This window comes from Anomaloglossus baeobatrachus, chromosome 8, assembly GCF_048569485.1.
Source record: "Anomaloglossus baeobatrachus isolate aAnoBae1 chromosome 8, aAnoBae1.hap1, whole genome shotgun sequence".
Classification (NCBI taxonomy): Eukaryota; Metazoa; Chordata; class Amphibia; order Anura; family Aromobatidae; genus Anomaloglossus; species Anomaloglossus baeobatrachus.
The window spans coordinates 184,195,569-184,483,926 of record NC_134360.1 but is presented as its reverse complement, the minus strand read 5'-3'; the positions used below and the strand labels follow the sequence as shown (position 1 = coordinate 184,483,926).

Here is a 288,358-nt window from a genome sequence, read left to right as displayed (position 1 = left end):
AGAGAGATACCGCCACTGCCAAGGCACCAGTTTCTCAGGGCCAGCGTCTGCGGGCAAAGAGGGGCTCCTCCGGCCCATATCCAAGTCGGGGAGCGGGTTACCGGTGGGAACCCATCGCAACCAACAGAAGTACTAGGTGCAGGGAAAGAGACAGTCACCGTTAACTACCGGAGAAAAGCAACAGCAGCCGTCCGTGGGAACCGTCTTTCCAGCCGTGTGTTTTACCGAGAACTGTGTCAACGTTTCAGGTTGAGTGAGTACCACCGTGCCGTACGGCACAGCGCTGCCCCTGCGACCCTGCACCTCACCAGGCCCCGCACCCGGCCTGCCATCCATCCCTACCCCATCACTGGGCCCCGGGACAATCAATCCCCTACCCACGGAGGGGAGAAATAACAACAAAGCTGCTCCCTGTCACCGCTCCCGGGATCCCCATACAGAGCAGCAGTGGTGTCCACACAATCACCACAACCGTGGGTGGCGTCACGGACTATAAATCCCCAAAACCAATCCCCCTTTTCACTCACGGGCGAGGAGCGCCGCTCGTGTCCCCGGGATCCGGCACATCGCTCGAGCCACCGAGCAGCAGAGGCCGCAGCAGCAGCTGCGTCCGGACCCGAGCAGAGGGAGAGCGCAGCGTCCCCTCCTCCGCCCGTGACACATCTCCTGGTGGAAAAAGTGCATTTTTGATGCATTCTTGATGCAGTTTTTTCCATGTGTTTTCTTTGCAATCTAGGGTGGAAAAAGATGCTGTGAAAACGCTGAAAGAATTGACATGCTGGAGAATTATTTCTGCACCAAATCCACAGGAAAAAGAGCAACGTGTGCACAAATCTTCAGGATTCTCTTTGACTTGACTAGCATATGGATTTGCATGCACTCAAACACACAATAAAAATGCACTGTGTGCACAGACCCTAAAAGCTTCTACAAATTGAAAAAAAGTTCCAAAAATTTCCCAAACAAGGAGTCTCTTGAAATAGTTTCCACTTAAATAGTTTGTTGTTTTTTACCATCTCGAAAAACACTGTCTGGATATGGCCTAATAATCTTGATCGCCAGTGATAACTACTAACAATTTAACACCCTAGACCACCAGGGATATTACTATAAGGCCGGGGCCACACGGGGTACTACTGCAATGCTTGCATGACACTCGGCTCGTGCTGGCAGCACAGCAGGAGCCGAGTGTCATGCTAGTATCCCTGCGACTGCGGTCCGACCGTGCGAGTGGACCTCAGCTGTGGGGGGCGGCTATCAGGAGGGGCGGGCCAGCGCTGAAGAGGGGCGGGCCGGCACGGAGGAGGGTAGGGAGGGATTTCTCACCCTCTCTTCTCCGTAGCCGGCTATTGCTATTCTCGCTCTGCACGCGCGGTACACCGGTGTACCGCGAGTGCAGTGCGATTTTTTTTTTCGCCCCATTCACTTGAATGGGTGCGAGAGAAAAGAGTCTTGCTTTACAATCGCAGCATGCTGCGATTGTTTTCTCGGTCCGATTAGGGCTAAGAAAATAATCGCTCATGTGTGCTGACACACAGGCTAGAATTGGTCCTAGTGGTATGCGATGTTTTATCGCACTCCACTCGCACCGATTTTCTCGCCGTGTGGCTAAGGCCTAATCATTTTACATTCAATGGTGGGAAACATCTAGATTTTCTCTCAATTTTTTAATAGTCGTCATAGTCACAAAAAGAAGACACATAACACGCCCCATTGTGTGAACACTGACACCGCCTCCCACTACAATATTTCTTAGGATATTTTTAGTCCCTAGAGTGTTGAGTTATAAAATGATTAATCTCATGGTAAATACAGACATAATAAACATATATAAATAAATTCCAGGAAAGTAACATAAAGGTGTGGTCCATGCATTATTTCCTAAGAAATTCTTTTCACAAATCTCATGTGCTTCAGTTTCTTATTAACTAAAAGTGATTGACTTTCCGGCTCCGCTGTTTTACTAGAATTCCTTTACAAATGCAAACAATGTAAACCAGACGAGTCTGTACTGATCTACACACCTATTTATAGTAATTCACATGCAAGTGTGTTTAAATGAAACAAGGGGACACACTGATCTGTAAAAATCATAGCAAGGAGGCAGACATGTTTTTCTAATCCTAGACATCCCATTTAATATTCAGCAATCTAGACTCTTCATTTACTGTAGTGTATGGAGGATGCTGAGGTTTTACACCTAAAGGTGTCACACACAGGTGTCACACACAGCGACGACGACAACGACGTCGCTGCTACATCACCATTTTCTGTGACGTTTCAGCGACGTCCTGTCGCTGTCACTGTGTGTGACATCCAGCAACGAGCTGGCCCCTGCTGTGAGGTCGTTGCTCGTTGCTGAATGTCCTGCTTCATTTTTTCGTCGTCGCTCTCCCGCTGTGAAGCACACATCGCTGTGTGTGACAGCGAGAGAGCGACGAAATGAAGCGAGCAGGGAGCAGGAGCCGGCGCCTGGCAGCTGCGGAAAGCTGTAACCACTGTAAACATCGGGTAACCAAGGGAAGACCTTTCCCTGGTTACCCGATATTTACCTTCGTTACCAGCCTCCGCCGCTGTTGCTGCTAGTGTGACGCCCTGGGCAAGCCAGGGGTCACAGGTCATAACACCACCACACCCCACACCCCAGTTAGGAACACCAAGGCTAACCTAAAATCCTTGTTGCCTTCCTCCAGGGGCTGATGTCCACACCAGGGGGTGGACCAGGCGGTTGGCTCCGCCCACCGAGGAGTTCACAGCCCTGGAGGTGGGGAAACCAGACAGTTCAAGCCAGGAGAGTGAAGTAGAAGGAAGTGGTAAAGGAAGACTAAGTGAGAGTAGTGACAGAAAAAGGAACAGTTAAGCAAGCCTGAAGTTGGGCCCGGTGTGTGCCCCGGACTGAGACAGCAAGGTCAGCAGACAGCGGTGACTGTCTGCAGGGGAGACTTCTTGGAGGTTGCTGGAAGGACCGCGGACGGGTGGTGGCCCGGCGGTACCGGAGCGGTATACGAAGAGCAGTCAGCACCATTGGCAGGGGCCTTTCGGATCCCGGCAAGGCTAGGAGTCGCCGTGAATTTGCCAAATCCGTTGGTGAAGGGGACCTCTGGGTCTCCCAACAACCAAGTCCGGATTGAAGGCAACAGTCCAACCGTTGGAGAGAGACACCGCCACCGCCAGGGCACCAGTTTCTCAGGGCCAGCGCCTGTGAGCAAAGTAGGGCTCCTCCGGCCCACATCCAAGCCGGGGAGCGGGTTACCAGTGGGAACCCATCGCAACCATTATCATCTTAGGTGCAGGAAAAGGGACCGTCACCGTCAACTACTGGGGAAAAGCAAGTGCAGCCATCCGTGGGAACCGTCTTTCCAGCCGTGTGTTTTACCGAGAACTGTGTCATCGTCTCAGGCTGAGTGAGTACCACAGTGCTGCCCCCGCGTCCCTGCACCCCACCAAGCCCTGCATCACGCACCTCATCACTGGGCCCCGGGACAACAACCCCCCTACCCACGGAGGGGAGAACCAACAACTTTGCTGCTCCCTGTCATCAGTTCCCGGGATCCCCATACAGAGCTGCGGTGGTGTCAACAAATCACCACAACCGTGGGTGGCGTCACGGACAATAAACTATCCCAAAAACCAATCCCCTTTCACTCACGGGCGAGGAGCGCCGCTCGAGTCCCCGGGATCCGGCCCATCGCTCGAGCCACCGAGCAGCAGCAGCAGGCCGCAGCAGCCGCAGTGGCAGCCGGACCAGAGCAGTGGAAGAGCGCGGCGTCCCCTCCTCCGCCTGCGACAACTTGGCGTCACGAACAGGATCTTACCGCTCTGCCGTTGGGTAGAGGTGCGCCTTGTTACCGCCGGAGGTGTCCGGCCGGAAAATTTCAGAAGCCGCCATCTTTGGCGCGAAAAGTTCCCGCTCGAGCGTCTTCTCGAGTAGTGGAGGCGCGAAGGCCAAGACCCCGCCCCGAGAGAGGAGGGGCCGGAAAGAGGCTAAGGGGGACGAAATGGCGACTGGTCGCATGTAGCCGTGGCTATACAGATAAGGACGCTGGAACCCCACGATCCGCCGACCCCCTGAAAAGAATGTCCGCTCCCCTTAGCTATGCGTAGGCTACCGAACCGGTGCCCGGGACAGCGGCATGGCTGAGGGCCCGGACGGCAGGGATCTGCCGACACTACCGGAACCAGATCTGCCGGCTGATGGAACAGTGGACCGCGGAGGTGGAGGATGCAGCTGCAGTTGCACGAGTGTATGGAATGGAGGCCATGATGGAGGAGCTGGTGAGTGACCCACGCCCCTATGTCCCTGAGGGACCGGCCGCTGCGGCTGTGGGACCCGATCTACCCCTGGCCCCCATGCCACCTCTGTCCTCCTTGCCCGTGCACCGCGCTGCGCCTGGCCCGTCGGGCGTACACCCCTTCGTGACAGTGGCCGGGAGAGTGGCAAGCCTGGAAGCTGCGGCAGCTGGCGGCAACCCGCCTGGCGCAGAGACGGGCGATAGTGATTCCGGGCCTGACACCGAGCCCGTTTCGGAGGAAGATGAAGGAGTCGTCGCTCTGCAGGGCACAGAGGCCACTTACATGCCCCGGAGTGGAAACAACTGGTATTGGGCGGCCCTTCCTCGCCGCGCTTGCTATGCGCTGGAGGGGCTGGTGCCCGTGTTCTTCCACCCAGAGCCGGGTGAGGAGGACGAAAATGCACAGTAAGGGCAGCGGAGCACTGTTGCACCGTCCCCGTAGGGACCACCAGTGTTTAACAGTTTGAAAGTTTTAAAAAGTTTTTGCAAAAAATGAGAAAATGATTACCGTGAAAGTAACCTGATTGTCTACCGTGATTGGGAACCGGCCGTTGCTGGCACTGTTGTCCCCGTGGGGACCATCTAGCTGCATAGGAACTCCTATGGACAAGCCCGTGAACTTGCAGGGCAACCACAAACGTTAAGTGGGTTGTAAATAAAAATCTGTTGTTGCAGCTAACCGTTACCGCCTCCGGAGAGGCAGGTTGGAGGGAGGGTCCGCAGTGGAGCAGGCTGGGGCCCAGCCACCACAGGAACCAGTGGCTACCCTCTGGAGGGGAAGGACAGATCCCGCTCGGGTGACTGGTTCAGAACTGGGGTCAAGGGGGGCTGCCTGGATTTTAGGGGCAGCATCAGGGCCAGGTTACTTGGGTGGGAGAGAGCGGCAGCCGCAACCGTTTAAAATGTTTGCAACGTTTAAGTCCCGAACCTCCCGATGTGGGATGATGTCATAAATTGTATTGTGTTTACCTTTCATATCTTTCCAGAAAATAAAACCGGTGTTGGACGGGCAGCCCGCGGACGGTCTGCATTTTGCTAAGGGGGAATGTGACACCCTGGGCAAGCCAGGGGTCACAGGTCATAACACCACCACACCCCACACCCCAGTTAGGAACACCAAGGCTAACCTAAAATCCTTGTTGCCTTCCTCCAGGGGCTGATGTCCACACCAGGGGGTGGGCCAGGCGGTTGGCTCCGCCCACCGAGGAGTTCACAGCCCTGGAGGCAGGGAAACCAGGCAGTTCAAGCCAGGAGAGTGAAGTAGAAGGAAGTGGTAAAGGAAGACTAAGTGAGAGTAGTGACAGAAAAAGGAACAGTTAAGCAAGCCTGAAGTTGGTCCGGGTGTGTGCCCCGGACTGAGACAGCAAGGTTAGCAGACGGCGGTGACTGTCTGCAGGGGAGACTGCTTGGAGGTTGCTGGAAGGACCGCGGATGGGTGGTGGCCCGGCGGTACCGGAGCGGTATACGAAGAGCAGTCAGCACCATTGGCAGGGGCCTTTCGGATGCCGGCAAGGCTAGGAGTCACCGTGAATTTGCCAAATCCGTTAGTGAAGGGGACGTCTGGGTCTCCCAACAACCAAGTCCCGATTGAAGGCAACAGTCCAACCGTTGGAGAGAGACACCGCCACCGCCAGGGCACCAGTTTCTCAGGGCCAGCGCCTGCGGGCAAAGTAGGGCTCCTCCGGCCCACATCCAAGCCGGGGAGCGGGTTACCGGTGGGAACCCATCGCAACCATCATCATCTTAGGTGCAGGAAAAGGGACCGTCACCGTCAACTACTGGGGAAAAGCAAGTGCAGCCGTCCGTGGGAACCGTCTTTCCAGCTGTGTGTTTTACCGAGAACTGTGTCATCGTCTCAGGCTGAGTGAGTACCACAGTGCCGCAAGGCACAGCGCTGCCCCCGCGTCCCTGCACCCCACCAAGCCCTGCATCACGCACCTCATCACTGGGCCTTGGGACAACAACCCCCCTACCCACGGAGGGGAGAACCAACAACTTTGCTGCTCCCTGTCATCAGTCCCCGGGATCCCCATACAGAGCAGCGGTGGTATCAACAAATCACCACAACCGTGGGTGGCGTCACGGACAATAAACTATCCCAAAAACCAATCCCCTTTCACTCACGGGCGAGGAGCGCCGCTCGAGTCCCCGGGATCCGGCCCATCGCTCGAGCCACCGAGCAGCAGCAGCAGGCCGCAGCAGCCGCAGCGGCAGCCGGACCCGAGCAGTGGGAGAGCGCGGCGTCCCCTCCTCCGCCCGCAACACTAGTGCCGGCTCCTGCTCTGTGCACATGTAGCTGCAGTACACATCGGGTTAATTAACCCTATGTGTACTGTAGCTAGGAGAGCAAGGAGCCAGCGCTAAGCGGTGTGCGCTGCTCCCTGCTCTGTGCACATGTAGCTGCAGTACGCATCGGGTAATTAACCCTATGTGTACTGTAGCTAGGAGAGCAAGGAGAGCAAGGAGCCAGCGCTAAGCAGTGTGCACGGCTCCCTGCTAAAGCACTGTGACATGTAGCTGCAGTACACATCGGGTTAATTAACCCGATGTGTACTGTAGCTAGGAGAGCAAGGAGCCAGCACTAAGCAGTGTGCGCGGCTCCCTGCTCTCTGCACATGTAGCGACGTTATGATCGCTGCTGTGTCGCTATGTTTGACAGCTAAGCAGCGATCATAACAGCGACTTACAAGGTCGCTGTTACGTCACAGAAAATGGTGACGTAACAGCGATGTCGTTGTCGCTGTCGCTATGTGTGAACCCAGCTTAAGTCTGCTTTCACACCTCCGGTTTTAGCAGAGCCGGCCAATCCGGCTCTAAAACCTATGCAACGAATGTGGCGACAAAACCGCATCCTTTGCATAAGTTTTTGACATGCGACCTGTCCGGTTTTTGCCGCTTGCGGCAGGCTACTGAGCATGCGCAGTGGAAAAAAAAATGCATGCGGCTGCCGGATGCTGTGTTTTCTGCAGGACGCCGCATGTGGCGTCCATTGGCATGCATTGCAAATCGCGCCGCATCGGCCGGATGCGTTTTTTTTTGCCGAACAAAAAAACGTGCCAGGCAACGTTCCATCCGGCTGCCGCATCGGATAAATCTGCCGCATGCATCAAAAACCAAACGGAACGGAAGCCCATGCGGCACAATACGGCACTAATGTAAGTCTATGCAGAAAAAACGCAACCGTCGGCAAAAAAAAAAACGGTTGCGTTTTTTCTGCAAAGTGTCGGATTGTGCCGCACAGGAAAAAAACGGATGTGTGAAAGCAGCCTAAACCATACTCGGGATTTCATCAGGACTTGATACATTTTTGCATTTGGGCTGTGTTCACATTTCTATTTTTTTCCCTATTTACAATCTGTTTTGAAGCATGAAAACTAAAGTAGAACAGTAAATTACAGAAGCCACTCTGTTTATGTGCCCATCAGTTGGCAGGACCTAAAAAACATAGTATGCACAACTTTTTGACCATTAAAAAAAAGGATAGGAGACTGTCATAATGATAAAATAGGATTAATCTATTGGAAATATGGCTTTGTTATAATTTTGAAAGGAAACAAGAGCTTGCACTCTACTATCTGACCTCTGTTCAGCTAGGATCCCCTAGTGTGAACAGGTAATTGAACTGGTACATCTAGTGGAAAGCAGACACAAGGACTGCTGTCTGTATATAAAAGAAGTGACACTACTATCTCCTCAATAAATAATTCTTCCTGTTTTCAAAGGACTGGCCAGAGGCAGAAAAAACATGGTCTGCACAACTTTTTGTCCATAAAAAAAGAAAAATATGAGACTATCATAATGTAATGATAAAATAGGACTAATCTATTAGAAACATGGCTTTGTTATAATTTTGAAAGGAAACAAAAACTTGCACTACCATCTGATCCCTGTTAAGCTAGGACCCCCTAGTGTGAACAGGTAATTGAACTGGTACATCTGCTGGAAAACATACACAAAGACTGGGTTATGTATATACAGTACAAGGGGCAGAAAAACATAGTCTGCACAACTTTTTGTCTATAAAAAAAGGATAGCAGACTGTCATAATGTAATGGTAAAATAGGACTAATCTATTAGAAACATATCTTCATTATAATTTTGAAAGGTAACAAGAGCTTGCACTCTACCATCTGACCCCTGTTTAGCTAGGATCCCCTAGTGTGAACAGGTAATTGAACTAGTACATCTGCTGGAAAACATACACAAAGACTGCTGTTTGTATATAAAAGAAGCTAAAAAGCAACACTTCTCTCACCTCAATAGATAACTGTTCCTGCTATCAAAGGACTGGCCGCGCGCAGACTGGAGCCGAAGTCCAGTTATGAATATTGGGGTTCTTGCGTCAGGCATAGTTATAGGAGATACATTTACGGCGTTGCGATGAAGTAGTGAACTGTGAGGTGAAAGATTGCCCAATATAGTATTAAAAACAATATTTTATTTACACAAATAAAATTTGCAATCCTTAAAATAAAAATCAGGCAAGAAGTCTAAAGATGGGGGACTCCCATATGCCCAGGTGCAGGGTACATTTTTTTTTAAAGTTTTAACAAGATGTATTAATGGTCAGATTTTTTTTATTTTTTTAATTTGATTTTTGTATTTTTTTTTTACCTAAATAGAATTATATACAATTGATATACACAGTGTACACATAACCAATAAAGAAAATATAGTAATATCTGTAATTGTAAGCATGTTCCATAGAAATTATAGGAAGATTTATAGTAAATAAATGATTAAAGATGTAAATCCCACAATGGGGAATGGTGGCACTAACAATAGCAACAGCTGTTAGTAAAGTATGCTGATGGGAATATCACACCTACTAAGATGTTATATTAATAACATTATGAAAAGGAACTGATATGTGTCACGATGTGACTGCAGGATAGCAAATGACAGGGGGCTCCTATGCTGTCTCTTATACTAGTGGACCCTAGCCTATCTCTAGCCTCAGGGTTACCCCTAATGGTGGAGATGCGAATAATACAATGATGAAAAACACTGAAGAATACAATGATTAAAATACGTGATTCAATGTTGCAATGTGAATTGCACAAAGGGAACCTATAACAGTAATACTAATGTGCTGGCACTGGTATTGCTAATGCAATAGTTGTCTCTCACTGTTCAAAGAACAGATATACGTGCTCCTGCTCCTTGAATGTATGGATACTCTGGAAATGGTGTCCGGTTCTACAGCAATATCCATTTAATATCAATATACAAAAGTGAACTACATTTTTGTATATATCCATGCTGGACTTTGTTCTTGCACTTTATTAGATAAAAAATGTTTTACTTGAAGAATACATTTGTCAAGTATTTTAATTTATATGGGATTTTAGCGAGTGTGAGATGACTTGGAGAATTAAGAGAATTGGACTTGCTGATTATTGAAATGAGCTGTTATCTTCATCATTTTCTTCCCTTAAAGGGAACCTGTCAGGTGCACTATGTACACAGTACCACGAGCAGTTCTGGGTACATATCTATAATCCCTGTCTAAGGGGTATTTCTCACATAGCGAGATCACTGCTGAGTCACAGGTTTTGTGACGTACCAGTGACCTCATCAGCGATCTCGCTGTGTGTGACACTAAGCAGCGACCTGGCCCCTGCTGTGAAATCGCTGATCATTACACACTGTTCTGGTTCATTTTTTGCTCGTTGGTCTCCCGCTGTGCAGCAGCACATCGGCGTGTTTGACAGTGGGAGACCAACGAGCACCAGCTCTGTGTAACGATGCTGCGCTTGGTAACCAGGGTAAATATCGGGTAACTAAGCAAAGCACTTTGCTTAGTAACCCGATGTCTACCCTAGCTACGTATACAGGGAGCCAGCGCTGGCAGCCTGTAAGCGGTGTACTCTGGTAACGTAACCAGGGTAAATATCGGCTAACCAAGCAAACACTTTGCTTAGTTACCCGATATTTACCCTGGTTACCAAGCGCAGCATCGTTACACGAGTCGCTGGTGGCCGATGGCTGGTCGCTGGTGAGCTCTGCCTGATTGACAGCGCACCAGCGACCATGTAGTGATGCACCAACGATCCCTGCCAGGTCAGATCGCTGGTGGGATCGTTGGTACGCCGCTACGTGTGACCCAAGCCTTACAGTCCCTGCATCTAGTTGCATAGATAAAGAGATCTTTAGAAAGTATTGCTAAAGATCCTTTATGATATGCTAATGAGTGCAGGGACTAGTCGCAAGGGTGTTAGTTCCCTTGGCTAATTGGCCCCCTTAGCATGTAAGCACACCCCTTTGGGCAGGCTAACATGCTCTCAATATAGCTACTGGTATGGTATTAATAGATCAATAAGTCTGTATACAGCAAAAAATACACTTAAAAAATAACCTTTAATGAGTCTCTTTAAAAAGAGGATTCATCATACCTCTATAAAAACAGTATCTGTCACAGAGTATGCCGTGCTATGATGCCCACTTCTTTCAGAGGGATCAAAGCACTCCGCCACAGGATATGTATATAAAACTGACCACCAAGCCGCAGATTAAGTACAGATTCATTCGCTGACAACACACCAGGGAACAAAATTTGCTAACCCCACTAATGTGTTGTCCATACAAATATGCAGTAGTCCTTAAATAGGGGACCAAAGCAGACAAATACCCAACCTGTTGGTCAAGTAATAAACATTACCTTTCTGACCAGCAGGCATGAGAGGTTCAGAAAAAACATGTCAATGCTCCTAGATACCACAATTTACCGGAACAATTATACATGTAGATAAATGGAACGATCTCACCACTGCAGGTGCACTCAATTTCCACAATCATCCAGCGGACAGTTCCTAATCCTTATAGGCGTCTCCACAGTTCCTTTCAAACTAGACCTGGGATCCCTCTAGATTATAGGTTACTGTCCTTCCCAAATTCTTCCAAGGAGAATTTGGGAAGGACAGTAACCTATAATCTAGAGGGATCCCAGGTCTAGTTTGAAAGGAACTGTGGAGACGCCTATAAGGATTAGGAACTGTCCGCTGGATGATTGTGGAAATTGAGTGCACCTGCAGTGGTGAGATCGTTCCATTTATCTACATGTATAATTGTTCCGGTGAATTGTGGTATCTAGGAGCATTGACATGTTTTTTCTGAACCACTGATGCCTGCTGGTCAGAAAGGTAATGTTTATTACTTGACCAACAGGTTGGGTATTTGTCTGCTTTGGTCCCCTATTTAAGGACTACTGCATATTTGTATGGACAACACATTAGTGGGGTTAGCCAATTTTGTTCCCTGGTGTGTTGTCAGCGAATGGATCTGTACTTAATCTGCGGCTTGGTGGTCAGTTTTATATACATATCCTGTGTCGGAATGCTTTGATCCCTCTGAAAGAAGTGGGCATCATAGCACGGCATACTCTGTGACAGATACTGTTTTTATAGAGGTATGATGAATCCTCTTTTTAAAGAGACTCATTAAAGGTTATTTTTTAAGTGTATTTTTTGCTGTATACAGGCTAACATGCTAATGAATGTGCAGCATCAGAGGCATGGTCACTCTCCCCTCTTGGCAGCCACTGCTGATTTTCGGCTCAGTGCACAAGATCAGAACATCCGTGGACTTCCGGTCATACGCACTACACCAGTTTGAAGCCGGGACACGTACACCCAGCTTCATAGTGTGCATGACTGGAAGTCCGGGACTTCTGAAAAGGCGCAGTGAGCCGAAAACCAGCGATGGCAGCCAAGAGGTGAGCGCGACCATGCCTCTGACGCTACGCATCCATTAGCATGTTAGTACGCCCACTGTGGCCGACTAGCCAATGGAAGCAATATCCTTGAGACTAGTCCCTTTGCTCATTAACATATGATAAAAAATGTTTTTAGAAATACGTTTTCTAAAGATCTCTTTATCTATGCTACTAGATACAGGGACAGTTAGGCAGGGATTAGCAATATGGACCCAGAACTGCTCGTGGTTCTGTGTGCATATTGCACCTGACAGGTTCACGTTAATGATATTTGCATCTCTGCCTCTGAAGATGTCTCAATGTTTACAATTATCCTTTACTCTGCTTTTTTCATAGTTCCTCACCATCACTCCACTCGCCTTAAAAACTTACTGTACTTCTTCATGGAAGCCTATCACATGGCTTCAGTCCATAGATCATACACAACTTATCTGGCCACAAATACTGTGGCCACCAACTCATCAAAGCGATTATGCCAGAAATCTGTTGCAAATCACTTTGAAAAATGTTACATTTTTGTGCAATATCGAGCTGTGCATAAATGTTGCTACTTTTGTTGTTTTCGCGCCAGGGATCTTACATTTCTTCTCGTCTTGTCGGTTTTGATTACTTAGTTTTAAAACAGCCAGGAATGTGTTGTCGCCTTAAAAATATAGATTATCAATGTCGCACCTGTCAATAAGTGTCAAAAATAAGAGAAAATGAAAATTGCTTTTGTATAGCAAAAATATATCTTGGTAAGCAAAAGTTCTCTTAGTAAATGTTAAGCCAAAAATATGAACACTATTACTGGAATTTCCGACCTTTCGGATTTCCTGTGCATGCAGCAGGGTGTGTTCATACTAATGTGCCAAATATGTAATATATCAGCATGAACTACACATGTGTGCACAGAGGTGATTGCACAATATTACAGCACTTCTCCATGTTACAGCAGCATCTTTAGGGTTTATTTAGATGGAAAATGGGCGTAACTAGGTAACATTATGTTTAACACTAGAACTACTGAACTTGTGACACCTATATAGAAATACATGGTGCAAAGTAGTCAAAATGACTACCTCAGTAGTTCTAGTGTTAATACTATGTGCAGCAATCTGCTTGGCTAATCAGTGTTGACGTCACATTATTTATGCACTTAACAGAGATTACATTTATTTTACTACCAATTTTGTATCTTGTGCTGAGACTTTAAAGGGTTATTCCCATCTCCAAAATCCTACCCCAATATGAAGTAGGTGTAATAATAATAATAATAATAATATTAGCAAATACCTCCAATTAGAAGTGTAGCATAGTTCTTCTGAATCACTATGTCGCTTACCTCTTGTGCAGGGCATTGCAGGACCTTAGCTATCCATTCTTATGACAACGAGCAACTAACTAACTGTCACTATATGTATGGTGGTAAACATGGATACCTATGTTTTGAATTTAACTGATAACTAGCTATAACTCTTGGCCTGGTTTTTTTTGGACACTTTTTGCTGAATCCTTTCCATGCCATATAACAAGCCTTCTGGCTACTGGTTTGACAGATTGTTACTACCCTGCTATGACAAACCTCTCACTAAGCAATGTCTTGTCCTACTGATTTAATACCTTACTGTTACAGGCTTGACTTGACACTAACCACTAAGTTACCTGTAAAACTTGCCATACATATTGAAAGTATATCTGCCAAACCTGACAATTAGCAATAGTGGATGACAATCTTAAAGATAATCCGTTAGTAGGATCACGTACAGGGGTGGGAGTCAAATTTTTAACAACAGGTTCTCTGTAAACCCCGCCCATTTGAAAACTACACCCATTTTGTTAGCCACACCCATTTTCACGCACTTTCATCAACCAAAAAATACAAGTAATTTAAAGTAAAATCTCCTTCCCCTCCTATACCTTCACTCTTCTGTCCAGTACCAATTGTTCCCGTCACTGTCAGTCATATTGTATTAAATGATTTTTCTACAGTTTTTAAAAATTATTACTAAAGGAGCCCTGCTAAAATTAGAATGGACGACCTTCCCCATACAGATCTCATCCCATGTGGTCTCTTTCCCCTGCAGATCCCATCCCATTATGGCCTCTTTCCCTTGCAGATCTCATCCCATTATGGCCTCTTTCCCTTGCAGATCTCATCCCATTATGGCCTCTTTCCCCTGCAGATCCCATCCCATTATGGCCTCTTTCCCTTGCAGATCTCATCCCATTATGGCCTCTTTCCCCTGCAGATCCCATCCCATTATGGCCTCTTTCCCCAGCAGATCTCATCCCATGTGCTCCTTTTCCCCTGCAGATCCTGTCTCATATGGCCCCTCTCCCCATATAGCTCCCATCTTATGTGGCCCCTCTCCCCATATAGCTCCCATCTTATGTGGCCCCTCTCCCCATATAGCTCTCATCTTATGTGGCCCCTCTCCCCATATAGCTCTCATTTTATATGGCCCCTCTCCCCATATAGCTCCCATCTTATGTGGCCTCTCCCCATATAGCTCCCATCTTATGTGGCCTCTCCCTATATAGCCACATATAGCTCCCATATTATATGGCCTCCTCTCCCCAAATAGATGCCATCTTATATGGCCTCCTCTCCCCATATAGCCACATATAGTCACATATAGCTGCTATCCTATATGGCCTCCTCTCCTCATATAGCCACATATAGCTGCCATCTTATATAGCCTCCTCTCCTCATATAGCCACATATAGCTGCCATCTTATATGGCCTCCTCTCCCCATATAGCCACATATAGCTCCCATCTTATATGGCCTCCTCTCCCCATATAGCCACATATAGCTCCCATCTTATATGGCCTCCTGCTCCCCTGCATTTTCAGCCCACGGAGCGCTTACCTGCTCCAGGCACTATCAGCTTCTCCTCTGTCTTCCGTCCTCCTCCGTGGCACTCTGCAGGCAGGCACACTGATGCTGACAGACGGCAGGAGGAGGAGCTACCTCCCCACGTTGCTGTGACCTCTGCAGCATCAGCGCATTGCTGCACGCCGGGTCAGGGAACAGACAGGCTTCACTGTACCCGGAAGTGTGGCGCGGAGGTACGGTGATTCATTTGTGTTTGAGTCTTAAAGACACTAACACAGATGAATACAGGGAACCGGATCGCCATATCTGTTTCTGAACCGGACAAAAATGTCTAAATCCCACCCCTGCCCCCAAGCCATCTACATAGGTATGTAGGTCTTAGAAAGTTGAATGAAATGATACTTTGATATAGCCAATGTCCTATTCCAGTGTAATCCACATTTTTTTTTCATATATAAATGGGCTATCAAGATCTATGGACTGGACATATGTCATGCCTTGGGATTCAATCCGGTAACCCTGTGCTGCGTGATCGGCTCTCTTCTCCACTGTGCCACAGCAGGCTTAGTTACTGTCTAAAGGCCACGTTACACTAAGCAACATCACTAGCAACATCGCTGCTAAGGAACGACTTTTGTGACGTAGCAGCGATGTTCCTAGTGATGTCGCTGTGTGTGACATCCAGCAACAACCTGGCCCCTGCTGTGAGGTCGTTGGTTGTTGCTGAATGTCCTGGACCATTTTTTAGTTGTTGCTCTCCCGCTGTGAAGCACACATCGCTGTGTGTGACAGCGACAGAGCAACAGCTAAATGTGCAGGCAGCAAGAGCCGGCTTCTGCGGACACTGGTAACCAATGTAAATATCGGGTAACAAAGAAGCCCTTTCCTTGGTTACCCGATATTTACCTTCGTTACCAGCGTCCGCCGCTCTCACACTGCCAGTGCCGGCTCCCTGCTCTCTGCACACGTAGCAGAGTACACATCGGGTAATTAACCCGATGTGTACTCTGGCTAGGAGTGCAGGGAACAGGGAGTCAGCACTGGCAGTGTGAGAGCGGCGGACGCTGGTAACTAAGGTAAATATCGGGTAACCAAGGGAAGGGCTTCTTGGTTACCCGATGTTTACCGTGGTTACCAGCGTAATTAACCCGATGTGTACTGTGGCTAGGTGTGCAGGGAGCCAGCGCTTAGCGGTGTGTGCTGGTAACCAAGGTAAATATCGGGTTGGTTACCCGATATTTACCTTAGTTACCAAGCGCAGCATGCTTCCACGCGTCGCTGGGGGCTGGTCACTGGTTGCTGGTGAGATCTGCCTGTGTGACTGCTCACCAGCAACCCGTGTAGCGACGCTCCAGCGATCCCTGCCAGGTCAGGTTGCTGGTGGGATCGCTGGAGTGTCGCTTAGTGTGACGGTACCTTTAGTGCTGATTATCTTTTACCTTTGTTTCATTCTTTTCAGTCAGCAGATGTTTTTATTTGTCATTTAGTCTGCCCTATCACATTGCGAGTGTGGCTATTTATACCTTCCCCTTGCTGATCTTTTCTGCTGGATATATTCCTAATTGGATCCTGCTTGGAGTTCCAGTCATATTGTCAAGGGTTTATGTCAGTCACATAAAGACCAGCTAGGTTTATTATCATCTTTGCTGTCACATCTATCTATCCTATTCTTTTCGTCATCCAATAGTTAGATAATAGGAGGCTATTGTTTCTTTCAGTAAGTACTTTACTTTCTCCACTTTATATTTGCATTTTATGTTTTCGCCCTTTGGGATCTCTTCTATCTCTACAAGCTTTCCTTATTTAGGGTTATAGTGCTCTGCATCTCTCTCCAGTTCCTAAGGAGATATGAGGAACAGTTGACGGCCTTTTAGGCAACCAGGTCCATCTCTATGAGAGCCTCGAACTGGCCTCGTTCTAGCTTTCATAGGGATGCATTGAACTCTTGTGATGTAACTTCTGACTTCTGGCCATTCAGAGGTTATGGGCACAAATTAGCATCGGTAGGAGATGAAGATGCCGGAAGGTGGGTATATAATAACTGCCACTCCAGAGATAAACACCTCCCCCCCCTCAAAAAAAAAAAAGAAAAAAAAAAAGAATCAAAACGGAGTGGTGCTTTAATAGTTGATTTACAAACTAAGAAAATGTGGATTTCTCTGGAGTAACACATTGGATCACAGATATCAAGATATCATTTTATTCAGCTTCCTAAGGCATGCATGTCCATATAGGCGGCTTAGGAGGGTTGATTCTACTGACAGATTCCCCTCAAGCGTATTTTCTGCTTCCAATTCTTGAATGTACAAGGAAGAAGCCGGCTCATCAAAATAACCTATTTCTTCCTGGAGCTTGGAGCAGCGTCACTGCCAGGGATAGAAACATCCATGGTATTCTAAGAAAGGGTACAACTCGATGAATATAAAATCTCCAACTAGGTAAACCTATAAAACATCTTTACATCCAAACACTGTCCATCAGCGTAAACACCAACGTGTTTCTGATGTGCACAACACCTTTACTTATGGGTTCCAATTCTTCCCCAGTGACACATGCAGGGAAGATAATGATCTGGCAGTTAGATTGTAGCTTCTCAATCCATTTAAGCTAAGTGTGCATGTATATTGGGGGACAAGAGGAATAGTTGTTGGATGAAAAAGTTGTATAAGGAAAGTCATCTTATAGTGTTGTTTTTCAGATTTCAGTGTGACCGAGGAAAAGTACTCCATGCACAACCAGATCTAAGAGGAATGGTAAAAACATAATTGATAAGCCATTATGCATAATCACTCGTAGGGAAAGCTTCCTACCATGTCTGGTATGTTTGGTGGATTCATCTACATCCCTGGTGCTCAGTGGTAATGATCCAGTCCCTGGTGTCTAGAATGTAATAATCCCATTCACTGCTATTAATTTTCTACTGCTTTCTTTTACCTCTTTCATTAAAACTATGACTACATGGCGACATGTGTCACACGACAACAATTCTTTGAAAAATCACGAGACAAAAACATTTGTGAACTTGCGCAACTATTTTTGAGCACTGGTCCTGCTGTAAATAAATCAGCTGAGTCACAAGTGAGTTGCATTGAAGTCTATATCAAGTATGACGCTTGTGACTTGCGACCACTGACAAAAAATCCAACACATTCGGTAATATTTGCGACTCTGAATTCCTGCACGGCACAGCAGGTCACAATGCAACTATCAGGGATGTGTCATGGCCGGCTGAGAATTTAGTGGTAGCGAGTGCTTGAAGATCATAGAGATTGGCGGCTTGTGTTGTTATCTGATTGTTCTCTGTTTCTGAAGCCAGTGGACTCTAGGACCCTGTGAAACTGTCAGTCCTTCATAGCCACTGATATCCTCTGACTTCCTTTATTAACCTCACCCTGGGGTGTTTTGGGTGCGGGTTACTGTTTGTCCCTGGCTGAGCTGTGGAGAGGTCATCTTCTGGTGCTTCAGAGACTTCTGAGGTTGAGGCTGCTCAGATAAGGGTTTGACTTTTGCTATCTACCAGGGGTCTGATGATTGCAGTTTATTTCTGTTGTATTGTTTCCTTGTGTCTTCCTTTAGTGTTAGTGGTGTTGACTTAGCACTCATACCCTCCATGATGCTTACTTAGGGCCCATTTGCCAGGGTAAGACAGGGCACCAGGTATTCCATTTCGGCGACAGGTGCAGAACCAGCATTGGGTTGGTGAGGGCAGTGAGGGTGAGCTGCAGGTTGTTGTCAGGAGTCACCACTTCCTCCTTTCCCTAGCTGTAAGGCATTCCTTCCCCCTTCCTGTGTGTTGTCCTAATCGATTGTTAGAGGCTAGTCATGGCGAACCTTTTACAGGCCGAGTACCCAAACTGTAGCCCTAAACCCAATTTTTTTTCAGAAATGCCAACCAATCCTATTATGTAAATAATTGATTTTAATCTTACCTTTGCTGTCCTTTCTTCCCCTCAGCAGGGGGCATCATGCTCATGCTTACCACATATTGAAGCTGAGCCCCTGCCCTTTCCAGACACAGCAGTTGGATTTATCTTTCTGGAAAAAAATTGCAGCATATTAGACAGAGATTTTAGCATGGAATGCAATCAGATGTCACCCTGTAATCCACATCTACATTTCAAAGTCTGAACATCTTGAAATCCCATAAAGACATACGAGTTGCTCCCCTCCCCTTTCATTGTGTAGTTATGTCCCCCTTCCTGGGCCACTTCTTGGTAAAAATGTCCCCCATCCTGATATATATTTCCTACATTCTGGTATATTTGTCCCAATCATGGCCCTATCCTGGTAAATATACCTCATTCTGGTAAATGTCCTCCATCCTGATAAATGTACCCCAATCTGGCATGTTCCACCATGCTGGCAAATGTACCCCATCCTGACATATTGCCCATCCTTGTAAATGTTCCCCCATCCCGGCATGTACCCCATTCCTGGTAAATGTCCTCCATCCTGGTAAATGTTCCCAATCCTGGTTAATGTACCCCCATCCTGGTAAATGTCCTCCATCCTGGCATATTCCCCTTCCTTGTAAATGTTCCCCATCCTGGTAAATATTCCCCATCTTAACATGTTCCCCATCCTGGTAAATGTACCCTATCGTGGCATGATTCCTCTATCCTGGCATGCATGTTTTCCCCATGCTGTCATGCATGTTTCTCCCCCCCATGCTGGCATGTATGTTCCCCCCCATGCTGGCATGCATATTTTCTCCCCCCATGCTGGCATGTGTGTTCTCTCCCCATGCTGGCATGTATGTTCCCCCCCATGCTGGCATGTGTGTTCCTTCCCCCCCATGCTGGCATGTGTGTTCCCCCCCCCCATGCTGGCACTGGCCCCCTCATCCCCACCTTGGCACAGCCACACACAAGTTCTATAAAAAAAAAAAAAAGCAACACACAACTCACCTTCCTGCACACGCTCCCCCGCTGTGCGCCGCTGGGTCCTCAGTTCCCACGCGGCCAGAAGACGTCATTACGCCGGTGCCGCTCACTGGCGCTCCTCCGTCTTCTAGGCAACAGACCTGCGGCCTGGGAGAGGAGGAGTGTCAGAGCGAGGAGAAATGTCTCCTCCGCTCCAACACAGCTTTGATCTGCCGGGGCGACTGCACCAGCAGATCAAAGCGGCAGGATCAGGCGATAGCACGCGTGCCAGCAGAATGGGCTCTGTGTGCCCCTGGTGGCACGCGTGCCATAGGTTCGCCATCACTGTTCTATATTGTGCAGTAAAATAAATAAATAATTAAAAAAAAAAAAACAACGTGCCCCCCCTTCCCCCACCCCCCAATTTTGATACCAGCCAAGGTAAAGCCACATGTCTGAAGGCTGGTATTCTCAGGATGGGAAGCTCCACGTTATGGGGAGCCCCCCAGCCTAAAAATATCAGCCAGCAGCCACCCGGAGTTGCCTATTAGATGCGACAGTCCCGGGACTCTACCCGGTTGATCCTGAATTGCCCTGGTGCGGTGGCAATCGATGTAATAAGGAGTTAATGGCAGCCCATAGCTGCCACTAAGTCCTAGATTATTCATGGCAGGCGTCTATGAGACACCCCCATGATTAATCTGTAAGTTAAAGAAAATAAACACATACACCCGAAAAATCCTTTATTTGGAATAAAATACAAAAAAAACACCCTCTTTCACCATTTTATTGCCCACCAAACACCCCTCCAAGGTTCGATGTAATTCACACGAGGTCCCATGATGCTTTCAGCTCTGCTACATCGGAAGCTGACAGAAGCGGCCGTAGAACACGATTGCTCTCTGTCACCTCCACGCAGCAACTGAAGTGAGTCGCGCGATCAGCGATGACGTCACCCAAGGTCACAGCTCTCAGGTGGAGGACTTCAGCTGTGGCCGCGGGTAAGCGGAGTGACGGCACAGCTGATCACGCGGCTCACTTGAGTCACCCAGGTGATTTGCGGTCACCGGTGAGTCCTTCACCGGTGACCACAAATTAGGCTGTGGCACACAGACAGAGCTGCGCGATGACAATGAAGTTGGGTGAAGTTCATCCGACTTCATTCTGATCGCGCAGCTCTGTCTCGCAGCCAGCCATGCTCTATGGCAGTGATGGCAAACCTATGGCACGCGTGCCACCAGGGGCACGCAGAGCTCATTCTGCTGGCACGCGTGCTGTCGCCTGATCCTGCAGCTTTGATCTGCTAGTGCAGTCACGCCGGCAGATCAAAGCTGTGTTGGAGCGGAGGAGACATTTCTCCTCACTCTGACACTCCTCCTCTCCCAGGCCACAGGTCTGTTGCCTAGAAGACGGAGGAGCGTCAGTGAGCGGCACCGTCGTAATGACGTCTTCTGGCCGCGTGGGAACTGAGGATCCAGCGGCGCGCAGCGGGGGAGCGTGTGCAAAAATGTGAGTTATGTGTTGCTTTTTTTTTATATATATAACTTGTGTGCGGCTGTGCCAAGGTGGGGATGAGGGGGCCAGTGCCAGCATGGGGGGGGGGGGGGAAACACACATGCCAGCATGGGGGGGGGGACACACATGACAGCATGGGGGGGAACACACATGCCAGCATGGGGGGGGAACACACATGCCAGCACAGCATGGGGGGGACATACATGCCAGCATGGGGGGAAAACACACATGCCAGCATGGGGGGGGGCACACATGCCAGCATGGGGGGGGAACACACATGCCAGCATGGGGGGGAACACACATGCCAGCATGGGGGGGAACATACATGCCAGCATGGGGGGGGGAACATACATGCCAGCATGGGGGGAAACATACATGCCAGCATGGGGGGAGAAAACATACATGCCAGCATGGGGGGAGAAAACATACATGCCAGCATGGGGGGAGAAAATATGCATGGCAGCATGGGGGGGAACATACATGTCAGCATGGGGGGAAAAACATGCATGCCAGCATGGGGAAAACATGCATGCCAGGATGGAGGAAACATGCATGCCAGGATGGGGAAAACATGCATGCCAGGATGGGAGGAAACATGCATGCCAGGATGGGAGGAAACATGCATGCCAGGATGGGGAAAACATAGATGCCAGGATGGGGAAACATGCATGCCAGCATGGGGAAAACATGCATGCCAGCATGGGGAAAACATGCATGCCAGGATGGAGGAAACATGCATGCCAGGATGGGGAAAACATGCATGCCAGGATGGGAGGAAACATGCATGCCAGGATGGGGAAAACATAGATGCCAGGATGGGGAAACATGCATGCCAGCATGGGGAAAACATGCATGCCAGCATGGGGAAAACATGCATGCCAGGATGGAGGAAACATGCATGCCAGGATGGGGAAAACATGCATGCCAGGATGGGAGGAAACATGCATGCCAGGATGGGGGGAAACATGCATGCCAGGATGGGGAAAACATACATGCCAGGATGGGGAAAACATGCATGCCAGGATGGAGGAAACATATATGCCAAGATGGAGGAAACATGCATGCCAGGATGGGGAAAACATACATACCAGGATGGAGGAAACATACATGGGGGGGGAACACACATGCCAGCACAGCATGGGGGGGACATACATGCCAGCATGGGGGGAAAACACACATGCCAGCATGGGGGGGGGGCACACATGCCAGCATGGGGGGGGAACACACATGCCAGCATGGGGGGGAACACACATGCCAGCATGGGGGGGAACATACATGCCAGCATGGGGGGGGGAACATACATGCCAGCATGGGGGGAAACATACATGCCAGCATGGGGGGAGAAAACATACATGCCAGCATGGGGGGAGAAAATATGCATGGCAGCATGGGGGGGAACATACATGTCAGCATGGGGGGAAAAACATGCATGCCAGCATGGGGAAAACATGCATGCCAGGATGGAGGAAACATGCATGCCAGGATGGGGAAAACATGCATGCCAGGATGGGAGGAAACATGCATGCCAGGATGGGAGGAAACATGCATGCCAGGATGGGGAAAACATAGATGCCAGGATGGGGAAACATGCATGCCAGCATGGGGAAAACATGCATGCCAGCATGGGGAAAACATGCATGCCAGGATGGAGGAAACATGCATGCCAGGATGGGGAAAACATGCATGCCAGGATGGGAGGAAACATGCATGCCAGGATGGGGAAAACATAGATGCCAGGATGGGGAAACATGCATGCCAGCATGGGGAAAACATGCATGCCAGCATGGGGAAAACATGCATGCCAGGATGGAGGAAACATGCATGCCAGGATGGGGAAAACATGCATGCCAGGATGGGAGGAAACATGCATGCCAGGATGGGGGGAAACATGCATGCCAGGATGGGGAAAACATACATGCCAGGATGGGGAAAACATGCATGCCAGGATGGAGGAAACATATATGCCAAGATGGAGGAAACATGCATGCCAGGATGGGGAAAACATACATACCAGGATGGAGGAAACATACATGCAAGGATGGGGAAAACATACATGCCAGGATGGGGAAAACATGCATGCCAGGATGGAGGAAACATGCCACGATAGGGTACATTTACCAGAATGGGGAACATGTTAAGATGGGGAATATTTACCAGGATGGGGAACATTTACCAGGAAGGGGAACATGCCAGGAAGGTGGACCTTTACCAGGATGGGGGTACTTTAACCAGAATTGGGAACATTTACCAGGATGGAGGACATTTACCAGGAATGGGGTACATGCCGGGATGGGGGAACATTTACAAGGATGGGCAATATGTCAGGATGGGGTACATTTGCCAGCATGGGGGAACATGCCAGAATGGGGTATATTTACCAGGATGGAGGACATTTACCAGGATAAGGTATATTTACCAGGATGGGGCCATGATGGGGACAAATATACCAGAATGTAGGAAATATATATCAGGATGGGGGACATGTTTACCAAAATGTGGCCCAGGAAGGGGGACATAACTACACAATGAAAGGGGAGGGGAGCAACTCGTATGTCTTTATGGGATTTCAAGATGTTCAGACTTTGAAATGTAGATGTGGATTACAGGGTGACATCTGATTGCATTCCAGGCTAAAATCTCTGTCTAATATGCTGCAATTTTTTCCAGAAAGATCAATCCAACTGCTGTGTCTGGAAATGGCAGCGGCTCAGCTTCAATGTGTGGTAAGCATGCATGAGCGTGATGCCCCCTGCTGAAGAGAAGAGAGGACGGCAAAGGTAAGATTAAAATCAATTATTTAGATAATAGGATTGGTTGGCATTTTGGAAAAAAAATTGGGTTTAGGGCTACAGTTTGGGCACTCGGCCTGTAAAAGGTTCGCCATGACTGATATAGAACCACCCACCACCACCGGTGGCTGTGATTGCATGCAGTGAGACAGCTGTCACTCAGCGTAGGGGATTGTCTGAATGCAACCAATCATAGGCGCCGGTAGGCAGGAGAAACAGGGAATACGAGATGGAAAAATAAGCGGCTGTCATTTTCAAAAGCTGGAGAAGCCGCCGGAGCTTTGTGACAGCCGTGCAGCGCCGCGCCGTGCCATGCCAGTGATCAGTGAGCATGAGAGAGGGGGTGAGAGGGAGAGACCAATCGACAAAAAAGACTGACAGAGAGAGACCGACATCAACAGAGAGAGACTGAAAGACCTGCGTTTTGTTTGTCAAAAAAGCATACAGAACGCAACAAAAATGCAGTGCAAGTGCACAGCTAAACATTTTGGTTGCATTTTGACACCCCCCCGTTGATTTCAATGGGTGGAAAATGCAACCAAAACGCACAAAAGAATGGACATGCTACTTTTTTAAACGCATTGATTTTGTGAAATATTTGCTGACTTCTCATAGACTTTGCTGGGGAAGCACAACAGATGCATTTTGACAATGACACAGTGCAGTTTTAAACGCAGCCAATACGCAGTAAAAAATGCAATGTGCGCACATGACCTAAAAGTATGATGGTGCAAAGGTCATATATTTTATAACAAGTACACACCTATATGAGAATAGGAAACTAATTGGATTTTTTTTATATATATATATTTAACAAAGATAAAAATAATTTTAATATCATAAATATTTTCATATTTCTATCAAAATACAAGACTCCATCGGTGAGCTTGTTCTCACAGACTCCTAGCTTGACCTTTTTTGAACTCTTTTCAGATTATTTATGACTACAAACAGCCTGAAACAACCCCCCCCCCAAAGATATTGCAAAATTTGTAATGAATGGCAGATTTAAATAGGGCTTAACAATGACAATGCAATAACAATGACACCGTAATGAAACCAATGGTGCATCCATCTATGCATAATGTAGTCTAATCTGCTGACAATTCTTACAAGTGCCGTATAATTATACACATTACACAGGGACTTGTCTGAAGTCTTTCAGTACTTGCTAAGCTTGGATGACTATTTTTCTAAAGGAAGGCCATTATCGCAACCCAGTTCTCAGAAGCTAGTGACATTCTATATCCACCTGTGTTTACATATAATCTACAAGGTTCTTCTCTCATCCATCCATTTTCTCAATGAACATTTTAGGGTTCTCATCAGTTTTATAGGTAAAATAATAATTTTTTTTAGTTTATTAGGACTTCTTTTAGGGGAAGTGGGTACTGGTTTTAATTATTAAGATATAAAAATATTTTTTGTGTATTTGTACTAATTTTGTTTTATTTTTACAATGCGTATCAATTCATTTGTAGTTCCTTGACCTTGGCGTTCTTTTCCCGGATCATGATGCGGTCCTACAGATGTGAATTGAAGAGGAGATTTGGACTTGTTCACTGATTTATCTATTTATTATTTTTATTTTTTTTTTATTTCAACATTTAATCTTTATATAATACATATATATATATATATATATATATAATTTCTATATATGTATATATATATATATATATATATATATATATATATATATATCTCGCTATATGTACATATTATTTATTACCCTTTCACATTTTAAATTCATTGGGTGTTTTGTATTATGTATGATTGTCATTTATTTTGCACATATATCATTAAGCAGACATAATTATAGAAGCATATTGTAATGTCACTATTTGTGTCTTGGGAATGTTTAAATATATATACCAATCTTGTTTATTGTTTATTTTTCATATAATGGGTGTATATAATTTATTATATTATTATAATATTATCCTTGTTCATCCCCCATTGATTTTCCTGTCTAGTAACCCTTAATTATTATTATCTTTATTATTTCTCTCCCTTAATTATTATCTTTATTATTTCTCTCCTCCGTTTATTTTTATTTTCATTCTTTCACTCCATGCAATTATTCATTTGTTACCAACTCCCATTTATTATTAATATTTTGCACTTTTGCTCTGACACTTAATTATATTATATTATATTTCATTACTTTAATCCATATATTGTGGATCCGAGTAATTCTCTGTTCTCACTATTTCCTAGTAATTTCCAAGCTTCAAAAGGAACCTGAAGACCCACTTCTTCCGACAAGCCTACAACCTGCCGTAACCCTCTGTCCGCTATAGCGCCGCACGACCAGCCCTACCCTCACCTACTGTATCCTCACCTATCCCTTGTAGACTGTGAGCCCTCGCGGGAAGGGACCTCTCTCCTCCTGTACCAGTCTGTGATTTGTATTGTTTATGATTATTGTACTTGTCCCGATTATGTATACCCCTTTCACATGTAAAGCGCCATGGAATAAATGGCGCTATAATAATAAATAATAATAAAAAAAAATAATAATTGTGATGGTGGGATATGGGGGGAGGTGTATCATGTGCAGATTCCTATTTTAAGCTTGGTTCACTGTCCATTATTTGTACTGCTTGTGTGCACATTGTATTGTTTGTATGTAATCACACCCTGTAGTGCAAGATTATAGCTTCTTGAAGCACTTCTATCCCTAGGTGTGGGGGATTCACCTACTGTAAACTCTCTGCTTACCTGGGGGATTTGTCAGTCTGTTGGAGAACTGCAGGAGAGAAAGATTGATCCTATGGGAGAAGCTGCTGCTTCCCAGAGAGAACTGGACATTTATTTATCGCTTTCTGGACTATATTCGTGTTTCTACAATATTTTACCCTCTATGTGGTGGATTATGTTATGGACCGTCTTGATTTGCTTGGAATAAATGCTTATTGGATTGTATAGCCATCGCTCGCTCTCTTGATCGTGTGATATGGGAGAAGAACCCCGTCACAACTGATGGCAGCGGTGGGATCAACAGAGCACAGCCTAATGGAGATCCACCCACATAGTGAGTACAGAGACTGGACCGCATACAGTCTACATGAGAGAGCCAGAGATCTGGGCCGAAACCACCATGGACTGAGTAAAGAGGCCTTAATTGATCTACTGGTGGGTGCAAGTCCACCTCCTCCCAGATGTCTGATGGACAAGCACTGGGGACGGGGATCCCTGCCCCAAAAAGCCAGTGGTTGGTGTGGTTCGAAGAAGAGATGGCAGTTCTTGGCCCCGGTGTATCTCAGCAGTATAAGGAAGAGGCTACTCTCCGAGCACAGAGGAGACAAGAAGCAATGGAGCTCGACAGAGGGAACGATGTGAGTTGGAGCATAAACCCAGTAATCTGGGAGCCTGTACGGATCACCTGGGCGGACTTCAAGCCATTAGATGAGGCTTCCGGAGATGTGGAAGGGTTCTTCAAGGACTTTCAGCAGCAGTGTGTCATGATGGAGGTTCCCCACTCTGGCTGGGTGTGTTTGTTAGTGGGACTCCTGAACGGAAGCCTGGCAGAAGCTTATCACACCATTGACTCACAGCTGAACCGGGATTACAACATTGTAAAACGGACTATCCTGGATTACCATGCCATCACCCCAGACTCGCATAGGGCACAGTTCCGAGACCTCCCATGCACCACAGGGGGATCGTTTAAGATGTATGCCCATAAGATGTCCCAGGCATGTCGGAGATGGCTGGAAGCGGAAGACGCCTTCACTGTGGAAGATGTTATGCAGGTATTTCTTATAGAACAATTCCTTTTTAAGTGTCCCTCAGAAATACGGGAATGGGTCAGAGAGCGCATGCTGTGCTCCTTGGATAGAGCTGCAGCCCTGGCTGATGAGGCCCTTACTATCTGACCACAATGGAAGAGGCTTCTCTATAATAAGCCACAGCCTGCTCCTGCTCCTCAGACCCCTCCGGTTATATCTTCTCCTCCAACCAGCTGCAGACCGATAACAACCACGGCTCACAATCCTGGGCCCCAACAGTTCCGACCACGTCCTGTGGGAATCACAGAGAGGAGATGTTATGGGTTTGGACAACTTGGGCACCTGCAATGCAGTTGTCCTGCAAGGACTTGCACCTCCATCTCGTCCGGTACATTTTGTGCACTCCATCACGCCAGAGGAAGAGTTACCACCACCTCCACTGGAGTGTATCACTGACCCCTGCACCATAGATGCCCCTGTTGGAGTGTATGGCCTCCTCCAGCCTCTGTCACCAGGTTCTCCTTTTGCTTTCTCCAGAATGCACATTGGAAGGAGTATGACGCAGAGGAGTTGTTATCGATGTGGACAACCTGGGCATTTGAAAAACACTTGCCCTGCTGGTCAATTGAGGAATGACCTTGCACCCAATCGACCTGTTCATTCTCTACAGCCAAATACAAGGGGGGACGAGTTCTCACCCCTTCAAGTTGACTTACCTAATGACTCAGACACTCGTGGTCTACCACTAGGGGTTTATGGGGTGCGAGCCACAGCCCTGAGTTCCTCTCACCACCAAATTAAGCACTTACAGGAGGTCATGCTGGAAGGACAAAGAGTTATTGGATTTTGTGACTCCGGGGCATTTCTCACAATAGCTGATCCCTGGATGGTTAGGCCAGAGGTGATACATCATAGACCAGGGATTGTTATTGAATTGGCTGGAGGACAAAGGAGGAATATCCCAAAGGTGACTGTAGATATGGACTTTGGCTTTGGGGGTCAAGCAATGTGTGGTTGGGGTGATGAGCGGCCTGCCTGCAGATATTCTCCTAGGAAATGATGTGGGAGATCTACAATGCCAATTTGTGGGTGCAGGAAACACAGTTTGAGTGAAGGAGGGCACAAAGAGAAGCTTGTCCTTCCAACCCTACCGCTGTCCAAGGGACTATCTACAGCTTCTCCATCCAATACAAGCGTGGAAGCCAATACCAGAATGCTGATGGACTGTCCGGGCAAGAAGAAGCATAGACTATCCACAGCTGAGCAACATGGACTTAAGTGAGATGGCCAGAGGTCTGTGTAGACCTCATGGCATACTCACTTATTCAGAAGGAGGGAGAGGTTGTGATGGTGGGATATGGGGGGGTGTATCATGTGCATATTCCTATTTTAAGCTTGGTTCACTGTCCATTATTTGTACTGCTTTTGTGTGCATTGTATTGTTTGTATGTAATTACCCCCTGTAGTGCAAGGTTATAGCTTCTATATGCGTGTTTCTACAAAATTTTACCCTCTATATGGTGGACTATGTTATGGACCGTCTTGTTTTGCTTGGAATAAATGCTTATTGGATTGTACAGCCATCACTCGCTCTGGTGATTGTGTGATATGGGAGAAGGACCCCGTCACAATAATATTTACCGCAATCGCCTCTATTCTCTATGTGCAGTTTGTGCGCATGGTCAGAAGCGCTGGCACTGGATGTTCAGTCCTTGACACTAGGGCTGACTGTTCATGCGCTGTCTCCATAACTGCGATGAATGCTGTCATCCCGCCGTCTGCGGCACTGAACATCCTGACTGTGTTGGGCACTGACAATGCATGCGCCACTTACTAAACTGCACACATGGTCCGTATGTAATTAACAATCTCCTGCACTGTCTCTGATAAGCCACCAGTTCTTTATATACTGGTTCCAGCCTCCCCAAAGTGCGCTCCCTGATGAAGTGAACACATGAAACGTGCGTTGGGGCATTTGGACAGGATCAGCCTTTTGTAGTAAGTTTAACCGTTGAAATTAGCCTCTTATATACCTGCACTATTGCCTCAATTTAATGAGCAGTGTCCAAGATAAATTTCTTCTCATGCACTTCGTGCATTAGACTATTAGAGTCTTTGTGCTTATATGCCCTAGTGAACTACCTCTGGTTATGCACCTTTTCCCTTATTGATTACTGGGTTATTTTTACCTGGTTCTTGTGCACTTTTTTTGTCAGGTTTCCTGCAATAATTGCACTTAGTACTTGGTTACATTTTAAAAAGGGATTTAATTCTTCTAACCTTATTTATTTAATTATGCTTAAATGCCCTTGCTAGTTAGATTATTATTTATGCACTTTTCTCTATTTATTCCTTAAAATATTTGTATTTATTTTACCCTTATTATCGGGCCGGGGCAATATTTGCACTTAGTACTTTGAATATACACCTAATGAGGAATTAATTTGCATATTTAACTTGATCAGATTTATATAATTATTTTTCAATTGGACATATAGATATTTTCATCTTGGTACATGATAGGCATATTTTGTATAAACTAGATATGTACATCAGGCTATAACTATGTAGCTTTGGCAATGAGATAGTGTTTGCCAACTGGTCATTTATGATAACCTTAATATATTTTTGATATATACTAAATGCACTTGGCACATTTATAAGGAGACAATTTTTCCTCCTGAATAATTATTTTGGTATATTGTATATTATTGTCATGTCTATTTTTGATAATTGTTCATGTTTTTCCGTCCGGTCCTAATATCTGTATTACCACAACCGTTAATATATATATATTTTTTTATCTTAATGAAAATTGATATATTAGGCCATATACTATTTTGTTTGTGTTGTTGTTTGTTATGTCTCTAGTGTCAGATATATAGTGATTACTATAGTGTTGACTATATTTCCTCCCTGCGTTGTATTTCCTCCTGGGCATTCATTGTCTCTCTCCTGTATCTGATTGCAGTGTGCTTGTGTTTTTGTTTTTTTCCCCTGTCTGTGGTATTTGTAGGGTTAGTTTCTCTGGTCCTGGTCGTCTCCTGGGGGTGGGGAAAGGTGGTGTTAGTTCAGGGTCGGACAGGACATAGGGTCACACTGGCGGTCCAGAACTGGCAACACACCACCACAGTCAACCAGTGGTACTGCAGGTCCTAGTGAAACCCAGCCTAATAGATGAGCGGAGCCTGTGCCCAGCAGAGCCACTGACTGCTCCCTAATCAACAGCACCATCCACAGTGGTGACGCGGCAGCGTTTGGTGATTGACGCAGAAGTCGACTCCGATGGAGACGTGACAGGGAGGATTAGCAGGTGGTCATGAACAGATAAGTTTAGATGACATAAATTTTTCATGGTCTGTAGCCTCCTTAACAAAACTAGAGTAAATTTGCATGAATAGTGTCAAGATTTTTTTGATTTTGCAAAAGTAGAGCAAAACTACAGCATGTTTGAAATGAACTCAAAGGGTTTTCCACAGAATTGCAAATTGTGGATAAAGAACCATGAGAGTGGAACTCTACAGAGACCGATCTTCATTGGAGTGGAGATGTTCATGTTCGACTTCACCGTCTATGATATTTAAAGCTTGAATGTCATTACGAACCAAAGAATGGGGAAATAAAAAACAAAACAAATATCTGATCTAGTAACTAATGAAGGATGTCTTTTAATACTTTAATTACATGTCAGAATAAAGATGTGAAAGCAAGATAAGGAAATGCACAAAGAAATGATAATTATAATGCACCTTCTGTTTCACATTCCGGAAACTGACCGGCAATAAATCTGCATTTCTGACTTTGGAAACATCTTTTTTGTCGGCATTGGATGTTTTCAAAATACCAAATGCCGTCATACGTATCTTCTCTCACAATGTTTTGCCATTCAGATGTCAACAGGACTGCAGAAATCACTTGACTAGAAGATGGCATCATTGAATGTTTCTCTGATGACGCGCTCTTCTAGTCACCTAACCGCTGCAGCCAAACACAGGCTTCAGCGATCGTATTGACGTCTAACTAATCTGCCCATACCGGTGTGAGAAAACAAGTCAAAACAGTTATTTCAAGAATTTCTCAATCAGTAATAATACTAGCATTAATATATCGTATACAGAACGTATTTTACATGCATTGCAATGAGTACGACATAGAGGAGATGTTATCGATGTGGGCAGCCTGGGCATTTGAAAAACACTTGCCCTGCTGGTCGATTGAGGAATGACCTTGCACCCAATCGACCTGTTCATTCTCTACAGCCAAATACAAGGGGGGAAGAGTTCTCACCCCTTCAAGTTGACTTGCCTAATGAGTCAGACACTCGTGGTCGACCACTAGGGGTTTATGGGTGCGAGCCACAGCCCCGAGTTCCTCTCACCATCAAAGTAAGCACTTGCAGGAGGTCGTGCTGGAGGGACAGAGAGTAATTGGAATTGGTAACTTTGGGGCATTTCTCACAATAGCTGATCCCCGGGTGGTTCGGGCAGAGTCGATACATCATGGACCAGGGATTGTTATTGAATTGGCTGGAGGACAAAGGAGGAATATCCCAAAGGTGACTGTAGATCTGGACTTTGGCTTTGGGGTCAAGCAATGTGTGGTTGGGGTGATGAGCGGCCTGCCTGCAGATATTCTCCTAGGAAATGATGTGGAAGATCTACAATGCCAATTTGTGGGTGCAGGAAACAGTTTGAGTGAAGGAGGACACAAAGAGAAGCTTGTCTTTCCAACCCTACCGCTGTCCAAGGCACTATCTACAGTTTCTCCATCCAATACAAGCGTGGAAGCCAATACCAGAATGCTGATGGACTGTCCCGGCAAGAAGAAGCATAGACTATCCACAGCTGAGCAACATGGACTTAAGTGAGATGGCCAGAGGTCTGTGTAGACCTCATGGCATACTCACTTATTCAGAAGGAGGGAGAGGTTGTGATGGTGGGATATGGGGGGGGGTGTATCATGTGCATATTCCTATTTTAAGCTTGGTTCACTGTCCATTATTTGTACTGCTTGTGTGTGCATTGTATTGTTTGTATGTAATCACCCCTGTAGTGCAAGGTTATAGCTTCTTGAAGCGCTTTTATTCCTAGGTGTAGGGGAGGTGGGCCTGGGATCCACCTACTGTAAACTCTCTGCTTACCTGGGGGATTTGTCAGTCTGTTGGAGAACTTCAGGAGAGAAGGATTGATCCTATGGGAGAAGCTGCAGCTTCTCAGAGAAAATTGGACATTTATTTATTGCTTTCTGGACTATATTCGTGTTTCTACAATATTTTACCCTCTATATGGTGGATTATGTTATGAACCATCTTGATTTGCTTGGAATAAATGCTTATTGGATTGTACAGCCATCGCTCGCTCTGTTGATCGTGTGATATGGGAGAAGGACCCCGTCACAATAATATTTACCGCGATCACCTCTATTGTCTATGTGCAGTTTGTGCGCATGGTCAGAAGTGCTGGCACTGGATGTTCGGTCCTTGGCACTAGGGCTGACTGTTCATGCCCCGTCTCCATGACTGCGATGAATGCTGTCATCCAACCATCTGCCGCACTTAACATCCTGACTTTGTTGGGTGCTAACGATGCATGCGCCGCTTACTAACTTGCACACATGGTCCATCTGTAATTAACAATCTCCTGCGCTGCCTCTGATAAGTCACCAGTTCTTTATATACTGGTTCCAAGCTCCCCAACGTGTACTACCTGATGAAGTGAACACATGAAACGTACATTGGGGCATTTGGACAGGATGGATCAGCCTTTTGTAGTAAGTTTAACCTTTGAAATTAGCCTCTTATATACCTGCACTATTGCCTAAATTTCTTCTCATGCACTTCGTGCACAAGACTATTAGATTCTTTGTGCTTTTATGCCCTAGTGAACTACCTCTGGTTATGCACCTTTGCCCTTATTGATTATTGGGTTATTTTTACCTGGTTCCTGTGCACTTTTTTGGCAGGTTTTGTGCAATAGTTGCACTTAGTACTTTGGTACATTTTAAAAAGGGATTTAATTCTTCTAACCTTATTTATTTAATTATGCTTAAATGCCCTTGCTAGTTAGATAATTATTTATGCACTTTTCTCTATTTATTCCTTAAAATATTTGTATTTATTTTGCCCTTATTATCGGGCCGGGGCAATATTTGCACTTAGTACTTTGAATATACACCTGATGAGGAATACATTTGCATAATTAACTTGATTAGATTTATATAATTTTTTTTTCAATTGAACATATAGATATTTTCATCTTGGTACATGATAGGCATATTTTGTATAAACTAGATAGGTACATCAGGCTATAACTATATAGCTTTGGCAATGAGATAGTGTTTGCCAACTGGTCATTTATGATAACCTTAATATATTTTTGATATATACTAAATGCACTTGGCACATTTATAAGGAGAGAATTTTTCCTCCTGAATAATTATTTTGGTATATTGTATATTATTGTCATGTCTATTTTTGATAATTGTTCATGTTTTTCCGTCCGGTCCTAATATCTGTATTACCACAATCGTTAATATATATATATATATTTTTTTATCTTAATGAAAATTGATATATTAGGCCATATACTATTTTGTTTGTGTTGTTGTTTGTTATGTCTCTAGTGTCGGATATATAGTGATTACTATAGTGTTGACTATATTTCCTCCCTGCGTTGTATTTCCTCCTGGCATTTATTGTCTCTCTCCTGTATCTGATTCCAGTGTGCTTGTGTTTTGTTTTTTCCCCTGTCTGTGGTATTTGTGGGGTTAGTTTCTCTGGTCCTGGCCCTCTCCTGAGGGTGGGGAAAGGTGGTGTTAGTTCAGGGTCGGACAGGACATAGGGTCACACTGGCGGTCCGGAACTGGCAACACACCACCACAGTGAACCAGTGGTACTGCAGGTCCTAGTGAAACCCAGCCTAATAGATGAGCGAAGCCTGCGCCCAGCAGAGCCACTGACTGCTCCCTAATCAACAGCACCATCCACAGTGATGACGCGGCGGTGTCTGGTGATTGACGCAGAAGTCGACTCTGGTGGAGACATGACAGGGAGGATTAGCAGGTGAACAGATAAGTTTAAATAATATCAATTTTTCATGGTCTGTAGTCTCATTAACAAAACTAGAGTAAATTTACATGAATAGTGTCAAGAATTTTTTGATTTTGCAAAATTAGAGCAAAACTACAGCATGTTTGAAATGAACTTAAAGGGTTTTCCACAGAATTACAAGTTGTGGATAAAGAACCATGAGAGTGGAACTCTACAGAGACCGATCTTCATTGGAGTGGAGATGCTCATGTTTGACTTCACCGTTTATGGGACTACCTGAGAAAGGGTACGGCAATCAGTTATCACTGACAATCCGAAAGAGAATACATTGATACATTGAGTGGAAATCAACCATGCTTGAGTCTAAAGGCCCCGTTACACGCAACGACGTATCTAACGATTTATCGCCGGGGTCACGGATTCCGTGACGCACATCCGACATCGTTAGTGACGTCATTGCGTGTGACACGCACGAACGACCGTTAACGATGGAAAATGCTCACCAAATCGTCCATTGTTGACACATCATTAATTTTCATAAAATCGTTAATTCTTGAGGACGCAGGTTGTTCGTCGTTCCAGAGGCAGCACACATCGCTACGTGTGACACCTTGGAACGACGAACTGCAGCTTACCTGCGGCTGCCGGCAATGCGGAAGGAAAGAGGTGGGCGGGATGTTACGTCCCGCTCATCTCCGCCCCTCCGCTTTTATTGGGCGCTCGCTTAGTGACGTCACTGTGACGCCGCATGAACCGCCCCCTTACAAAGGAGGCGGTTCGCCGGCAACAGCGACGTCGCAGGGTAGGTAAGTACGTGTGACGGCTCCTAACAATATGTGCGCCACAGGCAGCGATTTGCCCGTGACGCACAAACGACGGGGGCGGGTGCTTTCACCAGCGATATTGCTAGCGATATTGCTGCGTGTAACACCCCCTTAACTCAAGCAAGATGAAGTTTTGTAGAGTTCTATTCTCTTGGCTCCGGAGCCCTGTTTGAAGGATTGCTGCGGGGTCCCAGTGGTTGTAGTTATAAAGAGTATTAAGTTATCCCCTATTTTATAATTAGGAGGTAACTTGCAATTTGAAACAAACCTTTAAAGCTGGGTTTACACACTGCAACATCTCAAACGACTTTGCTGTAACGTCACCGGTTTTGTGACGCAATAGCGATGTTGTTTGCGATGTTGCAGTGTGTGAAACCTATCAGCGACCTGGCCCCTGCTGTGAAGTTGCTGATTGCTACAAGTCGTTCAGGACCATTCCTAGGTCCTTTGTTTCTCGCTGTGCAGCATGCATCGCTGGAAAGTTTCAGTGTGTGAAGACTTTGCAGCGACTTTGTTCGCAACTTCCCTTTCAAAAAGCTGCTTATCAACGTCCCCAACAACCAGCTAGGTCGCTCTGCAGGTCCGGATCGCTGTTGCGTTGTTGGCCAGGTTTGCCTGTTTGACAGCTCACCAGCGACTCAACAGAGACTTAGGGAGGTCGCTATTGCGTCACAAAACCGGTGACGTTACAGCGATGTCCTTTGCGATGTTGCAGTGTGTAAACCCAGCTTTACTCACCAGGCGATTGATAGTTGTGTATTGTAAGTTGAAACACCTGAATATGCAAATGATGACCATTGTTATACAGATCTCACATATTGGCAAGTATTTAGTATTCTTAAAGGTGCATTTACACTGCAAGATTATTGTCAACGCCTGCTAATAGGAAAACTCATTTCACAATAATTGTTCTGTGGAAACTGGCTGACAATCAACTAATGAATAAACAAAACGCTTGTTTATTGGGAGAAAAGATTTTTAAGCTTCCTGCTGCATAAAAAAGGACTTGATCTGTCAAGAACAATTGCAGCCTATACTGTCATGCAAAAATTTGGACACCCCTGATCAAAATTACTGTTATTGTGAACAGTTAAGCAAGTTGAAGATGAAATGATCCTTACAAGGCATAAAGTTAAGGATGATACATTTCCTTAGTATTTTAGTAAAAAAACATCTTTTACATTTTTAAATTAACAAAAAAGGAAAATGGGCCAATGAAATAGTTTGTGCACCCTGCCAAAACTTTTGCATCAACCCATTTTCTTTTTTTGTTAATGGTTATTTGTTGTGTATGGTTAGGTAGGATCATTATCTATTTTTAGAAGCCGTCCTGTTTTCTCCTCTTTACAACTTCAACTTTTTACAGATGGTGTTGTCTTTGCATCAAGAATGTGTTGAAATGTTATTGAGTCTATTCTTCCCTCTACCTGTGAAAAATTCTCTGTGCCATTGGCTGCGACACAACCCGAAAGCATATCTGATCCACCCCCAGGTTTAATGGTTGGCTATATGTTCTTTCCTGAAATTCTGTTCCATTTTTTCTCTACACATACCTTTCATCATTGTGCCCAAAGAGTTCTATTTTAACCTCATTTGTCCACAGGACTTGTTGCCAAAATGCATCAGGCTTCTTTGTATACTTCTGAATTTTATGGTGAGGACACAGGAGAGGTTTTCTTCTGATGACTCTTCCATGAAGGGCATATTTGATGTTGTATTTGTGGGCAGATGTCTTTGAACAGTAGAACAATGTACCACAACTTCAAAGTCTGCTAAATCTTCCTGAAGGTCTTTTGCAGTCAAGCAGGGGTTCTGATTTGCCTCTCTAGCAATCTTATGATCAGCTCTCACAGAAATGTTGATGTAAAAAACCTGAAGTTGAAAAGATAATGGATTCTTAAAATGGATAATGATCCTTAACAAATTTCAAAATCCACAATAGACGACTTCAAAAGGTGCAAGCTGCAGATTTTACAATGGCCCTCACAGTTCCCTGATCTGAACATCATTGAAAATCTGTGGCTAGACTTCTAAAGAGCAGTGCATGCAAAACTACCCAGGAATCCCACAGAACTGGAAGACTTTTCCAAGGAAGAATGGATGAAAATCCCTCACACAAGAATTGAAAGACTCTTGGCTGCTACAAAAAGCGTTTACAAGCTGTGATACTTGACAAAGGGGGTGCTACTAGGTACTAACTAGGGATGATCGAATACCTTAAACATTCGGCTTCGCGAATATTTGCCGAATAAATCGCTGTTATTCAACTATTTGCGAATATTATATTCACAATGTAAGTCTATGGGAAACTCGAATAACAACTATTCGGAACTATTTGGTCTTCCCATAGACTTACATTGCTCATCGAATATTTGCATAGCGGCAACCTATTCAACGAATATTCGTGAAGCCGAAAAATTGAGGTAGTCGATCATCCCTAGTACTAACCATTGAAGAGGAATGCAAAAAAACAGCTCACCTGTTCAAGTGCACGGATAAAAATTCATGATCAATCGAATGTAAAAAATAAAAAAAAAGATCCAGCACTATAAAAGGTTCATTTTATTTTTCCTTTAAAAACTATATACATGGAGGAGACAGACAAGCTCCATACCGGTTTAGGCCTCCGACACACATCCGTTTAAAACGTGCGTGTTTGGTCCGTTTCCGTATATACCGGAGACATGGCCAAACATGCACCAATGTTAATCTATGTTTGTGGTCAAACTTGCGTTTTTTTCATCATGTCTGTGTATCCGTGTCCGTGATCCGTATGTGTTTCCGTTTTTCACGGCAGCATGTCCGTTTCCTGCACGGAACACGCACACACGGACACCATGAAAGTCAATGGTTTGGTGCGCACAAGTACGTGACACGGATGCATCTCTGTATGCTCTGTGTACGTTTTGTGCTTTTTTCTAGCGAAGTCGGTCATTCTTTCTTTTTCTGTCTATGTCAGTCAATCTCCCTCAGTCCGTCGGTCGGTCTCTCTGTCTGTCTGTCGGTCTCTCTCAGTCTTGTCTATCCCTCTCTCAGTTTGTCGGTCAGTCTCCCCCCCTCTCTCATACTTACCGATCCCCGATCACCGGCGCTGTGCTACACGGTTGTTCACTAAACTCCGGCCACTCATTAAACAATCTCGTATTCCCTGCTTTCCCCGCCCACTGGCGCCTATGATTGGTTGCAGTGAGACACGCCCCCACGCTGAGTGACAGATGCCTCACTGCAGCCAATCACAGCCGCCGGTGGGACTATACTGTGCAGTAAAAAATAAATAAATAAATAATTTAAAAAAACGACGTGCGGTCCCCCCCATTTTGATACCAACCAGGGTAAAGTCACACGGCTGAAGGCTGGTATTCTCAGGATGGGGAGCTCCACGTTATGGGGAGCCCCCCAGCCTAACAATAACAGCCAGCAGCCGCCCAGAAATGCTGCATCCATTGGATGCGATAGTTCTGGGACTCTACCCGGCTCTTCCCGAATTGCCCTGGTGCTTTGGCAATCGGGGTAATAAGGAGTTAATGGCAGCCCATAGCTGCCACTAAGTCCAAGATTAATCATTGCAGGGATCTCATTGCAGGGATTAATCTGAAAATTACAGTAAAAAAACACAAACAACGAAAAATCCTTTATTTGAAATAATAATCAATAAAAAAAGCCCTCGTTTACCAATTTATTATGCCCCAAATACCCATCCATGTCCGGCATAATCCACGGAGGTCCCACGTCGCTTCCAGCTCTGCTACATGAAGGTGACAGGAGCTGCAGAAGAACACCGTCGCTCCTGACAGCTCCATGCAGCAACTGAGGTGAGTATCGCGATCACCGATGACGTCACTCAGGTAACTCACGGCCACCGCTGGATCCTACAACTGTGACAGCAAGTCGCCCGAGTGACAGCGATGAAGTCACAGGTGAGTTGCGGTCTCGGGAGGAGGACTCCAGCTGGCCGCGGGTAACCTGAGTGACGGCAGCGCTAATCGCGCTGCTAACTTCAGTCACTCTGGGGAATAGCGGTCACCGGTGACTCCTTCACGGGTGACCGCTAATCAGGACGTGACACAGACAGAGCCGCGGTATGACAATGAAGTCGGGTAAAGTTCGCCTGAGTTCATTCTCAGCGCTCAACTCTGTCTGCTGTCAGCGGTTATGTATCAATGACATTTAGCATCACACACACGGACATTTCACACGGACAACACACACACGTCAGTTAAGTTTCACACGCACACACGGACATTCCACACGCACACACGGCTAGCATACGCAGTTCACACAGATGCCACACGGAGCAAAAAAAGGACACAAAAATGGAAAACGGACCCGAAAAACAGACTTAACACACGTGCGTGTTTTTTCACGGATGTGTGTCGGAGGCCTTATGTGTTTCAAGGTGTTCACCTCTTAGTCATAACCTGGTTACGACTAAGGGGTACTTTGCATACAGAGATAAATCTGCGATAGATCTGTGGTTGCAGTGAAATTGTGGACAATCAGTGCCAGGTTTGTGGCTGTGTACAAATGGAACAATATGTCCATGATTTCACTGCAACCACAGATCTGCCAAAGATTTATCTCTGTGTGCAAAGTACCCCTTAGAGGTGAATACCTTGAAATGTGTAAATCAGTATGGCTCTTGTCTGTCTCCTCCGTGTATATAGTTTTTAAAGGAAAAATAAAATGAGCCTTCGATAGTGCTGGATCTTTTTTTTCTCATTAGGTATTAACCATGCACCTTTAACTTTATATCTTTTAGAGATCATTTCATCTTCAAATTGCTTAGCTGTTCACAATAACAGTAATTTTGACCAGGGTGCCCAAACTTTTCCATGCCACTGTAAGAATGTGACTCCCTTGCAAAACCAGGTAGTCACAAATAGGCCCCTGCATAACACCTTCCCTCACTAGGAAACACACAGCTAACCAGAAACCCTAATCATCACCCCTTAGGGAAAGATAGACACACCAGTGGGCATGACCAGGCGGTTGGGACACGCCCACCCAGTGGTCTAGACAGCTAGACGGCGGGAGAACAAGCAGTCTAAGTTTGGAGTTCAGTTTGGAGAGGAGTGTGGGCTGGAGCTAAGTGTAGCTCCAACAGGAAAGTTCAAGTTGAACGGTACCAGGGTAGGAGCACTGGTGCCACTGGCTAGGAGGCAGACGGTGGTCCCCGTCAGCAGGAGACGGGAAGACGGTTCGGCAGAACCGAGATGGACCAGGCCAGGGTTGTAGCCCGCCGGTACCGAACGTAATTTTGGCGTTTGGAATTCTTTAGCCACTACGCCATTTACCAATCAGATTAATTGATTTTATATTTTGATAGATCGGGCATTTCTGAACGCGGCGATACCAAATATGTGTATATTTATTTATTTTTTAACCCTTTAATTTTGAATGGGGGTAAGGGGGGTGATTTGAACTTTTAGTTTTTTTTATTTTTTTAAACTTTTTTTTTTATTTTACTAGTACCCCTAGGGGGCTATAGCGATCAGCAATCCGATCGCTCTGATCTATCTGCTGATCACAGCTATACAGCTGTAAACAGCAGATACGGTCACTTCCTGATTCATTCGGCTCCGGGTCGGGTGAAAACGAAAGTGAAACGTCATAGCTGCAGGCGTCATCACATGACCCTGTGCTACCATGGCAACCACCGAAAGTCACGTGATCACTCACATGACTTCCGGTGGGGGCAGCGGTAAGTGAAAATCTTCACCGCGCGTATATACATCTCGCTGCCAGACTTTCGCAGCGAGATGTAAGGGGTTAATGTTACGGGTGGAATGCGATTCCACTCGTAACATGCAGGTAGCTGGGAACAGCTGATATGTGCGCCGATCGCAGCAGCCTGCCCGCGGCAGGGAGTGGGGCTTAACTGGACACGCTCCATGGCGGATAGATCCGTCCATGGTCGTGAAGGGGTTAATTCACCGATTAAGGCCAGGACTAGAGGTCCTGTCCCACCTAAAGTCCCTCATAGAAGACAACAGCCCAGCTATAGGGCTAAGAGGTCACCCCCAGGGCCCATAGATCCCACGGGCCAGCGTCTGAGGGCAAGGCTCCTTAGGCCACATCTAGCCGGGAGCAGACTCCTGGGGGCGGGTGAAGATTCTGCGACATGTGACCGAGCAGATAAAGGGCAGGGACTCCAGGACCCTGCCACCCTTCTTGTTCCTGGATACCATCAACCGTGCAGCATGGCCGACCCATCTGGCAAGCCCGCAGTGAAGGAGCCCGTGCCCGGAACAGCCGACTGGGTGGAAGCCCAGACAGAGCGTATGTGCCGCCGGATCCAGGCACAGGCGAGCTTCCTGCTCAAACGATGGACGGCCGAGATGGTGGAGTTAGCTGCAGCAGTTCAGGCCCGTGAAGTGGAGGCAACCTCGGAGGAGCGGGTAAGCGACCCACTCCCCTATATCCCCCAGGGACTGGCCGACCAGGCTGAGAACCCGATCTGCCCCTGCCCGCCATGCTGCCTCCCTCACCGCCCGCAGCTGTTGCTGACATCCCGCTGCGGTACCTGGCAGCGGTACCTGTTCCGTTGGCCCCCGAGGACCAGCCAGCGTAAGCTGCCAGCAGCAAGCCCATCACCGTCCCGGCACCCATACCGGCTCCACACCAGACCAGCGCCCGGAAGGTGCCCCGTCCGGTCCTGAACCCGACATCAACCCCGGTCCCGGAGGACGCAGCGCCTGAGATGACAACGGCAGCGGCAGTCCACCCGGCTACAATGGAGGCGGTCCCTGACCGGAAGCCAGCACCACAAGCAGCGCTGGTCGCTCCCAGACTCCCAACCTTGGCTGAGGCACAGCGGGGATGTAGCTGCAGGGCATCAGAGCGGGCACATCACAGCGAGGTCCCTCATTGCCGAAGGTGCCGGTCGTAGCCGGCACGGAGGGACTCTGGCTTGGCCCGGCCCCCGCACAGATTGAACCGGAGCAGGCAGCAGATGCTCCGTACTGGGAGCAGCAGCGGCGCCAGCTGGATAAAGAGATTGCCGCCCGGGAGAAACGGAAGGCGGAGGTCCTGTCCCGGACCTACACAGAGAAGGACAACTTGAGAAACGCCACTTTCCGGGTGGGGGGCCCGACGTATCAAGGCACTTAAACCCCTAAAAGGGGTGGGGCTTTATCTACGAGCCGGGCCTGGAGGCCGAAATCTTTGTGTCCCGGAGGGACGTGGCCCCGCATCTGCCTGTTGGCCACCAAGACCGGGACCTGGAGCCTGGAGAGCTGGTGACATACACCCGACACTGCGGAGAGGGGGTGGTTTGCCCTCGATGTCAGGAGGCAGGTGAGAATGGGCACCCAGCTGCACACCCACCCCTCTACGCCACTCTCCAGTACTGATTATGAAGATGTTTAGGTAGCGGTTCCCAGCTACCTCTCCTGCAAAGTCCCCATTGGGACCATCTGTTGATCCTGTTTCAGTTAAAAAGACAATGGCTTTGAACTTGCGGGCCAGCCCATAAACTATTGGGTTTTGTAAATAGCCCCCGACCAACCTACTCACCAAACCGCAGTCTCTGGAGAGGCTGGTTGGAGGATGGGCCTGTGGTAGAGTTGGCCGAGGCCCTGTCACCAGCAAAACCAGTGACTACCCTCCGGGTCAGGGGTCCCCTGGACGTGGGGCCCTAGAAAAAGACTGCTGGGTAAGGAACTTTTTACCCGGCCCATTTGGGCAACACCCGGACCTGTCCTCGACTTGGGCAAGGGGTGCGCACCAGTGCTTAGCGGTGGCACCAGGGGGTAGGTTGTTTTGGGTGGGTGAGAGGAGAAGGACCCGGTCCGTCCCGTCCCGGTTTTAAATGTGCAACGTTAAAGTAACATGCCTCCCGTAAGGGAAGAAACCAAAATATACTTGATTGTAAATATGTTATTATAATTGTAAACTGTTTACCCTTTTATCTTTTCCAGTTCAATAAATGGTAGTGGTCGGACAGCTCGCGGACGGTCTGTATTAAACCAAGGGGGAATGTGATGCCCTGGCAAAACCAGGTAGTCACAAATAGGCCCCTGCATAACACCTTCCCTCACTAGGAAACACACAGCCAACCAGAAACCCAAGTCACCCCCCTTAAGGAAAGATAGACACACCAGTGGGCGTGACCAGGCGGTTGGGACATGCCCACCCAGGGGTCTAGACAGCCTGGGGCAGGAAAAAAAGCAGTCTAAGGTTGGAGTTTAGTTTGGAGAGGAGTGTAGCTCCAGCAGGAAAGTTAAAGTTGAACGGTACCAGGGTAGGAGCACTGGTGCCACTGGTTAGGAGGTAGACGATGGTCTCCGTCAGCAGGAGACGGGAAGACGGCTCGGCAGAACCGAGGTGGACCGCGCCAGGGTTGTAGCCCACCGGTACCGACACAGGGAACTTACCCGGAAACCGTAGCACAAAGGGGGGTACTCGGACCCTGAAGCCAGAACCGGAACCAAGCGGACTGGTTAATTCACTGATTGAGGCCAGGACTAGAGGTCCTATTCCACCCAAAGTCCCTCATAGAAGACAACAGCCCACCGATAGGGATAAGAGGTCGCCGCCAGGGCCCATAGATCCCACGGGCCAGCGTCTGTGGGCACAGCTACTTAGGCCACATCCAGCCAGGAGCGGACTCTTAAGTTTCACGCTAGGAAGTCCACCTTACACAAAACAGTGCAGAGAAAAGGATAGAGACCACCAGCGGGTGGAGGACCCGAATGCAACCGGCCGCGGCACCGGCCACCATCACCTTGGTTTACCAGAGACTTGTGTGGTTCATTAACAGTGAGTACACAAAAACTCCCTGCGGTCGCTATACCCTGCACTGAGACACAGGGTCCCGGGGCCACCATCCCTACCCACGGAGGGGTTAGCAACTAGCTGCAACAACATCTCCCCTGGGTGCCCCACAACTGCAGTGGTGGTGTCCCAACTCACCACACACCGTGGGTGGCGTCATGAACTTAATACGGCCTAGCCCGTACATCTACGTCCCCCCCTTTTATTCGGCGTGTCCGTGAGACCCCCGGGTCTGGAGATCCTCGAGCCACCACCCCTGAAGGCCCGGATCTGAGCAGCGGCGGTTGCTGGCATGGGGGCTGCACAAGAGTACTCAACGAGATCACTCATTGTGCGTGGTCTGTCTGTAAAACAGGTTAACAAATGACAGCCGGTGGGTAAATATTTACCCATTGGTGGTCTTTAGTGCCATTGATTGGTCCATGAAAAAGGACCTTAAAAAAAAAAAGTAACTATAAAACAGCCAGCAGTTTCTGTACCCAAGCTTATACAGTGTGCTGGTATTTTATGTTGAATTCCTTAGTAGTTTGGTCACGTCTTAAATGTATATACTGAAGAGCCTGCAATAAACTACATGTCCTACATAGATAAATAAATATTATGTGAATATTATATTATGCTATTACATGCAGGTATATATTATGTTAATTATGACAATATTTACACGCTTCATAATAATTTATCAAATCTGATATTTAAAAGCTTGGATGTTATTATGAAGCAAAGAATGGGGAAATAAAAAAACAAAACAAATATCTGATCTAGTAACTAAAGCTGGTGTCACACATAACGACGACGACAACGACGTCGCTGCTACGTCACCATTTTCTGTGACGTTGCAGCGACGTCCCGTCGCTGTCGCTGTGTGTGACATCCAGCAACGACCTGGCCCCTGCTGTGAGGTCGCCGGTCGTTGCTGAATGTCCAGCTTCATTTTTTGGTCGTCACTCTCCCGCTGTGACACACACATCACTGTGTGTGACAGCGAGAGAGCGACGAAATGAAGCGATCAGGAGCCGGCACTGGCAGCTGCGGTAAGCTGTAACCAGCGTAAACATCGGGTAACCAAGGGAAGACCTTTCCCTGGTTACCCGATGTTTACGCTGGTTACCGGCCTCCGCTCTTGCTGCCAGCGCCGGCTCCTGCACTGTGACATGTGGCTACAGTACGCATCGGGTAATTAACCCGATGTATACTGTAGCAAGGAGAGCAAGGAGCCAGCACTAAGCAGTGTACGCGGCTCCCTGCTCTCTGCACTGTGACATGTAGCTGCAGCACACATCGGGTTAATTAACCCGATGTGTGCTGCAGGAGAGCAAGGAGCCAGCGCTAAGCGCGGCTCCCTGCTCTCTGAACTGTGACATGTAGCTGCAGCACACATCGGGTTAATTAACCCGATGTGTGCTGCAGGAGAGCAAGGAGCCAGCGCTAAGCGCGGCTCCCTGCTCTCTGAACTGTGACATGTAGCTGCAGCACACATCGGGTTAATTAACCCGATGTGTGCTGCAGGAGAGCAAGGAGCCAGCGCTAAGCGCGGCTCCCTGCTCTCTGAACTGTGACATGTAGCTGCAGCACACATCGGGTTAATTAACCCGATGTGTGCTGCAGGAGAGCAAGGAGCCAGCGCTAAGCGCGGCTCCCTGCTCTCTGAACATGTAGCACAGCGACCTTATGATCGCTGCTTCTGCTGTGTTTGACAGCTAAGCAGCGATCATAACAGCGACTTACAAGGTCGCTGTTACGTCACTGAAAATGGTGACGTAACAGCGACGTCGTTGTCGCTGTCGTTTAGTGTGACACCAGCTTAATGAAGGATGTCTCTTAATACTTTAATTACATGTCATAGTAAAGATGTGAACCCAAGATAAGGAAATGCACAAAGTAATGATAATTATAATGCACCTTTTGTTTCACATTCCGGAAACTGACCGGCAATAAATCTGCATTTCTGACTTTGGAAACATCTTTTTTGTCGGCATTGGATGTTTTCAAGATACCAAATGCCGTCATACGTACCTTCTCTCACAATGTTTTGCCATTCAGATGTCAACAGGACTGCAGAAATTACTTGACTAGAAGATGGCATCATTGGATGTTTCTCTGATGACGCGCTCTTCTAGTCAACTGACCGCTGCAGCCAAACACAGGCTTCAGCGATCCTATTGACATCTAACTAATCTGTCCATACCAGGGTGAGAAAACAAGGCAAATCAGTTATTTCATGAATCTCTAAATTAGTAATGATACTAGCATCAATATATCGTATAAAGAACGTATTTTACATGTGCCAGAACAACACCATCAGCATCTCTTGGTCAAGGGATGCAAACGGTGTTGTAACGGCAGCCGGGAGCCTACTGAAGGCCTCGTTGTCAGCCATGTTTGTACTGCAATGAAAGACATTGTAGGAAATTAATTTTGTAATAGTTGGCAATGTTACAGTGTTGCAGTGTATTGTACAAGGAGTCAAGCAGGCTCATGATGGTCCCACAGCTCCACTATATGCAGTATCAGAATCAGACTGGCTACCGGAGGAACCGCTAGTATTACCAGGCCTGGCTGCGGTTACCTGCACTGAACTCCAAAGCTCTCCCTTGAGCTCCGGAGTGCAGCCTGGACTGAACTCAGGATTTGCAGGACTGAACCGCAAGCGCCGACTGATTCCACGGCAATTGCGGTTCAGTTCATGTTTATAATAGCCCTACATCACCTGCTGTACAGTGTGAAGCTCCAACAGCTCCCTGCACACAGGTACTGTACACAACTCACAGTACATGCAGAACAGAATATCAAGGGGGCAAGCAGGTTCAAGTACCCCATGGGGACTGATAACCAAAAAGTGTTTAAAATACTTATTAGAAGCATATAAAAAAAGAAAAACAAAAAAACTCCAAAAAACATCAAGTTATCTCCCTTTTTCAACATGGAAAAATAAAAAATTATACATATAATTGGTATTGAAGTAATTGTTTGCCATATATGAATTGCTGCAAAATCACTATTTTTTGGTCTTTTCGCTCACCCAAAAATGAAATACGAAGAAGAAAGTTGCTGTTTTTTTTTCAATTTCACCCCCAATTCAAATCTTTTTCCCCTTTTCAGAATCTCTTAGAGACCCGCAACACACATCCGTTTTTTTTGTACGTGTGCGGTACGTATTTGCACGTATCGGAGACATGGAGACCCATGTTATTCAATGGTAGATGGCACACACGTAAAATCACACGGAACGTGTGTCCGTGTGGTAAGTACGTGTGTGCGCTTTTCTACACGGACGACATGTCCGTTTTTGGCAGGCAGCACGCAGGCACGGACCCGCTTTAGTCTATGGGTCCGTGCCTGCATGGACCGCACACGGAGTATGTCCATGTTCAGCACGTATCGTCCGTGTCCGTTTTTTAATCACAAAATCTGAAACACTTGTTACCAATCTATCAGGTCAATTGATGGCCATTAATTCTGGCGCCAAACATACATTTCGTGTCTCATTTGCACGCCAGACAGCAGCTGGGCACCTGTCCTCTCACTGCAGGGGAACTTTGAGCACAGAGAACAACACAGGTACTGAGCATGGCGCCCAGAATCGATACAGAGAGGCTGATTGGAGAAGTAGAGAGGCATCCAGAGCTGTGGGAAACACGTGTTGATGGCTATCATGACAGGTTAATGGTGGAACGAGAACGAGCATGGATGTCTGTGGCAGAGGTAGTCTACCCTAGGAATGGATGGTCTCAATGTACCCCTGGAAAGAAAAATAGATATGGTGAGTACAGATATTTGCATTGCTTCTGTCTTTACCTACAGTTAGGTCCAGAAATATTTGGACAGTGACACAAGTTTTGTTATTTTAGCTGTTTACAAAAACATGTTCAGAAACACAATTATATATATAATATGGGCTGAAAGTGCACACTCCCAGCTGCAATATGAGAGTTTTCACATCCAAATCGGAGAAAGGGTTTAGGAATCATAGCTCTGTAATGCATAGCCTCCTCTTTTTCAAGGGACCAAAAGTAATTGGACAAGGGACTCTAAGGGCTGCAATTAACTCTGAAGGTGTCTCCCTCGTTAACCTGTAATCAATGAAGTAGTTAAAAGGTCTGGGGTTGATTACAGGTGTGTGGTTTTGCATTTGGAAACTGTTGCTGTGACCAGACAACATGCGGTCTAAGGAACTCTCAATTGAGGTGAAGCAGAACATCCTGAGGATGAAAAAAAAGAAAAAATCCATCAGAGAGATAGCAGACATGCTTGGAGTAGCAAAATCAACAGTCGGGTACATTCTGAGAAAAAAGGAATTGACTGGTGAGCTTGGGAACTCAAAAAGGCCTGGGCGTCCACGGATGACAACAGTGGTGGATGATCGCTGCATACTTTCTTTGTTGAAGAAGAACCCGTTCACAACATCAACTGAAGTCCAGAACACTCTCAGTGAAGTAGGTGTATCTGTCTCTAAGTCAACAGTAAAGAGAAGACTCCATGAAAGTAAATACAAAGGGTTCACATCTAGATGCAAACCATTCATCAATTCCAAAAATAGACAGGCCAGAGTTAAATTTGCTGAAAAACACCTCATGAAGCCAGCTCAGTTCTGGAAAAGTATTCTATGGACAGATGATGCAAAGATCAACCTGTACCAGAATGATGGGAAGAAAAAAGTTTGGAGAAGAAAGGGAACGGCACATGATCCAAGGCACACCACATCCTCTGTAAAACATGGTGGAGGCAACGTGATGGCATGGGCATGCATGGCTTTCAATGGTACTGGGTCACTTGTGTTTATTGATGACATAACAGCAGACAAGAGTAGCCGGATGAATTCTGAAGTGTACCGGGATATACTTTCAGCCCAGATTCAGCCAAATGCCGCAAAGTTGATCGGACGGCGCTTCATAGTACAGATGGACAATGACCCCAAGCATACAGACAAAGCTACCCAGGAGTTCATGAGTGCAAAAAAGTGGAACATTCTACAATGGCCAAGTCAATCACCAGATCTTAACCCAATTGAGCATGCATTTCACTTGCTCAAATTCAGACTTAGGCTCTGTGCGCACTAGACCATTTTACCCGCGGATTTACCCGCGGATTTGCCGCGGAAATTTCTTGAGAAATGTCTGCAATCTTTGTGCAGACATTTCCCAGCAAATTCTATGAGAAAAAAAAATAGCTGTGCGCACTGTGCGGATTTTTCTCACGAAATTTCCTTGAGAAGAATTTCTCGAGAAAATGTCTTGAGAAAATGAGCTTGTTCATTATTTCCGCAGGTACCCTGCGTATTTCGGCAGTACAGCCTGCAAAATCCGCAGGGAACCACCCGCGGGAAAATCGCGGGAAAATGGCGGCAAAATCGCGGCTAATCCGCGGCAAATCAGCGGCAAATCCGCATGCGGATTTGGTGCGGATTTTTTCCGGAGGTCCGGAAATCTTTCACTCCCAGAAGTTTCTCAAGAAATTTTCTTGAGAAACTTCACATTTCTAGTGCGCACATAGCCTAAAGACGGAAAGACCCACAAACAAGCAAGACCTGAAGGCTGCGGCTGTAAAGGCCTGGCAAAGCATTAAGAAGGAGGAAACCCAGCGTTTGGTGATGTCCATGGGTTCCAGACTTAAGGTAGTGATTGCCTCCAAATGATTCGCAACAAAATATTGAAAATAAAAATATTTTGTTTGGGTTTGGTTTATTTGTCCAATTACTTTTGACCTCCTAAAATGTAGAGTGTTTGTAAAGAAATGTGTACAATTCCTACAATTTCTATCAGATATTTTTGTTCAAACCTTCAAATTAAACGTTACAATCTGCACTTGAATTCTGTTGTAGAGGTTTCATTTCAAATCCAATGTGGTGGTATGCAGAGCTCAACTCGCGAAAATTGTGTCACTGTCCAAATATTTCTGGACCTAACTGTACATGTGCACAGTCTGTAGGCAGATTAGAAACATATTTGTATAGTTTGTTTTGCCTGTATTAATGGGCCTGACTCATTTTGAGCTACACTGGAGACTCACAGACAGAAGAGTGTAGTTTTTTGGCCTTTTGAACTATTATTTGCAGTTTTCTAGTAATGTCAGCATGTGTATATGTGGCCTGCAAAGCATTTTAAACATGTATGAAATATATATATTTTTTCAATTTTGTGCTTTTTCTATTGTAAATGTGCTGTGAAATGTCTATACATTTTGAGTTGTATTTCTATGTTTGGTTTATTATGCATGTCCCTTGGTGTCACCATGTCTGGAATGGTAACAGTAATGTGTAGTGTATAATGGAAAATCTTTGTGGAACATATGGCACTTCATGGGTTTATAGACATTTTGTTTCTCATGGCTTACTGAAGTTTTTTATTTTTATTTTTGTAAGTAAAAAAGGAGATAAATGATTATACAGTGGTTTAATCTTTTTACTGGAGATCTTGTTTACTTTGTCATGCTTATTGTGTTATTATGTCACTATATGAGTGTCATGGGTTGTTGTTTTCACACACAGGGATGTGTGTTCCAATTTATTTAAATTGCTGCAATACAAGAATAATGTTTTATTTTTTTATTGTTCAATTGTTATAATTTGGGACCTTATTTTTAAATTTTTTGTTTTTAACAGTGGATCTTGTTAAACGGCGATGGCGCTCAGCACGTGACCAGTTCAGAAGAGAATATAACCCAGTGGCAACCACAGCTGCCGCAGCCAAAAAGAAAACATATGTCCATTATGAAAGACTCAGCTTCCTCATGCCCATTATGGAAGTACCAAAGTAAGTTTAAACCATTACATCACATTGCGTTTTGTTTTTTTTTAAATGCACACATTAATTGTTTTTTTTTTTTCTTTCTTCAAAGTACAGAGGATAATGCAGAAAAAAGAGGATGTCCAGCTCTTCAGGCAAAGAATCACATCTTTATTTCATCATGCAGACACAGAGAATGACATGACCAGCACTACGCGTTTCAGGTGATAACACTCACCCTTAATCATGATGCTGGAGAGACGGCGCTACAGAGTTTATATGCAAATGCTGATTAGCAGAACAGATGTTTAAATCACTTAAGCACTTTACATATTCGAAAATAAAGTTACCATGAAAGTTATTACATGTAAAATAAAATAAAAATACAAATACAATATAGGTATCAATAGTTTTCTGGACTAAGTTAGGAATGTATATAAATTCTGACATATCAATTGTGGTGCACAAATATACATGTGCAGATATGACATCTACAAGTAAGTGCACATAAAATATATGCAAATGCATGACTATATACATGAATGAATCTGCACATATATGAGGATGCACACAGGAATTTTTTAGGTGCATAGCTACAATATTTTTTTTAAAAATGTATTTATCTCCCCCTCATGTGCTATTGAAAAATCATGCTACCTTTAATTACAATTTTGGGTGCAAAATGACCAGAGTTGCCTAAAATGACCCATTTTTGTGCAAGCGCTGTACTCCAATGAATTTTTAATACATTTTTTTAGGGAAAATTAAAAAAAATAAAAAAAATTTATTTAATTTTTTTTCCCCGGTTTATTAATTTAGGCTGTACCCAAATAAGTGAGATGAAAATATATATTGTTTTCAAGCAGAGGCCACCAAATCGTATTGTGAGTTATAATTATCTGTCAGATAATACTGACAGAATAACCAAACTCTAAAAGTGCCACAACTGGATTTTACAATGCATTCATTTCTGATTACTAGTATTGTCAGTAATGTTCATAGACTACCTCAAATGTTTCAACAACCAACATCCTACCAGGTTCCTAATAATCTACAACAACAGTACTTTCAACATCAGACTTACCCAACTAACTTCACATACACACATACTCAGCCTCTTCCAACACATCAATATGTACCACCTACACTTGGTCTTCCATCTGCTCAAACAACTGTTACTAGTGGAAACACTGATCAGTCACTCACTACAAGATCTAGTGTTGTGCAGCAAACATATTCTGTAGGTGTCAATGCAATGGAGACTACACAGGAAAGCATCACTAGCCTAGAGGATTTAGTTGAATCATAATGTGATATTGTATGTATTATTTTACATTTTGGTATGTTTTCTAGGATATTGCTGGTTGGAAAACATTTCAAAATGTAACACATTACATACTCTATATGCATGGGGTCATATTTGTGTTTTCCTTTCCAAAGATTCAATAGAAATTACTCTATCACTTCAAAAACATTACCTGCCTGTTAGAATGTTGCCTTGCTCTGGACATGTTGTTTGGACCATCCATTAGAAAAAACTGGGTTTAGGGAAAAAATGCATGCACATAAACTACTACACTAACATTCAGACACCTTTATTATTAAAAATCCAGCCACTATGCAGTATCTGCATATGGTCTGGTCCCATACTTGTATTCCAATAGTGTCAAACAAATTATGTTTGCGTAACATTATTGCATAATAAAGTATGGTGTTTTGTATGGGCTAATGTCCCTGACAAAATTCTTTAAAAGAATACAGGGTGTTTTGCAAAAGATAACAGACATACATAGGTTCAATAAAAAATCTGGACTAATTTTTTCACATCCAATTTGCCATATTTTTATTAGTCATGTACATTCAGTAGTACTGTTACTTGCAAAACAAAAATTCCTGATTTTATAGCAATAAATTTAAATCACAATAGCTTATTGGGACCACAAACACAACCAACCAACCAAAAAACCAACAAAGTATACCCTTGTATGGTCATTTTCTCTTTTGTATTACATATGTGTTTGTGCTTATGTAACCAAGTGATAAAAAACTATAACAATGTCAAATTTATACATGACTATGGCGATTTAAACTAAAATAATCTTTAAACTGATTCCTCACTTGTAGACCAGAAGTGGACACATTGGTTCTAACACTACCATTCTCTACAAATGGTGCATTTAAAGCTGGCAACTCCTCAATGTCTTCGCCATTGCTTTCATGTAATCTACAGTAATTATGTAACACTACTGTAGCTTTAATGACAGCCTTGACGGTGGTTGGTTGGAGTTGGATGGTGGTTTGATAAATGCGCCATCTTGAGGCCAAAATGCCAAAGGCACGTTCAACATAGCAACGTGCTCTGGCAAATTTGCTTTTAAATAGGGCTTTTGATCTGTCCAGCCCCCTTCTGGGATATGGACGCATCAAATGCCTAGACAATGCAAACCGCTGATCTGCAACCATGACAAAAGGAACAATAGGGCCATTATTACCAGGCAATGGTCTTGGTGCAGGCAAACTTAAACTATCAGACATTAATCGTCTTGCTAAACGTGAGCTTCTGAAAATGCGTGCATCTGAGGCACTGCCATAGGCCCCAATATCAGCAAATAAAAAGCAGTAGTTTGTATCTACCATGGCCAAAATAACTACAGAAAAAAACTTATGATAATTAAAATATCTTGATGCAGAGTTCGGTGGTTTCTTCACTCTAATGTGCATCCGTCAATGGCGCCAATACAATTAGGGAAAGCTGTTTTCTCCAAAAATTCTTCAGAAATATGCATCCATTCCTGTGTTGAAGGCAGCTGCATGACATGATGCCTAAGGGTCTTCCATAGCACAGTGCAGGTATGCAGGATAATCTTGCCAATTGTGGACCTTCCCAATAAGAATTCGAAATGTAGACTGCTGATGGATTGCCCAGTTGCAAGGTAACTGAAATATAAAAAAAACATGACCTTACTTTGACTATTCATGAAAGTTGTTTTTCAAAATAAATATTTGTGTCATCCAATGACTGGCGAGATGCTGTGTATAACTATTAATTTATTGCTTTTGTTGGAAAAACATATGTGTTGATACTTACTTTCCATATTGGAAAAATAATTACTTTTCTGTTTAATAAACAATATTGTTTGATTTATGACTCTTGGTTCTGTAATTTTGGTAGAGATAGAATGGTAGATGTGAGCACTCAGATCATATTTTAAGATTACAATGAGGTTATGTGATCTATATAAGTTTTCAACAAATACCTAAATTTAAAATTACATAATTTCTACAAAATGATGCCTTTGAGATTTAACATGTATTTCAAAATAACAGATAAAGCATGAGTATACATGACAACACCTACCGTAAAGTCACCAACAGTCGTTCCTCAGGGGAGATGCTGAGGCGCATACAGGTGTCCTGATGCTTCAAACAAAGGTACACAAGGCCAAGGATGTTGTCAAATGAATTCATGGTGAGATGGCAGTAGGCTTGGAATTTTGGTGGAAATTTCCGCATTTCGCCATAGAGAATATTAAAATGCCCATGTGTTTTCCTGAGCTTCAAGAGGGGGTGAATCCACATCCTTCTCTCCAGTGGTGGCTCTTCTTCAATCATATGTCGCCTAGCCCCAAATCTCCTAGATATCAACCAGAGCAAATACATGGTTGCTTCATTGGAGAGAGACATTTTGGAGTGTGTATAATGTGAGAATGAGCTCAGAAGCCATGTTTTTAAAGGTTTTTTAAGCAAACTAACCAAATTCGGTAGTTAATTGACCAATTTAACACACCAGGAGCACATTATGATGGGCTAACAAGGTTATTTGTGTGAAAATACGGATCCGGCAAAACGGACGGCACACGGACTGCACACGTACGTATTTTATGTCAATACGGACATTCCACACGTACACACGGCTCGCATACGCCATCACACGGATGCCATACGTACCAGAGAAACGCCCCAAAAATACGGAACACGGACCCGAAAAACGGACCGTGAGACACGTACGTTTTTTTGCGGAAGTGTGTTTTAGGCCATAGTAAAATTAATGACTTCATTCAAAAACTTCACCTCGTCCTAGAACAAAAAAAACACTCATATGGTTGTCGGCAGAAAAGTAAGAGAGTTATGGCACTTGGAAGGAGGGGAGTAAAAAACAAAAGCATAAAAAGAAAAATGACCGAGTCTCCAAGGGGTTATTGGTCCTAATTATGAGATGCTCACCCAGGCAGTGTCAGAGCGGGGAACATTGAGCCCACCAGGGGACTTGATTCTGAGGGCCACCTTTCATCTATATAAAACCAATGCTTTATCATTAAAGGAGTTTTTTGGACCAGCGCTAATTTTTGTATCTTACAGTATTTTCTTAAGAAACACAAAGTTAGGATTCAGCTTTTCTTGCCAGTTCTCAGTCATAACATAATTGCTCATATGCGATTTTCAAACTTATGGTTTTGTGCTGACGAGCTAATCTTCCTGCTTCTCTGAATTTTAAGGCATTGCAAGATACAGAAATATAAGTTAGTCAGTATGTGACCACAAGAATGCAAATCGCAAATGAGTGATTACGTGATTAATGATTGAACCAGCAGAGCAAAACAGAACCCGCACAGCTGCCCTATATACAGTATAATAGCCCTACATCACCCACTGTACAGTATGGGTGTCCCATAGCTGCCATACTTACACTATGGGGCTTCCACAGCTCACAGGTACATGACCCACTGTCCATGCAGAGCAGAATATCTTTCAATAAGGGTGTGCTTATGTCGCGGGCGGGGAGGACACCGCTGCGCTGCGCTCACTAACGCTCGGGTCCGGCGATGCTGCGGTGGCTCGAGCGGTGGGCCGGATCCGGGGACTCGAGCGGCGCTCCTCGCCCATGAGTGAAAGGGGGTAGTTTGGTTTGGGGGATTTGGTCCGTGACGCCACCCACGGGTTGTGGTGAAGGTGGGCACCACCGCTGCTGGTTGGATGGGTGCAGGGTTGCCTGGACTGCACAGCGCGGTTCCGGATGGCACGGTTGTACTCACTCAGCCACAAAGGTACGCAAAGTCTCTGGTAAACCAAACGGCCGGATGGACGGGTCCCGCAGCCGGCTGCTGTAGTCTCTCCCGGACGGTTAGTGGTGGCTGCCTTTCCCTGCACTTTTGTGTATGTTCGGTCCCGATGGATTCCCACCGGTAACCCGCTCCCCAGCGTATATATGTGCCAGAGGAGCCCTTTTTCCCGCAGGCTCTGGCCATTGGAACTCTAGCTGTGGCGGTAGCTGTATTTCCTTTTGTTGGTTGGACGGTTGCCTTCAATCGGGTCTTGGCTGTTAGGAAACCCCTGGGGTTCCGGTCACTGACGGATTTGACCTCTAATGGTGACTCCAAGCCTGGTCGGGGTCCGCAGGCCCTGCCTGTGTGTGCTGGCTTCACTTCGCTCCCCGGTTCGGTACCGGCAGGCCACCGCCCGTCCCCGGTCCTACGGTTCCGCGTTGATCTGCCTCTCCTGCAGACGGCCACCACCGTCTGCCAACCTTGCTCTTGGTGCCCGGGCCACACACCCGGACACGGTCAGTTTGCTCCTCTACTTCCACTCTGTCCTCAACTCCCCACACTCTCTAACTGAACTCCACTGAACTGACTTCCTTCTCCCGCCTCCAGGACTGTGAATTCCTCAGTGGGTGGGGCCAACCACCTGGCTCCACCCCACCTGGTGTGGACATCAGCACCTGGAGGGAGACAACAAGGATTTTGTGTCTGGCTGATGTGCCTGTCTCGGGGTGGGGGTGTGTGTTGCAGTACCTGTGACGACCTGGTTAGTCCAGGGCGCCACACTTACACTGAGGTTTTTTGAATATTTAGAGCAGAAACTGTCCAAAATCTGCAAGTTCAAAAACAACAAGAATTGGAGATTTTTTGCTCTGAAAACTACACATCCTAATGACATATTGATTCATAGCAAGCAGAATTCTTGAGAAATTGATACATGAGAAATATTTATATAGCATTGGAACATTATTTACATAAGTTAAAAAAAAACACATAGGTCCATTAAGATCAACATTTCTCCACCAGTTAACATTAAATATTTAACTGCCGTAATCACTTTATATTGTCAACTAGATAATTGCATGGGATGGAAGGTCTCACTTATAATAAGAACATAATGATAATAATAATAATGATAATAATAATAATAATAATAATAATAATAATAATAATAATTAATAATAATAATTATTATTATTATTATTAAGCTCTCATTACAGGAGAGACCTTCCATCCCATGTAATTATCTAGTTGACGCCTGTGGACTGGCTATCTTCCCAATATCTTGTTTAAAATGTGGAAGCCTAAAACTAGATTTCATATTCAAAATGTGGCCTTATGAGTGATTTATAGCGGGTAATAATACAATAACAATATACATAATATTTTTTCATTATTCAATGGATATGCATCATTTACTGAAGCATTAACACCATTTAACATCTCAAGAGGCTCAAACACTATAGGGTGCATTACACGCTGCCACATCGCTAGCGATAGCACTCGCCCCCATCATTCGTGCGACATTTGGTGATCTCTGCCGTAGCGAACATTATCGCTACGGCAGCGTCACATGTACATACCTTTGCAGCGAAGTTGTTGTGACCGGCGAACAATCCCTCCTACTAGGGGGAGGTGCGTTCGGCGTCATAGTGATGTCACTGCGGCATCACTAAGCGGCCGCCCAATAGCAGAGGAGTGGCGGAGATTAGCGGACGGAAGATCCCACCCACCTCCTTCCTTCCTCATTGCCGGTGGACGCAGGTAAGGAGATGTTCGTCGTTCCTGCTGTGTCACACATAGCAATGTGTGATGCCGCAGGAACGATAAACAACATCGTACCTGCAGCAGCAACGACATTATGAAAAGGAGCAACGTGTCAATGATCAACAATTTTTGACGCTTTTACGATCGTTGATCGTCGCTCCTTGGTGTCACACGCTGCGATGTCACTAATGGCGCCGGATGTGGGTCACTAACGACGTGACCCCGACGATATATCGTTAGCGATGTCACAGCGTGTAAAGCACCCTTTAGGCTTTGTTCCTAATATGAGCTTTTGGTCAATTTTTGACAGCAAAGCGGATGGGATTTATAGAAATATCCTGCCCATGGTGCTTCTTTTTTACTCTATGTAAAGTGACATGCGGTGCGTGTTTCAAATCCGCAATATGTCAAATTCTTTTGTGGAAATGATGAGTTTTCTGTGCAGATTTTCCCCATAGAGTTGCATTAGATGCGTGTAATGCTCACGGCCGGTGTAGGGGCAGCGAGCGGGGTTAGGGGTCCCACTGGACCACAGAGGGACCCGGGCTTGCACTTTAGTGGAAGGGACTTAACTAAGTGCTACCGCAAGGCAGATTCCAGGTATCACTCCCAGGGCAGTAGCAGGGACTGTGGCAGCTGACCCTCAGGGCAAGTAAAGACATTGGTACGGGCACAGGTATAGGCAGGTACAGTCAGGCTAACTGAGGCAGACAGGCAGGGAGGTGGTATGAACAGATATGGTGGGCATGGCAGGGACAGATAGCCATGGAAAGATGGACACGGGTACAAGAGACAGTAACAGGGATAACAAAACCTGACAACTAGCTAGCAAACTGGTATACTGACTAACTAAGATGTTGCACGGGCACCTCCCCTAATGGGATTGTGCCTTAAATACATAGTGCCTCTCCGCTATAGAAATGAGAAATGAGGGCTAGCATGAGAAATGGCATGCTGGCCCTTTAAAAGGAGGGCTGGTGCGCGCATACTAAACACATTCCCGGAGAGCCTCTGCAGCATGCACAGGCCCCGTTGTGAGAGGGAGGCAGACGAGTACCTGGGCAGCCCCGGAGGTGCGGGAGAGGACGCAAGCCAGTGGTGGCTGTAAGTTGACGGTCCTACAGGGACGTCGGCTCTACAATGTGTAAAAGAGTAAATATCACATGCATTTTTAGTGCATTTCCCTGACTGAAACACATCAGAAACACATGTAATCCGCACCTAAGTATATCAATACAGTGTTGTCAAAGATAAATACCAGGGAGTATCAAAAACAAAGCAACTTTATTTAAAACATGATATACTAAGAAGAGATAAAAAACGCAGTGTCATGCATGAGATATAAACAGAAACAAAAACACAATGAAAAATGCAAATAACCTAATTTAGATAATAGGTGTATAAATGCTACGGAAATTTAACAACATCAAAAGCTCATTGTGGGAATAAAGCCTAAAAGGCGTGTAGTGTATATTCACTTATCAGGTTAACTTGTGTTCTGACTGAGTAAACTATGATGAGATGCCAGGGCTTCTGAATCAGTGGCTGGGCACTGTCACTTCCTTCAATTAGTCACTATTTAGTACACAATGTATTCTTGGGAATTTACACAAGCTAATAAGATTACATTAAGAAATGTATTATTAATTATACTGGGCTATTGTGAGACTCAGAAACAAACAACGTAATCTGTGCGTACGTGTTAACAATCAGAACCACCTCCAGATATTGTTTTATTTTCATTTTTTTAATATTTTTTGTTTATATATTGCCAATGACGCGTTACCGGGCTGCGGTTCTTTACTCTTTGGGGATGTCATGGCGGCAGCAGGGCCCGATTCCATGACCCCGGGGGTTGGTCATTAAATGGGGGTTAATTACAAGGGATGATAAAGTAGTAGGCTGTTGTGACGCCACCTGTGGTACTCGGCCAGAGATAGCCGACGCTGCGGGATGGGATCTCTGGGGTAGATAGTGATGCAGCTTGGTTGGTATAGCTCTCCACAGGTAGAGCTGGGCCACAGGGTTGTTATGGGTAGTAGTCTATAATGGCGGGGGCATAGGGCAGGAGGCACAGGCGAATAACGGAGCGACACAGGGATGCAGTCTCAAGGTGTTTACTCATTGTAGCAGGTTCCAAGGTAACACGACTAGTCAGTGACCGGCTTTGGAGTGCTGGATTCCACTGTGATGGGCTCCAGTCGATCCCGGGTAGTTCAGAGGTCAAGACCGGTGCACTTCTTCGTGTGTTCCTTTCCCTGGTCGTCTTCCTGCACTGACTTCTCTCCCTCCTGCCCCACGCCTACGCACACAGTGCCCTGAGCCGGTGTCCGCAGACCTTGTTGGGTGGCTTCAAGCTTTATCCTGTGGCCCTCTGTGGTCAACCTCCAGCAGTCACCTCAGTCTCTGGTTTTACTAGATGAGCACGTTGGTTCTTCTCTTCTAGTCTAGGGACCAGATCCCCGTTTGCGGCCCTCCCTCCACTCCAATATGTTGTATGTGGAACAAGACCACGGGAGTCTGGCACACGTCTCGTGGCTCTGGGACCCTTCCTCCTTGCGCATGGGTCGAACTGCATCAGCTCCAGACCACACAGGATCGGTGACTCCAGTTTACAAGGTCTACATTAATTGGCCTGGCTGCATCATGTATAAAGATATTATGTGCAGCAAATATATTTAAAATATGAGATGAGGACCCTTGACGTTGGGTTGTGGGCTTCCGTATCCTGGCCAAAATATCAACTAATACATCATATATATTTTATATATTTTTTGCACTTATATCTTTATACAGGATGCAGCCATGCCCTTTAATGTAAGCCTTGTAAACTAGGGTTTCCGTTCCTGTGTGGTGCACTTACCGTATATAGTGCTGGGCAGCCTGCCTAATCGAATAGTATGGGTAACATCAATAGTCTGTAAGCCACACACTGTTTGCAATTTTAATACTAAGCAATCACTCCCTCCATGGATTGGCAGTGTGTGAGTGGTTGCTCCATCAGTGTTCTGCACCTGTTGCCTTCATCTTTGTTAAGGGGTTTTGCTGTATCTTGTCAGTGCATTACATTCTGTGGCCTGGGCAGGTAAACACTGTTGCCCTTTTGTTGCTATGAATTCTTGTTATAATCAGGCACAGCTCTGCAGCAAGGCTCCAAACAATTACAGTTGGCAAGTGTCGATGGAGGATGGGCTCTCATACAGAAATATGCATCATTGTCAGGTCCCTTGCTGTTCCACTGCATTGCACTGCAGTTCTCACAAACAGACCAGGTACCAGTATCATTCCAAGTGAGTGATACTGCTTCCAGTGACTAGGGGCAGCCAAACACTGTAGAACGCAGGAGGACCTGCGAGCAACACAGATTTGTATGTGAGAGACTATTCACTTGCCAACTCTAATTGTTCGAGGTCTGGTAACTGTGATTCTTTTAGGGGGTGTCTGTTTTCCTTTGGGGGTAAACTTAGCAGTACATGAAGAATAATAAATGTCAAATAAAAATTATATCTTGGAACGTAAAGGGGCTACAATCTCCCCAAAAGAGAATGATGGTGCTGAGCCATTTAAAAAAAACCTCAAACCAGACATAGCCATGCTACAGGAGACTCATCTAGCAACAAAAGACTTTGAGAGGATGAACATAATGTGGATGGGCCAGGTACTGGGTTCTCCGTCACAGAATAGAAAAGCAGGAGTACTAATTTTAGTTCACAAACAGGCCAAATGCAGCATAGTTGAGCACGAGAATGACGAAGAAGGCAGATGGCAAAAATTGACTTTGATTTATCAGGGGAGACAGTTAAAATTGTATAACCTTTACGCACCCAATACCAATAATAAAATATTTTTTCAAAACCTGGAAAGCCAGATACTACTGGAAGGAGGTTAGAGTTGTGGTGGGAGGGGACTTTATTACAGTAGTCAATACATGGGAGGATAGATCAGGAAAAAACAGATCCAGTGATGTAGAACGTACACATGACAAAATTTTGACTCCATTTTTGGAAACCACGAAAATGCTTGATTGTTGGCGTATGCAACATCCTACAGAGAGGAAATATACTCACTTTTCACAAGTTCCTAACAGCTGGTCTAGGATTGACTATTTTTTGGGGTCACAAAACCTAGGGCCAGAAGTGGAGGAGGTTAACATTCAGGACATGGTCATTTCGGATCACTCCCCTTTGGAATTGGTGCTGCAAGAAGCTTATCCGAAGGGAACAGATATCCTGTGGAGATTCCCGTCATACATGGCAAAAGAGGAAAATTTCCAAAAACTTTTAAAGATGTGGTGGTCAGAGTTTACTACAGATAACCAACAACATAAACTAGACAGCCATTTATTTTGGGATACGGCCAAATCGGTTTTAAGAGGTTGGATTAGGAGGTACATGTCAGCGCAAAAGAAAAAAACACTTCAGGCTTATGATAAAGCGGCAAAGGAACTTAGAGAGACATATACACAATTCCAATAAACACCAAATACATCAAACAGAGAGCAGTGGGTAACAGCAAAAAAGAATTTTGGCCTGCGGCTCGATAGAAAGGAACAGATTAAGGGCCAGAAAGTAAAAGCGCAATTTTTCAGATATGGAAACGTAAGGTATCGAAAAGTCAGGTAAATTATTAGTGAACTTTGCAAAAGGAAAGATCCCTATTATGAATGTCGCGGGCGGGGAGGAGGGTGTCAGCACACTACGCTCACCCCTTCTGCTCGGGTCCGGCGGTTGCTGCTCAGTGGTGGCTCGAGCTGTGGGCCGGATCCCGGGGGTTTCTCAAGCGGCACTCCTCGCCCGTGAGTGAAAGGGGGTTGTTGGGTGTGGGGATTGTTTATTGTCCGTGACGCCACCCACGGTTGTGGTGATTTCACCACCGCTGCTCAATATGGGGATCCCGGGGATGGTGATGCGGAGCAGCCAGGTGTTGTGTTGCCCCTCCGTGGGTAGGGGTTGGTGATCCCGGGGCCCGGTGATGAGATGGGAGATGCAGGGCCTGGTGGGCGCAGGGACGCGGGGGCAGCGCTGTGCCTTGCGGCACTGTGGTACTCACTCAGCCTGAGACGTTGACACAGTTTTACGGTAAACCACACGGCTGGAAAGACGGTTCCCACGGACGGCTGCACTTGCTCTCCCAGTAGGTGACGGTGATGTCCCTTTTCCTTGCACCTTTGTTTCTGTGTTGGTAGCGATGGGTTCCCACCGGTAACCCGCTCCCCGGCTTCAAGCTGGACCGCAGGAGCTCTACTCTTTGCCCGCAAGCGCTGGCCCTGAGAAACTGGTGCCCTGGCGGTGGTGGTGTTTCTGCTACAATGGTTGGGCTGTTGCCTTCAATCGGGACTTGGTTGTTGGGGGATCTACGTCCCCTTCACTGACGGATTCGGCAAATTATGGCGACTACTAGCCTTGCCGGGGTCCGAGAGGCCCCTGCCCTGGTGCTGACTGTCCTTAGGTACACTGCTCCAGACCGCCGGGCCACTACCTGTCCGCGGTCCTTCCAGGAACTTCCAAACGGCCCCCCTCCAGACAGTCACCGCCGTTGCTGACCTTGCTGACCCTGTCCTGCACACAGCTGGACTCTCTTCAGGCTTTCTTTTCTGTCACCTTTCACCTTCCTTCAGTTTCTCCTACTCCTCCTTTACCACTTCCACTTTACTTCCTTTCACTTTCTTAGCTCATCTTAGCTGTTTACTCCTTCACTCCCCTAACTGAACTGCCTGGTTCTTCCCACCTCCAGAGCTGTGAACTCCTCGGTGGGCGGAGCCAACCGCCTGGCCCACCCCCTGGTGTGAACATCAGCCTCTGGAGGAAGGCAACAAGGATTTTTGGTTAGCCTTGATGTACCTAACTGGGGTGTAGGGTGTGGTGGTGCAATGACCTGTGACCCCTGGCTTGCCCAGGGCGTCACATTCCCCCTTAGCAAAATGCAGACCGTCCGCGGGCTGCCCGTCCAACACCGGTTTTATTTTCTGTAAAGCACAAAAAGGTATAACATGGTAAAACGGTAACATATTTACATTTTTAATGAATCTTCCCATAACGGGAGGCATTTTTACTTTAACGTTTCAAACGGTTTACGGTTACGGTTTCCGCTCTCTCCCACCCAAGCAACCTGGCCCTGATGCTGCCCCTAAAGCCCAGGCAGCACCCCTTGACCCACAGTCCAGCACACGGTACCCGAGCGGGATCTGTCCTTCCCCTCCAGAGGGTAGCCACCGGTTCCTTTGGTGGCTGGGCCCCAGCCTGCTCCGCTGAGGGCCCTCCCTCCAACCTGCCTCTCCGGAGGCGGCATTGCAGAAACGGTAACGGCAAACAACATATTTACAAGCCACTTAACGTTTGTGGTTGCCCTGCAAGTTCACGGGCTTGTCCATGGATAGTTCCCATGCAAAACTTTTTAAACGGTCCCCACAGGGACAACGGTGCCGGCTCCGGCCGGTTCAATCACAAAGATAATCTGGTGAAGTACTCGGTATCATTTCACTTATCATTTTCAACTTTTAAACAACACTCTGGTGGTCCCAACGGGGACTGGACAACGGTGCTCCGCTGCCCTACTCCAGGCCTTCAGCTTCATCCGAGGGAGGGGGTACAGGACTCACTCTGCTCTCCTGGCTGCCCCGCAGTTTCACATCCAGGGCAAACCACCCCCTCTCTCCGCAGTGTCGGGTATACTGAACGATGTCTGCCGGCATTAGGTTGCGGCCGGGATGCTCCTCAGGCAGGTGGGCATTCACATCCCGCCGGGCCACAAACACTTCGGCCTCCAGGCCCGGTTCATAGATAAACCCGTAGCCCCGGCGGACATCAAACCGCCTCACTTGCCCCTCGTACAGCGGACCCCGGACACGGAACGTGGCCTGGCGGAGATTCTCCTTCTCCCAGATAGCTCGGGCCACCAGCTCGGCCTTTTTCCGTTCCCTCTCAGCGACCTCCAGGCCCAGCGGTACCGGCTCCCTATCCCAATACGGCGCTGCTGCGAGCTCCGGCGCACGGGTCGGGCCCCGCGGGACATTCTGGACGTTGCCCACTGTCAGGAATCTGGGCGGCGTGTCCCGCAGTGTCTTGGCCTTGGGCGCTGCCTTACAGCAACAACCCGGCGCTACCTCAGCCGAGGTGTGGGGGATGGGCATAGGGGCTTTCCGCTGCTGGGCCTTCGGCTCGGAGCGGGTCATCGGCTCCGGCTTGGGGGACGTTTCAGGGGATGCCTCCGGTTCAACCTTCGGAATCTTCCACGGCAACACCTCTGGTGTACTGCGGGCTCCGGCTACAGGTTGGCCCGCCTGGGCGGGGACGCTGGGTGTTGCTACCGGTTGCAGTGGTAGCAGGCCTAATGGCAGGGTCACGGCCTCCGGGACGGGTGGCAAGGGAGGCAGCGGGGGAGAGGGCTTGGACCGGGTCCCTCAGCCACAGCGACCGGTCCCTCGGGGACATAGGGGCGTGGGTCACTCACCCTCCCTTTCTCCGCTTCCTCCTCGCGTCTCCGCACGGTGGCTATGACGTCCGCCATGTCGGCCTCCCACTCCTCCATGAGGAGCTGCATCTTCACCTGCAGCCGTTGGTAGAACTGCGCGGTCCGGATCTCCACCCACGCCGCGGTTCCAGGCGCGGGGGCTACGGTGTCGCGGGACGGCATCCACATGGTGACTTCTTCTTCTTCCAGGAACGGTATGTCCGCAGAGTCCTGGCGTCCCTGCTTTTATAGCTGCAGCTACATGCAGCCAGCCGCCATCGCGTCCCCCTTAGCTCTTTCCGGCCACTCCTCTCTCGGGGCGGGGTTTTGGCCTTCGCGCCTCTGCTACTCGAGAAGACGCTCGAGCGGGAACTTTTCGCGCCAAAGATGGCGACTTCTGAAATTTTCCAGCCGGATACCTCCGGCGGTAACAAGGCGCACCTCTACCAAACGGCAGAGCGGTAAGATCCTGTTCGTGACGCCAAGTTGTCGCGGGCGGGGAGGAGGGTGTCAGCACACTACGCTCACCCCTTCTGCTCGGGTCCGGCGGTTGCTACTCAGTGGTGGCTCGAGCTGTGGGCCGGATCCCGGGGGTTTCTAGAGCGGCACTCCTCGCCCGTGAGTGAAAGGGGGTTGTTGGGTGTGGGGATTGTTTATTGTCCGTGACGCCACCCACGGTTGTGGTGATTTCACCACCGCTGCTCAATATGGGGATCCCGGGGATGGTGATGCGGAGCAGCCAGGTGTTGTGTTGCCCCTCCGTGGGTAGGGGTTGGTGATCCCGGGGCCCGGTGATGAGATGGGAGATGCAGGGCCTGGTGGGCGCAGGGACGCGGGGGCAGCGCTGTGCCTTGCGGCACTATGGTACTCACTCAGTCTGAGACGTTGACACAGTTTTACGGTAAACCACACGGCTGGAAAGACGGTTCCCACGGACGGCTGCACTTGCTCTCCCAGTAGGTGACGGTGATGTCCCTTTTCCTTGCACCTTTGTTTCTGTGTTGGTAGCGATGGGTTCCCACCGGTAACCCGCTCCCCGGCTTCAAGCTGGACCGGAGGAGCTCTACTCTTTGCCCGCAGGCGCTGGCCCTGAGAAACTGGTACCCTGGCGGTGGCGGTGTTTCTGCTACAATGGTTGGGCTGTTGCCTTCAATCGGGACTTGGTTGTTGGGGGATCTACGTCCCCTTCACTGACGGATTCGGCAAATTATGGCGACTACTAGCCTTGCCGGGGTCCGAGAGGCCCCTGCCCTGGTGCTGACTGTCCTTAGGTACACTGCTCCAGACCGCCGGGCCACTACCCGTCCGCGGTCCTTCCAGGAACTTCCAAACGGCCCCCCTCCAGACAGTCAGCGCCGTTGCTGACCTTGCTGACCCTGTCCTGCACACAGCTGGACTCTCTTCAGGCTTTCTTTTCTGTCACCTTTCACCTTCCTTCAGTTTCTCCTACTCCTCCTTTACCACTTCCACTTTACTTCCTTTCACTTTCTTAGCTCATCTTAGCTGTTTACTCCTTCACTCCCCTAACTGAACTGCCTGGTTCTTCCCGCCTCCAGAGCTGTGAACTCCTCGGTGGGTGGAGCCAACCGCCTGGCCCACCCCCTGGTGTGAACATCAGCCTCTGGAGGAAGGCAACAAGGATTTTTGGTTAGCCTTGATGTACCTAACTGGGGTGTAGGGTGTGGTGGTGCAATGACCTGTGACCCCTGGCTTGCCCAGGGCGTCACATGAACATTGGGTGTTTAAGAGATGAACAGGGGCAAAATCATACTGACCTTAAAAAAATAAACGGGATTTTAGAAAACTTTTACACAAAACTATATACTCAGGAAAAATGTAAGATAGAGGGAGGAAAGGAGCTGCTGAACAACCTTGCCCTGCCAAAAATTTCAGAAGTAGAGAGGGAAACCTTGAATGCACCAATCCAGGAATGCGAAGTAACAAAGGCTATTAAAAATTTCAAAAATAACAAAAGCTCCAGGCCCTGACGGACTTCCAGAGAATTTTTTTAAATTTTGAATAAAGACATAACACCCACACTATGCCAAGTATACAACACTATCTTACAGCAACAAACACTTCTACAATCTGGGAATATAGCCTACATCAAAGTTATTCACAAAAAAGGAAAAGATGAAATTGATCCGGCATCCTATAGACCCATATCCCTGATTAACCAGGATATTAAATTATTGTCCAAAATCTTAGCGGACCGATTGGCCCTATTTCTCCCATCGTTGATAGGAAAACATCAGGTGATATTTACTAAAAAATAGATCAACAGTTTTTAATATTCATTCTGTCTTAGAGGTACAGGATAGTATGAGACGACCGGGCATGGTGGGAGGCAACTTTGGCACTGGATGCCGAAAAAACCTTTGACAAGTTAACTGGGAATGGTTGGAGTTAGTGTTGGACAAAATGGGAATCATAGGGACCTTCCGAAGCTATATAAAAAACATCAGCATGTATGCTGACCCACAAGCAAAAATAGCAACTCCAGGATTTCTGTCTAAAGTAATTCACCTGCAAAAGGGAACTAGATAGGGATGTCCACTTTCGACGCTATTATTTGATATCGCCATTGAACCACTTGCCCAACAATTTCTAAAATGTTAAAATTTTACAGCGATAAGAGTGGGAAACTGAGAAATAAAGCTGACCTGTTTTGCTGATGATATGCTTTTATTTTTAGCAGAACCCGAAAAACAGTTATAGCACATCTTAAACCTGATTGAATCTTTTGGAGCCTACTCAGGCTACAAAATAAATATAAATAAATGCCAGTTGCTATTCCTAAGACCCACAGGGCGGAGATCAAAGACATTTTTGAACATGGAAGTGGTGATGCAGTTTATCACATACAGTTAGGTCCAGAAATATTTGGACAGTGACACAATTTTCGCGAGTTGGGCTCTGCATGCCACCACATTGGATTTGAAATGAAACCTCTACAACAGAATTCAAATGCAGATTGTAACGTTTAATTTGAAGGTTTGAACAAAAATATCTGATAGAAATTGTAGGAATTGTACACATTTCTTTACAAACACTCCACATTTTAGGAGGTCAAAAGTAATTGGACAAATAAACCAAACCCAAACAAAATATTTTTATTTTCAATATTTTGTTGCGAATCCTTTGGAGGCAATCACTGCCTTAAGTCTGGAACCCATGGACATCACCAAACGCTGGGTTTCCTCCTTCTTAATGCTTTGCCAGGCCTTTACAGCCGCAGCCTTCAGGTCTTGCTTGTTTGTGGGTCTTTCCGTCTTAAGTCTGGATTTGAGCAAGTGAAATGCATGCTCAATTGGGTTAAGATCTGGTGAATGACTTGGCCATTGCAGAATGTTCCACTTTTTGGCACTCATGAACTCCTGGGTAGCTTTGACTGTATGCTTGGGGTCATTGTCCATCTGTACTATGAAGCGCCGTCCGATCAACTTTGCGGCATTTGGCTGAATCTGGGCTGAAAGTATATCCCGGTACACTTCAGAATTCATCCGGCTACTCTTGTCTGCTGTTATGTCATCAATAAACACAAGTGACCCAGTGCCATTGAAAGCCATGCATGCCCATGCCATCACGTTGCTTCCACCATGTTTTACAGAGGATGTGGTGTGACTTGGATCATGTGCCGTTCCCTTTCTTCTCCAAACTTTTTTCTTCCCATCATTCTGGTACAGGTTGATCTTTGCACACAGAAGCTACCTCAATTAGTATATATAAAAATAATTTTTATTGAAATATATTAAAACAAATCAAAATTCCACCTGTGTAAATGTGACACACACAAAAAATCCCAGGACCATGGGATAGCCCCAATAATATTCACCAAAGGAACAAACCAGTTATTCCACTATTATGTCACCTTCATAGTACTGCCAATGGGAAAAATCTCTAGATAACCCTCGTTCTCTCTTTCCTCTGCCTGCCAATGGAGATATAACCTAGGTTACACGCACCCTAAAGGTAAAGAGGTGCCCCCATTCCTCGGCGGCTTTCCCTCCTATGATCTCCCTGAGCTCCCTTCTTATCGGGTAAAATCTAAAGGGTTATACCATCAAATAGTGAGGGAAAATAGAAAATAAACAATTTGCACTTATCTGAGATACATTCGGGTCAAAAGTCCCTTAGCAGTTTTTTTTCTTTAAGGTGAAGGTGTCTCGGTTTTCATGGTCCTCAACCCAATAATATAAAATCACAAAATCTCAGTCTCGACGCGTTTCTCCCCATTTAATTGATTGGGGTTCATCAGGAGACGATGTTAAATAATTGGCCCAATCGCCAGAAGGTTGTCAGGGGGCTACTTGTTCTGCAGCACACACCTCTCCATGCAGATGTATACATGTATAGATGTTATACATCTGCATGGAGTTTGTTTATTTTCTATTTTCCCTCACTATTTGATGGTATAACCCTTTAGATTTTACCCGATAAGAAGGGAGCTCAGGGAGATCATAGGAGGGAAAGCCGCCGAGGAATGGGGGCACCTCTTTACCTTTAGGGTGCGTGTAACCTAGGTTATATCTCCATTGGCAGGCAGAGGAATGAGAGAACGAGGGTTATCTAGAGATTTTTCCCATTGGCAGTACTATGAAGGTGACATAATAGTGGAATAACTGGTTTGTTCCTTTGGTGAATAATATTGGGGCTATCCCATGGTCCTGGGATTTTTTGTGTGTGTCACATTTACACAGGTGGAATTTTGATTTGTTTTAATATATTTCAATAAAAATTATTTTTAGATATACTAATTGAGGTAGCTTCTGTGTGCAAATAATTCATATACTACCTTTTGAATCGGTTTCCAAGTGTTAAAAACAGGTTGATCTTTGTCTCATCTGTCCATAGAATACTTTTCCAGAACTGAGCTGGCTTCATGAGGTGTTTTTCAGCAAATTTAACTCTGGCCTGTCTATTTTTGGAATTGATGAATGGTTTGCATTTAGATGTGAACCCTTTGTATTTACTTTCATGGAGTCTTCTCTTTACTGTTGACTTAGAGACAGATACACCTACTTCACTGAGAGTGTTCTGGACTTCAGTTGATGTTGTGAACGGGTTCTTCTTCACCAAAGAAAGTATGCGGCGATCATCTACCACTGTTGTCATCCGTGGACGCCCAGGCCTTTTTGAGTTCCCAAGCTCACCAGTCAATTCCATTTTTCTCAGAATGTACCCGACTGTTGATTTTGCTACTCCAAGCATGTCTGCTATCTCTCTGATGGATTTTTTCTTTTTTTTCATCCTCAGGATGTTCTGCTTCACCTCAATTGAGAGTTCCTTAGACCGCATGTTGTCTGGTCACAGCAACAGCTTCCAAATGCAAAACCACACACCTGTAATCAACCCCAGACCTTTTAACTACTTCATTGATTACAGGTTAATGAGGGAGACGCCTTCAGAGTTAATTGCAGCCCTTAGAGTCCCTTGTCCAATTACTTTTGGTCCCTTGAAAAAGAGGAGGCTATGCATTACAGAGCTATGATTCCTAAACCCTTTCTCCGATTTGGATGTGAAAACTCTCATATTGCAGCTGGGAGTGTGCACTTTCAGCCCATATTATATATATAATTGTATTTCTGAACAAGTTTTTGTAAACAGCTAAAATAACAAAACTTGTGTCACTGTCCAAATATTTCTGGCCCTGACTGTACTTAGGAATTAAAATTGGTACAGACTCCTTGGCCATGTATAGACTTAATTACCCCCCGTTGATAGAAAAAATAATTAGAGAACTAGGGAAAAACCCTGCCGTTTTCTCTATTTGGATGAATGCACTTGATCAAAATGATTAGTTTTGCGAGACTACTTTACCCAATACAAACCATTCCAGTCCTTTTAAAACACACGGATGTAAATACAATTCAGAAAGCGTTCACCAAATTTATTTGGCAGGGCAAAAAACCTAGAATTTCATATCATAAACTGACCCGATTGAAACAGGAAGGAGGGATGACGAGAGCCTATAATTTAGCTGCCTTGACAAGACACATCAAAGACTGGATATTCAACACTCAGTACTTTTCCAATACTCAGTTGGAAAAAGAACTAGCAAAACCCCTAGATCTAATTACGATATTAAATTTGAAAATGAAGAAACTCCCGTCACATATGAAACTCAGTTGCCTATTAACTGACACTAGAGGAGCCTGGAAAGCACTAAAGAAATTATATAGATTACCATTTAATCTTTCAAAACACATGCCTCTCTGGGAATACATCAATTTTGAACAGGGACAACAAAACAAGCTTTTTGGAGAATGGAAACAAAAGGGAATTCAAAAATTAGGAGATTTTCTAAATCTAGAAGAGGGCAGGGCCTTCAACTGGCAAGAAATGTTGGAAATATACTCACTATCTAACAAACAACACTTTCAGTACAGACAACTGGTGAGCCATTACTCGTCTATAATGAAATGCTGGGGGACACTGGGAATTAGAAATGGACTTGATACATTGTTGGGTGGAAGAAAGGACCAGAGCTCATTGGCGACACTTTATGCCCAAATACGGAGCCTATACGATCGAGGTAAAGAAAAGGAAGTGGGGGGAAAGTGGAACAATAAATTTGAAATTAATGGTCTACAAGAAAAAATAATCAAGGGATGGTTAACTGTGAGAAAAGTGGTGGTTAACGAACAATGGCGACAGATGCAATTCAAACTAATGCACAATGCTACATACGCCTTTGATCTTCTGTGCACAAACTCCCTAGCACACTATCTAAGTAGCTGCCCCAAATGCTACCTCCACAAAGCAAACCTGATACATTGCCTATGGGAATGCCCGGTGATAGCAAAACTTTGGGGGGATACAATCAAACAGATAGACAAGACTTGGGGAATCAAAATCCCAAAAGATCCAATTCTCTGTTTATTCCATGCCACAAGTCGAGAGGCGAGAGAGAGGGAAGAACAGTTATTCATTCCAAAATCAGTACACGCGTTAATACTATGGGTTAAAAAATGCACTTTGCGACACTGGCTTACAAAATAAGCACCAGATATCACAGAAGTGTTAAGGGGGCTTTACATGCAGCGATATTGCTAGCAATATAGCTGGTGAAAGCACCCGCCCCCGTCGGTTGTGTGTCATGGGCAAATCGCAGCCCGTGGCGCACAACATCGTTAGGAGCCATCACAAGTACTTACCTGCCTAGCGACGTCGCTGTGGCCGGCGAAAAGCCTCCTTTCTAAGGGGGCGATTCGTGCGGTGACACAGCGGCGTCACTAAGGGTCCGGCCAATAAAAGCGGAGTGGCGGAGATGAGCAGGCGTAACATCCCGCCCACCTCCTTCCTTCCTCATTGTGGGCGGCCGCAGGTACGAGGTTGTTCCTCGTTCGTGCGATGTCACACGTAGCGATTTGTGCTGCTGCAGGAACAACGAACAACCAGCGTCCTGCAACAGCAACGATTTTATGAAAATGAACGACGTGTCAACGATCAACGATAAGGTAAGTATTTTTGATCGGTAACACTTGCTTGGAGCTGTTACAATGACTAACGATAAGGATAACGTTTGGAACACCATTCTAAGTCTGAACTGGGTGCAAAAACCTAAAAAAACATCACTATGGGGAGATAAGGTATGCACACCAGTGACTATGTAAGGGGAATACATGGAATAGCAGAAACTGCTGTGTGAATACTGACTTGAAAAATCCAATAGCTATATGTAAAGTGAAAATGTGAAAAATGGAATCTGCATTACTGCCATGAACATATGAATCAAGAGAAATTTAGCTACTGAATTGATCAATGCAATAGAGCCCCAACACTACGCCAAAGTATTTCTCTACGTTGGGGTCCCTAGCTTGTGTGTGTCCTCTCATGCAGTTAAAAAACTTACCGTGTATGGGAAGCTGAGACCCAGGCTATATATGCGTATGATATGGATTGGCAATAGGTGTGGTTGGGGAGGGTTCCCAAACGAAAAAATACTAACAATAAGGATAACGTTTGGAACACCATTCTAAGTCTGAACTGGGTGCAAAAACCTAAAAAAACATCACTATGGGGAGATAAGGTATGCACACCAGTGACTATGTAAGGGGAATACATGGAATGGCAGAAACTGCTGTGTGAATACTGACTTGAAAAATCCAATAGCTATATGTAAAGTGAAAATGTGAAAAATGGAATCTGCATTACTGCCATGAACATATGAATCAAGAGAAATTTAGCTACTGAATTGATCAATGCAATAGAGCCCCAACACTACGCCAAAGTATTTCTCTACGTTGGGGTCCCTAGCTTGTGTGTGTCCTCTCATGCAGTTAAAAAACTTACCGTGTATGGGAAGCTGAGACCCAGGCTATATATGCGTATGATATGGATTGGCAATAGGTGTGGTTGGGGAGGGTTCCCAAACGAAAAAATACTAACAATAAGGATAACGTTTGGAACACCATTCTAAGTCTGAACTGGGTGCAAAAACCTAAAAAAAATCACTATGGGGAGATAAGGTATGCACACCAGTGACTATGTAAGGGGAATACATGGAATAGCAGAAACTGCTGTGTGAATACTGACTTGAAAAATCCAATAGCTATATGTAAAGTGAAAATGTGAAAAATGGAATCTGCATTACTGCCATGAACATATGAATCAAGAGAAATTTAGCTACTGAATTGATCAATGCAATAGAGCCCCAACACTACGCCAAAGTATTTCTCTACGTTGGGGTCCCTAGCTTGTGTGTGTCCTCTCATGCAGTTAAAAAACTTACCGTGTATGGGAAGCTGAGACCCAGGCTATATATGCGTATGATATGGATTGGCAATAGGTGTGGTTGGGGAGGGTTCCCAAACGAAAAAATACTAACAATAAGGATAACGTTTGGAACACCATTCTAAGTCTGAACTGGGTGCAAAAACCTAAAAAAACATCACTATGGGGAGATAAGGTATGCACACCAGTGACTATGTAAGGGGAATACATGGAATGGCAGAAACTGCTGTGTGAATACTGACTTGAAAAATCCAATAGCTATATGTAAAGTGAAAATGTGAAAAATGGAATCTGCATTACTGCCATGAACATATGAATCAAGAGAAATTTAGCTACTGAATTGATCAATGCAATATTGTTAGTATTTTTTCGTTTGGGAACCCTCCCCAACCACACCTATTGGCAATCCATATCATACGCATATATAGCCTGGGTCTCAGCTTCCCATACACGGTAAGTTTTTTAACTGCATGAGAGGACACACACAAGCTAGGGACCCCAACGTAGAGAAATACTTTGGCGTAGTGTTGTGGCTCTATTGCATTGATCAATTCAGTAGCTAAATTTCTCTTGATTCATATGTTCATGGCAGTAATGCAGATTCCATTTTTCACATTTTCACTTTACATATAGCTATTGGATTTTTCAAGTCAGTATTCACACAGCAGTTTCTGCTATTCCATGTATTCCCCTTACATAGTCACTGGTGTGCATACCTTATCTCCCCATAGTGATGTTTTTTTAGGTTTTTGCACCCAGTTCAGACTTAGAATGGTGTTCCAAACGTTATCCTTATTGTTAGTATTTTTTCGTTTGGGAACCCTCCCCAACCACACCTATTGCCAATCCATATCATACGCATATATAGCCTGGGTCTCAGCTTCCCATACACGGTAAGTTTTTTAACTGCATGAGAGGACACACACAAGCTAGGGACCCCAACGTAGAGAAATACTTTGGCGTAGTGTTGGGGCTCTATTGCATTGATCAATTCAATAGCTAAATTTCTCTTGATTCATATGTTCATGGCAGTAATGCAGATTCCATTTTTCACATTTTCACTTTACATATAGCTATTGGATTTTTCAAGTCAGTATTCACACAGCAGTTTCTGCTATTCCATGTATTCCCCTTACATAGTCACTGGTGTGCATACCTTATCTCCCCATAGTGATGTTTTTTTAGGTTTTTGCACCCAGTTCAGACTTAGAATGGTGTTCCAAACGTTATCCTTATTGTTTAGTATTTTTTCGTTTGGGAACCCTCCCCAACCACACCTATTGCCAATCCATATCATACGCATATATAGCCTGGGTCTCAGCTTCCCATACACGGTAAGTTTTTTAACTGCATGAGAGGACACACACAAGCTAGGGACCCCAACGTAGAGAAATACTTTGGCGTAGTGTTGGGGCTCTATTGCATTGATCAATTCAGTAGCTAAATTTCTCTTGATTCATATGTTCATGGCAGTAATGCAGATTCCATTTTTCACATTTTTACTTTACATATAGCTATTGAATTTTTCAAGTCAGTATTCACACAGCAGTTTCTGCTATTCCATGTATTCCCCTTACATAGTCACTGGTGTGCATACCTTATCTCCCCATAGTGATGTTTTTTTAGGTTTTTGCACCCAGTTCAGACTTAGAATGGTGTTCCAAACGTTATCCTTATTGTTAGTATTTTTTCGTTTGGGAACCCTCCCCAACCACACCTATTGCCAATCCATATCATACGCATATATAGCCTGGGTCTCAGCTTCCCATACACGGTAAGTTTTTTAACTGCATGAGAGGACACACACAAGCTAGGGACCCCAACGTAGAGAAATACTTTGGCGTAGTGTTGGGGCTCTATTGCATTGATCAATTCAGTAGCTAAATTTCTCTTGATTCATATGTTCATGGCAGTAATGCAGATTCCATTTTTCACATTTTCACTTTACATATAACTATTGGATTTTTCAAGTCAGTATTCACACAGCAGTTTCTGCTATTCCATGTATTCCCCTTACATAGTCACTGGTGTGCATACCTTATCTCCCCATAGTGATTTTTTTTTAGGTTTTTGCACCCAGTTCAGACTTAGAATGGTGTTCCAAACGTTATCCTTATTGTTAGTATTTTTTCGTTTGGGAACCCTCCCCAACCACACCTATTGCCAATCCATATCATACGCATATATAGCCTGGGTCTCAGCTTCCCATACACGGTAAGTTTTTTAACTGCATGAGAGGACACACACAAGCTAGGGACCCCAACGTAGAGAAATACTTTGGCGTAGTGTTGGGGCTCTTCTGCATTGATCAATTCAGTAGCTAAATTTCTCTTGATTCATATGTTCATGGCAGTAATGCAGGTTCCATTTTTCACATTTTCACTTTACATATAGCTATTGGATTTTTCAAGTCAGTATTCACACAGCAGTTTCTGCTATTCCATGTATTCCCCTTACATAGTCACTGGTGTGCATACCTTATCTCCCCATAACAATGACTAACGAGGCCGAATGTGCGTCATGGAATCCATGACCCCGGCGATATATCGTTAGATATGTCGTTGCGTGTAACGGGGCCTTGAGATACCATGAAAATGTTGATACTGATGGATCAATTGGAAGCAGAAGATAGCAAAGAGAAACGCACGTCTAGTTTTTTAAAAAAAATGGAAAACATTTATAGAAAAAAAATACTCTCAAAGAGAGATTTCTAATTTAATACAACGTTTCAAAGATACAGCCTGGTATAGCTGGGGAGAGCTAGATGGTTTGGTTCGTTGGGGAGATTGAGGATGGAGAGGTAAAACAAGGAACCCTTATGTTATGGTTATTTCTATGTTAAAGAAGTTGTCCAGTTACCAAAACTGATTTTTTTTTTTTCTGATAAATCTTGCTAATATGTGCCCCTCAACACATCTATTATGTTTTTTCAGCTAAATTACCTTTCATTGTGCACTAGCAGCACATGCTCATTGCTGGCTCCAGCTCTGATGGGGTTAATCTCTCCTCTGACTTCCTGTGTTCAGTTCCTACAAGTCCCAGAATTCTTTGTGGCTCTAGGGCGGTGTCTAGCATATCTAACACACCCATTGTGTCTAATACACCCACTCTGCTCCCACCCAAACCCTCCTCCCTGCCTCTTCCCAGTGGATGTGCACTGAGATCAATTACACAGAGACAGCAGCAGCTCTACACAGCCAGGGGAAGAAAGTGTGTGTGCGCGTATATACAGTGTGTGTGCGCGTATATACAGTGTGTGTGTGTATATACAGTGTGTGAGTGAGTGTGTATGTGTGTGTGTGTATATACAGTGTGTGTGCGTATATACAGTGTGTGTGTGTATATACAGTGTGTATGTGTGTGTGTATGTCATACTCACCTGTCTGCAGGGTCCCGGTGCCATGCCTGCTTCCAGCCCCTGTCTCGGTCCTGCCGCTCTGGCTGTGTGCAGTCTCCCCGGGGCACGTACGAAGCTTGCAGGACCTGGCGGTGGATCACCTGATGCAGTCACCTGACGCATCAGCTGATCGTAGTCTCGCCGGCTTTTTCGCGCCCGGCCGGCTATCAGCTGATCCTGCCGTCAGGGGACTTCATCAGCTGATTACCGGCCGCTCCTGCAGTGATGGGCCAGGATCAGACTCCGCTGCAGGAGCTGCCGGTAATCAGCACAGACGTGAGTATTTATTTATTTTTTTTGCACTGATGCATCAGCTGATTGTATAATCGGCTTTTATACAATCAGCTGATGTATGATGTGATTCACATCCTTTAACCTGACACATCATCTGATCGCTTTGCCTTCCAGCAAACCGATCAGATGATATTGGATCTGGATTGGACGGCGCGGGACCCTAACCCAGGATTACTGCGGAGGGGGGTTTATTTCAATAAAGATGGAGTCACTAATTGTGTTGTGTTTTATTTCTAATAAAAATATTTTTCTGTGTGTTGTGTTTTTTTTTTTTTTTTATCATTACTAGAAATTCATGGTGGCCATGTCTAATATTGGCGTGACACCATGAATTTCGGGCTTAGGGCTAGCTGATAATATACAGCTAGCCCTAACTCCATTATTACCCGGCTAGCCACCCGGCATCAGGGCAGCTGGAAGAGTTGGATACAGCGCCAGAAGATGGCGCTTCTATGAAAGCGCCATTTTCTGGGGTGGCTGCGGACTGCAATTCGCAGTGGGGGTGCCCAGAAAGCTTGGGCACCCTTCACTGTGGATTGCAATCCCCAGCTGCCTAGTTGTACCCGGCTGGACACCAAAATTAGGCGAAGCTCACGACGTCATTTTTTTTTTAAATTATTTCATGAAATTCATGAAATAATTAAGCAAAAAAAAGGGCTTCTCTATATTTTTGGTTCCCAGCCGGGTACAAATAGGCAGCTGGGGGTTGGGGGCAGCCCGTACCTGCCTGCTGTACCCGGCTAGCATACAAAAATATGGCGAAGCCCATGTCATTTTTTTTTTCTTTTTGGGTAAAAAACTGCATACAGTCCTGGATGGAGGATGCTGAGCCTTGTAGTTCTGCAGCTTCTGTCTGCTCTCCTGCATACACTAGTGAATGGAGGATGCTGAGTCTTGTAGTCCTGCAGCTGCTGTCTGCTCTCCTGCATACACTAGTGAATGGAGGATGCTGAGCCTTGTAGTCCTGCAACTGCTGTCTGCTCTCCTGCATACACTAGTGAATGGAGGATGCTGAGCCTTGTAGTCCTGCAGCTGCTGTCTGCTCTCCTGCATACACTAGTGAATGGAGGATGCTGAGCCTTGTAGTTCTGCAGCTGCCGTCTGCTCTCCTGCATACACTAGTGAATGGAGGATGCTGAGCCTTGTAGTTCTGCAGCTGCTGTCTGCTCTCATCCATTCACTAGTGTATGCAGGAGAGCAGACAGCAGCTGCAGAAATACAAGGCTCAGCATCCTCCATTCACTAGTGTAAGCAGCAGAGAAGACAGCAGCTGCAGAACTACAAGGCTCAGCATACTCCATCCCGGACTGTATGCAGTTTTTTGCCAAAAAAGAAAAAAAAAATGACGTGGGCTTCGCCATATTTTTGTATGCTAGCCGGGTACAGCAGACAGGTACGGGCTGCCCCCAACCCCCAGCTGCCTATTTGTACCCGGCTGGGAACCAAAAATATAGAGAAGCCCTTTTTTTTTTTTAATTATTTCATGAATTTCATGAAATAATTAAAAAAAAAAATGACGTGAGCTTCGCCTAATTTTTGTGTCCAGCCGGGCACAACTAGGCAGCTGGGGATTGGAATCCACAGTGCAGGGTGCCCAAGCTTTCTGGGCACCCCCACTGCGAATTGCAGTCCGAAGCCACCCCAGAAAATGGCGCTTTCATAGAAGCGCCATCTTCTGGCGCTGTATCCAACTCTTCCAGCTGCCCTGATGCCGGGTGGCTAGCCGGGTAATAATGGAGTTAGGGCTAGCTGTATATTATCAGCTAGCCCTAAGCCCGAAATTCATGGTGTCACGCCAATATTAGACATGGCCACCATGAATTTCTAGTAATGATAAAAAAAAAAAAAAAAAACACAACACAGAAAAATATTTTTATTAGAAATAAAACACAACACAATTAGTGGCTCCATCTTTATTGAAATAAACCCCCCTCCGCAGTAATCCTGGGTTAGGGTCCCGCGCCGTCCAATCCGGATCCAATATCATCTGATCGGTTTGCTGGAAGGCAAAGCGATCAGATGATGTGTCAGGTTAAACTACGTGAATCACATGACACATCAGCTGATTGTATAATCGGCTTTTATACAATCAGCTGATGCATCAGTCGAAAAAAAAAAAAAATAAATACATACTTATGTGCTGATTACCGGCAGCTCCTGCAGCGATCGATTGGACAGGAGTATGATCCTGTCCCATCGCTGCAGGAGCTGCCAGTAATCAGCTGATGAAGTCCCCTGACGGCAGGAGCAGCTGATAGCCGGCCGGGCGCAAAAAAGCCGGCAACACCGCGAGAATCGATGAGCTGATCCACCACCAGGTCCTGCAAGCTTCGTACGTGCCCCGGGGAGACTGCACACAGCCAGAGCGGCGGTACAGAGACAGGGGCTGGGAGCGGACATGGCACCGAGACCCTGCAGACAGGTGACTATGACATTTTTTTTTTTTCTACTGTTCACTTTGGTTTTCGCCGCTGCCTCCACCTCCCGCCCAGACATGGCGCCGCACGGAGCTGACATGGCACCGGGCGGGTTGTGGACGCAGCGGTGACGGTACCGGGAGGATTCATGCTTCTGTGTTTACCAACAGAAGGAATCCTCTTCCTGTACACGTCACTGTAGTACCCACCCCTTGCGTTTATAGCTGCGTTTTTAGTCATAGAAACGCAGCTATATGCGTTTTTCATTGCATTGTTGAACATCTCATTGAACTCAATGGGTGAAAAACGCAGTGAAAAACGCAGAAATAATTGACATGCTGCATTTTTGTGGTCAACACAAAAACGCAGCTACAAAAAAAACGCTGTCTGCGGACAGCACTTCTGAAAACCCATAGACATTGCTGGGGAAGCAATGTCACTGCGTTTTCAGCACAAAAATGTGGTAAAAAACACCGCAAAAAACGCAGCAAAAACGCCTAGTGCGCACAATGGCATAGACTTTACTCGGGAAGCAAAGTCATGCAGTTTTCTGAGTAAAAACGCACCAGAAAAACGCGCAAAAACGCCACGAAAAACGCACTGTGTGAACTTACCCTTAGTTGGTGACATGCAGCATCGCAGGTGACAGAGCAGAGCAAGTTGGTGACATGCTCTGCTCTGACACATAGTGTGCAGCATGTCACTGTCTCCATTCTGGGACTTGTGCAGGTGACCGGATGCTACATGTCACTGTCTCCACTGTGGGACTTGTTGTGCAGGTGAGAGTGTATACAGTTGGTACTATGCAGCAGAAATCACAGAGTGGAGACAGATAGTGACATGTAGCATCCGGTCACCTGCACAACAAGTCCCAGAGTGGATACAGTTAGTGACATGTAGCATCCGGTCACCTGCACAACAAGTCCCAGAATGGAGACAGTGACATGCAGCACACTATGTGTCAGAGCAGAGCATGTCACTGTCTCCATTCTGGGACTTGTTGTGCAGGTGACCGGATGCTACATGTCACTGTCTCCACTGTGGGACTTGTTGTGCAAGTGACCGGATGCTACATGTCACTATCTGTCTCCACTGTGGTACTTGTTGTGCAGGTGAGAGTGTATACAGTTGGTACTATGCAGCAGAAATCACAGAGTGGAGACAGATAGTGACATGTAGCATCCGGTCACCTGCACAACAAGTCCCAGAGTGGATACAGTTAGTGACATGTAGCATCCGGTCACCTGCACAACAAGTCCCAGAATGGAGACAGTGACATGCAGCACACTATGTGTCAGAGCAGAGCATGTCACTGTCTCCACTCTGGGACTTGTTGTGCAGGTGACCGGATGCTACATGTCACTGTCTCCACTGTGGGACTTGTTGTGCAGGTGACAGAGTGGAGCAGATTGGTCCCATGCAGCGTCCGGTCACCTGTGCTGCTGATGGGAGTATATGATCACACTGCCGACACCGCCCGCTCTCCTGACAGCTGAGCACAGCGGGCGGGTGGACAGTGTGATCACATACTTGCGTGACAGGGGGGATTTCAGTGGAGGAAACCCCCCTGTACTCCACACTGGCGCCCCATACCTCCCACAGCTGACCGATGGTAAGCGGCGCGCTCTGCCTTCACCGCTCCACACTGGCGTCCTCCGGATCCTCCCCTCGATGCTGGGCTGTGACGTCAGGTAGTCACCGCCCACAGCCCAGTCAATCACTGTGAGTGGCGCCAGCATCCTCTGATGTACCCGTCCAGTTTGAGAGCCCGGAAATGCCGGGACGTCAGAGGATGCTGGCGGCCACAGCTCCAGGGGGTCATGTGACTGGCACTGAGCGTGCAGGATAGCGCCGCTCAGTGCCAGAAATGGAAACAGAAGACAATGCAGAAGATGCAGACAATGGTAAGTGAGAATCATTGGGGAAAAAAAAAAATGGGTGAACCACCCCTTTAATTTATTATTGTTTCAATGTACAACTTGAAAACGCCAACATGTTTAGTGTTGTGACAGAAAAAAGATTTAAAATGGATGAGAATTGTTAAAAAGCTAACAGAGAATGTTTTCATTTCTGTAAATATTTTGTTGACAACTCATCAAATAAAATATGTTTAAAAAAAAGAATAATAAATGTAAGCAAGTATTTTAGACCTTTGTAAGTATTGTATGTACCCACCACTATAGGACTTGATCTGCAAAAATGTGCATCTGATCCAGTAATAGGATTAACACAAAATGTTGATGTTCCAGAATGTGATATGGTTATATCTGAATTAATGTTGTTTTTTATTTGTTCAAGAATAAATGTGGATTGTTGTTTATGGGAAAATAAGAAATCCCCTTAAAGGGAACCTGTCAGGTGCAATATGCACCCAGAACCACAAGCAGTTCTGGGTGCATATTTCTAATCCCTGCCTAACCGTCCCTGTATCTAGTAGCAGACATAAAGACATCTTTAGAAAATGTATTTATAAAGATCCTTTATGATATGCTAATGAGCTCAGGGACTGGTCACAAGGGCGTTAGTTCTCATGACTAGTCTGCCCTGTTAGCATGTTAGCACGCCCACAGATGCTATTCAATGCCCATTGCCCAGCATCATCAGCGGTGACGTGTATACCTGTGTCCCTTGTCACCCTTCAGAACGCCAGGCTTAGGGTCAGTGCACATGATCAGATATCACCGCACTTCCGGTCATGTACAGTATGAAGCCGGGTGTACGTGTTCCGGCTTTAGATAGATCTAGTGTGCATGAACGGAACGGAAGTGCCAGGACTTCTGATAAGAAAAAAAATCCCATCATGCTGCATTTGGCAGTGAGTCTCGCATCACACGCACCCATATAAGTCTATGGGTGCTATGGGTGCGTGTGAAATATTGTACTGCACTCAGAAGTCATCCGAGTGCAGTGTGATATAAACAGAGACAGGCAGCGGAGAAGAAGATAATACTCTCTCCATGTTCTCGACACCTGTGATTTGATTGCAGGATGGAATCATAGCTGCATGACACTCGGCTCAAGCTCGTAGCAGAGCCGAGAGTCATTAGTATATTGAATCAGATGCGATATGCTAGTGGAAGCGAGGCCTTACTGACACATCTGCAGGCACCTCTCAGCTCACTTTCCATCTCACAGGCAGCCAGTGCTGCAATATTGTTGTAATACAGCAGAGCTGTGAGAGCTGCAGCTGCTAAGGCAGGGGTGGGCAATTAATTTTCCCAAGGGGCCGCATGAGAAATTGGGATGGTTTGAGAGAGCTGTACTAATATAATTAACTCAGGTCTACCCAATACTGTATATATACTATCCCTTCATAAACAAACAGTAAGTTAAACAATACAAAGATTCAATGACACTATGGAGGTCAGTAAGTGGCATAGACATTACTAGGGTCAGTAGGGGGCATACACATTACTGGGGCTTGTGGGGGCATACATACTGGCTCTGGTGGCCTGTGGAGCATACATACTGACAGTGGTGGCCTGTGGAGCACACATACTGGCCCTGGTAGCCTGTTGGGCATACATACTGGCCCTGGGGGTGCTGAGTGCACAGGCTGGCAGCACTGGAAGATGCTTAGGGCCCAAGCTGGCAGCATTGCAGGAAGCTGAGGGCACAGGCTGGTATCACTGCAGCAGCAGAGCCTCAGGGCTCTATTGGCTGCCTTCTCTGAGTCCTCTGTGTGTCTGCTTCTTCTATTGCAGGCACAGGGGGACCTGAGAAGACACTGCTCCCCTGCTCTCCTCTCCTGCAGGTGTGGTTGGATCCGGATTCGTGGTGGCTCGAGGGATCTCCAGACCCAGGGGTCGGGGTCGCGCGGCCACTCGGAATAAAGGGGGAGTATTTACAGGGGATGATGTGCAAAGTTCGTTACGCCACCCGTGGTGTTTGGTAAGGTGGAGTACCACCGCTACAGTTGGGAGTACCTGGTGGCGATGGTGTGGGCAGCCAGGTGTTTAACCCCTCCACGGGTAGGGGGAATACCCCGGGACTCAGTGATGGTGACGGGGAGGTGCAGTTGGGACGGTAAAGGTCACTTGTGTACTCACTCATTCCAGTAACGCTGACACCGACAACTGAGGTAAACCAAAGTTCTGGACACCGCTGCTGCTTGGAGGGAGCACGTCTGGATCCCATGCCCGTTGGTGTTGCCTGTTAGTCTGTGACCTTTGCCTTGGCACCTTGTCTTCTGTTTGGTCCCTTTAGCCTGAAACTAATCAGGTCCCGCTCACCAGTATGGCTAACTGGATCAGCTTGCTCTCAGGGTTCATGCTTGGGATTTTCTGGACTGTGTAGTGGGAAAGTCCTATCCCCCTTGTTGCGCTAGTACCCTAATTTTGGAGCTGGTGGAGAATGGATCTTGAAGGCTCCGCCTCGTCGGGTAAATTATCAGGACGTCTGAAGCTTCTTTCTGACCTAGGGTCCACGTACCCCGTCGTACCCTGGCCCCTGCCCGGTGATGGCACAAGGCCGCCGGCTGTCCTCCTTGACAGTCCGTTCCCCTTGTCACGATCCCCTGCGACCGGGGTCCAGCTCCTACCAGGCCCAGACCAACGTCTGCCACCTAGTAGTCTCAAGGAGCCCAGCTCCTGACCTCTCCTCTCGAGAGTCACCACTCAACTGACTGTCTCCTAACACTCCTGACCTCACCTTAGCCAACCCCCCAAGTGGGCGACCCTATTCCCTTCAGGCCAGCCAGTGGTGTGTCTGGTGGGTGTGGTGCAGAGTGTTCCTAGGGTTTTGATTAGCTTGTTCTTGGCAACACCAAAGGTCAGGGACCCATAACCAAGGAGGAGTTGGATACTGTACAGAAGGGCAGATTGCACAATACCCTGTGACAACCTGATAGGCCAGGGCGTCACACAGGCACACTGCTCAATCCCTGATGCTACTGGTTCACATTACCTCAGTTGCAGAACAGACGTTTTTGAAGTGGCCGCTGTGGAGATGAGCCGGTCACATGTGCGGATCCTGGGTAGAAGGGGCAGGCAAAGGGGGCGTGGCCAGCATCGAGAGAGCAGCAAGAGGGGACAAGGAAGGCATCCGAGGAGTGTGTGTGTGTGTCCAGCATTGAGGGGGCGTGGACGACAGCAAAAGGGGAGTGGCCAGCAGCATAGATACCATGGAAGGCATCCAGTGATTGTGGCCAGCATCCAAAGGGGGCGTGACTGGCAGCAAGAGGGGGCGTAATCAGCAGAGTGCAGCAGCGTGGCAGTCACTTATCACTGCACTGTGGGATACATAGCTCCCGGCCGTGAGAGCGGGGCTGAGGCATAAAATCGTAGATCAGGCCATGCCTCTAACTCTGAGCTAAGACGGGCGGGCTGGTCACCGACAGTAGGCGGGCCGGATCCGGCCCATGGGCTGCTCCTTGCTCAGGTCTGTGCTAAGATGTTTGTAAGAAGAAAATGTTCCACTGTTCTGTGTTAGTTACACACTGGTAACTCTATCTTTTATTTATAATAATCCCTGGAGGCAAAAACTCAGGGAGATTAGTGTCCGGCTCATAGCCTGGAACGTCTCATTTACATAAAAGAAAAATGTTGATTTCTCTGGAATAAGACATTGGATCGCAGATATCAAGGTATCATTTTATTCAGTTTCCTATCACCTACATGTCCATATAAACAGCTTAGGAGAGTTGATCCCACTGACAGATTCCCTTTAAGCAGCTAACCATGAAGGATATTTTTGTTCATAATTACTTACCGCTTTTTGTGATATAATTGAGCTGTATCCGCTTCCACTCTTCTGCTGCAGTTCAGAAGGGCAGTGAGCCCCATAGGGGTGAATGGACCCCATGACGATCGGGAGGGTGCAAGGTTAGGAAAGGGTTAATAGGTTTGCATGGGATGGGGGATGTGTGGGAGTACAGGATTGGTAGTAGGGAGCTGTAAGGGGATTGGGGGGGAGCAAGGAAGGGGTGGGGTGTTGGGAGAGGTATAAGAGAGGGGGGTGTGCTGTTTACCTCCCCTTTCGTCGATTGATCTTTGTGTCCCAGGACGTAGTGCTGCTGCTGCTTCCTGCCATGGCTGCCCTTGCTGAACTCCTGGAGATGGTGCGGGGGGCATCCGAGGTCGTGGGAGTGGATGCCCTGAGGCAGCAGCTGGCAGCGGTCTGTGGGGCTGGAGCGGCGCCGCCTGCTGTTCCAGCGCCCGGGCCGTGGCTACGTGCTCGGCGGGCGCGACCGCCGGAGCGCTACTCCCCCAGCTGGAGGGGGAGAATCAGATCAAGGAGCCCCTGCGGGGACCCTCCGGAGCAGCGGCGGAGCCCTCCAACTAACCTAGGGGAGCAGCCGGCCACCGGGAGGAATCCGCGACGGAGATCCCGTGGGTCGGGGGTGGGCGGAGCCTCTGCGAGGCCCACTTCCGGTCCGCGGCCTGCGCAGCACCAGACCGGAGCATGGATGACGGCAGCCCCCAGTGATGTGCCGGCTGGGGGTGGCGCTCGGCGTGCCGGATTGCCGGAGGAGACTCCCTGCAGGCCGCAGGGGAGAGCAACAGGACGGGGGACGGGAGCGGATGTGAGCGGCGAGGTCAGGAGATCGGAGGAGGGGTACGGTGGCCCGCAGGCACAGAGGAGATCGGTAGTCACGGTCCCCCCCGGCGAGGAGCGTGCTGGGGGTGGGTCCCGGCGAGGAGCAAGCTCGGCACGGCCTTCCGGCAGTCGGCAGGGAGGGAGCCCACTGAGGACGACAGGAGAAGGGGCGGCGCAGCAGGATATCACGATTACAGCGGGAAGAGACGGCGGCAGGGCGCCACGGCGGGAGAAAAGGAAGAGGTCAAGCAGGAGTCGCCCGGACGAGCGGGGTGCGGTGACCGTGGGGGTCGACGGCCGCCAGGTGCGGGCTGTCCCCTCGCTGGTCCCCCCTGAGGATTTCGGCAGCGCATCAGACTCCAGCGAGGAAGAAGGAGCAGCGGCAGGTCGGACGGAGCGGCAGCTGGAAGATCGTGGCACGGCTGTTCCGGCGTCGACTCAACGGCAGCCTGGTGAGCAGACAACAGAAATGTTACATGCTGTGGGTAGCGCGGGCGAGGGCGGGGGTTCCGTCGCGGGACGCGTTGCGCTGGGGGCGAGTGCGGTCGGGCAGTCTGGTTTACCGGGTCCAGAGTTTTGGGGGCAGCTTTTGGGGGTGTTGCAGGGGTTGTCTGCGGAACGGGGTAGTCGGACTGGGCCTGGGGCTCCGGTGGGGGCGTGGGTGGGCCCCACGGAGGTGGTGCGGACAGAAGCGCCGGTGCGCGATGTTGCGGCGGGGGACACGACCTCGGCGGCAGGTACGGGACAGGAGGCTGGTGGGGCGGCTTCCGTGGGTGCGAGTAAGGAGGCGGAAAAGGAAAAAGAAAAGGAGGATGAGGTAGTGCGCTTGGATGATAGGGCACGGAGTGAAATTTATGTGTGCTTTGAAGGGCAGTTAGGGGTTCATTTAAAAAAGGAGGTGAGGGAAAAGATTTGGAAGGGGGAGTATGTGGAAATTTTTTCCCTGCTTCCCTTGGAAAAGTTTAATTTGGATAAGGTGAAACCTAGTGAGACAAAAAAGGAGAAGGAGGATGAGGAAAAACGGCGGTATAGGTTGATCCCGAGGACGTTTACTAACTGGCTACAGGCCTTTGCTATCTTAGCCAGTGTGATCGGGGAAAAGGAGCCGGAGCATTGTTCCGCCCTATTTGGATATATGGACGCGATAGGGGAAGCGTATAGAGTATACGGCGGTTTGGGGTGGTTGAGATATGATGAGCAGTTCCGGCAGCGGAAGGCTCTGCGGCCGGGAGTCCAGTGGGGCCACAAGGATATTTCTTTGTGGATGCGGTTAATGACGGCGCCGGCTCAGCCCTTTCGAGGGGGTGCCGGGAGCCCGGGTGCGAGTGGCGGGTCCTCGGCTGGACAGAAAAAGGGAGCTTGTTGGCAGTATAACGAGGGACAGTGTAAGTTCGGGGCCTCTTGTCGGTTCAGACACGAGTGTTCCGGATGTGGAGGGTCCCACCCTCTGGCCAGGTGCTTCAAGAAAGGCAAAGGAAAGGCGGGGGAGGGGTCTGGAAAAAGGGAGGACGCCAGTGAGGGTAGAGGCGATGCTTCCCTATTTAAGTAGATACCCGGATGTGCGGGCGGCGGAGTTGTTGGAACGTGGTTTTACAGAGGGCTTTCGGATTCCGTTTGAATCTGAGGCGCCGGTGTTTCGCCCGGGAAACTTGCGGTCCGCAAAAGAACATCCGGCGGTGGTGAAGGAAAAGCTGCAGAAGGAGGTGGAGTTGGGGAGGATGGCGGGCCCATTCCAGGACCCGCCATTCTCTAATTTACGGATTTCCCCCCTTGGGGTGGTACCTAAGAAGGAGCCGAACAAATTTCGGCTCATTCATCATTTATCTTATCCGGCGGGATTGTCGGTGAATGATGGGATATCACCGGAATTGTCGGCGGTATGTTATGTATCGTTCGATAGGGCCTTGGAGCTGGTAAGGGTAGCGGGGCGGGGGGCCCTGATGGCAAAGGCGGATGTGGAAGCAGCTTTTCGTTTACTCCCGGTGCATCCAGAGAGCTTTCATCTCTTAGGGTGTATGTGGGATGGTGAATACTATGTGGATCGCTGCCTGCCGATGGGCTGCTCCATTTCGTGTGCTTATTTTGAGGCATTCAGTACGTTTGTGGAATGGGTAGTCAAGGAGGTGGCAGGAGTCCATTCGGTGATTCACTATTTGGATGACTTCTTTTGCGTGGGTCCGGCGGGCTCTTCGGTTTGCTCCTTGTTGTTGTTTACGTTAGAGCGGATCGCGCGGAGCCTGGGTATTCCGTTGGCAAAAGACAAAACAGAAGGGCCGGTGACGGTATTATGTTTCTTAGGTATCGAAATTGATACACTGGCAATGGAATGCCGGTTGCCGGAGGGAAAGCTGTTGGATTTGAAGGCGTCGGTGCGGTTTTTGTCTCAGGCCAAGAAGGTGCGGTTGCGCGAGTTGCAGTCAGTGCTCGAAAAATTGAATTTCGCTTGTCGCATTATGCCGATGGGGCGGATATTTAATAGGAGACTGGCGAGCGCAACCGCAGGGGTAAAAGCTCCAAATCACTTTGTCAGAGTGACAAAAATGATGAAAGGGGATTTGTTGGTGTGGGAGGAGTTCTTGGACCGGTACAACGGTCGGACCCTTTGGATGAGCGAGGCGGTGTCCAATAGCCAGCTGGAATTGTACACGGATGCGGCTGGGGCGACAGGTTTTGGAGCAATTTTTCAAACGCGCTGGTGTGTGGGAAAGTGGCCGCGGTGGTGGGTGGAAGCAGGTTTGGTGAGGAATTTGGCGCTGTTGGAATTGTTTCCCATTATTGTGGCGGTGGAGTTGTGGGGCCCTGTTTTTGCTGGAAGAAGGGTTTGCATGCATTGTGACAACATGGCGGTGGTGCATTCCATCAACGCACTGTCGGCAAAATCCCCGCCGGTTGTGGGGTATTTAAGGCATCTAGTGTTGCGTTGTTTGGAGTTAAACATTTGCGTGGTGGCTCGGCATGTGCCTGGGATTCGCAACGAGGTGGCTGATGCGCTATCACGGTTTCAGTTTTGCAGGTTCAGGAAGCTGGTGCCGGAAGCGGACGCGGAGGGGGAACCTTGCCCGAACTGGCTGTGGGACCTGGCATCGGTGTAGCTTTTGAGGGAATTCGGAGATCGGTGTCTGAGGCTACTTGGTGCCGATATCAGGCGGTGTGGCAGGAATGGGCAGAGTTGGAAAGTAGGGAGTTCATGGAGTCGGGTTACCAGGGTCGAGTGTTGGGGGTACTGATGTTAATAAGTGGGGATTTTTCGGAAGGCAGGTCTGTTTCGGTGATTGGTTGCAAGTTGGCAGCGTTGGCCTTTTTGTTCCAGATGCAAGGGGTTCGGGATGCGACTAAGGATTTTCTGGTGCGACAGGCGATGAAGGGTTTTCGAAAAGGGGCTCAGTCGCGTGACTGTAGGCGGCCGGTGTCATTGCCATTGTTGGTGCGTTTGGTGGGGTGTTTAGGGGAGTTGTGTTCGTCTCCTTATGAGCGGGTGTTGTTCTCGGTAGCTTTTGTACTGGCGTTTTTTGGGGCCTTTCGTATTGGCGAATTGGTCAGCCCGACTAAGCAAGCGATGGGTGGTTTGCTGTTGGGTGATGTGATGCTGGGGGAGGATAGAGTGGAATGTCGGCTTCGTTTTTCTAAGACGGATCAGAGGGGCCGGGGGCGCTTAGTAGTGTTGTACGCTTTACCGGGGCACCAGTTGTGCCCAGTGTTACATGTGTCAGAGTTTTTAAAGGTGCGCGGTGGTTACCCTGGTGTTTTTCTTAGACATACGGACGGATTGGCTTTGTCGCGGTATCAATTCAATGCGGTGCTGAAGATGGCTCTAGCAAGGGTGGGGGAGGAGCCACGTGAGTACGGGTCTCACTCCTTCCGGATTGGGGCGGCAACGGAGGCCGCCAGGTGGGGTTTGAGTGAGGATTGTATCCGGCGGATTGGGAGGTGGGAGTCTTCCAGGTTCCGTTTGTACATTAGGCCTCACTTGGTAAGGTGATGGTCAGGGGTGGGGGATTCAAGGTTGGTGTTAGATGCCGGTTTGTGGGCAATTTCTTGTGCTGTTGCTGTTTTTATTCGTGGTCTTTGTATTTTATAGGTCCATGCCTTGTGTGGATCCTCGGGCACTCCTATGTGTATTGGGGAGCGTTACGGGCGGATGTGCGGCGTGACGGTCGGCAGCTCGGAGTGTCGGTGTCGGAAGCTCGAGTAAAGTGGCTCGGAATTCGGGGCATGACCTGGGGTAGGGTGCGCCCTGAGGTGGCTTATTATAGCCGTATGGATCGTGTCCCTGATGTGTTAATTTTGCATGTGGGAGGGAACGATTTGGGAGTAAGGTCGGCGAGGGAATTGAAAAGGGACATAAAGCTGGACCTGTTACATTTGTGGAGGGCGTTCCCGGGCATAGTTATCGTTTGGTCGGACATTATAGCTCGGACGCAGTGGCGTTTTGGGAGGTCGGTGGACTGTATTAATAGGGCTCGGAGCAAGCTGAACCGGGCTATTGGCAGGTTTGTGGCGAGAAATGGTGGGTTGGTGGTGCGGCATAGAGAATTGGAGGAGTCCACGGAGCAGTATCTAAGGAGAGATGGGGTTCACCTGACTGATGTGGGTCTGGATTTATGGATGTTGGGTTTGAGGAATGGCCTAGAGCAAGCACTGGGGGTGTGGGGGGCCCGGGCCAAGTAAGGGTGTCACTTGGCCGGCCTGTGGCGGGGTGATAGGTCTGTCTGAGAGGTTGGGAGTACCGACAGTCGGCTTGTTGGTACGAAGTCGCTCAAGGGGAGTGGCTTCGGAGTGGATGGGAACTTGTGGGCGGAGGTCCCGCAGGTTCTGGGTAGGGGTAATTAACGATGGAACGTTGTTACCCCTCACCTCGGGCCGGGTGGTCACGGCCGAGGTGGTCCTCTGGGCCGGTTTGGAGGTTACGGCCGGGGGGTTAGAAATGATGGTTTGCCTCTCGGACGGATCTATCGGTGTTTTCTGGTTATACGGGTATATATGTATAAGGTTAAGTTTAACAATTGAGTGGCATGTTGGGCCACAAGTTTGGTATACATATATACGGTAAAATAAAACTGTGGCCATTCCTGCAATAAAGTCGTGGTTCTCGTCTTCATTTAGGTAGATATGGTATGGGGGGTGTGTTTTACAGGATAACCTGCTTATCCCTTATAGATGCGTCAAGAAGGGCAGTGAGCCCCATAGGGGTGAATGGACCCCATGACGATCGGGAGGGTGCAAGGTTAGGAAAGGGTTAATAGGTTTGCATGGGATGGGGGATGTGTGGGAGTACAGGATTGGTAGTAGGGAGCTGTAAGGGGATTGGGGGGGAGCAAGGAAGGGGTGGGGTGTTGGGAGAGGTATAAGAGAGGGGGGTGTGCTGTTTACCTCCCCTTTCGTCGATTGATCTTTGTGTCCCACCCGCCCGCCCTGATATATAATTATATGTATATGTTCAAAAAAAAAAAGTTAAAAAAAAAAAAAAAATAAAAAGGTGAAAAGGTGATGGTTTTCAAAAAAAAAAAAAAAAAAAAAAGAGGAATAAAGGAGAATACAAGGTTGAGTTGCTAATTTATTGTTGTCACAGCGGGGTGATAGGTCCGTCTGAGAGGTTGGGAGTACCGACAGTCGGCTTGTTGGTACGAAGTCGCTCAAGGGGAGTGGCTTCGGAGTGGATGGGAACTTGTGGGCGGAGGTCCCGCAGGTTCTGGGTAGGGGTAATTAACGATGGAACGTTGTTACCCCTCACCTCGGGCCGGGTGGTCACGGCCGAGGTGGTCCTCTGGGCCGGTTTGGAGGTTACGGCCGGGGGGTTAGAAATGATGGTTTGCCTCTCGGACGGATCTATCGGTGTTTTCTGGTTATACGGGTATATATGTATAAGGTTAAGTTTAACAATTGAGTGGCATGTTGGGCCACAAGTTTGGTATACATATATACGGTAAAATAAAACTGTGGCCATTCCTGCAATAAAGTCGTGGTTCTCGTCTTCATTTAGGTAGATATGGTATGGGGGGTGTGTTTTACAGGATAACCTGCTTATCCCTTATAGATGCGTCATGTATAGTGGAAAAGCTGTGCCTTTGACTTTAACTAGTTTTCATTAGCATAAGTGAATAGGATTGAGCTACACAGCTGTATATTCACTAGGGTGGCAACAACTCCTTTAACACATTATTTTAACTTTAGGTTATGTCTCTAGACAGATTAATCTTGAATTATCCTCCTTGTCTGTGGTTTGGATAACAGCCAAAATTGTAACCAGGCTGATAACTTCCTTCTCCCCAGTAGAATTTATTACTGTGAGGGCGGTTTGACAAACAGCAAATTTATTTATTTATTTATTTATTTATTTATTTTCCAGTTTTATTGCCACTTTTTTTTTAGGAGCAAAAAATGTTTTTTTCTGAGCACTGCATACTTTGGCTGTGGCTTTTTTCTCATGCATTTTCCAATTTGCACCTCTGTAAGAAAAAAAAATGCAAAACTTGTATGTATACAGACTTGCAACCAAAATGCTTGAATAAATACTCCATTCACTGCTACATCCAGAACTGAAAAAAACCTGATTGGTGGACGTTCTGGCTGTCTGTCCCTCACCAATCTAATATTGATGTTATATGCCAAGAGTATGGTCAAAAATTGCCGTTGGCCATGAGGGTGGGTAGCGTATGCAGCGTCCACCCACTGCAGCCATCATCTACATTAATGAGGAACATAGTTGTGTGCCAATTGGCCATCCTGGTGGGCAGAGGGTCTTCTACAGTATAGTAAGCAAGAACAATGTAATGGGTGTGTCACGGGTGACAGTCATATGGTTCCTGGCCATAGAAGGTCACAGCATTTGACTGCTCCCTGACTTTCCATTGTTCCTGCAGTCAGTAGTCATTGGTATAGGTAGCTGTCATGTTGGATTTTCATCTCTCCCCTTTAAGACACGGCACAAGCTCACTTCCCACTCAGCTGCTGATCATCAGTATTCTCCTGGTGCTTAAATACTTCCCTCTATTGGTGCTGGTGATATTATTCAGTTCATTCTAGCTTTAGTTGCAAGCAGGCGGCTTGCTCTCATCTGTAGTATCATTGCTAAAGCTTACTGAGCTTGTGCCTGAGTCATCTGTGGATAAGTAGTTTATGATTTTTTTCCCATTTATCCCCATTGTGTCTTCGTTTAGCATTTAGTGGGGTTGACGAACAGCTCATCCCACCCGTTCCCTACTTAGGGATACTAGGGATACCTCGGGTCAGGTATCTGATTCAACACATAGGTGCAGAACCTATATAGGGTGGTGAGGGACGCCAGGGACCAGCAGTAGGTTCGTAGTTTTGGTCAGGGGTCACCATCTCCCCCTTCCCCAGATGCAGGGGTCCTCATCTCTTACCTTTCACCGCTCGCTTGGTACTCCTCCGTACCTAGCATGACAGACAACCTCATAAATTATTGTGCTATTCTGTGATTAGAGATGAGCAAATGGAATTTGTTATATATTTCTGGGAAATTCAGATTTTGAGAAATCTGATTTTTTCAGCTTTCAATCAGCACAAATCTAGCAATAAACTAGTCAGCTGGCTGTTAAAAACAACTCACATGTGAATGATGTCTATATGGGATCCAATATTTTACTCACCAATTGAGTTTAATGTGCAAATCTAATCTAAAAAAAAGCAGATGAGTAGTGCACACTCGCTGGTTTAAAAAGATTAATCTGCACTACCCGGAAATACCCTCATCTAAATGAGCCGTTAATTAAAAAACAATAAGGGTCTGTGCGCACGTTGCGTTTTTTCATGCGTTTACGTAGCGTTTTAAACTGCAGCGTAAACGCATGCGTTCTGCGTTAGCAGCAAAGTTTATGATAATTAAACAAATTCCATGCGCACATTGCGTTTTAAAACGCAGCATTTTGGATGCCAAATTTTTTATAAAATCAATGCGTTCTATAAAGCAACATGTCACTTGTTTTGTGTGTTTTGGATGCATTTTCCACCCATTGAAATCAATGTCGATCTCTTTGTCTGTCTGTCTGTCTCTCTGTCGGTCTGTCTCTCCCTCGCTCCCTTTCTCTTTCATACTCACCGATCACCGATCACCAGTGCTGCACGGCTGTCACACTGCTCCCGCGGCTTTTCCTGCTTTGAAAATGCCGGTCGCTTATTATCCATTTCGTATTCACTGTTTCCCCAGCCCACTGGCGCCTATGATTGGTTGCATTCAGATGAGCCCCCACGCTGAGTGACAGCTGTCTCACTGCAACCAATCACAGCGGGTCTATATTGTGCAGTAAAATAAATAAATAAGTAATTAAAAAAAACAACGTGCGGTCCCCCCCAATTTTTACACCAGCCAAGGTAAAGCCACACGGCTGAAGGCTGGTATTCTCAGGATGGGGAGCCCCCCATTATGGGGAGCTCCCCAGCCTAAAAATATCAGTCAGCAGCCGCCCGGAATTTCCGCATCCATTAGATGCGACAGTCCTGGGACTCTATCCGGCTCATCCAGAATTGCTCTGGTGGGGTGGCATTCAGGGTAATAAGGAGATAATGGCAGCCCATAGCCACCACTAAGTCCTAGGTTAATCATGGCAGGCATCTATGAGACACCCCCCATGATTAATCTGTAAGTTAAAGAAAATAAACAAATACACCCAAAAAAAATCCTTTATTTGGAATAAAAAACTAAAAAAATCACCCTCTTTCACCACTTTATTAAAATCCCCACACACCCCTCCAGGTCCGATGTAATCCACACGAGCTCCCACGACGCATCCAGCTCTGCTACATCGGAAGTTGACAGGAGCGGCCGTAGAGCATAACTGCTCTCTGTCAGCTCCATGGAGCAACTGAAGTGAGTCGCGCTGTCAGCGATGACATCACTCAGGTTACCCGCGGCCACTGTCTCAGGTGGAGGACTACAGCTGTGGCCGCGGGTAACCTGAGTGACGACACCACTGATCGCGCAGCTCACTTCAGTCCCTCAGGTGACCCGCGGGCGGCCATAGCTGGAGTCCTCCAACTGTGACAGCAAGTCACCCGAGTGACTGAAGTGAGCCCCATGATCAGCAGTGCGCTCACTCAGGTGATTTGCGGTGATCGGGTGGAGAACTCCAGCTGGCCGTGGGTAACCTGAGTGACGGTACCGCTGATCACGCGGCTCACTTCAGTCACTCAGGGGATTTGCGGTCACCGGCGAGTCCTTCACTGGTGACCACAAATCAGGCCGCGGCACACAGACAGAGCCGCGCAATGACAATGAAGTCGGGTGAAGTTCATCCATGTTCATTCTGATCACGCGTCTCTGTGAGGCCTGAAACACACATCCGTGAAACACGTGCGTGTTTGGTCCGTTTCCGTATATACCAGAGACACGGCAAAACGTGCACCAATGTTATTTAATGTTTGAGGACACATGTGCGTTTTTCATTAAGGTCCGTGGGTCCGTGTGCGTGCTACGTTTGTGTCTCCGTTTTGCACGGAAGCATGTCCGTTTTCAGCACGCAACACGCAGCACGGACCCAATGAAAGTCAATGGGTCTGTGCGCACGTCCGAGTGACACGGAGGCATCTCTGTTTGCTCCCTGTACGTTTTGTGCTTTTTTCATGTGATGTCGGTCTTTTTTCTTTTTCTGTTTCGTTCTCTCCCTCAGTCCGTCGGTCGGTCGGTCTCTCTCTATGTCTGTCGGTCGGTCTCTCTCTATGTCTGTCGGTCTCTTTCTGTCTTATCTGTCCCTCTCGCTGTCTATCGGTCAGTCCCCCCTCTCTCATACTTACCGTTCCCCGATCTCCGGCGCGGCACTGCATGGCTGTTCTCTAAACTCCGGCGGCTTTTCCTCTTTTGAAAAAGCCGGCTGCTCATTAAACAATTTCGTAACCGCCGCTCCTGTCACCTCCACGCAGCAAATGAAGAGAGCTGCATGATCAGCTGTGCTGTCACTGAGGTTACCTGGATCCAGCGGTGGATGCAGCGGTGGCCACGGGTAACCTCAGTGACAGCTCAGCTGATCGCGCTACTCACCTCAGTTGCTGCGTGGAGCTGACCGGAGCGGCGGTGAGTAGCGCGATCAGCTGACCGGAGCGGCTGCTGACTGATATTGTTAGGCTGGGGGGCTCCCCATAACGTGGAGCTCCCCATCCTGAGAATACCAGCCTTCAGTCGTATGGCTTTATCAGGCTGGTATTAAATTTGGGGGGGACCGCACGCCGTTTTTTTTAATTATTTATTTATTTATTTATTTCTATACTCCATAGTGACACGCCCACCGGCTGCTGTGATTGGGTGCAGTGAGACACCTGTCACTCAGCGTGTGGGCGTGTCTCACTGCAACCAATCATAGGCGCCGGTTGGCGGGAAAAGCAGGCAATACGAGATTGTTTAATGAGCGGCTGGCTTTTTCAAATTAGAAAAAGCCGTCGGAGCAGTGTGAACGCCGTGCAGCGCCGGTGATCGGGGATCGGTGAGTATGAGAGAGGGGGGACACTTCAGTTACTCGGGGGATTAGCGGTCACCGGTGAATCCTTCACAGGTGACCGCTAATCAGTACACGGCACACAGACAGAGCCGCGGCATGACAATGAAGTCGGGTGAAGTTCACCCGAGTTCATTCTCATCGCACTACTCTGTCTGCTGTCATGCCGACATGTAGTAAATGACATTTTGCATCACACACGGACATTCCACACGGACAACACAAACACATGTCAGTTAAGTTTCCCACGCACACACAGACATTTCACACGCACATACGGCTAGCATACGGGATACATACGCAGGCCACACATACCATAAAAACGGACCTAAAAAACAGAAAACGGACCCGAAAAACGGCCCGTTTTACACGGACGTGGTTTTAACAGATGTGTGTTTTCGGCCTCTAGCAAACAGCCATGCTCTTTGGGGATGTAGCAGAGCCGAGTGGGAACGCACTGTCAAAAATGCATCCATTCTCCATTCAAAATGCATTCAAAATGCATCCAAAATGCAGCATTTTGGATGCGTTTTTAAATGCACATGCAGTGAAAAAACGCTGAGTTTTATTGTCACGCCAGAACACAACGTGCGCACATATCCTAATAGGAAGCCAAAATGCTACATTAAAAACCAGATACGACTTTCTATTAATATTATTTTACTGTATTTCAATTTTTATTTCCTTGCGCCAAAATTATTAGAAGTTATTCTAAAAAAGTTTGTTTAAAGGAACTGAGAGTCCTTAGTGGTTGATACCTTTTAATGGCTAACTGAAAAGATGGTAATAATAGCAAGCTTTTTAGACTACTCAGGTCTCCTCATCAAGCTCAGTATAATACAAAATCTGAAGAGTCTTATATTTATACACAACAGGACAAAGAATGCAGCAGTAAAGAAGACAAGTTATGTGAAGCAGAACTATCACTATGGCAAGGGGGCAAACTGTTGTAGCCATAAATATTGCAGCAGTTCATAGATAAGCAGTGTGAAAGTTTTATTGTCCTCTGATTGGGGTCTGGTCCAGAGTTGTGATGCCCCCAGATGCTCTGAGGAGCACATTTCTTGATTGATGTAAAAAGACATAAATCCATGTGACACATTCATTCCTGCTCTGAATGTGTCAAAGGTCATCAGAAGTTTGTACTCCCATAGTCTCTTATCTCTCTGGGACTTGAAATTTCCTTTCAATACCAGCAATTTCATGTCCATGATGCTGTGGTCTGGGTTACAAAAATGTTTGGCCACAGGTAGATCTATCCTTTTTTTCTAATTGTGTGGCGGTGAGAATTTATCCTTGTCCTGAACTGTTGTCCTGTCTCCCCTACATACAGACCCCCAGTTGGACATTTGGTACATATAATTAAGTACACCACATTGGTTGTGGTGCAGCTGAAGGTACCTGGGATCTTGTAGTCCTGATGTGATCTGGGAATCTTTATCTTGTCCGTTGTCAATATAAATGGACAGGTCTTACATTTTTCTGGTTGCAGGGAAATGTTCCTAATGTTGTTGGAGAGGAAAGGGAGCTTCTGACAATGATGTTTCTTAGATTCGCGGGCTGCCTAAAACACAGCAGTGGGGGTCTGGAAAAATATATTTTTCCAGACCCCCCCCACTTCTGTATTTTAGGCAGGAATGAATGTGTCACATGGATTTATGTCTTTTTACATCAATTAAGAAATGTGCTCCTCAGACTATCTGGGGACATCACAACTCTGGAACAGACCCCAATCAGAGGACGATAAAACTTTCCCACTGCTTATTTATGAACTGCTGCAATATTTATGGCCACAACAGTTTGTTTTCTTTCCTTAGTGATAGTTCTGCTTCACATAACTTGTCTTATTTACTGCTCCATTCTATATCCCGTTGTGTATAAATTTGTGACTCTTCAGATTTTGTGTTATACCATGCCTGATGAAGAGACCTGAGTAGTCTCGAAAGCTTGCTATTGTTACCATCTTTTCAGTTAGCCATTAAAAGGCATCAACCACTGAGGACTCTCAGTTCTTTTAAACAAACTTTTTTTTATCTCTACTCGCTAACCCTGTACAAATATATATTTTACCTGTATAGAAGTTATTCTGAAATATCAGGTTAAAGTTGCTGAATTCATGTTTTATCTAAAATGTTTTTGTTTTTTTCCGGGGTAATTTTAGATGTTTTCTTTTTGAACTGGCAGCACAGTGTAATAGATCACATTACCTTGTGGTTGGCAAAAGCATAGCAGAATGCCCTCTAGTGTAGAGAAAACTGTAGTTCCCGTCTTGGTGGAGAAAACTTTCAGAATTAATCAGGTTAAGTAAATCTCAGGGGAAAGAAATAAAAGTAAACAAATGAAATGAGCAATCTCTCTGTTGATTTACAGGGGTATATGGAGAGGTCAGCTTTATCAATTTTGTGCCTGCTTTATAGTAAGAGAATCTATAACAATTAGAAGAAAAAAGAATATTTCCTGGTTCTTAAAATTATCTATTTTTTAAATCAAGTTTTTGTATTTGTATTTTTTTTTAATTTAAAATAGTTTTCTTTTTTTCTGAACTGTATTAAAAAATGTGACTCGCCTCTTCTGACAGAAAAACGTCAACTTTAGTGCCACCTATTGGAAGTAGCAATCCAAAAAGTAAATATTGACCTTTTAACAAGTCTTATCATATGACTTAGGGGTACTTTGCACACTACGACATCGCAGGTGCAATGTCGGTGGGGTCAAATTGAAAGTGACGCACATCCGGCATCGCAGGCGACATCGTAGTGTCTAAAGCCTAGATGATACGATTAACGAGCGCAAAAGCGTCGTAATCATATCATCGGTGTAGCGTCGGCGTAATCCATAATTACGCTGACGCGATGGTCCGATGTTGTTCCTGGCTCCAGCAGCAGCACACATCGCTGTGTGTGAAGCCGCAGGAGCGAGGAACATCTCCTACCGGCGTCACCGCGGATCCCGTAGGATATGAGGAAGGGAGAAGGTGGGCGGGATGTTTACATCCCGCTCATCTCCGCCCCTCCGCTCCTATTGGCTGCCTGCCGTGTAACGTCACAGTGACGCCATACAACCCACCCCCTTAATAAGGAGGTGGGTCGCCGGCCAGAGCGACGTCCCAGGACAGGTGAGTCCATGTGAAGCTGCCGTAGCGATAATGTTCGCTACGGCAGCTATCACAAGGATATTGCAGCTGCAATGGGGGCGGGGACTATCGCGCTCGGCATCGCAGCATCGGCTTGCGATGTCGCAGCGTGCAAAGTACCCCTTAGGATAAAAGCTAAGCCAGAATCTCAATTTGCAGACTTTGTGTTTTTAGTTGATGCCCTTTAACAGTTCAAAGCACCAGATCTGGTTTTGCTGTATGAAAGTTTTCTGACTATGGTCTATGGGAAGAGGCAATTTGCATATATAATTTCCCAGAGGAGGATTGCATGGCTTATGAGCCTCTTTACACTGGCATCTCAGACATGCCATTTTACACAATTGTTAACCCTTAAGTTTTAATCTTGTAATTTTCACACTGTGGCTTTTTAGGCTTCTACTTCTTGAAAGAATTTTCAGCAGGTTCCTTATCATCAGAGGCAGTATTGCAATGACAGGTACATAGCTGATAATACAAGATCCACCAATCACAATAGGCGATTTTACACTTGACCCTGCTCTTCTTCCCCTTAGAATAAACTTTGCACAGGTTCGTTAGATACATTTATAGGAAAGTTAGAGTTCGGGATTGGACCATTGTGGCTACATACAAGCATTTATTTCCTGAAACAGTAAGAAGTTACAATCGAAAACAGCTCCACTGTTAATGTGAAAATAGCAAGATTTCTATTTTTATTTTTAATGGCGATTGTAATATGGAAAAAAAGCATTGCCAAAACAACACACAAAAACCAGATTTAAACAATAGGAAATATAATTAAAGGGATCTGTCAGCAGGTTTTTACTATGTCAGCTGAAGACAGCATGCTGCAGGGGTTAAACAGAGAAACTTTTGGGAAGGCTGTCTTGTCAAAGTTCGATCTGTTGTTTATTTGTGATGTTTGTTTAAGCAGCAGGATACAGCAAAACTTGTCATTGCTTGGACTACAATGTTACTCGCATGGTAGTCCGCTGATTGACACCTCACTGTACAATCTCTATTGACATTAATTATAAACGTTCACCAAATGGCACACAATTTCTAGGAATTTTGCATCAAGATTGAGGTGGAACCTGTTGTTGGAACTTCTGCTAATTTTATTATAAAAAATATTTTAACATAATATCTCATAAAATGTATTATATTTTGAGAATTTGTGTGCATCTTGTCTGGTTTTCTATAATATATGTTAATCTCTAATGACAGCCTGGTGAGGGCGGGGACAGCTCTCTCAGCTCGACTACATGGCTAAAGCTAAAATTTCTGATTGTGTCAGAACATCTGCGGCCAGTAATCTAAGTGATACATTGTTGGATTCAGGATCTTTTTTTCCTACTTCATGCTGCCCTCAGACGAGCAAGCAAAAACCTGCTAACAAATTCCTTTTAAGCATTCCCCTGACAAATAACTGAGTCTATTTCTTTTTTTATAAGTATTTTGATGAGTGAAAACTGACCCTGCTTGGTAACTAGTAATGAGCAAACAGTAAACTGCTCAAGTGCTCAGTACTCGAATCGAGCAGGTCGGACTCTTGGACAGGTTCAACTCAACTCGAGTACTGAGTATAATGGAAATCAATGGGAAACTTGAGCATTTTTACTGAAGACATTATCAGGTGGCATGGGAAGGCAGGAAAATCTCTGTGATGTATGGAAACAGCACTGAAAACTGGAATGGGAAAATAAGGAAGACATCTGGATGCATTTCTTCCTATAGAATGTAAGCTCGCAAGGGCAGGGTCCTCTTCCCTCTGTACCAGTCTGTCTATTGTAACTTTTACATGTATTCTGTATGTAACCCCTTCTCATGTACAGCATCATGGAATCAATGGTGCTCTATTAATAAATAATATTAATTAAGTTTTTACTCCCAGGTAGCTGCTGGGAACAATGTTGTCATAGTATTACTCCACTTTTTCGGACTGGCAATAAAACATACAAAACCAAAGATAAAATGGATTTTACAGGGAACATTTTTAGGAAACATTCTGTCCTGTATAATGACTTGTATATAAGTCAAAATAAAAAGCAAAAAAAAATTCTGCCCCCTCCACACCTTAATAGCCGGGCCATCTCTCACCGTATTTCCCAGTCGCCTTTAAGTACAGAAGATGTCATAATAGAGGGGGAAATAAAACTACACCCACCAGTAGTCACCAATAAATGTAATTTTAACACTTTACTACCTTCTGGGCATGTGGTGTGTGTGACATGGTCAAACACATCCTGTTTAATTTATGAAGGAGGGATTCGGAAACTCATAAAGCCTATGCGGACAATGTGAGAACTGCTAAAAATTAGAAGGAAGGAGGACAACGATGCGCCCTGTATTAGACATACAGAAGCGCCTCATACACATTTTGCTAAAATTGTTAGGTAATGAGACTGCTAAACCCATATAACTTATGCAATAAGTACAAGGGCTGCCAAAAATTAGAAGGATGGATTGCAATACCCCCTGGAAGGCTGGTAAAGGCCTTAAACATTGCCTATATTGCTGCTTTAATATAAGCTCTCCCTCTTAGATCAGCTCTCCCTGAACTTCTTCCAGAGGAGTGTGTGCTGAGCATTGCGTCAAGGGGTCTTATATACGAACCAATTACACGGTCGGCCAATCACAATAATGCCAGTAGCCAACATGGCTACGCCATTACCAAGGTATAGCAAGCATTCCTAGCATTTTGATTGGCTGTCTAACAGCCATGAAACATAGGGGGTGGGTACTCAACCATGGCACTCGAACACCCATGATTCTCGTCCGAGTAACATGTGTACCCAAGCACCCTAATGCTCGTTCGAGTATCAGCAGTGGCTAGCACGCTTGCTTTGAGCACTATTGGTAACTTTAGAATTTACTTATTTTTGGTTAAATTGGTTTGGATCAGGGTAAAACCAAATAGTTATCTTTGCCTGCGGATAGTTCTGCTGTTACTATGTAACATGGATTTGAAGAATAATGATAAATAACAAACCGGAGTATATGACAGAATTAATAAAAAAAGGAGTAACCGCCATTGGGAACATCAAAATACAGATCATATCGATAGCATTACGAGAACCATTGTGATGAAAATAGCAGACATTCTACTATTTATGTTAGTTTACCAAAGGTAAGAACGGCTCAGATCTGCCACCTATTCAATCAGGCGGTGCATACGCACACACCACTGCAAACATTCCCAGCCCATCTGTGTGATGTAATTCCATTCTATAGAGGATTCTACATTTGGGATTTGTTACTGAGAAAGTGACAGCAACAATACCTTATCCTGGGAACAATCTCACAATGGTAAATTGTATGTAAAGTTTATGGCTGTCCAGTCTTATGTACATAAAAGCTCAATCACTGTTGTGCAACTTTGTAGAATTCTTTATTACCCCTTTTAAGGTTTCTTGGTTTTCAGAGAATGGGAACAATCTTATCTCCATCTCAAAACTGAAAACAGAACTAAACATTTTGCAGCTGAGGGATTTCAGCAATTTGTCATTCTTTTATAAAGAAATGCTGTAAACCCAACCGACAAGAGGTGCCCATACACATTATTTACATGTTAACCGAACCCTCTGATTTCAGTATGAGGTCACTAGATGCTCTGGATGTAAACCCTTTGTCCCCATAGTAGATAAGCATCTGCCAATAAGGTCTTGAAGTTATTTCTTTCCTTATCCTTGATGGAAATACATGCATGGCTGTACTGAGCATGCATACTTATGGGGAAGTCAATATAAATGGCTGTACATATTGAAGTATCGCATGACTTAAAGGGGTTGTCTCATCTGAAATGGGTTCAATTACAAAGTTCTTGAAAAACACACAACTTTCCAATCTACAGAACCTCTTATTACAAATCCACTCCGGTACACTAACTGACAGCCGGCTGTGCAGTGTATCAGTACTCCCCGCCACTCAGTCAGTGCATGGTTACAGCTGCCGCTGACTGCGTACTGATCAGTGACTTAGGCTATTGTGGCCACGCTTCTATGCCCGAAAGACGGAGGATGCCAGTAGGCAAATGTTGTGACCAGACCCCTATGACTGAAAGCCAGAGGATGTCAGGATGGATAAAGTTATTTTAATCCTGGTAGTGGGGCTTTCAGTGCGGTAGCCGCAAAGCTTTAGAACACTATTAAACTCCAGATTAACCTCATATCTGCAGATTAATAGCATTTTTGATCTGACAGGTTCCCTTTAAGTATTTGCATTAGCAAACTGTTGAACATTTTTTTCTGGTATTAGTCTTAGGCTATGTTCACATGTCCTGTAGTCATCCATTAGGAAATTATTTTCTCCTGGATCCGTTTTTTCAACGGATCTGTTAAAAGATTGATATTTAGTCATCAGTTGTACTTGCCTTTGTAACGGATCCGTTGTTTGCTTAACGGATCTATTACAAACGGATTGATATTTAGTCATCAGTTGTACTTGCCTTTGTAACGGATCCGTTGTTTGCTTAACGGATCCATTACAAATGAACAATCTATAGCAAACCATGAACAGATCCATTGTCCATAGACTACACATGTTAAAAATGTATCCGTCCGACATCAGTTATTTAACAACGGACAAAAAATGTGTGTGTGCACAACTTTTTTGCAAATGAATGTCTAACAAATCTGTGTTACCGGATGACTACAGGACATGTGAACAGTTACAGTTTTTCATGTTTTCACAGTGTAGATTTGTGATCATGTAATGATCACCGAAGTGGCTTGCATAGTCACATAGCCAGGACAGATTTTCATCCTCGGAAAACAAAAATTGGAAGTTTCCATGCAATGACTGTAAGCGGATATCTTGGAAAACATGAAAAACTGATATACAAAATATATTACAAAACTGCATAACTTTTCATTATTCAGTTAGTAAGCTGCACAGGAAACAAGGTCTTTATTACCATGAGTGATTCATAGGACTACGTGCTAGTGTGGTGGATAAACAGGATACACTGTGTGAAAGTCTATAAAATTTGTTACAAGAAATCAACCACTAGGGAATACGAAGAATATAGGTATATGTTAAATTGAAACTGATGCTCCTGTTTGAACTAGCACAGCTTATAAAAAAAGAACCCCACTAATATACTAAATAAAAATATTCCCAAGTTCACCTTCAGGTGTCCCAAAACTCTTGAAGTGTCAGTGATATGTACAGGTACATGTCAATAAATTAGAATATCATCAAAAAGTTCATTTATTTCAGTAATTCAATACAAAAAGGGAAACACATATAATATATAGAGTCATTACACACAGAGTGATATATTTCAAGTGTTTATTTCTGTTAATGTTGATGATTATGGCTTAAAATCAATAAAATCCAAAAGCCATTATATCAGAAAATTATAATAATTACCATAAAACTCATGCAAAGGCTTCCTAAGTGTTTAAAATGGTCCCTTAGTCTGGTTCAATAGGCTACACAATCATGGGGAATACTGCTAACTTGACAGATCTGCAGAAGGCAGTCACTAACACACTCCACAAGGAGGGTAAGCCACAACAGGTCATTGCTAAAGAAGTTGGCTGCTCACAGACTGCTGTATCCAAGCATATTAATGGAAATTTGAGTGGAAGGAAAAGTGTGCTAGAAAAAAGGTGCACAAGCAACCGGAATAACCGCAGCATTGATAGGATTGTTAGAAAAGGCCAATCAAAAATTTGGGGGTGATTCACAAGGAATGGACTACTGCTGGAGTCAGTGCTTCAAGAGCCAACACACACAGATGTAACCAGGACATGGGCTACAACTGTCACCTTCCTTGTGTCAAACCACTCATGACCAATAGACAACCTCAGAAGCGTCTTACCTAGGCCAAGGAGAAAAAGAACTGGACTATTCCTCAGTGGTCCAAGGTGTTGTTTCCAGATGAAAGTAAGTTTTGCATTTCATTTGGAAATCAATGTCCCAGAGTCTGGAGGAAGAGTGGAGAGGCCACAATCCAAGCTGCTGGAGGTCAAGTGTGAGGTTTCCACAATCAGTGATGGTTTGGGGAGCCATGTTATCTGCTGGTGTAGCTCCACTGTGTTTTATCAAGACCAAAGTCAGCGCAGCCGTCTACCAGGAAATTTTAGAGCACTTCATGCTTCCTCTGCCAACAAGCTTTTTGGAGATGGAAATTTTATTTTCCAGCAGGACTTGGCACCTGTCCATACTGCCAAAAGAACCAATACCTGGTTTAATAACCACAGTATCACTGTTCTTGATTGGCCAGCAAACTCACCTAACCGAAACCCCATAGAGAATGTATGGGGTATTGTCAAGTGAGAGATGAGAGACACCAGATCCAACAATGCAGACGAGCTGAAGGCTGCTATCAAAGCAACCTGGGCTTCCATAACACCTCAGCAGTGCCACAGGTTGATCACCTCCATGCCACGCCGCATTGATGCAGTAATTCATGCAAAAGGAGCCCCGACCAACTATTGAGGCATTTACTGTGTAGACTTTTTAGTAGGCGCCAACATTTCTGAGTATAAAATCATTTTTTCAGTTGGTTTTATATAATATTCTAATTTTCTGAGATAATGACTTTTGGGTTTTCATTGGGTGTAAGCCATAATCATCAACATTAGCAGAAATAAATACTTGAAATAGATCCCTCTGTGTGTAATGACTCTATATAATATATAGGAATAGAGCCCTCTGTGTGTAATGACTCTTTTTATAATATACGCGTTTCCTTTTTGTATTGAATTACTGAAATAAATTCACTTTTTGATAATATTCTAATTTATTGAGATGCACCTGTATATTACATGTGGATAATAGTTATTTAAAGTTTATTATATTTATTAATTTATTATTTATCGTTTTTAAAACTTTGATTCCTCTAGGGAATATATGCTTTATAATCCGATGAGTATAGATTTAATGTTCTTTTACCCTCTTCCCATAAATAAATGTAAACATTGAGTGGAGCTGAGCAACTCCATTTGATGAGTAGCGGCCGGGTACTGCAGATAAACCTCGTCACCGGAGCTAATAACATCTGATATGTGGCAGTGCCAATAGTCGGACCCCACTTATCCAATATTGATGACCATTCTACGGATTGATATCATTTGCCTAGGGAACCCCTTTAATGAAACTAAACTGCTGATGCATCAAAAGTAAAAGTTCAGTATAATTATCCAAATTACAAATTTCATTTTTTCTGACATTTTACAGCAGCGACGTCTAATGCAAATATCAATAAATCTAAATTCTTTTTACATGCAATTTTCACTTTTATTTTAGTGAGTTCAGGAGTGAATATCGGTGACATACTTAATTCTTCCTCCATTTCTGGTTTCACAACAAAATTAAAATATGTAAAGCCTGCCTCTCATTGGAGAAAAAAGTTTTTGTTGCCTGCACAACCAATCAGAGATCAATTCTCATGTCTTATACTGGTATGGAAAAATGAAAGCTACCATGTGATTGGTTGCTGTGGGCAACAAAGTCAGTTTTGATGTATGAGGCCTACATGTGTAAACAAGGCCTTACAATGTTATCAGCCTGTATGAATTCTATACACGATGCCCTTTATTTTTTTTACAGGCAACAATGCAAATGACTAGACATACAATAATACAAACTACAATGATGGAAGAACATACAATCGCAGTTATTGCTATTATGCTTAGACCATTAGTATCTTTGGGGCGTATACTAAATGCAGAAGTGATGAGCGTTTTTGTAGTTGTCTGCTCTTGTCTAGTAGGTGGAGGGTTGGGAGGGGTGGTATGAGATGGAGGAGGGGTGGTACGAGATGGTGGAGGGGTGGTACGAGATGGTGGAGGGACATTATAGAAAATACATTGTGCAATGTTAGACCTGTCTGATTTCTGCCCCGCTTTGTCTATAGCAACTATCGCGTAGTACAGAAAAGTGCCATTTCCTATGGTAATATTTTCAGGCGTAAATATAAACTTTTCCTCGAATCCAGCCGGCTGGGGGATGAGACTGGCGGTGTTCACAAGGGCGCAGGTTTCAAAGTGGTCTCGGATTTTCTTTGGGTCACTGCTCATTCTAAGTTCATATTTTGAAGCTGAAAAAAAAAATGTGAATAACATGTTATTAAAGTACTGAGAGTTCAGTATGTCCGTTCTGAAATGTTATGCTTTATTCCAAACGTTGTACTGTTAGGAGACTCTTTGGCTGTGCTTAATAAGCCTGGCTCAGTATAATTCTGTCAAAAGCCATTTATTCCAGTAATAAGTGCTCTAACCTACTGAGGGAATGTAGAGCACCTGGAGGAAGAGCATGAAAACATGATGACAGCATAATAGTCCAGCCAAACTTGGACAGGGGCCAGAATCAATCTCACGATCTGAGCACTGTGATAACCTCCGAGCCAGCATTTTTGTGATATCACAAGCATATACACTATAAGTCTATGAAGGAGGACAGCTAGGAATGGAGTGCCACCAAGTGGAGGTAACGAATTTCTGACCCTTTAATGAGCCCTGCAGCATGAATGTGATGACTGTCACAAGGTGGTGCTAGAAATTACTAGTATGCAGTAAATGAAGAGATAGTCAGACAGGTCGAGATCATAAACCAGGAGCACACGACAGTACACGGGGGGGGGCAGACGGAGACAAAGTTGAGATACAAGCCAAGGGTCAGGGTTTCAGGAGAGTACATACAAGATACAGGGAGCATGCGACGACTCGGTCAAGAGGAAGTTCGAGATCAGAAGCCGGGAAGTCACAACAGAAACAGGGCAGGAGAGGCAGAGATGGGTAAACAGCAGTGCGGAGTCGAAAGACCAAGATCTGAACACTGAGCACCACGGGAGCCAAAGAGCACAACTGAAAACCGAAAGTATGACTTGTGCTGGCCTGAGATAACATGCTTCCTAAAGAGGCAGAGCAATCACCAGGAGCGAGAAGCATCTGTGAGAGCACTTCCCAGCACAGTGTGAAACCCAGTGCTGTGAAACAACCCGCAGGGCATTCATCCTGGAAAAGCTCTGCACCATAGGCAACATATACAGGAGAGCATGGCAGAACAATACAGAATGGAATGTTCTGCACAACGGAATCCTGACAATGAGAATATCCTAGCCAGAAACTCATCAAAGACAGCAGTTTCAAGGGTGTTTCGATTCGTTCAGATCGCCGGAGTGTGCTCAACACTAGTTTGAAACAGTTCTGAAACAGCTGTCTAGTTTGAAATAGTTCTGAAACAGCTGTCTGTAGATGGGTCTCTGGTTTGGCTTTTATATCTGGTTGGGCATGTTATGATGTTAGTCATTGACTTATAGAGTAGCTTTCTCCAATAGGGGGATAATCTTCATAAATATAAGTCTGAAAGTGCAAAAACCTTCTTGAAGTGTATAAATTGTAGTTTTGTAATAACTAAATTGTCAATTCCATCCAATCATCGATTTCCATTAGTCACAAAACTAGATATGCTGAGATTTCTTTTTTTTTTAATTTATTTCTTTTTTTTTATTTTTGTTGTTGATGTTCAGCTATATACTCAACTAGTTCATTAGCATATTTTAATAAAAAAAACAAAAAAAAAACCAATCTCTTGTAAATTTTGCATAAAATTTGGATGCATAAGGTCAGGAGTAATTTCCATTATATACTGTATATGCGCATTCGAGTCCCTGTTATACATGAATAAATCAGCTGCACTCTGGTCTTCCAAGGCTGACTTCCTTAAAGAGAACCTGTCACCTTGGACTATGACTAGTTCTGTGCACATATCTATACTCCCTGTCTAACAGTCCCTTCATGTGGTACCATAAATAAACAGATCTTTAGAAAAAGTATTTCTAAAGACCGTTTCTGAGATGCTAATTAAGTCTGTGACTACTCACAGGGGCATTAGTTCCCTTGACTAGTCAGCCCACTTAACATGTTATAACGCCTCTGTGGGTATGATAACATACTTTACAACAGCAAGTGTCATCAGCAGCACAATATAAAGCTGCACATGCGCATGGCTTTGTACCTCTCAGAACTGAGCTCTGACGCTGAGTGTAAGCATCCTAGCATCAGAGAGACGTAGTGCACATGACCGGAAGTGAAGACAACTTCCAATCTTGCGCAGTGAGCCTCTCTGAAGCTATGATGCTTACGCCCGGCGTCAGAGAAGCTCAGTGCGGAGGGGTACAAAGCCATGCGCACGCACCTCTTTCTACCGCATAACCCTTTAATACTAAAGATGTGCACATACTATTAATGAACAGGTGCAGAAATACTTTATGTGCCCAATATACAAACATATACATACACTATGCATCAGCAAACTGCGATTAATGAATATTTGAACTCCACTATTGCCGCATGGACAATGTGTACCTAAATATGGATGGTCCTATCCTTTATGTTCTACCTCTCCATGTGCCAAACCAGGCCTCATCTGAATAGGGAGTGAACGAATAAAATCTTTGTATGGGAAGAATGTGTAGATAAAGGCACATAAAAAGGTAGGACATAAGTGATAGGACCATCCATATTTAGGTACACCTTAACCTATTTGGATGGCTTTTAATCTAAACCTGCTAAGTACTTTTTGTTTGCAGCAATAGCAGAGTTCATATGTTCATTAATCGCAGTGTGTTGAGCTGTCCTGGCCCAGATACGGCAAAACAGGCCCAAACCATTTTATCCACATTTGAAGCCCCATTTAGGCTTCTCATTTAAACCAAAGCTCTATTTTGGTCCTGTTCACCCAAAAAAACTTATTCCAATAAATTTAAAAGTATTAATCATATTTTATTAATTTTGAGCAGTTCAATAATTACATTTTAATAATTTTTTTAACAATTCAATAATTACATTGAAAATGGCTGAAATATTGAAATCCAGCCATGATCAGTGCAGCTATAGCACAGATCATTGACTGGAGCTGGGTGACCTCCCCTGCCCACAGCTCTGATTGGAGAGACCGGCCTTGTGACCATTCTCTCCAATCACTGTGGATCTGGGGACAGTGACCACTCCGCTCAGCTTCACTCTGGCATCTGTGGAAGCTGAGGGGAGTGATTGGTAAGTTATAGACACTGCCTCTTTTCAGCCATTGCCCCAGCCCCCACCCTTCAGCCGCCGGCTGCAGCAGTCACTGCCCCCGATCCACCATCACTGAACCCATCTGCTGCCTCCCCTCCATCTGCCACCGCTCTCCCCCATCAGCCGCTGCCCCCTCTCACCTTCCTCCATCTGCTGTGATCCCCTCACCTGCTGTGAACTCCCCACCTGCTGTTACACCCCACCTGCTGCGATTCCCTGCCCTGCTGTGATCCCCACCTGCTGTGATCCCCCCACCCTGCTGTAATCGCCCCACCTGCTGTGATCCCCCCACCACCTGCTGTGATCACCACCACCTGCTGTGATCCCCTCACCACCTGTTGTTATCCCCCCACCTACTGTGATCCCCCCACTTACTGTGATCCCCTCACCACCTGCTGTGATCCCCCCACCACCTGCTGTGATCCCCACCACCTGCTGTGATCCCCGCACCACCTGCTGTGATCCCCAGCACCTGCTGTGACCCCCCCACTATCTCTCTATCTTTCCCTCTATCTATCTATCTATCTATCCCTCTATCTATCTACCCCTCTATCTATTTATCTACCCTCTATCTGTCTATCCCTCTACCTATTCCTCTATTTATCTATCTGTCCATGTGTCCCTCTGACTGTCTGGCTATCCGTCTCTGGCTATCCGTCTCTCTGGCTATATGTAGCACCCACGGCGCAGGGGTTAAATGTTACTCGTCGCCGGGCCGGTGATGTCGGGTCAGGGGGATGTCACAGGTGGCCCTGCCCGGCTTCGTGGCCTCGAGGTGTACAATAAAAGGGGATTTGGATGATGGTGGGGGAATGATGAGGATGATAGCCTTGTGACGCCCCCTGTGGTACGTTGCCAGGGATTAGCCGCCGCTGCTGTCGCTGTCCTCCGGGGTGGATGGTGTTGCAGCAAGGATGGTTCTGCTCCCCATAGGTGGAGCGGGGCCCCGGGAAGGATGATGAGGAGAGTAGTGGCCGTTGGCGCCGAAGCGCGGGGCGACGGCAATCCAAAGGCTGAATCAGCTGCTGTGGTTCCAGCCGTGATGGGCCCCAGCCAATCCCAGATCCGTTGGGGCCCCCTTGATGCTCCACCCCAGCTCCGCCTCTACTCCAGCCCCGCCTCCACCCAAGCTCCGCCTCCGCTCCGCCGTTGGACGTTTCAACCGGTACGGTGGTCGATGGGCTCTTCCTTCTTGCGCCTTTAAAGATGGATCCCCGTGTCTTGATGCTGCTTGGGGATCCCAATACGTGTAGTGTTAGCTTCTGTCCGTGTGTAGGTGATGCAGGGACGGACTGTAATCACGACTCCGGACCCTATGTGGCACTGCGCCCCGGGATCTCGTGGTGGTCAGAGGGACATGCAATCCCCCTGTCCTGCAGATTCTGGTGACACGTGAAGTCTGTTCCATTCTAAGGATCTACACCCTGAACCGCACCGGTCCCGCTCCTGTTCTCTCCTGCTGGAGAACACTTTAACTGTTGTGTAAGCTCCTAACTCCCCCTGGTGGCTGCTCCTCCCCCGCTTCCCTGTCACTAGTGGGTGGCTGCCCCCCATGTTTGTAGACTACCTTAAGACCCGACCCTAGCCTGGTCCCCAATGGGGAGGGCAACCTGGTTGTGTATATGATGAGTTTGTGTTGTGGAACTGGTACCGACCTCCTCTGGATCCAGGATGAGTACTGCACCTTAAGTGAGGTGCAGTACCCTGTGGTGACTGAAGCCTCAGGGGCGCCACATATCCATCTATCTATCTATGATTCTATCTATCTGCTGAAAGAGCCTTAAAGTGAATCTGTCAGCAGGTTTTTGCTCCCCATCTGAGAGCAGCATAAAGTAGAAACAGAGACCCTGATTTCAGCGATGTGCCACTTACAGGGCTGTTTGCTTTCATTCTGATAAAATCAATGTTTTCTCTGCTGCAGATCTAGCAATTATACAAAGCTCATGAATATGCTGAACTACCTGCAGCATAGCCCTGTAATGATAATCTCCTGCTGATTAACCAGTGATGTTATCAAAACTATACTAAGCAATAAGTCAATTTATGTATATCAGCTCACCGTGTACACGCTCACTCCTGGCCTCTCCCTGGAGCACGGCACTGCCACAGCCCGATATTGCAAATAGAAGAAAGAAGGAACATCCAGCTCTTCAGGCGAGGAAAGCCAAGGTCTTTATTTTAGCATGCAGACAATGGATGACATGACCAGTACAGCACTACTGAAACGCGTAGTGCTGTGCTGGTCATGTCATCCGTTGTCTGCATGCTAAAATAAAGACCATGGCTTTCCTCACCTGAAGAGCTGGTTGTTCCTTCTTTCTTCTATAAGCCCAATAAGTGACAATCGCTGGAATCAGGATCTCTTCCGCTATGTTATGCTGCGCTCATATTAGGTGTTAAAAACCTGATGACAGATTCCCTTTGAAGGGGTTGTTAGGTCTAAATCCACAAGTCTGCATTATCACCATTTGGTTTCAATTACTTTAAAAACTGTATGCGACACATTCCCTTAAAGAAAAAAAAATAGATATACCAAAAAGAAATATATACCAAAGAAGTTAGATTTAAAAAGAAAAAAAAAAGTTAGAGTAGGACCCTGCCAAAAGAGTCCACCTTGTCTTGGAGACAGGCTTAAAAAAATCTTTTGGTCAAAACAAAATCTGATGGCTGCGTGTGTGATACGATGTTCAATGTGAAGGGTTAATGTGTGATTGGTGAGGTTGTAGTGCAGAAGTGAAGTTTTTCCAAGAGTGGCGGTGAGACTGTGGAAGATTCGCGGGGCGGAGGCGGAGCTTGGGTGGAGGCGGGGCTGGAGTAGAGGCGGAGCTGGGGTGGAGCATCAAGGGGGCCCCAAACTTTTGCCAGTATGGGGCCCTGAAATTCCTAGTGGCAGCCCTGCAAAGCACAATTATATAGGACACATCTGATACCCCTATACGTACGTGTACACACATTACAACTGATACCCCTTTGTAAAAAGCACAAAGTAAGATTTAGTAATTATGTTTCCCATGGATCACTTTCTGTGTGAATCGACATTAGAATTTAAAATTTAAGCAATCTGTGCAAACAAGACATGGTCATTGCTGCTGCTGTGTCATTATTTAAAAAACTGCCAACTATTTGGGGATTTCTTGTGTAATGGTGTTAAGATTATCTAGAGCAGACCTGGGCAAGGGGCGGCCCGTGGGCCACATCCGGCCCGCCTACTCTTTGTGAACGGCCCGCCTGTCTTCAGCCGGTGCAGTGGAGCCGGGCTGCAGCGTGCCGGACAGGGAGAGATCCTGCAGGTCCGCACAGTCAGTGTAGGCAGCGGAACGCAGGAGTCTCTGCTCTGTTCCCTGCCGGCATTTTGTCAGTGACACACGCGAGCTCTGATGTTGTCAATACTGCGCTGCGTGTGTCATTTCAAAAGTTCCCGCCCGGCAGGAGAAGGAGCAGCACAGCGGGGGCCTTCACGGAGAGAAGCAGCGGCGGGGGCCCCTCGCAGAACAGCATCAGCGCAGCCAGGGCCCGTATAAGAGAAGGAGCAGCTCAGCGGGGGCCTGTATGGAGGTGCCTGAGGACGGGGACGATAACAAGGGAGAGGTAAGTAGTGACTAATAAGCTGAGGAGGGGACAATGGGGGAGGGGGGGACTGGTGACTAATACTGGGGGTGTAGTGGTGTAGTTTTACAGGTGTAGTATATGGTGTTGTGTATATATAGTGGTGTAGTATATAGTGGTGTAGAACATGGGGTCAGGGGCGTAACGACCGCGGTCGCAGAGGTCGCCACTGCGACCGGGCCAGCAGGGTTATAGGGGCCCGGCATCCGCTCTGTAGAGCCGGCTGCCGGGCCCCTATGTGTAGTGGCCGACAATGCGACCGTCAGGGGGCCGGCCTGTGAGTCAGGGGAGCCCAGTGTCAGTAGAGGGGCCCCTGACCTGGAGAGGCCACCAGCCGTGTCTGAGCTGCAGCAGAGCAGGAGTGCCTCCTGCACAGCAGACGGAATCTTCATCCTGCAGGACCTGCGATGACGTCACGCCCATGTGACTGTGTGGGAGGAGACATAGGATGCCGGACAGAAAGCAAGAGATACTGAATCCTAAAAGAGATTTGGACACATGATGACTGGTAATAAGAAAAGAGGAGACATGAGAGGGGGTGCAGGGTGAGTGGCATATGAGGGAAGATGGAGTTGCAGGGTGAGTGGCATATGAGGGAAGATGGAGTTGCAGGGTGAGTGGCATATGAGGGAAGATGGAGTTGCAGGGTGAGTGGCATATGAGGGAAGATGGAGTTGCAGGGTGAGTGGCATATGAGGGAAGATGGAGTTGCAGGGTGAGTGGCATATGAGGGAAGATGGAGTTGCAGGGTGAGTGGCATATGAGGGAAGATGGAGTTCCAGGGTGAGTGGCATATGAGGGAAGATGGAGTTGCAGGTGAGTGGCATATGAGGGAAGATGGAGTTGCAGGGTGAGTGGCATATGAGGGCTGCAGACTGTGACAGAAGGATGTGAACGTGTGCAGAGTGTTTGAGAGGGGTAAGTTGGGATACAGGCAGGGTGAGATATGTGGGCATGGTGTGTGACATATCGGGGTGTAGTGTGTGTGATCTGGGGGGTGCAGGCTGTATGGGGAGCAGGGTGTGTGAGATATGGGAGTGCAGGTTCTATGGGGAGCAGGGTATGTGAGATATGGGGGTGTAGTGTGTGATATGGGGGTGCAGGCTGTATGGAGAGCAGGGTGTGTGACATATGGGGGTGTAGTGTGTGTGATATGGGGGTGCAGGCTGTATGGGGAGCAGGGTGTGTGACATATGGGGGTGTAGTATATTACAGGTGTACTATATGGAGGTGTAGTATATTACAGGTGTGCTATATGGAGGTGTAGTATATTACAGGTGTGCTATATGGAGGTGTAGTATATTACAGGTGTACTATATGGAGGTGTATATAGTGGTGTAGTATATGGGGCTATAGTGATGTAGTATATTACAGGTGTGCTATATGGAGGTGTAGTATATTACAGGTGTAGTATATAGGGATGTAGTGATGTAGTATATTACAGGTGTACTATATGGAGGTGTAGTATATTACAGGTGTACTATATGGAGGTGTATATAGTGGTGTAGTATATGGGGGTATAGTGATGTAGTATATTACAGGTGTACTATATGGAGGTGTAGTATATTACAGGTGTACTATATGGAGGTGTAGTATATTACAGGTGTGCTATATGGAGGTGTAGTATATTACAGGTGTAGTATATAGGGATGTAGTGATGTAGTATATTACAGGTGTACTATATGGAGGTGTAGTATATCACAGGTGTGCTATATGGAGGTGTAGTATATCACAGGTGTGATATATGGAGGTGTAGTATATTACAGGTGTAGTATATATGGATGTAGTGATGTAGTATATTACAGGTGTACTATATGGAGGTGTAGTATATTACAGGTGTGCTATATGGAGGTGTAGTATATTACAGGTGTACTATATGGAGGTGTAGTATATTACAGGTGTACTATATGGAGGTGTAGTATATTACAGGTGTACTATATGGAGGTGTAGTATATTACAGGTGTACTATATGGAGGTGTAGTATATTACAGGTGTACTATATGGAGGTGTAGTATATTACAGGTGTACTATATGGAGGTGTAGTATATTACAGGTGTACTATATGGAGGTGTAGTATATTACAGGTGTACTATATGGAGGTGTAGTATATTACAGGTGTACTATATGGAGGTGTAGTATATTACAGGTGTACTATATGGAGGTGTAGTATATTACAGGTGTACTATATGGAGGTGTAGTATATTACAGGTGTACTATATGGAGGTGTAGTATATTACAGGTGTGCTATATGGAGGTGTAGTATATTACAGGTGTAGTATATAGGGATGTAGTGATGTAGTATATTACAGGTGTACTATATGGAGGTGTAGTATATTACAGGTGTACTATATGGAGGTGTAGTATATTATAGCTGTGCTATATGGAGGTGTAGTATATTACAGGTGTACTATATGGGGGTGTACTATATTACAGGTGTAGTTTATTACAGGTGTAGTATATCGGGATGTAGTGATGTAGTTTATTACAGGTGTAGTATATGGAGGGGGTGTAGTAATGTAGTATATTGGGTAGAACTGAGGTAATTTTATTAGTCCGGCCCTCTAAACCAATCCCAATTTCTCATGCGGCCCCATGGGAAAATTAATTGCCCACCCCTGATCTAGAGAATGGTGTATCAAAAAAAATATCCAGTGAAAAGGAAAGGACAGGACCCCTGACGCACGTTTCACATGTCTGTTCCTGTCCTTAATCGTGGGAATAATCTCTATAGCAATGCAGTGCAGCTTTTGAATCACTGTCTGTATTGATTTTTGACGTTTATATGCCGCAATGTTTTATGGTTCCTCTTTGACTGTGATTCAATCATTAAATGCCTTTATATAGACACAGCTACTATTTGCACCAACTTCCAACCCACTAGCTATTTATATGTATTGTCTTTATATGCACTTGGTGCATTGTTTGTCTTTTATTACTTATTTGTATTTCAATAAAGTCTAATGTTTTAATGACAATTTAGCTCCTGGTTCTCCTGTTTCAATGTATTCTATGGAGTGGTCTTCCTTCTATGCCTTTTTGAACTAACATTGTCATCTCTTGGCTATAAAATTTTTGGGGACATGTGCCGAATGGATATATGGTCTCTAGATATGTATATAGATATATTGATAGTAATTAGTGGGTGTTTACCCAGGAACAGGCAATAGAATTAAGATCTGGAGTAATAGGGGCCGCGACCTAACCTTCTTCTTCTGAGGACGTCTCTTTTCCACAATATTATCTCTCCCCTTCCAGTATTTCCCTAGTATGTTCACCCCATGAAGTATCACCTCATTTACCATAGAACAGAATTGTTTTACCTGCTGGATGGTAACATGTCCCCTTCTTGTAGAATAGTACTGGACTAATTGTAGAAGAATTTGGGAGCATCTGTATGGCTCTCACTACCTATTTTTGTAACTAAGAGTAAACTTGTTTTTTCTCACATGCCACAAAGCACAAGGGGCCTGAGACTCTCAGTAAGAGGTCATAGTAGCTTGTGCTGTAAGTACTGTATTTTTCAAAAAATAAGACACTGTCTTATATTTTTTTGCCCCCCAAAAAAGCACTAGGGCTTATTTTTGGAGTAGGTCTTATTCTTGTAGAAACACGGTTGCGGGGTAAGTTTACCCCACTTTCCAGGAGACTCATACTTACCAGACCCGGACATCTGCATGGCTCCCAGGTCCTCCCTGTGATCTCCAGTGGGTGCTGCACGCCATCCTCCTCTGCTTCTGGCTGACACACCCACACACAGCAGATCGCAGATCACACACACACACACATTCATCACATCCAGCGTTAAAGAATGCGTCTGGTGGCAGGGAATGATGGGAGGAAGTCACGTGTCTCCGCAGGTCCTGTAAGCAAGCATTGTGACAGGTCCTTGCGCTCCACTGCACAGCCTCTCAGGATTCTGCTGGCGAGAAGAAATCAGTGTCGCTGGATGTGGTGAGTATGTGTGTGATCTGATGTGTGTGTGTGTGTGTGATCCGATGTTTGTGTGTGCGATCTGATTATTTATGCGATCTGATTGTGTGTGTCATCTGATTGTGTGCGTGCGATCAGATGTTTGTGTGTGCGATCTGATTATTTATGCGATCTGATTGTGTGTATGCGATCCGATATTTGTGTGTGAGATCTGATTGTGTGCGGAGGTGATATCGGATGTGTGCGGGTGTGAAATCACTGCAGGGCCTCCCGCTCGGCGTCTGGTGAGTGTAATTGTGGGGTGCTCGCTGTCTATAATGAAGTGTCCTGCAGAATCTGTAACTTGTTTAGCTGCACTGACACTTCATTATTGAACCGTGACTAGGGCTTATTTTCGGGGGAGGACTTATATTTAAGCCTTGCTCCGAAAATGCTGAAAATCCCTGCAAGGGCTTATTTTTAGGGGAGGTCTTATTTTTGGAAAAACATGATAGTACTGTACTATGCTGCATCTGTGGAGGAAACAGTTCTTATAAGTATGCAGGGCTATAATTTTAGTGGGTGCAAGGGTTGCAGTTGGACATGGGCTCTGGAGCCTAGGGGACCCAAAGGGTTTGTTTAATCCATTTGAGAAGACTATTACTATTACAGATCCTTGAGAGTTGGAGGCCCTGTTGGATATTTTGCATTGGATCTGACTAGCCTCAAGTTGCATTACTATAATTAGGTAAGACTGTTAGGCTATGTGCCCACGGGGACAGTCTCTTGCGGTTATATCTCCAGGACATTCCGCAGGTGCTCATAGAAATCCGCAGCACAACTTCTGTCTGTTTCCATGCTGCGGATATACAGTGGAATGTCCTGCGGATATGGTGCGGGCATTCTGCATTGAGGATACAGTATTACTTCAGCACTGCATCCTCAATGCAGAACAAGTGCTGGAGTGATCGGGGCGTTCATATTACTTACCTCCATCATGCAGCACCTCGCTTTCCGGCGGCCGGGTCACTCTGTCAGCGTCTGGTGCACTGTGCTGGAGAAGGTGGGCGGGCCTGCACTAGCTCCGGCTGTCACATGACCGGAGCTTGTGCAGGCCCCGCCCACCTCTTCCTTCCTGTACCTGGATCGACCGCGCTCCTGTGCACCGGACGGAGAAAGTGACATCGTTGTCTTCTATCAAGGCAGGTAAGTATATGGGACCCTGCGGAGAAGTCCGCAGGAAAATTCCCGTGCTGCTGATTTTTCCGCAGGGAAATCCGCATTATTTCCGCTGCGGAAAAAAATGCAGCGTGGGTACAGCAGTTCCCAAATGCCATAGAAATGGCTGGGGAGTAGCTGTGCTGCAGATTGTTGAAAAATCCGTGGAATTTCCTGCCGCAAATTCCGCGCATTTTCCGCAGCGTGGGCACATAGCCTTACTTTTCTGTGTGGCAGGTGATATGCAGTACTTTCATTAGTCAGCTTTGAGGCTTCCTCTTTATCGGGCTTTTTCTCTGGGAACTTCTCTATGCTGCAGTGCTAACCTACTTCTATTCCCCAGACAGTTACAGAAAACCTCTGTCTCCAATGTGGCTTCAGCCACACACAGGATCACTTCCTGCTAGCAGCTCTTACATTCCCATGCATTCTGTCTCTGCTATGACAGTGCCATCTAGTGGTAACATCTAATATTACAGCTCCAATACGCTGGATGCAGCAGAAGCAAAAACAAAAGAGAAAACAGTATATACATATTTACATAAGCAAACAATCACATTAGTAAAAAGTAAGAAGTTGCATAAATAGAAATTCTTAATTTCACTTTAATCAGGGAAAAACTTCATTAAGAAATGGTGACTGAAACCATTTTTTCCATGAAGAATTATCTCTAGCCAACATATAGAAATAAAGTACTTTTAGGCTAAATTGGTGGGGGCAGCACAAAATTCTACAGTCTAAAGTGCAACGGCAAGTGGATCCAGAAACCACGAGTTGTGAGACGTTCTCCCAATCTTCTAAATGTGTGTATTTCTACTGTATGTAGTGAGTGAATATGTATACTATGTGTATTCCTGCTCCTGTTTAGTTTGTGTATATGTAATTAGTAAATGTGTGTGCTGCAGGAAACAACACAATATTGACTTAGGGGTACTTTGCACACTACGACATCGCAAGCCGATGGTAGCGATGCCGAGCACGATAGTCCCCGCCCCCGTCGCAGCTGCAATATCTTGTGATAGCTGCCGTAGCGAACATTATCGCTAAGGCAGCTTCACACGCACTTACCTGCCCTGCGACGTCGCTCTGGCCAGCGACCTGCCTCCTTCGTAAGGATGCGGGTCGTGCGGCATCACAGCGACGTCACACAGCAGGCGGCCAATAGAAGCAGAGGTGCGGAGATAAGCGGGACGTAAACAAACCCGCCCACCTCCTTCCTTCCTCATTGCAGCCGGGACGCAGGTAAGGCGATGTTCCTCGCTCCTGCGGCTTCATACACAGCGATGTGTGCTGCCGCAGGAATGAGGAACAACATCGTAACTTCGGTCCTTCCGAAATTATGGAAATGATTGACGCTACACTGATCATTCGATTTCGACGCTTTTGCGCTCGTTAATCGTAGTAAAAAGGATTCACATACTCCGATGTCGACAGCGACGCCGGATGTGCGTCGCTTTCGATTTGACCCCACCGACATCGCACCTGCGATGTCGTAGTGTGCAAAGTACCCCTTAGGCTTTGATCACATCTGTTCTTTGGCCTCTGTATATATTACAGAACCGTTAATGCTCTGTTGCATCTGTCGTACATTGGACAACACTGACATATAAGAGGGTCTGTTTGGTTTGAAAACAAAATAGTGCTACATGCAAAATGTGATCATGGCCATAAATACAGTATGTTTTATTAATTGTCTCATATATGGTATGTTACCTTGTCCTTGATCCAGATCATCCCCAGTTGCTGTCCAAGACAACACAGTCCTAAATTGTACAAGTTTTGCGTCCAAGTCAGATATTTTCTCAGGTTTGTGAATATCTGGCTGTACATCTGAAGGAACATTAGACACAACGAAAGAACCGCCAGATGCTGTCCTGCTAAATGCTCCAAAATTAACCTGCAGGTCATCATCACTAATGGTGGGTCTTGGTGGATTTAAAATGACCTTGTCTGAAAGATAAACGAAGACATTTCTATTAATCAGTAGCTCTTGATTCTATTCAATTCCATATGTAGTAGAAAAGAATTAGAGAACAAAAACAAACAAAAAAAACCCTGAAAAAACGAGTGGAAGTCTGCAATTACTGTGTAGAAGAGAGTTGCCAACACTGAGACCAAGGAGCAAGGAGGACTTAGGTATTAACGCAATGTGAAAGCGGCCTATGTTCAGTGGTTCCAACGGAGCTTCCATCTGAACCCCCCTGCAAAACAGGTTTCGGACGCATGCACCGACGGGGCTATTGACTATAATGGAGCATACGGAGTTAGCGTGTGCTTTGTCTTGCACCATTTTCGGTGCATTTTTGTCTGGGTGTGTGCCTGCAGAAAGGCATATACACCCAAAAATGGTGCACACCATGACCATCTGCTCCATTATAGTCAATGGCCCCATTGGCGCAAGCATCCAAAACCCGTTTTGCTAGGGTGTTTGGACGGAAGTTCTGACGGGACCACTGCACGTAGGTAAAAACGAAATGTGAAAGCGGGCTAGAGATCTCATATGTATTAATAAATGTATCATTGTAAAGCTACAATATTAGCCTTCTCTTTGTTTTAGATACTTTGGAGCTGTTGATATCATCTATGAGATGAAATGAAACAAAGGATATTTTGTACTGTTAAATATTTTCTATGGCTATATTTCTCATAGTGATCAGTTAAAGAACATGATGATTTCAGCATGCAAGTAATAGCTGATTATGTGTTAATTATATGAAAATAGCTTATGAAAAGCCGAAACTGTCATGTTGTATCTGATGCATGTATGGATGAGGAAGCAAAGACAAACAAGTGCATTAGTTCTGGGACGTATTTAATATTGGCTTAAAGGGGTTATCCAAGATGAGATAAATATGGAGCAAAAGAAGTGCTGTAAAATAACAAAATAAGCACTATTTAGGTTTGCAAGCCTCCCTGCCTCTCTATTGCCCCTTTTCTGCTGCCTTCAAGTGGTCTTTATTTACGTGGCTGCTTCAGTGATGTTCCATCTATAGCACATTCAAAATCCGCAAGGGCGGCCTGTAGATTTGTCATAGTTTTTCTATAGATTTGCCAGAGACTTCACCATGTGTATTGTAAAAGGTGAAATCTGCTGCGAAACTTATAAGGCTATGTGCCCACGCTGCGGAAAATGCGTGGATTTTGCCGCGGATTTCTCGCGGAAAAGCTGCGGATTTCCCGAAAATCTGCAGCTCAGGCACTTCCCAGCCATTTCTATGGCATTTTGGAAATGCTGTGCCCACGCTGCGGATTTTTCCGCAGCGGATTTCGTGCGGATTTTGATCCGGAAAAATCTGCAACATGTCAATTATTGTTGCGGATTTTCATCCGGATTTTGGCTTTAAAATTGGGGGAAAAAAAATAAAAAATCCGCACCAAAATCTGCATCCAATCCGCGGCAATTCCGCGGTAAATCTGCGGCAAATCCGCACCTTTGAAAAGGTGCGGATTTTGCGGGAAAGCTGCAGATTTTGATGCAGAAAAATCCGCAGCTACATTCTCCCGTGGACACATAGCCTTAAAATGTAAAATTTAAATTTTGAACTTTGAATTTAAAATCTACAGGTTGTCAGATTCTTCTACATTTTTTTTTTCATGGCTTGTGAATGAGATTTTAGTGTTATCCACTTTGCTGCTACTGAAATATGCTGCTTTTGGAATTGTTTCCGGATGGAAAAACATACCCTTAAGGGTAGAAAGTTAGCTATTTTAGTTAACTGTTATGTTAATGATACATTGCAATACATTACACTAAATATTGCATAAAAAATTTGGAAGTGCTCATAGAGTGATTGTATATTATATTAAAAGGGCTGTAGACCTAATCTATTATAGGTATGTACATTATGTAACATGTTATGTTATGGTTATGCAGTTATGAAATATGTGAGGATTACTTAATTTCATATTGTTTTCAATAGTGTATCCATTAAAATGTATTTCAATTTAAAGAGCTTTTTAAATTTCTTTTATTATATATTCTTCACTGATCATATTTTGTTGCAGCACTGCAATGGCTAAACAGGACCTGTAACTTGCCCAGAAAACTGATTAAAAATAGTATGTAAAGATCTCTGAGTTCCCCTAATTCTGCAGCTCTTTCCATTTCACACTATGTCACTCCAGTGCTGAGATATTCACATTTGTTGCTTTTGAAGCACATATGTAAAATCTCTGCTTGCAGTCAAACTTGATGCTTCTTCAGTCCTATCTGGGGGCGTGCACTTTCTCCCCTCTATCCTAGATGTTGCCAATCACATCACAGCAGATCTAATACTGTAGCAGTCTCAGGTGCTGCTGAGGTGTGACTGGGTGTATCTTGGAGGAAGTGGTGAAAGTGCATGCACCCTGGTAAGACTGATGAAACGCCCAGTGTGACTGTGTACCACCCTAGCGTCAGCAGCCAAGACACTCGGATCCGGATCCGCGGTGGCTCGACGGGTCTCCGGACCTGGGAGGGGTCGTGCGCCCACTCGAAATAAAAGGGGGTATTTACAGGGGGTTGTGTGTTTAGAGTTTGTGACGCCACCCACGGTGTGTGGTAAGGTGGAGTACCACCGCTGCTGTTTGGAGCGCCCGTGGGCGATGGGACGGTAGCCAGGTGTTTAACCCCTCCGTGGGTATACGGAATGCCCCGCGGTTCGGTGATGATAGTGAGGGGATGCCGTTGGGGAGTAAAGGGTCACTGCATACTCACTCAGTCCAATAACGCTGACACCGACAACCTGTACACCAAAATTCTGAGCACCGCTGCCGCTGCAGCTTGGGAGGGAGCACGCCTGGATACCATGCCCGATGGTGTTGCTTGTTAGCCTGTGACCTTTCCCTTGGCACCTTCTTTACTGGTTGGCCCCTGTAGTATAGAACTAGTCGGGTCCCGCTCACCCGTATGGCTAACGGAGTGAGCTTGCTCTCAGGGTTCACGCTTGGGATTTTCTGAACGGTATATTGGGAAAATCCTATCCCCCTCGTTGGGATAGTACCCCGATTTTGGAGCGGGTGGAGAACGGATCTCGAAGGTGAATTACCAGGACGCTTGAAGCTACTTTCCGGCCTAGGGTCCACGTACCCTGTCGTGCCCTGGCCCCTGCCCGGAGATGACACAAGGCCGCCGGCTGCCCTCCTTGGCAGTTCCATGCCCCTTGTCACGATCCCCTGTGACCGGGGTTCCAGCTCCTACCAGGCCCAGACCAACGTCTGCCACCTAGTGTTAGCAAGGAGCCCAGCTCCTGACCTCCTTCAGCTGACTTGTGACCTCTCCTCACGAGAGTCACCACTCAACTGCTTTGCTCCTAACACTCCTAACCCTCCCTAACCAACCCCCAAGTGGGCGGCCCTATTCCCTTCAGGCTACCCATTGGTGTCTCTGGTGGGTGTGGTGCAAAGTGTTTATAGGATTTCGATTGGCTTGTTCTTAGCAACGCCAAAGGTCAGGGACCCGTAACCAAGGAGGATGCGGATACCGTGCAGAAGGGCAGATTGCACAATACCCTGTGACGACCTGATAGGCCAGGGCGTCACAACTGCAAAGGAGAGATTTTACATATTTCACTTCAAAAGCAGCAAATGTGAATATCTCTGCAGTGGAGTGACGTAGCGTGAAACGGGAAAGAGCGGCACAATTAGGGGACCTACAGGATTGTTTTTCATAAGATATTTAACTATTTTTAACTATACTTTAACTATTTTTATATTTAACTATATTTAAGATTTTTTTTAACAAGTGAAAGGCCCTCTTTAAAGGGAATTTGTCAGCGGGTTTTTGCTATGTAATCCGAACATAGCATACTGCAAGGGTTAAAAAAAAGAATTCTTGTCAAAGTCTGAACTCCAGTTTATTTCCTGTTTGTTTAATCCTCAGGACACCTATCATTGCTCAGACTACAAAGTCATGTGCATGGCAGTCTAGCATGCTCCTCTGATTGATACCTCACTGTCAATGTACAATCTCTATTGAGAGCCTAATGAGGGCAGGACAGCTCTCTCAGCTCTGCTGTGTTGTTAAATCTAAAAATTCTAATTGTGTCAGAATGGCTGCACCCAGTAATCTAAGTGATAAATCATAGGATTCAGAATCTCCTCTGTACATCATGCTGCTCTCAGATGAGGTAGCAAAAATATGCTGATAGATTCCCTTTAACTGTCAGATTTAGAGATTTCTTTGATCCCCACAGTTGCAATAGGAGTACACTTGTGTTTCCACCAGTGATCAAGTAGGATCAACAGCAATAAAGCCCGCTTTACACGCTGCAATGTATCTTACGATGTGTCGGCGGGGTCATGTCATAAGTGACGCACATCCGGCATCGTAAGGTACATTGCAGTGTGTGACAGGTACGTGCGATTGCGATTGAACGGTAAAACGTTCATCGCATACACATCGTACCTTTCTCTAGAATTGCACGTCAGGTTGTTCATCGTACCCGGGGTAGCACACATCGCAGTATGTGACACCCCGGGAACGATGAACAGATCTTACCAGCGTCCTGCGGCTCCCGGCCCACAATGCGGAAGGAAGGAGGTGGGCGGGATGTTTACGTCCCGCTCAGCTCCGCCCCTTCGCTTCTATTGGCCGGCTGCCACGTGACGTCGATGTGACACCGAACGTCCCTCCCACTCCAGGAAGTGGATGTTCGCCGCCCACATCGAGGTCGTATGGAAGGTAAGTACGTGTGACGTGGGTTACTCGTATGTGCGGCACGTTCAACAAATTAAACGTGCCACACATACGATGGGGGCGTTGCAAATCGCATACGAAATCATATGCGAAATTGCAACGTGTAAAGCAGGCTTAAGGCAATGCTCTTTTACAAAATGTCCTATATAAGTGTGATTATTACCATTATTAATGTAGCCAGGCATATAAAGAACACGGCTCCTTGGTAACGTCAGGCGACTTTTCTTATCTTCACCTATAACTCTCACTTTTAAGCTGTATCTTCCATTTGCAGTAAAGGAGGTGAAGTATCTGGAGTAGATTCCATCATTTTTTGATAAGTCAACACCTTAAAAAAAAAAAATCACAAAAATATCAAAGAATTTGTGGTTAATTGCATCTAGTTTTGCATACAAATAAATTTTGGATTTGGTTTTTATTAAAAATTCTGTACCATTCCTCTTCAATAGACTTTGTGCTGCACAGTCTTTTGCTAACTGCAGAATGAGATAATTAAAATCTGTCAATAAGCTTATTCTCATGGTACAGTTTGTAACTCTAAAGGTGAGGCCACTAGTGATATATAGATATATATATATATATCTATATATATATATATATATATATAGATATATATATATATATACCCTGTGTGCAGAATTATTAGGCAAATGAGTATTTTGATCACATGATAATTTTTATACATGTTGTCCTACTCCAAGCTGTATAGGCTTGAGAGCCAACTACCAATTACCGTATTTTTCGGACTATAAGACGCACCTGACCATAAGACGCACCCTGGTTTTAGTGGAGGAAAATAGGAAAATAAAATTTTAAGCAGAAAATGTGGTCATGACACACATATAGGGCGAGGATCTGCTGCTGACACTATTATGGGGTAATGTCCTGCTCATATACTCCCCAGCCTGCTCATATACTCCCCAGGGACCCTATATAACAAGAAAAAACAGCATAAAAACAACCTCCACTCAAAAATATTATGTATTGCAAAGTGTGCACAGTACCAACATTCCAAGCTGTACTATTGAAAAAATGAGATTTTTGGCAAAAAATTGCAATTTTTCGAGCCACCCCGCCAACGTCACGGCAAATCTCCTGGGGCAGTCCTAACACTAAAATATTTTTATTTAAAGTGTGCCATGTGGCCTCACATATGCAAAATTAGGACTGCACAGCACGTACCTTGTGCTTTTCAGTCACCGTCTCCATGACTGATTCATGGTTGTGGGCGGGACAGGCCCGAGCACATGCTGCTTAGAATAAATAGCCAGTGGACGGGGTTGGATGGCAAGTGCTGTGCAGTCCTAATTCTGCATATGTGAGGCCACATGGCACACTTTAAATAAAAATATTTTAGTGTTAGGACTGCCCCAGGAGATTTGCCGTGACGTTGGCGGGGTGGCTCGAAAAATTGCAATTTTTTGCCAAAAATCTCATTTTTTCAATAGTACAGCTTGGAATGTTGGTACTGTGCACACTTTGCAATACATAATATTTTTGAGTGGAGGTTGTTTTTATGCTGTTTTTTCTTGTTATATAGGGTCCCAGTTGGTTCTCATCTTGCAGTGCACCTCATGTTTATTTTTCCATCTGTCCTGATTTTTGGCGGTTGGTGGCTGTTCACACTTGCCATCCAACCCCGTCCACTGGCTATTTATTCTAAGCAGCATGTGCTCGGGCCTGTCCCGCCCACAACCATGAATCAGTCATGGAGACGGTGACTGAAAAGCACAAGGTACGTGCTGTGCAGTCCTAATTTTGCATATGTGAGGCCACATGGCACACTTTAAATAAAAATATTTTAGTGTTAGGACTGCCCCAGGAGATTTGCCGTGACGTTGGCGGGGTGGCTCGAAAAATTGCAATTTTTTGCCAAAAATCTCATTTTTTCAATAGTACAGCTTGGAATGTTGGTACTGTGCACACTTTGCAATACATAATATTTTTGAAGTGGAGGTTGTTTTTATGCTGTTTTTTCTTGTTATATAGGGTCCCAGTTGGTTCTCATCTTGCAGTGCACCTCATGTTTATTTTTCCATCTGTCCTGATTTTTGGCGGTTGGTGGCTGTTCACACTTGCCATCCAACCCCGTCCACTGGCTATTTATTCTAAGCAGCATGTGCTCGGGCCTGTCCCGCCCACAACCATGAATCAGTCATGGAGACGGTGACTGAAAAGCACAAGGTACGTGCTGTGCAGTCCTAATTTTGCATATGTGAGGCCACATGGCACACTTTAAATAAAAATATTTTAGTGTTAGGACTGCCCCAGGAGATTTGCCGTGACGTTGGCGGGGTGGCTCGAAAAATTGCAATTTTTTGCCAAAAATCTCATTTTTTCAATAGTACAGCTTGGAATGTTGGTACTGTGCACACTTTGCAATACATAATATTTTTGAGTGGAGGTTGTTCATATACTCCCCAGCCTGCTCATATACTCCCCAGCCTGCTCATATACTCCCCAGCCTGCTCATATACTCCCCAGCCTGCTCATATACTCCCCATGCTGCTATATACCCTCATCCTGCTCATATACTCCCCAGCCTGCTATATATCCTCATCCTGCTCATATACTCTCCATGCAGCTCATATACTCCCCAGCCTGCTATATACCCTCATCCTGCTCATATACTCTCCATGCAGCTCATAATAAACCCCTATCCTGATCTTATACCCCCACCATCCTGGTGTATGGCTGCATCCTGTGGCACATAAAAAAATAAACGTTCATACTCACCTCACCTCACTCCCTGCAGCACCGCTCCTCTTACCGTCTATGTCAGCGGCAGCGACGCTGAATGCAGCCGTCCTCCTGCGGCATCGCGATGTCCTCCGGTGGTCTGTGCCGGCGGCTGCATGTGGACACGTGCGCACAGCGATGACGTCATCGCTGTGCGCGCCGCTAGTCACAAGTCAGCTGACCGGCACAGACAGGAGACCGCGGTGCTGCAGGGGAACGGTGAGTAATGTGTACTGATTCACTGCCCCCCGCACTGATGATGATGTTCGGGGGGCAGTGAATACAGCCGCACATGATCACTCCAGGCTGCAGTTGCCAGGGGTGATCATGCGGGCCGGCTGTTTATTCCCTATCACCCCGCCCACCTGTCAGCGCCGACTTCATCGCTGAGAGATGGGCGGGAAGATGGGCGTGCATATGGTCACGGCAGGCTGCTACAGCCTGCTCGTGCCCCCGATGACTCGCTCCACATCAGCACCCACATTCCCTGCAGCCACAGTCAGACCATAAGACGCACCCCCAACTTTCCCCCAACATTTGGGGGGAAAAAAGTGCGTCTTATGGTCCGAAAAATACGGTAAGTAAATCAGGTGATGTGCATCTCAGTATTGAGGAGGGGTGCGATGTAATGACATCAACACCCTATATAAGGTGTGCTTAATTATTAGGCAACTTTCTTTCCTTTGGCAAAATGGGTCAGAAGAGAGATTTGATGGGCTCTGAAAAGTCCAAAATTGTGAGATGTCTTGCAGAGAGATACAGCAGTCTTGAAATTGCCAAACGTTTGAAGCATGATCACAGAACAATCAAGCGTTTCATGGCAAATAGCCAACAAGGTCGCAAGAAGCATGTTTTGAGCATGAATTGAGGAAAATCAAGCGTGAAGCTGCCAACATGCCATTTGTCACCAGTTTGGCCATATTTCAGAGCTGCAACGTTACTGGAGTATCAAAAAGCACAAGGTGTGCCATACTCAGGGACATGGCCAAGGTAAGGAAGGCTGAAAAACGACCACCTTTGAACAAGAAACATAAGATAAAATTTTCAAAGGTTTTATGTACTGATGAAATGAGAAATGAAAGTGACTCTTGATGGGCCAGATGGATGGGCAGAGGCTGGATCAGTAAAGGGCAGAGAGCTCCACTCCGACTCAGATGTCAGCAAGGTGGGGTACTGGTATGGGCTGGTATCATCAAAGATGAACTTGTGGGACCTTTTCGGGTTGAGGATGGATTGAAGCTCAACTCCCAGACCTACTGCCAGTTTCTGGAAGACAACTTCTTCAAGCAGTGGTACCTGAAGAAGTCGGTATCGTTCAAGAACAACATGATTTTCATGCAGGACAATGATCCATCACATGCATTCAACTACTCCACAGCGTGGCTGGCCAGTAAAGGTCTAAAAGATGAAAAAATAATGACATGGCCCCCTTGTTCACCTGATCTGAACCCCATAGAGAACCTGTTGTGCCTCATTAAAATATGAGAACTACAGGGAGGAAAAACAATACAACTCTCGGAACAGTGTCTGGGAGGCTGTGGTGGCTGCTGCACACAATGTTGATCGTAAACAGATCAAGCAACTGACAGAATCTATGGATGGTAGGCTGTTGAGTGTCATCATAAAGAAAGGTGACTATATTGGTCACTAATTTTTTGGGGGGTTTGTTTTTGCATGTCAGAAATATTTATTTCTAAATTGTGTGCAGTTACCGTATATTGATATACCTGGTGAAAATAAACAAGTGAGATGGGAATATATTTGTTTTTTATTAAGTTGCCTAATAATTCTGCACAGTAATAGTTACCTGCACAAACAGATATCCTCCTAAGATAGCCAAATCTAAAAAAAAACCCACTCCAACTTCCAAAAGTATTAAGCTTTGATATTTATGAGTCTTTTGGGTTGATTGAGAACATAGTTGTTGATCAATAATAAATAAAATCCTCTAAAATACAACTTGCCTAAGGCTAAGTTCACATTTCCGTTGATTTGTATCAGTCACATGCGTCGCTTGACGCATGTGACTGATGCGCTGTTCAACGCTGTACAACGGATGACAAAGAACAGAATTCTTTGTCGGATTCCGTTGTGTGCGGGGGGCGGAGTTCGGGTGCAGAGCCGAGCGGGGGGCGGGGCCAGGCGCTGAGGATGTCAGTGGAAGTGCTGCGGTCTGCATGGCTGGGGACAGGTGAGTGTATCTGTGAGTGAGTGAGTGAGTGTGTGTATGTGCATGTATGTATGTATGTATGTATGTATGTATGTATGTATGTGTGTGCACATGCAAAGTGCGGGAGGGGGCGGAGCCGAGCGGGGGGCGGGGCCAGGCGCTGAGGATGTCAGTGGAAGTGCTGCGGTCTGCATGGCTGGGGACAGGTGAGTGTATCTGTGAGTGAGTGAGTGTGTGTATGTGCATGTATGTATGTATGTATGTATGTGTGTGTGTGCACATGCAAAGTGCGGGAGGGGGCGGAGCCGAGCGGGGGCGGGGCCAGACGAGGGTGTCAGTGGCAGTGCTTGTCTGCATGGCTGGGGACAGGTAGGTGTGTGTGTGTGTGTGTGTGTGTGTACATACATGTGCGGAGTGCGGGAGGGGGCGGGGCCGAGCGGGGAAGTGTCGGCCTCCCTGCACACGTAACCAGCCTAAATATCGGGTAACAGCAAAGCACCCGATATTTACCTTGGTTACCCGATATTTACCTTGGTTACGGGCCTACACCGCTTAGCGCTGGCTCCTTGCACCGTAACCAGGGTAAATATCGGGTAACCAACCAAAGCTGGTGACGTGTGCAGGGAGCCAGAGAGCATGCGCAGCGAAATCCGACGGATCTCGCTGCTCAAAAAACGTTACATGCTGCGTTCCTCCCGCCCGGTAGTCAGTCGTTCCACGACTGATCAGTCGGGCGGAGGGTGCAACGCAGCATCATCAGTCACAATCCGCTGCTCATACAAGTCTATGGGAGCAGCGGAATCCGCTAAACGGATTCCGCTGTTTACAAGAGCAGCGGATTGTGACTGATAGATTTTAGCGGAAATGTGAACTTAGCCTAATAATTCTGCACACGGTGTATATATATCTCAAAACATGCCGCCATTGGCCCACATTGGGTGGGCAGAAGTTCAGCCTTTTGCCCATTCATCCTCGCAGTATGACCACATCCTTTTCTTACTTTTACTGAGCTGCTCCTAGCTACTTTATGACCACATAAAAGTTTAGCTAAATTTGTGACCATAACTCATCAATAAAGAGCTCAAAAGAACAAAGATAGGTTATGAAAACTCCTGTCAGAACAAGATCACTTACGGAATTTCAGTTAACCCATTAAGCAGTCAAAACTAGTAAAACAAGATAACAAAAAATGCCTCCGAAGATATCCATATCCTGTAAGTAAATGTTATAATAACATACAGTCATGCCCAAAGAATGCTGCTTCAATGTCTTTAGATCTCTTAGTCCAATGTTTCTGTGCTTAGTGAAGTACAATCATCAGCATTTCATATGTTTTTAAACTTTAATTTACAAATATATCACATTGATGCAACTACTCAATATTTACAGTGATGCCTTTTATTTTTAAGACTTTTAGCATTTGCCCTGGCGGCTGGATATCATCTTCTGGGCTATAATCCTGGTCGATGACAACCCATTCCTACTTAATCCTGCCAATTTCTTTGTTTTTGCTTGTCAACCACCTTTTTGATGCTTAAGAATGGGATTGAGATCTAGGAAGCTTCCGGGTCATGGCCCCTAAATTTCAATGATTTGTTCACTGATCCACTTAGTTATCACTTTTGCCTTGTGACATGGTCTTCATCATGCTGGAAAAAGCATTGTTCATCTCTAAATTGCTCCAGGATCATTAGTTACCAATTTTTATTCATGGCAATACTTTTAGGCAAAACTGTGAGTGAGCCCACGCCCTTGGATATAAACCCTACATATACAGTGCCTTGCGAAAGTATTTGGCCCCCTTGAGTTTTTCAACCTTTTCCCCCATTTCAGGCTTCAAACATTAAGATAAAAATTTTAAAATTTTGGTGAAAAATCAACAAGAAGTGGGACATAATTGTGAAGTTGAACGAAATTTATTGTTTATTTTAGACTTTTGTAAAAAAGAATAAACTGAAAATTGTGGCGTGCAATATTATTTGGCCCCTTTACTTTCAGTGCAGCAAAATCACTCCAGAAGTTCATTGAGGATCTCTGAATGATCCAATGTTGTCCTAAATGACTGATGATGATAAATATAAGCCACCTGCGTGTAATCAAGTCTCCGTATAAATGCACCTGCTCTGTGATAATCTCAGTGTTCTGTGTAAAGGCCAGATAGCATCATGAAGACCAAGGAACACAACAGACAGGTCCGTGATACTGTTGTGGAGAAGTTTAAAGCCGAATTTGGTTACAAAAATGTTTCCACAACTTTAAACATCCCAAGAAGCACTGTGCAAGTGATCATATTGAAATGGAAGGAGTATCATACCACTGCAAATCTACCAAGACCCGGCCGTCTCTCAAAAATTTAATCTCAAATAAGGAGAATACTGATCAGAGATGCAGCCAAGAGGCCCATGATCACTGTGGATGAACTGCAGAGATCTACAGCTGAGGTGGGAGAGTCTGTCCATAGAACATCAATCAGTCGTACACTGCACAAATCTGGCCTTTATGGAAGAGTGGCAACAAGAAAGCCATTTCTCAAAGATATCCATAAAAAGTGTCAGTTAAAGTTTGCCACAAGCCACCTGGGAGACACACCAAACATGTGGAAGAAGGTGCTCTTTTCAGATGAGACCAAAATCGAACTTTTTGGGCACAATGCCAAATGATATCTTTGGTATAAAAGAAACACAGCTCATCACTCTTAACACACCATCCCCACTGTCAAACATGGTGGTGGCAGCATCATGGTTTTGGCCTGCTTTTCTTCAGCACTGACAGAGAAGATGGTTAAAATTGATGGAAAGATGGAAGGAGTCAAATACCGGACAATTCTTGAAGAAAACCTGTTGGAGTCTGCAAAAGACCTGAAACTGGGACGGAGATTTGTCTTCCAACAAGACAATGATCCCAAACATAAAGCAAAATCTACAATGGAATGGTTCACAAATAAACGTATCCAGGTGTTAGAATGGCCAAGGCAAAGTCCAGACCTGAATCCAATCGAGAATCTGTGGAAAGAGCTGAAAGCTGCTGTTCACAAAAGCTATTTGCAAAGGAAGAATGGGCAAGAATTTCAGTCTCTCGATGTGCAAAACTGATAGAGACAGACCCGAAGCGACTTGCAGCTGTAATCGCAGCAAAAGGTGGTGCTACAAAGTATTAACTTAAAGGGGCCGAATAATATTACACGCCCCAATTTTCAGTTTATTACTTTTTATAAAAGTTTAAAATAAGCAATACATTTAATTCAACTTCACAATTGTGTCCCACTTGTTGTTGATTCTTCACAATAAAATTAATTTTTTTTTTTATCTTTATGTTTGAAGCCTGAAATGTGGGAAAAGGTTGAAAAATTCAAAGGGGCCGAATACTTTCGCAAGGCACTGTAAATGGCCTCAGGATGCTTTACTGTTGGCATGACACAAGACTCATGGTAGCGTTCACTTCTCCTTTTCTGAGCAATCCTTCTTCCAGATGTGCCAAACAGTAAAAAGGAATTGTCATCATGGAAAATAACTTTACCCCAGTCCTCTGATGAAGCCCCCCTACAAATTGGTTTTGACAATTAAAACAATTATTTACCGGAATAAAAATGAAATGGTGCACATCGGATTGTGTGGTTTAGTTGCTTGCCTCAGAGATTAACAGTGGAATTTAAGAATTTGACACCTGCAGATACTGGCTATGCAACACAGACAGCATCTTACGGGTATGATTCAGGCTCAACTCCTGAGCCCGCGTCATAAAAGAACACGTACAAGTACATCCAATGTCTGAAAAGAGTTAGTTAATAATCTATATATATAATTGCCTTATTCTGTCTGTCTGTCTGTCTGTCTGTCTTGCTCCAAAAATGTGTCCTTACGGTGACACAAAGCTGATTGGCCACTGGGCTCGCCATGGCCCCGCCCCCCCGCACGGATTGGCCGCTCGCCCAGGCTGCGCCCCCACACGGATTGGCCGGCCGCTCGCCCAGGCTTCGCCCCCCCCACAGATTGGCCTCTCGCCCTGGCACCCTGCAGGCATTGGCAACTCGGCCACGCCCCGCCCCCCTCACGCAATGCACGCTACCTCTGGCCACACCCCCCCACGCATTCCCCGAACCGACACGGTCATGGAGCCACGACTACCAGGTGAGTACTGTACCCCTGGGAGCCCACATCAGCGTACGCCGCCAAACCAGCCAACACATACCCTCGCATTGCTGGGGCTGGCCGGCGTATGCTGGTGTGGGCTCCCGTGCGAGCGGGGGACGAGATACGCTGGTAACCATGGTAGCATAGTTACCAGCGCATCAAGGTCCTGCAGCGGCGGAAAATACACACACGCACACACATAACAGCACACACACACATCAGATCACACTCACTCTCACACACACCTCACACACACATCACATCGCATCCACATACTCACAACATCCTGGGATATCGCTTGCTTCTCGGCGGCGATACTGTGCTGTGAGCTTCCAGGACCTGCCAGAGGATCACATGGCCAGAAGCATGTGGTATCTCCGGATGTTGTGAGTGTATGCGATCGGGTGTGTGTGAGTGTATGCGATCGGGTGTGTGTGAGTGTATGCGATCGGGTGTGTGTGAGTGTATGCGATCGGGTGTGTGTGAGTGTATGCGATCGGGTGTGTGTGAGTGTATGCGATCGGGGTGTGTGTGAGTGTATGCGATTGGGTGTGTGTGAGTGTATGCGATCGGGGATGTGTGTGAATGTATGCGATCGGATCTGTGAGTGTCGGCAGAGGAGCACGGCATGCTGGAGGAGGCTGGGAGGAGAGAGGCTGATCCTGGGGAAGGCTGGGATGGGGAGGCTGAGAGAAGAGAGGCTGATGCTGGGGGAGGCTAAGGCTGGGGTAGGCTGGGAGGAGAGAGGCTGATTCTGGGGACCGAAAATGCTGATGCTGGGAGGAGAGAGGCTGATGCTGGAGGAGGCTGAGGCTGGGGTAGGCTGGGAGGAGAGAGGCTGATGCTGGGAGGAGAGAGGCTGATGCTGGGGACAGAGAGGCTGATGCTGGGGACAGAGAGGCTGATGCTGGGGACAGAGAGGCTGATGCTGGGGGAGGCTGAAGTTGGGGTAGGCTGGGAGGAGAGAGGCTGATGCTGGGAGGAGAGAGGCTGAGGCTGGGGGAGGCTGAGGCTGGGGGAGGCTGAGGCTGGGGTAGGCTGGGAGGAGAGAAGCTGATGCTGGGGACAGAAAAGGCTGATGCTGGGAGGAGAGAGGCTGATGCTGGGAGGAGAGAGGCTGATGCTGGGAGGAGAGAGGCTGATGCTGGGAGGAGAGAGGCTGATGCTGGGGACAGAGAGGCTGATGCTGGGGACAGAGAGGCTGATGCTGGGGACAGAGAGGCTGATGCTGGGAGGAGAGAGGCTGATGCTGGGATGAGAGAGGCTGATGCTGGGGACAGAGAGACTGATGCTGGGGACAGAGAGGCTGATGCTGGGGACAGAGAGGCTGATGCTGGGGACAGAGAGGCTGATGCTGGGAGGAGAGAGGCTGATGCTGGGAGGAGAGAGGCTGATGCTGCGGGCAGAGAGGCTGATGCTGCGGGTAGAGAGGCTGATGCTGGTGCAGCATGGGGGATGGAGCACGATGGGGGGTGCACAGCATGGGGGATGGAGCACGTTTGGGAGTGTGTAGCATGGCGGATGGAGCTCGTTTGGGAGTGCGCACCATGGCGGATGGAGCACGTTTGGGAGTGCGCAGCATGGCGGATGGACCACGTTTGGGAGTGCGCAGCATGGCGGATGGACCACGTTTGGGAGGGCGCAGCATGGCGGATGGACCACGTTTGGGAGTGCGCAGCATGGCGGATGGAGCACGTTTGGGAGTGCGCAGCATGGCGGATGGAGCACGTTTGGGAGTGCGCAGCATGGCGGATGGACCACGTTTGGGAGTGCGCAGCATGGCGGATGGAGCACGTTTGGGAGTGCGCAGCATGGCAGATGGAGCACGTTTGGGAGTGCGCAGCATGGCGGATGGAGCACGTTTGGGAGTGCGCAGCATGGCGGATGGAGCACGTTTGGGAGTGCGCAGCATGGCGGATGGAGCACGTTTGGGAGTGCGCAGCATGGGGGATGCAGCACGATGGGGAGTGCGGAGCATGGTGGATGGAGCACGTTTGGGAGTGCGCAGCATGGCGGATGGACCACGTTTGGGAGTGCGCAGCATGGCGGATGGAGCACGTTTGGGAGTGCGCAGCATGGCGGATGGAGCACGTTTGGGAGTGCGCAGCATGGGAGATGGAGCACGATGGGGGTGCGCAGCATAGGGGATGGAGCACGATGGGGAGTGCGCTGCATGAGGGATGGAGCACGATGGGGAGTGCGGAGTGTGGCGGATGGAGCACGTTTGGGAGTGCGCAGCATGGCGGATGGAGCACGTTTGGAAGTGCGCAGCATGGCGGATGGAGCACGTTTGGGAGTGCGCAGCATGGGAGATGGAGCACGATGGGGGGTGCGAAACATAGGGGATGGAGCACGATGGGGAGTGCGCTGCATGGGGGATGGAGCACGATGGGGAGTGCGCTGCATGGGGGATGGAGCACGTTTGGGAGTGCGCACCTCCCCCCAACACACACACACACACGCGTGCGCACTGCACAACACACCACACACCACACACACACACACTGGGAACCACAAACAACTGCCCTACACAGACACCCACACACACAGACAACGCTGCACACACACAACACCCAACACACAAACACCGCGGCACACACAAATATACGCACATACCGCACAACACACACATTGCACAAAACATACCTCCCCCAAAACACACCACACACACACACAAACCGCGCAACACACACACAACGCTACAGACACACAGCGCTCCACAAACAACGCAACACACGCAACACACATACAACACCGCTCTCACCCCCCGTCACACCCAGACAACACCCAGAACATGTACAGCGCCCTACACAAACACTTGGTAATTACACACAACAACATCTATATGTATATATATATATATATATATATATATATATATATAACAAAAATCATACATGAACTACACAATACGTAAATTCTAGAATACCCGATGCGTAGAATCGGGCCACCTTCTAGTATATATATATATATATATATATGTATATATAAAAAAAAATATATGCTTTGTTCTTACACAGTCTGAAAATATCAGCACTAACTTGACAGCACCTGAGTGTTACATAAAAGGAACAGTAACACCCTCTTGTCAATTAATATATGTAATTCCAAAAGGAAAAACAAGGGAACAGCACAAGATGGTGTTTTAAAGGCCTCTTTCCACGGGACGATTTATCGTGCGTTCGCATTTGCGATCACACCCGCCCCCATCGTTTGTGCGTTACGGGCAATTTGTTGCCCGTGTCGCACAAAGTCGTAAACCCCCGTCACACGTACTTACTTTCCAAATGACCTCGTTGTGGGCGGCAAACATCCTCTTACTGAAGGGGGAGGGACGTTTGGCGTCACAGCGACGTCACACAGCGGCCGCCCAATAGAAGCGGAGGGGTGGAGATGAGCGGGACTTAAACATCCCGCCCACCTTCTTCCTTCCACATTGCCGGCGGTCACAGGTAAGCTGCAGTTCATCGTTCCCGGGGGGGCACACGGAGCGATGTGTGCTGCCTCGGGAACGATGAACAACCGGAGCACAGAAGGACGTTCGATTTTTTGAAAATGAGCGACGTGTCAACGAGCAACGATAAGGTGAGTATTTTTGCTCGTTCACAGTCGCTCGTAGCTGTCACACGCTATGATATGTCAAACAATGCCGGATGTGCGTCACTAACGACGTGACCCCGACGACATACTGTTAGATATATCGTAGCGTGTAAAGCGGCCTTAAAAAATGATATCTAGAATTGTAATTTAATAAAGAAAGTAAACAACAGTAATTGTGCACATTTTAAAAACACGATTGTTAAGATGTATATCTTTGCTGTCAGTAGAAGGTGACCCATCTTAATGACAACTCTATGATACCGTTAAAAGCATGGTTAGTGTATGGTAATAAAGCTACACTTTATACTCTCAAATGGGAGTATATAAGCACCTCCCCTGATGCCACGTGTTCTTCTGAAAAGGGAGGCTGCGCTAAATTATTACATGGAACCTGTAATAGTCAATTTATATTTTCCTGACAATAAACTCTAATTCATTGTTCTACCATAAACCAAATTACCCTGGTGCACTACCGGTATGTAGATAGACAATACATTCAGATTTATGTGCCTCTAACATAAGCATCTGTAATAAATTTATTGCAATAAGGAACATTTTCTTCTGTGTATGAGCCCCATTAAGATCAATTCCACAATTTGTGTCTGTGGTACCATCCTGTACTCTACTCTGACATCTTAGAGATCGGGTAACACTCATGGGTGGTGAAGATTCACATTTCTTTTCACACCTCTACTGCTCTTATTGGTGCATAGTTTACGGGGAACTTGTCCTTTATCTGTGACTCTATTTAATCTGGTCACATGCTAATAAAGGAGAATTATTTGAGCACATCATACTTGGTTGTCTGCTGTATTGATTTCCCGAGCGCTTGTAAAACAATTTTTTATTTAATTTGGGGTTCAAAAAGCATAGAAGGATTGTGTTTTGCTCACAATTTCTTACCTGCTCCATTATCCAAAAGCTCGGTAATCACTGAGTTTCCACTCTCTGATTCAATCATAGCAGTCACTTTGGCTCCTGTTACAGGCAGCAGACCTTGGCTTACAGATGCATATATTACCATAGGGTTTGGGAATTTATTAGTATTACTGTTCATATGGCAGTTGGTGAGAATTGGTGGTACGTTTTCATCTGCTGCTTTGGAGGTTACAGTGATGCCAATGACTTGATTTGTTGTAAGGGAGTTACAAAGTCGGTAATCCCAGCCTCCTCTCTGAAAGTAAACAGCCATTACACCAATAAGTTTAGTGGTGGCGAATAAAATCAAGATAGGTTTATTTTATTGTAAATGTTCGAATGAAAATTTAGGTGCATATTGTTTACACAAATACTGTTTATTATTAGGGATGATCGAATACCTCAAATATTCGGCTTCGCGAATATTTTCCGAATAGGTTGCCGCTATTCGACTATTCGCGAATATCCGATGCGCAATGTAAGTCTATGTGAAACCCGAATAACAGCTATTCGGAACTATTCGGGCTTCCCATAGACTTACATTGCGCATCGAATATTCGCATAGCGGCGACCTATTCGGAAAATATTCGTGAAGCCGAATATTTGAGATATTCGATCATCCCTATTTATTATCTAAAGATGCCCATATATATCAGATGAACATTGAGGAAACCGCAAATCCATGGGATCACTAACCCATCTAATGTGTATGGGTGATCAATAAGCTTCATCTGCTGTTAGAGGAAGGGAGGATCGGATACATTGGAGTTTTAGTATCTCCAATCCAGAGGTATCTCGTAATAACTTAAAGGGAACCTGTCATGTTGGAAATAGTATCTGATTTTCAGGCAGGATATTATGGACCAGGACGAGTTGATCAAAATGATATATATTTTTGTGGGAAGGAAAAGTTTCAGTGACACTTGCATTGTACTCATTGAAATCCTTCGTGTTTGTGTGAATATGAGTCCAGTGGGTGGTCCTATTCCGTGATTGACAGTTTTTCCTGTATGACTGTGCACACAGAACTAGCTGTAGGGCCGCGCATTAGACTCATATGCATAAAAACACCTGAGACTTCAATAAATAGAATACAAGTTATACTGAATATTTTCCAATAAACCTGACTATGATTCTTCTCAGCTTCTCCTTCTCTATACCATGCTGTCACAGATAGAACTACATGTACAATGTGACAGGTTCATTTTAAGGTTGCCATACATGTTAACTGGTGGTCCAATATTTGGATAACTGTCTCCTCAATAGGGGAAGGTTGAAAAAATTCATTTTCATACATTATTAGTAGCATTTAGAACAAAGAATCAGATATGTTGAAATCCAAAATGTACAATCCTTATTGCTAGACCCTCATACACATTAGACAATGTGAGAATTTGTCTAATGCTGATCTAATGTGAATGGTCAACTTTATTCCGCCACTATATATTATTAAGAACAAATGGACACTTAGTTCTGCCAAGTTTGCATGTGTATGGGGTGAAGGGGTCGATACAAATAGCTGCTGCCAAAATAAGTCTTTGGCCAACAGTTATCTAAGGTTTCACTGGTAGTAGCCGTTCTCATGTGCAACTGTGATGCCCTGGACTAGCCAGGTAGTCACAGTTAGAGCCCCGCACAACACCTCTCCCCAACAATGTGTCAGCAGCCAAACACTTTAAACCCTAGTCACCCCCCTCAGGGCTTGATGGGCACATCAGGGGGCGGAGCCAGGCAGTTGGCCCCACCCACCGAGGAGCCCAGAGAGCCTGAGGCGGGAAAACAGTCAGTTAGTAGTGTGTAGAGTAGTTAGGAGTGAAGGAAAGTGGAAGCAGGCCTGTGTAGCAGGTCTGCAGCAGTCTGACAGGTGCCAGGGTTGGAGCCCAGGCACCTTTGACTAGGAAGACGGCTTGGTGGAACCGTAGTGGACCGGGACAGGGTAGTGGCCCGCCGGTACCGACCCTGGGAACTGACTGGAAACCGGAGCACAAAGGGGGGTACTCAGACCCTGAAATGAGGTCCAGAAGCTACTGGACTGAGTTAATTAACTGATTGCGGCCAGGACTATAGGTTCTTTCCCACTCAAAGTCCCGACTGAAGACAACAGCCCAACGAGGGGCATAGAAAGCCACCGCTCAGGCAGAGAGATTCCACGGGCCAGCGTCTGCGGGCAAAGGGCTCCTCCAACATACACAAGATGGGGAGCGGACTGTATTGCAAGTTCAGGTAGTCCATCAACACTTAAAAAGGTGTAGGAGAAAGGCAGAGACCACCAACCCGCTGGGGGACTAGACTGCAGCCGGCTGCAGGCACTGACCACCATCAACTTGCTTTACCAGAGACTTGTGTGTGTTTCTAATCGTGAGTACACCAGTGCCCTCCAGCCGCACATCTCCCTGCACCGCCCAACTACTGCCCCCCCAACGGGGCCACCTTCCTTAGCCACGGAGTGGTTAACATCTTGCTGCGCAACATCTCCCCCGGGTGCTCCGTAACCGCAGCGGTGGTGTCCACCTTCACCACAACCCGTGGGTGGCGTCACGAACTTAACCACTGCTCCGGCCGTAAACCTACTTCCCCCAAAACGCCAGCCCCTTTCAGATCGGAGTGACCACAGGGCCCCCGGGTCCGGAGACGCTCGAGCCACCCACCAGCGAGCCCGGATCCGAGCGGCTCGGTTGCAGCTGAGCCCGGGGCGGTACACAACAGCTCATCTTCCATTTACGTCAATGGGAGCTGAGTTGCAGCCCATGCAAACAGCCTCTGCACAATGTACAAAGTTGTAGTCGTCCAGCTCAGTACAATGTGTATGTCCAGCAGCAGTGGAACACTACAGCAGCTGATCTTGGGAGTGCAGGTGTTTAACACCCACTGATCATATGTTGATGGCTAATTCTAACAATAGATTTTGTCACAATGTGTAAGCCATATTAAAGGGTAGGAAGTGTCATCTTATTTTCTTTAAAGCACCACTCCAGCATTTTTTTAATTTCACCTCTGCAGTGGTGCTTTAAATGTAAGTTCCTTGCCCCCTGTCTGATACTCACCTGCCGCTATCATCATCTGTTTCCAGTGTTGCTGCCATCGGTCCCTGGTGATTTGTAGTCTGCCGACAGATCCAGTGTTTCATGGAGCCGCAGGTCACAACTCAGTGCAAGTCTATGAGAGCCTCTTTATGGCTCTCCTAGAGTTGCATGGAGAGTTTGTGACTTACTTCTGACTTACGGGCACAAGATGGTGCCGTGGCACCATAGCGACAAGGACATAAATAAACTTTGGATATACACATATTTAAGTATAGCATTATATACACAATGTGGTCACTTATATGTCGGTGAGACCACTCAACATGTAAGAGACTGCATTGCCAGTCAGATCTACCATTCAATGTGGGAAATCCTGGCTACCATTACCCCATCACTTCCTGGAAGACTGACATTTGGTGTCCCAAGTGTGCTTCCAGGTTATAGAACCAGCATCTAGACCTAGAAGGGGTGGAAAGCATGTCAAATTACTTAAACAATGTGAAACATACTGGATCTACACTTTACAGACTTTGGCTAACATGCCTTCCACAGCACTGGGGACTACACCACACGCACTGCTCCATGTGAGAGTATACACACATTATATTGCCCACATACTCCACATTTTCTATCTTGCCTAATTTGTTTCCTCTGTTTCCTTTTCGTTCATTAACCCATACTTTACCCTTATTCTTACTCTGACAACTGACTACATATATCTATGAATAATTGAGACAAGATGCAGCTCATTATATCAAGAGCTGTTTACTGAGACTGAAGATTTACACTAATATGCAGAATATATGATTTTGTTACATGATACTTGCTAAACGAACCATCCTAACCTATGTCCCCTGGATCTTCTTTGTGATACTTTATGATGTTCTTCGTTATACCATTTGTGGCATTTCTCAAATGTTGCTAATAGCAGGCATTTTACATGTCACCAAAATCTTTTGTAATATTGTAAATAATCTGTATATGATGTATATACCGCTATTCTTAAATATGTGTATATCTGATGTTTATGTCATTTTGTATTTTCTGAAGGGATATTTTATATATGTATATACATATATGAGAAAAACGGGTTTAAGCCGCGCTAAAGAAACGATATTTCCAAGATGTTAAATTTAAGATCTCTTTTTTATTACAGTTCCAACGCGTTTGAGAGACATAAACCGTCTCCTTCTTCAGGGAAAAGAGAAAATGTAGAAATAGGTACATTTTCTCTTTTCCCTGAAGAAGGAGACGGTTTATGTCTCTGAAACGCGTTGGAACTGTAATAAAAAAGAGATCTTAAATTTAACATCTTGGAAATATCGTTTCTTTAGCGCGGCTTAAACCCGTTTTTCTCATATATGTATATACATATATAAAATATCCCTTCAGCACGATCATTACGGGGCCGCTGCTTGGAACCACGCTGACACTCACATGCTTTACAAGGAGTTGTGACTGGCACAACTTCATCAGGTGAGTGTTTCATCTTTACTTTCTAAACGGTTATTGCCGGGTAAGACCCTATTTGCGCCTTTTGTTTCCTCATTTCTAGCAGCCATTTTGTATTTTCTGACACTTGTGAACAAGACTCGGATAGATAGAAACGTGTCCTACTTTGTCGCAATCATTCCCGCACCTAAATTCATGTCCATATGAATGTCTGCACTGTAATAAAAACTAATATTCTGCATCAACTCATCCAAGTGTATGGTGAAATTCTCTACCTGATTTCTTGCGACTTTACATTCCGTCCACCAGCATCTCATTGTATTGACTGTGTGCACAGTAACCAGAGTATTCACAGGGTGATATACAGTTGGTGAAATACGTATTGAACATGTCAACTATTCTTTAAATAAATATATTGCTAAAGGCGCTATTGACATGGATTTCTTACGAGATGTCGTTATGTTGTTAGCATACACACACACACACACACACAAAAAAAGCCCAGTTTTTCAGCCAAGTTTTTATGCTTAAAACACCCCCTCGGCTTATACTCAGGTGAGGGTTCACAAAAATTATTCACACCTGTCCTCCATTCCCGCAGTGTCCTTTTACCTGCTTCTTGTTGACTGCATGGAAACATAATATCACGGTCCGGGGGAGCGCTAAGGAGGCCAGATTAGTTGGTTGCTTTAAAGATAAAACTTTATTTCTTCTTGTACCACTACGAGAAGTACTTCTTGACTGCAGGCACATAGACCCCTCGTGATCTCGGCTGGTGCAGGGGCCACCGCTGTTGTTGCCAGCGCTTTACTTCATTTGAATGCGCCGCAAAGCATTCAACTGAACTAAAGCGCAGATGACAACAGCGGCAGTCCTGTGTACCGGTCATGATCACTGAGGAGTCTATGTGCCTGCGGTCTGCAAGAAGCATTTAAGAGGACACCAAGGGAACGGAGGACTGGTGGGAATATTTTTTTTCTGTGTGTGTGTATGTGAACATTAGCATAATAGGGGACAAAAAGGGGACCGGAATGGGGACTTTACTAAAGGCTGGGCACATTGCTACAGGGCACAATATGGACACATTACTACAGGGAACAACATGGGCACATTACCACAGGGGACAATATGGGCACATTACTACAGGGCACAATATTGGCACATTACTACAGGGGACAATATGGGCACATTACTACAGAGGAAAATATGGGTTCATTATTACAGTGGACAATATGAGCATATTACTTCATGACACAAGATGGGCACATTACCACAGGGTACAATATGGGCACATTACTACAGGGCACAATATGGACTCATTGCTGCAGGGCACAAGATGGACACATTAGTACAGAGGACAATATGGGTACATTACTACAGAGGACAGTATGAGTACATTACTACAGGGCACAAGATGGGAAGATTACTACAGGGCACAATATGGGCACATTACTACAGGGCACAATACGGGCACATTACTGCAGAGGACAATATTGCCACATTACTACAGGGCACAATATGGGCACATTACAACAGGGCACAATATGGGCACATTACTACAAAGGACAAATTGGATACATAACTAAAGGGGACAATATGGGCCCATTACTAAAGGGGACAATATGGGCACATTACTACAGAAGACAATATGGGCATATGTAGTATAATGAAGTAATGTGCCCATCCTTATCTCCATCCTGTGATGGTGTCCCCATCCTGTAGTATTGTGCCCATTCTTCTCATCTTTTAGTAATGTACTCTTTCTTGGTCTTCTTCTTGTAGCAATGCTTCTTCCTGTAGAACTGTCCCCTATTGTGCCATTCTTCACACACACAAACAAAACAAAGACACATTCTTCTAAACTGTCCTCCGTTCCCTCGGTGTCCTGTTTCCTGCTTCTTGCAGCCACAACCCCCTTGATGAACGCTGCTGGTGCAGGGGCCACCGCTGACAGAGCTTTATATTAGACGACGATTTCTGGGCGCTGCGCAGGAATGAGCTCTCTATGCAGCTACTCCAATGATCAGCTGCTGGCCTCTGATTGGCCAGCGGATGATCATTGCAGTATCTGTATAGAGCACTCGCATCTGCACGGCGCACGGAAATCTGTCATCTGAAATAAAACGCTTCTGCAGGCCAGCGCACCGCAAGAAGCATCAGGGGCCACATGCAGTCCGTGGGATGCGTCTTTGAGACCACTGCACTACAGATTGTGAGGGACAGTGTGGGGGAAGGGGGGTGGGACTGAGACACACTGTATCTGCCCCACTACGCAGCGGGTTGGCAACATGACATCGGCTGTAATGCCCATCAACAAAGGCGGGGCATAAGCTCCTGCCCCTGTTGACATAGCATCACAGAAAGTAGCAAAATCCAGGCAGGAGCGGTCACATGACCACTCTGAGCCTGGAGAGAGGGGCTGAGAGCAGGGCAGGTAGGTAGTTGCTATCTACTTACATGCCCCTAGGTAGCCCAATAGTAATATAATAAAAAATGAGCAAAATAAGCTGGATAACCCCTATAAGTCATTTTACTGAGGAAGCTTTGTGTTTATAGAAAGTAATCTTTTCCTCTGTGACCTTGGTGAGTTTACAAGTAAGGTTGAATATCTGTAACTTTTGTGGTGCTCAGTTTGTTTTTAGTATAAGGTTATAGCTGTTTACCAAGTTTTAGGTCAAATGTACATTTCACCACTGAGTATTTGCACTCACTTCATGAGATTTATGTGGAGCAGTATTTATTTAACAGGGGTTAGATCAATTACAGTATTCCCTGTGGAACTTGTCTCATCCTGCCAGAATAATTATACTTTAACATAATATTGGACCCTGTTTTGTATATATTTTAAAGCACATTTTCAGTTTTGAACACCGTTTACTGGTTTATCTTCTATAGAAAAATAAATGTACATAAATGTATGGTAACTTGGCTAAATCATTGTATTATAAATCCTGTACTTGTTAAAACATATAATACTGCCCAAGGCTACATTTATAATTCAGCTATCATCAGACTCGACTCAAAACTTAAAAGTTCTCTTTTTGATGAATACTCTAAAATGGCCTAAACTGAAATAGCAGACCTTAATCATCCGCACTTCTTACCATAGCGCCCCTGATGCACGCCCCAAGCATCCATGATGGTGTGAAAGCAGTGGACACCAGAGTTGGACATATCTATAACTCTCCAAATGACAGTAGTCACATGATTGGAACTTCTATCCTAGTGGTTTCTTTTTCTAGTGCAGTGCTGAAGGCATTCACCACATAAACATATACAGGCAACATATGCACATATTTACAGACATTGCTGCTTTGGTAATTTTTATTTGTAGCTCAGTTACTGGACAGTAAATTTCCCACTACAATATATAGTCATGACCAAATATGTTGGCAGTCTTGAAATTGTTCCAGAAAATGAAGTAATTATCCCAGAAAATTATTGCAATTATACATGTTTTGTTATACACATTTATTTCATTTGTGTATTGGAATAACACAAAAAACTGGAAAAATGGGAACTTGGACATAATTTTATACAAAACACCAAAAATGGACCAGACAACAATGTTGGCACCTTTCCAAAATTGTGGGTAAACAAAATGATAACAAGATAATTATGGCGGACAAAGAAAAGGCTGAGATATTAAACAGGCACTTTTCATCCATGTTCACCAATGAATTGATTGTTCCAGGGATCATTCAACAAGGAAAAAAATCAAAGTTCATCCCCTGATATAATTAGTTTAACACAAGAGGAAGTATGCCTGCATCTGAGCAAATTAAAGATTGACAAATCTCATGGGTCGGATGGCATTCATCCACGGATATTGAGGGAATGGAGCACAGGAACTCACAAACCACTGTATCTCATCTTCCTAGACTCTCTTGTAACAGGGCTGGTGCCACAGAATTGGAGGATCGCTGACGTGTTACTGATATTTAAGAAAGATAAGGTGGATCCAGGCAACAACCATCAGGTAAGTCTGACATAAAAGTTTTTGAGGGCATTATAAGATGTGACTTGCAGAAATATAGTACAGAGAATAAAAATAATAACTGCCAACCAGCATGGATTCACGACAGATAATTTGTGTATAACCAACATGTTGGATTTCTATGAGTAGGTAAGTGCAAATCCTGATGTTGGTAATGCAGCTGATGTAACGTATCTGGACTTTGCAAAGGCATTTGATACTGTACCACATAACAGCTTTTAACTGAAGCTACAGAATCAAGGACTATGGGGAAATATATGCTGATGGGTAAGGAATTGGCTAAAAGATAGGAAACAAAGAGTCGTCAAAAATGGTACATTCTCTAATTGGGTTATAGTCAGCAGTGGGGTGCCGCAGGGATCTGTGCTAGGACTGATTATTTTTAATCTCTTTATTAATGACCTTGTGGATGGGATTGAGCGTAAAGTATCAATCTATGCTGATGACAAACTATGTAGACTATTAAAAACTAACCTCCTTGCCAGTACAATATTAAAAAACGATCCGGATAAGATGTCTGCATGGCAAATAAGATTTAACATTTGTAAATAATGAGTAATGCACCTAGGTCAAAGTAATCCTATTGCTGCATATACATTAAATGGAAAAATAGTCAGGGCTACAGAACAGGAGAAAGTCTTGGGGATTCTGGTTACAAGTAAGCTGAGCAGCAGCACTCAATGTCAGGCAGCAGCTGCAAAAGCAGACAAGATTTTAGGGCGCATAAAAAGAGAGATAAAATCCTGTAGATCACAGGCTATTTTTTTCTTAAAAAGTAGCTCTTAATTGCTTACAGTTAGAATCCATCGCAGATGGTTTCCGGCAGAGAAAAGCGTAAAAAAAAAAAGGAAAAAATAGCCGTGATTCGCTGGATATCTGCTTTTTTTGTGATTTGGATATCCTTGACGAGGATTTTCCGTGCAGAGGCTAGTGTCAAACCCTAAATGTTCTACGAGCAAAGAGCTGGACTGGATATTGTTTGATAAAATCCTGTGATCCCATTGTATTGTTACCCCTCTATAAATCACTGCTAAGGCCACATCTAGTGTGACGCCCTGGGCAAGCCAGGGGTCACAGGTAACTACATCACCACACCCTACACCCCGGTTAGGTACACCTAAGCTAGACCTGAAATCCTTGTTGCCTTCCTCCAAGGGCTGATGTTCACACCAGGGGGTGGGCCAGGCGGTTGGTCCCGCCCACCGAGGAGTTCACAGCCCTGGAGGCGGGAAAAGTAGGGAGTTGAGTTTAGACAGTGGAAGTGTGAGGAGTAAAGTGGTAGGAGAGCAAGCAAAAACTAACTGAGAGCATCCGGGTGTGTGCCCCGGACAGTGACAGCAAGGTTAGCAGACGGCGGTGACCATCTGCAGGAGTGGCCGATCGGAGTTGCCGAAAGGACCGTGGACGGGTGGTGGCCCGGCGGTACCGGAGCGGTACACAAAGTGAGGCCAGCACCATTGGCAGGGGCCTTTCGGATCCCGGCAAGGCTTGGAGTCGCCGTAATTTGCCAAATCCGTCAGTGAAGGGGACCTCCGGGTTTCCAAACAACTAAGTCCCGATTGAAGGCAAAAGTCCAACCGGATGAGAGAGACACCGCCACCGCCAAGGCACCAGTTTCTCAGGGCCAGCGTCTGCGGGCAAAGAGGGGCTCCTCCGGCCCATATCCAAGTCGGGGAGCGGGTTACCGGTGGGAACCCATCGATACCAACAGAAGTACTAGGTGCAGGGAAAGAGACAGTCACCGTTAACTACTGGGGAAAAGCAACAGCAGCCGTCCGTGGGAACCATCTTTCCAGCCGTGTGTTTTACCGTGAACTGTGTCAACGTCTCAGGCTGAGTGAGTACCACAGTGCCGTACGGCACAGCGCTGCCCCCGCGTCCCTGCACCTCACCAGGCCCCATAACCCGCCTGCCATCCTGTCCTACCCCATCACCGGGCCCCGGGACCATCAGCCCCCTACCCACGGAGGGGAGGACTAACAACTTAGCTGCTCCAGTCACCGCTCCCGGGATCCCCGTTCAGAGCAGCGGTGGTGTCACCACAATCACCACAACCGTGGGTGGCGTCACAGACAATCACCAAATTCCCCACCACCAAAACCAAACCCCTTTTCACTCACGGGCGAGGAGCGCCGCTCGAGTCCCCGGGATCCGGCTCATCGTTCGAGCCACCGAGCAGCAGCGGTCGCAGCAGCAGCGGCGGCCGGACCCGAGCAGTGGGAGAGCGCAGCGTACCCTCCTCCGCCCGCGACACTAGAATATGGGATCCAGTTTTGGGCTCCACATTTTAAAAAGGATACTCAGAAGTTACTAAATTCAAAAGCAGGTAACTAGATTATTACATGGAATGAAAGACCTCCTGTATGATGAGAGGTTGGAAAATTCAAGCTGTCCTGCAGGCTCAGGTGCATCAGTATAAGGCTGCTTTCACACTACGTTTTTTTAACATGCGTCATGAACGTTTTTTTGCTGTAAAAGTGGATCCTGTTTTTACAAGGAAAAACGCATGCAAATGCAAGTGTTATTTTGCAGGATCCTATCACTTGAAGTTTATGGGTGGGCATTGAAGTCATGTGATCGGGAGTGAGGGGAACTGAACGTGACAGACTGGGAGCCGGCATCTGACAGCTGCGGACGCTGGTAACCAAGGTAAACATCGGGTAACTAAGCGAAGAGCTTTGCTTGGATACCCGATATTTACCTTGGTTACTAGCGTCCACAGCTGCTAGAAGCCGGGATGCCTGCTCCCTGCACACGTAACCAAGGTAAACATCTGGTAACTAAGCGAAGCGCTTTGCTTGGTTACTCGATATTTACCTTGGTTACGAGCGTCCGCCACTCTCAGGCGGGGGAGAGAGAGAGGAGAGAGAGGGGGGAGAGAGAGAGAGAAGGAGGGGGAGAGAGGGAGGGGGGAGAGAGGGAGGGGGAGAGAGAGACTGATCACGCCAGGCTGGTTTCTGGGCATGCTCAGTAGAGCAAGCAGGATCCTGTCTATCAGCATGCGTGCAGTATAGTCAGGATCCAGTGAAAAACAGTATTTGGACGCAGCTCAAAAACGCTACAAGTAGCATTTTTGAAAAAAGTTAAAAAAACCTGCAAGTCGCTGGATCCTCACTATAACGCATGCAAACGCATGTGAACGCATGTTGACACGAGTCCATTGCAAATGCATTGAAATGAAAACGCATTTGCACTGGATCCGTTTTTGCGTTAAAAAAACGTTCATGATGCATGTCAAAAAAACGTAGTGTGAAAGCAGCCTTAGGCTGCTTTCACACATCCGTTTTTTGCAGTGTGGCTCAATCCGGCTCAAAAACCTATGCAACGGATGCGGCGAAAAAAACGGATCCGTTACATAAGTTTTTCCATGCGGCCCGTCTGTTTTTTGATGGATGCGGATTGATACTCAGCATGCGCAGTGCAAAAAACTGCATCCGGCGGCCGGATGCGTTTTTTGCAAGCAGGACGCCGTATCCGGCGTCCATAGGCCTGCATTGTAAATCGCACCGCATCGAGCCGGATCCGGCGCAATGCGTTTTTTTTCGCCGCACAAAAAAATGTGCCAGGCAACATTCCATCCGGCTGCCGCATGGACTAAATATGCCGCATCCGGCAAAAAACGGACGCAACGCAAGGCCATGCGGCACAATACGGCGCTAATACAAGTCTATGCGGGAAAAAATGCAACCGGCGGCAAAAAGAAACGGTTGCATTTTTTCTGCAGAACGCCGTATTGTGCTGCTCAGCAAAAACCGGATGTGTGAAAGCAGCCTAAGGCTATGTGCACACACTGCGTTTTTTTGACGCTGCGTATTTGTGCGTTTTTTAGCACTAAAAACACACAGAAACGCAGCGTGTTTAAAAATGCATGAAAAACGCATGCGTTTTTACTGCGTTTTGGTGCGTTTTTGGCTGCGATTTGCTGCATTTTTTCTCACTGCGTTTTTCTGCGTTTTTTTTATCAGTGAACATTACCATTAAAGATTGTTGAAAAAAAAAAAAAAGGTCTGATGTCATTTCCTTCTTCCATATGTTCTTCATTCTCCACTAGTGTATGCAGGAGAGCAGACAGCTGCAGAACTACAAGGCTCAGCATGCTCCATCCAGGACTGTATGCTGAAGGGAGAGGCAGGGGGAACAGAACTACAAGGCTCAGCATACTCCATCCAATAGTGTATGCAGGAGAGCAGACAGCAGCTGTTGAACTACAAGGCTCAGCATCCTCCTTCCAGGACTGTATGCAGGATTTCTTTGCCCCCCCAAACAAAAAAAATGACATAGGCTTTGCCATATTTTTGTATGCTAGCCAGGTACAGCAGGCAGCTACGGGCTGCCCCCAACCCCCAGCTGCCTATTTGTACCCGACTGGGAACCAAAAATATAGGGAAGCCCTTTTTTTTTTTAATTATTTCATGAATTTCATGAAATAATTAAGAAAAAAAATGGTGTGAGCTTTGCCTAATTTTTGTGTCCAGCCAGGTACAACTAGGCAGCTGGGGATTGGATTCCACAATGCAGGGTGCCCATGCTTTCTGGGCACCCCCGCTGCGAATTGCAGTCCGCAGCCACCCCAGAAAATGGCGCTTTCATAGAAGCGCCATCTTCTGGTGCTGTATCCAACTCTTCCAGCTGCCCTGGTGATGGGTGGCTCGCTGGGTAATAATGGGGTTAGGGCTAGCTTTATATTATCAGCTGGCCCTAAGCCCGAAATTCATGGTGTCACACCAATATTAGACATGGCCACCATGAATTTCTAGTAAAGATAAAAAAAAACCACAACACACAGAAAAATATTTTTATTAGAAATAAAACACAACACAATTAGTGACTCCATCTTTATTGAAATAAAGAGCCCACCTCTGGAGTAATCCTGGGTCAAGGGTCCCGCACCATCCAATCCGGATCCAATATCATCTGATCGGTTTGCTGGAAGGCAAAACGATCAGATGATGTCAGGTTCTAGGATGTGAATCACATCACACATCGGCTGATTGTATAAAAGCCGTTTATACAATCAGCTGATGCATCAGTGCAAAAAAAAAAAATACTCACTTATGTGCTGATTACCGGCAGCTCCTGGAGCGGAGTCTGATCCCGTCCGATCACTGCAGGAGCTGCCGGTAATCAGGGATGAAGTCTCCTGATGGCATCCGCTGACAGGTTAAACTGGCCGAGCGCCGGCGTCACCCCAAGACTTACGATCAGCTGACGCGTCAGGTGACTGCATCAGGTGATCCATCGCCAGGTCCTGCAGGCATACGTACCCGGGGAGACTGCACACAGCCGGAGCGGCGGTACCGGGAGAGGAGCTGGGAGCGGACATGGCACCGGGAGGCTGCAGACAGGTGAATATGACATTTTTTTTTCAACTGTTCACTTTTGATTTCGCAGCTGCCTCCACCTTCCGCCCAGCCATGGCGTCGCACGGCAGCATACATGCACAGGACTGGAGGTGGAAGCGGCGGTGACGGTACCGGGAGGATTCATGCTTCTGTATTTACTGACAGAAGGAATCCTCTTCCTGTACATGTCACTTTACTACCCACCTCCTGCGTTTATAGCTGCATTTTTGGTCTTAGAAACGCAACAAAATGCACCAAAACGCAGCTATAATAACAATTTGCGTTTCTCATTGCGTCTTTCAACATCCCATTGCACTCAATGGATGAAAAACGCGGTGAAAAACGCGGGAATAACTGACATGCTGCGTTTTTGTGGTCACCACAAAAACGCAGCTGGAAAAAAACGCTGTGTACAGACAGCAAAAATTAAAACTCATAGACTTTGCTGGGGGAAGCAAAGTCATGCAGTTTTCTGGGCAAAAACGCACCCGAAAAACGCGCAAAAACGCCGCGAAAAACGCACTGTGTGAACTTACCCTTAGGCTGGTTTCACATCAGTGTTTTTTGCCTTGAGGCAAAAAAACGCAAATTGCATGTGACTGGATCCTGTTGAATTTGAGTTGAACGCATGCAAATGCAAGTGTTATTTACTGGATCCTGTGACTTGCAGTTTATGAGTCATGTGGTCGGGAATGAGCTGAATGGGGCTGGGCGGGCATTAAAGTTGTGATCAGGAGTGAGCTGAATCTGCCATGACAGCGTGGATGCAGTTCTGGACAAGAGAGAGAGAGAGAGAGAGAGAGAGAGTGTGTGTGTGTGTGTGTGTGTGTGTGTGTGTGTGTTTGTGTGTGTGTGTGTGTGAGAGTGTGTGTGTGTGTGTGTGTGTGTGTGTGAGAGAGTGTGTGTGTGTGTGTGTGTGTGTGAGAGTGTGTGTGTGTGTGAGAGTGTGTGTGAGTGAGAGAGAGTGTGGGAGTGGGAGTGAGAGTGAGTGTGTGAGAGTAAGTGGGCGTGAGAGTGAGTGTGTGAGAGAGTGTGTGAGAGAGAGTGAGTGTGAGAGTGAGAGAGAGTGAGTGAGAGTGTGTTAGAGTGATATTCAGGCCATGTTCTGTACAGCAAACAGGATCCTTCCTGCAGCATACAACCGCAACTGTTAAAACCGGATCCGGCGCCCATTGAAATACATTGCAGCTACTGCCGCAATGTACAGGATCCGTTGACATGCAGTTTTTGGATGGAGATGAAAAATGGAACAAGTTGCGTTTTTGATAAAAGGTAAAAAACAGTAACTCACCGGATCCTGACACTACCGCACGCAAATGCATGCAAACGCATGTTGCCGCAAGTCCATTGACATTGCATTGAGCAGACAACGGATCCGTTAAGATGCATTTTGCGTTTTTTTGCCGACCATCAAAAAAACGCTGATGTGAAACCAGCCTTAACGCGATCTATCCATCAACATTTGAATGAAATGAAACACTATTGCAGGAGACCCAGGAGGACCCCACTGCTGACACAGAGACATAAAAAGCTAGACTGTAATTTGCCAAAATGTATGTGAGTTAACTAAAATCCTTCTGGAAGAGCATATTTTGGAAAGGTGAGACCAACATACAGAGTTTTGGTAAAGGACATCCTTCTAATATTTACAGAAACAGAATGAGGTCTACAAAGAAAAGAATAGGGGACCTACAGTCAAATATGGTCAAAGTGCAAAGATGTTTTGAGTGTTTTGAGGTTGTTTTGCTACCTTTGGCTGTGGATTTCTTGACTGTATGCAAGGTTTCACGAAATCTTAAGATTACCAAAGGACTTTTGGGTTGCAATGTAGTGCCCAGTGTCAGAAAGATGAGTTTGCGTCCTAGGTCATGGGTCATCTAGCAGGACAATGACCACAAACAAACTTCAAGAAATACTTAGAAAAGAATGGAAACAAAGCGCTGGAGAGTTCTGAAGTGTCAGTAATGAGTCCGGATCTAAATCCCACTGAACACCTATGGAGAGATCTTAAAATTGCTGTTGGAAGAAGGTGCCTTCAAATATGAGATACCTGGAGCAGTTTACAAAAGAAGAGTCCAAAATTCCAGGTGAGAGGTATAAGAAGCTTGGTGATGGTTATAGGAAATAATTGATTGCAGATATTTATTCCTAAAGGTATGCAACCTAAAATTAAGTTAAAAAGGCCAACAATGTTGTCCAGGCCATTTTTGGAGATTTCTGTGAAATTATGTCCAATTTACCTTTTTTTGTCTGAAATATTTCATTTTTTGGAACAATTTCAAGGGTGCCAACATTTTCAGCCATGACTGTAAAAGCGCAACTAATTTGTTAGGGTTGTGTCTGTTAATTTGTACATTAGCTTTATGTTTGCAACCTCTGGTGCACCTAGTATACTGCTATCAGACACAAAATCAATAGGGAATGGTTGAAGAGGATAGGGATGATTTTCAGGTGCAAAAGAGTCACACAGTTTACTACACTTTTTTCAGCAAAAAATGATAAAATATACAAATCGTTCTAAACTAAATTTGTGAATTATTATTTTTAAGAATCTGAGGTGGCATAAAGATTGATCTCGAAACAGGACTATTATAATAAATCATGTGCCAAATTTATTATTGTGCAATGTCCAGTCGCTGCCCACATCCCTCTGCTTACAAGTTTTTAACAATATGAAATAAAGAAGGTTTTGATCGGAACGGTAACAACAGCGTGATCGGATGTAGTGTGCTACTACCCCCAAAAATTGAAAAACCGCGCCCACCCTCCCTCGGAAGTGTTCTGCTTATGCCTGGCTGTATGTGGGCAAACTCAAAATCATTGACTTCCATTGGGATTCGGGGCAAGTCCGATCCTGTGGATGTCCGGTTCAGCTACAACCGGTTAACTGAACTTCCACGGGTTGACTCATCTCTAGTCATATCTTGAGCGGGCTACAGCTGCTGGGTCATAAAAGATAAAATCAGCGGTGTTATGTAAGGGTGAAGGTTGCGGTTGCAGTTTCCATAAGCCTAAATGTTTAAAAATAAAATAGTATAAAAGAAAAAAATTGTATAGTTACAAAAATATTCAAAAACACCTCAACGTGCAGCTTTAGACAAGTCCAGTGTCCTAAGCTGTATTTGTTATTTATCAAATTGATTAGGTAGGAAAGTATAAACTATCATTCATTCATTTTTTTTACTTTATACCTTTATTAGTACTAAACAATAAAATATCACTTGCAAAAAAATTTTTTACAAGTATAAAGCGCTGTGTATGGACTAAAATCGTTCAACTGTTTTTAGTGGAGGAAAATAGAAAGGTGATGAAATTGCTGAATTAAGTTAAAATAAGACAATATACTGTTATGTGGACGCGCAGCAAAATCTTATAGTTTATTGATATAAGTAAGTTCTACCTAAACAAGCATTGACATGTTACTCCTAATGTTGTCTCACTGAGTTCTGTCTTGTAGCACGCAACACCTTAACTGAACCTGTGTATACAGAAGAATGAGCAAAAGTGAAGAAATGTTGCCCTTCCCCATATCTTAATCTTCTCGAAATCTAAATATTTTTATGATTACAGACTTTGATACATGAATTATCTACAATAAAAACATGACTATTAGGATGAGATTTGAAATGTTGCTCTCTTAGTGATCTCCCGGCAGATCTAAAATGGCTACCACAAACAGGCTTAATGCAAGCCACTCCGCTTATCAGATCCCAAGGGTTGCCCTGGTTTTCACCATTGAACCCCTGTACAGGGCATTGGACTTAAACAGGGGCTCCTAGGCTGGGTCCATGGAATTAACTGCAGGTGGTGCAGGCTGGCAGGAGTGGTCAGGAAACCGGATCAGAACCAAAAGGGCAGGAAACATACAAAATCAGATGATGCAAGGTAACCCCAGCTGGTAACCCAGCTGTGACCTCAGGTGAACTCATTGAACTCAATGCTGGATTACCGAATTAGGCAATGTGCGCACATTGAGTATTTGGCTGCAGACATTTCTGCACCAATTCTGCATCTCTTTGAAGAAACACACATCAAAAATGCATCATGTTTTTGCTGCATTTTGTGCCAGCAGATTTTTGCTACGAGATTGCGGTGAACAAGCTCTTGGCTAATTAAGTGAATGAATATTAAGCCTCCTCTCCTGTAATCCCGCCCACTGATCTGAGTCCTGCACAGGCACCCCATTCTATGCTTTCTGTATTACCAGTACTGACAGCCTTAAGATCGCATTGCAATAATCTGCAACTCTCCTGAGCTTAGAGTGACTGCATGTATGTCTATGCAGCTGTTACACTCAGCTCAGGAGTGTCGCCGATGATTGCGATGTGATCCTCAAACTGGCAGTACCGGTAATACAGCTGGCAGTGTGCAGGTGCTCGTGCTAGACCCAGAGTGGTGGGTGGGATTACAGGAGAGGAGGTTGAATATTCATTCACTTAATTAGCTATTAGCTTGCTCACCGCAATCATTGAGGGCACACCTGATCTGAAAGTGACAGCATGTATGTCTTTGAAGCTTTCACTCTCAGCTCAGGAAAGCCACTAAGGATTGCGACAGCATGCATAGAGTTTGAATGCAGGGTTCTGAGCAGCGGGAGGGACTCAGAGTGTGGGACGGAGTGAATATTCATTCACTTAATTAGCCGGGGCTTGGAACAACACAAGTGGACAGTAACTATTATGTATCCTGAAGTAGGGCTAGACAAGCCATATTTTGGGATACTGATAGCTTGAGTACGCAACTAGGGCTTAGTTTTGGAGTAGGACTTATATTTGAAGCCTACTCTACAAAGGCCGAAAAATCCTGCTAGGGCTTATCTTTAGGGTAGGGCTTATATTTGAAGCCTACTCTAAAGAGGCCAAAAATCCTGATTAGGGCTTTTTTTTTTGGGTAGGGCTTATTTTCAGTCAAACACAGTATCACATAAGATGTTATGTTGCTAAACTATAGATTGGTATAACTATAGAAAGGCTTCTGTACCATACAGATATATCTGGGCTTCAACAAGAACTTTGAGAAGTATTGATCTACACAACATTACCTCTGCTGTGCCCGGCAGTTGAAGCCTTGATAATTTTGAAGTGACATCGCTGCTGAATTGTGCTTCAGTATACATGACCCCCTTTGGATCTTGTAATTTAATATTTGGCATAGCTGTCTGCCAGGTGACCATAAATGAGGTGTCGTTCCCCACTGTGCTGTCAATGAAGATGGTGCCATTCAGACATGTTCTTGGCTTAAGGTTTAGGGATGTACTCTCCAGCTATTATAATGAAGAAATATATTATTGGTGGTAGTAGTAGTAATAATAATAATAATAGATTTAGTAAGAAACTAATAAAAAAAACCCTTAAAATACAGCTCAATGCTCTCTGGAGGTGCAAGATATAGTATATACTGCATTTGTTGATTCGTGTGTCTAATGGTTTAAAGCACCAACACAGTAGTTGCCAAGCTTTTTTGGGTCAATAGAGCTCGCTAAGGAACCCTTACCTTTCTAGAGACATAATATTGAAAAAGCAGAAGTAGTAGCTTCTATTTTGTAGTGCACCTACAAAAAAGTTAAAGGCTTCCCAAAATAAGGAACATGTGACCATAGATATTAGAAAATTGACTAATAAAACAGACCATTTTGAGTATCAGTCATTAACCTCTTAAAAACAGAAATGTTTCACCCCATTGTGTGTTTTTATTACATAATGTCTATGGTTACCTTTTTATTTTTATTTATTTTTTAATAATAATTATAATAATTTAGACATAACAGGATCTAAAGACATCACCTGAATACTCTGCTGTAGCTCCTGTCCATCTATAGGTAAAATTCTACTGAAAGCATCAATTATACCATTAGTGTCCAAATTATCCAAAACAGCAAATTGTTGTCCCCCTGAAAAAAAAAATAAATATTAAGTTGCATTATAAAAAAATATAACGCATATATGTAACAAATTAGTAAACAGGGTAATACTAATAGACAAAAGAATAGCTTACAGCGTGTAAATGCCAATGTAAAATCTGTAACTATGCCCCTCTCCTTTATCAGTTATAACAATGGAGTTGTTGGGGAGTACAAATATGTGAATCCTGGCTCAAATAAAAAAAAATTGTTTTCCAACTAGTTTTTCAACATCTTAAAAAAGCAAAGCCATTGTGTAAGGGTTAAAGTGAAAAAAAAAGAAGGATGCAAAAAATAGTTAAACTTTAAAGGGAACCTGTCACCGGATATTTATAATACTCACCTAACAATCGGTGCAGAGCAAACTGGTCGGATGGGCGTCTCCGTTCTCCGGGTCCCGCACCTCCTCTTTCGGCCATCTTTGCCCTCCTTCTGAAGCTAGTGTGGATGACACGTTTTACGTCAGTCACACAGACCGACATTAAGGTCCTGCGCAGGACCGCAATGTCGGCTAGTGTAGATGATGAAGAACGCGTCATCGACATAGCTTCAGAAGGAGGACAAGAATGGCCGAAAGAGGAGATGCCCATCCGACCAGTCTGCTCTGCACCGACCGTTAGGTGAGTATTATAAACATCCGGTGACAGGTTCCCTTTAAATAGGCCTTCTGCCTCTGTAGATCAGCAGCTCTACACAAATAGCATCTATTGGTCTCGTGTGTGGCAAAGAAAGTCATGTCCTAATAATATTTTAGAACACATGGATGATACTTGCCAGATGTGCATAATATCTGCTGATAACTGGCAAGTGGTAGTGTCGTGTGTGTGTCATGGCCGCATGTGATCTTGGGTCGATCTGGGATCAGAAGGTCACAGTGCATTGTGAATCGCAGATTTGTTTTAGTGCCCGCTCGCCATTTACTCTGAGCTTGGGGCTTATTTAATTCCATTCAGTACTGAAGGGGTTAAGGTTCATTTCTATTCTGCAGTGATAACAGGTAGCTGTAGTCTCAGCTGCAGCCACTCCCTTCTGCTATAAGTAACCTCTCCTAACTCCTTCCTACGTCACTATAGTTCACACTTATACTGTTCACTTGGAAGAAACCAGTCTCTGGAGTAAGCTGAGGTGTTGCTTCAGTTGCAGCTGAGAAGTTCCTGCTGGAGTTTTATTTATTGTGTTTTTCTTCCCTGTTTCTTTCTTCTACCTCATGTTATCTTATGTCAGTAGCGAGACTGGCCTGTACTAATCAGGGCGATGTTCAGGACCAGTGAGGGCCTAGGTACATGATCGGTGTACAGGGGGAAGGGCCAGATAGGGATGTTAGAAAGTGCAGGGATCAGCTTCAGGTGAGACTAAGTCTGGAAACACATCTATGCAAGTAAAATCGGTCCGAGTTGGCTGAAAAAAACATGGCTGATTTTAGTTCACGTTAGGTCAGAATGCAATGCAACTGCACTGCGATCCTGAGATTTTTCTCATGATTGCAGTGCGTGTGCAATGCATGTGTGATTCGTGTGTGATCCTTTTTTTCTCAGCAGCTATCATCTGCCATTCAGCTCTGCTATATGGCCACTGACAGCAGCCACAGACAGCCATGTAGCAAAGCTGAATGGCAGATGACAGCAGCCACAGACAGAGCCGCACGATCAGAATGAACTCGGGTGAAGTTCACCCGACTTCATTGTCATGCCGCAGCTCTGTCTGTGTCGCGTCCTGATTAGCGGTCACCCATGCAGGACTCACCGGTGACCGCTAATCTCCTGAGTGACTGAATTGAGCAGCGCGATTAGCCCTGCTGTCACTCAGGTTACAGGCGGCCAGCTGTATTCTCCCCCTGTGACCACAACTCACCTGTGACTTCATCGCTGTCACTCGGGTGACTTGCTGTCACTGTTGGAGGATCCAGCGGTGGCCGCGAGTAACCTGAGTGACATCAGCTGATCGCGCTTCTCACCTCGTGGAGGTGACAGGAGCCACGGTGTCTTCTGCAGCTCCTGTCACCTTCTTGTAGCAAAGCTGGAAGTGACACTGGAGCTCCGTGGATTACGTCGGACCTGGATGGGTTTTTTGGGGACTTAATAAAGTGGTGAACGAGGGTCTTTGTTATTGTTTATTATTTCAAATAAAGGATTTTTTCAGTGTGTGTGTTTATTTACTTTAATTTACAGGTTAATCATTGGGGGTGTCTCATAGATGCCTGCCATGATTAATCTAGGACTTAGTGGCAGATATGGGCTGCAATTAACTCCTTATTATCCCGATTGCCAACGCACAAGGGCAAATCGGGAAGAGCCGGGTACAGTCCCAGAACAGTCGCATCAAATAGCTGCGGCCATTCTGGGTGGCTGCTGGCTGATATTGTTAGGCTGGGTGGCTCCCCATAACGTGAAGCTCCCCATCCTGAGAATACCAGCCTTCAGCCGTATGGCTTTATCTGGCTGGTATTAAAATTGGGGGGGACCGCACGCTGTTTTGTTTTAATTATTTTTTTATTTTACTGCACAGCATAGACACGCCCACCGGCTGCTGTGATTGGTTGCAGTGAGACAGCTGTCACTCAGCGTGGGGGCGTGTCTGACTGCAACCAATCATAGGTGCCGGTGGGCGGGTAAAGCAGGGAATACGAGATTGAATAATGAGCGGCCGGCTTTTTCAAAAGAGGAGAAGCCGCCGGAGCAGTGTGAATGCCGTGCAGTGCCGCGCCGGGGGATCGGTGAGTATGAGAGAGGGGGGAGAGGGATAGACCGACATGGACAGAGAGTGAGGGACAGAGATAGTGACCGACCGACAGACCGACACAGAGAGAATAGGGACCGAGAGGGAGAGACCGACTGACAGAGAATAGTGATTGACAGACATTGTGAGACATCACTCATTTCCAGTGTGTTAGGAAACATGCGAGAAATGTATTTAGTAAATCGGATGTCACTAGGATGGTGTGAGTGCCGTCCCATGACATCCGATTTTTTACACGCTCCCATAGACTTGCATTGGAGAGATTCGCAGTAGAAACTCGCAAAAAAGCAGCATGCTGCGATTTTTTTCTCAGTCCGATTTGGACTGAGAAAAAAATCGCAAATGCGAGCTGAATCATTTATTACATGTGTCCGATTCCAATGTGAGATTTTCTCGCTTTGCTCTACTGCGAGAAACACGCAAGTGAGAAGTAGCCCTTAGCAGTTGACCCTACTCTCCTCTCACTAGCGCCAAGGCGCACCATTGTATCATGTTCCCGATGTAGCCTGTATGTTGCGGCACTCAATAGGTAGTCAGTTATAACCATATACAGATACAGAAACTCTGCAAGATCTATCTATCTATCTATTTATCTATCTATCTATCTATCCCTTCTATTTTTCTGGTTTTCTTTTTTCTTATCTAGTTACATATCCCTATTCATTCTCTGTCTCAATGGGTTTCATTACCCGTCATCGCTGCAATATTTTCAAGTTCTTTTTCTGCATAAGGTCCAAGTGCTACGACATGTATGACTGCTCCACTTGCTGTAATATTTGGAAAGCAAAGCCTGGTGTCATAATTGTCTTCTCCATCAGTTAGCAGTACAATCTCGGTTCCTTGTGCAGAGTCATGTAGATTTTTATTAACCTGGATTATGAAAAGAAAATCATTATGCAAAAAATACATATCAACCATGTAATATTTCAATATTTTTTTCTGGAGACTGAACACTTGAGTTTTGTAAAGGACGTAATGAGCTTAAACCTCACCCACAGTTTAGTTTCATGGAGAACTGAGAAAAGGAACATTTAGAGAAGGCAGACATTTAGGACACCATTAAGGAGCCAAAGTGCAATTCACATGAGATGGATGGGACACAATTCTACTTACACAACAGAAATACCATGCAAGCTCAGCAGCGTCAAAAGTGCATGTACATGACTGAATAAGAATTGAATAGTTGCCTATCCTGCATATTGAATAGGTGTATTTAGTGGGGAAATGCATTAAAGAAATGGGGTGGATAAAGTGTGGTGGATATTCTGAAACATCCGCCTTTGGCACCACCAGGTCCGATAAAATAGTATGTTTATGAGTTTATTTACTACTGTGTTTCCTTCGCAATGGGTGGTCACTGTACAGCACTATTATCAGGCTGATCTACCCAATTTGTGTAGAAGGATTTCTAAAAAAATAATGTATCCGTAGTCATGGAGTTCTTCTTACCTTTACTGATGATTAACTTGACTATGTATAAAGAGTCTTAATTTGCCATAGTAAAATAATATTCCTCTAGCTACAATTTACCATAATAGGAATTGGAGAAGAGTATTGACATGTCATAGTGACATGTCAGGATGTTTGATGGAAGCGGTGCAGGTGCTCAGAGTCAAAGGAGCAAATTTGTTCAGTTGAGCTCTCCTTTAGGCCCCCTTCACATGCACGTGTCTCCGGTACGTGTTAGGTCCGTTCCTGCATGTACCGGAGACACGGGCACACGTAGACCCATTAAAATCAATGGGTCTGTGCACACGTCCGTGTTTTGCCATGGAACGTGTGTACGTGTGGAGCATATGCATCTCTGTGTGTTCCACACGTAGACATGTCCACGTTTTCTCCGGCATCACGGGTGTCACACGGCCCGCATACGGACCAACACGGATGTAGTGTGGATGTGGTCCCGTGTGACACGCGCCGGAGAAAACTCACGTGTCAGAGAAAAAAGTAACAAATCTTTACTAACCTTCTCCAGCCCTCCTGTCTCTACTGCTGCTGTCACTTGCTTCCGACCGCCGCTCATTATTCTCATTTAATATTCACTTCACTGCGGCCGGAAGCAGCAGCAGTGGGGAGTCGGCAGGACTGGAGACCAAAGATCAGCACCACGGACAGCGACGCCAGGGACAGGTGAGTAGAAAGTTCCCGTTCTCTGTGTGTTGTCACGGAGAACACACGGAGAACACACGTAGTGCCATAAACATGGCTCACGGAGGGGAAAATGCACCTTTGAAACATCCGTGAAACACGTGCGTGATTTTCACGAACGTGTGAAGGGGGCCTTAGAAGGTATGTGCAAGGAACGACTTTTCAAGCTGGTCCACTCAGGAACCCATGTAAAAAAGCACTTAAACAATGCTAAAAAAAATTAATATATGTACTACAACTTCATTATGACTTGCTGTTTATATGTTCAGTCTTTTAAAGCCTGTTTTTAGTTCAGCCTCTTTGAGTCGTTAAACAGCTAAAAGAATTGACCGGTCTATTCTTCAGGTGGCCTCCATTTGTAAGCTCATTGGTTTATACAGTATGATTCTGTCGCTACTTTACCGAGAAAATTTGCTGTAACTTCTAAAAGAGACAATCTATCATGATGAAATTTGGGTTGTATATACTTTGGTTCATAAGAATTGATATTTTAAAGCATGTGCTGAATCTGTCCACTGTTCACATCCAAGCTCACATGCACGCGCCTACCATATAGTAAAACGTCTGGGGTTATAGCCCGAATTTCTCGCTGTATGTTCTGAGTGCCTATGATGTTCTTGGCTTGTTACTGTACACTCAGCCTTTCAAATGGCCCCAAAGGCTTGAAATTAGGTGATCTTGATGGCCACAGTCAATTGGAGATTACTCTGTCATCAAAGAAGGCTTCAATATCTGTATGCTGACAACCGTGTGACACGTTGCATCATCCTGTTGTAAGTTGTACATTCTAAGTTCCTCATCATTCAGCTGATTAACGAAGGTTTTAAGATTTCCATGTACACCACGGATATCACTGTTGCTTCAAAAAAATATGGTGCCAATTGTGCGCAATCTGAGAATGTCCACCAAACACCAACTTTTTCTGGATGAAGTGGTGTCTTGTGAAGTGCTTGCCGATTATTTTGTTAATTGCCATATAGGTGAAACGAAGCTTTGTCTGTGTACCATGCACAGTCCAATATGTTTTCTTTTTCAGCAATGAAGGTCTAGAACCACTGACAATAACAAATTCTTTTCTCTTGATTGAGCCCTTTAAATTCCTGATTGACAGTGAGTCTGTATGGGCGAACATGACCTTTCTTGGCCGCTCGTTGACATGTGGTATACAGCATGCCTGTTTCCTGGGAAAGCCTGTGCAACAATTTCCGTTAAGATGCCAAAATTCTCTGTTTGACATCTTTAATTGTTTCCCCAGACATTTTTGGACATTCTCCATCATGACTATCCAATAATGTTTCTGTATGTTCCAGCTTATTCATTCTCATTTATTCCCAGCTTATTCATTAATGACAGAATACATGGTTTGCATGGTGGATTTTGATATCCGAACTTCTTTAGAAACTCACTGTGTCACTTAGTTTTCTAATAAGTTTCCACAAAGAAAACACACTCTTTCAAACTGTATCTGTACATTGTAAACAAATGAAAAACGAATTCGGCAGAAACGCAATCATCGCACATAAACTACGGACATACAGAGAGGTGCAAATTAAGTCTATCTTGTGTTGGAGATGTTGGAGATGCCTGGAGGGGCAACAATTCGGCAAGACCACTCTGCACAAGGATGCTTCTTGTCGCAGTTGCTGAGGTTAATTTATACAGTGCAATTATCAGTACGGTAGACCGTCTCATTTAGAAGTTCCTCAAATTTTCTGGGTAAAGTAGTGAATGAATCATCCAGTATTTACAGTGAATTAAAAAAGGAATGAGGCGCCAAATTCACAGCAAAAATTACCATAAAAACGACAAAGAAGATGCTACAAGAATAACACCGCAGGCATTTTCCTCAAGAGTCCCTTGTTTCAAATACTCAGTAGATACGCCACGTTGTTATGTGCACATGCCCTAAAACTGAAGATTGTCACCTATATTTCTCCCAAGCTTGTCTTTAGTCCCTGAGACCTGTGGAAAGGCACATTCATATGTTCAGGAAAGGTAAGACACTACCTCTAGCCCAGTGACAATTCCGGAACAAATGTTTGTCCCTTCATCAGTTGCTGAAGATGGAATCAGTGATTTCAGGATCTCTCGTTGTTGATCGTTGATTCTCTCTAGTGGGGAAATGACAGACGCAGACGTGGAGAACTCAACTATCGCAATATAAGTTGAGGTTTCAATAATCTGGGTAAGGAATATGTCTGCAGCCTGGTGTAGACGTCTTATACGATCATTCTGCAAATAAAGAAATATAAATAGACTAAACAGAGTTGTAAATTTGGAAACAAATATGTGAGATGAGTAAAAAAGCATTGAAAAGCTAAAATTAAAACTATATTATTATTATTATTATTATTATTATTATTAGATAAACAAATTAGGGATCTCTGTAAATCCCCAAGTTGTTTGAAGTCAAACTTAAGGCCCCGTTACACGTATCTAACGATCTATCGCCGGGGTCACGGATTCCGTGACGCACATCCGGCATCGTTAGCGACGTCGTTGCGTGTGACACCAACAAACGGCTGTTAACGATCAAAAATACTCACCTTATTGTTGATCGTTCACACGTCATTCATTTTCAAAAAATCATTGATTGTTGAGGATGCAGGTTGTTCGTCGTTCCCGAGGCAGCACACATCGCTATGTGTGACACCTCGGGAATGACGAACTACAGCTTACCTGCGGCCTCCGGCAATGAGGAAGGAAGGAGGTGGGCGGGATGTTATGGCCGCTCATCTCCGCCCCTCCGCTTCTATTGGGCGGCCACTTAGTGACGCCGCTGTGATGCCGCACGAACCGTTCCCTTAGAAAGGAGGCGGTTCGCCGGCAACACTGATGTCACTAGGCAGGTAAGTCCGTGTGACGGCTCCTAACGATTTTGTACGCAACGGGCAGCGATTTGCCCGTGATGCACAAACGATGGGGGCGAGAGCTTTCACCAGCGATATCGCTAGCGACATCGCTGCGTGTAAAGCCCCCGTAAGAATGAAAGCATTGGACTATTATTGGGCCCTATTATAAATTTTTATGAATTACACTTCATATTAATTATATAATGGTTTATCTCAGATTTTTGTTATACACAATCAGACAGTGGAATGTCCTATTCGATGCCTAATTTTGGAACCACTTTTTCATAGTGCCAATGATTCTAGGAGCTATAGGCTGTGCAGTACAGTGCAGTATGGAGCACAAGTTGCAAGTACATGGACTGTTTACAGCCCTTAGGCTAAGTTCACATTTCCGTTGATTTGTATCAGTCACATGCGTCGCTTGACGCATGTGACTGATGCGCTGTTCAACGCTGTACAACGGATGACAAAGAACAGAATTCTTTGTCGGATTCCGTTGTGTGCGGGGGGCGGAGTTCTGGGGCAGAGCCGAGCGGGGGGCGGGGCCAGGTGCTGAGGATGTCAGTGGAAGTGCTGCGGTCTGCATGGCTGGGGACAGGTGAGTGTATGTGTGAGTGAGTGAGTGTGTGTATGTGCATGTATGTATGTATGTATGTATGTGTGTGCACATGCAAAGTGCGGGAGGGGGCGGAGCCGAGCGGGGGGCGGGGCCAGGCGCTGAGGATGTCAGTGGAAGTGCTGCGGTCTGCATGGCTGGGGACAGGTGAGTGTATCTGTGAGTGAGTGTGTGTATGTGCATGTATGTATGTATGTATGTATGTATGTATGTATGTGTGTGCACATGCAAAGTGCGGGAGGGGGCGGAGCCGAGCGGGGGGCGGGGCCAGGCGCTGAGGATGTCAGTGGAAGTGCTGCGGTCTGCATGGCTGGGGACAGGTGAGTGTATGTGTGAGTGAGTGAGTGTGTGTATGTGCATGTATGTATGTATGTATGTATGTGTGTGTGTGCACATGCAAAGTGCGGGAGGGGGCGGAGCCGAGCAGGGGGCGGGGCCAGGTGCTGAGGATGTCAGTGGAAGTGCTGCGGTCTGCATGGCTGGGGACAGGTGAGTGTATGTGTGAGTGAGTGTGTGTATGTGCATGTATGTATGTATGTATGTATGTGTGTGTGTGCACATGCAAAGTGCGGGAGGGGGCGGAGCCGAGCAGGGGGCGGGGCCAGACGAGGGTGTCAGTGCTTGTCTGCATGGCTGGGGACAGGTGTGTGTGTGTGTGTGTACATACATGTGCGGAGTGCGGGAGGGGGCGAGGCCGAGCGGGGAAGTGTCGGCCTCCCTGCACACGTAACCAGCCTAAATATCGGGTAACAGCAAAGCACCCGATGTTTACCTTGGTTACCCGATATTTACCTTGGTTACGGGCCTACACCGCTTAGCGCTGGCTCCTTGCACCGTAACCAGGGTAAATATCGGGTAACCAACCAAAGCTGGTGACGTGTGCAGGGAGCCAGAGAGCATGCGCAGCGAAATCCGACGGATCTCGCTGCTCAAAAAACGTTACATGCTGCGTTCCCCCCGCCCGGCGGTCAGTCGTTCCACGACTGATCAGTCGGGCGGAGGGTGCAACGCAGCATCATCAGTCACAATCCGCTGCTCATACAAGTCTATGGGAGCAGCGGAATCCGCTAAACGGATTCCGCTGTTTACAAGAGCAGCGGATTGTGACTGATAGATTTTAGCGGAAATGTGAACTTAGCCTTAAGGGAAACCTGTCACCAGATTTGTCGACTATAAGCTGCGGCCACCACCACTGAGCTCTTATATGCAGCATTCCAGAATACTGTATACAAGAGCCCAGGCCACTTGTGTAGAATTTAAAAAACACTTTTATTTTACTCACCTAGGGGGGTGATCCGGTCCAATGGGTATTGCCATACCTCCCAACCGTCCCGGATACAGCGGGACAGTCCCTCTTCTGAGCCTTTGATCCCGGGTCCCGTCCGTGAGGCTGTTTGTCCCGGGCTCCACCCACCCACTGTAGCCCCGCCTCGCTGTTTCTCCCTTCTATTCATTACAGAGCCGAGCGCGCACCTACTCCTGTGACTGCTGCTGAGGTATGAATCACCCCCTGCAGCAGAGTGACCCCCCTGCAGCAGAGCCGCCCCCCCCTGCACCAGAGCCGACCCCCCCTCCCCCAGAGCGGACATCCCCAGTCCCGAAGCCTGCGTTTCTCTGCAGCTGTTCTCTGACTCCCCCTGTGCGGCTTCTCACTGCTGCAGATACACGGGGAGTCAGGACGCTGAGGAGACCGTGCAATCAGCACTTCTCTCTCCTGCAGATAGCACTGGCCAGTAATGACCTATGCAGAGTGACATCTGCAAACTTCTATTAGCTTACCGATCAGTGGTCTCCTGCCTGTGGAGCAGAGCTGCTGGGTCCTAGCTTCCCAACAGCTTCAGCTCTGCTTTATCCTGGCTCCTCTACCAGTTAAAGGGAACATGTCAGCAGAAATTTCACAATGAAAGTAATAGATTCCCCTCTGCAGCTCCTGGGCTGCTTCTAGAAAGGTTCCTGTTGTTATTGTGCCCCCTTTGAGACCTACAAAAATACTTTATGAAGTCTTACCTTTTTGTATGCAAATGTGTTTTTATGGTCACGGGGGCGGGCTGTCTGGCGTCCGTTATTCCCCCTCCTGCCGCTTTACGCAGTCCCCCATTGCTCATTTACATACACAAGGACGCCTTCCTCATGTAACTGTCCTCCCGAAGTTTTGCGCATGTGAACGCTTTTTCAGGTGATTGCGCAGGCACGAGATTATGGGCGGCGCTGTGATTGTCATCAGCAGCGTTAACCAAGTACCCGCCCATAATCTCGTGCCCGCACTTTTCCCTCTGACTCCACCGTTATGCGCAAGTGCTGGCCATATGAACCATGTTACCTATTACCGCTTGCACGAGATTATGGGCGGATACTTGGATGACTTTGCTGATGACAATCACAGCGCCGCCCATAATCTCGCGCCCACGGTAATAGGTAACATGGTTCATATGGACAGTGCTTGCGCATAACAGTGGAGGCAGAGTGAGAAGCGTGGGCACGAGATTATGGGTGGGTACTTGGATGACGCTGCTGATGACAATCACAGCGCCGCCCATAATCTCGCGCCCATGATAATAGGTAACGTGGTTCATATGGCCAGTGCTTGCACATAACGGTGGAGGCAGAGTGAGAAGCGCGGGCACGAGATTATGGGCAGGTACTTGGATGACGCTGCTGATGACAATCACAGCGCCGCCCATAATCTCGCGCCCATGATAATAGGTAACGTGGTTCATATGGCCAGTGCTTGCACATAACGGTGGAGGCAGAGTGAGAAGCGCGGGCACGAGATTATGGGCAGGTACTTGGATGACGCTGCTGATGACAATCACAGCGCCGCCCATAATCTCGCGCCTGCGCAATCACCTCAAAAGCGTTCACACTTTGCACAGTGCTCAGTCCGGCGAGAGTGGCACTGGGCATGCACAAAACTTCAGGAGGACAGTTACATGAGGAAGGCGTCCTCATGTATAGAAATGAGCAATGGGGGACGGCGTACAGCGGCAGGAGGGTGAATAACGGACGCCAGACAGCCCGCCCCCGTGACCATAAAAACAGATTTGCATACAAAAAGGTAAGACTTCATAAAGTATTTTTTTAGGTCTCAAAGGGGGCACAATAGCAACAGGAACCTTTCCAGAATGCAGCCCAGGAGCTGCAGAGGGGAATCTTTTATTTTTTTTGCTAAATTTCTGGTGACAGTTTCCCTTTAAAGGGAACCTATCAGGTGCAATCTGCACTCAGAGTCAGGAGCAGTTCTGGGTGTATATTGCTATTCCCTCCCTAACTGTCCCTGTATACACTAGCATAGATAAAGGCATCTATAGAAAAAGTATTTTTAAAGAGCTTATATCTTATGCTAATTAGCGCGGGGACTAGTCCCAAGGGCGTTACTTCACTTGGCAGGTCGGCTCACATAGCGCGTTAGTACTCACACAGGGGCGTAATAACATGCTAACATGCTATGCGAGCCGACTAGCCAAGTGAAGTAACGCCCTTCGGACTAGTCCCCGCGCTCATTAGCATAAGATATAAGATCTTTAAAAATATTTGTTCTTGATCTCTTTATCTATGCTGGGATGTATATGTGTATACAGGGACGGTTAGGCAGGGATTAGCAATATGTACCCAGAACTGCTCCTGGCTCTGAGTGCATATTGCACCTGACAGGTTCACTTTAAAGGGAACCTGTCACCAGATTTGGGGCCTATAAGCTGCGGCCACCACCAGCGGGATCTTATGTACACATTCTAACATGCTGCATACCTCCCAACCGTCCCGGATACAGCGGGACTTTCACGCTTTACGTTGTTTGTCCCGTTGCCACGGGCGGGACGGCCGGCTCCCGGGCTCCGCCCACCCACTCTCTCTCCGCCTCCCTGCTTTTCCCTCCTACCATCCTAGTAGACGTGGCATAGAGAGGAGCGCTGCCTGTGCTGCTGCTGGTACAGTAAACTAATCTCCCCAGTGCTGATTTCCCTCCCTCCCCCCTCACCCCCGGCCGGAGCCTGTCTGTGCGGTCGGCCCGCCACCTGTCTGTGCGGGCGCCCCCCTGCCGCCTGTCTGTGCGGACGCCCCCCGCCGCCTGTCTGTGCGGGCGCCCCCCGCCGCCTGTCTGTGCGGGCGCCCCCCTGCCGCCTGTCTGTGCGGGCGCCCCCCTGCCGCCTGTCTGTGCGGGCGCCCCCCTGCCGCCTGTCTGTGCGGGCGCCCCCCTGCCGCCTGTCTGTGCGGGCGCCCCCTGCCGCCTGTCTGTGCGGGCGCCCCCTGCCGCCTGTCTGTGCGGGCGCCCCCCTGCCGCCTGTCTGTGCGGGCGCCCCCCGCCGCCTGTCTGTGCGGGAGGCCCGCCGCCTCATTGTGCGGGCGGCCCGCCGCCTCATTGTGCGGGCGGCCGGCCGCCTCTCTGTGCGGGTGGCCCGCCGCCTGTCTGTGAAGGCGACCGGCCGCCTCACTGTGCGGGCGACCGGCCGCCTCACTGTGGCTGCCTGCGTGTCCGTGCTGGAGGCCCGCCGGCTGCCTGCGTGTCCGTGCTGGAGGCCCGCCGGCTGCCTGCGTGTCCGTGCTGGAGGCCCGCCGGCTGCCTGCGTGTCCGTGCTGGAGGCCCGCCGGCTGCCTGCGTGTCCGTGCTGGAGGCCCGCCGGCTGCCTGCGTGTCCGTGCTGGAGGCCCGCCGGCTGCCTGCCTGTCCGTGCTGGAGGCCCGCCGGCTGCCTGCGTGTCCGTGCTGGAGGCCCGCCGGCTGCCTGCGTGTCCGTGCTGGAGGCCCGCCGGCTGCCTGCGTGTCCGTGCTGGAGGCCCGCCGGCTGCCTGCGTGTCCGTGCTGGAGGCCCGCCGGCTGCCTGCGTGTCCGTGCTGGAGGCCCGCCGGCTGCCTGCGTGTTTGTGCTGAATGGGTGTGGATGGGGAGTGGATATGGGCGTGACTGTGAAATGGGTGTGGTTAGGGGGCGTGGCCTAAAAATTTGCCGCGACGCGCTACGCGTGCCGCAAACTTTGTCCCTCTTTTCCTTCTTTAAAAGTTGGGAGGTATGGGTATTGCTGTTCTCCAGTTCGGCGCCTCCTCTTTGCGGAGATTGCCGTTCTTCTTCTTCTGAGGCCCATGTGCATGACGCGTCCTAAGTCATGCACAGTAGCCGGCATTGAGGTCCTAAGCAGGCGCACTCAAAGTATTCTAGTGTGCATGCGCGGGCAATCTTTAACTTTTTCTTGAGCCTGCGCGTTACAGTACTATCATCTGCCCTCAGCAGGGCAGATCAAAGTGCATCAGCGCAGGACTGCAATGTCAGCTTTTGTGGATGACATAGACGTGCCATCCACACTGGCCTGGATAGAAGGAGGACGACGATCACCGCAGAGAGGAGGTGACTGATCCCAGCTCCCAAAAAATATCAAGGTTTTAATTAAGGATTATAAAGAAGCATGAGGACCACCAGAGTTAAAAATGTTTCTATTAAAAGCCCATAAGCATGTAACCTGCTCAGGCTGGAACCTACCAGCATCATGCTTCCCGATACATCAAGGACCAGAGTAATCACTCTGTCTCTGTACTGCAGCAATGTGAAGGAAGGAACTGGAAGACTGAGGTCAGGTCTTGCAGGACTGGAGATTATATCTGTTGAGTCCTTGATAACATCCCACGTACTGCGATAATTGCACATTCTGTTTTGTAGATTAGGAGCTTCCGGGTTGTGGGTATCAGCATCACAGAAATCTGTTACCTGAAAAATGTATTAACCAATAGTAAAAAAAAGTATTCTTTAAGTATAAATGGACTTTATTTTTTAATATTGAATCTACTACAATTATACAATGTATGCTATAGAAAAGTGTAGAAAAAGCATGAACTGTAGCTTTACTGTGCCATTGAACTAATACAAGCAAGTACTAGAGGTGATGGCAACATTTTAGACACACACAACTACAAACTACAGCATATCAGGTTTGAACCATGTATTGCTCCCCTAAAAGCACTACTCCAGCTTGTTTTTTTCAGTGCTGAAGTCATGCTTCAAATGTAAGTCCCTGCCCTCTGTCATATATTCACCTTTTGTAGCTTCATCATGTTTTGGTGTCGCAGCGCCATCTTGTGCCCGTAACATCTGACTGACCAAAAACCGGAATTTACATCACAAGGTCTCAATGCAACTCCGAGAGCCAGATCAAGGGTCTCTAAAGCCCGCTTTACAAGCTGCAATGTATCTTACAATATATCGGCGAGGTCACGTCGTAAGTGATGCACATCCGGCATCGTAAGGTACATTGCAGTGTGTGACAGGTACGTGCGATTGCGATTGAACGGTAAAACGTTCATCGCACGCACGTCGTACATTCCTCATGAATTGCACGTCGGGTTGTTCATCGTACCCAGGGTAGCACACATCGCTGTGTGTGACACCCCGGGAGCGATGAACAGATCTTACCTGCGTCCTGCGGCTGCCGGCCGGTAATGCGGAAGGAAGGAGGTGGGCGGGATGACGCCGAACGTCCCTCCCACTCCAGGAAGGCGACGTTCGCCGCCCACATCAAGGTCGTATGGAAGGTAAGTACGTGTGACAGGGGTTAATCGTTTGTGCGGCACATTCAACAAATTGAACGTGCCGCACATACGATGGGGGCGTTGCAAATCGCATACGATATCGTATGCGAAATTGCAATGTGTAAAGCAGGCTTTAGAGATGCATTGACTTGTGATCTTTTGCATTCTCTATGAAACCCTGGAGCTACCAGCAGGTCACAAATCACAGGTGACCGATAAGAGCAACGCTTTTTGCTTTTGGAAACAGATGAAGAGAGTGACAGGTGAGTATAAGACAGGGAACTTACATTTAAAGCACCACTGCAGAGTTAAAAACTATTGCTTACAAAACTATCCCTAATTCTTTTATTTTTACAATTGTAAGAGTAAAAATGGACCATTCAGTTTGTTGTGCAATATCTCCTGAATACACTGAAACCCTACATGTGGTGGAAATCTACTGTTTGGGTGCACAGTGGAGCTCAGAAGGGAAAGAGTACCATTTAACCTTTGGAACACAAAATCATCTGGATTCGATACCGGATGCCAGGTTGCATTTAGAGAGCCGCTGATGTTCCTAGTGAAACTCCCCACAAATTACCGCATTTGTAAATTAGACACCTCAATGAATTTATGCATACAATAAAAAAATCAATTTTTATTAAGACTGATTTAAAATCATCTTATAGACATAATTCAGTGCATAGAACACAAGCAAAACAATACAACAATACAGACAGAGAACCATAACATAGTAATTTCACAATAAGTGACTAATGAATCCTATTTTGAAAGAATTTTCAGCTAGACATATAGCTCAATGTGAACAGAGACCAGTATGTACTACCACTATAATCTAATATATAAAGATTAGTGTATGTATCTCCGCTAAAGGAATTTGCACCGTCGCATTTACAATCACGAAATTTTGCACAGACGCCTCATGTGACCCAGGGAACGTTATAGACTATGTTTTGACGGGAAAATTTAACCCCGTGCTTTACAGTTACTCTCCAAAATCCTGCCATTAAACTGAATGGAGGTTGGAGCTACAGGCTATTAATAGCAACTGTCATTGGTTGCTATAGGAACAAAATAAACTGTTAGTATAAAAAGCTTATGTGTGAGGTAATAAGATGTCGGTGGGGAGACGGATAGAGAGAGACAGAAAAAGACAGACAGACAGAGACACAGACAGAGACAGACAGACAAAGAGACAGATGGGCAAAGAGACAGCCCTGGAAAGAGACAGCCCTGGAAAGAGACAGCCCTGGAAAGAGGCAGATGGGCAAAGAGACAGAACGGCAGAGAGATAGAACGGCAAAGAGACAGACCTGGAAAGAGGCAGCCCTGGAAAGAGACAGCCCTGGAAAGAGACAGCCCCAGAAAGAGACAGCCCTAGAAAGAGACAGCCGGGCAAAGAAACAGCCGGGCAAAGAGACAGATGGGCAAAGAGACAGATGGGCAAAGAGACAGCCCTGGAAAGAGACAGCCCTGGAAAGAGACAGCCATGGAAAGAGACAGCCCTGGAAAAAGACAGACGGGCAAAGAGACAGATGGGCGAAGAGACAGATGGGCAAAGAGACAGCCCTGGAAAGAGACAGATGGGAAAAGAGAAAGACCTGGAAAGAGACAGCCCTGGAAAGAGACAGCCCTGGAAAGAGACAGGCCGGGAAAGAGACAGACCGGGAAAGAAACAGACCGGGAAAGAGACAGACCGGGAAAGAGACAGACCGGGAAAGAAACAGACCGGGAAAGAGAAGGCCCTGGAAAGAGACAGACAGGCAAAGAGACAGACTGGGCAAAGAGAGAGACTGGGAAAGAGACAGACGGGGAAAGAGACAGAGGGGGAAAGAGACAGATGGGGAAAGAGACAGACAGGGAAAGAGACAGAGGGGGAAAGAGACAGATGGGGAAAGAGACAGACGGGGAAAGAGACAGAGGGGGAAAGAGACAGATGGGGAAAGAGACAGACCTGGTAAAAGACAGACTTGGAAAGAGACAGACAAAGACAGGCGGGGAAAAAGACAGACGGGGAAAGAGAGAGACACCCAGACACACACATAGAGACAGACACAGAGATAGAGAGAGACAGACAGACACACACAGAGATGTAGACAGACTGATACAAATACAGACAGAGACATAGACACAGACAGACAAACAGACAGCGACACACAGACAGAGACTGGGAGAGATAGGGGTCTAGTTACTATCCCGGGCAACGCCCGGATACTACAGCTAGTAAATATATATAGCTAGATACTGTATATTATATAACAGAGGCTCTCCACTCAAATGTATGAATAAATAATCAATAAGGTGGAAATATATGCAAGGTAGCAGCAATCAAAATATAAGGTGCATCTAATAAGGTACATAAGAGCTAATTACTTATTAACTACTACTAGTCAACATATGCACATCTGTCCAATAAATTATCCACTTTTTCCTCATATCTAGGAATATATCTGCATATACACATACCAGTTCAAATATCTACAAAGCATGCAGGTAATTGGTAATGCAAGATAATCAAATGCAGTGCACCTTAGTTCAGCCCACCCAGGGTCATGAGCTTAGGGCAATCACAAAAGAGCCTCATTTAGAGAAAGTAGAGTTAATTTAGCCATAGTGACTGCTGTATGTTAGCTGTAGTCAGTCTGCCTATATGTGCGTTTCGCAATGAATGCTTCCTCTGGGTGCCTGAGCCTTGTATGGAGGACACATCCTTTGTCACCCACATAGGTTGGCATTGCTGTCCTGCGCAGGCGCACTTTGATCTGCCCTACTGAAGCTACTGTAATGCGCAGGCACGAGGAAAGGTCAAAGACCGCCTGCACATGCGCACTACAATACTTTGATCTGCACTCAACTGGGCAGATCAAAGTGCGCCTGTGCAGGACCACAATGCCGTCTTGTGTGGATGACATAGGAGGACGCAACATGCACATGGGCCTCAGAAGAAGGAGAACGGTGATCACAGCAGAGAGGAGGCGCCAGACCGAGAGCAGCGACACCCATTGGACCTGACCACCCCCTAGGTGAGGATAATAAAGGTGTTTTTATGTTCTACACAGAGGCCTGGGTTCTTATATACAGTATTCTACAATATAAGGGCTCACTGGTAGTGGCTGCAGCTCATAAGGGAAAAACCTGGTGACAGGTTCCCTTTAAAGCCAAATACCAGGAACTATCAAAAACAAGGCAATTTTATATGACGCATGACATAGCTGTAGCGCCCCTGAAGCCATCAGGGAGCTGCAAGGTAATGCATCCCCACCGGGATGCAGGGCCTACCCCCTAAAGACCCAGAAGACCACTGCTGGTAACACACAAATACTCCAGATAATCCCTGTTTTTCCCCAATCATCCCCCATAGAATGGTATAAGGCTAGGGTCAGATCAATGGTTGGCCGCCTAGAGGTGGAGCCACTCCAGTCCACTAGACAACCAGGTGGGAGGGACAGACAGAGTGAAGAGTCAGACGGAGTCAGACAGAAGAGACTGTGAAAGTGAGCAGATGAACTGACCGGAGTGAACAGTGACCTGAGGGCCCAGGCGGTTAGTTGCCAGTGACGCATTGTGTAGTACTCCCGGAACTATGCACTAACGGGGTACAGAATCCCAGGTCAGGCAAAAGCACCAGGCAGATCTGATAAAATCTGCAGTGAGGGGACCATCAAGGACCTCTCTGACCTTAAAGTTTGGGATTCAGTAGCAAAGGGAGAACCGGGGCAGGACCAGGGACTCCAACCCCACAGGGTTCACGCTACCGTCATACGGACTGCTGAAGAAGACAACCAGGAGGGGACCCCCAGCCACTCTACGCAACGGGACCCACCAACCAAAGACAGGTGCAGAAGAAAGAAGCCACCAGGTCACTAAACCAGCACTTGGACTAAGGGGACCTGCGGTTAAGACCAGCCAGCCTCAGGTGACCAGTTACCAGCTTGCAGTGAGTAAAAAGAACCAGTTACACCAAACTCCTGTTGTGGCCTACCTTCTTTCAACACCCACCTGCAACACCTATCCTCTGGGGCCTGGCCCTGCTTGCGGTGGGCCTAAAATCCAGGCTGCCACTAACACCAGCCCCAGTAGTGAACATTGTGCAGCAGTGGCTCGATCCCTATAGCCGCAACACCACAAGTGTCGTCATGTATAGACTTTATTCAACAATCCCCTGTAAATATTCCTCTTTTCAAAAAGCACCCAGGGCATGGAACCGGGGAACGGCCACCAAAGGGACATTCCCCAGTTATACACTGCCCGGGACTGAGTACCCCATAACCCTGGGTGACACATAGCAAAAACAGACAAAAAAAACTGCATGTAAAAAAGCACACTAAAAAATGCAATGAAAAAAGCATAAGTAACCTAATCAAGAGAACCTGTCAAGTCATGTATGCCCCCAGAACCAAGAGTGTTTAAGGGTGCATATTTGTAATCCCTGTCTAGCAGTACCAGCCTATATTAGCATAGATAAAGGGATCTTTAGAAAAATTATTTCTAAAGATCCTTTATGATATGCTAATGAGGCCAGGGACTAGTCGCAAGGGCTTTACTTCCCTTGGCTAGTTGGCCCCTTTAGCATGTAAGCTGTGGGCATGTTAACATGCTAATGAAAGGGTCAGAGGCATGGTTGCTCTCACCTTTCTGCTACCACCGCTGGTTTTCGTCTCAGTGTGCATGGCCAGAATGTCCCCGGATTTCTGGTCATGTGCACTACACCAGGTTGAAGCAACAAATCTGTAACATCAAAAATTCAAAAGATACTCATTGTGGGAACATAGCCAAAGGCAGCGAATGACACTACTTAGCTGAGTCCAGGAGTGGACACAGACAAAAGGTCAATAGCTCATCATAATGCACCAATGGTATGTCTGCCCCTGGCTGAGCCTATACTTTGGTTACATCGTTTCTTCCACCTGTCTTTGCCATGTCTGCATGTGCTACTTTTATGTAGACCCATAAGGAGACTAAAATGACAATACTCACCGTGGACAGCGCTTGTGAATACATTATAGAATCCTGGGCAAATTGCCTTGTATCATAGGGCACAAACACACAACCCTCTTCATAAAGTCCAGTTGCTGCATCAAAGTGGCAAGCTTTAGTTGGACAGTTTTCTCCATGACATTCACCTATTTTTAGTATATTAGTACCTAAAATATCCAATGAACACCTATAAGAAAAAGAAGAAGATGTAAAATTAGCTCATACACTTAAGCGGGCTTTACACACTGCAATCTTGCTATCGAGATCGTACCCGCCCCCGTTGGTTGTGCAGTATGGGCAAATCGCTGCCCGTCGTGCACAACCTCGCTTACCCCGTCACACGGATTACCTGCCCTGCGACGTCACTCTGGCCGGCGCTCCGCCTCCTTTCTAAGGGGGTGGTTCGTGCGATGTCACAGCGACGTCACACGGCAGCTGTCCAATAGAAGCGGAGGGGCGGAGATGAGCGGGACATAAACATCCCGCCCACCTCCTTCCTTCCGCATTGCCGGTGGTGGCAGGTAAGGAGATGTTCCTCGCTCCTGCGGTGTCACACGCAGCGATGTGTGCTGCTGCAGGAACGAGGAACAACATCGCTAATTAGAAGAGAACGATTTTTTGTTTTAGGACGACCTCTCCGTAGCAAACAATTTTTGCCACTTTTGCGATCGTTTTAGATTACACATAAGTGTCACACGCTGCGATATCGTTAATGACCCCGGATGTGCGTCACAAACAACGTGACCCCGACAATAATTCATTAACGATATTGTAGCGTGTAAAGCCCCCTTTATAGTCACTTCTGGATATCTTTGTGTTCTGTTTCTTGCAGGTGGCACTGCTGCACTCAATAATAGCTCAAGCTCTAAAATTGTTCGCAGATCCTTCCCTATTGACTTTCCAAACCAGCTACACATGGCTACAATTTTTTTGTTCTGAAATAGCGCAATACGTGTTAATTCTTTGTACCTGGCATTGCAGCAAGGCTCTATTGAAGTTAATGTAACTGCGCTGCAATACCATAAACAACCTGCAGACACATATGGTGATGGATTTGAAGGAAAGCAACCATGTTTTTCTAACTATGGGTACTCTCTTAAAAAGCAATCTGTCACCAGGTTTTTGCCCTTTAATCTGAGGGCAGCATAAAGTTGGGACAAAGATCCTAATTCCAACGATGTGTGACTCTTTGGGCTCCTTGTTGTAATTTTGATAAAATCACTGCTTTGTTAGCAGGGATTATCGCTAGAGAACTAGTAAACCTACAGCCATGTAGTCCTCCATACTTATGATCTATGTAAAACTCCACCATCACTGATTGACAGCTTTCTGCCTATGCACAGTACACACAGAAAGATGCCAGTCAGCTGTGTGAATGAGGTTATACAGAGCTCAGCAGTCAGAGAACTGGCAGATCTGTAAAAGATAGAACTGTGAAAAACTGCATTTAGCTGCCCAGTAAGGGGTAAATAACTGGAGTAAACGGTCTCTGCCCCTATATTGCAGTGCTTTCAAATGGGGTATCAAAAACTATTGACAGATTACCTTTAACCTATTATGCTTTTATGTATAATTTGTGATTTAGAGTTTGAGATTTCCATTCTGGCTTTTACCATGTTTAACACTGAAATCTTTTTTGATTGGCTACTGAGGTGCCATGAACATACATACTCAAACACAGGTAAAGGGATTAATAAGTGCTACAACACTGAAGCCGCACACACATCCTACTGGTTCCTGTACAAACCAGAATATCCCTAACCGCACAATTACAAACCACAACTCAGACCTGGCTCCCTGAAATGCCATCAAGCTGCTTCTCGTTCCTCCTGAGGAACCAGAGTGGAGGCAGCTATGCACAACAAAGCAAGAGTGAGAAAATGTGCAGATGTAGATGGTGACCCAAGGTGAGGAAAGTTAAAGCACGTGCACAAGGGAGGAAAAAGGAGAGTAATAAATGAAAGGAAGGGAAATCCCCCACAAACATAACTGAGGACAGAGGAAAGTTGTCGGGAAGGTAAATGAGCAAACACAGAGCAGTAATCAGAATCCCTTAGTTGAAGGTCTGGAAATCCTTAGTTGAAATATAAGCCAGCAAAGAAGGCTGGTGCAAGGTGCGTATAAATAGCCTCACCCATGCTGTGATAGTATAACAGAGACAAAGCAAGAAACATCTGAATAGCAGCAAAGCAAGGAAAGAAAGAAAAAAAAGAAGACAAGAGAACCATCAGCAGTTGGACAGAGACTGACCATAATGTATCTCAGCTTTTAAAGTGTTGGGAAAATTGACTTGACTACATGATTGTTCAGGTGGGTACAATTACGGTGATACCAAACATATTTTGGCCCCAATTTATCAAAGCTTTTTACATCAGAAATTGGGTATCAATAGCTTTGAAAAGTTGAGTGAGGCTTTATAAATATTTAGACATTCGTAACGTTTTCATGCCATTTTCGCCCAGCTCCAAGTAAGTGAGCAGAGTTGGGGTGGGATGGGACGTGGTTATGTCGCTCCCAGGGAAAAGAGTACTTGATCCCGGGCGGTAACAAATGGGAATATCACACTGGTGGCCGTTGCCCTGTCCCGTGTCCTGGGGCTTCTTTTGTAAAAGGGGGTATTTACAAGGGTGAATAGAGTTAATGTCATGTGACACACCTGCGGGTTGCGGTTAATGATAGAGAACCGCCGCTGCTATATGTGGGTACTCCCAGAGCTGGTGGTGATTGCAGCAATGGTGTTAGGCCCTCCGCAGTAGGGCCGTGCCTGGGAGATGATGAGGGATAATAACAGAGACCACACCAGGTTGTCTTTAACAGTCTATACTCACTTGAACCCAGGGGTTGCTGGTTCGGTCCCTTGGAGTATCAGTGCCAATGTAGTGACCCAGGTTGCTCTGTCCCCGGCACTCTCTGTTGGTTGGGTCCCCGTAGCATTGTGCGTTTGGGGCCCGACTGTCCCTTTTGGGGTACAGTCTCCTTCTCCGGGCGGGCAGTGTGAACCCTGTGGGGAGGTAAGTGTCTGAACCCCAATCCTAGTTTACTGCTGATGCCCCCAGATTATTTGGTTCGGTGAAGTTCGGGAAGGTGTCCTCACTGGGCAGGTATTTAGCAAGCTGTGTATAACTGGCGCCTGATCTAGGGCCTTGTGCCACATGCGTGCTCCGGTCCCAGCGATATCTCCGGTACCCGACCTGGCGACCTCTCTCCTGTGCCCCCGGGTCACCGTTGCACAGACCCAGCTTAGGCATTTCCGCACACCTATCCTGTGTGCCCCCCTTCTCTAGACTCTCTACTGACTGCTGACCCCTCCCACTAGGCTGGGTAATCCCAGGGACTCGTTCCTTTCCATGGCGACCATCCTCTTACATGATTCACCCTCTATGCCTGCTGTGGAGTGGAGAACTAGGATTTTAGTTGTGCTTTGGTGGCATCAGCACTGGTACTCCAGGTCCCAGAGGGTAGGTGCTGCATCCCCAAGAGGATGCAGTTCCTTGTAGTGCCTAAGTGTCTCAGGGGTTCTACAGTTACCCTAGCTTGTAAATCAGAAGTGTCTGACTCTAACATGCCCCATCATCAAGACCAGGGAGAAAATCACCGGTCTTGATGAAAAGGGACTATAATTTTTACCTTATAATTTCTCTGCTCTGCTGAGGAGATATTAGCTTGTAAACTTTAGGTTATAATTTATATTAAAGGGTATTTTCAAACTGTCTCTTTAGCAGCTAACAACTCTGTAGTCTCCTTAGCGCCTGGTCTCTGGGGAGGTGGGTGCTGCGCCTCCTCCTTGAGTGATTGTTCTGATGAGTAACAGAGCTGTAGTATTAGTTGCACTATAAAGCTTAGTACAAGTTCTGCTGTAAAATTCAGATATCAGATTTTTGTTCTGGAGTCTACACAGCTATTACTTTATTTACATATAGTGATAACAAGACATGTTACAAAATGAGTGCATAGCTCAGGAAAGTGAGAGCCATCATTAGGAGAACAAATCTGGGATCAGCTGATGTCTGGTGATTTTGTAAGATTTTTAACAGCAGCTGAGAGATCTGAGAGGAAGTGAAATGAAGGTGAGCCAATTATTGCTGTATAAAAGCCAATGGGTTTGAGAGAAGTGGCTGAGATCTTCGGAGTTAACTCCCCTTCTGGAACACAGCTACTGTGCTCTCGTGACCAGTCTCTGGTGACCAATCACTTTGGAAGCAAGCTGTATATTGTAAAAAATAAAAGCTCTCATATCTGGAGAAATACAGCAGATAGAAAAGCAAGTCAACTGCAAATTGCTCATTTTCATGCTGTCTTACTAAATAACCCAATTTAATAGTTTGAGAATATCACAATGGGTCCAAGTTAGCATTACCAGAGATTTTTTATTGAGGTTGTGGATTTCCTTTAGTGTATGACATGAACTAATCATAAGCAAGAATATACTGTACCCTGACAGTAGCTTAGAGCAGTTTTTCAGTGTGAGACATGTAATGACAGACTGCTCTCCTCACTGATCTCAGTTCAAAGCAGTGTGTGATTGTAAAGTGCCCAAAGATTATCTCATTGTGATTATTAACATTTACAGTCAGTGTAGGAGGGGCAAGGTTGTTGAGCTGACAACACTGAGAGGAGAGCTGCTAGAAGTGTTTGCAATGAGACAAAGCTACTCGCCAAACCTGTCACTCATAAAGGAGTGCCCGCGTCCTCAGAAACCAAGAAGTAAGGAGACCACAGAGTTGTGTGCTGCTGAAGAGAGAACTAGAGAATACCCCTTTAATATACATGGTAATAAAAAAAAATAGTAAGTTGTACTCAGCTCTGCAGCCACTATTCCATTATAAGGCGGGTTTACCATACTCCTCCTGGTAAAATGTACTCTTCAAAGTGGTTTTCAGTGATCAGAATAATGATGCAGACCAGCAATATCCAACTGGTGGAGCTGAACGCTTAACAGCCTTGCCAATTCTTTGTTTAAATTGTCCCTAGTCTCTTCTGCTCTGCTAACTGCATTCCATCTACAAAGTAGCGGCTCTACTGAGTGTTGCCGTGTTCTTTAATTGAAGTGAATGGACAACATTTCATTTCCCCGTAAAGTTGCATTTAGGCATCATAGGATACATACCTTGTTGCTTCTACTTTACTATTTCCAGCAATATAGTAAGGTGTTTCCTCATTATATTCATCATATACCCCCCATCGAAGGTGTGCCCATTCATGGACCAACACTCTACCTAGAAACCAGAATTAAAGAATGTGACATAAATGATTAATTTCTTAATTTATTAAATCTTTCATGTATTTGTAAAATTACTAGAGTAGAAAATTGTTTGCGTCAGTTTTATCCCCTATAGCTTACAGAATTATCAAATTACAGACTTTCATCTTTTCTTAGTAGACAATAAAATAAGAAAATATCCGTTAACTAAAAACAAATAGATCTTGACAATTTTTAGAAGTTAAAAAGCAAATTAGAAAATTGAATAAGTTTTATACAATAAATACATTGCGCAGTATGAAGCCGGATGTGGCCATGCCAGCTTCATAGAGGTCTACTGCGCATGACTGGAAGTGTCGGGCATTCAGATCGGCGTTCACAGCGGATACAGGTGCGCACATCACCAGTGGTGATGCTGCATTGAGTAGCATGTTAGCACACCCCTGTGGGCGTGCTAACATGCTAAGAGGGTGGACTAGTCGAAGGATATAATGCCCTTGCTACTAGTCCCTGCCCTTATTAGCATATGACAAAAGATCTTTAGAAATATTTTTTCTAAAGATCCCTTTATCTATGCTACTAGATGCTGGGACAGTTAAGCTTTATACGCTACGAGATCGCTACAGCGATCTGGTTGGGGTCACAGATTTTGTGACCCACATCCGGCCGCTATAGCGATCTCGTTGCGTGTGACTCCTAGGAGCGATTTTGGATCATTGCCAAAACGTCCAAAATCGCTCCTCGTTGACATGGGGGTCCTCTCCCAATGATCGCTGTTGCTTGGGCGAAGTTGATCCTCGTCCCTGCGGCAGCACACATCACTACATGTGACGCCGCAGGAACGAGGAACCTCTCCTTACCTGCCACACGCCAGCAATGAGGAAGGAAGAAGGTGGGCGGGATGTTCGTCTCCGCCCCTCCGCTTTGATTGGGCGGCCGCTTAGTGACGTCGCTGTGACGCCGAGCGAACCGCCCCCTTAGAAAGGAAGCGGTTCGCCGGTCACAGCGACGTCGCCGAGCAGGTAAGTACATGTGACGCTGCCGTAGCGATAATGTTCGCTACGGCAGCGATCTTCACATATCGGCATAACGATAGGGGCGGGTGCTATCACATTCGCCATCGCTAGCATTGGCTAGCGATCTTGTAGCGTGTAAAGCCACCCTTAGGCAGGGATTAGCAATATGCACCCTGAACTGCTCGTGTTCTGGGTGTATATTGGCCCTGACAGGTTCCCTTTAAGTAATGCATTGGGAAGCATATGTGGGGAAATTAACTTTCCAAATTCTTCGCTTCCTCATTACGATAACTTAGTGTAGTTTAGATAGAGATATATTTAAAGGGAATTTGAGAGTAGATTCTTCAAGCCCCTTATATTGTATAACAAAAGTTTTCTAAAGGTCAAGGTCTGTTATATATTTAGGGTTAACATTATATATCATAGTAATAAAATCTTATTAAAAATACTACTAGAAAAAGAGCTAAAGTTATCTTCACAAATTAATAGTGTTACAATTTCAAACTATTAGATAAATTGGAAGAAATGTACCTCTTGGTCCATACACTGAGAGTAGGCTGTTATCCAGTAGGAAGTTTGGTGTCAGGTGGATGTATCGTCCTGGTTCTCCACAACGTCCATACTGTAAAGTGTATGGATCATATCCATATTTGAGATATGGATTTGTAATAATTATATCTGCCTGAAAAATATAGTAAGGTACGTTTCTCAATGTTTTGTACAAAGAATGTAATAGAAAAGCTAAAGTTTATCTTTAAAGACATTGTCCTGCAGATAAGAAACATTTTGTTAAGTGCATTGGTAGATGTCGTCTTTATTTATTACCAATATTTCAATACAATATATTGTTTATTTATTTGCCTGTTTCCATGTTTTTAATAAGAAAAAATAAAACTAAAGTTAACCATGAATTTTTGGCTGTTGGGAGCATTGTCTTCCTTTTTTTCATTGCAATAAATAACTGTTTAGGGATTCTTAATTCTGGTGACTTCTATTGACATCTCTATTGTGGTTTCCTTTAAATGACTTTAGTTTGGGTCTATCAGGTTCCATTATGTTTTTTGTTGTTTTGACAGAAAAAATAGTACTGCAGGTCGCACTTACTGTCTACAATCTGTTGTAATCTGTGGCATTATCTTACTAATCAAAATTTGGGCCATCTCCACTTTTTGAAAACATTTTTGTGTATATGGAAAATAGAGACAGCCCTAAGGAGTAGTGGTGTAACTTCAAGATCATGGCCTCCAATGCAAAGACCTTCAAAAGATCCTTCAACTATCAAGGCTCTTTAATAGTATTGGTGTTCTCATATTGACCAAAGGGATCTACTGTAGTTTTGGGCACCATTTGGCTCCTGGGCCAGATGTGAATGAAACCCCCACAATCACTGTGTAGGAAGCTTACTCCAATGCAATCTTGAGTAGGGATGAGCGGTTCTATGGAGGTTCGTTTCACCGGCAACAAATGAACCGAGCCTCCACTGGCTTGACCCAAACCCTGGAGCAAGAAACTAATTGGCAATTTGAGTCTCCGCAGAGTACTTGTGGGGAAAGGTAGGCGGATTTTTTCAAACAATTTTTGGGTTGCACACTACATGTGATCCGCTGATGTTAGACAAAGAACGAGCCGTTCAAACACTGCAAGCAGCTCGCACAGGACTGAGCACCAAGCGTACCTGACCACAGCATTGCTCGCATGAGTGAAGTTGGCATGTAAAACATCCGAACCCCGAACCTTGATTTTTTTATTTGGTGTTTGGTTCGAAAATCAAACCTCAGGTTCACTCATCTCTAATCTTGAGCAAAAAATTGGTTTATACAGTATGGTGGAATTTATTTAGGATGTGGTGAAGAACTTGCTGAAGATGAGAATACTTTCTAAGCTGTAGGAATTCCTTAACTGCTCACCGTGTTGTAGGTTTCTGTCCCTGGTTTTATATAAATATTACTTGGTGTCCATGAAGATGGGATAAGGATTTTAACACTTTTGATGTACAGTCTTTTCTTGGTAGCCTGAAATAAATAACTTGTTGCTTCTTTTACCATTTCCTAGCGCAGAAAAAAAACATAGGTTAAGATATTATAATCCAAGTCACTACTCACTGACCAGTCATGAGGCAGGCTAGTCAAACGTTTTGGGGTCAGATACCAAGAGAACATGCCATAAACTAAATTGAAAGACATAGGTATAGTCAGGTCACAGTCTGGGGTTAGAATATTAGGAGGATAGCGGATCAAAGCAAAGGGTCAAGGCAAATGGATGGTCAGAGGAGATCCAAGGTTAGGTAGCAATAGACCACAACACAGAGCACAGATAATCGAGGCCAACATGCAGTTACAGTGATCTGCAACTAACTGCTCAGCTAAGTAGCTGGGCAATCACTTAGAATAGGGAACTCGTGAAGAATCCCTGCATCTCCCAGTCTAACATCAGATGGCTGAGAAGTACATCATCATAGCAACAGCTGAGCACGCCCCTGAAATAGGTTAGATGACAGAGCGGGAACTCACCAAACTGACAGCTTAGCTCAGCCCTGATTTCATAGGGCAACAAAACTACTACATATTAAGGCTGCAAAACACACCATTCCCCATTAGTCAAGTAACATTGCCATAGACAATAGATATCAACTTGTATACTGCTGCTTCTAAAAGGAAAGTGTCAGTCATGCTGCCTAAATAATGAACAGTTTGAATCAAAGCCTGGCTGAGCGATTGTAGACAGGTATATTTTTCTCTGAAACGCTCCGGTGTTTCAGAGATCCACACTGCTCCTTATACTATTCTCCTTTATTGACAGGTCTCTTCCTTGTGCGTATACTAGAAGAGATCTGCCTATCAACTTGAGAAGTGCCCGTGGGTGATGCTGGACTAGTCACTTCTATTGCTTTGATCCCTTGCCAAATCTTTAAAATATGTTTTCTTTGAAACACTGGAAAGGTTAAGAGAGAATCATACCAGACTGCAATCGTGCTCTGATTCATGCTGCCTGTGGTTTTGGCAGCATGCATCGACTGGCAGGTTCTTTTTGAATTTTCACAGCAGCTTGCTGACTAATTTTTTGCAGGTCTGTCCCACAATTATCAAATATAGCATAATTTTTAACCACATTTTTAGTGTATCACTAAAGGTGTACGCCCTTGGAGAAAGCCACGCGAAACGCGTCAGGGTGTTATTGGTAAGGCTTTTCTAACATGTAGCATTGTGATACATTTGTAATAGACATTTGATGATTTCTATAGGTTGTCTTCTCCTATATCAGGTTTATATGACAGTTTTCCTGATATATATTACTATTTGGTATTATTACTCATTTGCCAACCTAATTCCATTCACTCCACATTGCTACTCTATTAGCCTGTGTCATCTCCATATGAATGTAGTCCTTATACTGTATACAGTGTGTCCACCGATATCCTGTCCATCGTCATTAACTTGAGAACGGCGGCAGCTATAGGCACAGAAGTGGTGTCTAGGTATAGTAAAGTAGCCATGCGCTATGCAATGAAAGCACCTATAGCGCCACCTGGTGGAAAACAACAGAGTTAGCATTTTTATTTCGAAAACAGAACGAGATAGAGAAAAAAAGTGAAATACAAAGTTGTAGGGCATCATCAATTCAATACGAATTGACACCTTGCATACAGAAATGCTATGATTAGAACGCGTAAAACTCACAAGGCTGCGGACGTGAAGCAATACCTCATGGAGACCTTCCTACAAGTCATTGGGTATGGTGGCTATGTGGAGTGGCCTTCACGCTCACCTGACCTGACCCCATTGGACTTCTTTCTGTGAGGTGACATCAAACAGCAGGTGTATGCGACCCCTCCACCAACATTGCAGGACCTACGCCTGTGACGGGGTGTACATCAGAGCAAAGAGAGACAACAGGCCGAGGATGATCCAACAGGTTTACTAACAGGAATACAGGAACAGCACACGATTAGTCCACGTAAAACAGATTCGGAGGCCCTTCCCGACAATCCTCGGACCGGATAACAAAGCAATCGTCCTTACAGTAGTCCAAAGAGTTCCACACAATCACACGGGCCGCCACACAGGCCTAGCTCCGTCCGTGTCCACAGCCACCCAGGCTGGGGCTCCTTCTCTTTTCAAGTTTCAGCTCACTCTGAAGTTACAAAAAGGGAAATGCATTGTCTGTGCTCCTTGACCAGCCCACCATGTTCAGGGGGTGGGGGTCACACATCCTATCATCAATGGTTTGGTCCATCACAGGGCTCCTATATGTCTGCCAGCCACAGTAGATGAAGGGATCCCCTGCTGTGCAGAACAATGACTATTCCTTCACTGGCCAATGCAATTACAGACTAGATACACAACTCTGGATAGAAGAGGACAGGCTATTTACATAATCAATTATATAAGGGATTTTATACAAAAAATCCACAAAGAACCAGCGCTAGATGGGTTTTTTTATATATAATTTTATTAAAGAAAATATTGCTATCCTTGTTCCAAGGCAGGGTATTTACTAGTACACAATACACTAAAAAATTTTCTTAGAACCACATATACCAGAAAAAACACAATATAAATAAGTCAGAATTGAAAATACAAATAAAAATAAAGATAGAAATAAAAATATTAATAATAATAAAAAAAAAAAATATGAAAGATAAATCAAAAACCACACGAAGGGTTTTGGTATAAACCCGTTTCCTCAGAGGTGATCCGATATTCACAATAATTAATTTCTAACTCAGCTATCGTAATGCCCCGGCCGGTGGCATATACTTGATTTAGTAAAATATTGTGACTGATAGCATATAGGTGTACCACACCACCTCTGACTAATTTGCAAGCCTATTTTGCACACATCAAGCTTTGCACAAAATGTTGTAGAAATCAGAAACCCTCAATCCCCAATGTGATGTCAGTGGGATTTGCCAGCAGATTTTGATCTGTAGTAATATAGACCTGATTCCTCCGTTAGATAAACTGAAGTTGTTGTCAATGCAGGATTAACTTGTTAAATTTTCCAAGCACCTACTTGGAAGCATGTGGTCGTGAACAATACAGGTTGTGGAGGAGATGTCAGGTTACCACAAACCCCTTAGTTAGAGTCTCTAGACCACTTTACGGTGCCACAACTAAGCGGTCCCGTATTGTCCCAGTTCCCCAGCAGCTAGGTACAGTCGCTGGAAGCACCGATTATTTGCTGCAAATATAATGTGTGATCAGCAGTTTTACTCAACCTCTCCAGCGGGCAGTCCGATCTGTGTCCAGTGTGAGCTGAATGTGTCCACACACCGAGGGAGTTTACTTGGCAAGCTGTCACTACACAGGTAAAGCAGACAGTGCAAGATTCCAATCCAGTCCACTTCCAATGTGAACAATGAGTAGCCGTAGAGGGCACCACTGGAGGATGGTTGCAAGCAAGAATAACAGCGGTAACTTCTCAACCTTTTCAGCAGACAGTCCGGACCGTGTCCTTTAGAGACTGACTAGTGCTGCACAAGGGAGAGGTTGTTTGACAGAGTATCACCACACAGGTGGAGTAGGCAAAGCAGAGTCTTAATCCGACGCGCGTTTCGGGGGCGTGCACCGGCCCCCTTCCTCAAGGATGACTGGGCTATTGCCTAGGGCGCTATTTATGCGCATATTAAATTACTTAAAAAAAAAAAAAAAAAATTTTTTTTTTTTTTTTTTTTCTTTTTCTTTTTCTTTCCTTTCCCTCTTCTCTTCTCTTTTCTTTTCTCTTTCCTTTGTATCAATACCAGTATCTTTAATTCTTCTGCCTATTTTTATATATAAAACTATAAATTAATTAAAAGCAAACAGTTCAATGTCATTATTGAGTCCATATGGTTTTAAAGTATTCAATTCAAAAATCCATTGGCTCTCTGCTCGTGACATTTTTTTAATAAAATCGCCACCCCTCCAGTCCTTTGTTATTTTTTGCACACCCCATACTTCGGATCCCTTAAAAGACCCTCCATGTTTTAACGCATAATGTCTGGATAGGGGGTGTTTAGTACATTTATTTTTAACATTTCGAATGTGTTCACCCACCCTTTTCCATAGGGGTCTAATAGTTCTCCCAATGTATTTTTTCTGACAAGGACATTGAATGCAATATACAACTCCCTTTGATTGACATGTGATGAATTCTTTAATCATAATTTCTGACTGTCCCTGTACAAAGGATTTTCGTGTGATATTCTTTGTGTTTTTACACACTATACACCTTTTGCATGGAAAATAGCCTTTCAAGTCTAACATTCCTATTTTTTTGGGTACTGTAAAATTACGTATAGTGGGTGCCACTAAATTGCCAATGTTGTTGGCCTTTCTATATATAAATTTTGGATTAGTGGGCAGAAATTCCCCTATTATTTTGTCCTCTTTCAAGAGGTTCCAATACTTTTTAACAATGTTTTTAAAGATTCTTACTTGTGCAGTGTATTGGAGAATTATGGGGATATTAAAATCATTGGATTTAGGGGAGATGGGTGCGACTTGTTTACTTTGAAGTAAATTTTTTCTTTCTATCAATTTCGTCTGTGCATACGCATCCTTCAGAAACTCCCCCCTATATCCTTTCTGGACAAATTTCTTTGTTAGTGCACCCGCTTCCATCTCAAAATCTTCTTGTTTACTGCAGTTTCTGTATGCTCTGATATATTGGCTTTTTGGAACATTTAAGAGCCAACTTGGAAGATGGCAACTCCTCAATGATATATAACTATTTGTATCAGTAGGTTTATGGTAGGTTTTAGTTAAAATCTGACCATTTTCAATAAAAATATTTAGATCAAGAAAATTAATCATTGTGGCACTCACTGTATGGGTGAACTTAAGGTGATACTCATTTACGTTTAGACCTGCCAAGAACTCATGAAGTGACTGACTGTCACCTGACCAAATGAAAAGGACATCATCAATGAAGCGACGCCAGAGGACCAGGTTCTCCCGAAGCACGCCCCCAGGGTATATGGTGTCTTCCTCCCACCTCCCCATATAGAGGTTGGCGTAGCTTGGGGCGAACCTGGTCCCCATGGCTGTCCCCCACTTTTGCAAAAAGTATTGGACCCCATATCGAAAATAATTATGATTTAATATAAACAAAATACATTCCTCCAAGTAGTCAATCTGCATTTGGGGAAATAATCCGGACTTGGTTAGAAAATGTTTTGAGGCTTCGCAGCCCTTTAGATGCTCAATAGAGGTATACAGTGAGGTGACGTCAATGGACCCCAAAATATAATTTTGCTCCCATTTTACTTCTTGTAAGAGCTGCAACACTTGGGTGCTATCTTTCAAAAAGGCAGGTAATAGTGGAACGCACTTTTGAAGATGAATATCTATATACCTTGATAGGTTGGCTGTCAGACAGCCAATACCCGATATAATAGGGCGTCCTGGGGGGTTTTGCATTGTCTTGTGAATTTTAGGTACATGGTAGAAGACAGCCATGGGGACCAGGTTCGCCCCAAGCTACGCCAACCTCTATATGGGGAGGTGGGAGGAAGACACCATATACCCTGGGGGCGTGCTTCGGGAGAACCTGGTCCTCTGGCGTCGCTTCATTGATGATGTCCTTTTCATTTGGTCAGGTGACAGTCAGTCACTTCATGAGTTCTTGGCAGGTCTAAACGTAAATGAGTATCACCTTAAGTTCACCCATACAGTGAGTGCCACAATGATTAATTTTCTTGATCTAAATATTTTTATTGAAAATGGTCAGATTTTAACTAAAACCTACCATAAACCTACTGATACAAATAGTTATATATCATTGAGGAGTTGCCATCTTCCAAGTTGGCTCTTAAATGTTCCAAAAAGCCAATATATCAGAGCATACAGAAACTGCAGTAAACAAGAAGATTTTGAGATGGAAGCGGGTGCACTAACAAAGAAATTTGTCCAGAAAGGATATAGGGGGGAGTTTCTGAAGGATGCGTATGCACAGACGAAATTGATAGAAAGAAAAAATTTACTTCAAAGTAAACAAGTCGCACCCATCTCCCCTAAATCCAATGATTTTAATATCCCCATAATTCTCCAATACACTGCACAAGTAAGAATCTTTAAAAACATTGTTAAAAAGTATTGGAACCTCTTGAAAGAGGACAAAATAATAGGGGAATTTCTGCCCACTAATCCAAAATTTATATATAGAAAGGCCAACAACATTGGCAATTTAGTGGCACCCACTATACGTAATTTTACAGTACCCAAAAAAATAGGAATGTTAGACTTGAAAGGCTATTTTCCATGCAAAAGGTGTATAGTGTGTAAAAACACAAAGAATATCACACGAAAATCCTTTGTACAGGGACAGTCAGAAATTATGATTAAAGAATTCATCACATGTCAATCAAAGGGAGTTGTATATTGCATTCAATGTCCTTGTCAGAAAAAATACATTGGGAGAACTATTAGACCCCTATGGAAAAGGGTGGGTGAACACATTCGAAATGTTAAAAATAAATGTACTAAACACCCCCTATCCAGACATTATGCGTTAAAACATGGAGGGTCTTTTAAGGGATCCGAAGTATGGGGTGTGCAAAAAATAACAAAGGACTGGAGGGGTGGCGATTTTATTAAAAAAATGTCACGAGCAGAGAGCCAATGGATTTTTGAATTGAATACTTTAAAACCATATGGACTCAATAATGACATTGAACTGTTTGCTTTTAATTAATTTATAGTTTTATATATAAAAATAGGCAGAAGAATTAAAGATACTGGTATTGATACAAAGGAAAGAGAAAAGAAAAGAGAAGAGAAGAGGGAAAGGAAAGAAAAAGAAAAAGAAAAAAAAAAAAAAAATAAAAAAAAAAAAAAAAAAAAAAAAATTTTTTTTTTTTTTAAGTAATTTAATATGCGCATAAATAGCGCCCTAGGCAATAGCCCAGTCATCCTTGAGGAAGGGGGCCGGTGCACGCCCCCGAAACGCGCGTCGGATTAAGACTCTGCTTTGCCTACTCCACCTGTGTGGTGATACTCTGTCAAACAACCTCTCCCTTGTGCAGCACTAGTCAGTCTCTAAAGGACACGGTCCGGACTGTCTGCTGAAAAGGTTGAGAAGTTACCGCTGTTATTCTTGCTTGCAACCATCCTCCAGTGGTGCCCTCTACGGCTACTCATTGTTCACATTGGAAGTGGACTGGATTGGAATCTTGCACTGTCTGCTTTACCTGTGTAGTGACAGCTTGCCAAGTAAACTCCCTCGGTGTGTGGACACATTCAGCTCACACTGGACACAGATCGGACTGCCCGCTGGAGAGGTTGAGTAAAACTGCTGATCACACATTATATTTGCAGCAAATAATCGGTGCTTCCAGCGACTGTACCTAGCTGCTGGGGAACTGGGACAATACGGGACCGCTTAGTTGTGGCACCGTAAAGTGGTCTAGAGACTCTAACTAAGGGGTTTGTGGTAACCTGACATCTCCTCCACAACCTGTATTGTTCACGACCACATGCTTCCAAGTAGGTGCTTGGAAAATTTAACAAGTTAATCCTGCATTGACAACAACTTCAGTTTATCTAACGGAGGAATCAGGTCTATATTACTACAGATCAAAATCTGCTGGCAAATCCCACTGACATCACATTGGGGATTGAGGGTTTCTGATTTCTACAACATTTTGTGCAAAGCTTGATGTGTGCAAAATAGGCTTGCAAATTAGTCAGAGGTGGTGTGGTACACCTATATGCTATCAGTCACAATATTTTACTAAATCAAGTATATGCCACCGGCCGGGGCATTACGATAGCTGAGTTAGAAATTAATTATTGTGAATATCGGATCACCTCTGAGGAAACGGGTTTATACCAAAACCCTTCGTGTGGTTTTTGATTTATCTTTCATATTTTTTTTTTTTTATTATTATTAATATTTTTATTTCTATCTTTATTTTTATTTGTATTTTCAATTCTGACTTATTTATATTGTGTTTTTTCTGGTATATGTGGTTCTAAGAAAATTTTTTAGTGTATTGTGTACTAGTAAATACCCTGCCTTGGAACAAGGATAGCAATATTTTCTTTAATAAAATTATATATAAAAAAACCCATCTAGCGCTGGTTCTTTGTGGATTTTTTGTATAAAATCCCTTATATAATTTATTAAAACCTGGCTAAGTAAAGGGGTGTCTTTGCCAATAGAACCAAGCTGCAAGAATATAGCAAGTTTTTTTTTTGTTTTTTTTTTCAGGGTTAAGCGCTGCCATTTGCCTGCAGGCACTTTAGAATATATTTCATTAACCCCTTGTGGCTAGCTGCTAACCCACAACACGTGCTATCCTTGTCCAGGCTTTGTTGTATATACTCCCGCGTAGGTCAAAATGGGGGATTTGTGGGAAAACCGCAAAGACAGGATTTTTAAAGTGCAAAGGTTTTTTGGTTATGCGGAAAAGCCACAATTAAACACTGTTAATGGTCCGGATATTTCTATAATTAAAAAGAAACTTAGGGAATTAGAACAATTACTTTTAAAAGAGATGAGAGATTTATGGGAAGTAGCTACTCTTGAAAGGTATCTGGAAGCCGATATTATACCTAAAGGATTACTGGTTAGTAAAGCCCTATCAGGAGATATAGGAGATCGCCAAACCCTTTTAGAATGGGATGAACTTTTTAAAGATTTTTCTAGACAGGCAGTCCAATTCATTATTGATAAAAGAAAAAAACAACTTATACTAAATAAAAGTCGAATTCTTCAACTATTTGATGAAATAAAACCCCATAAAAATAATTACGAAATATCTAATCTGTCTAAAAATATATTAAAACGGATACAAAACAAAGAAAAAGAAATTATTGAGAAAAAAGAAAGAAAATATGGGAGAGACTTGGGCTTATCCGCTCTGTCGGGTAGGAGAAGTTCCACCATGCCCCAGACTCATTTGGATAAATCAAGTAGATATGATGGAAGGGATCCATTAGAACTTAACCAATTTGAAGTCATAGATCAAATTGAATGCACCCCTGATGCAGGATCCATGGAAGAGGAAGAAGTTTTTTCCGTATATGAAACTTCCATGGAACAACTAACCCAAAATTTGTTATTAGATTCTGCTAGTACACCGAATTTGGCAAACACCCCCCAAACAAACACGGGTTTGCATGAACAAGCAATAGGTGGTAGAAGTTCAAACGACACTCCCATTTTGGAAGTACCTATAGACCCTGGGAGTAGTATGAATGAACCCTCCACGTCTTTAAGAGGTAGGTCTATTTTGCCAGAAACTAACAATAATAATACGCCTGTCAACTCAAGAATTAAACCTACACAATCTCGACCCCAGAGATTTAATAGGAGATATGTTAGTATTAATCCTGGACGCCCCAAATCAACACGGAACACTACCACCCTGGATTTTTTCAGGGTAGGAAAAAGGAATACAAAAGAGGGTGTAGGGGAGGGAAACGCACCAAAAAGAAAATAAATAGTCAACTAGAAGAGAATCAACAATCCCAAAAAATCTTTAATCTCAGTCATCATCAATTAACCATTAATGAAACCTCTTTATTACAAAAAGGGCTAAAATTTGCACCCTCTGTGGGCCTCAACAGGTTCCAAGCTTTCATTGGGGTGAAACAATTCATGAGAAAACTGGCCCTAAAAAAACATTTTTTGAAAAACCCTGTGGTCAAAAATATGACGAACCCAATAGATTCGACTAATGTAACTAATCAAACTACTGACCTTAAATGTCAGTCTAACTTTCACCCAATAAATGAATATTCGGACTCTTTTTTCACTTTTCAAAAATGTGTAGTGAACGACATTAGACGGTTGAAAAACCCGACGCAATGTGGAAATCGGAAGAACAACTTAACAATGGGGGAAATAACAGCAATAAAAAACTTGCAAAAAAATGGGAATATAATAATACGCCCGGCAGACAAGGGAGGGGGCATAGTCGTGATGGACATGGGTGACTATGAGAAAGAATCAGCTCGCCTATTAGGGGATAGGTCAACGTATGCTATGTTGACCTCTGACCCTACAAATACCTATATAGAGGAACTTAATTCCCTAGTCAAGAGAGGTCTTGACAGGGGAATTTTAAACAAAAATGAAGCATCTTACATTAGGAACCAGACCCCCAGACTAGCTGTCTTCTACCATGTACCTAAAATTCACAAGACAATGCAAAACCCCCCAGGACGCCCTATTATATCGGGTATTGGCTGTCTGACAGCCAACCTATCAAGGTATATAGATATTCATCTTCAAAAGTGCGTTCCACTATTACCTGCCTTTTTGAAAGATAGCACCCAAGTGTTGCAGCTCTTACAAGAAGTAAAATGGGAGCAAAATTATATTTTGGGGTCCATTGACGTCACCTCACTGTATACCTCTATTGAGCATCTAAAGGGCTGCGAAGCCTCAAAACATTTTCTAACCAAGTCCGGATTATTTCCCCAAATGCAGATTGACTACTTGGAGGAATGTATTTTGTTTATATTAAATCATAATTATTTTCGATATGGGGTCCAATACTTTTTGCAAAAGTGGGGGACAGCCATGGGGACCAGGTTCGCCCCAAGCTACGCCAACCTCTATATGGGGAGGTGGGAGGAAGACACCATATACCCTGGGGGCGTGCTTCGGGAGAACCTGGTCCTCTGGCGTCGCTTCATTGATGATGTCCTTTTCATTTGGTCAGGTGACAGTCAGTCACTTCATGAGTTCTTGGCAGGTCTAAACGTAAATGAGTATCACCTTAAGTTCACCCATACAGTGAGTGCCACAATGATTAATTTTCTTGATCTAAATATTTTTATTGAAAATGGTCAGATTTTAACTAAAACCTACCATAAACCTACTGATACAAATAGTTATATATCATTGAGGAGTTGCCATCTTCCAAGTTGGCTCTTAAATGTTCCAAAAAGCCAATATATCAGAGCATACAGAAACTGCAGTAAACAAGAAGATTTTGAGATGGAAGCGGGTGCACTAACAAAGAAATTTGTCCAGAAAGGATATAGGGGGGAGTTTCTGAAGCATGCGTATGCACAGACGAAATTGATAGAAAGAAAAAATTTACTTCAAAGTAAACAAGTCGCACCCATCTCCCCTAAATCCAATGATTTTAATATCCCCATAATTCTCCAATACACTGCACAAGTAAGAATCTTTAAAAACATTGTTAAAAAGTATTGGAACCTCTTGAAAGAGGACAAAATAATAGGGGAATTTCTGCCCACTAATCCAAAATTTATATATAGAAAGGCCAACAACATTGGCAATTTAGTGGCACCCACTATACGTAATTTTACAGTACCCAAAAAAATAGGAATGTTAGACTTGAAAGGCTATTTTCCATGCAAAAGGTGTATAGTGTGTAAAAACACAAAGAATATCACACGAAAATCCTTTGTACAGGGACAGTCAGAAATTATGATTAAAGAATTCATCACATGTCAATCAAAGGGAGTTGTATATTGCATTCAATGTCCTTGTCAGAAAAAATACATTGGGAGAACTATTAGACCCCTATGGAAAAGGGTGGGTGAACACATTTGAAATGTTAAAAATAAATGTACTAAACACCCCCTATCCAGACATTATGCGTTAAAACATGGAGGGTCTTTTAAGGGATCCGAAGTATGGGGTGTGCAAAAAATAACAAAGGACTGGAGGGGTGGCGATTTTATTAAAAAAATGTCACGAGCAGAGAGCCAATGGATTTTTGAATTGAATACTTTAAAACCATATGGACTCAATAATGACATTGAACTGTTTGCTTTTAATTAATTTATAGTTTTATATATAAAAATAGGCAGAAGAATTAAAGATACTGGTATTGATACAAAGGAAAGAGAAAAGAAAAGAGAAGAGAAGAGGGAAAGGAAAGAAAAAGAAAAAGGAAAAAAAAAAAAAATAATAAAAAAAAAAAAAAAAAAAAAAAAAAATAAATTTTTTTTTTTTAAGTAATTTAATATGCGCATAAATAGCGCCCTAGGCAATAGCCCAGTCATCCTTGAGGAAGGGGGCCGGTGCACGCCCCCGAAACGCGCGTCGGATTAAGACTCTGCTTTGCCTACTCCACCTGTGTGGTGATACTCTGTCAAACAACCTCTCCCTTGTGCAGCACTAGTCAGTCTCTAAAGGACACGGTCCGGACTGTCTGCTGAAAAGGTTGAGAAGTTACCGCTGTTATTCTTGCTTGCAACCATCCTCCAGTGGTGCCCTCTACGGCTACTCATTGTTCACATTGGAAGTGGACTGGATTGGAATCTTGCACTGTCTGCTTTACCTGTGTAGTGACAGCTTGCCAAGTAAACTCCCTCGGTGTGTGGACACATTCAGCTCACACTGGACACAGATCGGACTGCCCGCTGGAGAGGTTGAGTAAAACTGCTGATCACACATTATATTTGCAGCAAATAATCGGTGCTTCCAGCGACTGTACCTAGCTGCTGGGGAACTGGGACAATACGGGACCGCTTAGTTGTGGCACCGTAAAGTGGTCTAGAGACTCTAACTAAGGGGTTTGTGGTAACCTGACATCTCCTCCACAACCTGTATTGTTCACGACCACATGCTTCCAAGTAGGTGCTTGGAAAATTTAACAAGTTAATCCTGCATTGACAACAACTTCAGTTTATCTAACGGAGGAATCAGGTCTATATTACTACAGATCAAAATCTGCTGGCAAATCCCACTGACATCACATTGGGGATTGAGGGTTTCTGATTTCTACAACATTTTGTGCAAAGCTTGATGTGTGCAAAATAGGCTTGCAAATTAGTCAGAGGTGGTGTGGTACACCTATATGCTATCAGTCACAATATTTTACTAAATCAAGTATATGCCACCGGCCGGGGCATTACGATAGCTGAGTTAGAAATTAATTATTGTGAATATCGGATCACCTCTGAGGAAACGGGTTTATACCAAAACCCTTCGTGTGGTTTTTGATTTATCTTTCATATTTTTTTTTTTTATTATTATTAATATTTTTATTTCTATCTTTATTTTTATTTGTATTTTCAATTCTGACTTATTTATATTGTGTTTTTTCTGGTATATGTGGTTCTAAGAAAATTTTTTAGTGTATTGTGTACTAGTAAATACCCTGCCTTGGAACAAGGATAGCAATATTTTCTTTAATAAAATTATATATAAAAAAACCCATCTAGCGCTGGTTCTTTGTGGATTTTTTGTATAAAATCCCTTATATAATTTATTAAAACCTGGCTAAGTAAAGGGGTGTCTTTGCCAATAGAACCAAGCTGCAAGAATATAGCAGGTTTTTTTTTTTTTTTTCAGGGTTAAGCGCTGCCATTTGCCTGCAGGCACTTTAGAATATATTTACATAATCACATTAGATGCCAAGACTACAATTGTATGAGAGAGACACATTGAGACCAGTAGCTCCCCCAAGAAAATACATGAATTACAACTAATACAACCAGGGAAATATACATATCATGACATATTATACAAAATAAATGACAGGGAAATATACATATCATGACATAGTATCATAGCATATACAGTTAGAGGGTAAATTACATCTTCACAATCCCTCCCCCTCCCAACTTGTGTATGTGGCGCCCCTGACCTGGTCAGGCACCACTGAGTACTGCACCCATGCTGGGGACAGTACAAAACAGGTAATCCAGAAGGCTGACTGAGGTGTGACTACACAGGCGCATAGTGATCAGGTCTCACACATGTACCTTTGGGAGGACCCCTGGGGATCCCAGGAGGGGGCGAAGCCTCCATCTCCACTCGAGGGGTGTGGTAGAGAGCCTGGTTGCTAGGTGACGTAGGCAAGAACAGGAGAGGAGGGAAGAGTGAGCCGAAGACAGTTGAGTGGTGAAGTTCAGGGAGAGCAGAAGCAGACCCTGTAGCTCTACACAATTCTGACAACGTACGCGCAGTGACTACCGACGGGGGAGATCGGTCACCTGGTAGTGCTGCCCGAAATCCACCCACGACTAAAGAGAGAGCAACGGAGTGGAGAGTAAGGAGACTGTCAGGGAGATACCAGGCCCAAACGGGTAGCAGGTCCCAGTGCAGGGATAGATCCACTTGTCCTTTGCCAAACCTGCATGAGGGGGCACTTTACACCCCCAAGACAACACCACAGAGTCCGCAGCCACGTAGCAAAGTGAGGGCCCATAGCTCACAGGAGGCAAGCAGCCGGAGTGACCTGGTCCAGGCTACAAGCAAACGGGCCAAAAAGAAGGGGAGAGAGGCACCAGCAACTTCCCTGAGCGACCCCAGCAGGGCTTCAAGCAGGGGTTACCCCAAAACACAACGGGCTAAGGAAGGCGAGTTGGTAGTCACCCTCACAAGTCAGCCTGAAGGACACCTGGTTCCAGCCTGGTTCATCCCAGCTACGCCCGGGTTACTCACCCTGGCACCATCAGTGAGTAAAACCCCTGAAAGACATCCTGCTTGTGCGTGTGAGTCATTCTGCGACTTGTAGTTCCACACACCTACACGGGACCCTGGGGCATGCCTCACTCTCAGGAGGCTATTACAACTGACTGCACCCACTATCAGCCCCAGGCACCCCTAACCTGCAGTGGCGGTCTCCACTGACCGCAATTCTGAGAGTGGCGTCACGACAATCAAAATAGAGGATTTCCTACCTGTGACAAGATCCAGCCGCGTGGAGTCCCTGAAGGTAATGCACAGCTGCACCGACACCGAGCCTCGGGGCCCCACAGATCTGGCGTCACGAACAGGATAAGGACTAGACCTGTTCAGACAGGTGACCATGTGCCTGGGCGGTCCGCTTGGAAAATTGGAAGCGCCGCCATATTGCCACCATGAAAAGCGCGCTGAAAAACAACAGCAGCCCGCGCTGGGAGAAGTTACCGCCCACGAAGAGGTGTGGCTACCCAGAGATCCCCTGAAGAGTCCTGGTCTCGCAAGTGATAAGAGCGGAGGCGTTCAGGGACGTCGGGAAGGAAAGGGAGCCAGAAGCCTGCTGTTGGGAGAAGAGTTCAAGGCAGTGAAGGAACTGGCACTGAGGCTGCAAGGAAGAGTCGGAGGCCTGCTGCTGAGAAAAGATCTGCAGAGCAGCGACGACGCGGTGAAGATGGCGTCTGAAGATAGGAGCCCAGAGCCGGGTTCCGCTGCCTGGTGGTATCGGGAACTTGCCCAGTTTTGCGACCAACTGGAGGCCAGGGTCGTATGGCAGATCAGCGAGGGACGCACGGAGCTTCTGGAGATGGCTGCAGCGGTTCAGGCCTATGAGAGGGGAACCGCACGACGAGTGCCAGACCGAGCGACGACGACTCAGACCCCGATGATGTTACCGATGGGTGAGTCCTGTGTTGCCCCTGTCAGCGCGAGTGCCCCGACCCCTGCTACCATGCCCGCGGTCCCTGAATAGATGCCCGGCGCGGCGACGCTGAATCAGGCCGCAGCCACGCCAGGTGCGGCCCGCCGAGCCCAGGCCGCCGCAACGATGCCCTGCCCGGCCCGCAAAGATCCGGCTGCCACCGCGACCCTCCTCCACGCCGCAGGTGCGGCCCGCCAAGGACCGGCTGCAACTGCGACGCCAATCCAGGCCGCAGAAGCGCCCAGCCCGGCCCGCACAGATCCCATCGCAGCTGCGACGCCAATCCAGGCCGCAGAAGCGCCCAGCCCGGCCCGCACAGATCCCATCGCAGCTGCGACGCCAATCCAGGCCGCCGCAGCGACGCCCAGCCCGGCCCGCCAAGTCCAGGCCGCTGCCACGCCAGGCTCAGCCCGCCAAGACAAGACTGTACAATTATTTACCCCGGCCTGCAAGGCCAGAGCAGACACCGCTTCCCAGCCCAAGGAAGTCCCTGCTAGGAAGTCCCTGCTGGGGGAGGACCCCGAATACTGGAAGCTGAAGGCTGATCTAGAGGCCCACTTCCCAAAGGAGATGGTGGACCGGTATCTGCTCCCTCCGCATACCCACAGGAAGACTCCTGCAACATCCACGCCAAAGAGTCCACCGCCCTGGCCTGCTGATGAAAATCCATCCCTAGCGCTGCCACCAGAGGAGTGCCCAGAAGAACTAAGGGGGAGGGGAGGCCAGGAAGCTGAGAAGCTGACCCCAGAGCCATCAGCAGTGGATGCAGCACCAGTCCAAGAGCCAGAGATGCTGCCGTACTCCCGCTGGGATGAAGAGGGCCCGACATCCTCCGCTGAGGAAGATCTGTCCAGATACATCACCTGGGAGCCTGCAAGTGGTGATATGGCAGCCAGGCAGGACCCAGCCCGCAGGACACGGCGCCGCAGCAGGACAAGGGATCCACCTGCACAGCAGTCTCCAGAGGAGAAGGACGAGGTCACGGCCAGAGACTTAGAGGAAAAGCGGTCCTTGAGAAGGGCCAAATCCCAGGTCAGAGGCCCACTTTGTCGAGGAGTTGTAGAAGACTTCAGTCTAAAGTCTGGATATGGCTTTATAGTAGCACCTGGTGTAAAGGAGGGCATCTTTGTGAACAGAAGGGATGTAAGAGCACATTTACCTAGAGGACATCCAGGAAGAAACCTACAGATAGGAGATCCAGTAGAATTCACAAAGCACCAAGGAGAACGCGGATGGTACGCACTAGATGTCACACCATGCCCCAGAAATCCCTACAGTAAACCTGCTATCTCAATACTACAAGATAAAGAGGGAGAAAAAGAACCCATTGATGAGACCACTACAGATGATGACAGAGATGGAGAAAGCAACAGGTGCCGCAGCCCTACAGGCCCAAGCCCTGGTGAGGAGGAAGAAGGAGCAAAGTTCATGTAAAGTAAAGTAAAGTACAGAAGTTACAAGTTTTGACAAGTTTTGCAACGTTTACATGTTCAAGAAATGTGCCCACATGAACTAATGTGAGAAACCTCTTTTTGCACTTTGAAAAATGAACCTTAAGGCTATGAACTGGCTATAGCCACAAACTCTCGCAGTGTAAATAGTTACCCCAGAGGTACCACCACCAGGGAGCACGCCTGTTTATGGGGCCTGGCTCGCCTGCAACCAGGGAGCACGCCTGTTTATGGGGCCTGGCTCTCCACCACAAAGAGGGTACCTGGTCAGCACCAACTGTGGAGGCCGCCTCTGCATCCTGCCAGAAGAGGCTGAAGGCGCGGCTCCACCAGGCCAGGTATACCCTGAAACCACCAGACCATGAAAGCCGCCTCTACATCCTGCCAGAAGTGGCTGAAGGCGCGGCCAACGGGAGAGGCAGACGGGAAGAAAGGTCTGGGGAAGCTGATGGCCCAGACCTGGTTACCAAAAGAAACCGGTGACCTGCCGCCTGAGAGGGTTTTGGGTGGGTTAACGGACTTGTGGGTGGAGGGTGGTGATGTATGGTACCTGGTGGTTTTAAAATGTTTTACTGTTTTACGCATTTTAAAATGTTGTCTTGCAGCCCGAGGACGTGCTGGTGATAACTAAGGGGGAATGTGGCGCCCCTGACCTGGTCAGGCACCACTGAGTACTGCACCCATGCTGGGGACAGTACAAAACAGGTAATCCAGAAGGCTGACTGAGGTGTGACTACACAGGCGCATAGTGATCAGGTCTCACACATGTACCTTTGGGAGGACCCCTGGGGATCCCAGGAGGGGGCGAAGCCTCCATCTCCACTCGAGGGGTGTGGTAGAGAGCCTGGTTGCTAGGTGACGTAGGCAAGAACAGGAGAGGAGGGAAGAGTGAGCCGAAGACAGTTGAGTGGTGAAGTTCAGGGAGAGCAGAAGCAGACCCTGTAGCTCTACACAATTCTGACAACGTACGCGCAGTGACTACCGACGGGGGAGATCGGTCACCTGGTAGTGCTGCCCGAAATCCACCCACGACTAAAGAGAGAGCAACGGAGTGGAGAGTAAGGAGACTGTCAGGGAGATACCAGGCCCAAACGGGTAGCAGGTCCCAGTGCAGGGATAGATCCACTTGTCCTTTGCCAAACCTGCATGAGGGGGCACTTTACACCCCCAAGACAACACCACAGAGTCCGCAGCCACGTAGCAAAGTGAGGGCCCATAGCTCACAGGAGGCAAGCAGCCGGAGTGACCTGGTCCAGGCTACAAGCAAACGGGCCAAAAAGAAGGGGAGAGAGGCACCAGCAACTTCCCTGGGCGACCCCAGCAGGGCTTCAAGCAGGGGTTACCCCAAAACACAACGGGCTAAGGAAGGCGAGTTGGTAGTCACCCTCACAAGTCAGCCTGAAGGACACCTGGTTCCAGCCTGGTTCATCCCAGCTACGCCCGGGTTACTCACCCTGCCACCATCAGTGAGTAAAACCCCTGAAAGACATCCTGCTTGTGCGTGTGAGTCATTCTGCGACTTGTAGTTCCACACACCTACACGGGACCCTGGGGCATGCCTCACTCTCAGGAGGCTATTACAACTGACTGCACCCACTATCAGCCCCAGGCACCCCTAACCTGCAGTGGCGGTCTCCACTGACCGCAATTCTGAGAGTGGCGTCACGACAATCAAAATAGAGGATTTCCTACCTGTGACAAGATCCAGCCGCGTGGAGTCCCTGAAGGTAATGCACAGCTGCACCGACACCGAGCCTCGGGGCCCCACATGTACGTACTAGGGACCTCTACAGGTCACTGGTTAAGTACACACTGGCAGAGCGTTACTTACATGTGGCTTCATGCAGCCACGAATTGGCATCGTAGCTCTCCCACATCATTGCCCAGGAGAACAGCTGCAGGCAGACCACCCATCACCCCAACCACACATCGCCTGACCCCAAAACCAAAGTTCAGATCCACAGTGGCTTTGGGAATAGTCCTCCATTGTCCACCAGCCAGTTCAATGACAATCCCAGGTCCTCTATGGATTGCCTCAGGCCGAACCACTCGGGGATCAGCCAGTGTGAGGAAAGCACCCGAGTCACAAAATCCAACAAGTCTCTGTCCATCCAGCACAACCTCCTGCAAGTGCTTACCTCGATGAGCAGAAGTCGTCATAACTGCGGGTCGCACCCCGTAAACTCCTGGTGGTGCAACATGAGGGGCTGAGTCACTAGGCCAGTCCTCACTTAGCGGTGCCACATCTTCCTCCATGGCACTGGGCTGTAAATAATTAACAATCCGATTGGGTGCAGGATCAGTCCTCATTTGAACAGCTGGGCAGGAGACTTGCCGATGCCCTGGCTGTCCACATTGATAGCATCTGAGCTGGGTCTCCCTCCATCCAAGGCATCCTCTTGGGTAAGGGGTAGGGGAATTTGGAGGCCGGCTCCCACCTGAAGGTGCTGTAGGGGTTTGAGGATGATTCCTCCATGGGCTGGCTGGGCATGAGGCCTGCAAATGCGCGGGATGCCTACAAACATAACACCTGCGCTCTGTTACTTCCTCTCCCCGGCGTATTCCAGAAAGTTAGAAACATAGAGTCCAACATTACATTAAAGACACACAGCAGCTGCCCCTCACTTGGGATGCTGCATTGCGTGTCAGAGCTACTCAATAGTAGAGATGAAAACAGGAGAAGAACGAGTAGAATTGCTTGACAATATATGTTTTTTATTCTATATTATTATCTTACTTCATAAAAGTTAATAGAAAAAAACACACAAAATACATAAATAGTATAAATACAATGTGAAAAAAGAGGCAAAGAGGAGGGATGTTAAAAGAGAGGCACATACAAAACCTTCATGAATAATTATAAATTGCTATCATGATGCCATATTAGTATCACAGAGGCCATATCAGACAGAATAACCAGTAATGTTAGCAAAAACACTTTTCCTGTGTGCTATTACATATGATTGTCGCACCTGTATATAATTACAACAGTGCAGCAATCTCATACAGGAAAAGATTAAAAAAGGGCATAAAGAAAACTATCTATGCCAATAGTATGTCCGATATAACCTCTAAAGCGCCCAAAGCAAGAAACAGCACATGTGTACATTTATTTCGTCCAGCCTATAACCACACCTATATAGGCACCATTAATAAATAGCCCATCAGCATATGTAAAACATAGGGCATAAGGGGGGTCTGCTAAGGTGGCTATAAATCAATACGGCATTTATCACCTAATATGAAAGTCACATGTGCATGTATTCAGCCTAATAGGCATATAGCAGATGACCGAGAGGTGGTTATGAGTGGAGTCCCGCCAGTTCCAGTGTCCCCCACTGCTAATCATATATTGATGCACCAAATCAGCATTAAGGAGGTTACCTCATACTACTGCAGTAAGAGAACCATAGACATAGGCGGGAACCCCATACATACCACTCTGTGCAGTCAGTTGATATACACCGATCAGGAAGGCTTGTCAGGTGAGGAAGGGTTAAATCCCCCAGAAACTCCGACGTACGTTTCACAGATGACCTAGCATGTGCGTGGTTGCTTCATCAGGGAGTGACTACTCGTACTGAGTCGGCTGGTTTAAATAGCCGCTCTGTCCCTCAGAGCAGCTGTGTCCTATCAAAGGATGTTGCCGGCGCATGCGCATATGGCATCCCCGGGATCCGGAAACCTCCTCACACCGTCATAAACCCAGCGCACGCGCAGGAGCGGGGACGCGTCTCCATGGCGCCCGCGCGTGCGCAGTGAGTCACCCAAAGACGGCCGGGAGGAAGGCGGACCCGCGGCGCAACACGCGCACGCGCACGTCCATGATAGATACGAGGCAAGTGTGCACAGACACGGGTATATGTAATAACATTATGCGGTCGCATAGTAAGTGCATACAATTAGAGTCACATAACAACTTATGACATAAATAGATATACAATCACAGCGCCGCATATAACATCCAGTGTCTATGTCCACAAGAGTAGAAAGATTCCTCGATGTCAGAGTTTAGCTTGAAAATTCAAATCCATACAGGACCAAAGCTGTTAGTTCAGAGGGACATATGAAAGGGAAGAGGAAATACAATGAGTAATTAAGAAAAAATTAAAACATGCATAAAAACAAATCCCACAGTCATTACATAGGGAGATGAAACCCATACAGCGGGGTGATATCAAAGAAAAGGGGCAAAACTTAGTGCCTCGTTAAGACCCGATGGAGTAACTGTGCCCAACAGCACCATCCATCGTGTCTCACGTTGGGCTAGCCTTTTCTTAATATTGCCACCCCTGATGCCACCATGGACCACCTCAATCCCGCGTATTAGTAGGGATTTCGGATCACATCCATGGTGTGCCTTGAAGTGGCGTGGAATGGTTTTGAGGGAGGCAAAATCAGTCACAGTCCTTGCTGCAGCAATGTCCCTCACATGCTCGCGGACGCGGATGCGCAACTCGCGCGATGTTAACCCTATATAAATCAATGGGCACCCACAAACGGCATAATATATGACGTTTGAGGTGCCACATGAAATATAGTCCCTAATCTGGAACTCACGCGTCCCATCTGATGATGAAAACACCGAGCTGCGAGTGACATTGCTGCATGCAAGGCAATGGCCACATGGGAAGCACCCAACCCGAGGGCTGGTAAGACCTAAGAAACCGGATGCTGGTGGAACATAATGGCTCCTGACGAGTACGTCACGGAGGTTAGCCGATCTCCTGGCCGTCATTAGGGGGTGGTCAGACAGAGAATCCTTCAAGGCGGGATCAGATGTTAAGATAGACCAGTGGCGATTCAAAATGGAACGAATGTTATACCATTCATGATTAAAGGTGGTAATAAATCTCACCGCCTGATGTTCTGGTCTATCCTTTTTTCTTGTCAAAAGGAGTTGGGACCTTGGAGTGTTTTTCGCCCTAAGGTAGCCCTTCTTAATACTGCGGTTGCTATATCCCCTTTCTTGGAACCGAGATTTGAGGTCGGCAGCTTGCTCCTCAAATTTTTGGTCGGATGAACAAATTCTCTTCATCCTCAGGAACTGTCCGGTGGGGACAGCGCGAATAGTGGATAAGTTATGAGCAGACGAGGCATGAAGTAACGCATTCACCGATGTGCTTTTCCGAAACACATCCGTTTGAATCAAATTGTCATTATCAACTGTGATCAGAATGTCCAAAAAATCAATGCGTTTATTGTGATATTTGTGTGTCAGTTTAATATTGAATGGATTCATACCAAGTCTGCCCACAAAAGTCTCAAGCTGCTCCGCCGTACCCTGCCACAAAATCAACAAGTCATCTATATATCTAAGCCAGCACTGCACATGGGATACGGCCTGGTCGCCCTCGTCGCCAAAAACCGATCTCTCCCAGTACCCTAGGAAGAGATTGGCGTACGAGGGCGCACAGGCCGCACCCATCGCAGTGCCGCGTTGTTGTAGATAAAACGAATCTTTAAATGTGAAGAAATTGTGGGTAAGGATAAAGCGGAGCAGCTGGAGAATCAAATCACACAATGCGCTGTCCCGACCGGAGGCCCCAAGGAAAAATTGAGCAGCTGCCAAACCATCGTCATGGCGGATGCAGGTATATAAAGATTCTACATCCGCCGTGACCAGAAGCATGTCTGGTTCCATATAGATGCCATTGACCCTATTGAGCACGTCCGTCGTGTCTTTTAGGTAGGAGGGAAGTGTTTCCACCAGAGGTTTTAAGTAGAAGTCAATAAACTTACATACTGGGTCACACATTCCCTCCAATCCAGACACGATCGGACGGCCCGGCGGGTCAAGGGCATCTTTATGAATTTTGGGGAGCAAGTATAAGGTGGGCACCTTAGGATATTTAACCAACAAGCCATCCACAACCTTCCTCGTGACAAGACCCAGATCCAGTGCCCGCTCAAGAATAATTGAGAGCTCTCTGGAGAAGGAGTTCACAGGGTTAAAGTCTAGTTTTTTATACGTCTCTCTATCTCTCAACTGACGAAAAGTCTCCCTTTCATATTTAATAACAGGCCAAATTACTATGTTTCCCCCCTTGTCAGCGGGTTTTATTACCACGTCCTTCCAGCTCTCAAGTTGTTTTAATGCTGTTCTCTGTCGAGATGTAAGGTTATCGCTATGCCGCCTGGATGGTAACTGAGCAAAATCGTTTAATACCAACCTTGTAAATATCTCGACAGAGGGACAAAGTGACAAGGGGGGAAATTTCGTAGATTTTGGTAAAATTGATGATGGGAACACACCTGTGCCATCAGGGGGTTGTTGTTCCGATTGAAGTTCCTCCAAAATTGCCAAGGCCTCTCTCTCTTCCCGACTGTCCAAACCAAATGTTGGCGTGTTGCGATTATGCAACTTTTTCAATACCAGCTTTCTAGAAAAAAGATGAAGATCTTTCATAGCTGTAAAAAAGTTGAAAGCATTAGTTGGAGAGAAAGAGAGCCCCCTGGACAGAACCTCAATTTGTGCCCCCGACAGTACATGGGTGGATAGATTGATTACCTGGAGAGTACGGTTATCTTTTTTAGATGTTTTTGATGGAACTTGTTTGGTAGCTTTAAGTCATGTTGTTACCCCTGAAATTACAGGGTTCACTCCCAAATTTATCCCATCCGTACTACCAGGAGCGGTTGTTTCATCAGAAGAGAAGCCAGATATGAGGGACGCAGATCGTGACCGTGATCCTGTTTTAGATCGAAATCTAGACCTAGATCTATATGATGGCTGTTGCCATCTATAGATAAGGTTAAGTTGTTGATCACGAAGGTCACGTTGGAATTTTTTGATTTTAAACGCCTGTATCTCCTTCTCCATCTTACTGAGCTCAAAATCAATATCAGTATTAAATTTGGAGAGTGCTTCAGAGGATAATGAAGATTTTATCGTATGAAGCAGTTGTTCCATTTCTTTCTCCATATCTCCAATAGATGAGCTATTGAGCTCAATTAGGAGTTGTAAGTATCCTCTGGAGCAAGTACTGGATAGTTCTTCCCATTTATTCCTGAATGATTCACTTTCCACTGGGAAAGATGGAAAAATTTGTACCCGTAATCCACGGGGGATCAGATTTCTCTGCGCATACTTGTCCAGGAAAGCCCTGTTCCACCAGGTTTTGGTTCGCTTCCTCAGGAGGTCCCTGTATCTTGTGACTGCCTCCTTGATGATGACATCACCACACACCTCCTCACCAGTGGTGCCGACCTCCTCAAGTGCCACATTTAATTGTGTGAGCCACGCACTGTCACGGGCTCTGAAATCCATACTAGATAGAAGAAGGAGAGCTGTGGAAACCACAGAAAAAATCGTTAGAAACATAGAGTCCAACATTACATTAAAGACACACAGCAGCTGCCCCTCACTTGGGATGCTGCATTGCGTGTCAGAGCTACTCAATAGTAGAGATGAAAACAGGAGAAGAACGAGTAGAATTGCTTGACAATATATGTTTTTTATTCTATATTATTATCTTACTTCATAAAAGTTAATAGAAAAAAACACACAAAATACATAAATAGTATAAATACAATGTGAAAAAAGAGGCAAAGAGGAGGGATGGTCATCTGCTATATGCCTATTAGGCTGAATACATGCACATGTGACTTTCATATTAGGTGATAAATGCCGTATTGATTTATAGCCACCTTAGCAGACCCCCCTTATGCCCTATGTTTTACATATGCTGATGGGCTATTTATTAATGGTGCCTATATAGGTGTGGTTATAGGCTGGACGAAATAAATGTACACATGTGCTGTTTCTTGCTTTGGGCGCTTTAGAGGTTATATCGGACATACTATTGGCATAGATAGTTTTCTTTATGCCCTTTTTTAATCTTTTCCTGTATGAGATTGCTGCACTGTTGTAATTATATACAGGTGCGACAATCATATGTAATAGCACACAGGAAAAGTGTTTTTGCTAACATTACTGGTTATTCTGTCTGATATGGCCTCTGTGATACTAATATGGCATCATGATAGCAATTTATAATTATTCATGAAGGTTTTGTCTGTGCCTCTCTTTTAACATCCCTCCTCTTTGCCTCTTTTTTCACATTGTATTTATACTATTTATGTATTTTGTGTGTTTTTTTCTATTAACTTTTATGAAGTAAGATAATAATATAGAATAAAAAACATATATTGTCAAGCAATTCTACTCGTTCTTCTCCTGTTTTCATCTCTACTATTGAGTAGCTCTGACACGCAATGCAGCATCCCAAGTGAGGGGCAGCTGCTGTGTGTCTTTAATGTAATGTTGGACTCTATGTTTCTAACGATTTTTTCTGTGGTTTCCACAGCTCTCCTTCTTCTATCTAGTATGGATTTCAGAGCCCGTGACAGTGCGTGGCTCACACAATTAAATGTGGCACTTGAGGAGGTCGGCACCACTGGTGAGGAGGTGTGTGGTGATGTCATCATCAAGGAGGCAGTCACAAGATACAGGGACCTCCTGAGGAAGCGAACCAAAACCTGGTGGAACAGGGCTTTCCTGGACAAGTATGCGCAGAGAAATCTGATCCCCCGTGGATTACGGGTACAAATTTTTCCATCTTTCCCAGTGGAAAGTGAATCATTCAGGAATAAATGGGAAGAACTATCCAGTACTTGCTCCAGAGGATACTTACAACTCCTAATTGAGCTCAATAGCTCATCTATTGGAGATATGGAGAAAGAAATGGAACAACTGCTTCATACGATAAAATCTTCATTATCCTCTGAAGCACTCTCCAAATTTAATACTGATATTGATTTTGAGCTCAGTAAGATGGAGAAAGAGATACAGGCGTTTAAAATCAAAAAATTCCAACGTGACCTTCGTGATCAACAACTTAACCTTATCTATAGATGGCAACAGCCATCATATAGATCTAGGTCTAGATTTCGATCTAAAACAGGATCACGGTCACGATCTGCGTCCCTCATATCTGGCTTCTCTTCTGATGAAACAACCGCTCCTGGTAGTACGGATGGGACGAATTTGGGAGTGAACCCTGTAATTTCAGGGGTAACAACACGACTTAAAGCTACCAAACAAGTTCCATCAAAAACATCTAAAAAAGATAACCGTACTCTCCAGGTAATCAATCTATCCACCCATGTACTGTCGGGGGCACAAATTGAGGTTCTGTCCAGGGGGCTCTCTTTCTCTCCAACTAATGCTTTCAACTTTTTTACAGCTATGAAAGATCTTCATCTTTTTTCTAGAAAGCTGGTATTGAAAAAGTTGCATAATCGCAACACGCCAACATTTGGTTTGGACAGTCGGGAAGAGAGAGAGGCCTTGGCAATTTTGGAGGAACTTCAATCGGAACAACAACCCCCTGATGGCACAGGTGTGTTCCCATCATCAATTTTACCAAAATCTACGAAATTTCCCCCCTTGTCACTTTGTCCCTCTGTCGAGATATTTACAAGGTTGGTATTAAACGATTTTGCTCAGTTACCATCCAGGCGGCATAGCGATAACCTTACATCTCGACAGAGAACAGCATTAAAACAACTTGAGAGCTGGAAGGACGTGGTAATAAAACCCGCTGACAAGGGGGGAAACATAGTAATTTGGCCTGTTATTAAATATGAAAGGGAGACTTTTCGTCAGTTGAGAGATAGAGAGACGTATAAAAAACTAGACTTTAACCCTGTGAACTCCTTCTCCAGAGAGCTCTCAATTATTCTTGAGCGGGCACTGGATCTGGGTCTTGTCACGAGGAAGGTTGTGGATGGCTTGTTGGTTAAATATCCTAAGGTGCCCACCTTATACTTGCTCCCCAAAATTCATAAAGATGCCCTTGACCCGCCGGGCCGTCCGATCGTGTCTGGATTGGAGGGAATGTGTGACCCAGTATGTAAGTTTATTGACTTCTACTTAAAACCTCTGGTGGAAACACTTCCCTCCTACCTAAAAGACACGACGGACGTGCTCAATAGGGTTAATGGCATCTATATGGAACCAGACATGCTTCTGGTCACGGCGGATGTAGAATCTTTATATACCTGCATCCGCCATGACGATGGTTTGGCAGCTGCTCAATTTTTCCTTGGGGCCTCCGGTCGGGACAGCGCATTGTGTGATTTGATTCTCCAGCTGCTCCGCTTTATCCTTACCCACAATTTCTTCACATTTAAAGATTCGTTTTATCTACAACAACGCGGCACTGCGATGGGTGCGGCCTGTGCGCCCTCGTACGCCAATCTCTTCCTAGGGTACTGGGAGAGATCGGTTTTTGGCGACGAGGGCGACCAGGCCGTATCCCATGTGCAGTGCTGGCTTAGATATATAGATGACTTGTTGATTTTGTGGCAGGGTACGGCGGAGCAGCTTGAGACTTTTGTGGGCAGACTTGGTATGAATCCATTCAATATTATACTGACACACAAATATCACAATAAACGCATTGATTTTTTGGACATTCTGATCACAGTTGATAATGACAATTTGATTCAAACGGATGTGTTTCGGAAAAGCACATCGGTGAATGCGTTACTTCATGCCTCGTCTGCTCATAACTTATCCACTATTCGCGCTGTCCCCACCGGACAGTTCCTGAGGATGAAGAGAATTTGTTCATCCGACCAAAAATTTGAGGAGCAAGCTGCCGACCTCAAATCTCGGTTCCAAGAAAGGGGATATAGCAACCGCAGTATTAAGAAGGGCTACCTTAGGGCGAAAAACACTCCAAGGTCCCAACTCCTTTTGACAAGAAAAAAGGATAGACCAGAACATCAGGCGGTGAGATTTATTACCACCTTTAATCATGAATGGTATAACATTCGTTCCATTTTGAATCGCCACTGGTCTATCTTAACATCTGATCCCGCCTTGAAGGATTCTCTGTCTGACCACCCCCTAATGACGGCCAGGAGATCGGCTAACCTCCGTGACGTACTCGTCAGGAGCCATTATGTTCCACCAGCATCCGGTTTCTTAGGTCTTACCAGCCCTCGGGTTGGGTGCTTCCCATGTGGCCATTGCCTTGCATGCAGCAATGTCACTCGCAGCTCGGTGTTTTCATCATCAGATGGGACGCGTGAGTTCCAGATTAGGGACTATATTTCATGTGGCACCTCAAACGTCATATATTATGCCGTTTGTGGGTGCCCATTGATTTATATAGGGTTAACATCGCGCGAGTTGCGCATCCGCGTCCGCGAGCATGTGAGGGACATTGCTGCAGCAAGGACTGTGACTGATTTTGCCTCCCTCAAAACCATTCCACGCCACTTCAAGGCACACCATGGATGTGATCCGAAATCCCTACTAATACGCGGGATTGAGGTGGTCCATGGTGGCATCAGGGGTGGCAATATTAAGAAAAGGCTAGCCCAACGTGAGACACGATGGATGGTGCTGTTGGGCACAGTTACTCCATCGGGTCTTAACGAGGCACTAAGTTTTGCCCCTTTTCTTTGATATCACCCCGCTGTATGGGTTTCATCTCCCTATGTAATGACTGTGGGATTTGTTTTTATGCATGTTTTAATTTTTTCTTAATTACTCATTGTATTTCCTCTTCCCTTTCATATGTCCCTCTGAACTAACAGCTTTGGTCCTGTATGGATTTGAATTTTCAAGCTAAACTCTGACATCGAGGAATCTTTCTACTCTTGTGGACATAGACACTGGATGTTATATGCGGCGCTGTGATTGTATATCTATTTATGTCATAAGTTGTTATGTGACTCTAATTGTATGCACCTACTATGCGACCGCATAATGTTATTACATATACCCGTGTCTGTGCACACTTGCCTCGTATCTATCATGGACGTGCGCGTGCGCGTGTTGCGCCGCGGGTCCGCCTTCCTCCCGGCCGTCTTTGGGTGACTCACTGCGCACGCGCGGGCGCCATGGAGACGCGTCCCCGCTCCTGCGCGTGCGCTGGGTTTATGACGGTGTGAGGAGGTTTCCGGATCCCGGGGATGCCATATGCGCATGCGCCGGCAACATCCTTTGATAGGACACAGCTGCTCTGAGGGACAGAGCGGCTATTTAAACCAGCCGACTCAGTACGAGTAGTCACTCCCTGATGAAGCAACCACGCACATGCTAGGTCATCTGTGAAACGTACGTCGGAGTTTCTGGGGGATTTAACCCTTCCTCACCTGACAAGCCTTCCTGATCGGTGTATATCAACTGACTGCACAGAGTGGTATGTATGGGGTTCCCGCCTATGTCTATGGTTCTCTTACTGCAGTAGTATGAGGTAACCTCCTTAATGCTGATTTGGTGCATCAATATATGATTAGCAGTGGGGGACACTGGAACTGGCGGGACTCCACTCATAACCACCTCTCGGTCATCTGCTATATGCCTATTAGGCTGAATACATGCACATGTGACTTTCATATTAGGTGATAAATGCCGTATTGATTTATAGCCACCTTAGCAGACCCCCCTTATGCCCTATGTTTTACATATGCTGATGGGCTATTTATTAATGGTGCCTATATAGGTGTGGTTATAGGCTGGACGAAATAAATGTACACATGTGCTGTTTCTTGCTTTGGGCGCTTTAGAGGTTATATCGGACATACTATTGGCATAGATAGTTTTCTTTATGCCCTTTTTTAATCTTTTCCTGTATGAGATTGCTGCACTGTTGTAATTATATACAGGTGCGACAATCATATGTAATAGCACACAGGAAAAGTGTTTTTGCTAACATTACTGGTTATTCTGTCTGATATGGCCTCTGTGATACTAATATGGCATCATGATAGCAATTTATAATTATTCATGAAGGTTTTGTCTGTGCCTCTCTTTTAACATCCCTCCTCTTTGCCTCTTTTTTCACATTGTATTTATACTATTTATGTATTTTGTGTGTTTTTTTCTATTAACTTTTATGAAGTAAGATAATAATATAGAATAAAAAACATATATTGTCAAGCAATTCTACTCGTTCTTCTCCTGTTTTCACGTATTCCAGAAAGTGCAGTAGAAGCAACTGGAGGCACATTAACACGGGTATCAACATGTGGTGGCTTAGAGGAACGGGGAACAATGGGGACAGAATAACTGGCGGCATCCGGTGTTGTGGAGCTGTTAGGCGTCTCTCCATCCTCCAACAGAACCCTCCACTGAGGCTTGATGGTGAGCACCTCATCAGCTAGAGCAGCAGCTTGTTCCACAGTTGACGGCTTTCTCTCACGCACCCATTCCCGGATCTCAGCGGGGCACTGGGCAAAGAATTGTTCTTTTAGGATGACCTGCAGGAAGGTGTCCCAAGATAAGGCCTCCTCTGCCTCCAGCCAGCGATTACATATTTGTTTGAGTCTATGAGCATATATCTTAAAAGACACTTCCCCATCACAGGCTAAAGCACGGAACTGAGTCCTGTAAGTGTCTGGCGTTACAGCATAATGTTCTAGAATAGTCTGTTTAATATCCGCATACTCACAGTTCCACCGAGGGTCCATAGCTCTATAGGCTTCAGCAGCTCCCCCCTCTAGGAGCCCAACCAGATGCCGGACACGCTCCCTGTCCGGGACTTCCATTAATCGACACTGATGCTCAAAGTCCTGGAAGAACCCCTCAATGTCGCCTGCAGCCTCATTAAACGGCTTAAAGTCTTTGCGGGACACCCTGGGAAGTTCCCTCATGTTGGGTGCTGGGGTTACAGTCTGTCTGGAACCTCTCGCGGCTTCCAGAGCGAGCTGCTTATCCAGCAGTGCCATCTCCTCCATCCTGCGCTCCTTCTCTTTAGCTCCACGCATGACCTCCATCTTATATTCTATGGTGGTCTCCTCTCCCAGCAAGGCCATCTCCTCCTCGTACCACACAACCCACTGACTTTTTTGGGTATTTACCTCCGGCTGCTGTCTTTCTTCCATTTGCTGTGAGGATCCCTCCTCCACGTCATTTTGCGAGCAGACTCCTTCTAGCGCCTCAATCAGCTGCTCCTTGGAGAGTCCTTTGAAACGAACTCCTACTTCACGGGCCTTTGTTTGTAGGCTCACCACAGTCCAGTTCCTGTATCCTGAGGTTCTTGTTTCAGACGTTGATTGGCCGTTGTCCTCCATTTCTTCTGCTCTGATCCCGCCGCTGCCACCAGTTTGTGATGGGGTGTACATCAGAGCAAAGGGAGACAACAGGCCGAGGATGATCCAACAGGTTTACTAACAGGAATACAGGAACAGCACACGATTAGTCCACGTAAAACAGATTCGGAGGCCCTTCCCGACAATCCTCGGACCGGATAACAAAGCAATCGTCCTTACAGTAGTCCAAAGAGTTCCACACAATCACACGGGCCGCCACACAGGCCTAGCTCCGTCCGTGTCCACAGCCACCCAGGTTACAGACTAGATACACAACTCTGGATAGAAGACAACAGGCTATTTACATAATCACATTAGATGCCAAGACTACAATTGTATGAGAGAGACACATTGAGACCAGTAGCTCCCCCAAGAAAATACATGAATTACAACTAATACAACCAGGGAAATATACATATCATGACATATTATACAAAATAAATGACAGGGAAATATACATATCATGACATAGTATCACAGCATATACAGTTAGAGGGTAAATTACATCTTCACAACGCCAACGTATTACAGATGCTTGTGCAAACGTGTCACCTACCATATTGCACAACGTGCCGCAAGATACAGTATGCTGTGCAGAGTCCAGATGTGCATTGCAGCTGACGCTGGCCACTTTGAGCATCAAAGTTAAATGATCGCCATATGCGTGACCAGCATTCAGTGTTTTGGAGGGGGTCATGGGTAGAGTTGAGCGCGGTTCGTGGTTCGTGGTTCTCCAGTTCGCGGCTCGAGTGATTTTGGGGCATGTTCTAGATCGAACTAGAACTCGAGCTTTTTGCAAAAGCTCGGTAGTTCTAGAAACGTTCGAGAACGGTTCTAGCAGCCAAAAAACAGCTAAATCATAGCTTGGTTTCTGCTGTAATAGTGTAAGTCACTCTGTGAATCAAACTATTATCACATTTCAGTGTATAGTGTGCGTGAACAGCGCCTTCAGATCACTGCTGTTTCTATAATGGCGATCGCCATTTTTTTTTTTTTTTTTTCTTGTCTTCCTTCCCTAAGCGCGCGCGTCTTGTGGGGCGGGCCAGCATGTCAGCCAATCCCAGACACACACACAGCTAAGTGGACTTTGAGCCAGAGAAGCAACGGCATGTGTGATAGGATCTGCATGTCACATGTCCCTGCATTATAAAACCGGACATTTTCTTCACGGACGCCATTATCTGCCTTCTGCGTCTTTGGTGTCAGACATCACTGTCGCAGCTCCGTCTTCCTGAGTCCTATAGCCGATACAGCTGTATGCGCTGCATACACAGCGTTAGACAGCTTAGGGAGAGCACTTTATAGCAGTCCTTTTAAGGGCTCCAACCGGCAGGGTCAGAGAGCCATAGGTGACAGGTCCTGCAAACAGCAACAGCGTCTGTGTAGCCCAGGTCAGGGATTTCCTACCTGCATTTCACCATTAGGAGGGAATAGAAAGGCAGTCTTCCATTCCTCTACCCAGAGCACCACAATCCTGCCACTGTACCCTCTTGTCCTCTGCACACTCCAACTGATAACTAAGCCATTATACTAGCAAACACTCAGTGTACCTAGTGGCATCCTATACGTGGCTATTGGACTTTGCTATAGTCCCACTAGTGCAAAGACATTTGCAGCACGTCTGCCTGCATTGCACACTACAACTCATTCTAACCAAGCCATTATACTAGCAAACACTCAGTGTACCTAGTGGCATCCTATACGTGGCTATTGGACTTTGCTATAGTCCCACTAGTGCAAAGACATTTGCAGAGCGCGTCTGCCTGCGTTGCACACTACAACTCATTCTAACCAAGCCATTATACTAGCAAACACTCAGTGTACCTAGTGGCATCCTATACGTGGCTATTGGACTTTGCTATAGTCCCACTAGTGCAAAGACATTTGCAGAGCGCGTCTGCCTGCGTTGCACACTACAACTCATTCTAACCAAGCCATTATACTAGCAAACACTCAGTGTACCTAGTGGCATCCTATACGTGGCTATTGGACTTTGCTATAGTCCCACTAGTGCAAAGACATTTGCAGAGCGCGTCTGCCTGCGTTGCACACTACAACTCATTCTAACCAAGCCATTATACTAGCAAACACTCAGTGTACCTAGTGGCATCCTATACGTGGCTATTGGACTTTGCTATAGTCCCACTAGTGCAAAGACATTTGCAGAGCGCGTCTGCCTGCGTTGCACACTACAACTCATTCTAACCAAGCCATTATACTAGCAAACACTCAGTGTACCTAGTGGCATCCTATACGTGGCTATTGGACTTTGCTATAGTCCCACTAGTGCAAAGACATTTGCAGAGCGCGTCTGCCTGCGTTGCACACTACAACTCATTCTAACCAAGCCATTATACTAGCAAACACTCAGTGTACCTAGTGGCATCCTATACATGGCTATTGGACTTTGCTATAGTCCCACTAGTGCAAAGACATTTGCAGAGCGCGTCTGCCTGCGTTGCACACTACAACTCATTCTAACCAAGCCATTATACTAGCAAACACTCAGTGTACCTAGTGGCATCCTATACGTGGCTATTGGACTTTGCTATAGTCCCACTAGTGCAAAGACATTTGCAGAGCGCGTCTGCCTGCGTTGCACACTACAACTCATTCTAACCAAGCCATTATACTAGCAAACACTCAGTGTACCTAGTGGCATCCTATACGTGGCTATTGGACTTTGCTATAGTCCCACTAGTGCAAAGACATTTGCAGAGCGCGTCTGCCTGCGTTGCACACTACAACTCATTCTAACCAAGCCATTATACTAGCAAACACTCAGTGTACCTAGTGGCATCCTATACGTGGCTATTGGACTTTGCTATAGTCCCACTAGTGCAAAGACATTTGCAGAGCGCGTCTGCCTGCGTTGCACACTACAACTCATTCTAACCAAGCCATTATACTAGCAAACACTCAGTGTACCTAGTGGCATCCTATACGTGGCTATTGGACTTTGCTATAGTCCCACTAGTGCAAAGACATTTGCAGAGCGCGTCTGCCTGCGTTGCACACTACAACTCATTCTAACCAAGCCATTATACTAGCAAACACTCAGTGTACCTAGTGGCATCCTATACGTGGCTATTGGACTTTGCTATAGTCCCACTAGTGCAAAGACATTTGCAGAGCGCGTCTGCCTGCGTTGCACACTACAACTCATTCTAACCAAGCCATTATACTAGCAAACACTCAGTGTACCTAGTGGCATCCTATACGTGGCTATTGGACTTTGCTATAGTCCCACTAGTGCAAAGACATTTGCAGAGCGCGTCTGCCTGCGTTGCACACTACAACTCATTCTAACCAAGCCATTATACTAGCAAACACTCAGTGTACCTAGTGGCATCCTATACGTGGCTATTGGACTTTGCTATAGTCCCACTAGTGCAAAGACATTTGCAGCACGTCTGCCTGCGTTGCACACTCCAACTAATTATAACTAAGTTGCATTGTCAGGGATATTTATTCTTTATTATTCTGCTGTTAATAAAGCTAGACCACCACTGCAATCTTCACCACCTCTCAATTTTTACTACCACATTTTCAGTCCACAATCTTGTCGCAATCAACATGAGTGGCAAAATGACAGATGCTGGTGGAAAGGGGAAGAGGCGTGGTGGAAAAGGCAAAAAAGGTTTTGTCCGTGGGGAAGGTGGCAAAGCTCCATTATCATCTGCTGAAGATAGACCATCTACCAGCAAAAGTAAGATGTCTACTACTTACCGTGGACAATCCGATGTGCTCCCTTTTTTACGGACACGAACAACAGGAAGAAAGGTAGATGATGGGCAAAAAAGGAAAATGCTTGAATGGATCTCAAGTGGTCCAACAAGTGCCCTCTCAGCCACTTCAAGTACCGCATCCAAAAAACACCAGTCCTCTGAGTTGTCATCCCAATCACACTTGATTTCTCCCAGCTCTGAAGTCTCCATCAGCCCTGCACAGTATGGTGGAACTGAGATGGCTGAGTCTGCAGAGCTGTTCAGTCACACTATAGCCTGGGAATCAGAGGTCTGCTCCCAAGCTACAGTGAGTACAGAACAGGAAATGGTCTGCAGTGATGCCCAGAACCTTTGTGACTCAGATTCAGGCCGTGAGGACCAAGTTTCTGAGCATAATGTTGACCCTTTGTCACAAACTGTAACACCTGTGGTTATAGACAATGAGGAACATACTGATGAAGATGAGACGCAGATACCCGATTGGGATGACAACTTAAATATTCCGTCAGGGCAAGAAGAGGCTCGGTCTGAGGGGGAGGGGAGTGCAAACACAACAATTGATGATGACGTTCTAGATCCCACCTACTGTCAACCCCCAGTCAGGCACTCGAGGAGGTCAACAGAGGCGGTGGAGGAGGATGCAACCGACGACGAAGTTACCTTGCGCCTTCCTGGACAGAGTCGGAGCACTGGTAGCACGTCTACAACTGCATCCTCAGCCACCACTCTGCCTATGAGCATTATTCGGGGTGGATCAACAGGTCGCATGGCCTCTAAGCCTTGCCTAGCCTGGTCCTTTTTTCACATCGAAAAAGATCGCCCAACTCATGTGATATGTAACATTTGTCATGATTCTCTTAGTAGAGGTCAAAAGCTCAGCAGTTTGACAACTTCTTCCATGAATCGTCACATGAATAAATATCATAAGTCCCGGTGGGAAGCTCACCGTGCTGCAATGCGGCCTAGCGGAGCGAACCATCCACCGCCCGCCCCTTCCACTGCATCCGCGCGCTCTTCATCTTCTAGGACTGTGGGGACAGCTGCCACACCTGTTTTTCCACGCAAAACTTCCACCACTGTAACCGCAACAGGCAGTTTGCTTGTAAGGTCGTCAGTTGGTTTGGAAGGGGAAACAAGTGAGTGTGTACAGCTCTCTCAGACATCGATAGCACCAACGTTGGATGAAGGCAACATCATGTCTCCGCCTGCACTTTCCTCACAAACCTGCATTTTTCCAGGGACACCCTACTCAACACCGTCTACACACAGCAGCCAGATCTCTGTCCCTCAGATGTGGTCAAATAAAAGGCCACTTCCTCCGACCCATGACAAAGCTAAGAGGTTGACTCTATCCCTCTGTAAGCTGTTGGCTACCGAAATGCTGCCTTTCCGCCTAGTGGACACACAGGATTTTAGAGACCTTATGTCTGTCGCTGTGCCCCAGTACCAGATGCCTAGTCGCCACTACTTCTCTAAGAAAGGTGTGCCCGCGCTACACCAGCATGTCGCACACAACATCACCGCTTCCTTGAGAAACTCTGTGTGTGAACGGGTGCATTTCACCACCGATACTTGGACCAGTAAGCATGGACAGGGACGTTACATGTCGCTGACTGGGCACTGGGTAACTATGGTGATAGATGGTGAAGGGTCTGCTGCACAAGTCTTGCCGTCCCCACGACTTGTGTGTCAATCCTCTGTCTGTCCAAGTTCCGCCACTGCTTCTGCATCCTCCACCTCATCTGGGTCCTCCACCTCCGCCCCAAGCCTGCCTGGTCAGGCCACCAGCGTTCTCACTGCGCAGAAGGAATCACGCACCCCTCATTACTATGCTGGCAGCAGAGCGCAACGGCATCAGGCGGTCTTTAGCTTGACATGTCTTGGTAATAAGAGTCACACAGCTGAGGAGTTGTGGTCAGCTTTGCGGTCCGAGTTTAATAAATGGTTGTCTCCACTCAAACTGCAGCCTGGTAAGGCCGTGTGCGACAATGCTGCAAACCTGGGTGCGGCACTTCGCCTGGGCAAGGTGACACACGTACCTTGTATGGCTCACGTGTTGAACCTTGTCGTGCAGCAATTTTTAACACACTATCCCGGCCTAGATGGCCTTCTGAACAGGGCACGAAAACTGTCAGCTCACTTCCGCCGTTCAAGCGCCGCAGCAGAGCGACTTGCATCGCTCCAGAAGTCTTTCGGCCTGCCGGTTCATCGCCTGAAATGCGATGTGGCGACACGCTGGAATTCAACTCTCCACATGTTACAGCGACTGTGGCAGCACCGCAGAGCCCTGGTGCAATACGTCATGACGTATAGCCTGGGCCAACGAGATGCAGAGGTGGGGCAGATCACCCTGATGGAGTGGTCTCAGATCAAGGACCTATGCACCCTTCTGCACAGTTTCGACATGGCGACGAATATGTTTAGCGCTGACAATGCCATTATCAGCATGACGATTCCAGTCATTTACATGCTGGAGCACACGCTAAACACTATTCGGAGTCAGGGGGTGGGACAACATGAAGGGGAGGAACTACAGGAGGATTCATATGCGCAAGGGACAACAACATCACCAAGGTCCAGACGTTCATCATCACCAACGCAGCAGGCATGGGACCATGGGGGACAGGGATCGACAAGGGCGCATAGTAGCAGGCGAAATGTTGAGCAAGGTGCAGGAGAACATGAAGAAATGGAGGACGAACTGTCCATGGACATGGAAGACTCAGCGGATGAGGGAGACCTTGGTCAAATTTCAGTTGAAAGAGGTTGGGGTCAGATGTCAGAGGAAGAAAGAACGGGTAGCACCTCTATGCCACAAACACAGCATGGACTTGGTCCGCATGGCTGCGCAAGACACATGAGTGCCTTTTTGTTGCACTACCTCCAACATGACAGTCGTATTGTCAAAATTAGAAGTGATGATGACTACTGGATTGCCACACTATTAGATCCCCGGTACAAGTCCAAATTTTGTGACATAATTCCAGCCATAGAAAGGGACGCACGTATGCAGGAGTATCAGCAGAAGCTGTTACTAGATCTTAGCTCGGCTTTTCCACCAAACAACCGTGCAGGTGCAGGGAGTGAATCTCCCAGTTGTAACTTGACAAACATGGGACGGTCTCGTCATCTTCAACAGTCTACCCGTACCAGTAGGACCTTTTCTGGTGCCGGTAACAGCAATTTTATGGAATCTTTTCATAATTTTTTTAGACCCTCTTTTGCAAGGCCACCAGAGACAACAAGTCTGACACATAGTCAACGGCTGGAGAGGATGATACAGGAGTATCTCCAAATGAACATCGATGCCATGACTGTGCAACTGGAGCCTTGCTCCTTTTGGGCTTCAAACCTACAAAAATGGCCAGAGCTCGCAACTTACGCCTTGGAGATTTTGTCGTGTCCAGCTGCCAGCGTTGTCTCTGAACGTGTATTCAGTGCTGCTGGGTGTGTGCTGACAGATAAGCGCACGCGTCTGTCCAGTGACAATGTGGACAGACTGACGTTCATCAAAATGAACAAGTCATGGATCCAGAAGGAATTTACTACCCCTGTGTCATCCTGGGGAGAGTAAATGCTTGTGGATTTGGAATGTGCTTGATGCAAATCAAAACATCCTGTTTGCAACTAGGGCCCAAGTGCTGCCACTGATGGGGTGGGTGTCTGTGTGGCCCAATTTTTGGAAAAAAGGGAGACTCCGCTTGGAGTAACCCTTGCTTGCTGTGTTTTTAAAAGAAGCCAAGATGAACAGAGCTGGGATCAGGAAAGACTTTGCTACCTACCCCGGTGTCATCCTGTGGACGGCTAAGAATAGCGTATTTTTGAATGTGCTTGATGCAAATCAAAACATCCTGTTTGCAACTAGGGCCCAAGTGCTGCCACTGATGGGGTGGGTGTCTGTGTGGCCCAATTTTTGGAAAAAAGGGAGACTCCGCTTGGAGTAACCCTTGCTTACATTGTTTTTAAAAGAAGCCAAGATGAACAAGTCATGGGTCAGCAAAGACTTTGCTACCTACCCCGGTGTCATCCTGGGGACGGCTAAGAATAGCGTATTTTTGAATGTGCTTGATGCAAATCAAAACATCCTGTTTGCAACTAGGGCCCAAGTGCTGCCACTGATGGGGTGGGTGTCTGTGTGGCCCAATTTTTGGAAAAAAGGGAGACTCCGCTTGGAGTAACCCTTGCTTACATTGTTTTTAAAAGAAGCCAAGATGAACAAGTCATGGGTCAGCAAAGACTTTGCTACCTACCCCAGTGTCATCCTGGGGACGGCTAAGAATAGCGTATTTTTGAATGTGCTTGATGCAAATCAAAACATCCTGTTTGCAACTAGGGCCCAAGTGCTGCCACTGATGGGGTGGGTGTCTGTGTGGCCCAATTTTTGGAAAAAAGGGAGACTCCGCTTGGAGTAACCCTTGCTTGCTGTGTTTTTAAAAGAAGCCAAGATGAACAGAGCTGGGATCAGGAAAGACTTTGCTACCTACCCCGGTGTCATCCTGTGGACGGCTAAGAATAGCGTATTTTTGAATGTGCTTGATGCAAATCAAAACATCCTGTTTGCAACTAGGGCCCAAGTGCTGCCACTGATGGGGTGGGTGTCTGTGTGGCCCAATTTTTGGAAAAAAGGGAGACTCCGCTTGGAGTAACCCTTGCTTGCTGTGTTTTTAAAAGAAGCCAAGATGAACAGAGCTGGGATCAGGAAAGACTTTGCTACCTACCCCGGTGTCATCCTGTGGACGGCTAAGAATAGCGTATTTTTGAATGTGCTTGATGCAAATCAAAACATCCTGTTTGCAACTAGGGCCCAAGTGCTGCCACTGATGGGGTGGGTGTCTGTGTGGCCCAATTTTTGGAAAAAAGGGAGACTCCGCTTGGAGTAACCCTTGCTTGCTGTGTTTTTAAAAGAAGCCAAGATGAACAGAGCTGGGATCAGGAAAGACTTTGCTACCTACCCCGGTGTCATCCTGTGGACGGCTAAGAATAGCGTATTTTTGAATGTGCTTGATGCAAATCAAAACATCCTGTTTGCAACTAGGGCCCAAGTGCTGCCACTGATGGGGTGGGTGTCTGTGTGGCCCAATTTTTGGAAAAAAGGGAGACTCCGCTTGGAGTAACCCTTGCTTACATTGTTTTTAAAAGAAGCCAAGATGAACAAGTCATGGGTCAGCAAAGACTTTGCTACCTACCCCGGTGTCATCCTGGGGACGGCTAAGAATAGCGTATTTTTGAATGTGCTTGATGCAAATCAAAACATCCTGTTTGCAACTAGGGCCCAAGTGCTGCCACTGATGGGGTGGGTGTCTGTGTGGCCCAATTTTTGGAAAAAAGGGAGACTCCGCTTGGAGTAACCCTTGCTTACATTGTTTTTAAAAGAAGCCAAGATGAACAAGTCATGGGTCAGCAAAGACTTTGCTACCTACCCCGGTGTCATCCTGGGGACGGCTAAGAATAGCGTATTTTTGAATGTGCTTGATGCAAATCAAAACATCCTGTTTGCAACTAGGGCCCAAGTGCTGCCACTGATGGGGTGGGTGTCTGTGTGGCCCAATTTTTGGAAAAAAGGGAGACTCCGCTTGGAGTAACCCTTGCTTGCTGTGTTTTTAAAAGAAGCCAAGATGAACAGAGCTGGGATCAGGAAAGACTTTGCTACCTACCCCGGTGTCATCCTGTGGACGGCTAAGAATAGCGTATTTTTGAATGTGCTTGATGCAAATCAAAACATCCTGTTTGCAACTAGGGCCCAAGTGCTGCCACTGATGGGGTGGGTGTCTGTGTGGCCCAATTTTTGGAAAAAAGGGAGACTCCGCTTGGAGTAACCCTTGCTTACATTGTTTTTAAAAGAAGCCAAGATGAACAAGTCATGGGTCAGCAAAGACTTTGCTACCTACCCCGGTGTCATCCTGGGGACGGCTAAGAATAGCGTATTTTTGAATGTGCTTGATGCAAATCAAAACATCCTGTTTGCAACTAGGGCCCAAGTGCTGCCACTGATGGGGTGGGTGTCTGTGTGGCCCAATTTTTGGAAAAAAGGGAGACTCCGCTTGGAGTAACCCTTGCTTACATTGTTTTTAAAAGAAGCCAAGATGAACAAGTCATGGGTCAGCAAAGACTTTGCTACCTACCCCGGTGTCATCCTGGGGACGGCTAAGAATAGCGTATTTTTGAATGTGCTTGATGCAAATCAAAACATCCTGTTTGCAACTAGGGCCCAAGTGCTGCCACTGATGGGGTGGGTGTCTGTGTGGCCCAATTTTTGGAAAAAAGGGAGACTCCGCTTGGAGTAACCCTTGCTTGCTGTGTTTTTAAAAGAAGCCAAGATGAACAGAGCTGGGATCAGGAAAGACTTTGCTACCTACCCCGGTGTCATCCTGTGGACGGCTAAGAATAGCGTATTTTTGAATGTGCTTGATGCAAATCAAAACATCCTGTTTGCAACTAGGGCCCAAGTGCTGCCACTGATGGGGTGGGTGTCTGTGTGGCCCAATTTTTGGAAAAAAGGGAGACTCCGCTTGGAGTAACCCTTGCTTACATTGTTTTTAAAAGAAGCCAAGATGAACAAGTCATGGGTCAGCAAAGACTTTGCTACCTACCCCGGTGTCATCCTGGGGACGGCTAAGAATAGCGTATTTTTGAATGTGCTTGATGCAAATCAAAACATCCTGTTTGCAACTAGGGCCCAAGTGCTGCCACTGATGGGGTGGGTGTCTGTGTGGCCCAATTTTTGGAAAAAAGGGAGACTCCGCTTGGAGTAACCCTTGCTTACATTGTTTTTAAAAGAAGCCAAGATGAACAAGTCATGGGTCAGCAAAGACTTTGCTACCTACCCCGGTGTCATCCTGGGGACGGCTAAGAATAGCGTATTTTTGAATGTGCTTGATGCAAATCAAAACATCCTGTTTGCAACTAGGGCCCAAGTGCTGCCACTGATGGGGTGGGTGTCTGTGTGGCCCAATTTTTGGAAAAAAGGGAGACTCCGCTTGGAGTAACCCTTGCTTGCTGTGTTTTTAAAAGAAGCCAAGATGAACAGAGCTGGGATCAGGAAAGACTTTGCTACCTACCCCGGTGTCATCCTGTGGACGGCTAAGAATAGCGTATTTTTGAATGTGCTTGATGCAAATCAAAACATCCTGTTTGCAACTAGGGCCCAAGTGCTGCCACTGATGGGGTGGGTGTCTGTGTGGCCCAATTTTTGGAAAAAAGGGAGACTCCGCTTGGAGTAACCCTTGCTTGCTGTGTTTTTAAAAGAAGCCAAGATGAACAGAGCTGGGATCAGGAAAGACTTTGCTACCTACCCCGGTGTCATCCTGGGGACGGTTAAGAATAGCGTATTTTTGAATGTGCTTGATGCAAATCTAGCTGTGAAGTGTACAACTGGGGCCCAAGTGCTGCCACTGAAGGGGTGGGTGTGTGTGGGGCCCAATTTTTGGAAAAAAGGGAGACTCCGCTTGGAGTAACCCTTGCTTGCTGTGTTTTTAAAAGAAGCCAAGATGAACAGAGCTGGGATCAGGAAAGACTTTGCTACCTACCCCGGTGTCATCCTGGGGACGGATAAGAATGGCGTATTTTTGAATGTGCTTGATGCAAATCTAGCTGTGAAGTGTACAACTGGGGCACAACTGCTGCCACTGAAGGGGTGGGTGTGTGGGGCCCAATTTTTGGAAAAAAGGGAGACTCCGCTTGGAGTCACCTTGCGGTGTTTTACATGACTTTAGAAGGGCGTGCCATGCCTATATCTGTGTGTCCTCCTCTTTTTCCTTGTCCAGCTGTTTTGTTTTCGCATGAGTACATGTCCTTGTCACTTTCCCATGTGTTTGTGTTGTGTTGTGAGTTGTTTGTCACCTTTTGGACACCTTTGAGGGTGTTTTCTAGGTGTTTTACTGTGTTTGTGATTGCCTGCCATTGTTTCCTATGGGCTCGAGTTCGGTTCGTCGAACGTTCGACGAGCCGAACTCGAGCCAGACCCCCCGTTCGGCGAACCGCCTCGAGCCGAACCGGGACCGGTTCGCTCATCTCTAGTCATGGGTTTCATATCATAGCATTTCTGTATGTAAGGTGTCGATTCGTATTGAATTTATGATGCCCTGCAACTTTGTAATTCACTTTTTTTCTCTATCTCATTCCATTTTCGAGATAAAAATGCTAACTCCGTTGTTTTCCACCAGGTGGCGCTATAGGTGGTTTCATTGCGTAGCGCATGGCTACTTTACTATACCTAAACACCACTTCTGTGCCTATAGCTGCCGCCATTCTCAAGTTAATGGCGGTGGACAGGAACTGGGTGGACACACTGTATTGTGACACACCTGATATTTGGCATATTGCTACAATTTACTGATTGTGACACTATGGTGTCATATATTACAGTTTGTCATTATTGATGTCAATTTATGACAATTTTTTTTGTATAACATACACAAACTGATGTTTAATATTGTGCCATGGGGCATATTTGAGTGTCACTTGTTTAGCATTTTCTGCTGTACTATTTTTAAAGAAATGCTTTTATTATTAATAAAGATGAATTTTTGCATTAAATTTTGTTTGATTTGTTCCAGAGTGGTTTTGTAGGTATTAAATCAAAAACAATGTAAATGGCTCAACACAACAAATATAATTAGTGGTTCCGCAGTGTCTTTAGTACGCAGTGGAGCCCCTTTGGCTGTTAAGATGCATAGCCAGATACCAGCAATCCTTAGAATTAGAGATGAGCGAACACATTGAAGTTTGGTTCGGCTGATACAGCCGGACTGATAAAATTCGATTTGGGACCCGGACTTGATCTGAATCCCAATGAAAGTCACTGATTGGTCAGTGTGAGTCACCGCCCACATGCAGCCAGCCATAAACAGATAATTTCCAGGGGTGGGTGGATCGGATTTTACCAAATTTTGTTTTGCTGCACACTACTTCCGATCATGATGTTGTTACCTTTAGTGCGAGCCGTCCACGTACCTCAAGCGGCTTGCACTGGGCTGAGCACCAAGCATACCCAAGCACAGCTATGCTCGTGCAAATTGTGTTCATACGTAAAGCACCCGACCTCCGAACCTGAACTCCGTTTGGTTCAAACACCCAACAGGTCCTCTCATTTCTACTTAGGATTCTTAGCCCACTCTTTATTGGCAATGGCCTCCAGCTCATTCTTATTTTTGAATGCTGTTATCACCTTTTTCAATAGCCAACCCATCAGGCGAATGTTGGCAAAAATGCATCTATATTTAGTGGATGAGATTTGAGGTTATGCTGAGTATCTAAAACTATAAATATCACGGATACTTTATTAACTACAGCATTTTTCCCCTAGTGATTTACTGAAAAAACATATGATAAGTCATTAAGAATAAGTACGGTATTTACCAAAAACATAATTTCTAAATAAATGGATCTTTATTTTTTTGTTCTATTTTAGCAGTTTTTAAATTCTTTATTTCATAGTAATGGATTGCATAACACCATCATCCACATGACTCATTGCAGAGTCATAAAGTTCAATGAAGACGTTCAAAATCCATCATGCTCAACCAGAAAATCCCGGTTGAGTACAAGAAAGTAATCATTATACTCAGTGTTAAAGGTTTATTCTCGTCTTGCAAATTTATGGCAAATTCACAATATATACCATAAATGCATAGTAGAAAAAAAAATGCTATATTGCTGCAATATCTGAACTTAAACCCACACAAAATGTGCATTTTTAAAAAGTTAAACGGATTTTCCCATCTATTACATTTATAGCATGTTCACACTATATGTCCTGTGGGTCCTACTAATGGTAACTGCATCTGTCACAATACTGGGGCCCTGATACTCTCTGCTTTCAGTGAAGTGTGAATGGAGTTCTCATACAAATGAATGGGAATTTTGACCACCTCTCCATTGTCAGTAATGACCATTTAAATAGTCAAACAGTAGAGAAAGACAAGCCTGGATGCCTGCCCCAAAGGGGCTCAAGGGAGGGTGAACATGACTGGGGAGGGATGCTAGGCCTGAGGGATAGAGAAAGGTTAAGGTGTAGTGCATTTTGAGCGGGAAAAGTACGAAGTGGAGTTATGGGGGTTATGGGGCCAAGAGACTGGTCAGGGGGTGGTCAGTTTTAGGGTGGATATATAGGGCAAAACTGTGGGGGGTGGTCATTCGTCACCTGGCAGAAATCTGGAATTGGGGCTGACATCCAGGATCATCGAAGTATTGAGGCACCGTTCCAGAGGAGGAAGACCATGGTGGATTGGGGATGGCAGCGCTGGCTGCAGGAGCAGCTGTAGCAGTAGACAGTGGATGAACAGGAGAAGGAGGCGACTGAGCTCCCAGTGCCTCCGGAATAGCCATGGAGGACCAGCCCCTGCAGCGACAGAGTTTTGATATGGCACATCCAGTGTGGCATGGGATTCAGAGCCCAGCAGGACCCCTCCGCAGCTTACAGCAGGATGTGTGCCGCCCCAGTGTAGGCAGCCGGGCTGCTCAGATCCGGATCCACGGTGGCTCGAGGTGCGTCTGGACCCGGGGATCGTGCGGCCACTCAAATGAAGGGAGTATTTACAGGGGATTATATATTTACAGTTCGTGACGCCACCCATGGTGTGTCGTAATATGGATTACCCCTGCTACAGTTGGGAGTACCCGGGGGCGATGGAGTGGGGCAGCTAGGTGTTGGAACCTTCTACGGGTGGGGAGGATGCCCTGGGACTCGGTGATGGTATTTGGGGAGTGCCGTTGGGAGTGAAGGGGTCTCTTACGTACTCACTCAGTCCATAAAGCTGACACTGACAACTAGATGAACCAAAGTTCTGGACACCGCTGCCACTGAGGGGAGCTAGTTCGGGTCCCGTCCCCACTGGTGTTGCCTGGTGATCCGTGACCTTCCTCCTGGCATTAAGTTCACTTATCAGTTGGTCCTGGTGGTATAGAACTAGTCGGGTCCCGCTCCCCAGTGTGGCTAACTGTGGGAGCTTGCTCTCAGGGTTCACGCTTGGGTTTTTCTGGATTGTTTTAGTGGAAAGTCCTATGCCCCTCGTTGCGCTAGTACCCCGATTTTGGAGCGGGTGGAGAGCGGAACTTGAAGGCTCCATTCTCATTGGGTAAATTGTCAGGTTGCCTGAAGCTACTCCATGACCTAGGGTCCACGTACCCCGTCGTGCCCTGGTCCCAGCCCGGTGATGGTACAAGGCCGCCGGCTGTTCTCTTCGACAGTTCTGTGCCCCTTGTCACGATCCCCTGCGACCGGGGGTCTAGCTCCTACTAGGCCTAGACCACCGTCTGCTATCTAGTTCCTTCCAAGGAGCCCAGCTCCCGACCTCCTCTCTCCTTCACCTCCTACACTTCACTCTCCAGGGTAGGAGCCCTGGTGCCTTGGCTAGGAGGCAGACGGTGATCTCCGGCAGCAGGAGATGGGAAGACAGCTTGGCAGAACCGAGGTGGACCGGGACAGGGTTGTAGCCTGCCGCTATTGACACGGGGAACCGACCCGGAAACCGTAGCACAAAGGGGGATACTCGGACCCTGAAGCCAGGACCGGAAACCAGCAGCCTGGTTAATTAACCAATTGAGGCCAGGATTATAGGTCCTGTCCCACTCAAAGTCCCTCATAGAAGACAACAGCCCACAGATTGGGATAGAAGGCCATCGCCAGGGTCCATAGATCCCAAGGGCCTGCGTCTGCGGACATGGCTCCTTAGGCCACATCCAGCTGGGAGCGGACTCCTGAGTTCCAGACTAGGAAGTCCACCTTACACAAAGTCAGTGCAGAGGAAAAGGACAGAGACCACCAGCCCGGGGGGACCCGAATGCAACCGGCCGCGGCACCGGCCACTAGCACCTTGGTTTACCAAAGACTCATGTGATTCATTTACTGTGAGTAACCAAATATCCCCCTGCTGTCGCTATACCCTGCACAGGGACACTGGGCCTCGGGGCAACCATCCTTACCCACGGAGGGGTTAACATCCAGCTGCAACTATATCTCCCCCGGGTGCCCCACAATAGCAGCGGTGGTGTCCCACCTCACCACACACCGTGGGTGGCGTCACGAACTTAATACGGCCTAGCCTGTACATCTACGTCCTCCCTTTTATTCGGCGTCTCCGCGAGACCCCCGGGTCCGAAGACCCTCGAGCCACCCCCCTAGAAGGTCCGTATCCGAGTAGCGGCGGCTGCTGGCACGGGGGCGGCACACTGACACTCCTGACCTCCCCTTACCCACCCCCTGTTACGTCACCACCAGAGTCCGCTCTAGCGACTTCTGCTCCGATCGCCAGGTGACGCCGTGTTCCTGCCGTGGATGGTGATGGGAGAGGAGTCGATGCCAGCGGCACCGGTGGGCACAGGCTCCGATCATCCACTGGGCTGGGTTATCTTGGGATCTGCAGTACCACTGGCTGACTGTGGGTGGCATGTGTCTTCCAGCTGAAGTTTCCAGCGTTCAGCTACAGCCAATGGGAAGACACCACACCCTTTTTAGTTCCCCTCCTGTCTGCTGACCTCTGCCAGAGATAGTTCTGATTTCCTGGCTCCTGATCCACCCTATTCTGTTTTGTGATTCCTGTGTGCTGACTTCTGCGTGTTTTCTGACTACCCTTCTGCCTGCTGTTTTTGTACCTCGCTGCCCGATCCGGATTTGACCTCTGCTGCGTTTTCTGATTACGTCCTTGCCTGCCGATTCTGTCCCTGTTCTGCTATTCCTGGTTTGATCCTGCCTGACGACTACTCTCATCGGACTGCAGCCTTCCACAGGTAGTGATCTCCAGGGCCCTGTGTAATTCCAAATCCCTGTATAGGGGTTAAAGGGTTTCAGGGTTCTGGGGGTCCTGCTTGGTGAGTGGCTTCCCTCTAACTTGTCCATTACATCCCATCTGAGTCTGTTGATCCAGGCAGGCATTACACCCCCAAGTGGGCGACCCTATTCCACTCAGGCCATCCACTGGTGTGTCTGGTGGGTGTGGTGCAGAGTTTACCTAGGATTTTACTAGCTGTTGTAGGCAACACCATGCAGTTGTGGACCCATAACCAAGGAGGAGGTGGATATTGTACAGAATGGCAGATTGCACAATACCCTGTGACGACCTGATAGTCCAGGGCATCACAGATGCATGACAGTGCCAGCAGCGCAGAACGTCAGGCGGAAGTCGCGGTGTGGATAGTGCAGCAGCGAGGTAGTGAGTGACAACGCCGGCCTCTCCTCTCCTTCCGGGTCGCGGTGCAGGGGCATCGTGATGAAGTTGGCGGTGCGGCCGCATGACCCAGGGTGCTGTTGCGTGGTCGCGCGTCACGATCACGTGCCCCCAGCGTCACATTCACATGGCCCGGCGCTACGGTCATGTGACCGGCACCGCATCACGGAAGTGCGGCCTGCGGCCGACCCACATTAAAGGGGCCAGCCACCTCTGCAGTGGATCTGCAGTTTTGTCGCTTTGTCATATAATGCACCCAAAACTAGTTTAAATCGTCACCTGTGCTCACTAAATGATCAGTTAATTAGTGGGTGTGTATAAAAAGAAATCCAGCACCCCAGACCGTCAGTTGAATTGCAACTTGACTTCTGACAACATGCCAAAAATCCACCCTGCGACCAAATCCTTGATTATCAAGAGGCTGAAGACCAGATCCACTGCAGAGGTGGCTGGCACCTTTAATGTGTCTCAGCATCAAGTACAAAGAATTAAAAAAAGATTTGAAGAGACTGGAGATGTTTTTGACAAGCCCAGGTCCTGCAGACCCCGCAAGACAACTGTTCAGGAGGAACATTTGTTGGTTAGAAAATCCAAAGCCAGCCCCTCTTCCACTGCAGCAGAGCTCCAAAAGGCCTGGTCACCTCAAGTCCCTAAGTCAACTAGAACAGTTTGTAGGATTTTGTCTCAAAATGGCCTTCATGGTCGAATCAGTGCCCAGAAGCCAGCACTAAACAAAAGTCAATTAAAAAACTGTGTGGCATTTGCCAAGTCCCACAGCCTGCTAAACAGATGGACGCTGGAAAAGTGGCAGAAGGTGGATTTCTCTGATGAATCTTCAGTTGAATTACACCATAGCCGCCGCAAATACTGCAGGAGACCTACTGGAGCCCGTATGGATCCAGAAAACAGTTAAGTTTGGTGGTGGAAAGATCATGGTCTGGGGTTACATTCAGTATGGGGTTGTGCGAAACATTTGCAAGGTGGAAGGCAATATCAATAGCCTAAAATACATTCCCAATCATAAAAGGGGTCAAATTCTGCAGCAGGATGGTGATCCATCTCATAAATCCATCTCTACAACAAAGTTCCTCCTGGCAAAGAAGATCAAGGTGCTCAAGGACTGGCCAGCCCAGTCACCAGACATGAATATCATTGAGCATGTGTAACGCCCCTGCAGCCAGGTCGTTACAGGGTATTAAATATTACCCCCATTTTTCCAGTGCAAGAGGAGTGAAGTCCACACACACATGCTCATCACACTGGCAGGAAGGAGTTAATAGCTTTTGCAGCCTGTAGTTTGAGCCTCATGACTCATCCTGTCTCCTTAATGAGCAGGTGGCTGCACACGGGTAGGTCCCCATGACAACCCAAGGGGAGGGGGGTCCTGAATGAGGAGTGAGTACAGTGCAGGACAGAGAGGAAGTTCAGCAGAACGACAGAGGCTGTGAGAGAGTGAAGACCTCCAGAGAATAGCTCCCGCTGAGGAGATGCCATGAGACCAGGGTTGATAACATCAAGAGGAAGGGGATGGAGCCGAGGACTGGGGACCTTGGAAAATGTTGTACCCGGTGGCTGTTGGTGTTATGCGCTACCGGGCAAGAGAGAGACAAAGGCGGCGAGGCCCCAAGATGCTCTATGCCACAGGGATGGCACTAACACACACGAAAGAGAGGTTCCTCCAAAACACCTCACCGGACCCCTTCCTCCTATCTGCCCGGGACCGACCAGAGGCTACAGGCGGCAAGGACCAGCACCTGGGTGTGACGTGGAACAGACTGTAAATAAAGAGAAACTGGAAACCCGCACTCTGTGACTGGTGTAAGTAATGCTACTGCCCTGTGCCCCGGTGTCCCTGAGGACTGTTGCCCTGGGTCTCATTAACCTCCCGGGGCTCCCCCGCTCCACCCATGGGGAGTGATTCCATCTGGCTGTCAGTAACATTTGCCCCGGAGAGAGACTGCGCAGCGGCAGCTAAACATCTGGCCGCATACCACGGGTGGTGCTGCTAGCACCCCATCCCTGTCCCATGCCAGTTCCTGGGGGAGAGCGGCGGCAGAGGAGGCCGAGACCTCAGTGGCCGCTGCGACCGACGGCAAGCTCCCCAGGAACCCCGTCACCTTCCTTCCATCCCCTTGTCACACCGGACTGACTGACAGACAAACCTTTTATTGAAACCCCACGGGTTCACCGAAGCCGGGTCGGGACACTCACAGCCTGACCCCAAATACCAGCGGCCCGGCGACCATGCCAGCCCTGCAGGCCCCGGCGTGGGCGTTTCACATGTTTGGGGTAGGATGAAAGAGGAAGCTTGGAAACCAGAACGAAAGAATCTAGATGAACTCTGGGAGGCATGTAAGACTGCATTCTTTGCTATTCCTGATGACTTCATCAATAAATTGTATGAATCATTGTTGAACCGTATGGATGCAGGCCTTCAAGCTCATGGAAGTCACACAAAATATTAAATATGGCTCTAATAGCACCACAACTTCATTCTCCAATGTTATGCAACATATCTTTGTATTAGAAGTTAATTATTTGTTTGAATTTGACATTACTTTCTGTGGGCGACAAAACTTTTGTCTTGCCAAAATCTGACCTTTCTGTGTTCATTAAATGATCAATAGTTCATCTTTGCAGCAACTTTATTTTCAAACCTAAACCAAATTTGGGAGATTTTCAGCTTTCAAAAGAGTAATTTATGAAACCAGTGGATGAATTTAAAGTCAAGTTATGAAATTTTATTTACATAATATGGATAAGCGACAGAATTTTTGTCAGGGACTGTATAGGTGCAGAAGACGTTTTATTTTGCTTGGCGTAGTTGTGCTTGCATTCTATAGGGGATTTTGAATGCCTGGTGGTAATGTTTAAGGTGCTTCGTGAGTAACTCAGGTTGAAGTCGGCGATGGCGGCGGAGCTTGATGCGAGGCGAGGTATATTGGTGAAGTGATAGTGGATAGCTGTGTCCAGGGTGTTTTTGTTGTTTTGCTTTGCTTTGGTAGTCATGGGGGTCTTTTGGTGGGAGGTTTACCGCTGCTCCGTCGGTTTTGATAAGGGTTTTGATGGTGGTTCACCCGTTTTGGGTGTGTATTTGGTAGGCTTAAGCGTTAGTGCTGAAGTGGGGTGTGTGCTATTATTGACTGGTGGTGATGTGGAAGGGGGCTGCGTTTGATGAGGGTGTGATTTATACACTTCTGTCCAAGTCAGGCACCCCAAAAGGGGAAGAGTGAGTACTGTGGGTTTCAGGGGGTTTCAGGTCCCCTGCGTGCAGCGTGGTTTGTTGCAGACAGACGTTAGGTGAAGGTTGAGCTGGGTTGGACGGCAGGATTTTAGGATCCTTCCTTTTTACCGCAGTAGACGATACCTTACTGGGGGTCTTGAATTAGGCCACTTACCTGGATTTGGTGTCCAGGTTAGTTGTTTATTAACTGTAATGGTATTGGCGGTTAATATAAAAAAAAAACAAAAACAATGAGGTGGTACGATAAGCACTTGTTGGAGATGGAGTTTGAAGACGTTTTTTTCCGGGGCTGGAGTTTTCAGTGTTTATTTACAATTTGGCGATTGAGTTTGGGGCCATTTTTTCCAGGGTCAGAGTTTGTTTCCAGTGTTTATTTACAATTTCTTGGGGTTCCACACATATCACGTGGAACTGGGTGCTTTATGGTTGCTAATTGCCTGGTTGTTTTGGGGTTCATCGTTTGTGGGTACTGTCAGGTAGTCGTGGATGGTCCGGAATCAGGGATGGTCTAGGGCTTGCTTTTCAGTTCCTGGGCTAATCGGGGGACCCTTAAGGTGCTGTCTTTATGCCCAGGGTGTCTTGGCAGCCCACATGTGTTTTGACAATTCGACTGACCTGTTTCATCCGGGTGGGGCCCGATGTCTGGTGTAAGATCATGGGTATTTATTGTACTGCAGTGTATATCATGCTGCTGTTTAGTGGTTAAGTTTGGTTGAGTGAATATGTGGGTCATGTGCCACTTAGGGCTTTTGCATGATCTGTAGTTATTATGGGGTTGTTTACTGGAGACTGCACAAAGGTAGATTTTCTCAACAGTTTGTATATGCATGGACAGGTGTGCTCCCACCACGGAATTTAGTTGCAAGTGGAGCTTTCAGTGGACCGTATAGGGTGGTAAAGGGCTCCGCAAGAGTTTATTATACAGTGGAGGTAGTTCTCCGGTCACGGTGGGCAGGAGGTCTTTTGGGGATGGCTTGCTCTGCTTTGCCATACGTGTATATGGGTCTTGGAGATATCTGTAGGCTTGTTTAGATTTGTTTCCTCTTTTGGTGCTCCTAGACGGTTGGGGCTCGGGTACTGTGTCGGTGCGAGGAGTGAGTCACATTTGGGGTGGGCGGCCCATTGTGTTGACTATTGGGACCGGGTGGTCGCTGCTATTGGTGAGTTGTTTGATTACCAGTGCCGATTTCAGGTGTGTTCTGTTTGTTGGGAATGGTGTATAAAGCTGGAAGCAAGACGTTTTGTCTCGATGTCCATTTGATCGGTCTTACACGGAGATGTAGCCTCTGTGGCGCTAAATAGCCAGGAGGTCCATTTGGTCCCACGTATTTGTTAGTCTTGTTTGGACTACGGAGACATAACCATTACACGGCGCAGCCTTGGATGAGGCACAGTTGGCAGTTACGTGTGAGCAGGTCATGACTGCGACCTTCCTTTTTTTAATGTCGGGCTGGTGGTATGCCATGGAATTGGAATGTAGTGCAGGATGCACTGGAAGTTTGTCGGCAGAGTGGTGAGAAGGACTCCAGTAATCAACAGGGAGCTGGGCTCCGATTGGGTTGGCTTGCAGCGGTATTAGGGGCCTGTGATACTTATATATGTTCTGAGGATTTCGATAGCGTAGGGCAATGACAATCAGAGACGAGTTCTTGGTACAAGATATTTTATAATATGTAACCACGGATACACAACGGAAAACACAGCAGTACAAATACACACAATACTTTCCCAAAACGGAGCGAAGGGAATTCCCGGGGCCATGCACCGGACTCCCCCAGGGAGACCACCAGAGCGAACCCCTATACAGGGACTGTCCGGCAATCACCCCGGAAGGCCTAAATGCGCAGCAGCCGGGACACAAGGGGCAAACGGTAAAAGTCCAGGAGTGTCCGTACGGGATGAATGTCCAGAGTGGTTACGAACCAGAGAGAACCGGGCAGAGTGCTAACCGAAGATGGCAGACGGAATCCGGGCACAACTTGAGAAACCGGGTAAGGTCCAGAGTCGGTCGGTCGGTAGTCTTTAGGAGGATCCAAAGGCTAACAGGATTAGCAGCAGCAAAGCAGGAGCACACAGCAAGCAGTATACTCAGGCACTGGACTAGGTTTAGAGGCGGCCTTTTAAGCAGCTGGACAGGAAGTAGGGCAACAGAACAGTAAACTCCATGTTAACTGAGGGCAAGCTTTTTCAACAGAGAACTGGAAAACCCGGAAACCTGACATTACTCCCCCCCCCAGAGACGGCCTCAGGACGGATCAGGACCTGGCTTGTCCGGGAAACGTCGATGAAACTGAGCAATCTTCCGGGGTGCCCGAATGTTACCCACCGGTTCCCAGGAATCGTCCTCGGGGGCGTACCCCTGCCAACGTACCAGATACTGAAGCCGACGACGATGGAGCCGGGAGTCAATAATGTCCTCAACCACGAACTGCTCCTCGCCGTCGACCATCACAGGCGGAGGAGGAGGCACAACACGACCATGAAACGTATTAGGGGAAACGGGTTTGAGGAGAGACACATGAAAGACCGGGTGTACCTTTAGATGGTGCGGTAACCGTAGCCGACAGGCCACAGGGCTCACGATCCCGGTGATCTTAAACGGACCGATGAATTTTTGTCCCAGCTTCCTCGAAGGAACACCCAATCTCAGGTTTTTGGTGGATAACCATACAGAGTCCCCTACCTTGTACATGGGTGCCGGTTTCCGGTGAGTGTCTGCCGACCTCTTGTAACGCTCCTGGGCCGTAGCCACGGTGTCCTTTAGAACCTCCAGATTTTGTCGTATTTCTGTCAATCTGTCCTCCACCGCTGGTACCGAAACCGCAACCGGTGACCTAGGCAAAATAGTCGGATGGTAACCCAGGTTAGCGAAAAAGGGCGTTACCTTAGTGGAGCTGCTCTGAGTGTTGTTGTAGGAGAACTCCGCCAACGGAAGCATCTTCAACCAATCGTCTTGGAGATGGCTGACATAACAGCGAAGGTATTGTTCCAGGGTTTGATTTGTCCGCTCGGTTTGCCCATTTGTCTGAGGATGGTATGCAGAAGACAAACAGACATCAATCTGGAGTGCCGTACAGAACCCCTTCCAGAATCTAGACGTGAACTGCACGCCCCGATCGGAGATGATCTCGTCTGGTACCCCATGCAATCGGAATACGTTCTGGATAACCAAATCCACTGTCTCTGCGGCTGAGGGAAGACCGGTACACGGAATGAAGTGAGCAGCTTTAGTCAATCGATCCACCACCACTAAAATGGTATTATGCCCGCCTGAGACTGGCAACTCCACAATAAAATCCATGGAGATAGACCCCCAAGGGCGAGATGGCACGGGTAACGGTTGGAGGAGTCCCGTAGGAGCCACACGAGGGACCTTGCACCGGGCACAAACCACACATGAGTGGACATAGTCCTTCACGTCCTTTAAACAGGTAGGCCACCAGAAAAACCGGCTCAGAAATTCCTGCGTCTTCTGTACCCCCCTATGACCGGCCAACACGGAGTCATGAACCAACTTGAGAACCCGAAGTCTTACGGCCTCCGGGACATAAATGCGTCGCTCTCTCAACCACACACCATTCCGAAGAACAAGAGTTACATCATTCGGGGGGGCGGCAAGAAATACGTCACCATCATAGGCCAGCTTGATGTCCTTCCACAAGTCCTGGTCCTGGATTACTCCAACGAAATTGGCATCCGATAACACGGTCTGAGACGGGGTTCCAGGCACGGAGTCCACGGCGTGGATTCGGGACAAGGCATCGGCTTTCCCATTACGTGAACCTGGACGGTATGTAACGATAAAATTGAATTGGTTAAGAAATAGGCTCCAACGGGCTTGCCGTGGAGACAGGCACCTGGCAGACTTAAGAAATTCCAGATTACGATGATCCGTGAGTACTATCACTTGCTGTGCGGCTCCCTGTAAGTGGTGTCTCCACTCCTTGAAAGCGGAAATAATCGCCAATAATTCCTTGTCCGCAATGTCATAGTTCCTTTCTGCAGGGGACAACCGGCGGGAAAAGAAGGCACACGGATGCAAGAGACTCTTGTCCCCGGTCCTTTGAGACAGAATGGCCCCTAATGCATAGTCGGAAGCGTCAACCTCCACGATAAAGGGAAGTGCGGGATTCGGATGTACCAATATTGGCGCTGAGGTAAAACATACCTTGAGACGATGGAATGCTTCCTGGGCCTGGGCGGACCACACAAACTTCTGTCCTTTTTTGGTTAACAGAGTGATGGGACGAACAATCTCTGAAAAGTTACGGATAAAGCGTCGGTAAAAGTTGGCAAAACCGACAAAGCGTTGTACCTCTTTGATGTTTCCCGGTTCCGGCCAGTCGAGAATGGCTTGTATCTTGCTAGATTCCATGTTCAGTCCCTGAGGAGAGATGACATAACCTAAGAATTGTATTTGTGAGCAGTGGAACTCGCATTTCTCCAGTTTAATGTACAGATGGTTTTCCCTCAGACGGGTAAGTACGGTCTTAACGTGCTCCTGGTGTTCCTGTAAAGAATCAGAAAAGATTAGGATATCGTCCAGATAGATCACCATGAATTGGTCCATGATATCCCTAAAAATATCGTTAACTAGATGTTGAAATGCCGCGGGAGCGTTACAAAGTCCAAAAGGCATCACTAGGTACTCAAAATGTCCGTACCGACATCGGAACGCGGTCTTCCACTCGTCTCCGGGACGTATACGAAGCAGATTATATGCCCCACGGAGGTCTAATTTGGTGAATATTTTTGCCTGTTGGACCCTCTCCAATAGCTCAGGAATCAACGGTAACGGATACCGGTTCCGGATGGTTATCTTATTCAGTTCCCGATAGTCAATACAGGGTCTCAGAGTCCCCTCCTTCTTTTTCACGAAAAAGATGGGTGCCCCTGCGGGTGAGGTAGACGGACGAATAAATCCCTTGGCTAGGCTTTCATCAATATACTCTTTTAGTGCTTCTAGCTCAGGTGCCGCCAACGGGTAGACATGACCAAACGGAATCTCCGCCCCTGGGAGTAAGTCTATGGGGCAATCATACGGTCTATGCGGGGGAAGCCGATCAGCTTTTCTTTTGTCGCATATATCAGCGAAGTCACGGTAAACCGGGGGTAAAACAGGTACCTGTACAGTGCCCTCCGTATTTGATGTTACTGGAACCGGAACAGTTGGACAAATGGTCGGACCACTCTGCGGTGGGAAGGATATTTCTTTGGTCTCCCAATCGATGACGGGATTTGTAGACCGTAGCCACGGAATACCTAAAATAATCGGAAAATGAGGAGAAGAAATTATCATGAAAACAAGGGTCCCCTGCTGACCTGGCTTCATCACGCATTCGAGCGGTACGGTTTCCCGATCCACTGGTCCAGAGATTAACGGAGATCCGTCTACCGTCTCCATGGTAACCGGTGAGGATCTTTGCTGAGTCCGGATACCGTGTTTCCTGGCAAAGGAAGAGTCCATGAAATTTCCCCCTGCCCCAGAGTCTATCATTGCAGAGGTAGGAATTAGCTGTCCCTCCCAACGGATCTGAATGGGGAGTGAGCAATGGGTATATTTCCCCTCTGAGTCCTTCGGTGAGGTAGACATTACCGTCAAGGGAAACACCGCATCCAAGTGTCCACTTGCCTCAGAGATATCGGACTCTGCGTCCGTGTTGTCACACTCTGCCATGGCTGCCAATACCTTATTTGGGCGATTTGGACGTTTCGGGCAGTCGATCAAGAAATGGTCCGATTGACCGCAATAGAAACACAAACGCTCACGGAGCCGGTGTTCACGACGTTCGTTGGTCTCTCGTTTTTGCAGAGAGTCCACTTGCATAGGTACGTCCTCAGCCTCCCGTGGCGTCCTGAGAGCGGGTTCTCTGGAAGGAAACGCAATATTGTTTACACGGTTTACAGCTGCCCATTTTTCCTGTCTACGTTCCGTCAAACGGGTATCAATGCGCACACAGTGCTGGAGAAACAGTTCAAAATCCCCTGGAGATTCGGAATGGGCTAACTCGTCCTTGATGGTACCGGACAAACCTTTTCTGAAAACAGACAATAAGGCATTGTTTCCCCAATCGGTGTCTACCACTAACCTCTTGAACTCAGTGGCGTATTCAATGACAGACCGCTTTCCCTGACGTAAGGAAAGGAGAGCCGCTTCAGCGGTAGCACGGCGATTCGGATCATCAAACATTTGTGCCATTGCATTCAGAAAGTCATCCAGGTGATTCAAACGGATGTCCCAATTCTCTATCATGGGATTAGCCCAAGCCAGTGCTCGTGAGGTTAATAACATGATGATACATAACACTTTTGACCGGTCAGAACGGTAATAATCAGAATGTACATCGAAAAACAGTATACATTGATTAACAAATCCACGGAACTGACTACGATCACCATTGAAACGGAATGGGGGTAACCTAGGCATACCGGCAGTTGATACGGACGTAGTGGGAACGGCTTCCTGAGCCTCCACTCTGACTTGCAAATCCTGTATAGCCGGACCCAGTACCTGGTGATCATGGCCCAGCTGTGCCTCCACATCTCTAAGTTTATTCTGCACTGCCTCCATCTCCTGCTGCAAGGAGTTAATCATGGAGAAGAGCTGATCTACTCGTGTCTCAGTCATTGCCCCAGCGAAATCCTCTCAGTGGCCTGAGTATAATGTAATACTTATATATGTTCTGAGGATTTCGATAGTGTAGGGCAATGACAATCAGAGACGAGTTCTTGGTACAAGATATTTTATAATATGTAACCACGGATACACAACGGAAAACACAGCAGTACAAATACACACAATACTTTCCCAAAACGGAGCGAAGGGAATTCCCGGGGCCACGCACCGGACTCCCCCAGGGAGACCACCAGAGCGAACCCCTATACAGGGACTGTCCGGCAATCACCCCGGAAGGCCTAAATGCGCAGCAGCCGGGACACAAGGGGCAAACGGTAAAAGTCCAGGAGTGTCCGTACGGGATGAATGTCCAGAGTGGTTACGAACCAGAGAGAACCGGGCAGAGTGCTAACCGAAGATGGCAGACGGAATCCGGGCACAACTTGAGAAACCGGGTAAGGTCCAGAGTCGGTCGGTCGGTAGTCTTTAGGAGGATCCAAAGGCTAACAGGATTAGCAGCAGCAAAGCAGGAGCACACAGCAAGCAGTATACTCAGGCACTGGACTAGGTTTAGAGGCGGCCTTTTAAGCAGCTGGACAGGAAGTAGGGCAACAGAACAGTAAACTCCATGTTAACTGAGGGCAAGCTTTTTCAACAGAGAACTGGAAAACCCGGAAACCTGACAGGGCCCTTTGCACACTACGACATCCCAAGCCGATGCTGCAATGCCGAGCGCGATAGTCCCCGCCCCCATCGCAGCTGCGATATCATGGTGATAGCTGCCGTAGCGAACATTATCACTACGGCAGCTTCACATGCACTCACCTGCCCTGCGACGTCGCTCTGGCCGGCGACCAGTCTCCTTCCTAAGGGGGCGGGTCGTGTGGCGTCACAGCTACGTCACACGGCAGGCGGCCAATAGAAGTGGAGGGGCGGAGATGAGCGGAACGTAAGCATCCCGCCCACCTCTTTCCTTCCGCATTGCAGACGGGATGCAGTTAGGAGATGTTCCTCGCTCCTGCGACTTCATACACAGCAATGTGTGCTGCCTCAGGAACGAGGAACAACATCGTACCGTTGCTGCAGCCAAAATAATGAAAATGACCGACACTACACCGATCATACGATACCGACGCTTTTGCGCTTGGTAATCCTAGTTAAAACGATTTACACACTACGATGTCGAGAGCGACGCCGGAAGTGCGTCACTTTCGATTTGACCCCACCAACATCGCTCCTGCGATGTCGTAGTGTGCAAAGAGCCCCTAAGGCTGAGTGGTGGACAAGTGGAGGGCACAAGGCACCTGGTTGCTGCAAAGTTTTGATGATAGGCCCGAGGTTATGGTGTCAGCAGTTCCGGAGAGGAGAGGCGTGTTTCCAAGTTTCTTCTGGATTTCGGGACATGGTGGAGTTGGTTTTTTGCTTTCATTTTGTGAGTGTTTGTTGGATCCGCATTTCAGCGGGGTATGGGTGAGGAGTTCATTTCACTTTTGGTAATAGTGGCAACGGTGCTGGTTGTTCGTTTGGAGATGGGAGTGTGCAGGAGATGCGCACAATTAATGGGGGTCATTAGGCCTGTTACTAGGGTGGGTCAACGCCTTTTATGGGTCATTGAGTAGGCTGTGGTGGTGAGATGGGTGGACTCTTATTTAGGTTTTGGGACCGCCTCTTTGGCGGCGGAGGTGTTGTTACACATTGTTAATTGGTGGGGTCTTTCTCTTCAGGCCTGTGCTCGGCTTGACGGACAGGGTCGTTGTGATGCATTAGTAGATTGGTTTTGCTGATTGTTCTGGGAGGATACTTGAGGGTGGTGCTATCATGCAAGGTTGACGGGACCACCTGAGGTTTTGGTACTGCACGCGGGTGGAGGAGACTTGGTCGCTGGTGTCTCCAAGGGCTTGATTCATGACATGGGGCCTGACTGCCTTGGGCCTTTGTCTTCCTTCCCGGGTGTTTGTGCTCGTGTGGTCGGTCGTAGGAGCTCCTGTGTTTGGAATCATGCCTAGATTGGTTGGCAGGGCACATTTTCAGGGATCTGTCAGAGGTTGAGGGAACCACTGTCAGAGGCTAAGGGAACCAGTGCAGGTTCTTTTGTTACCATAAGAATGGCTGGCTTTGTCAATTTATCAGTCGGTATGCAATTTTCGGCGATGCCTGCATTGTGGTGATCTCAACGAGGCAGAGTTTGCACCCCATTCCTTCAGGATGGGGACGGCGACTCAGGTGGCTCGTTGGGGACTGGTCACACAGGCTGTGCGTAGGATTGTACTCTGGGGTCAGCTAGTTGCTGGTCTTATGTGCGGCTGGCTATGTTGTGAAGGTATTTCGGTGCAGGTGGAATTGTGAGGTCCAAAGGGGTTCGTTTTCACCCGTTTGGTTACTAGAGCCGTGGATATTGCTTGGGTTGATTTTGATGGTGGGACTCGCACGTACAAGGTGTCATACGTGCTCGCTGTGGTGGAAAGGAGGTGGGTATTTTAAGTCGGTGGACTGCACAAAGTGCAGGGGGGGGAATCCAGTGCAGGAACGGGTTACTCCTGGTGGTGCAATGGTATACTTGGTTAAGGTGGGTCCCTGCTGTGCTGGGTCACAGCGGGACATGTTAATGTGGGTCCCTGCTGTGCTGGGCCACAACGGGGCATGTTAATGTGGGTTCCTGTTGGGCTAGGTCACAACGGGACATTGCGTGGGCAACACTTGGCTGGGTTTCCTGGAGTCGGTGTGGTGCGACTAAGGGCACGTGATGGAGCTGGTGTTGCAATCATGTACAATGGACTCTTCATTTACCCCTCCTCCTTTGCTGATGGTTATATTTTGGAATATTAATATGTTTATGGATGAAATGTTATTGTTTGTTCAGTGTTAATAAACGGGGCTGCTGTGGCCTTTAACATCCAATGTTAAGCAGTTGTTGTGTCTTATTTTAGGTTAAGAAGGGGAAAGTGTGGGTTTTGGGTTCAGTCATTACAGTGAGACAATGGCCGTAAATCAGACTTTCCTAAGTCATGACAGCAGCAAAGTAATTAAACTGCAGTGATTAGAACTAACTCCCATCGGTGCTGTTTGAAGCAGGTTTTGGCTTTATAGGATAGCTGGCTCAGCTCATAAACCCGCTCCATATAACCACTCCATTACAGAGAGACAAATATGAAGTTTCTTTCCCCTGTATGTGTCGCGGGCGGGGAGGAGGGTGTCAGCACACTACGCTCACCCCTTCTGCTCGGGTCCGGCGGTTGCTGCTCAGTGGTGGCTCGAGCTGTAGGCCGGATCCCGGGGGTTCTCGAGCGGCACTCCTCGCCCGTGAGTGAAAGGGGGTTGTTGGGTGTGAGGGATTGTTTATTGTCCGTGACGCCACCCACGGTTGTGGTGATTTCACCACCGCTGCTCAATATGGGGATCCCGGGGATGGTGATGCGGAGCAGCCAGGTGTTGTGTTGCCCCTCCGTGGGTAGGGGTTGGTGATCCCGGGGCCCGGTGATGAGATGGGAGATGCAGGGCCTGGTGGGCGCAGGGACGCGGGGGCAGCACTGTGCCTTGCGGCACTGTGGTGCTCACTCAGCCTGACACGTTGACACAGTTTTACAGTAAACCACACGGCTGGAAAGACGGTTCCCACGGACGGCTGAACTTGCTCTCCCAGTAGGTGACGGTGATGTCCCTTTTCCTTGCACCTTTGTTTCTGTGTTGGTAGCGATGGGTTCCCACCGGTAACCCGCTCCCCGGCTTCAAGCTGGACCGGAGGAGCTCTACTCTTTGCCCGCAGGCGCTGGCCCTGAGAAACTGGTGCCTTGGCGGTGGCGGTGTTTCTGCTACAATGGTTGGGCTGTTGCCTTCAATCGGGACTTGGTTGTTGGGGGATCTACATCCCCTTCACTGACGGATTCGGCAAATTATGGCGACTCCTAGCCTTGCCGGGGTCCGAGAGGCCCCTGTTCTGGTGCTGACTGTCCTTTGGTACACTGCTCCAGACCGCCGGGCCACTACCCGTCCGCGGTCCTTCCAGGAACTTCCAAACGATCCCCCTCCAGACAGTCACCGCCGTTGCTGACCTTGCTGACCCTGTCCTGCACACAGCTGGACTCTCTTCAGGCTTTCTTTCTGTCACCTTTCACCTTCCTTCAACTTCTCCTACTCCTCCTTTACCACTTCCTTTCACTTCCTTTCACTTTCACCTCCTTTCTCTATCCGAACTTCACTCAAGCCCTGCCTGGGCTAATCTCCTGAGTTTTCCCGCCTCCAGAGCTGTGTCCTCCTCGGTGGGCGGAGCCAACCGCCTGGCCCACCCCCTGGTGTGAACATCAGCCTCTGGAGCAAGGCAACAAGGATTTTTGGTTAGCCTTGATGTACCTAACTGGGGTGTAGGGTGTGGTGGTGCAATGACCTGTGACCCCTGGCTTGCCCAGGGCGTCACATTCCCCCTTAGCAAAATGCAGACCGTCCGCGGGCTGCCCGTCCAACACCGGTTTTATTTTCTGTAAAGCATAAAAAAGGTATAACATGGTAAAACGGCAACATATTTACATTTTTAATGAATCTTCCCATAACGGGAGGCACTTTTACTTAAACGTTTCAAACGGTTTACGGTTACGGTTTCCGCTCTCTCCCACCCAAGCAACCTGGCCCTGATGCTGCCCCTAAAGCCCAGGCAGCACCCCTTGACCCACAGTCCAGCACACGGTACCCGAGCGGGATCTGTCCTTCCCCTCCAGAGGGTAGCCACCGGTTCCTTTGGTGGCTGGGCCCCAGCCTGCTCTGCTGAGGGCCCTCCCTCCAACCTGCCTCTCCGGAGGCGGCATTGCGGAAACGGTAACGGCAAACAACATATTTACAAGCCACTTAACGTTTGTGGGTGCCCTGCAAGTTCACGGGCTTGTCCATGGATAGTTCCCATGCAAACTTTTTAAACGGTCCCCACAGGGACAACGGTGCCGGCTCCGGCCGGTTCAATCTCAAGGATAATCTGGTGAAGTACTCGATATCATTTCACTTATCATTTTCAACTTTTTTAAACTTTTAAACAACACTCTGGTGCTCCCAACGGGGACTGGACAACGGTGCTCCGCTGCCCTACTCCAGGCCTTCAGCTTCATCCGAGGGAGGGGGGGGCAGGACTCACTCTGCTCTCCTGGCTGCCCCGCAGTTTCACATCCAGGGCAAACCACCCCCTCTCTCCGCAGTGTCGGGTATACTGAACGATGTCTCCCGGCATTAGGTTGCGGCCGGGATGCTCCTCAGGCAGGTGGGCATTCACATCCCGCCGGGCCACAAACACTTCGGCCTCCAGGCCCGGTTCATAGATAAACCCGTAGCCCCGGCGGACATCAAACCGCCTCACCTGCCCCTCGTACAGCGGACCCCGGACACGGAACGTGGCCTGGCGAAGATTCTCCTTCTCCCGGATAGCTCGGGCCACCAGCTCGGCCTTCTTCCGTTCCCTCTCAGCGATCTCCAGGCCCAGCGGTACCGGCTCCCTATCCCAATACGGCGCTGCTGCGAGCTCTGGCGCACGGGTCGGGCCCCGCGGGACATTCTGGACGTTGCCCACTGTCAGGAATCTGGGCGGCGTGTCCCGCGGTGTCTTGGCCTTGGGCGCTGCCTTACAGCAACAACCCGGCGCTACCTCAGCCGAGGTGTGGGGGATGGGCATAGGGGCTTTCCGCTGCTGGGCCTTCGGCTCGGAGCAGGTCATCGGCTCCGGCTCGGGGGACTTTTTAGGGGATGCCTCCGGTTTAACCTTCGGAATCTTCCACGGCAACACCTCCGGTTTACTACGGGCTCCGGCTACAGGTTGGCCCGCCTGGGCGGGGACGCTGGGTGTTGCTACCGGTTGCGGTGGTAGCAGGCCTAATGGCGGGGTCACGGCCCCTGGGACGGGTGGCGAGGGAGGCAGCGGGGGGAGAGGGCTTGGACCGGGTCCCTCAGCCGCAGCGACCGGTCCCTCGGGGACATAGGGGCGTGGGTCACTCACCCTCCCTTTCTCCGCTTCCTCCTCGCGTCTCCGCACGGTGGCTATAACATCCGCCATGTCGGCCTCCCACTCCTCCATGAGGAGCTGCATCTTCACCTGCAGCCGTTGGTAGAGCTGCGCGGTCCGGATTTCCACCCACGCCGCGTTTCCCGGCGCGGGGGCTACGGTGTCGCGGGACGGCATCCACATGGTGACTTCTTCTTCCAGGAACGGTGTGTCTGCAGAGTCCTGGCGTCCCTGCTTTTATAGCTGCAGCTACATGCAGCCAGCCGCCATCGCGTCCCCCTTAGCTCTTTCCGGCCACTCCTCTCTCGGGGCGGGGCTTTGGCCTTCGCGCCTCTGCTACTCGAGAAGACGCTCGAGTGGGAACTTTTCGCGCCAAAGATGGCGACTTCTGAAATTTTTCAGCCGGATACCTCCGGCGGTAACAAGGCGCACCTCTACCTAACGGCAGAGCGGTAAGATCCTGTTCGTGACGCCAAGTTGTCGCGGGCGGGGAGGAGGGTGTCAGCACACTACGCTCACCCCTTCTGCTCGGGTCCGGCGGTTGCTGCTCAGTGGTGGCTCGAGCTGTAGGCCGGATCCCGGGGGTTCTCGAGCGGCACTCCTCGCCCGTGAGTGAAAGGGGGTTGTTGGGTGTGAGGGATTGTTTATTGTCCGTGACGCCACCCACGGTTGTGGTGATTTCACCACCGCTGCTCAATATGGGGATCCCGGGGATGGTGATGCGGAGCAGCCAGGTGTTGTGTTGCCCCTCCGTGGGTAGGGGTTGGTGATCCCGGGGCCCGGTGATGAGATGGGAGATGCAGGGCCTGGTGGGCGCAGGGATGCGGGGGCAGCGCTGTGCCTTGCGGCACTGTGGTACTCAGCCTGAGACGTTGACACAGTTTTACAGTAAACCACACGGCTGGAAAGACGGTTCCCACGGACGGCTGCACTTGCTCTCCCAGTAGGTGACGGTGATGTCCCTTTTCCTTGCACCTTTGTTTCTGTGTTGGTAGCGATGGGTTCCCACCGGTAACCCGCTCCCCGGCTTCAAGCTGGACCGGAGGAGCTCTACTCTTTGCCGGCAGGCGCTGGCCCTGAGAAACTGGTGCCTTGGCGGTGGCGGTGTTTCTGCTACAATGGTTGGGCTGTTGCCTTCAATCGGGACTTGGTTGTTGGGGGATCTACGTCCCCTTCACTGACGGATTCGGCAAATTATGGCGACTCCTAGCCTTGCCGGGGTCCGAGAGGCCCCTGCTCTGGTGCTGACTGTCCTTTGGTACACTGCTCCAGACCGCCGGGCCACTACCCGTCCGCGATCCTTCCAGGAACTTCCAAACGGTCCCCCTCCAGACAGTCACCGCCGTTGCTGACCTTGCTGACCCTGTCCTGCACACAGCTGGACTCTCTTCAGGCTTTCTTTCTGTCACCTTTCACCTTCCTTCAACTTCTCCTACTCCTCCTTTACCACTTCCACTTCACTTCCTTTCACTTTCACCTCCTTTCTCTATCCGAACTTCACTCAAGCCCTGCCTGGGCTAATCTCCTGGGTTTTCCAGCCTCCAGAGCTGTGTCCTCCTCGGTGGGCGGAGCCAACCGCCTGGCCCACCCCCTGGTGTGAACATCAGCCTCTGGAGGAAGGCAACAAGGATTTTTGGTTAGCCTTGATGTACCTAACTGGGGTGTAGGGTGTGGTGGTGCAATGACCTGTGACCCCTGGCTTGCCCAGGGCGTCACATATGAATCATCTCCCTTGTTAACTTCTGACCCAGCTGCTCAGCTCCTCCCCCCTGCCAGTGATGACTAATGCATGAAAAAGAGACCTCCTGTTTCTGCATAGAGCTTAGAAGATTTCAGCTAGCCTGTTTTTAATTATGTGATGTCATAGACCTAATGGAAAAGAGAAGATGTAACTGTATGGAAAGGCAAAATGAGCAATTGTAAATACACAGTGATATATCGGGGCGGACATATCATTGGTGCAGGCGGTGCGGCCACACAGGGGCCCAACAGGTTGGGGGGCCTATTTCTATCCCCAAAGCAGGTGAAATTGTGCATTATGATGAGCTCTTGGGGATTCATATATTGTTCTTGCACAGGAGCCCTTTTCTCTCTGTGTCCACCAGTGTGCTATATACTGTAATATGATGAATGTAATATATTAAGTGGGTAAACATTTTGATGAGTGATTCTTTCAAGAACCACAATAATTTAATTGTATACATCTGGTCTACACAACATGTGGCCCGCCAAAGGGTTTGCAACGGCCTTCGGATTTCCCCTTCTTCCTACAGTCCTTCCATAAGCAAATATTTTTGAACATTGTGGTTTAGGACTGGGGCAGAAGAGCCACCATCAGCCCTGGCCCCGACATGCTGTGGTAAGTACACTGTGGACGTCATCATACTGCTGCAGGCATCAGAGCCGCAGAGGCAGTGGAGATGGCAGGGGAGGGAAAGGTTGGGGTTACTGCAAGAGGACATTATAGGGTAATGGAGGACATTGTGGGGCAATGGAGGTTATTATGCGGCAATGAAAGACATTTCGGACAAATGGTGGATTGTGAAAGGGGGCATATGTCACGCTCTCCGGGTCCTCGGATCCTCTCCCCGGGTCCCCTGCTCCGATCCCCGGGTCCTCAGCTCCGCTCCCCGGCTCACCTGCCACGCTCCCCGCTCTCCAGCCTCCGGTGCCCGCACTTCCCAGGCCCCCTGGTCTCCGCTCCCGGCGCCCGACGGCTTCCCAGTTCCTGGCCGGCTCCCCTGCGTCCTCCCTTCAGCTTCCTGCCCTGGCTTCTGGCACCCGGGCTGCGCGCATGCGCATTAGGGCGCGCGCGCGGTCACTGAACCTTTCTTAAAGGGCCAGTGTCAATTAACAGGAAATGATGCACTCAGGTACAGGGTATATAGGGGGTTAATGTCCAAGGGAGCGGGGCCTGTTCTTCGTGTTTTCCCAAGCTAGGAGTCAGGTCTCCTTGTGTTCTATGAGATACTTACCTCTCTGTCTTCTAGAGTCGATCCTGCATCGCCATCCGGTCCTGCGGTACCTCGAACCCCGAACGCTGCCCATCTGCCATCCTGACAGTCCGTACCATCTCGGATCCCTGCGGTGACCCGTCATCTCGCTCCAACGGTTCCGGACCCCGCCTGACACCATCACGGCTTCCGAACCTGAGCTCCGTCACCCGGACCACCATCCGTGACCTCGTGGTCCCAGGGACTTCTCCATTTGCTCTCAGTGCACGGACTGTCCTGCTACCTACAGTGCTCCGGCTACCGGACTCCTTTCCCTCATCCGGGAGTTCGGCCCAGTGGATCCACCTCCAGGGTCTACCCGTCCATCTGGCCCTAACAGCATAGTATAGTGGGGACACTATGCAAGAGAGTCTGTTTGGGAGAACTATGGAAAAGGTCAGTTAGTGTGATAATTTGGAGAGGGGCAATGGAGGATGAGAAAATATTATGGAAGGCAGTAGGGTAATGATACTTTCATTTTTAAATGCTTCGTGTTGGGAAGTGCCATTGAAGACAGAGAATAGAGAAGTCTCCACAATAAAACTCTGGGTATGAAATATCAGCATGGCATCTGTACTACATGAGTGCAAAAGGAATGGAAATGACTCCAATCAGAGAAGATGTCATCTATAAGGTACCTGGATATAAATGTTTATTTGTGATACTATGTATCACGAGTACTGTGTGTTCCTGTATGGTCCCCAGACTGATGAAGACTAACAATGAGAGATGGGTGAGCGTGCTTGTGGCGCCCCTGAGGCTTCCGTCGCCACAGAGACATTGCACCCCAGTCAGAGGTGTGATGTCAAGGAAAGGGGTACATGCCAGTTCACAGGTAAAACTGCACTACACCCATTGCTAGGCACACACTGGGACCAGCGACAGTGGCAGCTACCCTCCCATGCTGCATGCTGGGAGGGGTTGTAAGATCCATCCCTGCTCCCATAGGGTGGTAGCTTAGCAACCGGGGGGTGGGAAGAGCCAGCCGAGTATAGAGCAGAGAGGAAGGTCAGAGTTTCAGTTTACCTCAGAGAGTGAGAGAGTAAGGAGACAGCATGTAGCTGTGAAAGAGAAAGGAGCTCTGTGAGTTCAGAGTGTCCGCAACAGAGAAAGAAAGCAACAGAGAAGGAAAGAAACAGAGAGTAGAAAAAGAGCTCTAGTCAGGCAGGAGCTAAAGAAAGAAGAAAGTGATGCTTCCTGGTGAAGACCCTGGGACTCAGAGGGTCCAGGTGACACCAAGCAGGGAACAAAGGGATTCCAGGGCCACAGATAGCTTCAGAGCTGGTGGCCTGTTCCACATGAACATCGGTGGAGGGATCAAGCTGCATCAGGGGACGGTCCCTAGTCACTGGAGGAGAAGAAGTCATCTCCAAAGGTTAAAAGACCGAGGTCCAGGGAAAGCTGCATGCTCCCCGGACCAAAGCCCACAACAAGAATCTCTGGAAAAGGGGCAAATACCGACAGGCGAGCTCCCAGCCCAGAGCCTGCAGTGGAGGCCGAGCCAGGTTCAGCCACAAAAGGCAAGGCTAGTGAAGTCAGCTGAGAAAGGACACAATTAAAGGGGTGCACTAGCATTTACCCCCAGATCTACCTGGGATCGACGGAGGTCCCTGACGGTGGTCCCAGCAGTCCAAAGGCTCCTGCAGGCCTTGACAAGAACTGTGAGTAAAGACCTTGAAACTGCACCCCTGGTGTTGCCTCAGTTATTTCTCTGCATAGACACTTCCAAGCACCAACAGTGTCCCCGGGGCACCGCTCCACCTGTGTGGAGCAGTACCACCACTGCTGCCATTCCATCACCCCGGAGGCCTCACACAGCAGCGGCGGCTTAATAGCCGCAAACCACAGGTGGCGTCACGACAAATATACACTTTAATTACCCCTAAGTCACCAGCCATATTAATTGACAACCACCAGGGCCACGGAGCCGGGCCCCGCCACCACTGACGACCCCCGGACTAGTCCGGACCGGCACCGGGTGTCCCATAGCCCTGGGGTGGGCGAGTCAACTTTGGCGTCACGAACAGGATAACGTGCCCGGTCCCACCGGGTACTGTGCGCCTGAAAAGACTGTGAAAGAACTGTTTTACTGAAAAAAACTGCCGCCATTAGCCTGGCTGAGCGCGGGAAGAAGAGGGACGTGCCTGCAGAAAGTGCGCGAAAGTAAGCCCCGCCCCCTTTGATCTTGCAAGGAAGAGCGCGAAGCGGTGCCCGCTATGGAGAGCGGACGGAAGATGTCTGCGTTCAGCCCTGTCGGCAGCATGGCGGGACTCCGAAGAGGCGGAGTGGCCTTTGATGTGGAGAATCGCGGCCCGAGTGAGCTCCCCGCGGGAACCGCTGCCTGGTTGGAGTGGGAGCTGGGTCGATTCTGCGTCCGGGTGAGAGCACAGACACTGCAGCAGGTACTCGACTGGAAGGCGGAAGTCCGGAGGATGGTCGCTGCGGTGTGGGCCCAGGAACAGAGGGCCGCCGCAGCAGCCATGTCGCGTGAAGATAAAGCCACGCAGACCCCCACGGCATCCCTCCTCAGCTGGGAGCCAGGACCCGACAGCACCGTGACAAGTGAGCCCTGTGAAGCACCACTCTGGGATCAAGAGGTACCGTGTACGCTGCCCCCGCCACCGTTCCCGCTGGAGGTTCAGAGCCTGGGGATGTATTGTGCCTGGAGAAGAAGTCCGGTGTCCCGTACGACATTGGCACAGTACGGTCCCCTGCAATGGTAACCGCATCCGTAAGATAACCCCTGAAGTTAAACTTTCAAGTTGAAAGTTTTAAAGGATCTGCTCCAGAAATAATGCCTCCTGCCTTTGTTGAACGTCCCTAAGTTCTCCAGGAGACGCCACCCAGCACAAAAGGTGGAAGGAGGAGGACCTTGTCTGACTTGTTGACCGTCGCTGGGTCGGAATCCCAGTGGGCGCCATCAAGGGTCGGAGCCCCTGGTGGAGGACGACAAGGAGTTAATGGAGTCAGGATAGTACATAGCCCCTGAATGTCTGCCCATTGTTCTTTTCGAAGATGACACCCTATTCCTAAATCCTTGTCCCCTGTTCTTTTTGAAGATGACCCCTCCCCCTGTTTATGTGTCACCGGGCCACTGGACTGGAATGTGGTCCCCGGTGAATGTGTTATTTATGTGCCTCCCATAAAGGGGTGTAATGTCCTAAAGTTTTAATGTTTTATGCATAACAAAATTTTGCAGTTTCTTCCATTGTTTTTGTTGTTTCAGCCCGAGGACATGCTGGGATTCGCTGTTAGGGAGTGTGGCGCCCCTGAGGCTTCCGTCGCCACAGAGACATTGCACCCCAGTCAGAGGTGTGATGTCCCATCCTGGGCAAGGAAAGGGGTACATGCCAGTTCACAGGTAAAACTGCACTACACCCATTGCTAGGCACACACTGGGACCAGGGACAGTGGCAGCAACCCTCCCATGCTGCATGCTGGGAGGGGTCGTAAGACCCATCCCTGCTCCCATAGGGTGGTAGCTTAGCAACCGGGGGGTGGGAAGAGCCAGCCGAGTGTAGAGCAGAGAGGAAGGTCAGAGTTTCAGTTTACCTCAGAGAGTGAGAGAGTGAGGAGACAGCATGTAGCTGTGAAAGAGAAAGGAGCTCTGTGAGTTCAGAGTGTCCGCAACAGAGAAAGAAAGCAACAGAGAAGGAGAGAAACAGAGAGTAGAAAAAGAGCTCTAGTCAGGCAGGAGCTAAAGAAAGAAGAAAGTGACGCTTCCTGGTGAAGACCCTGGGACTCAGAGGGTCCAGGTGACACCAAGCAGGGAACGAAGGGATTCCAGGGCCACAGATAGCTTCAGAGCTGGTGGCCTGTTCCACAGGAACATCGGTGGAGGGATCAAGCTGCATCAGGGGACGGACGCTAGTCACTGGAGAAGTCATCTCCAAAGGTTAAAAGACCGAGATCCAGGGAAAGCTGCATGCTCCCCGGACCAAAGCCCACAGCAAGAATCTCTGGAAAAGGGGCAAATACCGACAGGCGAGCTCCCAGCCCAGAGGCTGCAGTGGAGGCCGAGCCAGGTTCAGTCACAAAAGGCAAGGCAAGGCTAGTGAAGTCAGCTGAGAAAGGACACAATTAGAGGGGTGCACTGGCATTTACCCCCAGATCTACCCGGGATCGGCGGAGGTCCCTGACGGTGGTCCCAGCAGTCCAAAGGCTCCTGCAGGCCTTGACCAGAACTGTGAGTAAAGACCTTGAAACTACACCCCTGGTGTTGCCTCAGTTATTTCTCTGCATAGACACTTCCAAGCACCAACAGTGTCCCCGGGGCACCGCTCCACCTGTGTGGAGCAGTACCACCACTGCTGCCATTCCATCACCCCGGAGGCCTCACACAGCAGCGGCGGCTTAATACCCGCAAACCACAGGTGGCGTCACAACAAATATACACTTTAATTACCCCTAAGTCACCAGCCATATTAATTGACACCCACCAGGGCCACGGAGCCGGGCCCCGCCACCACTGACGACCCCCGGACTAGTCCGGCCCGGCACCGGGTGTCCCATAGCCCTGGGGTGGGCGAGTCATGCTCACCACTGGTTAATTTTTAATTGAGCATCAGGATGCTCGGGCACACTCGGTACTCGATTGAGTATTCCTGATACTCAGAGTCCCTTTCCCGCATGTTTCTCGGCTTTTTCTCAGTCACTACACATGCCTAGATTCCCTGCCAATCACAGTAATGCCATAGCCATGTTGGCTACTGGCATTACTGTGATTGGCCTATATAAGACTTGGTGATGCACCACTCGGCTCACTCCAGCCTGGAATTAGTGTGTGGAGAGCTGCTGGAGAAGGGTTACTGTATTACAGTGATTATTGTGTGCCGCCCAGTGCCCCGTAACCTACAGGTCATCTCAGGGTCTTCATGGATGGCGCATCCTGGGTCCTTCTGGTCACAGGTAGGTTGACTTCTATAGGATTCGTGACGCCACTCTTGGTATTGCGGTCAGGGCGACCGCCACTGCAGATTAGGGGACGCCTGGGGCTGATGTTGTATGCAGTTAGATGTAGTGGCCTCCCGAGAGTGAGGCTGGCCCCAGGGCCCAGTGTAAGTGTGTGGAGCCACAGGTCGCAGAATGACTCACACGCACAACCAGAATGTCTTTCAGGGTTTTTACTCACGTCAGATGGCAGGGTGAGTAACCCGGGCGTAGCTGTGATGCACAAAGCAGGAACCAGGCTCCTTCAGGCTGACTTGTGAGGGTGGCTACTGACTTGCCTTCCTAGCCCTTGTGTTTTTGTGGTGACCCAGACTTGTAGTCCTACAGGGTCACCCAGGGAAGTTGCTGCTGCCTGTTCTCCCCTTTTTCGGCCCGTCTGCTTGTAGCCTGGACCAGGTCACTCCAGCTACTTGCCTCTTGTGAACTATGGGCCCTCTCGTTGCTACATGGCTCCGGACTCTGTGGTGTTATGGTGGAGGGTATGAAGTACCCCCACCTGCAGGTTTGGCAGGCCAACTGAATGGGCCCCTGCTCTGGGGACCTGTAACCCCGTGTGGGCCTAGTCCTCGCCTGTCAGTCCCTGTACTCAGCCACCCCTTTGCACTCCAGCCTTGGGTGGATTTCGGGCGGCACTACCAGGTGACCGTTCTCCTCTTTCAGTAACCACTGCACCTGCGGTGTATGACTAGTGACAGCCTCCAGGTTTCCTCCTTTGCGACTGCTCTCCCTGAGCTTCACTTCAGACTCGCTCACTGCTTCCTCCCCTCTGTGCCTGCCTACGCAACTTTGCAACCAGGCTCCCTACCACACCCCTTGAGTGGAGATGGAGGCCACGCCCCCTCCTGGATTCCCCAGGGGTCCCTTCAAAGGTCAATGTGGGAGACCTGATTACTATGCGCCTGTGTAACCACACCTTGGTCAGCCTTCTGGATCACCTGTGTTGTACTGCCCCCAGCATGGGTGCAGTACTCAGTGGTGCCTGACCAGGTCAGGGGCACCACAATTGCCTTACAGTTCTTTCTGCTGCAACATAAAAAAATCTATTCTATTCTCCAATTATACCACTTTTAGCTGCATTTAGTGTAAGGTTAGCTGCTGGAGATGAGATAGTGCATTAGAGGCATCTAAATAAGAATTATAGCCTTAAGCCTGCTTTACACGGGACGACCGATTGTGCGATTTCACAATCGATCATACCCGCCCCCATCGTTTTTGCGTCACAGGCAAATCGCTGCCCGTGGCGCACAAACTCGTTTAACCCCCGTCACACGTACTTACCCTCTGGACGACCTCGCTGTGGGCGACGAACGTCCACTTCCTGAAGTGGGAGGGACGTTCGGCGTCACAGTGACGTCACACAGCCGCTGGCCAATAGAAGCGGAGGGGCGGAGATGAGCGGAACGTAAACATGCCGCCCACCTCCTTCCTTCCACATAGCCTGCGGGTGCCGCGGAACGGAAGTAAGCTGCTGTTCATCACTCCCGGGGTGTCACACGGAGCGGCGTGTGCTACCCTGGGAACGATGAGCAACCGGCGCCATTTTAATTAAACGAGATTATGAAACCAAGCGACGAGTACACGACTGACGATTTGTGAGCGATACTGCATCCCTCGGAGGTGTCACACAGCCCGACGTCGCAAGCGATGCCGGATGTGTGTCACAAAAACCGTGACCCGACGTTCTATCGCACGATAGATCGTCTCGTGTAAAGCACCCTTTACAGTCCTTGCTGTTGCGACCTAAGACCAAAAGTCCATTTCAGGGCTAAAAGTAATCTATTTTATTCTGAAATAAAACTGTTTTTAGCTGTATTTAGTGTGGGGCTAGCTGCTGGAAAAGCGGCAACAGGATTTGCTGATTTTGAGAGGCCTACCTCAAAAAATCTCTTACATATACAAGTGCTTCTCAATAAATTAGAATATCATAAAAAGGTAATTTATTTCAGTTATTCAATACAAAAAGTGAAACACAAATATTATGTAAAGTCATTTCAGACAGTGATCTATTTCAAGTGTTTATTTCTGTTAATATTGATGATTACAGCTTACAACTGCTTTTCCAGGATTGTTTCGATCTAGAGTGCAGTCAGCTGTTTGTGATAATAAGTTTTGTAAATCGTATACATCACATAGGAGACGTTGGAACTGCTGTAAATGTGACGCCCTGGACCTCTGTGGTCACAGGTAACAACACCTACCATACCACACACACCCCCATCCCTTGTGAGGACACACCAGTCACCCGAAAGGGAGACCTGATGCCTCCCTCAGGGCCAGTAGGGCACACCAGGTGGGCGGAGTCAGGCAGAAAGGCATGCCCACCGAGGAGACTACTGTCCTGAGGCAGGAAATACAGAAAGTCTGGAGTCAGGAGGAGTTGAGGAGAGAGGCGGAGGATAGTTGGAGTTGAGAGGAGGTATGGAGGAGAAAAGCTGTCAGTGACCCGGGTTGGAGGATAACGTCAGGCAGATGGTGGTGGCCGCCTGCAGGAGTACCGGTATAGCAACCGGCGGAACCGTAGGGACAGGGCCAGGGTTGGAGCCTGCCGGACCTGAACCGGGGAGTCAACAGCTAATCGGAGCACCAGTAACCAGGTACTCAGACCCCGTCCTAGCTTAGAAGCCACTGAGTTTAGGCAAATTCACTGATTGCAGTCTGGACCTCACGGGTTTATCCTCACCCAAAGTCCCGAAAGAAAGCAACAGCCCACCGAGAGCCACCGCCAAGGGCCAAACATCCGACAGGCCAGCGCCTGCGGGCAACCGAGGGCTCTTCCGGCAGCTAAACGCCGGGGAACAGGCTACCACTGCCCAGGCAGGGGAGCCAAAAGTCAAAACAAAAGGTGCAAGGGAAAGGGGCCACCATCAGCCTCACAAGGGACACAAGCAGCCGGCTGCGGGACCTGACCATACCGGAACTTTGGTTTACCAGTGACTCCGAGTGTGAATTAATAGTGAGTACACCAGTGCTATCCGGGCACGACACCGCACCGCAGCACGGCACCCTGCACCCTGACATCATCGCCCGTCCCACCGGGCCCCGGGACACACCGTCCCTACCCACGGAGGGGTTAACATCCAGGCTGCGCCCTCAACACCGATCCCGGGAGCCCCCTTCACTCCCGCCGCAGCAGTGGTGCATCCCGTCACCTCGACCCGTGGGTGGCGTCACGACCCGTTCAACGACAACGCGCCCCCCGTTTGCGAATCTCGTCCCACACCACCCACCCACCACCCCACTGCTTCCCCTTAACAGAGCGACGTGGCCCCCGGTCCGGAGGCGCTTGAGCCACCGACACCCCGAGCCCGGACCTCGAGTGGCTCGGCCCGGCAAGGGAGCAGCTGAGCCCTCTCAGGGCGGTACATATATTCATCACATAGGAGACACTGAAGACTGCAGTATATACATCACATAGGAGGCGCTGAGAAAGGGCTGGAGCATATCATGGGAGAGCCAGGGGCATATACATCACAAGAGGAGCTGGAGCATATATATCACAGAAGGAGCTGGATAATATACATCACAAGAGGGACTGGGGCTTATACATCACAAAAGACACTGTGGGCATATACATCACAGGAGATGATAGAATTGCTGCATATACATCACATAGCATACATCACAGAGTTTCTGGGACTGCTATATATACACATCACAGGAGACATGGGTATTGCAGTATATACATCACATAGGAAACTCTGAAGGCATATACATCACAGAATGTGCTTTTGGCATATATACATCACAGTAGATGCTGAGGCATACACATCACAGTAGGGGCTGGGGCGTATACATCACAGGAGAGCCTGGGGCATATACTGTACATCACAGGAGGAGCTGGAGCATATACATCACAGAAGGAGCCTGAGCATATACACTACAAGAGACACTTGGGGCATATACATCACAAGAGGGGCTGGAGCATACACATCACAGGAGGAGCTGAAGCTTTTACATTCAGGAGGGGCTGTAGCATAATCATCACAAGAGACGCTTGGGGCATATACATCACAAGAGATGCTGGGGCATATACATCACAAGAGGGTCTGGGGCTTTTATATCATAGGAGTGGCTGGGGCTTATCACAGGAGGGGCTGGTTCATATACATCACAGCAGTGGCTGGAGCATATATATCACTGAAATCACAAGGGCATATGTACATCACAGAAGGGGCTGGAGGCATACATACATCACAGGAGATGCTGGGGCATACATACATCACAGGAGATGCTGGGGGCATATACATCACAGGAGGGGCTGGAGCATTTACATCATATGAGGGCTTGGGGCATATGCATCACAGGAGATGCAAGGGCATATACATTTCAGGAGATGTTGGGTGCATGTACATCACAGGAGTGGCTAGGGCTCATACATCACAGGAAGGATTGGGGCATGATTGTATACAACACTGGAGAGGCTGTGGCATATCCATCACAGGAGGGACTGGGGCATCTATACATCACTGGAGAGGCTGGGGACATATACATAACAGGAGGGGCTGGTGAACATACATAAATGGAGATGCTGGGGTATGTGCATCACTGGAGGCACTGGGGCATACTTATCACCGGAGGACTTCAGTGCATATACCTCATAGTAGGGGCTGGGGGCATATACATCACAAGAGGGGCTGGGGCATATACATAATAGGAGATGCTGGTGCATATATATGGCGCCCCTGAGGCTTCCGTCGCCACAGAGGTGCTGCACCTCATCCAGAGGTGTGGTATCCAATCACAGGGCAAGAAAGGGGTCATCCACCGGTTCACATAACACACGCACACAGATAGACTCATCACAACACTCCACTAAACCGTGGTTAGGGCCTAGTGCAGCTGGACTTGTATAGTGGCTAGCACCGTCCCCAAAGGCAGTCAGGGGGTGGAGCTTAGTGGGTGAGGTGTCTGAGGTGAGTGGGAGGGAAGTTAATTGACAGTTGACAGTTGGAGGTTAACGGTCAAGAGGGGTGGTGAGGAGGCTCCTGCTCGACCCAGGTGACACAGAAGAAGGGATCCTAGAAACACGGGAGTGCGGAAGGTACCCGTGGGCTTGCTCCACATAACACTGGGTGGAAGATTGTGGCCGCAAAACGGGGACCTGGTCCCTAGACTAAAAGAAAACTAACATACTCTTTAGTAACACCGGGGACCTGGGTGGCTACAAGCATCCAGGCCCAAAAATCAGCACACAAATCTTCTGGAAGGGGGCCACAGAGGACATGGGGCCAAGCAGGCAAAAAACACATTGAAGGTCCGCGGCCCCTGGCTCAGAGCACTGTGTGGCACAGGAGGGCGAGAGTCAGTGCAATAAAGATGACCAGGAAAGGCACATTTGAGGGGTGCACCGGTATTGACCTCTGAGCTGCCGGGATCGGCAGGAGCCCATCATTGTGGATCCCAGCATACCACAGGTGATTGCCGGCGTACTGTACATCTGTGGAAATGGTACCATGAGTAAAGACTTTGACTGCAACCCCCAGTGTCGTCTACGTCCTTCCCGCGCCCTCTTATAATCCCTGGGCCTCAAGCTTTACCTGTGGGGAGCAATATCACTTCAGCTGCGCCATCATCATCTGCCCCGGGGAATACACAGTGCAGCGGCGGCCCACATAGCCGCAGTACCACAGTGGCGCCACAAACTTTAATTTTAAATACAACTCCCATCATCATAATCATCATTCCTTTATTATTGAAAGACACTACCAGGGTCAAGGAACAAGGCCACGCTGGTGCGACATAACCGGACTAGTCCGGCCCAGTAACAAGTGCCCCCCGACCCTGGAGCTGGGTGTGTCATATACATGACAGGAGGGCCTGAAGACATATACATCACAGAAGGGACTGGGGACACAGACATCAGGAGGGACTGGGGCATATACATCACAGGAGACGTTGGGGACAAACACATAACAGGAGATGCTGGGGGCACATACATCATAGGAGAAACAGGGGATATATACATAACAGAAAACGTTGGGGGCATATACATCACAGGAGGGAATGTGGCATATACATCACAGGAGACACTGGTGCATATACATCACAGAAGATGCTGGGGGCATATACATCACAGAAGGGATTGGGGACAGATACATCACAGGATCTTACATAAAATTATAGAAGCTGAAGAGATAACATTTAGACATAAGACCTGGTGCCTAAGGGGGCCCAAATGCCAAAGGTATTTGCTAACAATAGCTGTAATACAGCCTTGGGGACCTTTATTGGACCCATCATGGATGCTATCTATTTTATGATCAGACCTGGCGGATTCTAGAGTTGGTATATAAAAAGAACTTCAATGTACTTGAAAATATTTTGGAAAATGTTTTATACTTTATTTTTTTTTGCTTGGTGTTTAAAATTGCTGGTAAAAGTTTGTAGCTTCTCCACTTCTATGCCCCACATGTCCAGTCCCCACAGTTATCATTTATACATTTATAGTGTGGATGCAAATCACAATCTACATCGATATGTTCATCCTAAAGACTTCCATACATGTTAGATTAAGTACCCCCTTCACATGTGCATGTAAAACATGTACGTGAAAAAAACGGTACCGGTGTCCTCAGTGTTTTCCATCACTGTATCATCAATGTGTCATCCGTGTGGCATCTGTGTTTTTCCAGTATGGCTGAAGAAATAAAGATATTACAAAACTTCTCCTATACGTTCAACGTTAAACACGTGCAGCACACGGATGGCACACGGGCGGCACACTGATGCCATCTGTGTGCTGTACATGTTTTTGCCAATATACATATATTGGCCCTTGTCATACGTGCCGCCGGAAAAAAAATAGACACGGACACATAGAGCATGTAAAAACATAGACATGTGAACAGCCCCATAGATTATAATGTGTACGTATAATGTCCGGGGAAAGAACAGACACCACACGTACCGGAAACATGGACATGTGAAGGAGGTCTAAACTTGATGAAAATGACGATGCCAAGCAAAATGAGAGTTAATTGGGTAAAAACATAAGAATAAGAAGCATTTTTTGCTTACTGATCACATATCATCATCATTTGAAAAATGTCACCGGTGGTTATTTTTTTTAACGAAAGTTGGACAAAAGATCTTCAAAAGATAGTTCGAAGAAAGATTATTTATCCTCAAATTACCTTTTCTTAAAAGAATATTCCCTGGAACATATATGGCCAGGATGAGCAGCAGGTAATATGGACTAAAAAGTGTCTGGCTTTGTCAGCATTGCAATGGTGTATTCAAATGATTGTTTGTGAAGTTGCGTCATACATTAATCTGAGTATGGCCTTAACTGGCCTAAGAAGAGTCCATGTGTTGGTAAATTTATTGGCTAGGTTCATGATCCTGTCAGATAGGCGAAATAAAATGATGAGCATCAGAACATTACAAGATAAAGATAGTGGAAAAATAGGTGACAAAAAAAGGATACATTATTCTCATAGAAACTCCTCAGGAATAATTACAAAATTCCACCACAGATAAAAATTTGGGGATTTTTACTGAAGTTTTTACCTCGTGCAATTTAAAAAACATACTAAGTCAGGAAATATGGTGAACATGTGTGTGTACTGTATATAGCAGGAACCATTGTCTTGAAATACTGTATATTTATTATCTACGATACTTTTTTTGTTCTTATTTTGTAATTTTTCAAATTCTTGGTAATAAATTTCATAACTTTATCATTCGGAACTGGAGGAAAACAGGTTTTAACACTGCGCTTGAAGACCACGGACATCAGTGTTGAACACACAATTCTTTTATTTCATTTCATTCCAACAGAGGGGTTTAATGGTGCCTCATGATTAGCTACAAGAACCATTAAAAGCCAAGTGCAAATAACATGCACTAGGCAAAAATCAGCAAATAGAACGGGGCATATATTATATTTGCAAGTAGGACCAATAGTAACATTATTTTTATTATTATTAAAAATCAAATCTCAAACTTTTTAATTAATTATATATGAGTGAAGTGCACTTGAATTGGAGCGACTAATAAGAAAAATCCGTTGTGATAAAACAGGAGGAACAACAGAGGAATAGTGTTGTGCGCATGTATAAGAATAGAGACAAATTTTCTTAATGAGAAGAGGTGAAAGGAGTTCAAATCGTGGGAAATCATGAACTCCTTTCACCTCTTCTCATTAAGAGAATTTGTCTCTATTCTTATACATGCGCACAACACTATTCCTCTGTTGTTCCTCCTGTTTTATCACAACGGATCCTTCTTATTAGTCGCTCCAATTCAAGTGCACTTCACTCATATATAATTAATTAAAAAGTTTGAGATTTGATTTTTAATAATAATAAAAATAATGTTACTATTGGTCCTACTTGCAAATAGAATATATGCCCCGTTCTATTTGCTGATTTTTGCCTAGTGCATGTTATTTGCACTTGGCTTTTAATGGTTCTTGTAGCTAATCATGAGGCACCATTAAACCCCTCTGTTGGAATGAAATGAAATAAAAGAATTGTGTGTTCAACACTGATGTCCGTGGTCTTCAAGCGCAGTGTTAAAACCTGTTTTCCTCCAGTTCCGAATTTGATGTCTCGCTTGTACAACAGGGCTGCTGCTGGACCATTTTAGCACTCGCTCATGCCACTAAAGGGGTTGTGACTGGCACAACCCGATCAGGTGAGTGCACCATTTCCTTATACCTTTTACCCAGTAAATCGGGTAATACCCTATTGCGCCTTTTCTCTCCTAATTTAGATAACTTTATCATTAAAATGACTCATTGTGAAGAGTTTAACTAACTGTCTCAATAAATTGTCCTAATTCTGCGTTATTAAAAGTAAATAGGAACTATCATGAGTAATAATGCCATCTACCCTATACCGCCATCATCAAGCCACTGTACAAAAAGTGAACTAAAAGTATTATTCTTACATGACAAAAAAATAAAGGCATCATCCAGGACTTTATGTTATTGGCTGAGGACTCGTGCAGACATCCGTATTTTTGGTCCAAGAGTGATCCGTCGAAAATCGTAACATACACATTGAAGGAAATAATTATTTGGTCCCTTGCTGATTTTGTAAGATTGCCCACTGATAAATACATGAACAGTCTATAATTTTAAGGGTAGGTTAATTTTAACAGTGAGAGATAGAATATCCAAAATAAAATCTAGAAAATCACATTGTATAAATTATATACATTTATTTGTATTTTGCAGAGAGAAATAAGTATCTGATCCCTCTGGCAAAGACTTAATACTTCAGAAAGAGCAAAACACCGGGCACTAATCAGCTGACGACCAGCTTTTCAGCAAGGGCGTATTACCATACGAGGTCCAGTACAACTTTCACTGGCAGAGATGCGGCTAATAGAAAAAACAGTGGTGCTCCTTCCAGGCAAAGTCCCATCCAAGTAAAGCAAAAAAAGAGCAAAGGAGGGCACTCACCGGCTACGATATCCAAGAAATCCAGTTATTTCAACACAAGGTGGTACATTAAAATAGCAAGAGGGAGGGGGGAGTGCACAGCACAGCAGACGACGGCCATTTCGTGCAAAAGCACTTCAACAGGTCTACCTGGGTCTAAACTGGATTTATTTGATACGGCAGCCGGTGAGTGCCCTCCTTTGCTCTTTTTTTGCTTTACAAAACTTAATACTTGATGGCAAAACCCTTGTTGGCAAGCACAGCAGTCAGACTTTTTTTGTAGTTGATGGTGAGGTTTGCGCACATGTCAGGAGGAATGTTGCTCCACTCCTCTTTGCAGATCATCTGTAAATTATTAAGATTTTGAGGCTGTGGCTTGGCAACTCAGAGCTTCAGCTCCCTCTATAGGTTTTCTATTGGATTAAGGTCTGGAAACTGGCTAGGCCACTCCATGGCCTTAGATGCTTCTTTTTGAGCCACTCCTTTGTTGCCTTGGCTGTATGTTTAGGGTCATTGTCATGCTGGAAGACCCAGCCACGACCCATTTTTAATGTCCTGGCAGAGGGAAGAAGGTTGTCACTCAGGATTTTATGGTACATGGCTCCATCCATTGTCCCACTGATGCGGTGAAGTAGTCCTGTGGCCTTAGCAGAGAAACACCCCCAAAACATAATGTTTCCACCTCCATGCTTGAAACAAGCTATGGATATAAGGAGCGAAATAGGATCTTACCGATGTATAATATGGTGACTTTAAAGGAAAACTGCTCACCTGGATTAGTTGTGTGTTTCACAACCAATATAGAAACATATAACAGCTGCAGTCGATCCCACGTGCCAAAGGCAGAAGCAAAACAAAAACAGGATTTTCCTAAGGAAGAAGAGGGGATATCTCTTCGAAACGTGTGGAATAAACCATCCACATTGCTTTATTACTCGAAGTGATTCTTTGTACAACAGCGTGGAGTACACCACAATTATCCTGTTTTTGTTTTTCACCTCCATGCTTGACAGTGGGGATAGTGTTCTTTGGGTCATAGGCAGCATTTTGCCTCCTCCAAACACGCTGAGTTAATACCGAAGAGCTCAATTTTTGCCTCATCTCACCACAGCACCTTCTTTCAATCACTCTCAGAATCATCCAAATGTTCATTGGCAAACTTCAGATGGGCCTGCACATGTGCATTATTGAGCAGTGAGACTTTGTGGGCAGTGCAGGATTTTAACCCTAGAACGCATACCTGGGGCCTCGCAGGCCTGCTAGTTCATTTGTTTTCTATGGTAGATTGTTATGCTTGCGCGTTCTAGGGTTAAGCCATTATGGTGTAATGTGTTACCAATGTTTTTTTGGTGTCAGTGGTCCCAGCTGCCTTGAGATCATTCACAAATTCCCCCATGTAGTTTTAGGCTGATCTCTCACTTTCCTCATGATCCTGGATACCTCACGAATGGATATTTTACATAATGCCCCAGATCAATGTCGATTGACACTCATTTTGTATTTCTTCCATTTTCTTATTATTGCACCAACAGTTGTCTCCTTCTCACCCAGCATCTTACTTATGGTTTTGTAGCCCATTCCAGCCTTGTGCAGGTCTATGATCTTGTCCCTGGCATCCTTAGAAACTCTTTGGTCTTGCCCATGTTGTAGAGGTTAGAGTCTGACTGATTAATTGAGTCTGGGGACAGGAGTCTTTTATACAGGTGACAATTTAAGACAGCTGTCTGTAATGCAAGTAACGATTTGATTAGGAGCATCTAAGTGGTCTGTAGGAGGCAGATCACCTAATAGTTGGTAGGAGATCAAATACTTATTTCTCTCTGCAAAATGCAAATAAATTTATATACCATATTTTTCGTTTTATAAGACACACCAGATTATAAGATGCACCCAAGTTTAGAGATAAAAAAGCTAAAAAAATGGGGTCCGTCTTACACTCCAGTGTTGTCTTACCAGAGGAGAGGCGGCAGCCGTTGTAAAGTGAAGTCACAGTAGGCAGGGGTGGTGCTGGTGGGGACTGTGCTTGTAGCGGTGGGATCTGTGCTAGCAGCGGTGTGGTCTGTGCTGGCAGTGGTGGGTCTGTGCTGGCAGCAAAAGCTGCAGTGGCTGTGTGGAGCAGGCTCGTGCAGTGGGTGTCTCAGATGCTCTTTCGGCGGTCCAGGCTTCAAAGAAATGGCGCCCAGAGCGGCGCATGCGCAGATGGAGCTCTCAGCCGACAGCTCTATCTATGCACTCGCTGACTCCGGGCGCCATCATTTGAAGCCAGAGCTTCTGGGACACCTGCCGCACAGCCACTACAGCTTCCGCTGCCAGAACAGTCATTGCAGCCCACACAGCCACCGCAGCCCGCACAGCCAGCAGTCGGTACAGAGAGGCAGCCAGCTGCCCACACAGAGAGGCAGCCAGCCGGCCGCCCATCCACACAGAGAGGCAGCCGGCTGCTCGCATAGAGAGGCACCCAGCCACCCTCACAGACAGCCAGCCACACAGATAGCCACCCACACAGAGAGGCAGCTGGTCGCCCACACAGACAGCCCCCCCCATGCCAATTCCCCACCTCCTGGTAAGCTATATTCGGATTTTAAGACGCACCCCTCATTTTCCTCCCAAATTTTTGGGAGGAAAAGTGCATCTTATAAACCAAAAAATACGGTAATTTATACAATGTGATTTTCTGTTTTTTATTTTGGATATTCTATCTCTCACTGTTAAAATTAACCTACCCTTAAAATTATAGACTGTTCTTGTCTTTATCAGTGGGCAAAGTTACAAAATCAGCAAGGGATCAAATAATTATTTCCTTCACTGTACAATTTGCTTCCGAGACTTGGATGTTTCACACCCATTCAAGTCTATGGGTAGATGAAAAAAATGGACTGCACTTGGAAGACATCCAAGTGCCATTCGATTTTCACAAACTGACTGTATGGAGAAGATGGATATTTTTTATTTTATTTTTCTCCACATTCAAGAAATACAGATCGTACTCTGATCAAACCTTCATCACTGTGTGATCAAAGTTTGATCAGAGTCTGATTAGGATAGTATTATTATGGGAAAAATACAGTTGTGGGTCATCCAAATCAGATGGTGGGATTGCGAAAGCCAGAACCTGTGCCGATCAGCTATTCCTGATGATGGCCTAAACTGCAATTTTCAGTATACAGCAAAGTTCCCAAAATCTACAAACATGCAGGAGGTAGTAGTGTGCCATGCAGTTTTTTATCACAGACCATCCTTGTTTTTTTCATGCCATGTTTGTTGTGTTGAATGTATTGTATATTTCCTATACAAGTTGCAAAGCTAAAAAATACATTACAATTTACATTAAAACCATGTAATGTTTTTCAATGTCCTTCTTTGCTGCGTGGCACAAGAACTTGACTGATTCACTATAGTGACCATAAATGCAATATTCTGAACAGCATTTTATTAATTCACTCTACTATTTGCTACCTTTTTCAAAGTTCGATGCTCAACACACAAAATTATCTTTTTTAATTGCTAATTTTTTTACAAGCAATTTACAGTTTTACCTAAAAAATGGATTAGGCAAGGAATATCGACTTGCTTAAAGGTTCATTCTCAAAAGATTACTTTATTCCCTATCCTTAGAATAGAGGAGAACTTAATGATCATTGGTAGTCCAACAACTGGGACTCTGTCAATCCCAAGAACAAGGCTCTAGAACAATAGTATCAGTCTTTGCAGAACCTTCAAATATTCAAAAAACAATACTTTTTGTATGTCACCTCGCCAAGACTAGCCAAGCGCAGAATAAGTGCAGTGCATGGAAGACTCCTTGGGTGACCTCCCAGGTAATCAACACAATGGTAAAATAGGGGGTTTATCCAGATCCCACAAGAAAGATTATTTCTTATAAAAACATTCATTTATTGGTATGTTTTAACATAGTTAGATAAAATTATATGAATGAAACACTTTGCTTACGCGTTTAGAGTGGTAACCACTCTTAATCATAGCCTAATGTTTTTATAAAAAAAAAATTTCTTGTTGGAGCTGGATGAACCCCCAATTTTTTCATTTGCAGAACCTTGCCTTGAACAATGTGGAGATGGGCATGCTTCACCCCTACTATCCTCATTGTCTCCGAGACTGCCAAATATAGTATTGCTATGTGATTAGATGTGGCCACAATTCCCAATCATACAATAGTCTCAAAGGTAAAACACGGTGAATTAAACTTTCTTCTTTTGTTATGCTTGCATTCTACAAACATTAAAAAGAAAAACTAAAACCTAATAGATTTTCTCATATCTAGTAGAAAATTGAACATTGTAGCCAGGTTGACCTGTCCTTGTATCGAAGACGAAGAAAATGGTTACGAGTGTCCCTCAGCTCCTGCTAATGATTCTCCTGCTTTTAATATTAACATGATATCAGAAAACCACATTATCCTTAAGCTAAAAGTAGAAGAAATCATAATTAAAAATAATTTGTCTATTAAACTTGAGATACTTTATATATTTCACTAGCTTTGTCATGCGCTTAGCATCATTGTCCTACCTGAATTGCTTCTACAATCCTGATATCTTCTTTCACATCTGGATTGATGGCGAACACGATATCTTCATATCCTCCGTCATTAATCTTTACCAAAGACCCCTGACTTGTATTAAGCAATAAGGGGATTAATACTGACACCAGAACATGACGGAGAGCCATCTTACATCTTACACAGCCGGATGTTGAAATAACTTTCTTGAAAGCTATAATACTGTCTTATCAACTGAACTTTGTTACATATTAGATATTATACGTAATAGATGTGCCATAAAGAGGTCAATCACAGAACTGACCGAATGACTAGAAGGAAATGATTGGGATAAACATGATTGTTTTTGCATACTAGGGATAATTTAGAGCAAAGATTGGATAGTTGAGATTTCTTGCTGGCTTGGGAACAGGAAACAAAGTTGTAAGAGTAAGTAAATTGTGGAATCGAATGGATCCTCAAGTTCCTCACCAGGGAACCTCTCAAGGAGGTTTGCAGCTCAGCAGTTGGATCTCCAGGTGCTTAACACATCCTGAATGGTAGTGAACTGAATCAGCAATGTGACACCAAATGGTCAAATGGTAGACAGCTGGCAGCCATTGGTCAAACTTAGGAGAGAGGTATGACAAATTTAGTGGACAAGACGGAAGCTTGAACTAACAATCAGATTGGAAAGACAAACAGATGAACATAAATTCAAAGGACGAGTCCAGATACAAATCATATAGTGAAAATCACATTTTTTTCACCCTGTGATTCATATCTGGCCTAGAGATGAGCGCTCCTGATTGGCAAAGATCGGAAAATGTTACAATCGTACAATCATTGGCTGGATCAGATCGGGATTGGACATCCGAACATTAAGGCTATGTTAACACAGTGCATCTTTCCTAACCACAGAGATGCAACGTTTTTGGCCACAAAAAACACACAAAAAACGCACTCGCGGCAAAAATATATACGTTTTTGACGCGTTTTTGGCACATTTTTACCGCATTTTGTCCAATTAATTTTTTAAGTCAAATCTATTGACTGGAAGTGTTCAAAAACACTGGAAAATGCAAAAAGAATTGACATGCTGCATCTTCAATAACGCAGCCAAGATGCAGACAAAAAAAGATGCAAAGTGTGGACAGCAAAATAGAAGTCTCATAGACTTTGCTGGGAGCAGGAAATGCATGCATTTAGGTGCATCTTTGTGACCTCAATAATGCACCAAAAATGCAATAAAAGATGCAGTGTGTGAACATAGCCTGTAACTGTAAAAGTCGGCAATCTTGCCAAGGATCTGTAAATGTTCAGATGGCAAAAACCATCCTCTCCCTTCCCATCACAGCCATGTCAAGTTCAGTTCAAAACTGAAGGGCAAATTAGTATTATCCTGTCTCCTCTTGAGGTGATTTAACCGAAGTTATGCAGTGCTAGCCGAAACATGTCATTTGTACAGACCCAGATATCCTGCACATTCTTAAGTAGCAACGTATGATGGAATCCAATACCTTGGTCATCGTCTGCCTCGAGTTGGCTATTTTTCTTTTTATATAAAGTCAGACGGAATTACTGTAATTGAAAAGGGACCTTCCAGCTATTTTTCACTTGTACCACTTACTTCTGCAGCCTTTTGTTAATTCTGCCCCAACTGTTTTGAGATATGTTGCTGCCATCAATTTATAAATAAGTTATTTTTTCAAATTAAATGGAAAAATGTTTAAAGGGAACCTGTCACCAGTATTTTTCCCTTATAAGCTGTGGCCAGCACCAGTGAGCCCTTATATATATAGCATTCTAATATACGGTATATAACTGCCCAGGCCACAATGTAGAACATAAAAAAGACCTTCATTATACTCACCTAGGGGTTCATTCAAACCCATTTCCCCTCACTTCCTTCCCATACTAACTCTGCAGACCATCCCCCTCACTTTTCATACTGTATCCGCACCCATCCTACCCTCATGCTCCCCATACTGTGTCTTTAAATTTAACCCATGACTCCCCATACTCTCCCTCCATTCGGTCCCCATACCATGTGTGTACTTATCACCCCCTTGCTCCCCATTTTGGGTTCCACATAGACACCCCCTCTCCCGTCCCCTAATTACAATCAATCTTTGGTGTCTTCAGGTCCATTGGAGCACTTTCCACCAGCTCTGTGCACACCTTTTGTCTTTGGAGTGACGTCAGCAGCATGATCATCTAACCGGATCACACTGCTGAGGTTGCCGGGTCAGGGCTTGTACTGGCATCTAATAGATGCTAGTACAGCTAATCCCTGGGAGCCGGCTCTGCACATTCTGTGAGCCGCGGTCAACTTGATAGCGACTCAGAAAACATCCCACTCCCAGTCAGCCGCTGGGGAGACACTGTGGACCCCATCATTAGGCGCCCCCCTGCCACCTGCGCCAGCCTGACTCCTCTACATACGGCTCTGGTCCCCGCTCCCTGACCCTGGGCCCCGGTGTATAGAAGAATGAAAGAGGAAAGGCCTGGGCTACCAGCGTGTCTGGGCCCCCTGTGTGCTTCTGTTACATCTATAGTAGCCAAAGCGACACTGCCAGGCTCCTCTGCCACGGCTGTGACTGTGGCAAGGTGAAGGGGGATGTGGCCGACCCGGGGCTTAATAAAGCTAAGTAATTACCCCCTCTTCACCAGGCCCCCTACACTAGTTACAGTTGTTATGCCCTGATTGCGGTCCTGGTGACTCTGTCAAGTTTCTTCCTTCAGGGAATTCTTATATTACAATCACCTTAGTGAATCCTCCTCCAAGTCTCCATTTCACATAGTGGTGGTGCTCACCTCTGGCAATCCTGCAGCCGATTCCCTCATAAAGATGTTCTCCGACATCTGGGGGCGGAGACCAAGTCCTCCATGGAGGAGTTCTCCATCCGTATGAAGAGGCACACAGACAAGAGACACTTAGACCTTCCTTTGTACCTGCCAAAGGTATGGCTCTCTTCCAGATAGGTCCATCTCAAGGTGACTTCCTACAAGTTGGGCCCCCGCTTTATTGGTCCCTTTGAGGTGCTCCAGCAGATTAACGAGATATCCTAAAAGTTGAGCTCCCAGCCTCCACACGTATCCCCAACTCGTTTCATGTGTCCCTCCTTTTACTGGTTATTCTAAGCTGTTACTACAGGGATCCAGATACCTCACCTCTTCTGGTCAGTGATGAAGATGTGCCGCCCAAGCAGCGGATCGAACCGCTCGGATACGGGGGTTGTGTCCATTCGTGGCTCGAGGCTCTCCGGACCCGGGGGCTTGGACCACACTCTAAATTAAAAGGGGGATATTTACAGGGGAGTTATAGTTCATGACGCCACCTGTGGTGTGCGGTAACTGGGAGTACCACCGCTGCCATTGGGAGTGATGGAAAGGGGCAGCCAGGTGTCATTACCCTCCACGGGTAGGGGTATGCCCCGGGACTCTGAAAGATGATACTGGGTGCCATGACGGGGAGATCATTCATGTGCTCACTCAGCCAGTAAGCAGACACTGACAACCGGGTAAACCAAGTCTCTGGATGCCGCTGCCGCTCAAACGGGAGCTCGTCCAGGTCCCGTCCCCTGCAGTGCTGCCTGATGATCTGTGACCTGCCTCCTGGCACAAAGTTTAAATTCACTGTAGTGGCCCGGTAGTCTGGAACTTGCCGGGCACCACTCCCCACTGTGGCTAAGTGTGGGAGCCTGCTCTCAGGGCTCACGCTTCGGATTTTAGTGGGCTGCTTGTAGGAATATCTCCCTCATTGCACTAGTCCCCTGATTCTGCAGCGAGTGGGAACAGTCCATTAAGGCTCCGTTCTCCGCAGGTTAATTGCCAGGTTGCCTGAAGCTTCTCCCCGACCTAGGGTCCGTGTACCCCGCCGTGCCTTCGGTCCCGGACCGGTGATAGGACCAGGCTGCTGACCATTCTCTTTAACAGGTCCAGGCACCTTGCCTCAATCCCTTGTGACCGGGGGTCCGAGTCCTCTAGGATCAGACCACCATCTGCAACCTAGACAGCTACTCTTGGGAGCCACCGCTCCCTGCTTCCTCCACTTCCCACTCCTCTCACTCTCCTCTCTCTGACACTCTACTTTCTACTCTAACGCTCCTCACCTCCCCTTCCTGACCCCTAGGTGGGCGACCCTATTCCACTCAAGCCGCCGTCTGGTGGGTGTGGTGCAGGGTGTATCTAGGATTTGATTTGCTGTTGGGGGCTGCATTGCAACATGGGGACCCAGAACCATCAGGGATTTAAATACTGCACTAAGGAGAAAGAGCGTGCAGTACCCTGTGATGACCTGATAGTCCAGGGGCGTCACAAAGACACCTTTGATTTGTATTTTTATGTCCTAAAGAAGAAGCCTTCGCTTTGAAACGCGTAGACTGAATAAACTACTTATTTATCCAACCTGGTCTCCACCATTGGCGTGGAATTAACCTCTTATCTCCTGATACACTGCTCTTCACTTTGAGGGTCTGCAGCAGCCTCCTTTATGCTTTTACTCCATGGTTGTGGATTTGCAACCCGACCAGGTGACCACAATCCATTCCTATATACCCTGTACCACTTCGGTAATACCCTGTAAACTCTCCTTTCCAGTCGTTATCCTAGGAGAGTAAAAAAGACACAGAGTACAAAACATATAGGTAAATATGATTTAAAGTCCTTTTAATTGAAGCTTACCTATTAGTTTGCTATGTTCTTCTTTATCTGAAGAAATAGAGGCAAACTGTGGAAAAAAAGGGGCAAATAGGGTCTTATCTGGTAAACTGGTGAGGGGTGAATGCTGGAAAGACACTCACCTTGTCAGGTTGTGCCAGTCACAACCCCTTGATGAGCATAGAAGTAACGTGGAAGGCAGCGGTCCCGTGGTGATGAGATGAATGTAAATGTAGAAGAAAAACGGGTTTAAATACAGCGCCAAACCACAGGAATGCGAAGAGTGAAAAGTAAATCACTTTTATTTCCACAGGTCTACGCGTTTCAGGGACATAACCGTCCCCTTCTTCAGGAAAATGTACAAGAAATATTATAGCACACATGGAGCCTCAGGCTCCTATATATGTCGCAGGCGGGGAGGGGACGCTGCGCTCACCCACTGCTCGGGTCCGGCTGCGGCTGCTGCTGCTCGGTGGTGGCTCGAGCGGCGGGCCGGATCCCGGGGACTCGAGTGGCGTTTCTCTCCCGTGAGTGAAAGGGGGGTGGTTTGGTTTAGGGATATTGTCCGTGACGCCACCCACGGTTGTGGTGAGGTTGTGACACCACTGCTGCTCTGGATGGGGATCCCGGGAGCGATGACAGGGAGCAGCTTGGATGTTGTTTTTCCCCTCCTTGGGTAGGGGGGTTGGTTGTCCCGGGGCCCGGTGAGGAGAGGATAGCAGGTGGGTTACGGGACCTGGTGAGGTGCAGGGTCGCGGGGGCAGCGCGGTGCCGCACGGCACGGTGGTACTCACTCAGCAAATGATGAACACAAAGTCTCCGGTAAAACAAACGGCTGGATGGACGGGTTCCACAGACGGCTGCGGTTGTTCTTCTCCCGGTAGGTTGGTGGTGACTGCCTTTCCCTGCACCTGTGTTGTGTTCTCGGTTCTGGTGGCTTCCCACCGGTAACCCGCTCCCCAGCTTGAATGGATGCTGAGGGAGCGCCTTTTGCCCGCAGGCTCTCTGGCCCTGGGAACTGTAGCTTTGGCGGTGACTGTGTTTCCCTTCACGGTTTGAGCTGTTGCCTTCAATCGGGTCTTGACTGCTGGGAAACCCCGGAGGTTCCCTTCGCTAACGGATTTGACCAGTTTTACGGCGACTCCTAGCCTGGTTGGGGTCCGTAGGCCCTGCCGAATGGTGCTGGCTTCTCTTCGCTCCCCGATCCAGTACCGGCGGGCCACCGCCCGTCCCCGGCCCTTACAGTTCACTTCAATCAGCCTCTCCTGCAGACGGTCACCACCGTCTGCCAACCTTGCTGTATGTGCCCGGCACGCACCCAGACACAGTCAGGCTGCTCCTCTACCACTTCACTTCTCCAACTCCCTAACTGATCTGAACTCATCTGCTCTGATCTGCCCTACTTTTCCCGCCTCCAGGACTGTGAACTCCTCGGTGGGGGGGCCAACCACCTTGCCCACCCCCTGGTGTGGACATCAGCCCCTGGAGGAAGGCAACAAGGATTTGTGTTTGACCTAGGTGTGCCTAGCCGGGGTGTGGGGTGTGTTGTTGCAGTACCTGTGACGACCTGGCTTGTCCAGGGCGCCACATATACATGTATCTAAAAGCCACGTCTACACTTGCTAGGTCATCCTCCTTGTGACACGTAAGCATATGAGGTAATCAATAAAGTTGTACAAAGAAAAAGAAAAGACAAAAAAGAAGAGAGAGAAGAGAAGAGAAAAGAAAAAAAAGAAAAAAAAAGAGAAAGGAAGAAACGAAAAAAAGGGAATGGGGCGCATACTGACTGTGCTTTTTGTGAATCAGGGAAAAAAAGGAGAAAAAAGGGGAAATTATATGAGTGTATATGTGAGGAAAAATAAATAAAAAGGATGGATGTTGTTTATTGTTTTAATAAAAAGAAATGAACCTAAAGAAAAATAAATAAAAAATGAAATATTTTAATTGTGTTTATATTTGTATTTTGTATTTATTTTTATATATTTATTTGTTTATTTATTTATATGTTTCTATTGTTTATATTTCATATGAACATGATTCTTCTCAGGAGAAGATGAATAGGAAAGCAATTTGTTAAGTAGTGAAGGGAAAAAGAATTCGGGTGAAAAATCAATTTTATTTGATTAGATTTTATTTGAATTTATCATGTTTTGAGGGGAAAAAAATGCGTTATTTAATTCCAAAAGAAAAGTGGCTGGACAGACTGTTGCAACGGGAGAGCAGCGCTTGTATAAAAACAAGTGCTCCTGATTAAGAAAGAGAGGTAAGTATGATTTAAATACGGGAAAAAAGTCCTTTTAATTGAAGCTTACCTCTTACGGTAGTTTGCTATGTTCTTCTTTATCTGAATAAGAGGGACAGTCCCTAAAATGCATTATTTTTAAGATTAATACATTTTTATCTTTTTATGCTATTTAGCTCTAGTGCCCATTTTTTACTGTTACTTTTTTTTATCCTCTGAACGTTCAAATAACTTCTGTTTTAGGAAAATGACGTTCAGTGCAAGATTTGTATGATGATGCTGACACCTTGTGGATGTAAGGAAAACTATTTTAAAATCTTTTTTTGTTTGACATTCTACCGTGTGGTTTTTTGCCTTGTTTTTCAACTTAGCAAAAAAGTTAGTGATGACTTAAATTATTTTATTTATTTTTCATTAATGGTTGCTTAGATTGCTATTGTTTTCCAGAATACTGTTTTTTATATTTCTCTATTCATATAAATTTGCTAAGCTGAAAAAATAACCATGAGCAACAGCCTAGTGCAGAAGTGGGTAATTAATTGTCGAGGTCCCATGAGAAACAGCAACTATTGTGTTGACCCAAACCAAAAGGCTGAACCTAATTTTGCTCAATATTAATATCATCATTATTAATATTTAAGATAATTTTTTATTATTAATTACAATGTATATTGATATAAAATATTAACAATATTGCTTAGGTTTGAGCAGAACTGAGTTGAGCAACAACTACTGATAATACTTATTATGATAAGGCTTATTGTAACATGTTCTGAATACTTATCAATAGAAACTAAGGCCCCTTTCACATTGCGTTCTGACCTATATTCAATGTTCCCACTGAGGCATCCGTCCAAACCCCCGCAAAACTAGCTTCGGAAGATGCGCTGACGGGGCCATTGACTATAATGGTGCAGATGAAGTCACCATGTGCTCTGTCATGCACCATTTTCGGGCATATACGCTTTCTGGAGGTGGACACCCAGATGCAATCTACGTCTGGGTGTCAACCTCCAAAAAGCATATACGCCCGAAAATGGTGCACGACAGAGCACATGGTGACTCCGTCTACGGCATTATAGTCAATGGACCTGTCGGTGCATGAGACTAAAACCCATTTTACAGGGGGTTCAGACGGAAACTCCAGCAGGACCACTGAATGTAGGTCAGAACGCAATGTGAAAGGGGCCTAATAAACTAACGAGAAACTGGCCTGAGGCCAAGCTGTACCACTGCGACAAGGTAAAGCTTCCAAACACAATCAACTACCCCTGTCAGTAGTGTGCCAGAGTGAGGACACAAAGCCCCCATGCCCACAACTGATGCCCTGGGCACGCTTACACCTATCGCATACAGTGTATACTATAAGCCAGATATGGGCAAACTGTAACCCGCAACTGGTCTTTGCCATCCTTGACCAGCCCGTGGACAGTCAAAGGCCTGTAATTCAAAGGCTACGCATCAGTGCAGTGATGCCAGTTTGCAGTGTGCACCTGATCTACGTTGACATGAAGACCTAACTTGTGGAAACAGGTCAGGTATGCATGTAACACTGAAGAACCGAGAAAGAGCAAGAATAAGAAGGCGGCTAGAGGGAGAAAGAGAAAGGTAGAGAGCGGGATATAGCTGGGATGATTGAGGAAAGACTGAACTCGCAGAGGGTTGGACCCGATGGCTCTTGAGGTCCCTTTCATCTTAACCATTCTATGATTCTATGGATTGTAACAGAAGCAAAAAGATAAATTCAGAGATCGGGACATGGCTATAAACCATGGGAGAGATCATAGTACGGATTTCTACATCTAGGTTTATTATCATTATTATACTTAAGACTGAATAACAGGAGTTATATGATTTACTGCTTTTGACATGGCATGTACTTACGGATTTTTCTAAATTATGTCAAAAGTTGCATATGCTGAAAGGGCTGCCCAAGCCCTATATCAGGATACTGTTGGTATGGTACATAAAAATGACCTGACAGATTCCCTTTAAGTCTCCTTCCTTTGTGCGTCCTAAAAAATGAACTTGGATTAGGGTTATTTATGTCATTTTCTGTACACTATATAATAAAGTTATAATTAAAGGGTTTGGACACCTTGTTTGTCTTTGTAATTACATGCTTATATTCAATGTGGTCAAAAATGAGTTAAAAGGAGCTCAGGAGAAAAAGAATTAATTGTATAAACCCTTTTTATTGGATCAAGTTAATTGGTAGATTGTAATTTATCTCATTCTTCAGCCAATTATATTGAAGCCTTTGGAAGTCAGAAGTTAAACATTTTTTAATGAAATTCAATTACAACAAATGATTTTTCGCTAAAAATACATTGATTTAAAGGTGTTCAATTTGAAGAAAGTAAGCCCCTCACTATGTAAAATATCTAACGTACCAAACATAACAAGCGCAACAAGTACTTAATCTCTCTCGGTCCAGCCGCAGCTGCAGTCTCAGTGTTTGGGCTGTAGTGGTGACGTCATGTCAAGAGCTACAATCTCTAGCCTGTCACTGAGCTCAGCGACCGAGGTTGATGGCACATGCCACTGAGCTCAGTGGCCGAGGTTGATGGCACATGCTACTGAGCTCAGTGACAGTGAAAAAAGTGATACATGCTGGTGACGTGATGTCACCGCTGCAGCTAAACCACCAGAACTGGAGATGTGGTGGAGAGCCGGTGATAGACCCAGAAAAGTTGAGAACCCGTTGATTTTGTTATTTTAGGTATTTTGCACAGTTTAGGGCTTACTTTTTTTAAAGTGGATAGCCACTCTAAATAAAAAAAAAATTACTCCAAGGTTGATGGGAGGACGTTAAATAATAAAATTCCATTAAAAACAAAAACAAAAGAGAAGATATCCCTGTACACAAAGAAACGTGATGTATTTAGCAGTTAACAAAAAATAAAAAAAATCACTAGCATAATATCATTAGATATTGACATATTAAATATTCATATTTAATTGTGTATTTGAATGATGGTACAGATGCCGGTCATTGGGGGCTCCACACTCCTTTGCCAGAGAGAGTCAGTGTGTGTGTACTTCTCCGGCAGGGTGTGTGACGCTTACTATTTTCTGCAGCTTGGTGTCCAACACCCCTCAGCTGGTCCCCATCGTAGACACGGTAGAAAAACTCCATGACACTCTTGGCAACTAAAACTTGAACAGTTCTTTCCACACTATGACAGACATGACCCCAGTCCTGACGATTTTACGGTCACTGTCTCTGTGGGGTGCTCTCACTCAACCTATCCCCACTATCTTGGAACTAGTCCGCAACCTACTGGGCATCTGTTTCTCCATTTCCGTACTCTTCTTCTCACCGCTGTCCGCTTCTGGGCCCAATGGCAGTTACTCACAGCAACAAGAGGGCAGCAGTTTTAACCTGCCCAGGGCAAAGGATCTAATGCAGCAAAGCCCCCAATAAAGATGGAGCCATCACAGGTGCAAAACACTAATGAAGCAACCAGTCACAAACTGACCATGCATGGAGGTGGTGATTGCTTGGTGATAAAATGGCACACAAAATAGACCTGTATGGGGCCCCGTTCATACATGTAGGTGCACAGCGTCTGGCTAGCAACCTATTAGTTACGGCCATACTATTAGACTACTTTCACATTTCCATCTTTTTCCATCAGTTGCAATCCGTCGGCTTGAGAAAATACAATGTCCTGCAAAATAATTTGCAGGATTTAGTTTTTTCCCCATAGACTTGTATTAACGATGGATTGCAACTGATGGCCCTGCCTTGCATCCGTCACGCGACGGACCAGTCGTGGAATGACTGACCGTCGGGCAGAAGCAATGCACAATGCAACCTTTTTTGTGTGTGTTGAAAAAACGGACAGCAACGGATCGGTAGGTGTCCGTCGTTAGTTATAATGCAAGCCTATGAGCGCAGGAATCTGTTGTCATTTATCAAATGATGGAATCAGGAGACGGATCCATTTTTTTTACTCTGGTCATGCCCAGATCGATTGTAAATTCAATTCTGGTCACAAAAATCTCTCTCTCTCTCTCTCTCTCTCTCTCAGAGCAGTTATATAGCTCGTCATTAGCAAATAATATTTGGTAAAAAAAAATCCGATGGATTCTGTTTTTTAACACTATACGTCACACCATATGCGACACAATCTGTGCCGGATCCGTCTCATCAGTCACAAAATGGATTGCGACTCATGCAAAAAGACGGAACTGTGAAAAGTAGCCTTAGACAAGGCAGGCTGCCCAGCACTATATAAGTGCACCACACAGAAACGGGGACCCCAGTTTACAAGGCCTACATTAAATGGCCTGGCTGCATCCTGTATAAAGAAGACAATGTGCAGAAAAATATATATGAATTATATATGAGGTATTAGTTGATATTTTAGCCAGAATGCGGATGCCCACAACCCAACGTCAAAGGTCCTCATGCTCGTGGCTGCATAAGACCACACCTCCCTGATGAAGGCTATGGCCGAAACACGCGTTGGACTTCGGTGTGGCTTAGCAGCGGTGGATAATAGTGACAGGTACTTACTCCTAATTTGGGAACTCCTAACTTTGCTATGCCTGTCTTCTGTACCATGCACTTATATGTGAGCAGTCTTTGTGTATGCCTCTTGCTGTACTAGGCTTTCCTTATATGCTTTTTGTTATACTTGGGTGATATGTATCTCACACAATCATCTGATTGTTGTGGCATATTGATGTAACTATACACCTTTTGTGAATATATTGCTGTGTATGTATCTAGAGATATTTTTTCATTAGGTGTTATTGAATTTTGGCATATATTGACTTCTATAGTATTTACTGTTTCTGCTTACTCCAACCCTACTGTGCCTCTTGTGGTGCTTTTTGCACTTTTTTCATTACTCTTTCCTTGCAATTTTAAATACATTTTATATGAAAATTTTGGATTAATAAAATATTACTATTATATTATCATTATTATCTATTGTTGGCTATTTTCTTTATTGGTTTGTGGTTAGATTTTAATAGCCTGTTTCCATGTAATTATTTAGAGATTTTTGAGGTTTCATCATCTAATATAATTTATATCTCTCATTGGCGACAATATTGGTATTTACTGTCCCTTTAATGTAGACCAGCTGCATGTCATTGTGCAACTGTGAGTCAGGGAACTATCTGCCAGGCCCCCTTTACACGCACGTGCCTCCGGTACGTGCTAGGTCCATTCCCGCATGTACTGGAGACACGGGCACACGTATACCCATTAAAATCAATGGGTATATGTGCATGCACGTGTTCAGCCATTGGCCCGTGCCTCAGTGTGGAGCAGACGTGTGCCCGTGTGTTCTATATGGCGGCATGTTCGTTTTTCTCCCGCAGCACGGGTGTCACGCGGCTCGCACCCGTACCACACGGATATAGTGTGGATGCGTTCCCACGTGACACGTGCCGGAGAAACACACGTGTCATTGTAAAAATTAAAAAAACAAATACTCACCTCCACCAACCCTGCAGTCTCTGCCGCGGCTGTCACCTGCATCCGACCCCCAGTGAATTTGAACAACGCATCTTCTTCACTGGGGGCCGGATGCAGCATCAGCGGGGCGTGGCCTGTGCTGGGTACGGTCATTCAGCACCACAGACAGCTCCGGAAGAATCAGGTAAAGCGGGACTATCCATTCTGTGTGTTATTACGTATAAAACACGGAGAACAAGCATGTGCCACAAACTTGGCACACGGGGAGCAAACCACCCCTTTAATACGTCCGTGAAAAAACGGTTCGTTTTTTTCACTTGCGTGTGAAGGTGGCCTCAGACACAGCTAGACTCCCTACAGAGGAGACAGATATGATTTATTATCATGCTTACTTTCTCGATCACAGCACTGAATACAGAATACAGATTAAGAAGAGATTAGGTAGCACTTACAGTGCTTCCTTCTCCGGACCCAGAAATCATCTGATCACTAGGTGTACTGAGAAAATAGAAGCTGCTGGGCCCAGGCACCCAGACAGTTTGGTTGTCCATAGAAAATAATTAGTTTCTTCTGTAACTGTGGCTAAAATACCAGCCGCAGTTACATGGAAATCAGCATTAAAACTATTAACGTTTTCTTATAAGACATTATAGACCCTGTAAGAATATCAGTTATGTGTGTAAAATACATACAAAATAAAGAATTATTTTAAAATTATCAAACAAATTAATAAAAAAGCGCAGTTAAAAATCGGTTTTATTGAAAAAAAATGTATCCAATATACAAAATAATTTTTACGCAAAGTGGTACAAGTTTTAAGACCTTTTTAGTGGTCATTTCCAGTCATAAACATGGGAAAAATCTGATAAATAAATACATATTTTGTTTTTTTTTTAGATTTTTAAGATGAAAAAGAATAAAAAAATTACGGTAAGTAAAAATTAAGCCCCATAGATTGCAAAAAGAAGTAGCAATATTTATTTTAATATTGTCACGCTCCCCGGCTCCCCGGCCACGCTCTCCGGCTCCCCTGCCTCGCTTCCCGGCTCCCCTGCCACGCTCCCCGGCTCTCCTGCCTCGCTTCCCGGCTCCTCTGCCAGGCGTCCCCCGCTCCACAGCCTCCATGCCCCATCACCTGCGGTCCCCAGGCAGCCTGGTCCCCGCTCCCGGCGCCCGTCGGCAACTCTGCTCCAGCCCGGCTCTCCTGCCTCCTGTTCACCGCTCCCTGCTCTGGCTTCTGGCACCCGGGCCTCGCGCATGCGCATTAGGGCGCGCGTGCGGTCATTGACCCTCTCTTAAAGGGCCAGTGTCCTCCAACAGGATATTGAAGAATCAGGTACAGGGTATATAGGGAGATCCTTTCCAAGTGGGCGGGGCCTGTTCTTCGTGTTTTGCTAAGCTAGGAGTCAGGTATCCTTGTGTTTTGTGGTATACTTACCTATCTCTCTCCTAGAGCCGCTCCTGCCTCGCCAACCGGTTCTGACGATACCCGAACCCCGAACGGTGACGGTCTGCCATCCCGTCAAGTTCATACCATCTCCGATCCCTGTGGTGACCCGTCTTCTCGCTCCGTCGGTTCCGGACTCTGCCTGACGTCATCTCAGCCTCCGAACCTGAGCTCCGTCACCCGGACTACCTTCAGTGACTCCGTGGTCCCAGGGACTTCTACACTCCTCTGAACGGACTGTCCTGCTACCTGTAGTGCTCCGGCTACCGGGCACCTTGCCCTCGGTGAGGTGTTCAGCCAAGTGGATCCACCTCCTGGGTCTGCCCGTCCACCTGGCCCTAACAAATATCCATATGAGAACATTTTTTCATAGCAGTTAAAAGTACAAGTATGCAAAAATGCAAACATATGACTTGTCAGAAGATGGTTTATGAGCATTTACAGACAGCATAAGAGGTAAAAAAGATGCCAATTAGAATAATACCTAAAATATATTAATATTTAATACATCCACATGTAATAATTATTTACCTAGAAAATATATACTGTACATAATGATATTGACCGGTTAATATATAAATGTGGGTAGTTTCCCATTTTACACTCACACTTGTGGCTTACTTTTCTTCCTATTACAGCTGACAATACAGATAGTAATACTGATAATGATGCAGATAACAATAACCGCTGAGCACACAATCAGTGCAATCTCTGTTATGTTCAGTCCATCAGAGCCGTCCTTAGCTGGGGGATCTGTTCTCGCTCCAGTGACCCTCATAGTAGTGGGAGGTACGGTTGGTTGAATGACGAGAGCGGCCTGGGCTATGTTTGACACATCTGATTGCTGGGAAACTTTATCAATGGCAACTAAAGCAAAGTAAAGAACAGTGCCATTTTTTATTTCAACATTTTCTGGCATGAATGAAAAGGTTTATCTGGATCCAGCTGGCAAAGGAGTAAGAGAAGCAATGTTGATCGGTGTCGATCCAGAAAAGTTGGTTCTGAGGTCTTTGTGGTACAAGTTCATTCTTAAGTCATAGAATGAAGCTGGAAAACAAGAAGTAAAATACTGTATTTAATACCAGCATCTCAAATCCTTCCATCAACCTCTGTCTATCCAGCCACAAATTGGAAGCAGAACTGCACGGATGAAGTTGAAAAGTTT

The 288,358-nt window shown here is 46.4% G+C and overlaps 1 protein-coding gene across 1 annotated transcript; it reads right to left on the bottom strand.

Moving 5' to 3' along the window:
- Positions 1–107,487: 107,487 nt before the first annotated feature.
- On the bottom strand, positions 107,488–273,596 carry LOC142250155 (calcium-activated chloride channel regulator 1-like). The gene is made up of 14 exons (XM_075322289.1): positions 273,438–273,596; positions 187,963–188,103; positions 186,587–186,737; positions 184,947–185,055; positions 179,840–180,026; positions 173,820–174,044; positions 166,892–167,116; positions 163,426–163,606; positions 159,885–159,991; positions 159,143–159,364; positions 140,273–140,543; positions 126,894–127,058; positions 121,768–122,004; positions 107,488–108,341 (listed from the first exon to the last, which is right to left on the bottom strand). Exons 1-14 carry the CDS (start codon positions 273,594–273,596, stop codon positions 107,821–107,823), a joined length of 2,901 nt encoding a protein of 966 aa, XP_075178404.1. The 3' UTR covers positions 107,488–107,820.
- Between the last annotated feature and the right edge of the window lie 14,762 nt (positions 273,597–288,358).

What these genes read in the sequence shown, in the direction of transcription:
- LOC142250155 (XM_075322289.1), bottom strand. Translation starts at nt 273,596, where the DNA reads ATGGCTCTCCGTCATGTTCTGGTGTCAGTATTAATCCCCTTATTGCTT. An exon ending in GGACAGAAACCTACAACACG is followed by an intron (nt 186,738 to 187,962) that starts GTGAGCAGTTAA and finishes TATATTTTTCAG; the next exon opens with GCAGATATAATTATTACAAA. An exon ending in ATTCACAAGCGCTGTCCACG is followed by an intron (nt 174,045 to 179,839) that starts GTGAGTATTGTC and finishes TACATTTTTCAG; the next exon opens with GTAACAGATTTCTGTGATGC.